Source organism: Hippopotamus amphibius, chromosome 9 (assembly GCF_030028045.1).
Source record: "Hippopotamus amphibius kiboko isolate mHipAmp2 chromosome 9, mHipAmp2.hap2, whole genome shotgun sequence".
Lineage (NCBI taxonomy): Eukaryota > Metazoa > Chordata > Mammalia > Artiodactyla > Hippopotamidae > Hippopotamus > Hippopotamus amphibius.
In genome coordinates, this window is record NC_080194.1 from 80353765 (window position 1) to 80642122 (window position 288358).

At 43.4% G+C, this 288358-nt stretch overlaps 1 protein-coding gene across 2 annotated transcripts; it reads left to right on the top strand.

The window, feature by feature from the left end:
* The first annotated feature begins 40060 nt into the window (after positions 1-40060).
* ETS1 (ETS proto-oncogene 1, transcription factor) lies at positions 40061-167128 on the top strand. 2 transcript variants are annotated; one of them, XM_057749321.1, is made up of 10 exons: positions 40061-40135; positions 54479-54561; positions 68335-68479; positions 136139-136258; positions 138020-138220; positions 140948-141025; positions 142008-142256; positions 146618-146878; positions 164636-164754; positions 166310-167128. In XM_057749321.1, exons 2-10 carry the CDS (start codon positions 54493-54495, stop codon positions 166523-166525), a joined length of 1458 nt encoding a protein of 485 aa, XP_057605304.1. In that variant the 5' UTR covers positions 40061-40135; positions 54479-54492; the 3' UTR covers positions 166526-167128. The 2 variants fall into 2 exon arrangements, with proteins under 2 accessions (XP_057605304.1, XP_057605305.1); XM_057749322.1 differs by lacking the exons at positions 40061-40135; positions 54479-54561; positions 68335-68479 and adding an exon at positions 103718-104153.
* Positions 167129-288358: the final 121230 nt, after the last annotated feature.

Sequence of the window (288358 nt, forward strand, 5' to 3'; positions counted from 1 at the left end):
GGCACAGCAGCACCAGCACGGCCAGTCGAGCTGGGGAGGCATCTGGCAAACCCAAGGGCCTCCTCCCTGAATCTCTTCTGTCGCATCTGTTGGATTCGAGCCTTGCAGCCAACCCCACCCACTTCCCAACACTCCAAGGCATCTAATGGCTCTTTCCTTTTCATTTTATTTAGTAACTGGGTTCAGCCCAGGAAACCCTGGCTTCCAATCTTTGAGTGTTTTGACTCAGGGACCGTAAACTGTCTGATTTCTTGGACAAACACAATCTTGAAGAATTTTTCTCTTGACACAATGGCCAGGCTGTGTGAATGTCATGGTTCCCCATTCAGGCCTTGGTAGGTTTTTTTTTTTTTTCCCCTTCCTACAGACGTCAATCTACTTAAAATAAATATTCCCTTTGGTTTGGGGGGCCCTTTCCTTTGGATTACTCACCTTTATCTCTGGGATTAGAAAGCAGCTGGGAAGCAGAGATAGGAGAGCCAGAGAAACAGGCCACACCAAGAAACCCAGGCCGCACTGGAGATTGCAGCAAGCCTGGAGCTCACCTTTGGCTTTGCAGATGATCCTCCTCGACCACATGGGGCCGTTGACCTGCGTGCTTTTCCTATTTGGAGAGGCTACTAACTCTCCCTGTCCCCACCTCCCCTCCCCGGGGACCCCCACGCAGCCCCCTGAGCTGTCTTTCGGAAGACGGGGGTCCTGTCTCCCCCATTTCCCCGCTGGAAACCTCTGAGGACTCAGATGAAAGCCCCACCGGCCAGGCAAGCTGTGCCCATGGCAGTGTGGTCCTGCCCTCCCCCCCGCGCCCCACCCCTTCTCTGTCCTTTTTCTCATGGCTGCCCCTCTGCATTCCACGATGCCAGTCACCCGAGACCAGCGATCTCATCTTGGCACCTGGCACGTGTGACCCCTTCTGCCTGAAATACCTTTTCTTCTCCTTGCTGGATTCTTCCTTGTCCATAATGACCCACTTCAGTTTTCACTTTGTGAGGCTGTCCTCCATAGAGAGGGTATCCCCCCCACCCTAGACACACTTTTTTTTTCTTATGCTTTTTTTTTTTTTAAGTTTTTTTTGATGTGGACCATTGTTCTAAAAGTCTTTATTGAATTTGTTACAATCTTGCTTCCGTTTTATATTTTGGGGTTTTCTTTTTGGCCGTGAGGCATGTGGGATCTTAGCTGCCTGACCAGGGATCGAACTCACACCCCCTGAACTGGAAGGCGGAGTTTTAACCACTGGACCACCAGGGAAGTCCCCAGACACACTTTTGTGACCGCCCTCGCAGCCTTACCTGTGGTTACCAATTCTTACCTTTCACGAAGCTGCTACTTACCACTCACTGTCCTTATGCTTTCAACCCGGATAGATGGCTCCCTGCTCTGAATTCTTCTTTTCCTTTTTCTCCTTCTTTGTCTTCCTCTTCATCTCTTCTCTTTCTTGGTAGCTCATAAAATTATCTTTGAAATCTCTGCTGGGCCTTCTATGGTACCTGGCACTCTACCAAAAAAATGAAAGATTGACATGCTGATTTCTGCCTTATCAAATATCTTCCACGCCTAGACTCCAACCAGGCACCTTATGTCTGCTATCTCACTTAAATATCACACCCACCCACGGAATTAGATCTTATTTTCTCGTTTTCACATGAGCTCAGTGGAGGCTTAGTGAGTTTAAATTCCTTTCCAAGGTCATCCTGTCAGCAAAGGTGTAGTTCATACTCGGGTCTCTCTGAGCCCAAAGCCTGGGCTTTCTTTTGCAGCCCCTTGGCACCTGCACAGGGACGCCAGGATTGAGAGGACTTGGGCCACAAGTTGGGTCTCCCGGCAGCTCACATGAGTCCTTGACCTTTCTGTGCCTCCAGTGTGAGATGGAAATAGAAACGTTAGCATGCAGTGTTCAGGAAGGTTGCGAAGTGCAAAACAGGTTCATCAGAAGAAAGTCAGATCAGGAGCACTTTTATTCCCTTCCCACTCCTACTTCCTATCTCACCCCAAATTTATTATGCTTTCCCAGTCAAAGAAATTTACCGCTGGGGAGAGTGGGCTGCGGTTAGTCTGAAATGCTGGGTAAAAACCAAGCTTTCGAGCCTTTAGACCATGATCAGGCAGGAGTGGGTCTGGCCGATTGTGCTGGTTGATGTTTAGGGACTCTGTGAAGACCAGGTAACACTGAGTGAAGGGTGGAAACTTTTATGTAAACAGAGTGTTATCGGAAAATGGAAGTCGGTGCGGGAGGGGAGCACGGCGGTTCTCAGGGTGCTGTGGGGCTGGGGTGAGACTGGACCCCGGTGGAGGGCTGCTGAGCGAAGGGTCTGATGGTGGGTGTGTTCTTGGTATGACTCAGCATGACTCCCGCCCTCTTGTCTCCTGTTCTTTACCCCCTCCTTTCTTCCAGAGCCAGAATCCAATGAATGCCTGTTCATTAGAGCGCCTACTGTATACAAAGCACTAGGAGGTACAGAATTGTAAAATGCGGGCCCCATTCTTAAGAAGCTTAGGCTGGGGAGGGATAAATAATAGATTCCTACATGGACTCACTCCTTTAACCACTACTGAGCGAATGCTTGGCTATGCTTCAGGGGTCAGATGGGGAAAGACCCACACGGCATCACGTCGGGTGGTGACAGCGGCTGTGGTTCACAAGGAGTGTGGAGGCCCAGGGGGTACGCGTGGAGCCTGTGCTGTTCTCCACGGAGCCGTCAGGAAGGCCTCCTGACCCAAAGCCGGGTCTGAGCTGACCCGGTAGGGCGGCCTGTGGTATGGTGACTCCCCTCCGCCGTGGCAGGAGGACACATGGTCTGACAGCGAGGGTCTGACAGCATGGATACATTCAGACGGCAAATGGAAACCGCGTCTTGCCCCCCAGATCCAGTGGGGTTGTTGTCCTGCTGACCAGACAGTGTGCTTTCATCCCACAGCCCCTGCTCAGGGGTCCCCACCCTCCCTTAGGTCTTCTCCTGTCATTCGCAAGAGAGCCAGCTCCCAGCAGCGAGCTTGTGTCTCTGACTCTGTCACCCTCTTTGAGCACCACTTGCTTTTTTCCCTGCTGAGAAAAGGTGACCGGAGCCTGTCAGCCTAGCTGGGAGCTCAGAGGAGGCCACAGAGCCTGGCCCTGGCTTGGCCTCCTCCCCTCTGAATGAAGCCCGCGGCCTTCTGGCTTTAGAAACCTCTTGTCTGGGCTAACTGCATCTCGCCGCATCAGCCCCGGTGACGCTGACGTCAGGAGAGGACTGTTGTGTCAGAGCTGCCTGGTGCCCATATCATGCCTCTGTGTGTCTACCCACCTCTGTTCTTCAAAAACAGGAAGTCACCCCAGGCCAGTGTAAGCCAGCCCCAAACCCAGAGGCTTAGATCTCATTCGCGCTCAGAAAGTTGGTGTAAAACTTGGCAAGTTGGGTGTGTTTGTCCTCTTCCAGACGCCTCGGTTTCTCTTCCTGTCCTCACCCTCAGCTTCCGAGTCAGACTCGGGCTTCTTGGGTGAGACCTGGAGGAAGAGACAGCGGTGTGAGGCCGAGACCCTCCCAGGGGGTTGACCTCCCACCGGCTCTGCCCGTGGATAGAGGCTAAGGCCTCGGATTCTACAGTCCTTCGTGCTTGTGTGTTATCTGGTTGGTCCTGTGGCCTGGGAGCCAAAGTGATACAGTCACCTATTTCACCACCAGGACTGAAAATACTCTGAAAACACCAGTACTGCTTTTTAGGAGGAACGCTTTTCACTTTGTCTTAAGCTGTTATTTCGGGGTAGCTCAAGACCCAGACGTGAGGACTCAGGCTGCTGGTGATCAGGGCAGGAAGGAGAGAACGGGCCCCAGGGTCATCCCTGCAGCACGTCCACTGTGCTCACATCAAGACAAGAGCATTCTGTGTAAGACACGCGGGCTGGGCCTGGGTCAGCTCCCCCGGGTCAGACGAGGAGGCCCAGCCCACACATCTAACGGGCACGGCTTTCTCAGGCCTCCTGGTCTGCTGCAGGCCCACACGCCCTACGCCTTCCTCCTCTTCTAATCTCTGTCCATTCGGAGCTCTCTCCCTCTTCTCCATCAGAATTCCTTTCTGTGGAAATAAGCCACCTATTGGTCTGAGAGTCGGCATAAATAACGAACAAATGTGTTCCTTGGCTGGTCGTGGATGAGCTATGTCTGCCATCTCCCCTCCATTTGATTATCAGCTGCAGAGGAATGTCCTAACAGGGAGAGGAATCCAAAGATGAAATTGACCGCTGGGCAGGGAAGGGAGGATTTTAAACCAAGACCCAAGAAATAGATTGGGATGGACATATATACACTACTATGTATAAAATAGATAACTAAAGAGAACCTACTGTACAGCACAGGGAACTCTACTCAGTGCTCTGTGGTGACCTAAATGGGAAGGAAATCCAAAAAAAGAGGGGATATATGTATATGTATAGCTAATTCACTTTTCTGTACAGCAGAAACTAACACAACATTGTAAAGCAATTATGCTCCAATACAAATTAAGAAACAAAAAACAACGTAAGTGCACTCAACACTACTAAACTGTTAGTTTAAAAGTTGTTAAGATGGTAAATGTTATGTGCATTTTACCACAATTAAAAATAAATAAGAGGCAGAAATCCAAGAAAGGGTGCTGTGGACAGTATGCATGCTGGGTAATCTCTGCGGACTGCTCCCTGCCACTGGGGTCCTCTCAGGGTATCCCAGGGAGCAGACTTTCTTCCCTGGCTTTCTGTTGTCCCCTCCTCTGCCCCAGGGCCACCCCCGGGGCTCCCTGTATGCCATCTTGGAAACAGGCATGTGGGAGGACTCCAGACTCCACCCGGCTCTGCTGTGCTTTGTGGCCAGGAGGAAGGTGACCCGGTGGGAGAGAAGTTGAGAAGGTTTACAGTGTTGTCTGGGGACATTTGTGAAGTCATGTTTTAAGAGACAGATCACATCTGACGCAACACGAACCCACCGCCAACAGCGAGATGCATAGGTTCTCAGGCTCTGAGACCCTATGGGAAATTGCCTATAGGCCCCCACAGCCTGGGAAACTGGCCTGGAGGTTTTATAGAGTGACTAATATCCTACAGGGATCCGCTGGGTCCTAGGACTTGCACCAGGGTCAGCAAGTCAGCCCCTCTTAGAACAACACCCCTGGGATTGTCCGTGTGCATCTGGAAGAAACTAGTCACAGAGTGGATTTAGGAATTATTTCTCTTTCCCACCTCTCACCCGGCTGTGTGTTTTACACATCATTTTACATTTTCTGTTGGGAAATCCCAAAGCATCTAAGTGGCAAGCAGAGATTCTCAAGCTGCAGGCCAAGGTGTATGTGTGTTAGGTTGAAGGGAAGGGAGTGATGCTGAAAAAAAAAGGAGCGAGAGAGAGAAAGAGACAGAGATTGCAGAAGGAATGAAATGGCCAGGGAGAAGCTGGGTCTCCAAGCTTTAATGCTGTAATATTAAAATTAATAATCCTGTCACATTTGACACTACATGGTGCCATTAGAGAAGATTGGGTTGTAGAATTGGGTAAAACAGTGTCACAAAGACAAAATCTTTTTCTCCCCCATGTAGGGATATTGGGCAGCAGGGGATGTGACTTGTTTAGATATTTAACTGGTTGTCCCTGACCTGGGGGCTTGTCCTCATTGTCAGCCAAACACGGCATCTGCTCGGTTATTGTCCAGAGGGCGAATGGTCTTCTCCAAATCCTGAATCACCACGAGCTCCTGACTCCCTAATTTCATGCTGCCAGCCTGAGTCCCTGGCAAGTGGGTACATTTACGACTTGATTGTGATTCTTCTGCATCAGGACAGGTAAATCTTGGGGCTGGAAGGTGTCCAGGGAGGCAGAGCAGGGACATGGAAATGGCTGGGATTTGAATGACACTACAGTGATTCTAAATCCTGACTTCTTGGCTGTGTGGCTCTGTTAACCCTTTGAGATTCAGTTTCTCCCTGTGAATAATGTCAGAGTGTCTCTGAGGATCTTGTATATTGCATTGCACAGGGAAATTGATCAATAATAGCTAGAAGCCCTTCTTAAAATCTAGTATAACTGTCTCATTCACTCAGGTGAAACTAGAACCCAGACTACTGATTCACACAGAGGGGGATTCTGTAAATACTTGTTGAGTAGAATTGACAAACTCTTTAGGACGCTAAAACCCACATCTCTGGGCTCAAATTCAGGGCTTTTTAGAGTCAATTTCACCTTGTTTCTTCTCTGAACAGGCTTCTTCTCTGCTTTCAATCCCACAGGCAGCACAGGCTCCCAAAAGGTCACTTTCCCTGAAACTGGCTCTCGGAGGATGCGATGGGGACCTAGTGATTTAGCCTTCCCCAGGACCAGAAGAAGCAGCTGCTTGTCTGACTAAGAGGCTGAGCAGTGAGGGGGGCTCCATCCAGAAGAGGAACTGGCAGATTAGGCTCTCACCCTTGCCGGTCTGGCTAGTGGTTGATAAGCGATCTTCAGAGAAGTGGAGGGAGCCGTCTGTCCCTGCTTCCTTGCAAAACCATGACTCAGGAATATGGTTCACATCCTCAGGATGGCAGAGGGGCTAAAAATAAACCATGACCAAAAAGACCCCCGCAAGGGGCGGGGGTGGGGATGGGAGAGGGAGGGGTGCCCGTGGAGCTGGGGGAAGGAGAGAAGGAGGAGGGGGAGGAGGGGTGGGTGGGGCAGGAGACCACACAAGCAGAGGGAGAGAAGGAGTCAGAGCCTTGAATCAGAGAGGGGGAGGGGAAGAAAGGAAAGTCCTGGAGGGTAGACATGTCTGTCCACTGCACAGACATGAGGTTACCTTTGGAACTGTGACACTGGCTGGACACGGCTCAGGGTCACCTTTGTTCTCTTTTTCTCTAAATGGGAACGTCTGCCACTCAGCGCCGGGCTCTGTCTTCCTCAACGACATCCTAAATGTCTTTAGTGACCAGTTCTACGCTGGGGACCCCGAACCTTCATCTCTGCCTCCAGGGTCTCACCCAAGCCTCGTCAGTATCTTCAACTGCCTCCAGCAGTGGGTGCCAACTTTCCGCTGAGACTCTTCAGGGTCCGAGGGGTGGGAGGCGGGTGCTGAGGGGCTAGGGCTCACTGCCCGCCTAGTGTCAACCTAGTGCATCTCCCTTTAATCTAATTTAGTCTCAGGTTTCCTCCTAAGATTTTTTTGGCCACTTAAAAAAAAAGTTTTCCAACCATTGACTTGGGTTGAAACTATTTTTGCTGAAATTTAAAATGTCCCCAGTGAAAGTGCCCCTCCCCGATCTGTTCCCCATCCCGCCCCCCTCCCCCCCTACTTTGGTGCTACAACCATCCTGCTAGTCGTTCGGACTCTGGATCCAGAAGCACGAGGAGGGGCATGATCCCCACCTGCACCAGCTCCCGCTGCTGCCCTGCTGCCCTGGAAATGCTTCTGGGATTCAGCACTTCCTTGCTTGCCTGCTGTGGCCCCCTTGGTCCCACCCTGTTAGGGCCTAGACGGCTGTGGCATCTAACTAGCTTCTCTCTCCTCTCCTGCTCTGTGCGCCTCACTGTCTGGTGAAACTTCTGGTGCGCACCTTTCAAAACCATGAGTGCTCCTGTGGCCCCTCAGGGGACTCCTCTGACCAGAAGTCAAAGGGCCCTCCTGGCTGGGCACCCTACTGGTTTGACCCATCACTCTAACTGGTCAGGCTTCCCTCCCCCACTGGGGTACAGACCTCCTTCTGGTACAGTCCCCCCACCCCAGAAACCCTCCCCACTCTTTTGAACTCACCCAGTCTTGCCCATTTTTGCTTTTCAAGTCTAACCTTCTCTACTTCCTTCTCCAAGGCCCCCCTAATTATTTTAGCCTAAGGATTTTTCTGAATCCTCGAAATCTCTTTAGTCTGCAATGCATAGCTCGGTATTTGTTTATACACAGTTTATCCTGATACCTGGCCCAGCCACACATGCTGCTCCTGGACCCTGGCTGGGAGGTCCTTCGGCCTATGGCTCTGTAGAGCTGACACCCCCTTTCCTGCCCACCTCTCCTAGGACACAATGGGCCTCTTAGGTCACACGCCTTCTTCCTGAGCCACAGTTTCAGGAGGATTCAGGCCTCAGCTTGACGTATCTGCACATCTATTGCTTTGGGTTAGTTTCAGTGTCCGTGACCTCGATGCTACCAGCAGGAGTGTCTTCATGTCCCCAGCCTTTCTATTTCCCATCAGCAGTGGAGCCCCCAGGTCAAGTTCTCATTCACTGCACTGGAGCCACCCTGGCCTCTTCGTCTCTTGGACAGGCCAGGCTGCCTCCAAACAGGGCCTTCCCACTTCGCCTCCCTTCCTGCTGTCTTTAGCCAGGTCACTCCTACTCATCCTCCACTTCCCAGGGGGACACTAGAAGTCACTTCCTGGGGGGCGCTTTCCCTGACTGGGTCAGATCCCCCGATAGATGCCCTCAGGGCATCCTGTGCTTACCCTCCACAGCATTTAGCACACATGCAACCCTGTGCTTAGTTCCTTGTTTACACACTTTCCCCCAGTGGCTGTATGAACCATTTGGATGGGGTCCTAGCTGGTATTATTTTCTGCTTTGTCCCTAGCACTGAGAATACAGTGTCTGGCTCAGAGCCGAAGCTCTTTGTTGAAAAACTACAGAAGATGTGCTTTGGATTTGACTTGGGAGTTAGGGTCCGGTTGGTCCAGGACCCAAGGATACTGCCTTCCAGCACACTGTGAGTTGTTTGCCTTTTGCTTTGTGTTGAGCCAAGAGTCAGCTTGGAGAGGATATCCTTGTGCTCCTGCAAATTCTCTCATTCCTTGCAACACAAAGTCGGGATCTGGCTCAAATTCTCCATTCTTCTAATATCCATGGCAAAATTCTCCCTCCCCCGTCTCCCCACTGCCCCCAACCCTGGCACTGATTGGAGGCTGACCGATGAATGGACACAAAAGACACTGCTCCTGCCAATCCTGCCTTTCACATCTCTGGTCCAGTTTCCTTTCTGTCTCCTGCTCTGTGGGAGGTTCCTCACAGTAAGTTCTGAGAGAAGCAGAGCTGGAAATCAGGAAGGGGAGAGAAGTCACCCCAAAAGGAGCACAACCCTGTGAAAGATAGCTCAGAGCCCAGGGGACAGGGCTGGTGTCTGAGAGATATCTGCAGACATCAGTCATGTTGGGCCAAAAAACTCCATCATGCATCCATCCATCCATCCATCCATCCATCCTTCCATCCATCCATCTTTCCAGCCAGTGTTTACTGAGTACCCACCACCCCTCCTGTTCTCACCAAGCTCACAGTCTATTGGGGGACTCAGAAACTCAAAGAGGTCACCACAGATTACAGATGGATCTTAGGGCCAGGTTCACGATAGGGAACTGTGTGGCCCCTGAAGGTCAGGTTAAGTTTAAGGTGATTCGGTTCTTCTTGCCTTCCCACCTCCATGCCACTGATCGTTCTGTCTTTTAATGACTTTTCTTTCTCTGCTTATCTCTGATCCACTCTCACAGATTCACATCCTGATTTTCTGCTTTCTAAGTTCTCTCTCTGCCGGGCTTCGGTCTTTGTCTTTGGTTCCTATTTATCAAGAAGTTTGAAAACCTAAAAGCTTTCCTTTTCTTTTTCACTTGCCTTATTCCATTGAAAGACCTGCAGTTCCAGGTTCTGGGCCATCCCCCTAAATCGCTATGTCTCACAAACTTGGAAGGCTGGAAGAGAACTTAAAAGCAAGCGTGTCCAGACAGTTGATCTTCATTTTCTCTCTCTCTTTCTCTCTCTCCTCCTCCTTCTCCTATTTCTCATTCTCCATCACTCCGTTTCTTTCTCTTTTTTGATTCTTTCATCACCTCCTGGTGTTTCTGTCCCATCCGTCTTGCAGGATGACAAGTGGCCATAAGATAGGAAGGAGAGCTTCCCTCCTAGGGCAGCTCATTTTTTCCAGACACGAGGAAAGATCTTGTTTCAATTATCGCCTTTTTGATATGGGTCAAGCTGATTTGCCACAGTTCTATGACTGTCACTTCATCATTCCCTGCTTTTGTCCTATCGTCTTTGTTCTATTAAACTCATGGGAGAAGGAAGTAGGCAATTTACTTTTCTTTTTCTGGAGAAGGGAGGATGCAGAGATGGGAGGACCCAGAAGCATCTGGACTATGCTTTTTGGTAAGTGGTGCCTAGCTTTGTTAAGTCCGCTCTCTTTCTTTCTTGATGCAAAAATACTTGAGGAATAAGAAAGTTGCATGTAATGTGTGAGTGACCCTTCTCCCCTAATTATCCAGGAATCTAGGCTCAGTAGCTGGCTAAGTTTGCAAGCCTGGGGGTGCCATGGAGAGAGCATGGGCTGGATGTGAACCACAGTGTGGCCATTTACTAGCTGCGCAACCTTGGGAAAGTTACTTCCTCCTTCTGAGCTGCACTTTCTCATTTGTCAAATGAAGACAGACTAGTAACGACTCCTTAGGTTGTGTGTGAGGATGGAATCTACGAGGGTATCTAAAGCACCTGGCCGGGTGTCGGATGCACACTTTTCATTCCAATTATTAAGCACGTACAGAACCCCTCACGTTTGATTCTGCAAACTGTACAGAGACTGGACCATGCCTTTGAGGGCGCAGCCAAGAAGCAGCCAGGATTGAGGAGATCAGGTTACAGACATGGTCCCCTTCTGCCCAGGGGGCTGGCTCTGAGCTGGGGTGCTCAGCAGGCCCCTCTCCCCAGGAGCTGTCATACCTCAGGAATCAGCCGCTGCGCCAGCATCTGGATCTTCTTAGATCTCGGTCTGGACTCCTTCTGCTTGTCTTGTAGAATCACTTTTCAGCAGTGAGCAGACGGGGCTTTGACTTTCTTCTCAGTGGCCCAGCCCACCGCCTTCCTATCCATAAACAGCCCAGAGCAGGGCAGGAAGGTTGCTCCCGGGCTGCAGGTGACACTGCCCTGTGTGCTCCCTCCGTGTCTCTCCCAGCTCAGATGCTAAAGCGGGGCTTCTTTTGGTGTCCCCTGCACTTAACTAAGAGGTGTCGAATGGAAATTTAGAGATTGTTCAGCAAGAGGGACCGTGGAGATTTGTCCTTAGACTCTGCTCTCCACCCTGTTCCTATGGAGATGCTCCTGCCAGCCGCCCCCTTCCCTCGGGCTTCTTTCCACTTTCTGAGACCCTTCTCTTTACATTCATGAGCTCACAAGTCCGCAGGGGGAGGCTGGTTGCAGCTTTGGGACAGACCTTCCATCAGTGGTGCCCCTTGCCTGGCCTAGTGGTTCTGTGTCTGGGAGGTGGTGGTGGTGGGGGGGCTTCTGTGCTGTAGTGTCAGGTGGGGAGGATACCACCAAGAATGGGGAACTGTTTGGGGGAGGAGGCTTTGGATACCCCTTCAGGTGACTCTGAAGGAAGAATGTGAGTTCTGAGTCTTCGTTTTCCACTCAAGCGCCATGAGACACCCTCCCTCCTTTCCTCCTTGTTGCGCTTTCCTCCCTGGGCCATCAGGATGTCCTCCCTCTGGGCCCCGTCCTGCCTCACTGGTCTCCACTCAGCCTCTTCTGAGCTTCCTCTTGATGTGGGAGAGTCCTTTTCATCCTCTTCTCTTTGGTGAAGCCAGCCAGTCTCACGGCTTTGGAAGCATCTAGAGCCAGCAACCGCACATTGATAGCTCCAACCCATAGTCACTCTGACTCCAGACACACGTGGAACTCACGACATGGACATCTCGGAATTCCTGTGGCCACAACCAGACACTGGGTCTCCCGACACAGCTTCTCCCTGCTCCCAGGTCTGAGGCTGAGATCCTTGGAGTCCTGCTCAACACCTTTGCTTCTCACAACCCACATTCAGCAGGTCAGCAAGCCCTGTTGGCTCTGCCAGTGCCCTGCTGCTCCGTGTCTGCTGCATCACCGCCAGCCCCAGGAGAAGCCCCGTCTCCTCTTGCTTGGAGTCCGGCCTCAGCCTCCTCGCCCCTTCCCCGCTCGGCCCCTGCTGTCGGCCTCGCAGAAGAAGCCGGATTGGGTGGACCTCGGTGCTCTTCTTCCCTCATCTTCCTCCAGTCTTTGCCCAAAGGTCGCCTCCACAATACAGCTGCCCTGATGGTTCTACATGAACTGGCAGCACCCCACCCCTGCCCACCCATCCCTGTTGCTGGCTCTGTTTTGCCCCCAGGTGCTGAGGTCATATTTTTAAAGAAAATTTTATTTTAGTTTTCTTTTCAATCAAGTAGTTTTTTTAAAAATTGAAGTGCAGTTGATTTACTATGTTGTGTTAATTTCTGCTGTACAGCGAAGTGATTCAGTTATACATATGTATACATTCTTTTTTAAATATTCTTGTGCATTGTGATTTATCCCAGGACAGTGAATATAGTTCCCTGCGCTACACAGTAGGACCTTGTTGTTTATCCGTCCTGTATGTAATAGTATGTATCTGCTAACCCCAAACTCCCAATCCATCCCTCCCCCACGCCCCTCCCGCTTGGCAACCACAAGTCTGTTCTCTGCCTCTGTGATTCTGTTTGTTTCCTAGATAAGTTCGTTTGTGTCATATTTTAGATTCCACATGCACATGGCATCATATGGTATCTGTCTTTGTCTGACTTTCCTAGTATGATGATCTCTAGTTGCATCCATGTTGCTGCAAATGGCATTCACTGACTGTCTCCCTCACCAGGTGGGGCGGGACCTTTGTCTTCCAGTCCTGGGAGCCTGGTGACACATCTCAGGTGCTCTGTAGTAGATGGAGCTTTGTTGCTTTCTGAGGCTGGCCTCCCCTCACCTGCAGATCGTGGTCCGGATGCCAATTCCTGAGGCAGCATCCCCGATTGAGCAGGGTCTCCCCCCTCCCGCCAGCGCTCTCTGCCAGGCCTCTCCTTCAGGCCTATTGTCGCAACTTGTAAGTTCACATTTGCACATCTGCTCACTTTCTTGCTGTCTCCCCAGCTGTGCCCCCGTTACAACGTGTTGGCTTTGTTCTCTGCAGTGTTCACAGTCCCTGGTACAGGCCTACCGAGAGTGGACCCTGGATACATTTTGGCTGAATAAATGTGAAGACACATTTCATGTGCTATCTTATTTGATGTGAGGCTCAGAGAGGTTGTGTATTTGGCCCACAGACACAGAACCAGGTGAGGAGCCATGTTTGAACCTAGGTGTGTCTGACCTGTGTGTGTCCCCAGTGTTGCACTCTGCAGGCAGCTGCGTCACCATATGGATGGCTGTCCACTCACAGTTGGCTTCTCCGGTGACCCAGGCACAGTAAACACTGCCAGAGGAGACTCCTTCTCTACCCTTTAGGGTTCTTTCTCAAGAAACCGACTCTGGAGGCCCCAGTGCCCAGCTCTGTGAGGCCCCGTGTCTACCTGCTGCCCTCTCGGCCCCACCAAACACGTGGCTTCCCAGGGGACAAGGGCTAGAAGTCCCACCTCCTTGGACACGGAGCACACGGCCAGCCTTGGGAGGCTGGGAGCACTGCGGGGCATATGCAGCCCCCTGAGGCTCCTCCAGCCGTAGGATCCATCCTGTGCAGATCCCACGGCCCAGCAGGAGCCAGCTGCCCTCGCCCCATGATGCGAGCCCACCGTGGGCACAGCTGAGCGGGCCCAACGGTCCCTGTTCCTTCCCGCCCACAGCAGGTGTCAGGCTCACATCTGCGTCCCACAAGGATCCGAGGCTCTTTTCTACAGGAAGGGAGAGGGTGAGGAGGATGCACGATGGGGGCTTCAGAAGCAGCGGGGAGAACCCTGGCTGCCCTTCCTGGCCAAGGGCAGAGAGACTGGGCCCCTCACCCTGTGCCCACGGCCCAGAGCTCTCACCTCACAACAGCCCCCGGAGCTGCTTCTCCAGGTGGGCTTGGGCCTGTCCCTGGACTTCAGTGGTGGCCCCCAGGGACCCCAGGTGAGTGGCAGTCACCGTGCCACCCGCAGCAGGGTGGGTCCCCGGGCCTGGCAGCAGGGCCAGGATGAGGACAGGCGCCCAGGTTCAGAAGCGGTGGCAGATCCAGGGGTCTGGCAGCTGTTGCCCCATCTGTGGGTGATGCCTGGCCTGGCACACGGAAGCTGAGGGCTTGTCTTTTGTCTCCGTGGGCAGGCGGGTGAGAATGAAATGGTAAATTAAATAGAATCATTTAACAAGTTATTATCTAGATAATGACGCTTCTCCCCCAGTTACAATGTGGATGCCACGCGTATGACCCATTAAGCCACTTTCCTCTCCCAAGTTGAGCTGGTTTTGCTTAACTAGTACTAGATACGCTTTACGTGTCAGCAGCACTACAGAGAACCAAGCCCAGGTCCCAGCCTCCAAGCGGCCGGGAAAGAGTGAGGAGGGGGCTCAGGATCTGCGAGCACCGCCCGACTTAGTCTTCACTGCTTCCCAGCTCGGCCTGCGCGAGTGCACACACACGCGCACACACACGCACAGACTAAATTGGCAACAGGCAATCCCTAAAGCGGCCCATTCAGTGCTGTGGCTTGTTCTACCAAATAATCGCAGATCTATAAATAGGCCTCCCGTTTTGCCTCGGAAAGTGACAAGTGTGCAGAAACGATTTCCCACACAGGCCAAATGCCGGCTGCTTCACAGTGTTGGTTTGCACGTTGCACCTTCTGGATCCTGGGCGTTCACGCAGATTCTGTGAGGGTTTTACAACGGAGTTGGGACTGTTTCTTCACCTGAACTGGCTTCTGGTTTCATTTCAGGGGATAAAATCTTAATCTATGTCATTTTTAGAAAACGCCTCTCAGAGCGCTACTGATACCAACTGGCATCTACTGAGAGAGAGAGAGGGAGAGAGAGGGAAGGAAGGAAGCAAGAAAGGAAAGAAGGAGGGAGGGAGTTGGGGGGGGGGAGGTAGTAGCAGAGAAGAAAGAAAAGAGCCTTGCTTCCCCTTGGCTCTGTTCCGTGCTCAGGACAAGCCCACAAACCATGGTGAGGACACACAGCACCAGATCCTGGTTCTGCTCCCAGAATCCCAGACCTGGCATCCACACAGCTGTGCCCACAAACTAGATGGGCCCAGCCTCCATGGCCTTCTGAGCCAATCACAGATTATGATGGACATGAAACGTGGAATCCAGAGCTGACCCAAACCTTCTACGGCCATTTTGCACAGAGAGTGGGCACACAGACCCCCAGAGAGCTGGATCCGGGCAGAGAGCTGCAACTCACCCCCCCCAACCCCTCCCCCCACCCCCCAGCCCCAGCCTTGGGCTCTGCTCAAGCCCACCGGTCCACACCTGTGCTTGCAGCTGGGTCCCCGAGCCATCTCTGTTCTGAGCTGGTCTGACAATGGCACTGAGTATCGCCTGTTTTAAGGGAGTGTTTTGTCTTCAGGCCCAAGACGTGTGCCATGGGAGGCCAGCAGACACACCATGGGTGAACCCTCTGTGCCCTGAACCTCAGGGTCACACATCCTTTCTCATGTTGTCCTGACTGTCCCTTGGCACCAAGAGGGTGCCTTGATATTTGCTGCAAGATCCTCAACTCGGCTGCACAGCCTGCAGGCCCGTCCTGGAGGGGAAGGGCCTCCCTGGCCTTCTCTTCCCTGGGGGGACCAGATCCAGCTCTCTGTACCCGCAGCCCTGGACTGGGGCTTGTACACGTGCTCAGAGTCTAAGCGCCCAGCATGGCTGGCGGTGCTGGCTCTGCCCAGATCGGCCCCTCAGCCGCCCACCGGCGCTGAGCTGCACTTGAGCCTGAACTCCCAGCTGCTGGGTTGAGCCAGCCTGGCCCTGGGCAGCTTCTCAGACCGCGTCACCCCAGGCTTCCTCTTCCCCCTCCTCTGTCTGCCTTGATTGTCAGGCAGCAGGTTTTGCACCAATGCTTGTTCATGTTAGAACAGCCCGAACCTCCTGGGTGAGAAGAAACACAGGGTCCAAGAGGTGAAATGTCTTGTCCAGGACCCTGGGCTAGTTGGAAGTAGAGTCTGGATGGTACCTATTAGGTCTTTAGACCTTGTATCTGTGAGTTTTCCCCCAGACCAGCAAACTTCCATGTCTGTGCCACACGCACCAGTGGGTGCCCAGCAAATACGCAGACAGAACCTGGGGCCAAGCTCAACCTGCAGTCAGATGCCAGCCTGCCCCCGCTCTGCTCCCCACACGGCCCTTCCTGCCAACCCAGGACCAGATATTTGCTACCTCTGCCTGCACCTTGCCTGCTCTTGCAGGTGGCAATTTGCATGGGGGGGGGGTGTGTACCCTCTCCCATGAGGTTTTGCCTATCTGAGTTTCTTTTCTGCTCTTGGGAGATGAACAGCCTCTTAAAAAAGAAAGAAAAACAAGACCACAGTGACTCCCTGCTCGGACGCGGGCCTTAAGGTGTTTCAAAGCCTCCCGGGGCTATTTCTGGCCCATTGTCGTCGGGGTCTGAGAGGAAGGCCTGATGGCGGTTCTTTGCTTTCAAGGCAGAAACAGAACATTGTTTCTCCCGGCTTTGATTTAATGGCCAAAAACAGTTATAGGAAACTGTTCAGCAGATGTTTTATGAAACTCAGAAAAAATTGGGTCTTTGAGGGGGCTATTTTTAGACTAATGCTTCCTACCATTGGGGGTTTGGTGCTCACAAAAGGAACAGAAAACAGGAGAGAGAGAGAGGTGAAGAGAGCTTTGAACATTTAGATGATCACATTTTATTTTTTCTTACATTTTCACCATGAATTAAATGTACCTGGGAATCCATAGAGGATAGGATATGCAAGGGGTTCCATGGAGGAGGGGTACATTTTACAGTTTCCTTTTGAAAATGAAGCGTTACTGGGTGCAAGAAAAATCTCTACTTTTCGTCATTCCCCACCTCCTTCTTGATGCTACAGCAACGTGGAAACGCTTTTTTTCTTTGCCCACTTGGCTTTCTTGTCTTCCTTTGCCTGAATTAACCTTTCCTCCTCTCATTCCACTCCTGACTTCTTTCCTTTCTGCCTCTTTTACCTATTTCACTCTAAGGTATCATTCACACTCAGGCCAGGTGCTTCCTCCCCCAGGAAGCCTTCCCTGAACTCTCCACGGTGAGTTGCCGGGCCTTCTCTGGGATACACTTGCCATATTTCAAACACTGCGTTTATTACCTTGCTTTACAATCTATTTATGTATCTAGCTCCTTCCTCAGGCTGTCAGGTCGACGAGGTTGGAGACTCAGTCTTAATTATCTTTTCACCCTCAGCATCTAGTGCTGTTTAGTTTAATAACAGGCAAGAATAAATGTTTCTTGAACAAAGGGATTGATGAAGAATAAGAGGAGTGAGTTAGAGAGGGGATTTTATTCTGCTCAAAAGGTTTTACTTCACCTACGGGAGCAGAAATGAGTCTTTTTTTTTTTTTTTTTTTTTTTTGGTTTTTGGTGTTCAAATCGAACAAAATCTGTTACTACTATAATGTAATAAAGTAGTTATTATACTTTGAGGTGGTTATTATGATTTCCAGGAAACTGAGGCTTTGGCACAATACACAAAAGAGCTGATGTCAGCACACTCAGCTTCAGATATTTAATTCCAAACCTTTTGTTTTCTCCATTCTAAGGGAGAGAATCACATTTAGGAAAGCCTCGGATGCCTGGGTCCAGGTAGGATCACCTGTGAGGGCACAGAAAAGGGAGGCAGGGAAACTAAAAGCAAACTTTCCTCCTTTCTGCTTCTTCTAGGACCACTTCCAGCTGGCACAAGAGGACAAGTATGGCCCCAGATGAGGAACAAATTACCTTCCACGTTCCCCCTTGTCCTGAGGCCTCTGGCCAGTGTCTCAAATTCAGGTGAACAAAGGCCAACGGCCTCTAACTTTCTGGAAAGTCCAGGAACTCAGCCCAGGAAAAATGAGTTTCTCCCTTAATTTGACCTCACCAAGCATCACATTCTCTCTCATTTCTCAAGACCTTATTGAGCACTTTCCAGAGAGCACTTCTAGTTGGTGGGAGTTGAGGTCAGTTCTGCTACCTGGAAAAAGCATCACCATTACCTGTGTGAGGGCCAACAAGCCACATCAGTGCGCTCTGGGCAAGAGCGTTAGAGTTTCCTGGAAGCTGGACCCGGGCAGAGCTCCCTTTCATGTTCCAGGGCCCTGGGTTAACGTTTCCATATTTTTTTTTATTTCCTTAGAGCTATCTTTTTTTTTTGGAACACATTATGCTGTAGTTACTGTGCTAAGTACACTAGAAAATGATCTCACTTATCTTTATTCAAGACTGTTTTAAAAAGCACATAATACAATTTTTTTTTACTTACGATTAAGGAACATTATTGTCGACATCTTCAATAACCTTAAGAACTGGATTCTATTCTTTTCCAGATGAGGAAACCAGAGTGGCTAGAGAGGTTGACTCTTGCCCAGAGTCACCCGGTAGGTGAATGAAATGCTGGGATTCAAGGTCAGGTTGGGCTGACCCCATCGATTTCAGTGTCCTAGTGGGCTCTGATGAAGGTCCCCGGGAAGCTCTCTCTAGCAGAACCTTCTTCCCTTTCCAATCTTTCCACCTTCCCTCAGACAGTCTCTCTATTTCTAATTCTCCCCAAAGTTCTCTGCCCTCTTCTAGGACAATTTATGGCATTTCTTTATTCTGACTTTTAAATCCTACAGGCAAAGACAGAGACCTTCCCTGCTAAGGAAAAGTAGCCTCAAAGTGGAAGGCATGCGGAAAAATATGAAACGTCAGTGGCTTTGAAGTGTTCTTCTCTAGGAACAGGACAACAGCGTATTAGACAGACCTAGCAAAGTCTTTTTCAGCGGAGGTAGCTTTCCCCAGGGCATTGCCAGCCTAATTTATTCACCTCCTCCTTAGGGCTACAATTGGGCCTTTGGTACAGAGCTCAGGAGATGTTTGTGGAGTCCTTCAGTACCAGTCGGGCCAGGCTAGGTGACACTGCGGTGACCAGGGCCAAACCTCCGCGCTTCAAGCTGCACTTCCTACTCAGGCTACTCGAGCATCGCATGTTGGCAGGAGCTTTGTGCCACAGTATCTGAGTCACTCTGGGCCCAGGCTGCTCCGCAGCTGTCACCTGACACATGCCCGAGAGACAAACAGAATGGTTGAAACTCTTCAGCGGTTCTCCAAGTTTCTGCCGAAACGGCTTGGATTTCATCACTGAAAGCAAGTCCTAAGGCCACTCCCAATTTCAAGGGTGCAGAGGAGTGAGATTCTACCATGTGCCCAGACTGGGGAAGAACCAGCATCTATATTTGGTGAATCAATTGGATGTGCTTAATCTTAGGTTAGGTATTGTTGAACAAAGTCCTGATCCTGCCCTCCGGAGCTTTTGATGGAGTTGGGGAACTGAGACTTACCACGCATCTAATAGTTAAAGGACATCATGAGTTCCTATAAAACAATATACAGTATCCTGCCAAACCGCGGGGTGGGGGACCTATAGGAGGATTTTAGATCAAGTGTTTCCGGCCCTGAGGAAGCAAATGAGGAGAATCTGATCTGTAAAAAAATGCCCTAGGTAATGCGATGTTCAAAGAGCAAAAACAATTACACAGATTTTGGAAATGAAAGGGTCCTCCGAGCAGATCAGATGTAGTACCCCTAACGCGTCCCTCCTCTAACTCTGCACAAGCCTCCACTATGAAATTAGATCATCTTCCCTGTTCCCCTGATAAACGTCAAGCTCTGAGAACAGATCTGACTTTATCTTTTATTTTCAGTTCCTATAAAATATCTGGAACCCAGTTGTTGTTTGGATGAGCTAATCCTGCTGAGCCTGTTCTGTAACAGCTTTCTTACAAGAAAGAGTGTGAGGACCACCCACAGAGAGTCACTGCCATGGTCAGCTCAGCTCCAAGGAGCCTTTCTTAAGGGAAGGGTCTCTGCATTTCTGTCCTTTCCCTAGCAGACCAGTTCGTTGTTACTCAGCCCCACTGTGCACCTTCTGTTCCTTGGGCATCTTACCTACACCTCTCACCTGGCTATCCCGGGAAGAAAACACCTTCCTCTTCTTCTACTGCTTCTGCGACAGCATTTGTTCAAAACAAACATTTTTCCCTTGCTCACATCGGGGTCAGCATGGCCAGGGGTCCAAAAACGCTGAGATTTTGATGCTGGGAGAGCTCTAGAGGGACCCACCAGGCCAGCACTGCTGTTTCCTTTGCAGAAACTGAAGCTTAGAGAGCTTAGGAGACCCTCCCAAGGCTTCCTAGAACTCACTGGGAGATGTGAGCTCGAATCCAGGTCTTTTGAATCACATTTCACTGCTCTTCATACTCTATATTTATAGATGCGTATTTCTGTTTGGACTTTCAATAAACTTGACGTCGATACCTGAGGCCTCGTATTTTCCCCTTTGTATCACGCTGACGTTTAACGCAATGCAGAGAAGACTAAAGGAAATAAAAACATGATTTACATGCAAGGAAAAGAATAATCCTGCGCCCCACATAAACGTGAGATCTCATAGAAACCTCTTCACTTGCGTGAACGACGCCAGCGCTGCAGGGAGAGGATCTTGAAATCCCTGAGATGAAGTGCACCATTGTGTCAGGATGGTGTGAGTGGACAGGCGCTGTTTCTCATTAGAGGTTCTTGTAGTTTTGTGGAGAACAGATGAAATCTGGAACCAGTTTTGACTCAAATCCCACTGTATCTGATTTCCGAGCTTCGGTTGTGTTATCTGTAAAACAAGTTGATAATCCTGCCTGGCTTAACTTATATGGTTGTCCTTTCCCACAAATAAGACAATAAGAGTGAACTGTATACAAATATTGTTAGACCCTGATTCACAGAAGGTGGGGCCCAAGGGGTGATTTCCTCTACTGAGCTTGAGGCAAGGATGGGAAGAAAGTGGGTTTGTCCAAGGGCATGGACCATGACCATGCTTCTAGTTCCCCCATCATTCAGGGTTTTGAAAGAAAAGAGGCTAAAAACAGAAAGAAAGAGTGGAGCAATGGAAGCCGTGGTGAGGGTCAGGTGAGGACCCAGGAGGGAGGGAAAGGAGGACAGGTACCTCCCAGAAGTGAGGGAAGTTAAAATTACCTGATGGATAACCACAGTGGCACTGCCTCTCACTTCTCTTCTCTGAAAGCAACAGTTCTCCAAAAATAAACCAGAAGCAGAAAGGCAGGGTCGTATTGTGGTCAACAATATGGGTTGAAGAGTCAGACGGACTTGCCTTTAAATTCATATTTGCTTGGACGTGACCTTAGGCAAAGTATTTAATCTCTCATAGCCTCATTTTTGTTCTTTCAGCAAAATGGGAATGATAATAACACCACCCTCCCGAAGTGGTGTCCAGTGAGATAGTGCAAGTCAGACATTTAGCTCAGGGCTGGGCAGGCACTAAGTCTGCACTGAGTGTTAGCTGTTATCAGCAACAACAGTGTAGTTATTAGGGGGGGATATTCTTCTTGAACTTGAGCTGAGGCATTCCTCACCTAGGCCCATCCCCAATACTAACGAACCCAGAATCTTGGTGTCCTTTTCCGTCCCCCTCCTCCCTGATACACTTGAGCTCCTCTTCACCCCGTCTTAATTCGTTAGAATTATGGTGAGTGTTTTAAGTGTTGGTCACAATCAAAGGCCAATGAAACAACTTGTTCGTAAGGAGCTCTGTGGATTAGGGCCAGTTTAGGAACTTCGCGAGCTGATATAATTTTCTTTATTTCCGATCAGGCACACATTTGATGAGAATACGCAGTACTCCCAAGGTCCTATGAGGGCTGTCAGAACTGCAGCGTTAGCTCCCTGAGAGCAGATGAGGTTCCAAGGGCCTCGCACGGGAGGGCAGGCTTGGCTTGCGGGAAGCCTCCACTGCGTTGTTACAACTGGTATCATAATTAACTGAGGTGGGGTCTCTATTTCCTGTTTTCTGAAGCTTTGTTTGCTGTAAGCTTGGATAAATAAACCCGTACACAGCCATTAGACCGGGAAGCATGTTTAGGCCCTGTATCCTGTCCTGGCAGAAGATGGGGTCAGCCGAGCTAACGGATCTTTCCACGGTGAGCTGCTGTGACAGCTGACACGTTAGTAGTGGCGGGGGCATCAAAGCAGCGAGCCGTCCAGCGTGAGAAAGGTTGACTTTTAATTTCCACCAGCACCGGAAAATGAGGGATCGAGGCATCCATGTTTATTCCATTCATGTGGAAATTAAAATTAGAATGGGGGATATTAATACCCACCTGCTCTGGGATGTGTAGCCAACTCACAACCAAAGGGAATAAGTGAAAAAAACCAAAATAATACATAATAATAATAATAATAATATAAAAATGAACCCCTTGGAATGATATTCTAGGTCTGCAGGGAAAACGTAGTACAACACCTTTTTTTTTGGTGGTGGGGCTTCAGTGAGGTAGAAGATCTGCATGGGGCTGAGGTGTCATTGAATGTTTGCAAAAAAGGAAGTGATCATCATGATGGGAGTTGATATGAGAGATAGTCCCCCAGCTCCGTGTGGGGAAGACAGGGCTCAAGTCTCGCCTCTCTCAAACGTCCCCCAAAGCCTTAACTTCCAGCCAAGTGGCTAGAATTTCTGTTATCAAGTACTTGTCTGCTGGTCACATAATGACATCTACTGGTAAAATGGCCTGGGCAAAGACCAGAAAACAAGACGGCCAAGGAACAGAGTGCAGTTCTATCTGTGCAAATCGGCTATGAGCTGAATCAAATCTGAATGTTGATGCCGTGATTTATTAAATGGAGAAAATATGGACTCGCCCCCCAGATTTGCCTGGAGGACAAATGGATTAAAATTGCAAGCACTTTGAACTTGGACAGGAATCGACACAGGCTGAAATGATTCACCTCCCTCTCTTTCAATCCTGAGATCTTGTCTCTCTTGCTTGCCTGGACTGTGCAATGTTCTGTCTGCCTCCTGGAGCTACATTTGACTGCGGGGTGACTGGGGAGGGCAGGTTTGACCTCAGAGAGAGTATCCAGCCCACACATGTGGGTGGCATACAATGGAGCCAGCAGAACAATTGGTCCTGTCGGCTCCCTTTCTCTGTTCCCAGGTCCCTCCAGGGAACCATTTTCTTACTTCCTTCCCCGGTTTGGGGGGAGTGCATAGACACTGAATAGAGGCTGCTCTTTTCATAAGTCTGACCACAGGGGATCCAGCTGTGGGGTCACCTTTTCTTACTCTTTCTGGCCTGGTGGGAGGAGAATGGGCGTCGGGCACATTTTAAAGCCATTTCTATAAAATTGATGCTACAAATCAATGGGAAGCTTGCACTCAGACTTCTAGGCGGGATTAGCCAAGGAACAAAGATCTGATTCATACTAACTCATTGACTGCCTTATTTGTAATTTCCCCCTTAATGTTATAAATGCAGGCTTCCCAGATGAGGATTTGCACAGATCATTTTTGTTTTCTATTTTCTATATATTTCCTGTCCACCCCTATCCCCAGGCCAGTGTACCCTGTGGAAACACCGTCTCTCTGGGGAGGGGAACTGGAGAGCCCTTTGTTTACAAGAGGGTGGGGAGGAATTACAAGGAGGGCACCTTTACTGTCTTCTCAGAGCCCAGGGAAGTAGAATGGCTCTTACCCAGAGTCTGCTGATGAATGCTTAAAATCCAGGTCTTTAAGAAAGGAGACTGAGGTTGGCTACAGTTCCCTGTGAGGGAAGCTCCCCTTCTACCCCCTGCCCACCCATACCCCATCAGCGTGTTTCCCAGGTGTGCTCTGAGTTGTGTGGGTGGCTGGCTGCAGGGTGTTCAGTAAGTCAGTAGCTTCTTCAGAAGACATTCAGGCAGAAATCTGATTCTGCCACAGGGAGCTTTGGAGCTGTTGACTTAGAAATCCTACCAAGTCATTTAAGCAACATTCGGCACATTCATTTGCGCACTTGAAGTTCAGAAGAACTACCCTGCTCTTCTCCACAATTCCTGGCTCATATAGTCTGAGAAAAACACTGGAAGGGTTTCCTAGAGCTTAAGATTTGTACATCTCATCTCCTTGGGACCCTGAATAAAGGAGTAAAATGCTATGGGCAAGGATCCCATTGAAGGGTGGGAAGATGGAGGCAGAGAAATTTGTTTAAAGATTTTTCTAGGATTACTGTTTCTTTCTATTCCAAATTCTACAGTCTTCCCAAAAGTCCTCATAGCTTCCTTGAACACCGAATCAGAGAAAAATAAAGCCAAATTTTCGCTTTTAGAATTTTCTTGGTCAGATTTTTCTAATCTTAACATACCAAATATCATAGGAGAAATGGTTACAGGCCAGCATCTTCCAGTACAAATGGTCTCCTCTTTTAAAAGGCAGAATTTTTTTTTAAAGTATAAAAATAATATATTCATGTGACAATGAAAAGTCCAACTAAACAAAATATTATGAAATAAAATGTGAAAGTCCATATTCTCATCCCACAGCTAGTCACGCTCCCAAGAACTATTAGTTCTTGGGAACTAATAGTAACAACTACTCATATTTTTAGTTTTTTGGTAGCTAGTTCCATATTATATGTAATACACTTCTACTGCTATTTCTTGATTTAATCACTTTAGACCACACCAGTGGACCCACAATACAAAACATAAAATATGTAGCTCACTTACTCTACACCCAGCCCCATCAGTTTCCCAATGTTTAAATGCTCTTTTAGTTTTTAGTTGTCTTTTAATTATCATTACAACTGTGAATAATGCACCTCAATTTTCAATTTATTGATTCATCATCTTGAGACATCTCTGACCTCATGCCATATAAAATGAGGAAATTAGCACTCTTATGTTTCTCTCTACCTTTTCACATACTCTTCACCTCCCTTAATATCATCAAGTTCTAATATTTACATTCAATTTTATCATAATTCATTCATTCATTCATGCTTTGCCTATAGGCTGATTCTAATAATTGAAAACCCATTTCTATTAAGATGATTATGTATTCTTATTAAGATGGTTCACCACAGGACCAAGTTGTGTAATCAGACCTTATAGGATGAGATATAATTCTGTGTCACTAAACCTGTATGCCAATGAAAAATATTCCAAGTTTTAAGATCAAGTGAATTCTCTTTATTATGTTCTGTGAATTGGTTAAAATGAGATCACATTCTATTTTTTAAATGACTTTCTTATATAGCTTTTTGTTTTTCCTGGTGTTGCTGATTGCTTTTTTTCTTATTAGTTAAAGCAGTTTATGTTTTCACCTGTCATCCAAACTTTTAATAATCATGTTACAAGGGAATCTACATTCTTTTGAAGACGTTCTCTTGTTCTAGGATTGCTTTTACTATATATCAGTCTCTTGGATAAGGTTCACTGTTTCTTGGATCTCATTTTCTTCTCTTTTTTTTTTTTGTCTCAATTTTTATTTTGCTAAAGTACAGTCAGTCCTCCATATTCACAGGTTCTGCATCCTCAGATTCAACCAACCTCAGATCCAAAATATTTGGGAAAAAATTCCAGAAAGTTCCAAAAGGCAAAACTTGAATTTGCCACATGCCAACAAATATGTACATAGCATTTACATTATATTTACAACTATACACACAGCACTTACATTGCATTAGGTATTATAAGTAATCTAGAGATAATTTAAAGTATATGGAAGGATGTGCATAATGTACACGCAAGTACTGTGCCATTTTAAATAAGGGACTTGAGCATCCATGGATTTTGGTGTCTGTGGGGGGTCTTAGAACCAATCCCCTGAGGATACAGAGGGGTGACGCTACATCTTATTTCTACAGAAAGGCTTCACGGGCAGTAAACTTTCACATTCTTTGTATGTCTGAAATTGTTTTTATTTTGTGATGCTTGATTGATGGTTTAGGTATAGAATTTCAGGTTCAAAATAATTTTTCTTCAAAAATTTTAAGATATGACTTTAACATATTTTAGCATCCAGTGCTATCAATTTGAAGACTGACAACGCCAATCTTACCTTCATTCTTTTGTAGATGACTTGCTTCCTTCTTTCTAAAAGCTTTTTGTATCTTCTCTTATCCTTGGATGAAACTTTGATTTTAAGATTGGTGACTTTCTTCATTTCTTATAAATTTTCTTCTAATAATTTCTCTCCTTTATTTTCTCTCCTCTCTTGCACATCCTGGATTGATATTCTATGTCTCAACTTTATTATTTGATAGTTCATGTCTCTTTACATTGTTTTGCTCTTTGTTTCAAGAGACTTTGACTTTTTTCAGGCATGTTATTGATTTTTCATTGGACAATCATATTTTTTAATTTCAACAATTCATTTATTCATTCACTCATTGGTCAATCACTTATTTAGTAAATGTTTGTTCAGCCTTTGGTATGTGCCAAGCATTCTTCTAGGGGATACAACAATGAACAAAACCTGCAAAGTATCTTTCCTCTTCATGAAAGAGGAGCAAACAGTAAACAAGTGAACAAGTAGATACATAGTATGTCAGATGGAAAGCACTATGGAAAAAAATTAGAGCAGAGTAAGGTGAATAGGGAGTACTGAGAGTAGGGATGGGTGGTTTTATTTTATAGGATAGTCTTGCAAGACCTCACTGAAGAGTCAACATCTTCATGTGATATGTGTGAAGCGAGGGAGGGAACTTCATGGAACTGTAGCAGGAAGGGCAAGAGCAAAGGCCCTGAGGTAAGCACTTCCTTGCTCTCTAATTTCTTTCCATATTAGCCCAAAAAAGCATTTGGGGGATTCATAAATATATCTAAAATTTTAAGATACTCAAGTTTTGTTGCATTAGAGACTGTCACAGGATTTGCAATTAACCTTCCAGGCTCTAAAATACATTAAAACTTATGCATAATTTCAACCAAATAAACCTATACTGATGGAGAAGTTCTTAAGGGCCAGGCACCAAGTGAGATGCCAGAGATACAAAAGTAAATAGGTCATAGTCTTTAACCTTAGTGTAAACAAATAACTAATATGTAAGGCAGCAAATACTTATTGGATTTATGGACAATGAAATTGGGAATGTGAATACCTGATCCCATAGTGATGCTACTGGTGATACCTGATCCTGTAGTGATGCTACTGGTGAGAAGGTAAAGTCTGGCAGGGGAGATGCAAAGAGGAGAGGAGATGAAGATTGAATAAGATTTTGCTAAGGGGAAGGTGGAGAGCATTCCAAATGGCAGTAACTATATGTAATACCCAACAACAAATAGAACATTCCCATCAAGAGTTTTTATTCAATTCAATCTAGTTTCTGTAGGTCTCAGAGTAGCACAAACATATAAACTTAATTTTTCCCCGAAAAAGAAAGCCTAAGAAAAGAAGGATATATAATGCAGCAGGATGAGAGAACTCAGCAAATAGTCACTACACATGGCTTTCTTCTGATTTTTATTTTTATTTTATTTATGTATGTATTTATGTATGTATGTGTGTATGTATGTATTTATTTATTTTTTGGTTGCACCACACAGCCTGTGGGATCTTAGTTCCCTGATCAGGGATTGAATCTGGACCCTCAGCAGTGAAAGCATGGAGTCCTAACCACTGGACAGCGAGAGAATTCCCTGATTTTTAAAATATATATTTGCCAAGTATGTGTGGCCTTGGATTGGAGGAGGCATGTGAGACAGAGAACCCGGAACCAGATTAAACATTAGGAGTTTGTGGGCTAACACTGGTGGCTTTGGTCAGATTACTTTCCTGTAGTTACATCTACTTGGGTTTGAAACAGTTAATCGTATAACATTTCCAAATGTTTGAATGGTGTTCCTCTGCTGTGCCAAAGCTCACCTTCCTACAACTTCTTTCAACTAGGCTTAGTTTGATGTATTTGAAATAAAACACTTCCTCTTCTACATCATAGCCCTGTACATATTTAAAAATAGCACTAGAGCTCATCGTAATAGTGGAATCACAGATTCTTAGAGCTGGATGGAACCTTCGCTGTCATCTGGTCCAGTGGGAGAAACTTCTCTACAGCATCCCTGCTGGTTGATTCTAAGGATACAGTGCTTTTCCAGGGTCTCATTTCTTTTCTGAATGGCTCCACATGTTCAAAAGCTCTCTAAACACTCAAAAGCACTTCATCATTTTGATCTGAAATGTGCTTCCCCGTAATGTTTACCTACTGATCCAAGTTCTGTGACACTTGTCTATTATGAGGCAATTTCAGTTCCAACAATGAAATATTATACCAGTCTGCTGCAGGGAGACAAGGCAGGATTCATTGGAGCTATCATAAACAAAATCTCCAGTCCCTTTCATATGCAAAGCATTTCACTTTCAAAGCATTTTCTCTCTCTATCTCATTTTACTTTTTAGCATCTCAATGAGAAAAGACCTGCTAGGAGCGTAGGTAACAGCAAGGAGAGATGCCTAGTCCCATGAAGATTATTGTTTTGTTGAGTAACACGGACAAGTGTGGGAGAGAAATAGTCAAGAAGAAAATGTCTTAGAAGGTGCTCAGTGATCTGATGCTGCCATTCTTTGGAATCCTGCTTGCTGATACGTGGGAATATCAGCGTCTCGAGATAATGCAATGCGTCAGGGCCATTCCTCACTCTGCTCCTATTTCACACCAGAATCACAAGTCTCTGCGGTCAATGGCATTCACGAGAAAAGCAAAACATCAGAAGCTTCTCCATATCTTCCCTACGGATATGCTACAGAAGGCTCTCTGGTGAGATGCTGGCTCTTCTTGAGATACCCAAATTAACAGACTCCAGAAATAGGCAGAGGTAAAATTCAATTCTGTATTCCATTTCTTGATCTTTGTTTATCTTGGGCCAGTTATGTGAGCAGCTTGGTTAGAACTGACAGGCAGTGAAGGGGAGGGGGATGGCCTTTCTTGCAGGCAATGGGCATGAAAAACACCTTAAGAACTCAGTTGTGCAGGATCATATGTGGAACTCAGGAAACCTGGCACAATTTTCTATGAACTACTGTATCAGACCTCAGGGATTCCTTTAGATTTCAAATCACAGGCGAATCGAATCGTCCATCCATTTTCATCGGCTACAGTGGAAAAATATTGTGTCTTCCTAGCTTCCCTTTGATGTAGGACACAAAAGCCTTACTGGCCCCTTTAAAAGAGAAAGAGATTTATGTTTCTGTTTCTGGTCCAAAGAAAATGAATGTGCCTTTTACATTTTCTTATAGACTCTCTCTGGCTGGAGACTTCGAGAAAGCAGAGACTTACTTCAAGTTCCGGGAGTCAATTTCTACACCAGGGGTTCGGAGCGCAGATGAGCCTGGTGGTGGGAGCACACACAGAAGTACCTGCCTGTGCTTGGGGCTCAAAACAGACCTTGTGCTTCGCAGTGGGAGACTGGTGCCGAGTTTGCAGAAGCCAGGTAGAGGCCAACCTCCCATCTTCTGATGAGGACATCAAAGGCATCACATTTCATTGTTTCAGGGAAAAGGAAATGGAAAAATAAAGGGAAAGCAAATCAAAGAATGAAGGGAAGGGGGAAATCCCTCTCAAATGGAGAGTCCACAGTAGGCAATGAGGAGCAGTTAAACTGTGCATTGGATGATTTATGTATTAGAAGTGCTCCTCTTAAACTTTCTAGAAATTAACTATATAATCTTTATTTCATGGATGAGAAAAGCAGTGCCCAGAGACCTTTCCTCCAAACACACGACTAGTTAGTTGAGCTAGGAATTGAATCTAGGTCTTATGATTCTTTTCATTGCTAGAAGAGTCTGTATAAGATGAAGGCTCAATCTTATGCTATATTTCTAGACTTTTTAGGAATACATGTGAGCATACCAGATAAAATACTGTAAAGGCAACCGTTTAATGACATTAAAAGTATATTATGATTTATAACTAAGAAAAGCTAGGCTAAAATACCATGTGTAATATGATCTACTATTTTTTATAAAATAAACAGAATAAAAAATACCTATCTATATAGAAAGACTGGAAAGAAATTATCCATGGAAATGTTATTACTGGCTATCTCTGGGACAGGGGAGGGTTATAGATAAATTTAATCTTCTGTTTTAATTTTTTCCATATTTCTCAAATTTTAAACAATAAACATGGATTACTTTTGGATTAAAAAGGATAATAAGTACTTGCAAAATGAAATAGAAGGAAAAATTGTTCTTGGAGTCAAGGTTAAAGTTCTTGAATTTCAGTCTCAGAGAATGATTTAAGAGTAATAGCATAATTTCAATATAGGTTATTTACTCTAAGCTTCCTTGAATTTTGATCACTTAGAGAGCTGACCTCCACAATCTGAACAAGTCCCAACCCTTCCATACCTCTGACCCATCAGAGGATTTTTCCCGAGTCTGAGCTAGGAAAAACAATGCATTTTTCACTTTTACTCTTTTGGGGGCTTTTAGGGGGCCCTTTTTAGAAGTATCTGTTATCCAAACAGCCAGAATTACTAAAAACTCATTTTTGAAATGCCACCAAAATAAGATAAAAAGTGGTGGGCTGTATCCTGTTGTGCTCCAGTCAAGGATAAACTGTGATGCAAGTTGCAAGAGACAGCCCTAATTAGGAGTTCAGTTTCATTAGGTAATGAGCCAGATTCTCTCCAGTCCCAAGCCTCTCCCTGGGAGCAAGGTCTGCATCTTTGCTATTCCAGATGCTTTCCGGATGGTGCAAAGATTGAGTTTAAGCTTTTGTGATTTCCTTAGCTGGCTCTTTGGAAAAAAAAAAAATGGCGCTATAAGTAACTCACTTGTATGCTTACTGGGGAGCTAGAATAGTGCATTGTACAACCAAAGTGTTTCTTTCCTTCTTCATGCTCATCCCATTCCAAATTAGTACGGGGATCCTGTTTCTACACACCCCTATGCTGTGAAGAGTTTTCTGTGTCCAATAGCCATTGATAAGAATGAGTGGGATATTTCAGGGATTTTTCAGACCTGTATCTCTTAGAAAACAAACTGGGGGGAAATAAAACCCAAAAGTCTAGCCTCAGCTCAGCAATCACAAGTCAATTGCTTCCATTTTACTTATTCTTAAGGAAAAATAAGATGAGCTGCTCAATGGTAAAGGAAAAACGCTCCAGCTGTAGACTGAATTACCCAGATAACAGACAAAAAGAAATCTGGTGTGAAATGGTGACTCATTCTGTCTGTTTATACAGCCTGAGTCTTCTGGTTAATTGTCGGTTCTTCAATTCACTTTGTGCTATGTAAAAGATAAATTATTCTTCTGATGTTTATCTTTGTGTTGATTGAAAAAAAAGTTCATGTTGAAACAGTGGTGTGATGTGTACTCTAGGGATAGAGTTGGGTGCCAGAATTTGGTATGTTGTGTCACAACAGCAGTAGCAAAGGGAGAAAGATAAAAGATCAAAGAACCAAAGTTACGAAATTATGGGTAAATTGAATAGTATATAGTCAACATTCGAATATCTATCTATCCATCTGTTCATTCACTCATTCATCCATCCACCCATCCACTCATCCATCCATCCACCCATCCCTTCACTCATCCATCCATCCATCTATCCATCCACTCATTCATTCATCCTCCCCATTGGATACTCATATAGCCTTCACTTTAGGTTTCTGGCACAATGATAAGAGCTGTAGGAACAGTGTGAATGAGGTTGAACCATTTCTTTCCCCCATGATTTTACAATAAACAAAGGAGATGGATATTACACAAATAATTACAATATAAGTTTTGCTACAAAAGGGAAAGTGGTATACTATTAAAATATATAATGAGATGACATAGTCCAGTGAGGGAAGGGAGATGGGGGTAGTCAGAGAAAGCCTCTTTGCAGAGGTAGAATTCAGGTTGAAACAAGATGCAGATGAATGTCTGGGACATCTGGGTAATCCTAGCTTGTCTCCTTGGTCCCTGAGTTCAGGGATCATCTTGGCTATGTTGAGGGAAAAAGGGAAGAATCCAGGATAAAGGTGTCAGCAGCAAACCTAGCATTTGGTCAAAATGGTGTTCCCCAAAAATCTCAAAAACAAACCAATCTACTGCTAATCATTCATGAGCACCAGGCCAAAATAATGAGTACATTAACAACAGATGAATGTGGCTTTCCATAAACCTCTCAATGCCTCTATGGCTGTGCCTGACTGTGGTTACTGGACGTTTGTTCCTAAGCATGTTTTGAAACAGCAAAACCCATGATAATCTTTTGTGGTACATGGATTGCTCTTTCCGCTCCCTGAGGACTGAGCTATCAGCTGAATCCCCAGGCATTTGGTGTGAAAATGGGAGAATTACTCCATCAACAGTTCAATTACTCTGAATTTTGCTCCTTCAGTACTGATTTCCCTGGCTGCAAACACAGACTCACCCAAGATGCTCAATATGAAGCTGACAGTGGTTCCTACAGAAAGGCTGATCATTTAGCTTTGAAGATTTATGGTGACTATTTCTACTAGCATTCTCTTAACCAAGAGATTAATCTCTCTGATTCTATCCACTTATCTAAAAGGTGATGAGATTGCAGAATCCCTAAAGACCCTTCCCAGCTCATGAAATTACGGCTTTTTTTGGTCATGATAGTTCTGTTCAGGGAAGTATATCTCATCTGAGCAGATGCTGCTGAGTTAGGCCAGGCATAGGGCATGGGGAGAGAGACGTCCAAGCCACAGAGAGAGTGTGACGATCGTGCTGACTTCCTGAGCACCTTGGAGAAAACGGAGCTTAGGCTGCCTCCCAGAAACCCTTACAGCCTCTGTTGAAGGGGGCGGTTTAGGGCCATGTTATCCCTCATAGGGCAGGAAATGTATTAAACGGCTCAGTGTCCCTCCAGGGAAAGTGGTTTGCCTTCAGTAGTAACCCTTTCCCCCTCCCCCTCCCTCTATCTTGCCCCTCCCCCTTCCCTCTTCCCACTGGTAACCACTAGTTTGCTTTTTATATCTGTGAGCCTGCTCCTTTTCTGTTTTATCCATTAGTTGTTGTATTTTTCAGATTCCACGTGTAAGTGATATCATATAGTGTTTGTCTTTCTCTGTCTGACTTAATTCACTTAACTTAATGCCCTCCAAGTCCATCCAAGTGGCTAAAATTTCATTCTTTTTTATGGCTGAGTAATATCCCATTGTATGTATGTACCACAGCTTCTTTATCCATTCATCTGTTGATGGACACTGAAGTTGCTTGCATACCTTGGCTATTGTAAATAGTGTTGCTATGAACATTGGGGTGCACATATCTTTTCAAATTAGTGTGTTAGTGTTATCATGGGATTATATGAAATCGTGTGTGCAAACTTTTGAAAATTGTAAAGCACTATAGAATTCAAAGACTCTTTCATTCAATTGAAAAAAAAAAGACATTGCTTTGCCTTCTAAATCAGGACAGAAAACATGGTTGGGAGCTTCAAAGAGCAACCCAGTTGTAGTGTTGGGGAGGTGGGCCTGACTCTAAGACTGGATTTGATCCATCATCAGTACACAGTTTCAAAGGGAAAAATTAACGCAGTCAACATTACTTGGTGTGACTCACCAAGACTCAGCTGCCGCTGTCCTTCTACACACTCAGGAGGACCCCTCTGTCAGCAGGCACGTCCTCATTGCATTTCTGGGTGCTGCATCCATCTCTTTTCTCCTGATCCGCACCCCTGCACTCCAGCCAGGAGGGATGACCAGCCCCTGGGCTCTCCTCTGAGGGTTCATGGAGTGTGGGGAGGTTGACACTAGGCTGGGAAATGGAAGCCTTGGGTCTAGCCATGGACCTGCCGTTAATAACAATGGTTAATATTTATTGAGTACAAACTGGATGAATTCAATACTTAGTGCTTACTGTGCTGAGGTACAAGTATCACTGTCCTCATTTTACACATGGGATATATCAAGACCAGAAATCTTAAAAGAAATGACCATGGTGACATGGAAAGAAGCAGGGCTGAGATTCAAATCAGAGCAATTTAACCCCAGAGTCTGTGCTTTCACGCTGTGCTATCCTGCCATCTTAGGCACACAAAGTCACATATTTAAAAATAAAATGTGCTTCTTTGCTTCATCTGAATGGAACAGAACAGTGTATGAAAATCAGAAACCACAGACACATAACAAGAATAAAACAAAAAAGTCTCCTATGCCACCAGAAACGACTACTTATTACTTAGGTGATTTGTGTGTTTGGATCTCAAAAAATAACGTCATCCTGCATGTACATTTTGACCTGTGAAGCCATAACTCTGTATACTCATCCAGTCCATGTGAATGTGCCTTATGTTAAAGGAGTTTGCTGAGGAGGCACTTTATGTGGTATGAGGATCTCTGTCCTTCCAGGATCACATTCCAGTTGAGGAGATAAGGCAGGAAAGACATGAGAGGGAGAGATGAACACTTCCACAGCGCGTTGTGACAACATATGAGCAAGATGATGTCTGCGTGAAAAAGTGCAGGAAGAGAAGGCTGGGGTGTCGGGGAGACACAGAGGAGAAGGCACTTGAGCTGGAACTGATGAGATACGATGAAGGGTTAAGACTTGGTTGCTGAAATGAATGAGGTCGCTCAGATGGGGCCAACAGAGAAAGATGACCCCAGTGAGTGCACTGCCAAATGCTTGATAGCAAGTTGCAGGAAAATGCACACAATGTGCATTTACACATGAAAAAGATATAGGAAAAAAGTCTAGGGGGCTGCACTTCCAACCGTAAACAAGAGTTAACTTTTCGCTGTGAGATTGGGTTAAAGGGGGTAGGGATGGTGAGTTTCAGTTTTTAATTCATCCTCTTTATTGTCTGAATAAACTACAACCACATAGTAATTTTGTAATTAAAAACCGAGATTTAAAAATGACTTGGTAGGAGTTTGATTGGCAGAGAGGAAAAGTAAAGTTATTTTGCGGGAGGAGGGAATAGGCGGCAGAGAGACAAAAGTAAAGAGAGGGAGTAGAGTTAAAGAAGTGGGTGGTTAGAGATGGGTTTTCAGTGGTCTGCTATATATCCCACAACCATCTACTCTGGCGCTTCGTGAATTTGGAATCTAAATGATGTGAGGAACTTTGTGAATTTATAGAATTTAAAGGATGCTCAGCGGGCCCAAGAGAACTAGAATGGAGAAGCATGTTCCACAAGCTTTATCTAAGCTACTTTGCTGGGTGTCCATCTGTGGACCTACCCCCAGCCCCAAATGTCAAATACCTTGTTGAGAGCTAGGAAACAACAGAAAGCTGGTTCAAATCCTAATGGAGCGGCCTACCCTCGGGGCCTGGGAGGACTCTGCCAGGAACCCCAGCCTCTCCACAGGCTCCCTGGCTCACAGAAGGACCTGCACCTGGGGGCCAGATGTGCACACACCCGCACTTGTGCCACTGCTGATCCGTCTGTGATGCAAGACAAAGGCTTGGCATCTGATCATGGAAAGGAGATCAATTCATTACAAAGTACAGGATAAGAAGTTCCAGAGCTTGAGCACGAATAGACAAAGGTTCTCTGCTCTTTGCTTTCCTTTCATCTTATAGTCTGTGGCCTCTTCTGTATTTGGTGATGACTGCACTTGTAAAGGTATCTGGATATTACCCCTACTCAGTTTTTGTAATTCATTTAGATACTGCTTCCCTACGTATATGGAGTCTTCTGAAGCATCAGAAGTTTTTTCCAAGGGAGTTGGAAGGAAAGAAGGGACAATATGTGAATACAATAAAGGGTGATTTCATTTTGTTTCTTGTTGAATGCCATGGTTCAGTTCGGACTTACCTCTTTTTGTGCACTGACAGTGGTATAAAGAGTCTTTGTATATGACATGTACACACCGCTATATTTAAAATAGATAATCAACAAACAGGGAACTCTACTCAATAGTCTGTAATAACATAAACGGGAAAAGAACTTGAAAAAGAATAGATACATGTATATGTGTAACTGAATCACTTTGCTGTACACCTGAAATTAACACAGCATTGTTAATCAACTATACTTAGATATAAAATTAAAAAAAAAAGAATCATTGTAGATCAGTTGTGAAGGGAATTCCTGCATTTTGGGGGTTGGGGTGGAAGGGAGGGAAGGTTGGTGGTAGAAGGGCTGAGCATCCTGGGAAGGCTAAGATTCTAGGAATTCAAGTCTACATGTTTCCTCTTAAGAGATACTAACTTGCAATGTAGCTTGTTATGCTGAGAAAAGGGAAAGAAGATTTCTTCACAATAAAAACAGCAAAGAGCTTGGTGGTAATTATTCTACATTCATTCAGGCTCTATTCCAATTGGGTCTAAATGATATTGAAGCTACCATCCTTTAGGCTGGGCTATGAAGAGACTCTTTCAGAGAAGTAAACTATCCTTTTTTTAAAAAATTATTTTATTGATGTATAGTTGATTTACAATGTTGTATTAATTTCTGTTGCATAGCAAAGTGATTCAGTTATACATATATATGAATATATTTTCATATTCTTTTCATTATAGTTTATCACAGGATATTGGATATAGTTCCCTGTGCTGTACAGTAGGACCTTGTTGTTTATCCATCCATCCTATGTATAATCGCTTACATCTGCTAACCCCAGCTCCCAGTCTATCCCTCCTCACCTCCCTCTCCCTTGGCATCCACAAGTCTGCTTTCTATGTCTGTGAATCTGTTTCTGAATAAACAGTTCTTTTAATATAAATCTTTCACATGGCAGCCAAAAGGTATACATGTCCCCAAGGTCCCCAATTTTTTTTTTCTTGAAGATCTTAAACTATATAGTCATCTCAACTGAGGTCCTTCTCCATAGAATGTAACATTGCAGAGCGTGGAAAAGAACCACCAATGTAGCCTTTTCAGTTTACTGTTTTGATCATCATCCCATTATATAGTAATCTCAACAACCTTATGGTGTTGGGCTGGTGTTATTAGCCCCTGTTTGACCGATGACAGAGCTGAGGGCTCTGTGAGGTGGAGGGGGAGCCTGTGCTCCTCCTGTGAGTTCAGACTTTTCTCCTTCTCCTTCTCCTTCTCCTTCTCCTCCTTCGCCTTCGCCTTCGCCTTCCCTTCCCCCTCTCCCTCCCCCTCCCCCTCCCCTTCCTCTTCCTCTTCCTCTTCCTCTTCCTCTTCTTCTTCTTCCTCCTCCTCCTCCTCCTCCTCTTCTTCTTCTTCTCCTTCTCCTCCTCCTCCTCCTCCTCTTCTTCTCCTCCTCCTCCTCCTCCTCCTCCTCCCCCTCCCCCTCCTCCTCCTCCTCCTCCTCCTCCTCCTTCTTTTTTTTGCCACATGGCATTAGGGATCTTAGTTCCCTCACCAGGGATGGAACCAGTGCCCTGGGCCACCCCCTCACCTCCCCAGCAGTGGAGCATAGGGTCTTAACCACTGGACGGCCAGGGAAGTCCCAATACCCTCTTTTGAGGATCATTTGCCTTTTCCCTGTACCATCCACGTGGAGGAGAGAGCCTTTTCTCTGTGGATGGCCTACATAACCTTAATGCTATACATTTTTCATTCAGGACAGTATATATATATTTTTTCTTTTGTAAAATATACATAACTTAAAATTTACCAGTTTAACCACTCTAAGTGTACAGGTCCGTGGCATTAAGTGATAATCACCACCAACTAGTTCCAGAACTTTTTCATCCTCCTGAACTGAGACTGTTCTCCATTAAGCTCTGACTCCCCAATCCCCCTCTCCCTCAGACCCTGGTAACCTCTATTCCTTCTGTCTTCATGAATTTGACTATTTTAGATGCCTCATATAAGTGGGATCATACAACATTTGTCCTTTTGTGTCTGGCTTATTTCATTTTGCATGTTATCCTCAAGGTTCATCCATGTTGTAGCAGGTATCAGAATTTCATTCCTTTTCAAGGCTGAGTAATATTCCATGGCTTGTATAGACCATATTTTGTTTATCCATTCAACTGTTGATGGGCATTTGGGTTGTCTCTACATTTTGGCTATTGCGAGCAATCCTGCTATGAACACCAGTGCACAAATATCTGTTTGAGTTCCTGCTTTCAATTCTTTTGGGTATATACCTAGAAGTGGAATTGCTGGGTTCCATGGTAATTCTATGTTTCATTTTATAAGGAACTACTATACTCTTTTCCGTAGTGGCTGTACTACTTTACATTCTCATTAGCAATGAACAAGTATTCCAATGACCCCACATCACCACCAACACATTATTTATTTTATTTTTTGATACACACCATCCTAATAGGAGTGAAATGATATCTCATTGCAGTCTTAATTTGCATTTCCCTAATGATTAGTGATGTTGACTATTCTTCATGTGCTATTGACCATTTGCATATCTTTGGAGAAATATCTAATCAAGTCCTTTGCTCATTTTTTAATGCAGTTATTTATTGCTGTCGTTGAGTTGTAAGAGTTCCTTATATATTCTGCAATCTATCGTAAGGGATTTGAAATTTTTTCCCATTCTGTGGGTTGCCTTTTCACTTTATTGTGTTCTTTGATGTACAAAAGTTTTTAATTTTGATGAAGTCCAATTTATCTATTACTTTTTTTGTCTGTGCTTTTGGTGTGATTCCAATAAATCATTGCCAAACCCAATGTCATGAAGTTTCCATGTATGTTTTCTTTTAAGAATTTTATAGTTTTAACTCTTATGTTTAGGTCTTTGGTCCATTTTAAGTTAATTTTTATATAGGGGGTAAGGTAACAGTCTCCATTCTTCTGTGTGTGGATATTCATCGAATACTATATTTTTGAAGATACTGTTTAAAACCAAATTTGCTGCTTTCCTGGACATTCTCTAGGCCATCTTCATCGGGGTATGGCTTACCTTACACTCTTCAGATTTCTAGCGTATGTTCTCAGCCACCATGGTAGATAGGGGCAGAGGACGGTCCTAAGGTTCTAAAGGGTTGTTGTCTATGTGAACTCTGTGTAGACAATGCCAGACTCCAGAGCTCTTCAGTAATCACACTGCACACCCATGCAGGGCAAGAATCCAGGTCTTCTCTACACTGTTTTTTTTTTTTTTTAACTATCTTGCAAATACAGTGAATACAATTACAATTGGTTGTGACTGGTTTAATTGGCCACGGACTTTTTAAATGGGGCAGGGTGCTGGAGCTGACCAGGCTGCAAGGGAAAAGGCTGAAGCTTCCTAGCTCTCTTCATGGGTTCTCTCATAGCATGTATCACACTTGATTGAGATGGTTAACTTATGTGTCTGTCTTCCCACTCCAGGGTGAACTTGACATTTTCCCCAGGGCATATCACAGTGCCTGGCACACATGTTTATTAAACAAAACCGAACCACTAGCACTATCTCTTCCTTTCCTCTAAGCCATTTAATGTGCAAAGGCCAAAGAGCAGTAAAGTCTTATTTTCATGACAACACTGTCTTCACTGCATTGCTACCTTTATCCAACGAAGGATAAAGGTGATGCTGCTCTGAAGGACATTTACCAGATTTTCATAGGTTTTCAAAGTTGAGCATCTGCGTCTTCATTAGAAAAGGAAAGGCGTCAACCACAGCACATTTCAACTCCCATCCATTCCTGAAAGTAAATGGAAACTTTTAGGATAAAAGCCTTAAATTATGAAGCTAAATACTGGCTTTTCAAAAGAAAAATTCTGTAATGAAATAACCCTATTGAGATAAATGATATTATATTATAATATTCTTACCATGGTTCTGAATATGTGACTATAAAGGGCTGTGTGTTTTCACCTAGATTTTCACATTGTTTGCACTTTCTCTAAATGAGAACTATGTGAATATTTCTGCCCCTTTATTCCTGCACCACGGACTAGGAATCAGAGTCACTCCAATCATCTTTTTTAGAGATCACCTAAAACCAGACTTAAACGAACAGGGTAACTTAGCTTAATTTTCAGAATTCCAAATTCTCAGTTTAGTCGGCTCTCTTCCATAGAATTATTTTCTTTTCCTTAGGAAACATCACATTGCACATCAGGTTATTAGAGATAAAGCCAGGTGACTAGAGATAAGCCCAGCAGGAGATGGGGCGGTAGACAGTCTGCCCTCAGTCTTTCCTGCCCTGACTCTACAGCCCTCTCCTGACCCCTGGCCTAGGTTAAACAGGGGCTCCTTGGAGAAAGTAAAAAAATGTGAATCATGAATATTCACATATTCAGTAGAGAGAAAATCTAAAGCAATAGCAAAGGCAGGGGGGTTCTCCTTTGCTTATCTCCCTCCCCATACTCTCCATGGCTGAGTTATATTTAATTGAAGCGTAATTTCAATGATATAATTTAAGATGTGATAGCTGGTATTACTTCAACCAGTAACATGATTTGCTGTCCTGGTGGCTGCCTCTGTGGAGTCAGGGGCCAGTGGAACACTGCCTTTTTTCCCCCTTTCCTAGGCTTGACCACACCCCCCAATTTAAGGAGGCCGCTCTATTAGAAACATTATGGTCTTTGCATCCTCTTTAGCCTCCGAGCAGAGGATTCCAGCAGGTAGTTGGAAAGAGACCACAGACACTGAGGGAAGCTCACTCAGGACCTATTCTTCATCCAGTCTCTCCGGCAAAGTAGTAAGTGGGGTGTGAGCTTCTGCCTAAAAACTTTGCAGTCCATTTTCCTCTTCCTTTTTTATTTTTATTTTTTTTTTATTTGGTGGAATTAACCGGTAAATTGATAGGGACTTTCAGGATATAAGCGGCTTTCTCTTTCTCTTCACATTTTCCCCTTTATTTTCCATTCAATTGTTTAATAACCATTTTCAAAAATTCTTCCTAACCTGGTTGAAATAGTCTGAAATCAAGACCGTTTCTCTCTTTTCCCTGTTTTATAAGAGCAAAATCATGCACGTTTTAGACACTCGCCGAGTACTTGTCAGAAACGGAATTTTCTTCACAGATTGGAGCATTTCCAAAGAAATAAAGCTGTAGTTCAATGTAGACATTTCTTTCCTTTTTTCTCCTTCACTCTTAGTGAGCCATTGTTTTATTTTCTAATTTTTTAAAAAAAAATTTATTTTAAGCCCAGCAGCTTAATAAATTGCGTTTATCTTGAGGAAATCGCTATAGGTTTGTTTTGCAACTCAAACTTGCGTTTTTGGTGTTTTTCCCTGTCTTGTGACATACAGTTTTCCAGGGGACTGTATCTGAGGCAGGGAGATTCTGAAAGTCAAGGAGGGTATTTTTTACCTCCACTGCAGAGCTTGAATCCAGGGCAGAGCTATGGACAAGGGAGTGTGGATGGCCGCTCTCCTCCATTGGTGCTTCTATATCTGGCAACTTCATTTTGTTGGGGGCTTTTTATCTGCTATTAAAACATCTCTGTTACCCCCTATTAAAATTGCATTTCATGTAGCTGAACTATTTAGAAGATGCTGGGTTACCAAGATCAAGGCATTTGATTGTAGGTTTTCCTTATTACCTTTTGGGTAAGATTTCTTTTTTTTTAAATCACAAGGCCATTTTCCCTCCTACTTCATACCATTACTGTGCAATTGAAAAGAGAGATATTTGTTAAACAACAGGAAATCCAAGTTCTAAAACACTAACTCTGGCAGCTCCATTTGATTTGTAAAATGCCTGGCACTCTGACTCTTTCAACAATTGTGGTTCTGGATGGTACCGCCTTCTTTTTATCTAAAATAAAGAGAAACCCCTTTGCTTCTACAGGCATGGGCCGGGCAGGGAGGGTGCTGGGTGGCCGCTATCACTGTGGAGATTCTTCCTTACCTGTTGTTTCTGAACGGAGGGGAAGGAGAGCTAATGATTAATGTCTGCAAAGTGCTTTGAAGATGAAAAGACCTTTTCATGTGTTCAGCATTGTAGTTATTAATATTAATATTTGAAGAAGCATGCTGCTTCTAATTGTAAATCAACAACTCCCATCCTTGCCAACTGAGTAGTGAAAAAACAAACAGTGAAGGCAGCCAGGCAGCCTCTTCCGTCCTGGTTCCGCCACTGAGGATGTGGGAAGTCGAGGGTCTGACTACAGAGAGGGCATCTTTGCCTCACCAGCTCCTTACGCGAAGTGCTTTTTGGTTAGAGGTGCCTGGAGGTCAAAGAGTAGAGCCTGGGTAACAGGGCGTAACCCTTCAACATCTGGTCGGCTGTGACCTTGGAGAACAGGTTGAGAGCATGGATCTGGGCCAGTTCCCTGCCTCAGATGATAATGGAGTTCAAAGGCGACAGGGGTCAGAACTGGCACCAGCACTGGCTTGGGTTCTGTTAGAGATTGGCTTTGGAACTGAGAACAAGTTATTTGACATGACTGTGCTTTATTTTCTTCACCTTTAAAGTGTGGATAACAAAAGAAAATGTGGGTAACGATTTGTGCTCCACCTGTTTCACCGTGATGAGAGAATAGAAGTGAATAGCATAGGACTTTGAAGAATAAAAGCAGTGCCAATCAGGTGGAGGGACAGTCTGAAGTAACACTGTAACAGATTGGGTGTGTGAGTGCAGGTCCCCAGGGAGGGCAAGTCAGAGGGGAAACAAATAGTTAGCGGGGCCACCTCCCTGCTTCACTGATTGCCTCAAAGTGTTGCCTGATTTCTTGTTGATAATTCAAGTTCTGCTGTTCCTCATGGTTTTATTGATTGGTGAACAGATCTGTTTTCCACAGCAATTTTCCTTCTCTAATTACCCACTCAAAACTTCCATTTCTGCTTTAACCAGCAGAAGGGAGCTGGGGCATCCTTTCTCGCCCGTCCTGTCCTCCCCCTCCTCCACCCCCCCTTCTTTATGGAAATTAAAATGTACTTAGTATTTGAGCGAAATAAATGTGGACAGCAAGTTAGTGGCAGTTGAGGGGAATCTTGTGAGTTCTTTCAATCCTGGGCTAGCTTAGATATGCAGACAACTCATTTTTGCCCCTTCATCTCCTTTGTCTTTGCTCTACTGAAAATGTAACTTTGGTGAACTTGGCCTTTTAATCTAGATGATTCTCTGGACATAGTACCTGGTCTTTTCCACTTTACCCAAAGAAGTATAATCATCCCTGAAATTTATTGAGGACTTGGTATGTTTCGGGGCCCTTGGTGCTCTGCACGGGCTGCTTCTTTAATTTGCAATGAAGTCTGAGGTGGGTGATCTTGTTATCCTCATTTAGCAGATGAGAATGCTGAGGCTTGTGCTATGAACCACTTGGTTGGTGGTGGGACATGATTAGAACCAAAGCCATGTGGGTCCACAGCTGCAGCTGGAGTCATATCTCATAGGAACCTCAGTAGCTTTGAGGCACTTACACACAGTTAGGCTATATTTTTCTGCTTAGACTGATGGCTTGCTTATCTGGGAGAAGACTGCGGCTTAGGCCAATTTTCCAAAGAGGAATCTGTGGGTTAATGATTCATTGTTAGGAAGACACTGACTCTGAAGAAAGGCTGCGAGGTCTAGTTGACGGGATTAGTAAATCTCTTCCTCAACCCCTCTTGGGACAAACTTTGATTGAATTTCACTCCTGTGCCCAGCCTTGTGTGGGGTGCTGTGACAGTCACAGAAGGAGATATAGATGTTTCATTTAAAAAAAATCAACACAATTTGTTTTAGGAGGCAAGATTTTATCTGAAAAGAGACTAAAAATGAAGATAATATAATTAAGTGATGTGATACAGTATATGAATGCTTTGGGAGAGCAGATGGAAAAAAAATGTTACCTAGAGCAGTGAGGGAAGGATATTTTTTGATCAATTTTGCTCCTTAGACAGGAGGGTAGGTTTGATATTCCTGCTTCCAGAACGCAGAGGGGACAGTTTGGATAGTACTTACTAGGATGAAGTCAAGCAGCAAACTTTTAGTGAAGATGTCAAGAAAATAGTCTCAATGAGAGAAATGCAATCTGTAAATTTTCAAGAGGTGTGGAAAAGGAGAAACCCCCAGGATTTTAATCTTCTGTGCATTTAAAAAAATGTGTTAACTTTTCATTTGGAAATAATTTTAGGTGCATAAAGCCTGACGAAACGTAGTACAAAGAATTTCCAAAAGATTTAAGCCCCTTAAAATTGTGAAAAATATAGTGCCTTTTGGTGCCTCCAGTGATCCTTAATCCAAAAGGTTTCCTCTCGGTGGGGAGAGGAACAGCGATGCCAGTTTCCTGACATTAGAGGTGAAGTAACTCAAACCCTGGCTCCTTAGGAAAGGCAGGAAGCCTTGTCAGATGCAGCCATCACCTGGCACGTGGCTTGAGAGGTGGGCACCGGGTCCTAAGCTGCATATTCTCCCTGGCCGTGCTTGTGTTGCAGCTAAGATAAAAATCAAACCTCTGCTCAGTGTGTGGCCCAGATTTGTGTTGCCCATTCCTCTGTGGGCTGCCTTCCAAACACCTTCTTGTTATAACCACTCATGAATTTAACCAAGTGAGTCCAGACACTGCCTTGCTACCAAAATGAAGTCTCCTGAATAGCAGCATCAGCATCTCGGGATCCTGTTGGAAATACAGCCCGTCAGGCTGTACCTCAGACCTGCTGGACCAGGCTCTGCCTTGGAATCTGATTCTCAGGTAATTCCTAGGTGATTCCTATGCAAATCAGTTGGGGAAGGACTGTTTTAAAGAAAAAGGAAAAACAACCAAAAAAAAAAAAATTAAAAAAAAAACCCGAACAACCAAAGACTCTTGCAATATTTTCTGGAGCAGCTTACAACTTCCGTATACTTATAGCTAGTTGCCAAAGTGTTACTTCACAAAAGATTCACATTTCTATCGAAAAGATACTGGTTTAACTCAGGAAGCTGCCAATATTTCCCCATGTGTGCCATGCAGTCTTTCAGTGAGTTTGTTCCTCACAGCAAGAAAGATGCTTACTTCTTGGTTTTATGCATAACAATGGTACAAACAGACAGCCATTCTACAGAAATTGTGGCGCTTTTCTCCTGTGACATTCTTGACTCAGGCTACTCAATCTATGGTTACGGAAGGGAATCCTTTTTTGATTATTTAAATGCCAGTCTTTTAGAAAAACAGATAAGGGATATAGGACATCTGGGTTCTGGCTTTAATATCTGAATAAATAACCTCTGCCACTTTGGGAGGTAAAAATAATAATGAATAACAACCACTATTACTATTAATTAGTCAATGCTTACTAATGCCAGGCACTATGATAAAATAGCAGTAATAATAATAACCATTATTTATCACCCATTCTTTCATGTGTAAAGTAATAGGCAAAGGTTTTATTTTATATAATCCTCCTGAATAATCCTGAAACGGTTGGCATCATTATCTCTATTTTACAGTTGAGGAAATTAAGACTTTACAAGATACAGAAATTTGCCCGTGACCCACACTCAGTAAGGAGCTCCTGGTCAAGCCATAGTCTGTCACCCAGAGTTCTTTATCATGCCACTAAACACTTAACCTCCCTAGGCTCAATTCATTCAAATAGAAAATGGGCAGATTGGATGAGATTTTTCCAACTCCAAAATTCATTGACTTTACAAAATCCCACTTTATATAAGAATGCCAGGAAGCTGTTTAGCACTGTACTGAGAAATTTGAAACTTACACTTTGGGCAACAGAACAAATGAAACCCCACCGTGAAAAATAACCATCAGACATAGTCCAAGAAGTTGCTCGCTGGATTTGAGAGATTTAAGGCAGCTGGTGTGCTGTAGTTCAGTGTTAAAGAGCATTATTAAAAATCTCCCGGCACTGCTCATTGTTCCCTCAATAGCTATCTCTGTATTTATGGCATCTCTCAGTGCTGTTGAGAGCTTCTTAAGAGCCAGAACCATATCTAAATTCTAGATGATATCTGACATAGCTCCACACGCTGTAAGTTGAAAAGTAATTCTTTAAACGTCTAGGCTCCTTAGGGATTTCTTTGGCAACCACCTTGGGGTTAGAGTTGACATTTTAACTTGCAGCTCTTCTCTGGGTTCGACGTGGCCAAGAATCTCATATACTATGACCTCTGCTATAGCCGTTCTCGTGAAGCCAAGATGCTTCACATTGTTCCTCCAACTTACTCTTTTCTGTTTCTAGTTTCTTACTAAATAGCAATTCCAGTTTTTTATACTATAACTTTAACTTTAATAATGTATTATTGTTAATTTTACTATCACTATTATTATTACAATTTAAAACTCAAGCATTGGGAGATTGGGATTGCCATATGTACATTACTAGTAAGAAAAAAAATATCAAATTGTACACTTTAAACATATGCAGTTTATTGTATGTCAATTGTATCTCAATAAAATTTCTAAAAACAAACAAACAAATAAACAAAAAACTCAAGCAATCATGCTTTTATATCTATACTACAAAAGCCCAAGCTTTTAGTGTGGTAGTCTGCCCTAAAGGATCTTTCAATTTCATCTCCACTTTCCCCACAATCCATTTACCTATTGGATTACTCCCTGTTCTCTAACCCACTGTTTTCTTCCTTCTGAGTTTTTGTGCATACCTCTAGCCACCTGTTCTGCAAGGCCCATTTCAGTGCCAACTTCTCTTGAAGTTTTCCTTTAACGTCCTTCCAGGAGTCACTCCTTGGTCTTTTATGTTCCCGTAATACATCACTCACGCCAGCATTGCTCAAACTTTAACATGCGTATAGGAGTCACATGGAGTGGAATGTGAGCTCTGCAGTTCCACCAGGTCCCAAGTGCTGTCCACACTGCTGCTCTGCGAGGACCCCACTGTTGAGTGGCAAGGTCTTAAAATTTTTCTCATCTCATCAACTAGAAAAACAACTGTATAAAGAAGAAAAGTGAGTAATTCTCACCTTTGTAATTACCATAGCACCCAGTATAGGGTTGTGTAGCTGTTCAACACTAGCTAGCTCGATAAAAATCCCAATTTTTTATTCAGTTATTTATGGACTGCCTACTATGTGCGTGGCTCTGGAGTACATCTGAAGGGCAGTGGTGGTTATTTGTTGAGTTTCATGATTCGATAGAGGATTTGAGGAATAGGATTTGAAGACAAGGCAGTGGCCACTTTTACTGTCAAACAGCTGATCGACTGTTACCTTTAGTTTTCCAGAAGATGTTCCCACACTAGAAAGAGCGGAGCGTTTGTTTCTGAAAAGTTTCAGCGACTAGGATTGGCACTGTGCTCGTAAAATTCCTGGACAGGTTTTAATGTAATCCCTTGATGCTTGTGACAGACAACACCATTCTGCCCGATGTAGACAGTGCCATTCCAGCAGAGTGATAGTGAGACATTTGTTTCCAGGAGGAGGAAACATAAAACAGTCTCCGAGGTGCTCTTATCCCCTGAGTGTTATGGTTTAGCAGATTAAAACCATCATATTCTCTGTCTCTTTCAGGAGATATTAGTGAGTGACTCTTGTAATACTATAATAACAGAAGTCCATTTTTAGTATTCTAAGAAAGGTTAGTTGAGTGATGTCAATTCATACAGGACCTGAAAGCACATGCTTAATTAAGAGGTGAGACTTGTTCAGAGAAATAGGAGATGGATATGAGTCATTTTCAAGCCTCTATTCAACTAAGAGTTGGGGGACTCGTTAGCAGTGAAGTCGGAGAGAAACAAGACTGACGTGTTCAGTAATCTGTGAGTTGATGCTTCATGAACTTGGTGGAAGAGTTGGTGAATTGAATTTAAGACGCAGAAGCCAATAGCACATGGATCAGAACATGGCCTCTGTGGGTGGGTGCTGACTCCTTGAAATGAGCAGGCATGTTTACTGCCACCATGTTGGAATACTCAGTCAAGAAAATGAGGTTCTTATAGAGTTAGGAATGAGAGAGAAGCCATCTTCTGTTGTGTTTACCAATTTGTTTTCTACTCATGGTAACCACAGAGTTTCCTTGGGGGACTGCAGATTGTTGAGTATCTACATCTGCTTACATTTGAGTTCTTGGAGAGCTGGACTTGGTAGCTTTTGTTACACTGCTGGGTCATGGGAGCGATCTTCTTAAATGATTTAAAAATACAAATAGACTACTTATGAGCATTAGCAAGAAAATAATGGGAGACGATAGACTCATCAATGGGGTATGTCCATTAGTTTAGAGAAAAATATGATTCTACTTGCAGTTAACATTAAAGAAACCTAACCTCAGGGTTGCATATGGACGCATGTCATCACAGGTAATATCCCCTCCCCCCCCCCTTTTTTTTTGTCCCAGAGATATCTTCACTGTCTTGGATATTCTGAAGCACTGAGACATAACTCTTGCACATACTAACTATTCATGTACAGGTCTTTCCTTCATTTACTCAACAAGTGCATTGCACATCTACCATGTGTCAGCTAAAAAGACACAGTCTCTACTCTCTAGTAACTCCTGATGTAGAAGCAGAGGCAGAGATGCAGGAAGTACTCTGAACTTTGGTGGGTACACTGTGAAGGTGAATCCCTTGCTGGAGGATGGAGAATGTCCATCTAACTGACCAGAAGGTTTAGGGAAAGCCCCTGAAAGAGGTAACACTCAGTCTTTGTCTTTAAAAACAGATTTATACGGCATTCAGAAAGAAGAAGTTCAGACTCTTTCCACTGCACATCAAACATGTTGCCTCGGTGACATGGGTGACAGTGTTGTCTTTAGTATGGCAAAGATGCTGTCATTTGGGGAAAGTGTCCTTTGAATGGCTAGTCCTATTGGAAGACAAATTCTTTTTCTCCTGCATTCCAGGCCAAAAGGGTATGCTTTGAATGTAAATTTATGGGAACCCTAAATTGTTGATATTAGGAGAAACCTTCATTGCAATCTATTTTAATTATGCACAAGTTACAAAGAGGAAAAAACCGCATCATCTATATCTTCTGTGACAGCTTTATTGCATTTTTGTATTCCCCATGTGCAGTCTTCATACCCAGGATATGTTATAGCCATAATTCTCAAACTATAAGGCTAACCCAAAGACGAGAGGGCAAGGTCAAATTTAAATCACAATGGGTTTGTTGGTGGCACTATAATTTTGGCTTCTCTGTTATGGAAGGCACTTTGTCCATATGTATTCAAATATAGAAGCTACACTGTACACACTCTTTGTCCCCAAAATACCACTTTTAGGCATTTAATGGGAATAGGAAATATTTTAGGAACTTTTATAATAACAAGCAGTTGGGGACAAATAAATTTTACAGTAATGAGAGGCTCATTAAGAAAAGTCTGATGCATACATGCAATACAATTCTCGACAGCTGTGTACTTTAGGATGTAGAACTGTATTTATTGACAAAAAAAATCCATAGAATTCCGTCAAATGGCAGTGAACAAAGCAGATTGCAAAACAGCATGTAGCGAATAGTATGGTGAAGGTAAAATTATGATTATGTGTATATGTTATAGCTATATTTGTATGGACACATGAAAAAAATACTCTGCAGAATGTTGAACAAAGTATTACTACAATTATCTCCAGATGGTAGAATTTCAGGTGATTTTGACATTCATGTTAGACTTTTCTGTATTTTTCTTGTAATTTTTTCAAATTTTTTCAAATATGTATATAGTCTTTCTTTGAAGAGCATATAACTGCAATGAAAACCCCTTAAGTGATGTCACAGTTATCACCTAGACATGTAGTCAAGCAGGGGCAGGGTTGATGGGAACTGGATTCAGCTTCCACTAAGCCTAGTCTCTCTGAGGTTCCCTGCTCTTCTGCTGCCTTGACCTGAAACACTCCTCCAAGTCCCCCACCTCCCTTCCTTCTGCGTGTCACCCAACCCACCCCTGGAGAGACCTGAATGGAAGGAAGTGTCAGCCTGCAGATCCTGGCCCGGGTCCTGGGCTTGTTGGGGATAGGAGTCTCCAGAGGCCGTCACATGCTTTAGGAAGAATCGAGCTCTCCCCAGAGTCCCAAAGTGCTTTATTGGATGCGAGACGCCCATGTAAACCAAACTGCTATCTTTTTTCCCTCTGCACGGTTTGCCCATTTTTATCCTGAAAGTCCAAGATGGTGAGGATGGACAGGAGAGGTGGCAGGTGGGCCATTGTAGCTCTCAGATTGACCCGAGTCTTCCCCACCCCCCCATAGAAAAAAAAGAGGCTTAAGTGAGTTAACGTGTCTGTACAAGTTTTCTTTTAAAAAAAAAAAAAAGTTTCTTTATTTTTCTTTATTGCCCGTGTTGGATCTTTGTTGCTGCATGCGGGCTTTCTCTAGCTGCGGCAAGTGGAGGCTACTCTTTGCGTGGGCTTCTCATTGCAGTGGCTTCTCTTGTTGCAGAGCACAGACTCTAGGCGTGCAGGCTTCAGTAGTTCCAGCACATGGGCTCAGCAGTTGTGGCTCGAGGGCTCTAGAGCGCAGGCTCAGTAGTTGTGGCGCACGGGCTTAGTTGCTCCTCAGAATGTGGGATCTTCCCGGACCAGGGCTTGAACCCGTGTCCCCTGCATTGGCAGGCGGATTCTTAACCACTGCACCACCAGAGAAGTCCCTGTACAAGTTTTCTCACTTACATTTCCATATTCAACAATTATTTGAGTGCCAGCTGCCTATCAACACTAGTCTAGGATCTAGAGATACAGAGTGAAGAAATAGACTAAATTTTGCTCTTGATGGACTTAAATTCTAGTGGAGTGGGAGTCAGGGAGACAGAAGGAAGCGGCTGAGTGTCAGAGCAGGAACAGGATGCTGCTGTTTATACCGGGTGTTGGAGAGGCTTTTGGATGAGGCGACATTAAATGGCTAGTGAGTAAAGTGAAAGAGTTCTCACTTAGAAATGGATCATGAAACAAATGTATTGTTTCCAGTGGATCTCCATCTGGATCTGCAATCTATTCAGAGTCTCTGATTTGAGAATCAAACACATTTACTTCTGATCTATCGCTTGCATTTTCAGATTTGTGAGACCAATTTATTTGTTCATTCATTCATTCACTAATTAAAAAAAAAAAGAATTGTATGATACCCCACAGTCTGTCTTACATTCTGCAGATGCAAAGATGAAGAAGGCACAGTGTCTGCTTTCAAGTAGCTCTGAGTTTAGTGGGAGTGGCGGGTAGAAATAGGCATTTATAAAACAGTACGTTGGCACAGTGATGGAAGCACACGTGGGGAACACAGAGAAGGGACAGCCAACCCAGGCTGGGGTGAACAGCAGTTCAGGAAGGGTTCCTGGTGGCTCTAACTTCTGCGATAAGCCTAAAAGCTTTAGGAGAAGGGGTTAGTTAGTCTTGAGGAGCAGGAGGGTAGGCAGGCATTTCTATCAGAGGTGATCACAGGAGGAGGGTAGGGACATGAGAAATAGCACTAAGTGCCTAAGAAAGCAACAGAGTTCGGGACTTCCCTGTGGCGCAGTGGTTAAGAATCTGCCCCCTAGTTCAGGGAACACGGGTTCGAGCCCTGGTCCGGGAAGATCCCACATGCTGCAGAGCAACGAAATCCGTGAGCCACAGCTACTGAGCCCATGTGCCACAACTACTGAAGACCCTGTGCCTAGAGCCCATGCTCTGCAACAAGAGAAGCCACCACAATGAGAAGCCCGTGCACCACAACAAAGAGTAGACCCCGCTTGCCACAACTAGAGAAAGCCTGCCCATAGCAGCAGAGCCCAATGCAGCCAATAAATAAATAGATAAATAAATAAGTAAATTTATTACAAAAAAAAAGAAAACAACACAGTTCATAGTTAGAGGAGGGTGGTGGGGTGTTGAGGGATGGGGCTACAGTGCTCCACGTGGGTCCTGGAGGCCAGGGTGGCCGCAGCTGGGAGCCCAGCTGCCTCCTGAGCACAGCTCACTGCAAACACCTTGACTTTGCTGCTCCGGCACTGCTGGTCCCATTCAAGGAAATGAACTCAGCTTGTCACGGTGCTCTGTTACGAAGAGTTCAAACCATTTCTGCATTCAGACAAGCCTACAGATGCTTCTAGGCTGGGGAGTAAATCTGAACTCACACAGTTGTTTTGTGTTTAGGCATAAACGTTTATAATGCCAAGACAAAAAAGCTGGTCCAGCCGATGTCCAAATAGCTGTCATGTGGGAGGGAATTCTCGGCCAACACGTCAAAAAAAAATTTTTTTTTTTTTACCCCAAAAAGTTCTTGTGCTTTTTCTGAAAGGGTTTTTACATCTACAGCAGCTGGTCTGTGTCACCATCTACAAGTGGAAACAGGGCGGGTTCTTTTTTTCTTTCTCCAAAAATTAATGAGGCTGTCATCCATTTCTGTCCCAGAGTTATTTCCTGAGATGAGAGCCCTCGAGCCAGCGCCCTGGCAACTCCCTCTTTCCAGCTTCCTCCGTGGGCAGAAGGCTTTTCCCGAGGGAAGTGTCAGTCACAGCGCACGAAGCTTCGAGAATTCAGCCCAGCTCAGGATGGACCATATGTGGGGCCACGAGGTTTCTCAGTCACTCTGTCCATCGGAAGGAGCCAACATGTTTCCACTAAACCTTTTTCCCAGCTATGTAGAGGGTTGTTGGGAGGAGGAGGAATCCTCTTGGTGCCTTCGAGCTGGGCTTCAGGACAAAGCTGACAGTTCCAAAAGTGCTCTCTTTTACAAATGTATACGTTTAGCAGGAATTCAGAAGGGTAGAGGTCTGCTGCTGCTCATGGGAGTCTAGGGATGATTCGTAGGGTCGTGTGGTCACACGTCGCACTGTGCAATCTTCCATGGTTTCCTACTCCACAGCCTTCAGCAGAACTGACTGCTTACTTTTTTCCCCCATAATGTTGGTAAACTCATTACTTTCTATTATACTTCTATGTGAGCCTATGTTTTCCACTGCCTGCAGATGGAGATCTGTCTTTCTCAGCTTTGTCCCGAGGCTGATAGAACATAAGGTCCACGAGGTCAGGGGTCTTTGTTTACCTATGTGTCTCCAGCACCCAGAACAGTGCCTGGCACACAGCAGGTGCAGGGTAATTATTTACTGAATGATTAATGGTTCCTGGCAAAGGAAGCCTTCAATGTGCCTGTTGAATAAATAATTGAGGTCTGTGATGACTCAGGGGACCTGGGGGGCTTTTTGGAGGAAATCGGAGAGTTGGATGGGTTGCACAAAGCAGCACTCCCTGCACCTGGACATTTCCCAAAGGTTTAGGTTGCCCCACAGGGCCCTGGAGTGATGAGCAACTTTCCCCTAAGGAATCAGATCTTGGTTAAGCCATTCTCAGTATGACACAATTTACATTGTCAGCTTTTAACTCTCATCTATGAGTAGATCCAAAACTGTGATATGCAGGTAGAGGTGTGAATGATGACTCACTAGGACTTTGAAATCTGGTTTTAAGACAAAAAGCAGGAATGCTTCTGTACAATATATGGGCGGTGTCCACGCTGACCTGTCGTAGGCTCCTTCTTCTTACTCCAGGCCCTCTGCCCAGTGCAGAGTCTGATACACTTGGTAGCTGCTCACTAGTTTTAGAAGCAAACACCAAATAGGGGACCACGGCTCCAGATGGGAACAGCGTCCGTGGACTAGGGTACTTTGATCTTTTTCTACGCTTCAGCTCTACCAACGGGGAGTTCTTCCTAGGGGCCATTTTTGGCAATCAAGTCCCAGAAAAACCAGAAAACGACATCTTAATGAATGTAGTTACGCTTAGTTATTTTACGTTTTTTAAAATTAATATTATTTTGACTGCATTCTACTTTGGGGAGAAAAGACATCATAAAAAGGTGATATTTTAGTTCAAAACAATAAGCACAGTTCTGGGATAAGTTACGCCTTCAGAAGACTTTTAACTTACTTCTGAACTGTTTGATGTTAATTGTTGTGTGATAGTAGCCCTTAGTAAGTGTAATTTCGTAGTTCAGAACTTTAATTATATTATGTTATTTATTTATTTATTCATTTTTGAAGTCTAACCTTTTTTTTTAATCCCACCCCAGCCACGCTGCGTGACACGTGAGATCTTAGTTCCTCAACCAGGGATCAAACCTGTGGCCCCTGCAGTGGAAGCATAGAGTCTTAACCACTGGACAACCAACTGCTAGGAAAGTCCATTAACTATGTTATTTAAATACATCTCGTATGAAAGAAGATATATATGCTCATTGTCTGTCAAGGTGTATCAGGATGGTGAACAAAGTTGCAAATTGAATATAAGACGTACAGTATTCTTTATATTTCTTGAAATGGGGTCAGTGGCTTTAATTGTTTGCAAGAATAAAGGAAAAGGACAAATACAAAGTGGAAAGTAGCTGAGTTGAAACCCAAATATCACTCCCTAACAATAGGAATTTGGCCTCTGAGTGACGTACCTAGGAATTTAATTTTCTAAATCATTCAAGAAAGACATTTTTAGTGTGTAATACTGAATTTATGAAAGTATGTGAACTAGTGTACCTTAGAGAACGTTTGAATCAACAGAGATGTTTACTATATAAACTATTTTCCTGATGCCCGACAGCTAGCTGGAAAATCCCTTCAGCCAGAACATTCCTCAAGCGTGATGGTCATTCAGACTTTGAATGGAGATAGTAGCTCTCAACAAGACTTGTTTAATAGCCCTTCTCCTTTTTTCAACAGGGGTAATGTTCACCTCCCCTTTCGGGGCTTCTCTCTGTTTATCTGTCTCGAGGTCCTAGTTGACGTGCCTCCTTGATGGAGGTTTTCCATCCCTCTTCTGTCCAATCCTTTCTTTATTTGGTCCTTCATCAGTTGATAAATGCCACTCTGTATAATGGAGGACCAGGCCTGACTGGGGGTGGAGGGAGGGAGATATATAGACTGGAATGTTACTAAAACACACACACAAGACCCATTCCTTACCCAGAAACCCTATAGAAGGTTTTTTGGTGGACTCTGCCAGCCTCCTGTCTGCATCAGGCACCGCCATCCAGACTACCTTGCAGGCAGGGGACTGGCTCTGTCTGGGGTCTGCCTTATTCTCCATGTGCTGGCAGTTGTCCACTTTGTTTTTTGAAGTTTTCATTTCTTTCTCTGTAACGCAAAGAAGTGAATGCCACGGTTCCTAAGGAGACCTGCTCCGAGCCCTCCTTTGGTTTCTGGTCCATGCATGTTCCGCACCCAGCAGCTCAGTGAATGCCTTTTCCCACGCAGGTGCTGACGGCGTGATGAGCTACTTTGTGGAGTCTGCAGTGAGCGGCCCTGCCCCCTACTCAGCGATGCGACCTGCGGTGGTGGTAAGTGGGACCCCCTTCCCTGCCCTCTCCTCTCCTCCCTTGGTTCCTGCTTTCTGATCTCTCCTAGACAGAAGCAGCCGGGAACCCAATTCCACAGTTGGAATCAGCTTTGTATCTTTTGGAAGATTGTGAGATTATCTGTCATTTTATCACCATATAAAGTAAAACATCCTAGACCGATGGATTTGCTGAGAAAGATTTTTGTGTTACAGAGAATATGACTCAAACCTGAGTAACGGTTAAAGCCAGGTGATTTTTCACAGCTCAGTTCATTTGGTGAAGATTTTTCACACATTGATGTACCTTAGACCTATTGTTAGCATAATTGAAATTATTTTTGTCCTCATACATAAAAGCTAAAATATACAAGCTTTCTAATCACAGAATTTGAAACTGGAAATAAAATGTGGCAAGCTGATAGGAAAAATTCCAGAGTCCAAGAATAAGAGGGGTAAAAGGAATTTTAAAATAGGGCTAGATAAAATGTTCTGCTCTTAGGGAAGAAGGCTTTCACCCAAGCTATGTGCTGATCAGTAGAAATATTCAGCTAAATTTCTTATAGATTTACTGTGTGAGAGATCCCATAATCCTGTCACTCATCAATTCCAACGTTGCATGAACTTTAATATTAGCAGATGAATCATTAACTGTTGATTCTAAATTCTGTGTGTTTCTGTATAAAGATAGCCATCATTAATGTTCATCTTTTTTTACTTACTCTGGAAATGGACAGATAAGTTTATTGTTAACCCTTCTAAATACATTATGGGTCTATATAGACACCAATCAACCATAGCTCTTTTTTGACAGCAAGCTTTGTCCAGTCTGAGGTTCCACAGAATTTTTAACACTAATACCCTTCAGTTTGCCATGACCTCTCACTGCAATTGTATGTCAAAAGATCTGATGTGTTTGAAGATTATTTTCTGTAGTATTGAAAAAATAATTACTTAAAAAGCTATTCTATGTTCAAGGAATGATTAACACATCTTTCTTCACTGGCTATTCTGTAACACATATTTTTAAGTGGCTTCTGTTTTCATATAAACACCGTTCACTATATTAAAAAAATAATCAGGAAAACATTTAGAGTACAATTTACATCAGAAATATGTTGAAAACACACACACACACACACACACACACACACACACACACACACAAGTCCAGAACAAAAGTCACTCCATTCTGCTTAGAAATTGCCAAGAGGCTTGCTAAGGTCCATAGGGCTGAAGCCCATTGCCAGGGAAAGTCTCCTTCTGCTTCTCACTCAAAGAGTATCATCTAAGGTCAGCACAAATGACACTAAAATTTTCTTAAAGATGATATTGTAGAGATTTGTTAAAATAAAGATATTGTGATTTCAGGGCAAACCTGTGCCATTGACTTGGAAAGGGAGATTTAAAAGCCAGCCTATGTTAATTCTTTTTGCCAGCATTGTTGTCCAATTAAACAAGTTTAATAACTCACTGGAAAAAGCAATGCCATGCAAATTCTTATTTATTTTAGGTGCTGAAATAAATTTTATTATGAGTATATTAAGTTATCCTAGACAGGGCATCTGGAAATTGTATGAGATTAAAAAAACTATAAAACAGTTCTAAGTGTGTATTTTCAACTAAAGACCCCACCACCAACTGAATACATTGGTATTTAATGCATTTTATGCATGGTTTCAAAACAAAGAACCAATTTATCCCCACTACCAATAGCCATATCTGAAAAACATTATCAATGTGTGGGATCCTTTTCACTATGATATTTCAAAGCTGCTTGGATAAAAGCAGAAGCTTAGGTAAGAGACCTGCCAAGTTATCGTTCTAGCACTTTCGCTCATAACTTCTCTCTGGACCTCATTCTCCATCCACTGGAACTGGTTAGGCAAACTTTCAGAACCATAGAGCAAGCAGATTGCTTCACCTATGTCCTTTTTAATTAAAAAAAATAGGTAAATAAAATTGATGAGGACAAGCTCAAGCTCAGTGAACCAGCTCCTACAGACAAGCTCCAACTTTAGGCTGGGCTATAATAACAGTCAAAGAATTTGTAAATTGTCTACAGAATATAACCTTGGGACATTGGTATGAGAGAAACTAGCAAACCTCACACTCCCAATCCCAATCTAAGATTCTGAGGAGGAGTAAACACAACTTTACTAACTTTCCCAGACAAGAACTTCAACGTCTCAGGCACCTGAGCCTTCTCAGTTCTGTTGGAGCCTCGTTGTTTAGTACTCAACCAGTGGTGCTTAATCCAAGCATCCAAGTCCTCTAGCCTGGTGCCCTGGTGTCTGTGTTATCTAGCCTGGGCCACCAAGAAGAGAAACGATCCCAGGTATGGGAAGTTTAAGGATGAAAGGAAAACCGTAAGAGCAGTGGGTATTTAATCTGGGGGTGATTTTGCCCCCAGGGGATACTTGGTGATATTTTTGGTTGTCAGAACTTGGGGGGTGGGGATACTACTGGCATCTAGAGGGTAGAGCAGGGATACAGCTCAGCGTCTTGCACTTCACAGTACAGTTCCCCACGACAAAGAAGTGTCCCACCTCATATGTCAGTAGTGCCCAGGTTGAAAAGCCCTGCCCTAGAACAGCCACAAGATCAGGTTTGAAGGCGGGGTGTACTATGTGTAACTACTTGTAATTATTGCCTTAGAAAAGGAAATCTTAAAAAAGAAAAAAGATGTGAGACTGTATTCATGTTATGAGGGGTTCTGCTCAGCAGGCTGCTTTAGTTGTCCAAGAAACAACCTTCTACACCAGGACACGAATATTTTCTAGGCTCTGAAGACTGCTAAGTCTCAGATTCCTTATTTGTGAGTTAGAGGTCATGTTAGTGTGGTTTGGTCATTTGGTGTACCAGGAGAAACCTTCAAATAATTACTGCAACCGTTGTAAAATTCATCTCATCCCTCGGGTACTGGCCACTGTACACAGACTCCCATTATCTGCCTCGAGGCCCTTTGCCAGAAGTAGGAGACAAGTTCTCCCCCTTCTAAGGTCAGCCTCTAGGGAGACCATCATGAAAGAAGTGATGTCACAGCTGGGGAGGTAGGGAAACGCCACTTCTGGAAGTTGTCTGGCCATTGTGTGGGAGGGGGTGACGTTTTCAGGTACTTATACGGGTTGTGTGTCAGGGACCCTTTCATCCAAGGGGAGGAAGCGCTCCTTCCTGTTATGCTGGCTTAGTGAACCCTCCGCGCGCCCTGGAAGTCCCTCGCAGCCCTGGTCCTCTCCTGCGTCATCCTCCCCTTCATGCCGCTGAGTCCACAGAGCTGGGGGAGGGCAGGAATGGGAGGATGGGCTGCCCCAGGTTTTGACCAAACATGTCCCTGTCCTTGGCAGCCTCACCAGCAAGGAAGATGTGGAGGTGGTCCTCGGGGATTGATGGCCCTCAGGCTACACATGAGCTTAGGAATCATGAACTGTTCAGAGGGAAGGAATATACGACTGCCCACTCACCTGCTCTCAGAGCTCAGGCCTTTGGGGATGTAGTGATATGCTGGGCACGTGACTGTCCAGAGTGCCAGACCGTGGAAGGCCCCGCGCCTTCCAGCCTGGGCGAGGCAGCTGTGGAACGCAGCCTGGCCACGTATCATGGAAGGCACTTAGGCTTTAGGGTTAGAAAGACCTGAGTTAAATTCTGGTCTGTTACTCTTCTTCAGCCATGTGACCTTGGGCAAATTACTTCCTCTGAACCTTTGTGTCCTCATCTATAAAATAAGCGCAGAGTATAACTTACCATATCAGGTCATTGTGATACCAGCCACAAATATGACCTCTGTTAATTCCCTTTCCCTGTGTTTACCATCTCTTTGCTGTTTTTCTCTGGACTGTCCGATCATATGAGATGGACACAGAGAGGGAGGAGTGGAGGTGATTCCACTGATTGTTGCCAGAACAAAATGGGGCTACGGGGCTCAGGATGGAGACGTTCTTATTGAGAAACCGCCTTTCTTCATCACTGCCCTGCACTAGAAATAGCTGCCCTGCCACCAGATCAAAGTTCTCTTGTAATGGGCTGGTGGTTTACAACCCCATTGTGTAAACAGACCTGGTTCTCTTATCTTGAGTAATTGCAGTTTAATTGGGCTTCCTTGGGAAGCAATTCCCTTCTTAGCCAGTGCTGTTCACACTCTTCACCTCCACCCCGCATGCCTTAGGACGTGTTCACAAGGGCGTCTTGCTGTCCCTGCACTTCCTGGGAATTTGGGAAGGGCTGGTGCTTATTTCTATGAAGCTAAGCTTACATGCCATTTCCTTCTTTCTGGGAATCCTGGAGAGCAATGGCTAAGGTATTCCAGGTTAGAGAAATGAGAATACACAAAAAGAGATTTAGAATGTAGATGGAAACTGGAAAAGAAATTTTTTTCTTGTTGCTTCGGGTGGTGATGGCTTTACCTCTGGAGAGGTTACTGAAACATTATGTTTAAGAAATGATCTATAGTCATAACTCTTAGAGGTAGTCAGAAAAAGTGAAGGAAAAAAGAAAAATGGTGTGTATTTTTCCAGCATCTTAGAAAGTGGAGATTTTCTAAGATTCTGGGTTCAGTCAGCACAAACTAGAGAGTTTCAGATCCAGACCATACATAACCTAGAGACCACTCCCAATATCAGGACATTAAGGTCCTAAGAGGTTAAATTAAGCTGCCCAAGCCTACAAGCTGGCAAAGGATGGAGTGGGGCCCGGATGTCCCAGCTCCTGTCTCAGGACACTCCTTACCATCAAGTGCATCTTGATCATTTTTTTAAGCTCTTTATTGGAATATAATTGCTTTACATTGTTGTGCCAGTTTTTGCTGTACAACAAAGTGAATCATCTGTATTTATACATATGTCCCCATATCCCCTCCCTCCCGCGACTCCCTCCCACCCTCCCTATTCCATGCCTCTAAGTCATCGCCCATCATCAAGTTGATCTCCCTGTTTTATGCAGCAGGTTCCTACTAGCTGTCTGTTTTGCATTTGGTAGTGTATATATGTTAATACTGTTATCTCGCTTCATCCCAGCTTCCCCTTCACCCCGCACCCCGAGTCCTCAAATCCATTCTCTACAACTGCATCTTTATTCTTGCCCCATCACTGGGTTCATCCGTATCATTTTTTTAGATTCCATATATATGAGTTAGCATACAGTATTTGTTTTTCTCTTTCCAGTTTACTTTGCTCTCATCTTGATCATTTTTAAGAAATGTGGGGATGGATAAGAATTTATGACAATTCATGCATCTGTAGGCTTTACTCATGGTGAATTGGCCTTCCCTGATTTAGGAAAATAAAACAGAACTCCATTTTGTAGAGCACTGAGCAAATCGAAATTCCTGCCCAGTTTTTTCACCATGGGAGGTTCTCCCAACCTCCTATCAGAGGCTCTGCGTCAACGTCATCCTCCATCTCCCTGCTTGGGGTGGATGCCTGAGGCTGGCACCCCACTGGGAGTCACTGGGAGTCTGAAAGCTTCCCCACTAAGTGAGTGGAAGCTGATGGGTAACATGTATCTCACCCCATATCTCTCAGCAATACAGTGTCAAGTCCAGGCACCCAGGACTGGGGCAGGTCCCACCGAGGACTCTCTTGAGTAGAGGGGGCTGTGGTCTCAGGCTGGCGTGAGGGGCAGCAGCCTTGGTCCCTGCCCCCTCCCCCAACTTGGTCTGCAGCCCCAGGGCAGGGGGCGTCTCAGGGTGGCCTCAGCTGTGGTCCACGTGGCCTGTATGGAAGCCAAGCACAGCTTTTCACGGAGAACAGCATCCGATATTCCCATCTCTGCTCTCTCTGTGCTTCACATTGTTTTTCCCTCTGAGAAACCTGCAGTGGTCCGGCCTGCCCTTTCGCCAAGGCCCAAGCCCATCACTCTTATTGTTTTAAAAAGAATTTCCTGGCCTTGAGTCTAAAATTAAATCGCCCTTTGAGAGTTTCCTATTTTGTCTGTTCCTGCCTCTCCTGTGGCTGCCCCACCCTCGCCCCCTCGCCCTTGGTGGGAGAGCTGAGGGGCGTTTTCCAGTTGCCTCCTTCCCTTCTCCGGGCCGCAGGACGCCTGTGCCCCCTTGAAGCAGAGGTGCCCCAGTGTTCTTCTGAAGGCCAGGTACAGTTTGCCCCAAACTCCTCCCCAGCATGGCCAAAAGCGATTCTCTGTGAATGAAAGGAGGTGCTAGCTGGTCCAGCGTCTTCTGAGGATGAGGAAGCTCAGACGCGACGAGAGGTCTGCCGTCAGTCGGGCAGCCTCCCGCTGCCGGCAGCGAGGTGACAGGTATTTAGATGAAAAATTCCGCATTTGTTGCACCTAGTATGTGAGAGCCCACGGGTGGGCCAGTAGCTAGGCAGTCACTTCCTAACTTCACTTTTCTCTGCTGAAAAATGGGGGAAGTGGTGGCAGAACGGCGTGTGAGCACATTTCAGGGAAGAATGAAGACCAGCAACGTGAAGGCGTTAATACATTTGAAGGGGACCCTGGATGTCTTGAATCTAAATGATGACAACTTCCAGTTCTCTAGGCTTTTCCACCCTGGGGTGGTTTTTTATCAAATGAAGGTGGTCAGTCACAAGGTCAGGAGAAAGAATGTGGACGGATCAGCAAAAAGGAGACTTGCAGTTGGAAAGGAACTTGGCGATCACTGGGGCCAAGGTCCTCAGGAAACAAAGGCTTAAGGAGGTTAAGAGACGGGCTGGAGGCTACGCAGCTTCTTAGGGGCAGAGCAGGACTCGGACCCAGGCTTCCTGCTTTCCAGTCTCCTGTCTTCCTACTGAAGTGTGTGAATACCTATGCCAGTTCTAGAATGAGACCGAGTTATCCCTGTGGATGGCACCCCCCTGTGCCCACTCATCCAGTGTTAACTCAGCTCTGCCTGCGGGCATATGCATTTTTTTAAGCAGCAGCATCTAGAAATATTTATGTGTCTTATATGTTTATGGCCCGGTACTAAGGCTAAACCCTAGGATTCTGAAGTCAGTTAAAGAAAAGACAGATTTACTCCCGCAGCGCTTGTGTGCTGAGTAACACACACACACACACACACACACACACACACACACACACACACACACGAGAAGGGTCAGGAAGGGTTTGAGGAGCAAACACCTGGACCTTTGAGGCTGCTTGGCTCAAGACATGAATTCTTACAGACACGCAGTCGCCATCTGTTTGCAATTTAGTGTTGAAAAGCTACTCCCCTGTTCCCTCTTTTCTAATTGTGGGGGTCTTTGCGGGGGGACGGGGTGGGGGACTCTGAGCAGAAACAATGCTGTGAGGTTTGGCAGGGCCGGGGAGAGGGGTGTGAAGAGCAGGCAGGGGGAGGGGGAGCCATGTGGGTGGGGAGGGGAGACAGGTCCCTGAGGGAGGCATCAGGCAGGGGAACTGGGGTGGGCGGGCAGGAACCGGGGGGGACGTAATACAGTAGATGAAGCTCTGACTGCAGGAGTGCGGTGGTGGTTGGCTGTGGGGATAGTGGCGGCAGAGCTGGCTCACCTCGGAGCGGTGACAAGGGTGTATCCCTCATCCTAGTAGTTTCCAGACTTCAGGGCTTCATGCTATTTCTTTCCAGGGTGAGAAAGGCAAAGCGTTCAGGCTGCAGGCCTGTGTCCTCTGCAGCCTCTGAGAGGACAAGGACAGCAGTGCTTCTCCTGGGCAGAGGAGGTCATCACAGGGTGTGACAGCAGGGCAGGAGTGCGTGCTCTCCTGAGACACCCAGGGGACCCCGGCCCTCCAAGGCTGCCTGGATACCACCCTCTCCTTAGTGGCCGCTTACTAACTCACCCAGTTCTGAAGCTCTGCCATTGGCGGCCCCCACAATGCACACTTTTGTGTTTTTCCTCCTGTGTCTTTAACTGTCCCTTCTTTGCAGTTTCTCCCTCATTTTTCCTGCCAACAACAGGCAACTTTATTTTTTTATTTTTAAAATTTTTTAAGGGCTTTTATTGAAATATAATTGACAATAAACTGCATATATTTAAAGTGTACAATTTGATATTTTTTTCTTATTAGTAATGTATGTATGGCAATCCCAGTCTCCCAATTCATTCCCTCCCGCCCCCCGCTTTCCCCCTTTGGTGTCCATAAGTTTGTGCTCTACATCTGTGTCTCTATTTCTGGACAGGCAACTTTATAGATCCATTTTTTTCAAAAGTGAAGTATACTTGACTTACAATATTATATTAATTTCAAGTGAGCACAGTGCTTCGATATTTTTATACGTTACAAAAAGGTCAGCATGATAAGTCTAGTAACCATCTGTCCCCATACAAAGTGATTACAATATTATTGAGTATATTCCCTATGCTGTACATTATATTCTCATGACTTACTTATCCAGTAACTGCTCTGAATCCCCTTCGTTTATTTCACTCATCCCTCCACCCCACCCCTCCCCTCTGGTGACCACCAGCTTGTTTTCTGCATCTATGAGTCTGTTTCTGTTTTGTTATTGTTCATTTTTTTGTTTGTTTTTTAGATTCTATGTATAAGTGGAATCATACAGTATTTGTTTTTCTTTGTCTGACTTATTTCATTTAACAAAATACCCTCTAGGTCCATTCATGTTGTTGCAAGATTCTGGTTTTTTCATGGTTGAATGATATTCGTGTGTGTGAGTGTGTGTGTATGTGTGTGTGTGTGTATCTCATCTTTATCCATTCATCCATCAGTGGGTGCTTAGGTTGCTTTTATGTCTTGGTTATTGTAAATAATGCTGCAGTAAACATTGGGGTACATATATCTTTTCAAATTAGTGTTTTTGTTTTCCAGAAATGGAATTGCTGGATGGCGTGGTACGGCCATTTCTGATCCTTTCTCTTTTCATATTGACTGTCATTTTCCCCGACTTTATGCTTTAACTAGATCCTTTGCACTTCTAGGTCTAACATTATCATTTCCTGTCTTCTGTTGTGCAGCTACCTTAGGGACACCTCCACCAAGTTGCTCTGCCATCTCTCCAGCTGAACACAGCCCAAAGTGAAATTTTCTTCCAACTTCCTTACTTTTGTACTTAAACCATTTTTACTATTTTAAAAGCAAGCAATCTAAGCATGATCTTGGATCCCCCCCACCCTTGCCTTCATCTCCTATGAATCATAAAATCATGTTGACTTTGAAACATATCTTATATTTCTTGTTTCCTCTTTACCTCCACACTCATGACCTTAATCCAACTCTTTGTACCTGGCTGCGCTCAGCACCGGAACGGAGGGAAAGCATTCAAATGGGGACAAAGCCCAAGGGCTGCCCCCAAACTCAGTACTCAGGCTACATACATCTTAATGCAATATTTTTGACAATCAAAATAAACACAAAAATTATTAAGAGAACTAAAAAATTTAAATACAATTGGGGTCAGTAGTACTGATTTTTCCCTTATGCCGCAGGGTCTGATGTGGCTCTGTAGGGCACTGCTGCCACCTTGTCAAGCCTCCTCACCTGCTCCTGCTCAGTCCACCTACTTAGCACCATCAAATGTGTCCTTCTAGGACAACTTGAGTCACCATGTCCCTCTACCTCTAACACCACCTCTAATGCCTTTCTCCTGCAGCCAAATTCTGGTCTGGTTTTCCTGGCCCTCAGCACTGTTCCTCCAGCTTTCATCTTTACTAATTGCTGTCCACTTCAAGCATTCTCATTGCCAAGAGCACACTTTCCCCTCACACTTGTACCACCAAACAGCACAGTCTTTATCTCTCTATACCACCAATCCAAGTCTTTCTCATCCTTCCTTACATCATCGTACATGTTCCTTGATACCTTTAGGTGTGTCATCTTCTGTTGCTCTCTAAACCCTTTACCAAATGTTCTAGGCTAAATCTTACTTGACCTTGCAGTTATTACCTTAATCTGCTTTCTCCAGGAAGTCTTACCTGCTCCCCCCTCCTCCCCCTGCACATCGGTACTTAACCCTGTCGCATCTCCTCGCTGTAATTTCCTGTTTACTAGTCTGTACACTGCTGAGGGTAAAGTTCATATCTTGCTCATACTGTATTCTTAGCATCTAACATAATAGTCTGCACAGACTAGTTGTGTGGTACAGATCTGTTCACGAATGTCCATTGTCATGGTCCGTCTAGTACTTATCACAGGACAGCAGCTTCCCTTCTTGAGCAATCCGAGCCACAAAGATTCATGTTGCACAGGTACAGGAAAAGACAGTGTGAACTCAAGTAGACTTTGGTTAGAATTCTATCTCCGTTACTTTACTAGCTGTGTGGCCTTTGGAAATTTACTTGCCCTCTGAAAGCCTCAGTTTGCTCTTCTGCAAAATGGGGATAAAAATACTAATCGTGTACAGCTATGATGAGGATTAAACGTGCCCATCTCCTCATCATGCTCAGCTCACCTATTGGCATGGAGCGGTGTGTGACATAAGTCAGCTCCTTTCAATAATCACCTGTGGGATGAATGAGTGAGGACCCATCAAATGGGTTCCCTAAACTGTGATGGGGGCTGGGAGGGTTGCTTGCATCTTCTGAACTCACCTCCATTCACCAGCAGCCAGGAGGGAAGATGTTGACTTGAACTTCTTTTGGGTGGTGCCCTTGTCAAGCATGGAGGTGGGGCCTTTGCTGCCCAGATTTCTGACCTGTTAATAAGCTGCTTCTTTCTTCTCAACTGAGAAGGTTTCATAATGAATTGGAACTGGCTCTGTGGTTCTCTTGAGTAAAAATGTCATTTTCATACTCTATGAAATAGGTATGCAGTCAGTTTGTGAAATGTCTAATAAACAGGCAGGTGTCTAGGTAACAAGGGTCACGATGCTCCCAGGAGCATCTGTGAGCAAAGATGTTTGTGGTTCATGGTAGGCTTGGTGTATTATCTCTTTCTCCTTCTTAAAAATAGAGTCCCTTGGCACCACTGAGGACAGCTAAGGAGGAAATATGTCTTAAAAATAGATTTCCCTGCATAAAATAATAAATGAACCCTCCCTGACAACAAAGAGCCTGCTGTGGGAGCAGGAGACACTCCAGAAAAAAGCTGATGACAAAACTCAAGGAGATGCTGTAGTGGTTGTGGGTCAAAGCTGCAGGCTGACTCACTGCACGGCCACGTGGTCACCACCCAGGTCTGGAACCTCATTGTTTTATCCCTAACCCACCACCTGCTCCTGCCTTCCATCTCCCCTCCACAGTGCACTCAGATTTATTTTCTTTCAACAACTTTTTGCAAACCACGCCTCGCCTTCAGTGGCCTTTCCTTAGCAGAGAAAGCTTCAACTTTTACCGTGAATTCAAGTTCTCCTCTTGTTCTTACCACCCTAGCAGGGCCTAGACCAAACCACCCACCACCTGTCTACAAGGGTCCTACTGGTACTGCCTACTGCCTTCTTACAAGGACTTTCTGGTTTAGGTAAACCACGCACACACTGCTCCCAAAGAAGACAGGGCCAGGTCACTTAGAGTCCCCCTTTGTACCATTCAAATACAAAATTTCCCTGTTCAAGACCCTATTCCTACAACTCTGATGTTTGATATGGAATTTTGAGAGAGACTCCAGAGAAATACGAAAAAAAAAAAAAACGAGGGGGGGGGCTAGACATCGAGAGGACAAAGCTCATCTAGGAAATGTTCTTGAAATTGATTCTGTTGCAAAGGATTGTTGGGGAGTCAAAAAGAAAACCTTAATGTAGTTGCTTCTGGAGTTTACAACATTAAAATACAATGTCAACAAAATGGTTTTACCCCAGAATTAAGGAATCGTTTTCTGAATGAAGCTCAGTTGAGTGTTCTTTCTAATGATTTCCCTAAATCTTGGTCCCAAACACAAATGGTTGGACTGCCATTGCTCTGTTTATATTCTAGTGGCTCTCACCAGGGCATCCTGGTAGTGGAAGCCAAGGACATTAGCCTTTGCTATACAACAACGCAATGTGACTCCGTTCAGTCCCCAGGGTCTTATTCCATTCTCAGCACCTTTAACCTGCTCAAAGGAGGAACAGCCCCGAAGTGAACTTCATCCAGCCCTAGTGTGAAGGATTTTATGAATATTATGAAAAATATTGTCCAAATTAGCATGCACAAAACCTCCTTTTACATTTTGGACTTGGTTGCCATTTTTCTCTGTGCCAATATACCTCTTATGTTATTTTTACTGAGCTTAAGCAAATGGACGATTGCAAAATGGGGAAGAGAGTGTAGACAGTAAATGATTGAATCTAATGTAATAGGGCTGCAGCTCAAGGGGAGAGAAGATGTAAGAGACTCTCCTGTTAGAGGCTCTGAGTGGGGGATAGCAAGCTACTCTTTAGGGATGAGAATTCCATCTGAGGGGTTACATTTATTAATTAGCACCTCAACATTGATAGATTTAATCACATCAGATTCTAGCAAAGTTCTGTTTTCTTAATTGGGGTTTTTACAGAGGTGGAGGGGCCAAACAGAAGAGAGAAAGAATAAAAAAGAAGAAAAGAAAGTTGAGGGTGGGTCAGCATAGATAAGACTCCTGTCCTCAGGAAATCTTCTTTCCATGAATTTGCTGTTTCTCCTTTTGTGTCTTAACGGTCAATCTTCATGCCTAATCCCAGGAATGTTAAGCGTCTCATATTAATACCTACTTTATATTAGGCTCCATATACAGTATTTATTACATGAATTTCATATAGTACTAGACAATTTTATGACATGCATTTCATATTTTATTTTGCTTTATGTATTTTTTTCTTACACATATTATTTCATTCAATCCTCCTACCTTATGAGGTAGGTATTATTATTCCCACCTTATAATTGAGTAAACTGAGGTTTAGATAAAGGAACAGGGAAGTTCCCTGGTGGCACAGAGGTTAAGAATCTGCCTGCCAATGCAGGGGACACAGGTTCTATCCCTGGTCCGGGAAGATCCCACGTGCCTCGGAGCAACTAAGTCCATGTGCTACAACTACTGAGCCCATGTGCTGCAACTACTGAAGCCCACACACCTAGAGCCCGTGCTCTTCAACAAGAGAAGCCACCACAATGAGAAGTCTGTGCACCGCAATGAAGAGTAGCCCCTGCTTGCCACAACTAGAGAAAAGCCCAAGTGCAGCAACAAAGAATCAACGCAGCCAAAAAAAAAAAAAAAAAAAAAATTTAGACACAGGAACACGCCTAGACCCCCATCAGTAAGTGATGGGGCCAGGATTTGAATCCATGTATAAGTGGCTTCAAAGAATAGGGTCTTAAACACTGTGAACCATGGTCTCCCACATAGTATATTTGTCCTCCTTAGAGAGTACTGGGTGGAGAGTATATTTTATGGATTCTATAAAACTGATAAGAGGGTTGCAAGAGTACTCAAATGTTGGGAAAAACTGAGGATTCCAATCTAGCAATCAATATCATTAAAACCTATGCACACTGATTAACTGCAAAAAGAGTGATTTGTATCATTTAGGTCCATTTTTTGTTTTTCCTTCAGTATTTGTCACCTATTGGTTCTATGATATTGGAATGTCTTGTAAAAATATCCTTTCATGGTGTTTTTATAGAGTAAGGTTACATTTTAAAAAAAAGCCAAGATTTTGTGTAAAGATGACCAAGATTCTGCCTTGCTATTAACCATGGGTCCTTATTTGAAAATTTAAAAAGTTTCTACAAATGCTTGAGGAAATGGATGAAAGTAAATGTATGCATAGTCTAAGTCAGTCAGAAACCCTTCCCGTTGCCTGTGTCTTTGTGTGTTTTTTTTGTTTTTTTTTGGATGGGGGTGGTGATTAACGGTTCTATTCTGTTATCATCTGTGGATGATACTTACTTATGGATAATACTAAGATGCTGTTCCATTAAGGAATCTTAATATATTTCCTTTCTTTTCTTGGTCACAGAGGCAGGGACCTCTCAACTCTTACGAAGATCCTCGAATGGCCTGTGGTTTCCAGTCTGCTTATCACCCGCCAAGAGCTTGCTACCCCTTCTGGGATGAGACGGCCACTCAGGAAGTGCCCACTGGTCTTGAACACTGCGGTTCAGGTAGGAACATAAACGGAGGCTGAGACTGAGGATGGGGTTGAAGGACAATGGCAATTGGATGAAGGTGGCCTCCTGCATCCTCCGGCATCACAGCTGCCCTGGCTCACATGGGTACCGGATGCTATTGTTCTCTGGAAAGTCCCAGGACTTTTCAATCATTTTGAGTGACTTTTTTCTCCAGTAACAGGAAGACTAAACTCTAGGGATGGGCCCAAGCAAGGTTGCTTTAGGTCTTCATTTTGTACATAGCTCTCTCCACTGTGACCATCCCGAGCCTTATCTACTTGAACACGGCTGTTGACAAAGGGCCTGGAAGGTTTGCAGTCATGAAGGGGACAGACAGACGGAGGTCATGTGAACTAGTCAGCCTTCTTACAGGATGTAATTTCTTTCATTTGTCTTCTCTTTCCATCATCCTCTTCCACTCTGCTCAGGCCCACCACATCTGGCTTCTTTCCCCTTGTCCCCTTTCTCTCTCCTCAACTCTTCCTGCACAAGCTCCTCTCAGAATTCCCTTCACTCCTAACTTGCTGGTCACAGTGCTGCCCTCTGGTGAACAGGAGCCACTCTCCCAAGGACCAGAGAAGTTCAAAATTCTTACCCCTCTTCTATCTTGCCAGAGTCACTGTGTTTCTCACAAATTCCATTAGTCCTTGCTTACCTGCTAGCTTTTTGGTGTTTTTGGTTTATTTTTAATACAAAATGTAAAACTTGAATTTACGGTTCTGAAATGATTGATTCTGACATGAAGTTCAATGTTTCTTGAGACCAAGTTATGATAATATACCTAAATACCGAAAAGCCAGCCTTTTCTCCCAGGATGAATTCTTAGCATAAGAAATTTCATAACTCTTACATATTGACTACATGTAATTCTGGAGAAGTGCACAGGGGGAAAACCACTGGAAACTAACTTTAATTCAATTTTTTTTTTTTGTTCAGTATCTCTTTACCCTATGAAACTACATGGTAAGCTACTTTTATAATAGTGGAGAAATAAAGGAATTATTTACTTGGTTGTCCATGCCGTATATTTCACTGGAAATAGACAGACACAGAGTGAGATGCTGCAGCACTTAGTGGGGGTTGAGAAGGATGGGAGTTGCTTTCCAGTTGCCTGGTTCCTCTCCTGGGCAGCATGAAATTGACTCCAGTGTTCCATATTGTCTTGACTCAATAGCCCTTGATCTTGGAAGTATTCTTTGGCACTATCTGGGACTTCAGACAGGATAACCTTTGTGCTGTCACTTTCTGCTGGCATCTCAGTTCCCCCCAAAGGTCTCAGCTATCTACCCATTTCATGAGGCAGCAGGGAGGATTCTGAAGCTGCTTAGACTTAAGGACTTAAAATTGTAAGAGATGGAAAATGTGATCCTTCAAAATTCTAAACGAAATATAGATGTTGTTTGTGTAAGCAAAAGATCAACATAGTTTTGTCTGTATTTGTATAATTCTTGAATCCCATTCATGCCACTGTGCTTTGAAGTCTTGTATCTACCTGTGCAACAGAGAGTAAAGCTATGCTGCCTTAGTGCGTTTAGGATGGTGGATGGTGCTATCAATTAACATCTTATTATATCTCATTAACACATCTTATTAGTAACTGAGGTCATCTCCACACTCACCCATAGCCTCGAGATTGGAGTGTCTCATTTTCATAGCAAACAGACATGGCCCTTCTCTTTTTTAACTAAGAAATATTGAAACATCCATTTCCAAGTGAAGGTGATTTTTCTTTCTCCTCCTTGTCAAGGTTCTCAAAAGTAAAAGAGTTTTTATTTCAGGGCCAGTGAGACAGTGTCTGTGAAGAATTTTAAGAACCTCAAGAGGAAGCTGCTTTAAAATGCAAGGACTGATAGTCGTATAATAGAGTTTAGTGTAACAGAGTTTACTTTCCACAGTCGACTTGTTCAAGAAGGAAGCAGGGGTCACCCCACCAGTTGGTGGCTCTTGAGTAGGATGGGAAGATAAGGGCACATAATAGCCAGTCCTAAAGTGCCCTGGGCTGTCACCAACTGCAGCTCAGAAGCCCTGCTAGGGGCTTAGCCCTGCTTGCTAAGCTTCCATGTGGGAGTGGTGCTTTGGTGGCAAACGTGATGTCCATAGTTCCCTGTATCCTAGGCATCTTCTGATGGAAATATCTGGCAACAACCCAGAGCTTTCCCAGCCCTTCCTTTGCCTTTTGAGCTGTCCAGACGAAGGGGTTGCAATGATTATTTCTGGGCTGTGGTCCAGCCCTCCTCAGGGATGGGTGTCATTTGGAAGGAGATCTTGGGGTTACAGGGAAGGGAGATGAAGACATGGACCGATCGACGATTTCTCCAGCTGCAGCACATTTCCTTGGAGATGTGTTGAGTAAGAAGAAAAGAGAGAAAAAAATACTCTCTAGTTTTTTCATCTTCTGTTATCCTATTTATAACTTCAGTTTCCTTCCCGTCCTCCTGGCCACCCCCCAGCCCTGCTTCTATCTCACATTTGTGCTCTCAGAAGGGATGAAGGCACTTCTTTTGCAAGGACTTACACATCCGTCAGTGCTTGGACTGCCCGGCAGGAGGGGCCATGGAGGACTGCTTAGGGTCCTTCCTCTGAATGTTGTCCTATTCCCAAAAGGGCTGAAAGGGCTGAGGCTGAGAGGGAGGAGAGGAGTGGAGGGAGGGAGGGGGAGAGAGAATAAAGCTGAGAGAGAACGTGAGTGGGGGAGAGGTTGCCAGACGAGTGGGACAGAATACTCAGTAATCAAGACTAGTCAAGAATTGGTTGGACAGAATAGCTGGTAAAAGGGGTTCTGAGGAAGAAAAAAGAGGCTGTGGAAATGGATGGAAAAGTGGGCATTAGTAGAGAGATGGAGGATTCTAAGGAGATAGACTGAAAGATGAATGGGAAGGGAAAAGAAGGGGGGGCGGATAACATGAAAGAGAAAAAGAGATGAATCTGAGGACATTAACTCTACAGCTAAAAAGGGAAGCCACATTTGCATGCAATTGCCTGTGCAGCTGTACATTTCTTCATGACAATCTCGTAGTCATCATTTTCTTTCATTTCTACCTCCTCCTCCAGCTCGCTTCTTCCCCCTCCTCCCCATCAGCCTGGAGCCATTAGCAAGAGCCAATGGGGATGGAGAATGGGGTTCTGCATGAATGAATGGGTCCTTTCTGTCTTAGCCTCTCCTCATCCCTCTGTCGGGGAGCATCGTGAATCAATGGAGCCCCTTACACGAGACACGGCTGAAATGTCTGCTGCTGTTTATAGTAGTCTGACTGGAGTGGAGCCCACTGGCCTCCTCTCTGTTCCCTTCCTCTGTTTTGTCCCCCCCCCCACCTCAGCCCTCTCTCTGAATCATCACAGCAAGAAGCATTTAAAAAAAAATGTCAGTCTCTTGTTCCTCATCTCCAAGAACTCACCAGCATTTCACTGCCTTACCTATCATTACTGGTTCTTATCCACAGCCCCAAAGAAGGGATAGAGTAGATGGCAAACTATTTTTAGACAGAGGCAGTGAGCTCAGAGTGGTGCCCAGACCCGGTTGGAGTCATGCAATGCCTATTTTCCACTGGGAACCAAAAGAGTGACATCAGAGACCCCACTGAACACCCAGGCCACAGGACCGCAGTCCATCGCATCCACTGATAGCTGCCCCTATTTGACTCTAACCTCATAGCTGTGATGACTGTGAATGACAATATTGTGTATCAGAAACTATGACATACTTTCAGAGTGATATACTATCCAAGTATTTTTCATTTCAGGGGTGGATCTGTCTTGAATCAGCTAAACTTACGGCGGTGTTCTTTGATCGAAGTTCACTTTTGCAAGAGTTGCTTACAATTGGAAAGCAGCTTGCAGGTTCAGAACACAGTAAACCCAACTTACCCTCATGGGGATGAATCTAAGGTCTCATTACCGTGGTCCTTGATTTGAAAAGCAAGACAATACTTTGTTTTTTCTTCTTGTATCATGCAATTTGGAATGTTTTTGGTCATGGGTCACAGTAAAAACCTCATCTACCCACATTTATACATCTCATTCTTCATGAGAGAAGAAGTATATGCAGTCTTAGGTGAAGAACCCAGCCACTGGAACCAGATCGCTTGACTTTGCCCGTCAGCCCTTCCTACTGTGTTAGCTTAGACAACTTACTTTATCCCTGTACTTCAGCTTCCTCCTCTAAACCAGTGTTTTCAAAGTGTGTCAGAATCACCAGAGGGCTTGTTAAAATGCAGGTTGTGGGGTTTCTGATTCAGTGAGTCTAGGGTAAGGCTCAAAATTTGCATTTCTCACAAAGTTCTCAGGTGGTGCTACGGCTGCTGCTGGTCTGAAGACCGCACGCTGAGAACCACTAAATTAATATATGTCAAGTGTAAAACAGCAACGTCACTAAGCAAGCACGATATGAACGTTCGCCACTATAAGTCACTGTCCTGAAGTGCCTGAGAGTCCAAAAATGTCTGGGTATCACTGAATCAGAAAGTGACCCCTTGATGGGATGAACACTTTTGGTGACCAGTGCTGTGCCCTGGAAACTGAGAAGATAGAGAGAGAAAGGGGAAGACTCATGCCTTGTCTCTCAACAACTTTTATTCAAATGAGTACGTGAGGCTACATTTATGTGATGAGAAGAAATGGTTCCTACTGAACTATCACACTTATTTATGAGATAAAGTTTGGGGTGACTTTGGCTCTCACTACAGTATTTAAAATTTCTAAAATAAATTTTCTAGCCAAATGGTAGAACAAAAGAGTGTCTTTCCCAAATAAACTTTGGAAGTTCAAGTGGGAGACATATTGAGAGTCCGAGTTCATGGTCTCTCCCGGGCCAGACGGCCAGGCGGCTGGGAGAGATCAAACCTGGGCCAATGTTTGGAAAGTGCTATCGACAACCAGGTGGGAAGTTTCAGCAGGAAAAACAGATGCCTCTAAGTTGGCTTTTAAGTGTTGAGAACATTGAGGGAATGCAAGAGACTTGTTAAATGGAGATTCACCTTGCTCTGAAATGTTTATTCTCCTAGCAGCCTTCTTCTCTCAGCTGACCATCTCAGACGGCTCTGTGGTTTAAAAAAAAAAAAAAGGTATTTTAAACTCTATCTGCTGCACATATCTGTTCTTGCCTCATTCAGAGTAGGTTTTCCTTTTCTAAAGGACCTGTTCCAGGTTCTTTGTTCTTCAAAACAGTTCTGATCCTGTGTGTGTGTGCACGTGTGTATGTACCTTTGTCTGAGATAATGTAATGCGGAACGTTCTTCTCAAGGAAAATTTTAACCTTCTCTGAATCAGACTTGGTGGTTGTGTTTGGAAGGGGGAAGCTGTAACCCTGTCTTGGGTTTTAACCTTTCACGGAAGGCTACAGTTGGGGCCAAGCTGCCCTGACAAGCTGCTTCCAGGGTACAGCGCTGACGGAAGCTTGATGCAGGAAACCCTCTCCCCGCTGGCATCCCACCTCTGAGAGGACCGAAGACTGCGAGGAAGAGAGGCTGGGGGAAGAGCAGCAGATCTGCCTCGCCCTAGTAGTGCATCATGAAGAGCATTCATATACAAAAGCTAGCCTACATCCTGGCCCTATCATTTTGTTCTTCTGATCATGAGATTTCTACAAATGCCTTCACCTCTTTTCCATAAGTGAAGGATATTTCTCTGGCTATGGATTGAATTTGCTCCTATTTGCCAATGTTACATTGTCCCATCCATCCTATTCCCCACCCTCCCTCACCCCCTTGGTAGTTTTCCAGCCTATGCTATTTCATATTCAGATTACAATCCCTTTCCGTGTACATTTTTTGAGTATAAGCCAAAAGGCATTCAGTCCTAGCAATGGGTTAGGGGGTGTGATGGAAAGAGCAAGAACTCACCTAGGATCTTGTTCCCTCACCTTTAACAGGTGGGATCCTTACACTTATTTCAAGGAGTTCTTGCGCTGTTAAATGGGATGCTATACTTCAAAGGGCGTTATAGCAGGGGATCCGTAGATGCTGCCTTTTCATTTTACCATGATCTGAGTATGAATTTAAGTGACCTAGAGAAACCTGGCGACCCACCCTTATCTCATGAGTCCTGGCCACGCTCATCCTGCCTCAGACTACTTTCCTGACGCCTGCCAATTTCATCTTCGGTTGTGTCCCATTTTACCAGTGAAAGTAGAAGGGAGCCCGGTGAGGACCAGAAAGAGAAGCTGTGGGTTAGAGACCTGTGTCTCTCAGGAGTGACTCCAGCAGCACAGAGCAGGAAGGATTGTAAAGATCTTCGCAATTGTAAATCCACTCTGTAGCTCCTGGGGAGTGAAGGTAACCTAGTGGGAGAAACCGAGGCCTCGGTTACTGAATTACCAGGAGGATGCGAGCGCTCAGTTGGCGGTCCTCCAGTGCCGCTTCTCAAAAATCCTAGGAAGTAACAGCATTGCACTGGAAGTCCCAGGGGGCTGGGGAGAAAAAAAGTTCTCTTAACTTTTTCAAACCACAAATATTTGGTCCGAGTTGGGAAAAGGTCTCTGGGGCACGGAGTTCTTATTTGATTCAAGCAGGCTGACCCCTCTTCGGGAACTCGGCGGGGGGAGCGGGGGCTGGGGACCCTGGTGGAGGCCGCCTGGCGTCAGCCCCCCCTTCCCCCCTCCCCCCGCGGCCCTCGGTGAATGAGGTGCTGGGTGGGTGAGGGTGCGGGGGCTGCCGTCCCGCGGGGGTAGGGGGCCGGGCGGGGGAGGGAGGCGCAGAGGCAGCCTGTTGTTCTCAGCGTCTGGCCTCCGAGAGACGCTTACTCTCTCCAGATGTTCGCTGTGTTTATAGCTGCTGAAGCAGGAGACCCAGCTCCCTCATTAATAAGTTTCTTTCCTGCGCTGCGGCCAGGGGTCTCAGCCCGAGCCTGCAGCTGGGAGAGGCGCGGTGGGGGAGGGACGAGGGGAGGCGCTCCCCCCCCCCCCCCGCCTTCCTCCTCTGCAATCCTCCCAAAATACACGAGCACACAAAAAGAAAAACACCAGCAGATTTTTTATTTCAGAGAGTAAACACTTGGGCCGTGGGGGTCTGGAGGTTATGGGAAAAGAGGAAACCATCAGGCTAATCAGGCCGGCACACACTTCCCCTGCTGAAATAAAACAGAAATCATTGCTTCGCAGGCCGGCGGGTTAACCCCGGCGCTGCCAGCGAGGCGGGCGCAGGCAGGCCCCGCCCGGAGGGAAGCAGGGCGTCCGGGAGGACGGGCTGCACTATCGCGGTCCAGGCGGCGAGGAGAGCGGAGAGGAGCGCACGGCCTCGGCCATTCTATTTGGTCAGCGGTAGCACCTCTGCCCGGAACCGGGCTTGAGAAAGAGACGGTTGGAACAGAAGCGAGTCTGGGTGTGGACTGAGTTTTGCAAGAGGCTGGAGGGAGTTCTAGACGGGCTGCGGAGATAGAGAGATGAGATGGCTAAGGAAGCCAATGCTCTGCCCGGAGCGCACGTGCGAACGGATACTGTTGGAAAACGAGCAGGGGAGTTGATGAGACTGGTCTGGACGAAGGCTTTAGCCTCGCCACCTACCAGCTCTGCGACCATGACCACATCACTGACCCCTTCTGAGTCTCAGTGTCCTCATGTGTGATATAATAGTGCCTGCCTCGCAGAACTGTAGTGAGGGACAAGAAAGCGGATTGAATTGCAAATGGCGAGCACCAAAGCATGGCTCTCAATTCACGACTTCATAGATGACTCTAAGCTGATCAGGTTCCTCCCTCCACCCGTCCGCCCTCCCTCCCTCCTTCCTTCTCTCCTTTCTTTCTCCCCTCCCTTCCTCCCTTCCTTCTTTCCTCCCTTCCTTCCTTCCTCCCTCCCTCCCCTCCTTCTTTCCCCTATCACATGTCTTCAGCTTCCATCTTCATTCACTTGCCCCTTTGCTGCCTGTCTGGAGATCATAAATATCTCATGGGCCAGAGGTCATAGGTCAAACATGAGCCCTAATTGCACTCTGAGAGAAATTACCTTCCCACTGATGTAGAGGGCAACCCTTGGCTCTCTCTGAGGCTGCCCGTGTGAGAGGCCCATCAGCTTTGGTTGGGACCCTGCCCCCACACCATGGTCTAGTCAGCTGGCCACGCCCCCCTCCCCCCATCACGGTGAGGATGGTGGGGGTGGGGGGGGGATGCTTCCCCCACTGGGCTCCTCAACAGCCCAGAGAGAGTCACTCACCCCCTCCACAGAAACATTTGACTGCTTTGGATTTTCTTGCTATTCAAGAAAACAGACCTTTGGAACCTCTGTTCATCCTTGCAGGTGGCATTAAAAAACCCTAAAACAAAGTTCCCAATTCCTGAAGTTGTTTTACCAGTCTTTTCCTTACCTCCTCAGACTTGCTGAAGTGGACCTTGAGAAACAGACCCCAGTGATTTCAATATCCACAGAACCAGGGTTCTACTTGCCTTTGCAGTTGTCACTTGATTTCCTACCTGCTTCGTGCATGTTTTTTTTCATCAACCCGACAACTTTCTGCTGAGTCTTAGGCCCACAGATTCTCACAGAGCAGCGATGCTTGAGACGGATGAGTTACAGAAATGTGGGATTCCCTCTGAAATTGTGTGCAAGGATGTTTCTAAGGGTCTGGATCATTCCTCTGATTTTCACAGTGGTCTGAGATCCCCAGAAGGTTAAGAGCTACCAAGGGAAAAGTTACCCTTGTACCCCTGGCAGCACTTAGCATGTTGTACTTAGCAAGTATGCCAAGCATAATTTGTTGAACTGTGTTGAATTTAGTGGTAAAGCTTCCTTCCTATCAATCCCTTCTCACCACTCTGGTCAGTCCCAAGAGACTATCTTTAAATCTGGAAACTGTTTCCATCCTGTCGTCTCGGAGACACTGGGTATGGAAGCCTTGTCTGAAGGCCAGCCACTTCTCTCCTGTTTCCTTTTCAACGTCTCCCTTTATTTCATGCTCCTCAGAATGATCTCTTCAAACGCCCTTGAAGGGTAGGAACCTGTGGTTTCTACCAGGAGGTGGAGGTGGGATGGGGCAGAGCCCTCGCGTAACTTCAGAGCAGCCTAGGAGCATCACACTGTGATCTGCTTCTCATGGACTAACCAGTGAATGAGAGATTTTCCCAGCATCGCTGTCTCAGGCAGTGGAGAAAGATGAGCGGTAGGAACGGTGCCTCTGAAGGGGGATGGAAATGCAGCACCAACACCCCCTCCCACAATGGGGGTAGAAACCGCCACGACACATAGAGATCCTTCACTCCCCCAGTCACTGCCTCCGATGCTGGTCATCCTTTTGAGTCTTAGCCCTAATTTCTTTTCTTTGCCTTCTCTTGGAACCATTGGCTGTTATATCCGCTGCCTCAAAGTAACTTAGACAAGTGGAGACCATTTTCTGAGTTTTAAATCGAGCATGAGGCATTATTCCACCCCGGTTAGCTCCTTGGAGCTGCCCAGTGACAGCTCCGTGTTTCCTCCTTTGGTCAGTACAGATGCACGTTCTTAACTGAGCAGGGCCTGTGGCCTGCATCCCGTTGATAGGCTAAATATTGGGTTTTATAATGAAAGTGGCTGAAATGTCTGTAGCCTGTTCCTGGTCTGTTGAGTACAGATTGGAAATTATGGAAAAGTTGTTTTCTTCAACCAGACCTGAAATATTCAGGCATTTCATCAGTATTTTGTGCTTTCAAAAATTCAAGTTTAAACTTCCTGAACAACAAAACCAACCTACCATGATGCAAAGTTTGGTTGACATTTAGTGATATTTTTGTTTTGTTTTGTTTCGTTTCCAGCATGGTTCAGATCCCTCAGAATTTTCAGTTAGATATCTGTGCTTATCTATCTTTCTTGTTGCTTCTTTGCCAATCAATTAAAAAAATTAAGAAGGTAGAGTAAAAATAGTTCCTACCCCATTCTTCAATTTTAAATACTCTTATTGTAGGAAGTCCAGGAGGAGGCCTACCTTCTTTTTTTTTTTTTTTTTAGATTTTTCTGACTTTAATACTCATATACTTTTAAAAATATGAAAAAAAGAAATATTGATATATTTTCCATATATTTCACCTTAGGGGGTCAACAAGGGCATTGGTATGCAACATTCTGACATAAAACCTACCTGCTACACTCAGATTCATGCTGGCCACATCATGGATGCCACTACCTTTATTTATTTATTTATTTTTTTACAGGATTGCATTTTATTTTATTTTATTTTTTTTAATTTTATTTATTTATTTATTATTTTTGGGGGGGACACCAAGTTCAATCATCTGTTTTTATACACATATCCCCATATTCCCTCCCTCCCTTGACTCCCCCCCCACCCTCCCTCGAGTCCCCCCCACCCTCCCCGTCCCAGTCCTCTAAAGGCATCTTCCATCCTCGAGTTGAACTCCCTTTGTTATACAACAACTTCCCACTGGCTAGCTATTTTACAGTTGGTAGTATATATATGTCTGTGCTACTCTCTTGCTTCGTCTCAGCTTCCCCTTCACCCCCCGCCCCCCCCACCCCAAGGCCTGCCTTCTTTCTAGAACAACTTGAGAGGTAGAATAATTAGCATTCATGAAATACTCTCTCTAGGCTAAAGATCATACACGTGTGGTCTCTAACTCTTACAGTATGCCTAGCAGGGTGCTATTATTCCCATTTTATGGGTGAGATGAATGAGGCTCCGAGAGGTAAAGTTGTTTCCCCAAAGAAGTCCGTCTATAACTCTGGGAGGTGGACAGAGGGTCAGTTAAATGCGATCTTCCTCCAAAGCCCATGCCCTTAACTATTATTCAAACTTTGCTGCCCAAACTTTTTTTTATGTTCTCCTTGTCACCTCATTCCTAGGGGCTGATGTCCACCCTATTAGGATAATATATACTTTCCTAGCTTCCCCACACACTGGAGACCCCTAAAAACCTTGCAGAGGTGACACAGAGGAAATGAGCCTCTGTGGTCTACCTTTTGGACATTCTCTCTTTGGTTCCTTAAGGGCATGAAGGAGCGAGGTCAGCTGCAGAGCTGCCATGGAGAAGGGTCTCCTTTGCTGGCATTCACTTTGGGTCTGTCATCGAAGCATGGCACTCCCTCTGCCCCTTTCCCCCTCCTCCACCAACCAGCTCTGTCAGCAGACAGGGTCGCTGAGGCCGGCTCAGTCCTGAGAAGTTTCTGAAAGGTTATACCCTTGAAGCTCCCCACAGCGTAGGCAGCACGTGCTGAAGTTTACACAGACTCCTCGGACCTCTGAATAGAGAGACTAATTATGGGGAAGCTGCCTTTCAGCGCACAGGATGGGCTGTTCTCTGTGGGTTTTACTCTCAAAAGCCTTTTAAAAGTGCAGTGGAGCCATTGTTGAATATTTCACAATGAATTAAATACCATTTCTCTCCTCACAGCTGTTCCATGTGAGTGAGCGGAGAGTGCTTTTTTTTTTTTCTCCTTCTTGGCAGAAGACGTCTGCTGTATAAACCTAAGCACTGGGGTAATGAGATTATTTGTGTGCGAGTTCTTTAGGAAAAGCATTTCTTTATTTCAAACTCAATGTGATGCGGGGCTGCTGCTCAGGAGATGGGAGGGAGAGCCTCTGAGAAGAATGGAACTGAAATGTCTCTGAGCAGAACTGGGAAAGGCAGGGGTGAGGGGCTCAGGGACCAGACCTCCAGCCTCTACATTCATCCACATTTCCCCAGGGTCGCCTGCATCTCCCAGCCCTGCGCGCTGGGCTATGGAGGAGGGAAATTCCGTATACTTTTTTTTAGTAACAATTAATCACTTTTCCATCTGCCCTTTCAAAATTCCTTCCTGATCTCACAAGTTTTTAATGGCATTGAAGGAACCCGTGTTTTGCTCTCTACCTATTTTTGTATCAAGGAACATTTAAATACTTTAAATTGTGTAAGACACGAGGAGAACAGCTTTCTTGTAACGTTGAGGGCGGTTTCCACAGATAGGACGTATTTGACCTCACTGTTGCTGGAACATTAAGTGCTCCGCGGAGTATCCACTCATTTTCCCTTGCTCAAATTCCGTTTCCTCTTCCAATTTTTCATTGCCTTTCATAGCCATGGAGCTTCAGGTAAGCAGTGAGTTGGAACTAAGTATAAAATTAAGATTAAATACTAGCGTAGCCTTAACTCTCCTTAAAGTATCATCGGGGAGTTACCAGCTGTTCTTTAGATCCACTGAAAACCAAGAAAAAGATAGGGGAAAATGTAGGAAAAAGAGGGATTTAGATTAGCCATGGTGAAATCTAACTCTGAACTCCATTAGTAAAGGACTCTACAAATTGCCTCTCCCCTCATATATCTTTCAGGATATTTCAGAAGTAGTTTAAGTAATTTCTTATTATCCTTCTGCTGCTATCACATAAGACAAAAATTTTAAACCTTTTGAGAGAACTTCAAGGGAATGTTTTAGGATGCTATCAAGTGCTTAGGAGCGGGCTGGATAGGAAAAGAAAGCTATTGACTTCAGGAAAATCTTTTACTTCTGCTTCAGGGAGCGAGGCAAAAATTTGGACTCAGGTTATGCATGCTGGCGTGAGAACTCAACCAGGAAGATGTGGGGGCGAAGGATAGAAAGTTTGAAATATAATTCTGAATTTCACCCATTTCACAATCGCTTACTCTCTTCACTTCCCAAATTCCCAGTGCCTATGGCCAGATGGGCAGGTGGGAATTAATCCTTCTTCCCTCCCTCTAACATATATGAAAGATCTGCTGGAAATGCAAGATGAATCTATGCTGGTTTTGTTACTTTTTTATTAATACATTTATTTATTTATTTATACATTTATTTATTTGTTTATGGGCTGCCTTGGGTCTTTGTTGCTGCCCACAGGCTTTCTCTAATTGTGGTGAGTAGGGGCTACTCTTCATTGTGGTGCGTGGGTTTCTTGTTGCGGTGTCTTCTCTTGTGAAACACGGGCTCTAGGTGTGTGGGCTTCAGCAGTTGTGGCACACGGGCTCAATAGTTGTGGCTCTTGGGCTCTAGAGCACAGACTCAATAGTTGTGGCGCACGGGCTTAGTTGCTCCGCGGCATGTGGGATCTTCCCCGCCCAGGGCTGGAACCTGTGTCCCCTGCATTGGCAGGTGGATTCTTAACGACTGTGCCACCAGGGAAGTCCCTGTTTTTGTTGCTTTAAAACACCTAATCTTTTCCCTCTTTCTGGCTGTGTACCTGTATTTTGCCATATGCTTATATACCAGGCTGTGTTTATTTTTTTTTGTAATAATCACTATAAAAATAATACATCTCTTTAGAGAAGATATGTAAATTAAAGAGTAGTTGGGTTGGGAGGGGAGGCAGTTTAGTCTTATCACTAATGGTTAACATGTTGCAGACTCTGCCGCGGATATTTTGCCTGCGAAGCGTCCACCTGGATATCACACAGGTATCTCAGTTACGACTGTGCTCATCCCTTACTCCTCTGCCTCTGTAGGGAACCTGTCTTTACCCTCTACCCCATTGTCACATTTTCTACCAATTACCAGGCTGGAAAATGGGGAGTTATTATTGACGCCCTGCTTTGCGCCTTAACCCTTGTGTTAGTCAAGGCTCTTTTTGTTTGCAAGTGGCAGAAATCTGGCTCAACTGGCTTAATTTAATTTAATTTTTTAACTTTTAATTTTATATTGGAGTATAGTTGATTAACAGTGTTGTGATACACATGGATGGCCAAGAGGCACATGAAAAGCTGCTCAACATCACTAATTATTAGAGAAATGCAAATCAAAACTACAATGAGGTATCACCTCACACCAGTCAGAATGGGCGTCATCAAAAATCTACAAACAGTAAATGCTGGAGAGGGTGTGGAGAAAAGGGAATGCTCTTGCACTGTTGGTGGGAATGTATATTGATTCAGCCACTATGGAGAACAGTATGGAGATTCCTTGCAAAACTAAAAATAGAGTTACCATATGACCCAGCAATCCCACTGCTGAGCATATACCTAGAGAACACCATAATTCAAAAAGGCATGTGCACTCCAATGTTCACTGCAGCACTCTTTACAATAGCCAGGACATGGAAGCAACCTAAATGTCCATCAACAGATGAATGGATAAAAAAGATGTGGTACATATATACAATGGAATATTACTCATCTGTAAAAAGCAATGAAACTGGGACATTTGTAGAGACATGGATGGATCTAGAGAGTCATACAGAGTGAAGTCAATCAGAAAGAGAAAAACAAATATCGTATATTAACACATATATGCAGAATATAGAAAAATGGTAGAAATCAACTGGTTTGCAAGACAGAAATAGTAGAGAACAGACATATGGACAGCAAGTGGGGAAAGCAGGGAGGGTTGGGGGGGAATTAATTGGGAGATTGGGATTGCCATATATACATTACTAATAAGAAAAAAAAATAGCAAATTGTACACTCTAAATATATGCAGTTTATTGTCTGTTAACTGTATCTCAATAAAAGTTCTTAAAACAAACAAACAAAAACCAGTGTTGTGATAGTTTCAGGTATACAGCAAGGTGATTCAGTTATACATGTATGTGGATCTATCCTTTTTCAAATTTTTTCCCATTTTGGTTGTTACATAATATTGAGCAGAGTTCCCTGTGCAATGCAATAGGTCCTTGTTGGTTATTCATTTTAAATAGAGCAGTGTGTACATGTCAACTCCAAACTCCCTAACTATCCAATTTTAGAAAGGGATTTATTGAGTTATAGAACTGAGAAGTCCAGTAGAAGAGCCAGCCTGGGGAACTCTAGGAAATCAAATAATCTTGTCAATTTCCCTTTTCTCCTCCCCCTCTCCCCTCCTCCTCCTTCTCATTCTCTACCCTTTCCTCCTTCTCCTCTCTCCTTAGCTCACCTCTTTGCTTTAGTAGAGGGGAGGGGAGAGGTCCTGTACTGGAAGAAGAGGGGAAAATTCTTGGGAGAGAAAAGCAGCAGATGACCACCATGTCCTCATATTTAGTTAATCACAAGTCTGTCAACTTTATCTTCTAAGTGTCTCCTGAATTTATTCCATCTTCTCTGTTATTGTCAATACCTTGGTTCAGGCCCCAGTATTGGTGAGCTAACCCTGTTTTGTAGAGACCATCACACTGAGTTGCAGTCACTGATTTTTGTCTTCCCTGTTAGTCTACACACACCTTGAGGGTAGGACTTTGTCCTTGTCATGTTCCTAGGACCTGGCAGAGGGCCTGACCTGTCATAGGCACTCAATTCAGGTCTGTTGGGTAAAGAGACCAGTATTATTAAATTCATCTGTCAGGATGATTGTGAAAACTACCCAGAATTTTAAAATCAATTAAGTCGCTAAATTAAAAAACAACAACAACCCCCCCCCAAACCCTTCAAAACAAAATTCCAAGACTGTCCCAGAAGGCTCTTTGTGTTCTGGCTCTTCTCCTTCTAAGGTTGAGGGACTTGTCCCCAATACTTAGCCTCATACTTGCCATGGAGCAGAGGATGTAATCAACATCTGTATCCTGGGTGTCCAAACGCATCACAGCTTGTGGTGGGGTGGTTGGTGGCTTGGTCCTCAGCTGAATCAGAAATAACTCAAGGTTTGGCCTGGTTCGGGGTTCTCAGTTTACCTGGGGTAGAGCCCTTTTATTCTGTCCTTCATCCGTCAACACATACATATAGAGTTCTTATTCTGCACGGGATGTTGGGACCACAAAGTAAGGTGGCACACCTGTCCTCAAGGAGCCTCAGCACAGCCTTGCTGGGGAGCTAAAGCAAATATAGCTACGCCGGGCAGTCGGGTGACCCTGGGAGGAGGGTGGATGCTAAGGACAGCATTTCTGCTGCAGATTCCAGGTAAGGAGAGACCAGCACAGCTGGGCTCCCCCATGGCCTCTTTCCAAGTTGTGTGAAAGGGAAGGTGGGGGGCGGGGGGCGGAGTGGAGTTCCTCGTGAGATTCATTCATTTGTCCAGACTTGGTCAGCAGAGCAGGACAGAAGGTCCGATTTGAGGAGGGATTGTTTTAGTGTTTAGAGTAGTGGCCACTGTTGCTCTGCTTTATGCACCCTGGTTCCCTGTTAGTCTTTCCTTCCTGCCCCTGTGTTGATTTTCACCCTCTCTGGCCCTAATCTGCCTGCCTCCAGAGATGAGTTTCCCCTCCACTCAGGCTTCCCAACCTGAGTGAAACGTTCCATTCCCTGGTTCTGCTGCTCCTCACTTCATTAGCGTTGCTGATGTTTATAAAGCCAGGAGATAATATTTTTAGGTTCCATTTGGAGTTTCCCGGGCAGCCTCTCTTTAAGCCACTTAGGAAGTTTAGAATAGAAGGTCACGGAAATGTTAGATGTTTTTCCACTGAACTTTGGTTAAGCAAATGGTCTTGGGATGATGTTCACAGACTCTACTGGGCAGGCTTACTGGATGGTTGGAAATTCTTTCTCTCTCTTTTGTCTTGCTTCACCTCTGGGAAAGCAGAGTTTTGTTTGTTTGTTTTTTAAACAACTTTATTGAAGTAAGCTTCATTGAGATATAATTCATATATGATACAATTCACCCATTTAAAGCGTACAATTTAAGGGGTTTTAATATATTCACAGTATTGCCCAATCATCACCACAATTCAATTCTAGAACATTTTTGTCCCTCCTAAAAGAAATCTCATTAGCAGTCGGCCCTATTCTCCCTCCCCACTGCCCCCATGCCCTAGTAACCACTGGTCTAATTTTGTCTTTATACATTTGCCCTTTCTGGACTTCTCTTGTAAATGGAGTCATACAACATGGGAGCTTTTGTGACTGATTCTTTCCGTATTTTCCAGGTTCATCCATGTTGTAACATGTATCAGTGCTTCATTCTTTTTTAATCACCGAATTCTCTTCTATTACATAGCTGTGTCACAACTTACGTGTGCATCATCTGATGACATTTGTTTGCACGTTGTATCTGTTAGAAATAATCCTGCTATGAGCATTCATGTGTAAGTTTTTGTGTGAACATTTTTTCATTTTTTTTGGATTTATGCCTAGATGTGGAATTGCTGGGTCATGTGATAATTCTATGTTTAACTGTTTGTGGAACTGACAAACCGTTTCCCAAACTGGCTGCACCATTTTACATTCCCGCCAGCAATGTGCAAGTGTTCCAATAGCTACACATTCTCACCTGGGCTTGTTTTTGTCTGTCTCTTGGATAGATCTCATAGCGGATGTGAAGTAGTATCTCACTGTGGTTTTGGTTTGCGTTTCCTTAGCAATTGATGATCTGGAGCATTTGTTCGTATGCTTATTGGCCGTTTGTATAATCTTTTTTGGAGAAATGTCTTTTCAAATCTTTGCCCATTTTTCAGTGGGTTGTGTTTTTCCTATTGAGTTCTAAGAGTTCTTTATATAATCTGGACATACATTTCTTAGCAGGTATATATATATATATATATATCATATATATATAATTTGCAAATATTTTCTCCACTAATATAGGTTGTCTTTTTACTTTCTTGATATGATAATTTGCAGAACGAAAGTTTTTAGTTTTGATTAGCCCAGTTTATCTATGTTGTTTGTTTTGTTTTGCTGTTGTTTGTGCTTTTGGTGTCATTTCTAAGAAATCATGGCCTAATGCAAGGTTATGAAGATTTATGCTTTCTTGTAAGAGTTTTATAGCTTTAGCTCTTCAGTTTAGATCCAGGATGACTTTGAGTTCATTTTTGGGCATAGTGTGAATAAGGGATCTGGTTTGTTCTTTTGCATATGTATATCTTATTGTCCCAGCCACTATTTGTTAAAAGATTTTTCTTTCCTCATTGTCTTGGCCCTCTTATAAATTTTAAATACATAGGCCACCTGTGTTTATGAAGTGTCTTCTTAATCTATGGCATAAATAATAATTTGTATTAAGTGGTTCTTCAACATTGTTCACTACGAAAAGTGAGTATTTTTTGGTTTATAGTGAACTTAGTGGGTTGAGGATACCTGAGTTCTAAGTCTGGTTTGAAACGTGGTTTTTTTTTGAACCTGAAAAGTACCCCCAAATTGCCATTTATTGTTTATTTTGAGCCAGATACTGTCAAATATTTTACATATATTATCTTATTTAAACCTTATCAAAACATCCTGTGAGTAATCATTAGTTCCATTTCACAGACAAGGAAGCTGAACTTTACAGAGTTGAAGTAACATCAAAAGTTACACTGGTAGTAAGTTACAGACCCTGAATTTGAGCTCAGGACAGCCTGACTCTGTAGCCTAGTATTAAACACCGTGCTGGGACTTAAGCAAATTATGTGAAATAATAGTAACCAGGAATAAACAACAGAAAGCAGCCACTGATGGCCAACAAACACATGAAAAGATGTTCAACATCACTAATCATCAGAGAAATGCAAGTCAAAGCCTCAATGAGGTATCACCTCATACCGATCAGAATGGCCATCATCACAAAATCTGGAAACAACAAATGTTGGAGAGGGTGTGGAGAAAAAGGAACTCTCCTGCACTGTTGGTGGGAATGTAAGTTGGTACAGCCACTATGGAAAACAGTTTGGAGGTTCCTTAAAAAACTACAAATAGAACTACCATATGATCCAGTAATCCCACTCCTGGGCATATACCCAGAGAAAACCATAATCCCAAAAGAAACATGTACCATAATGTTTATTGCAGCACTATTTACAATAGCCAGGACATGGAAGCAACCTAAATGCCCATCAACAAATGAATGGATAAAGAAGATGTGGCATATATATACAATGGAATATTACTCAGCTATAAGAAGGAATGAGATGGAGCTATATGTCATGAGGTGGATAGACCTAGAGTTTGTCATACAGAGTGAAGTAAGTCAGAAAGAGAAAGACAAATATTGTATGCTAACTCATATATACGGAATCTAAAAATGGTACTGATGAACTCAGTGACAAGACAAGAACAAGGACACAGATGCAGAGAATGGACTGGAGAACTCGAGGTTTGGGGGTCAGGGGGTGAAGGGGAAGCTGAGACAAAATGAGAGAGTAACATAGACATATATACACTACCAACTGTAAAATAGATAGCCAGTGGGAAGTTGCTGTATAACAAAGGGAGTTCAACTCGAGGATGGATGATGACTTAGAGGACTGGGATGGGGAGGGTGGGGGGGAGCCGAGGGAGGGAGGGAATATGGGGATATGTGTATAAATACAGCTGATTGAACTTGGTGTACCTCAAAAAAAATACATAAATAAAATGAAAAAAAAAAAAAAAAGAAAGAAAGCAGCCACTATGTGTGCAGTTAGGAACATGACACCTTCCCCTGAACTCCTGTATTGCAATTAAACCCAAATAAGCAGTATTTAATTTTGTAGTTACTTCAGTGTATTTTGACTCCAAGAATAAAAAAAAAAATCAGCAGATTTTAAAGGAAAAAGCCATCATGATGTTTTGAATTAATTGTGTAAATCTCAGTTTAATGCAAGCATATTTGTCAAGACATCTATATCTCTTTTTCATCCTTTTGGTCTCGTCTTTGATAAGTTTCAAACAAAGTCAGCAACAGTTATCTGGAAAACATCCCGGACTTACAGACCATACAAAAGGCTTTTAATAAAGTTAATGTGTTTAATTTGGGCCTTTTGAAGAAATAACCACTGTGAAGCCAAGGGAAGTAGAAACACCTGTAATATTGGAGGTGTCAATACATAGAATAACTGAAATCCACCCTCCATGTCTCTTCCCCATCTCTTTTCCCTTTCTCCTATCTTTCTGGTGCTCACTTGCCTTTTGGTGAAGAATTTGGGGTCTGTGACTTTACAACAATGAAACATCTCCCAGAATGTATTGTTTGTGCGTTTGTAATGTCATGTCCTACTTCTCATGAAGTCTCTGTTGGAATGTGTTATTATAGAATCCCAATAAGCATATATAAATGGGGAAGAACTATTAGAAATACGTATTTTGTGAGCAGCTACTCTTATTGCTAATGTGTCCCCACATTTTCCTGCTGCAGCTGCAAGGAGATGGGACGCAGACGTTGAATGTTCTGGGCGCAGGAGTCCTCCTCATGTTAGTTTCCCCTGCCCCTTAGTTCCCGTGGGAAGGGACCTGATGCCTTCCTCCCCTTCCCCTTAATCCCCAATCCTGATCTCATTCCTCTTCTGATTCGTTCCTTAGCTCAGGCAGGTGTATCACTTGGGGTCCTACTGTATCCTTCTCCTAAGGACAGCTTCACTTAATTCTATTTTGAGTGGAGATGGTAGGGATTAATGTATAAATTGTCTTCTCTCCGCCACCCCACGCCTTCTCTCCTTCCCCCTCTGCACACACTTTCTTGGTGGGAAAATGATGACTCGGTTTGTGATACGTTAGTGATAAAAGGTCTAATAAGAAATCCAACAAATGATGACAAATGACTTGGCAGGAGAAAACCACATTAGAAAGTCTCCAAGTGGTAGAGGAGAGTATTTCGGGACATAGGAATAATGTGAAAGTTGTGCGAATGTGTGCCTTCAGTATTTTGCATAGCTAACTTTGATCAGAGTCATGCAAACTTGGAAAGTCTCTGCACCCTGGACAGATGCTGTATGCTGAGGGCCAGGAGGCTTGCCCTCTGCCTGAACATTTCTCAGAGGTGCTGTGAGAGGTTGATGGACGTGACCTTCCTGGCTATAAGGTAGAACGTTGCTGTTATTTCAATCAGAGGAAAGGAGCCGTGCTTACTTACATTTAGTTCTGAGGTTTGGCACATAAAGGACTTGAAATGACCCAGACTCTATGAAAATAGTGTGAAAGGGATGTCTCCTAATTGCTCTTCTAAGGGACCCCCTTTGTAGAATTACACAGCCAGATTACCCTGAAGTCATTGCTTAAATAACCTGCTAACCGGAATGTATTGACATGAACTATCAACATGGCTGCTCCCAGCGGTCAATTCCAAGCTCTTCCTGCTCCTAATAAGAGGTTTCTTGTGTGTCTTAATTTGTCTATATTATACTTTTTAACATTGCTCCAAACCACAATTGGATTTAGAAAGCGGCTACTGCCCTCACAAATAATGTATGCTATTTTCTAAGACCTAAATAATATTGTGTTTACTCATTGTACTTAATTCTTGTACCCAATGCCTTCATGACAGTAGTCATATTTACAATACATATTTCTTTTCTTATGATCCTACTCTTTGATTAAAGGGCATTGATTATATACACTTGATAGTTTGATTAATACTATGGCATTCACACCTACGTTCATTTCCCATCACTCTTCTCTTCCTACATGTTTTCTGTTTATCTTTGTTGTTAACTGTTTATTTCTGCTATGTAGTTTAGTTGATCTGTCCTTGATAAATTAATAGGTGGGAGTTTTTACATGGTCAACGCTCAATGGCTGCTTTGGAGTCACACCAAGTGATACCTTGAGGAAAAAGATCGCTTTAAAAATGAAGATTGATTCGCCTTCATTTATTATCCTACTTTGTACATATCTTAGAGGTCTTGGATGAGTCTTCCTTAAGCAAGATCTGAGAATGGAGGCTCACTGTGGTAAAGGCAAGTAATAAAGAGCTTATTGCCAGCCAGAATCTAATTTTACAGCTTTCAATCCATTAAGATCATTATAAAGTGGGCCTTCCACTTTAGCAAGTAGGAGGCTTGCCAGAACAAAGTGACTGCCAAAGGAATGGCAGTGTTTTCTCCCTTGGTCTTAGGTTAGAGGTTCTGTACTCCTTTGCTGATATGATTATTTATTGCTGTAAGATCATGGAATCTTCCTCTGTGTCTTTATCCCCTTGCTTTCTCTGTGTCTATAGAAGGCACCCTCAAATATTAGAAAAACGCATCTTTCTAAAAGTTGAGATTGTGATGGTAAAATAATAAGGAAAGCACTGACCCCAGATGGCATCGTGCATGGAAGTGAATTTATACAAGAACCATCAGGGAGTGACTTTTGCTGTAAGGCTTTACGTTTTAGGGGTGGGAATTGTTCAATGACTTTGGGCGGTTTTTAAATGTTTGTGGATTTGGCAGAGTTCAAAATTTGTTTTGCCAAGTGCTTTAATTTTTTTTTCCTGCTAATTTTGAGGTCCATGGGAAACTTAAATTGTATATGGGATTACTTTATAATTTAGTCATCCATTCATCTATATAGGACATTCGAGAAGATTGGTGAGTCCTCTTAAAAACACTTAGAAGGAAAGGTTGGTATGGTCTGATGATTAAGTGAGCTACAAACCTCAAAGACTGGAATTGATTTGAAAAGTTAAGCTCTAGAACTATTAAACAGATTTAGAAAAGGGCTGGTCTCCTTTCATTTTATTATTAAAATTTTTTTGTATCTGAAAAGTGTGTATGTGTTTGTATGAGATTGGACTATTTCAAATGGAGAGAACCAGGTCATAAGATAATAACGCCCTTTCCCAGGCATGCCGAGCCGTCTCTAGTGAAGCTGGAACTGGGCCTGATGTTACCATCTCAGATCACTTTTTTAATTTTTATTTTTCAAATTTTTTTTTATTTTTTACAATAAACTGCCTATATTTAGAGTGTACAATTTGGTATCCTAATCTCCCAATTCATCCCCCCCAAACCCTCCCCGCTTTCCCCACTTGGTGTCCATATGTTTGTTCTCTACATCTGTGTCTCTATTTCTGCCTTGCAAACCAGTTGATTTGTACCATTTTTCTGTAGTCCACATATATGTGTTAATATACAATATTTGTTTTTCTCTTTCTGACTCACTTCACTCTGTATGACAGTCTCCAGGTCCATCCATGTCTCTACAAATGTCCCAGTTTCATTGTTTTTCACAGCTGAGTAATATTCCATTGTATGTATGTACCACATCTTCTTTATCCATTCATCAGATCACTTTTTAAAAAAATATTTTATTTACTTATTTATTTATTTGGTTGTGCCGAATAGATAGTTGCGGCAGGCGTGCTCCTTAGCTGCAGCACGTGTGTTCCTTAGTTGCGGCATGTGAACTCTTGGTTGCTCCATGCATGTTGGGATCTAGTTCCCTGAGCAGGGATCGAACCTGGACCCCCTGCATTGGGAGCATGAGTCTTAGCCACTGAATCACCAGGGAAGTCCCTGAGATCATTTTTAATATCAAATAGTTGTTGAACCCATTCCTTCATTTATTCATGATTTCATTCACTTATTCATTTTTTCAGTTTTCTATTATTTCAACATTTATTAAGCATTTCCTGTGTCAGTAGGTCCAAGTCACTGTGTTTTAAGCTGAAAATTAAAATTTGAATAGAATATAGTTCCTGCCCTTGAAGGGCTGAGATTATTTGAAGCTAGATAGTAAATGCTCAATCAGAAGCCCACATGCGCTGACTTGAAAGCAGTTTGTTATGAGAGTGACTGATTTTATCCCAAAGACCCAGGAAACCTTGTGGGGGGGTGGGAGGGGGTAGGTGTGGTATTTGCTGCTGTTCTCTGATGAATGAATAGGACGGGTGGACCAGGGCTTTCCAGAAAGGGAAAGGCCTGTAAAAGTACACAAAACAGTGAAACACTGGGGCATATTCAAGGGATTCTAACAAGTCCAGGACTGTTGGACAGGAGGCAAAGAGGTGAAACAGGGCTGAGAGATGTATGGGGGCCAATTTGGGCCATTTAGGCTATGCTTGGATTTCATCTGGTTAGCACGCAAGAGTCTTTGAAGGAATTTGTTATTTCTACATCATGTTAAAAAAAGAAAGTGTTGAGATGTTCCCTGGTATCTCTGCTTTCCTATGCAGTGTCTTTCTGAGAAGCTTGTGCTTCTGTTTCAGGCAGGTCTGAGTGGACATCTTGGCTATGTCTTTCCCAGGCTCCTCGACTTCCATGCAAAGTCCTTCAGAAACACTCCACTGTGGGGATAGCACTTCCACACTGTGATGTGGGTGGATTCCCACCAAAGATTTTTGTGTTGTGACAGAAATGTTGCCTTCCCAAATCATTTATTTATTTATTTTTTTGGCTGCACCATGTGGCATGTGAGATCTTAGTTCCCTGACCAGGACTCAAACTCCCGCCCTATGCAGTGGAAGTGGAAGCCTGGAGTCCTCACCACTGGACCACGGGGGAAGTCCCTTATTTTTTAAAAAAATTTTAAAAAATTTTAATGAAGTATACATAGTTGATTTACAATGCTATGTTAGTTTCTGCTATACAGCAAAGTGATTCAGTTATACATATATATTCTCTCTTTTTTAATTGGAGTATAGTTGTTTTACAATGTTGTGATAGTTTCTACTGTACAGTGAGGGGAAGTAGAGTTCCCTGTGCTATACAACAGGTTCTCATTAGTTATCTATTTTATACATATTAGTGAAAAATAATATAAAATTTGTCTATTCCTTTAAGCTGGATATGACTCAAGTGTGAGCTCTGGATGAATATGGACCCTGAAGAAACCCAATAGCATCGAGGAGGTGGCTTTTCAAAGGCCAGCGATCCGTGATGGGGGAACAGTAGGAGAGGTGGAACATTAGCTCTTCTATCTCTAGGCGCTTTGCTGAGGTTCTGGACAGAGGAAAGCTAATCAGGAGACCTGCATGGGGAGAGAGGCGTGTTATTTAATTAGCTTTACAATGGGCTGACTTGAAGGCACGTGGTGGTTTTAATAGCGGCAGATAGATGTCCTTTTTTGCAGGGCTAATTGTTGGGGAAAAGCAGGGTCTTTGTTCAGGCCCAGCATGAGGGCTCTGATCTCTTGAAGCCCAGGGCTGCCCCTGCTTATAATTTTAGACAGAGCTATTCAAGGCTGCCCTGTAGAGAAAAGAAGAACAAGAACTGTATTGTGTATGCAGGATCCGTGCCCAAACCTCCCCAAAGTCACTAGGAAAAAAGAAAAAGAGAGAGAGAGAGAGGACCCAGCCATGTGCATTTTAGAGTATTTCCCCATCATTTATTTGCTATGGTTGTTGGAAAGGGCAAAGCTACACTTTAATCAACTTGGATCTGAGGTGGGGTGACTTAACTAAACAGTCTCAGAAATCCAATTAAGTCCACTTTCCCAATGATATGGCATTAATCTTGCCAAATGGACCAGGCAACTCGCGAGGAGACTCTGTGTATTCCATGCTGCCAGCCTTCATGGCCAGATGCCAGGCACTGGCGGTGCCAGAATACAAATGATGTAGCGGATGCCCCTAAATAGCAAAATCTGTGTCGCTGACAGGCAGCACGATGGGCAAGGTGGGGTACCTTCCCTTAGGGTTCAGCTGGTCAGCACAGCAAGTAAAACACATCCTCTCAATGCCAGGAGGCAAGTCCAAGCTTGGAGAGGGTGCTACATGGTCCCAGAATCCTGTAACTAAAAATGCATGGGTACGGCACAGTTAGAGATGGTTAGAGGTTCAGGTTTTCAGCTGAAGTTTAACAGGTTAAGTTGTTAGGAACCTTCTGGCTGTTAGAAATAAGATGGGATAACACAAGAAAAGACTTCCATGAAGTGAATGCAAGGGGTGTGTGTTGGCAGGGTAGGGGGTGGCGCTAGTTTGGGGAATGCCTCAAGCAGCAAGATACACAGGATGTACTGGTTGGTGTATGTAAGATTCTGCTAAGTTAGTGACCAGCTCAAAAACCAAATAGTGAGGTCATTTGCTTGGGATCTTATTTTGCTCAGTTTGTATGAAATCACTGAATGCGTATCAAGCCTACAACCCGGAGTGGGGAGAACCCAGTATTGGAAGGAATCCTAGAGGCTGCATAATCCTCTCTGCACTGCTAGTGTGTAATGTAGCTGTGACCATATTTCCACAACCATATTTCACATCTATATAATAGAAATTAACTCCCTTTCATCCAAGGGGGCTGGTGTCCGGATTTGTGTGATTTACATACTCAGACTTAAAATTATCTTTATTATTATGTCATGAGTTTAATGGGACCATCATGTCCTCATCTCTTGATGAGAACACTATCTATCACATCTTGGATTAACTTCCATGCTTCACTTCAAGTTTATGGTCACCAAATTCAGAGTTACGATCCCAATTTTTTAAATTAATAATGGCAGCAAAGTAGTGTCCAGTGCTCATTCTGAGTTACAAACAGTGCAAATGACTTCATCCTCAGATCCACTCTGTGAACTGGGTGCTATGATCAGCTCCATTTTACAGATGAAGAAACTGAGGCATTCTGAGGCCAAGGGACTTATAGCTGGAAAGGGGCCAAGCTGACTCAAACTCTTGCCCACTTGCAGCCAAAGCTTGTGCTCTTAACCTCTCTACCCCATTGCCTCCTCAGTTCTCTTAGAGTTTAAGTGCATTCCTTGTAGTTAGGAAAGCAAAGCCTGATAGTTGATTTGGCAAAAAACTGCTGGTGTTTGTATGGGCTCTTTGGAAGCGGGGACATTTATTTGGAATTGTCTCCTTACCTCCACACCTCAGCTCCATCCCATTCAATTAAAAAAATACTATCCGGGAGAGAATATATTAGCTCACTAAAAATGGGGAGTATATGTAGATGCAGGGCCTTTCCTGGGTCTGCAGTGGTGGTTGCCAGCCATCTGTTCTCTTTCAAGGCTGTGGAATTCCCTGAAAGAAAAGTCCATAATCTTTTTGATTTTTCAAAATTCTGAACATTATTGAGAATTTTTAATTCCTGGAAAGGGACCTCTCCTGGGAACCTGCCACAAGAGAACCGCCCACCGTTTGTGCTTTCCTCCCACAGCCTGCCGCCAGCTCCCCAACCAGCTGGATCTCCCTCCTCCCCTCTCCCCTCCCCTCCCCCCCCCCACCCCAGCGGGTCCCTCGTGGTGCTTGCTTCCACGCAAGGCCTTTGTGTGATGAAATCTTTCAAGATGGTCTCTCCGTCTAGGGAAAACACATGTTTCTTATCAATCTGATGAAATACATTTCCATTAAGAAATGACTTCTCTGTTTTCTACTTTCTTCCTTCTCCATCTTACCTATCATTACCCATCATCTCGAGCCCCCAACGCTTGAAAGCACTTCCCCAGCCTGACTGATTACATGGTGCTTCCTTGCACGTCACACATGCTGGATTTGCTTCTCTTCTCTTCACCAGTGCTAAGGGAGAAAGGTTTTCATTGTACAGGAGCCAATCTAGATAGATGAGATGTGAGCTGGGGTCTCTTCCACCTCCTGTGTCATCGCCAGGACCATTGGCTTCATTCTGACTCCTTCACAAGGGGTGATGCAATGTGCCGAGTGAGCCCAGCTGGCTTCTTATAAATTAAAGAAGGCTTCATCTCTTTGGCCCTGAAGAACAGAGAATTACATGGGAGCTGTAATCCCAGAGAAGTTCACATATCCCTTCTTGAGATTGTTTTTCTACTGTTGTTGTTCTGTCAGTGGCATATGTGGTGCTCAGTACATTCTAAATATGAATAATTACACTGGACACCCTAGAGTTGTCTTTATGGATTTATGTTCCTGCATATTTATGAAACTTCAGATTCTGTGCATGTGTTTTTCGGGACAGTACACATACAATAAGAGATTTGAAACCACAAGGAACTTTAAAAAGTGTTCTGGATCCCACTTCCTCTGTTACTAGATTCAGCATTGGCAAAGGAAGGATTCGTATAAATTAATTATGAAGAAGTGATGTTGTGCAGTGGAGGATGCTGAAGTTAAAGGAGGAATAGATGCCTGAGTGAGATATTTGTAGATGACAGCTTCAAAGAATGTTATACTTCCTGGCTAGTAAGATGTTCTCAATGTGACATATTTCATTTTTTCTTGGACTAGTTACGTGTAACTAGCACGGAGAAAGTGACGTAAAATGATGTGTGTCTCTGATTCTCATCACAGCTTAGCGCAGTGGTGGGCCCTAACCAAACCCATTTTCCCCTTGGTTTCCATGGTTTAAAATCAGCCTGCTTTTCCCTTGTAACATTTCCATTATCCATCAGCAGATATAACTGATTAAGTTCAGGGATATGTTGTCTGCTATTGTCCAGCCAGCCAGAGAGGTTGGGCTTTCTTTGTGTGTCTTTGTGCCACCTTCTAGGTGGTAGCAGCTCAGTTAACTTTTCCTGCCCTCCCCTTTCCCCATCTCCTCTCAACACATCCCCTTTCTCACTGGAGGGGATGCCTACAGACAGCGTGGCCAAACAATTTAAAAAAATGCATTGCTTCTGGGGAGTAAATCTGAGAAGGTGGAGGAGATTTGTAACAGACACTGGACTCCCTATAAAATGTCTAACTCTTCTTCCTCACAAAGATGGAGAAAATTGGGTTCATTTCATGTATTCGCTTATTTTATGCAATGGATATAGTGATTCTGCATCTTACCTTCATGATAATCAGTGAAATACAAGGTTCAACTTAAAGTTCAGATATTCCTGAAGACTGCTTCTGACAATATATGAACAGTATGCTGCGTAAACGTTCAGACTGATGACAAAATGACTGGTTTGCTTTGTGGTAAGCCAAATGCCATTTTCACAAAAAATTATACCCGTATATACTCAGATGAAAAACAAAATGAATATGGTGACCTTAACAACATTTTCCTTTAAGGGCATGAGAGGCAGGTGATGAGAACAGCAGATTAAAACTTTATAAGGACATTTTCAGTTGGAAAAGAGTCACCTGGTTACCTCTTTAGTCTTAAACTTTAGGCAACTTTGAGCAACTTTTTGGTCTCACATTAGACCAAACAATAAGAAAAAAAAAAAAAAAGACTGATATTTGAGTTCAAGATCTGTATCTGGAATTTTAAGAAGTTATCTGTTCAGTAATTAAAGAATCAGCATAATTTATTGAGCTTCTACTGTCTCGAGCTGAGCACTGGAGGTGATGACAGAAACTAGTCGTTACCCTTAGGGAGTGTGGGAGGCAGACGTGTGTATTCAAATATTCCCTTGGGGTGTGCTGGGCACAAAAGGGCGCCTTGTGGGGATAAGGAGGAAAATTCTTCGCATACAGAAAATGTCCATGTCAGGGAAAGACTGAGAAATACCCTCTGTGTTTGGTGTAGATTTTCAGCCTGACCTTCCCTTGCATCTTCTGCGGTCACCTCCTTTCACCTCCACTGAGGTGAATCGTTTGTAATTCTTCCAGCTTGAGGACCTCCTGCTGATTTGATTGTGGCTCCTTGACTGTTGTCCATGCAGGTCAATGAAACTGACTCTGTGAAGGTACTGGATACATATCCAGGCCTCAGTTTCATTTTGGAATCTTGGAGATTTAAGTCCCAGGATGACAAGGACATAGAATCGCTGCACTTCTACCTTCTTGTGTCTCTCCGCTGCCCATCCTTCCGCTGTTCTCAGCAAAGGTCCCCTCGACTGCTTCCTCCTGTACCATTTTGCCTTTTTCTCTTAGAGCTATTTCTTTGTTTAGTGCTCTCTGCTTCTTCTGCTTAACTTCCAGCATCTAGGCCTGGATGGAGACATTCTCCACCCCATCCCTGCTCCTTCATCTCTAGGGTGGTAAATGCTGGTCCTTTGGGGCAATTGACTTTGCATTTCAAAATGAAAGGGGGGAAAAGAAGGGGAAGATTCCACAATAAAATTATCTTAATTTAAGATTCAGACCACAACTGCAAAGAACATCTGTTTTGAAATCTGGTGTTGTCTTTGTAACCCAAGAGAAAAGCAGGGTAAGATCAGAGGAAAGCCTTAGCCTTCCACCAGAAGAAACCACCTGCAGTGTGGGGAGGGGGGCGGGATCCTGTTCTCCTGGGGTTCTGAGCTCCCAGCCAGGAGCCTGGTTCTCTGCTTCTGCCATGTTATTAAAGACTATTGGTTCTCCTGCCCTTTGTGCTAATGCCATCGTCCCTGTACCTCCTCCGGAGGCCAATTTAGGACAACTCACATTGGAATTCATACTACATGATCCCAAAGGCTCCAGGGTAGCCAGCATTCTGCATGGCCCAGGCCCAGGAGGGAGCAAAAATCCTGGGTAATGTGCTCCATTCGCCTCAAGGAAGCGAGCTGACTGTGGCGTGGAGGGAGCCTTGGGACCCTGGAGCTTTGACTGGCAGCTCCTCACCTCCTTCTGTGTGGGCAGAGCCTGAGCTGCTGCAAGAGAAGTACGTGCTGTCTGAACTGGTGGATTTTCAAATGTCGCCTGGTCTGTGGATGAGGCCCAACCATCCCACATTGTTGGGGCTGCAGATGCAGCTGAATGGTTCATAATTACAGTCTAAAGAAACTGCAGACAGCAATAGAGCCAGCCCAGACCCTTTCTCTCCTTACAGCCCATGCCAAGCTGCCTCCCACAGGGAATGCTAGTGTGGTTACCCTGCAGCGTGCTCGCCCAAAGACAACACATCCAGTGCAGAGGAGATTGTTCGATTTCTAGAAATTGAGCCTGATCACCTGTTCGTCCCGTGTACACTGTATCCTGCTTCATTTCTCAAGAATGTCTGGGAACAGACCACGCTGAATGGCAGTGACTTCCCAGGCAGTGTGGTATCGATAAAACCCAAGGAGACACCCCGACAGAGCTGTGATCAGGGGATCCCATTCTAGAACTGACACTGTCTTTTTCAGGCTGTGTGGCCTTGGGCAGAATGACTTACTCTCTGAGTCATTTTTTCCTCTGGAAATAGGAGAGTTGAACTTGACTATCTCTAAGAGTCTCCATCTAACTCTAACACGTGACAAAGCCAAGACCTAAGGTTTTGTCTCCAAAGAGGCATGGCAAATGTTATCTTCCTTCTGAATTTGAAATACAACTTTTCCATGATTCTTAAATACAAGTCTGCAGTTTTCTCTCCTAACCAGGTGATGCTGGAATTTCTCCAATGAGGCCGAAACTGGGCAGGTTCCCAAATCAGCGACTGAGGGAGGGGCTTGGGGTGATTTTTTAAAATTAGATACGATCGTTCTCCTTTTCTGTCCATAAGACAGTTCAGGTGAATAGGGAGTCCACGTTACTCTGCAAAGGGAATGACCATGGAGAAGATTTTTATGTGGTTCCTCCTATATCCTACCGTCTACCATCACTTTTTTTTAAAATAGTTTTTTTTGCTTTTTTTTTTTAATTTATTTTTGGCTGTGTTAGGTTATATGTTGCTGCCCGCGGGCTTTCTCTGGTTGTGGCGAGTAGGGGCTATTCTTTGTTGCGGTGCGTAGGCTTCTCATTATGGTGACTTCTCTTGTCGTGGAACACAGGCTCTAGGGATCGAACCTGTGTCCTCTGCGTTGGCAGGCGGATTCTTAACCACTGCACCACCAGGAAAGTCCCTACTGGCTCTTAATAGCAGTGACAGTGATTTAACTTTAATTGAGCTCCTCTTCTGACCTAGACACTATGCTAAATGCTTTGCATGCACTATCTCATTTAATCCTCCAAACAACCCTACTTTAAACAGGGAGGGACTGAGGTTTAGGATTGTTTAAATGACTTCCGTGTAGTAACTCAGCTGCTGCGTGGGTAGAACTGGAATTTGAATCTGAGTCTTATTCCAGAGCTTACACTACTCATGCTCATCTTGGTTTTATCCTGGAGAACTTTCCCAGGGCAAACAGGCCCCGGGTCCTCCCCTCTCCCCACCCGCCCTCTCCTCCCCAGCTTCCCTCCTTACTTATCGCTCATTGTTTATTGTACCTTCTAAACAATAGTTAATGAGTCTGTATTACATGGTTGGTTGGGAGAGCCAGGGGTGATTTTTTTCCCTGAAACAGAGATGAGGTTGTGACACAAAGAGGTTAAGTGGCTTTGGTGAGGTCACAGAGCCAGCCTGAAGTCGCGACAGCGCAGCTCCAAGTCCCCCACTTGGGTTTCTGAACTGACCCTAAGGCCTTTTGGCATCAGAGTTTAATTAAGAGAGTTCTTTTCATTTTCTCCAATTCTCCCTTTTATGGCAGCTCGATAATGGTAGATATCAAAGCCCCAGGCATCTTTCTCCCCCCAGGGTGCTTTTCAGTGACTCAACTTATCACATAGAAACCGCTTGCTTTAGCGTTAAGCTTTAGACGCCTGTTTCTGTGTGTGATGGGGGACTGTTGCCTTTTTTCTCAGAGAAAAACAACCACAAACGCAAAGCGGGCAGGTTGTTAATGGAGGACTTTTTTTTTTTTCTTTTCAATCTTACATTTAAACCAGTAAATCAACATCTGTGAGTCATAAACTTGCTCTGGATCAGCCGTTAGTGGTCTGAATGTTTTTGCACCTACCTCTATTAAAGCACATTTTAGCTCAGAACTCAGAGATTCTTATGTTGGTTGACGGTCAAGACGCGGGAAACAGACAACGTGTTCCAGCACACTTCCGAAGAGGGAGTCTGTCTTCCAGGATTGTTTAAAATTAGGTGTATTTTTATATTTCTTCTTTATTGAGGTGGGAGTGGAAGTTGAGGGAGGAGTTTAAAAGAGAAAGCTTATGTTTTTTACATACTCTATGTCTTTGAGTGAATTCTTTATAAAAATGTGAATGTGTTCTTGATATCATTAACTAACTCCACACCCATGTCCCTCAAATCCTGCTGTCTTTTTTTAACCCTTTGATGTGATGTTTCCGGTTTAAGGAATTTTAGCACTAGCTGGGCGTGATTCCCTAAGTCTTGGGAATTACAATTTAAAAATACAATTCTGCTTTCTCTCAAGTGCAGGAGGAGCAGACTGCTACACTACCAGCGAAAACAAAAAGTCATTTCTTGGTTGATTTTTCTTGAGTGCCTTAAAAATCAGATACAGTCTTGAAACAACTTGCCCAAAGGGAAGGAAGGGCAAAGCTCAGATCATCTCGTCTTGTTAGTGGGGAAACTGAGGCACAGATGAAGCCCAGTGGACAGGAGTGCAGGAGAATAGAGCTCCTGGTCGGCCACGCCAGACAAAGGTCAGACCTAGAGGCAGATGGCTGACGTTATTTAGCTTATTTTCACAAGCGCTAGCATATCAAACTCACTTAACCTTTGAATTAGAAAGCAATGGTGGCCAAGTAAAAGCCCCTTGGTGACCAGGAAGGCGATAGTTCACTTTCAACGCCCATTTATTGAACATCTGCAATGTGTCAGGCACTGGACGAGGCACTGTTTTTTAGGATGCGGTAAGACAGAAATATCATCTAAAGTGCATAGGCACGTTTAGAAATATCTACTTGTGTCCTAGAGAGAATAAAAATTTCATTGATCAAAATTGATCAGATTAAGTGGGATCATTGCAGACCTGATCAAATTATTAATATCCCAGATATGTAAAAATACTTTAACTTCACCATATTAAGTGCTCCTTGTTTCAACCAGATCTGAGGTTAGATACATAACTTCTGATAACATCAATACTCACAATTGGCCTCCTGCAGGAGTAACTTTCCTGAAAGTCTGTGGTGGCCCCTGGCTATCTCCCAAAACCCATTCCCTGATTTGCAGTCAAACCTTTCAAGCTTCTGTGCTTCAGGACTGAGTTAGAAAGGATGATTGACAAGTCGAGCTGTCATCACTGAAGAATTGAAGGAATAAATTCCCCCATTGCTGGAGTGGGCAGTGTTTTTGGATTCATCATGGTGGGCTCTTTTAATGTCTAATTTGGGGTAGGGGGGGTGGAGGGGGATGTTTAGCAGCCGTGTTTAGGCTAGCCTGGGAAAGAAAGCTGAGAAACGGACTGAGGGAAAGAGACAGGACTCGCTCTGAGGACGCTATTTTTGAAATAGAATACTCACACCTGGATTGAAAAATACCAGCATTTCCTTAACATAACATCAATAAAACAAAATTCCCCAAAGCAACTCCTGATTTGTGCCGATCTTTGGCTGATGTATTCACAGCGGGTAAGGCAGGATTGGTTCAAGATCCTTTTCTTTGCTGTTCATTTGAATGTGTAAATGCACAATTCATTCATGCGCTGTTTCCCTCAGCTTTTCCCAGGATCAGATGGATCTGTTCTTGTCATCTGGGGGCCAGCATTGTTTTCTCATACCTTTTGGAAACACAGCTGGATGACCACAATCCCTCAACAATTAGGATTATCACATAGAAATACTTCCCTCTGGTCACTGGAAGAGGAATGTAATCTGAAGTTTGAACGAGGAGCTCGAGATTTACCTCCTATTCTTGGCTCCTTCTCTCCTTGGCTGTGGGAAACCTGTAAGTTACTAATACTTCAAGGGGACAGAACTGGAATTAGATGAAGGTAAGCAGGTGTGTTAAAACTTATCAGAGGCTGAGGTTACAGTTACAGCCAAGTGGTGGGAGTTAACATATGCTTAGAAATCAGGAAACAGTATTAAAAATAGCTTTCTCTGAGGTCGTTCAGGAAGATTTATGTTTAATCTTTTAGTTCATCAAAGATAGATATCAGTGCCTGGCTCCAGCTATACATATGTGTGTGTAGGTTTGCACCTCTATGTTTACTGCTTGTTTTGTTCATTTGGACCAACTCTCTCCATTTAGGATAACCAACGTGCCAGTGGCAAACCATTAATTATGCAGGATCATGTTACAGTATCTGAAGCCTCTGGGTTTCCCAAATGGAAAAGGGGGCTGTGTACTGGGATTCTGTCATGGCTGCAAATGATATACTCCAGAAATTCGAAACCACAGAGCCTGTGCATCACGTTTTTGATGGCGGAGATTGGAGGGTTATCAGTTTTATTTAGTAGAGGAGAGTCTGTGAAAGGAAAGACCAAACTTGGGCCAATGGTGACATAATTAGAGGAACAGAATATTAGTTCTCCCTTTCACCCAACCACTGCTGTAGGGAAACTGGAAGCTTAAGGAAGCCCAGGAGTGGATTCTAGTTTGGGGGCCCTGTTCTTGACTCTCCCAATAATACAGACCCCTTTGTTTTGGGGTCTCCAGGAGGCTGCCTTGGGCTCGATCCTTATCAAGGACAGCTCATTTTTGAAATTTAACAATGACACGGGTGGGCTCTTGAAAAATCGAAGGCTCCTCCAGCAACACACTCCGGATCCCTGACTCACTAACCGGCAGGAGTCCCATATTCCCAGAGCCCTCTGAGGACACTGGCTCGAGCCCCCTGCGCCGGCTCGCACGCACGCCCCTCCAGCCGCTGCCTCACGTCCTGTGTGTCAGTCTTTGTGAATGAATGATGGACACGCACTTGGAAAACTATGCCGCTCCCGGGAGGGGGCGGGAGCGGGTGACCAAGTCCTCAAGAATGCGTAGAGAATCGGACGGACTTTCCCGAACGGCCGGAGCGGCCTGGGCACCCAGCCGGCCCGCCCGCCCCGGGACCCTCCCGCTCGGGCAGGGGGCTCCGCGGCCCGCCGGCTCCGCGCTAGGCTCCCCGGCGGCCGGGAGGCAGGGCCCCGGGGGCGGAGGGCGCGGCGGGCGCCGAGCTCCGCCCCGCCTTCCTTTCGGTTTGGGCCGCCGCCGGCGATTGGCCGCGGGCCGCGGGCTCCGCCCCTCGGCCGCGCCCGCCCCTCGCCCCCCGCCCCCGCTTTCCCCCCCGCGGAGGTCCTGGGGGAGGGGGCCGAGCGCTCAGGCCCTTGGCTGGGACTCGGCGCCGCGAGCAACGCCCCAAAGAGGAGGGGAGAGCGTGCGGGCGAGGGAGGGAGTCGGCTCCGGAGGGCGAGGGCGAGCGCGAGCGCAGGCGGCTGCCCGCGGAGAGGAGGGAGCCGGGCGAGGACCAGGCGGGAGCCGGCGGGGCGCAGGCAAGGCGGGGACCCGGCGCGCGCACTTTCCCGCAAAGTGCCAACTACCCGGGAGAGAGTTCCGGGCGCTCACCTTCTGGGCGCGGGGGAAAGTCAGCGAGAATTTGAGATTTTAGGGAAGAAGGTCCGATTCTCCCCGTCCCCTTTCCCCTGTTACTCATCCCCATTAAAAAGAAAAACAGGAATAACAGCAGACTTGCTCTAGTCCCGTCTGTCCCCCCACTCCTGGCACCATGAAGGCGGCCGTCGATCTCAAGCCGACTCTCACAATCATCAAGACAGAAAAGGTGGATCTGGAGCTTTTCCCCTCCCCGGGTGAGTGGTGACTGCCCAGGCCCCCACCCCAGCTCTCGGCCCCCGGGGTCTCCTCCACTTCTCCCCGCTTCGCTCTTCCCTTCCAGGCGGTGGTGCGTTTCTGCCTGAGCTTCTGCCTGAGCAGGCGATGCTGGTGGCAGCTGGAGAGAGGTGGAGAGGAGGAAGAGCAGGACTGTTGGTGGCCCGAGACCCTTGTTTGGGGGGGGGGGGGGTATTTATTTTCACAGCTGTGTTTTTGTGAGTAATGGGAAAAAGCTTTTAGACTGTCCAGCACCCCCGTTCCTGCTTTTTTATTTTTCCAAATGAGCGGGAACCCTCTGGCCTTATTCCTTAAACGTTAGGAGGGTGGACACTGCCGCGGAGGACATCATCTCCTGACCCTACAGACATCCCCCAGAACTGGAGGTGGGTGGAGGGCCCTAGGTGGTAAGAGCCCAAACGGTGTCTAACCGGCTGGCCTTCAAGCACATTTTCAAATGTCTTGCCTTCCTGAGCTCCCCTGTCACATGTCCCTCTGCTGTCTAGCTTCTCTTTTCTGAGTTGAGGCTAGGGAGATGCGAGCAGAGCTGAAATGATCATCTTAACTCCGGAAAACATCCCTATTCTGTTCATGCAGGTTACTCACTTTATCCCTCTCTCTAATCTGCCATAAATTTATCCCTTGGTACCAAAGATCTGTTAGAAGAGGGAAAACCTCTCAACACCAAACGTGACTTTGGGAGTTTGGTTGGTGTGTTATCCAACTCTTGGATTTGAAGGATTTGAAGAAGAAAGGGATAGGAAAGAAATTTCATTTTTGTCTTAGATACAGTTTTTGGTGCTAAGCAGTTTAATGGACTCTGGAGCTCTAGAGTTTCTGGAATAAATGCAATTTGAGAAGAAAAGATGCTTTCTTTTAGAATAGGGAACTGCCAGCTATCCTTAGAGATTCGTGATTTTGGAGGTAAAGGTATAGAGAAGGATGTAGGGAGAAGGTGATGCTTTCTGGAAAATAATTAATCACAGTAACGTGCTGCTCTGTTGTATCCGATTATCGATTATCGATAAGTTCAGTGGCTGCTCCCCGTGGTTAACACTTCTTTGACTCGGCCGTAATTAGTTGCTTATTTTAACCCTTTCTTAATCTGTTTAAACTTTCAACACAAGCCAAGCAGACGTTTTGTCATTTGGAGATCCTGCAGAAATCTTAATAAAGACACAGTAGTGAGTGGTGTCTTCTCCTCTTAGACCCCCTGATACTCAAGCCCAGGGTTGCTCCCTGGGAGGTGCAAGAAGACTAAGGTTGTTTGTTGTCACAAGGATGCTGAGATGAACTAGAACCTTGGAGACATTTCAGGCACATAGAGCTACAGTTCAGAAATGCTGCTGCTGTGATGTTTGTGTTGAGGGGTTCAAGGCAGTTGGAATGAATTCTGTTAGTCACAATTGATTCAAAGCATTTATAGAGGAAGTGAAAGGAGAGTTCCCAGCAAAGATAGGTCTCAACCAATAGGTCCTTTCCTTAAGTATGCTTTGTTTATATGTGTGTTTATGGGGAAGAGACAGACTTGGTCATCTGGGAAATATCATGTCGATATGTCCGTCCACGAACCTACAATGGATTTGGCGTGCTGGGAAGGAAAACGAGCCTCTAGCAACACATGTTTTAGATCACAGTAAACAGTGGAAGCATTTAGGGGGAGTAATTTAGTAAATATTAGAGGTTTTAAGTATATGGTGCTATTCTGTTGGTTATTGATAAAAATAAATCCTGAGCAAGTTACTATTCTTAGCTTCCCCATCTGTAAAATGGGGACAGTGAGGCCTGATGCTGCAGGCGTAACCCATTACAATAAGCAAATTTACAGTGTTCTTCTTTTGCAAAAAAGCTTTACGAGCCACTGATCCAATTTTGTCAGCAACCTTCAACACAACCTTGATCAAAGAAATTGGGCAATTCATTGTAACGAGATTTGATTTCTGGCGTTATCTTGAGGAAACTAAAGAGAAAGTTGAAAATATATATAGAATATAATAACTAAATTTGAGCTTATTTTTTTCTGGAGGTTTAATAGCATATACATGAATTTCATACCCATATCTCTGAAAGGAAAATAGAAGCACAGAGAAGGTAATTTACTTACTTAAGAATGTCTAGTGAGCTAGCCTTTCAAGTAAAATGTATCCCTGTTTCTACCACCTCAGTGAACAAGTTGCCTTGAGTAATACTGCAAGTTACCTCTGTAAATCTTAGCAGAGAAACTTCAGTTGAGGCTTAAACTTGCAGGTGCAAGGATGCAGGAAACATTGGCCAGGGCTGCCTGCTTTTGTTGGTGGGAAAAGACACTGAGTGGTAAAGTGGGGATTTGCTTTGCCCATCAGACCATACAGGACATTTTTAAAGTTTAACTTCTCATAGCGTGGCTTTGTGTCTACAGCTGTGACTTAAATATTTGTCAGCATGATTCTTTGCGTTGTTTAGTTTCCTATGAGTGGAGACAACTATTTTGGGAACTTAGCTGGTTTAAATAATTAAACCAGGATTTCTGCCCCTGCCCTCTCACTCAATATGTTAGTGCTGGAGAACGAGGCAGGAAGGAGGTGGGTGTCCCAGCAGGAGCTGTGGGTCAGTTGCCAGTCTCAGTGACTAGGACCTGATCAAGAACCTTTATTCACTTTTATTCTGGATTGAGACCTCACAGGAATTTTGACAGCTTTAAGTGCCAAATTAATATATACTTGGAAATAACACTGGCATTGAACTTTCCTTGTAAGTGTAAAGTTGGATATATCACTTTGATTGTAATACATGATTGCCAGGTTTTCAGAACTTAAATAGATTAAAACAAACAAAGCCATAGAGTGTCTGTGGCGTTCCCTCCTGGTGTGGAGTTTGCTGAGAAGGGGTGGAGGCTGAGTGCCAAAGCAAATACATTCCCCAGCCGCTTAATTTTTCCTCTCCTTCCCCACTCCACCTTCTTGGGGAGGTGAGCATAATGCCCAGAGAAAAGCAGGCATTCTAATTCTGGATGTTTGCTCTTTTACAAGAATGAAAGGATCAGCCCCCCTCCTACCCTAGGAAAGGATGTCCATCTTTTGGGGACCTGAATTACCCTCAGAGATAGGAATAAGCTCCGTCCCTCTCCCAGTGCCTTTGGTCAGTCTTTGTGTCTTCATCAGTGCAGACAAGAAAAAAGGGCAGAGCTGTGGGGCTCTTAGGATTGCTTGTTCACTGTGCTTCCAGAACCCCATGGACCACATGCCATTAGTGACTATGAGCCCAGCATTTCAGAGCAGGGATTCTGCAGCCAGGCTATCTGGGTTTGAATCTCAGTTCTGCCACTGCTAGCTGTGTGGCTTTGGATGAATTACTTCATCTGTCTGTGCTCCAGCTCCTGCATCTGTTAAATGAGTGTGATAATCGTTCTACCTCATAGGGTTGAGATGAGAATTGCATATATTACCGTGTGCAAATCTTAAAAAACAGTACTGACCCACAATAAGAGCACAAAATGACCCTGACAGCTGTAGAATTTTCAGGGGCCCTTGACGTGTTTTATAGGGGCTCCAGCTGCCTTATGCACCTCTCCTAATCTCTTATTTGAGAGAAAAGAGTAAAGTTAAAGAGAACCCTTTCATCTGCCTCCTGAGATCTCACACTGCATTCTGTGCCCTGACAGCAAACAGAGTGAACCAGGTAACTCTCAGCATGTCAGAGCATCTCCAGGACCCGACTGTCAGTTACAGGCTCGGGGATCAGTGAGTTACTGTGGGTGATGGAGGTTGTCAGTGCTGCCTCGAAGCAGGAAGGCCACCAAGACTAGGGCTCAGGGAAATGTAGAGTTTTTCAGTTATGCAGGGTTGAGAAAGGCATCATGTCCAGTTATTATAAAGTATCTCACATCTTATTTATTTATTTGGTTGGCAAAGCTTGCATTCCTGGCATTTTTGGTTGGTTTGTATTGCTGGTGTGTTTTTTTTTTTTTTTTTTTTTTGGTCTGTGTAACTTTTTTTCTTTCTTAAAGAGACCAGACCACCCTGTAGGGGGATCACCTCCCCCTAGGAGACAAACCAGCCTGCGGTCAACCTCCCAGAGCCCAGCTTGCTCTGGGCTCCATCAAAATCTCTGCAAAACCGAGAGCTGGTTAGTGTAGGTCAGGATTTTTTTTCAGGAAAGTGAGGCTCCCTATCACAAAGAGCACAGATAACTCTACAATGGCAACAGCGACAGTATAATTACAGCTGTCTCTGGTTTGCGGAATGAATCGCCCATGGCTGTGGTGGCCTTCCTTGAGCTTTCAGCGAAGGTAGATTCCTGCCATTCCCAAGTTGTAGGGATGATCCTGAAACACATATTGAACCTGCGTTATGTGCCGGGCTCTTTCCCACCTCACACCACTGACTCTAGGGTACGGGGACATATTATTATATCCATTGTTCAGATGAGGGAGAGGGTATTCTGAGAGATGCATAATTTGCTGTAGGCCACAGTGTTAGAAATTTACAAACAGATGAGTGTTGTGAACATTTTATACCTAATGTAAAGCACCATGTTATTAACAGAAACTCAGGGAATTAAGAGGGGGAACGAGGTGGCACTGGCGGTCGGTGCTTTTGGGGTTGAGGGGTGCAGGGGCCTCCTGCCATCCTGCACGACTCCTCTGAGCTTGGGGAAAGGGCCTGTCTGTCCCATGAGATCCCTCCAGGCCTGGCAGTCCAGGTGTGTTGCTTTAAGAAGATGCTTGAAGGTTCCAGCAATGCTTGCCTGAGATCACCAAGCAGAGAACCAGGCTTCTTGTTTTTCCAATGTCTTCCAGATGTAGTTCGTTCTCTCACAGGTGAGGACGTGATTGTGTTCACTTCCAAGGTCACATCCTTCTCAGAGCCTCCTGATTCAGCCCGTTTTACCTCTTTCGTCACAGACAGAGCTCTGCCTGTATTTCACTCACAATCTGGGTGACGAGAGACACAGATCAGCAACTAGTTTGTTTTCTTAGTACAGGTGTAATTTAATTTTCCTTCCTGCAAGGAGGCCAAAGGTACCTACATTTATTATCTGCACAGCAAATAAGTTTTATTTTTTATCCCGCCTAAAATGTAGGGTTTTCAAGCCCATGTCTTGGGTCAGGACACATTGTGTGTAGTTATTCTGGCACAAGGAGGGAAGCTGAGCCCCGGGATGCTACCTGCAGACCTGCCCCCACTCCATGGCCCACAGCTCAGAGGGAAACCAGCAGACTCCCTGGCGACTTGTCCATGGGTGAGGTCTTGGTGCCTCTCTCACTGCCTTATGGGGAGCATTTTTTCCAAACAGTTAATACTCTTGGGTCCCCACAGTCATCACAGAGAGGAATTTGTATATTCACAACACAGGCCCCATGTTTTCATCTGGCTGCTCCAGAATGAAGTGTTGGCTCCATCCCCCTGCTCAGACGGAATCTCAGATGGGATCTGCCTCCCTGTTGACAGTATTCTAGGTCTTTGCTTACAGCTGCTGAGCTCTTCTTAACTCAGGGTTAGGAATGTCAAGACAATCCCCAAATGTATGATTTTTCCTTGTCATGTATCTACAGCTCTGTTTTGCTTTTTTTTTTTTTTTCCAGCTGGGTTGAAGAGATGTTTTTCCAGAACGTCAGGAGATGTTTTTCAAATTGCAGAAACAGGCTATTTGGCTACTTTTCTGAAGCCCTATGCCTATCTGTTACCTTTTTCTTTCAGTCGTGTAGTGTATAATCTCCATGCAGATACAGAAAGAAATTGGTCTGTAGTGTAGGTTACAGCAGATCGTATTTCATTGGCAGGGAGCCATGCTTGCAGAAACACTCAAAATATTGCTGTTTGAGCCATAAATATTTATTGATTATTTGGCCTTCTTCGTACTTCCCAGGTGCTTTCCAGTTTCTGCTTCTGGGGGGCAGGCCCGTCACTGGGGACTGGAAAGGTGGCTTCTTAACCGCCCCATCAGCTTTTCCCCATTGTCGTTTTTCTGCAGCATTTCATACTGTCTCTGAGAATTGCAAGATGTTGACCTGGATAATGCTTTAAGACCCAGTGTAGCATTGGAAAGCTTTAGGCTATTGGATTTCAGATCTTGATGGTGTGTGCTTATAACTTACCATCCAAACTGGGACACTTTTGAGAGTGTAATGGGGGCTGTTAATAATTACACCAGAATAAGAGATAGACATAGACTAGGACTCTCCCTGGAAACGGGGTGCACGTTATTTAGACACTGATTTTGGACAATAATACTATCTATGCTATCTGCTCTTAATTGTTGATCTTAGGGTTTAGGCCATCCAGAGTAAGCTAAAAGGACCAGATTAAGAGTTTGAAGAAATTCAAGTTCAGTGTGGTTTCCACCAACGATGAGTTATATTTTTAAATGTGTTTTTTTGACACATAATATATTTCTCAGCGCCTGGGAAACAACTAAAAATCAACCTCAAATGAGTTCACTTTAAGCATTTGAAACCTCTTGGTAGCTTTGAGGAGCTATGCTAAGCTGTCAATTTTTGCTTTGCAAGGTTCTGCGGAGGAACTGGAAGCTCTCTGCACGTAGGGTGTGTGTGTGTGAAAATGAACTTTTGAGTAGGGGGAAATGCCGTCTTTACACACATGAAGACAGTGGCATTTTTGTTTTGTTTTAATGTTTATCCAAGATGAGAAGTTTGCATTGGGATCAAAAGGGGCAAAAAAAAAATTTTTTTTTTGTACCATTAAAATGGGTAAAAACAAAAACAAAAGTAAAAAAGCAAGCCCTCAGATGGAAGGAAGGGAATGGTGGATTCAACTGCAATATCCCTTTTGGCTAAAAAAGGAGAGAAAAAAAGATGAGAGGTGACAGGAAAAGGGTAAGAAAGTATGAAAGGACTAATGAAAGAAAGAAAGGAAATAGTGAAAAAAACAAAGAATTTAAGTGATATTTCATAGACTTTTGGAAAAGCCCCCATATGGACCAAACATTGCACTTGGGTAGGAATCCTAGTCCAGGTGGCCAGGTGGGTAATCTTGGGTCTGCTGTTTCCACTCTGTCTCTGTAATCATTTCTGAATACTTTACATCCTGCACGGCTGTGTGGCAAGTCGTGCTCTAGGTACTTTCATGGGTAAAAGTGCAGGAAGAGCATCATTTGAACTTGTGGAAGTACTTGGGGATCAATGATTCTATGTTCTGTTGGGCTTTTTCTTCCAACAGTTCTAGGCTGGAATAATTTTCCTGGGTCAGCTTCAGGGAGACCCATGGGTATTTCAGAAGCATTTAGAAGAGGTGGTGAAAACAGGGGGAGGATTATTTTAGATAGAGAACAGCGTGGGGGGATGCTAAAAGTTTGGAGTGAAAGAAAGGCTTACATAAATATGAAGAAAAATACCTTGATTGTAGAAAGGGAAGGGAGATGGGAGTGTGAGGCCAGGACCTATGTGAGAGCATTTTGCATTTCAGGATGAATTTTGCCTTTGAAAGTAAGGAGATTTTAAGGACAGAGCAGTGTTATTGAAAAGGCTTATGAGAGAGGTGATTTTTTTTTTTTTGGTAGCATTACTCTCCTCCCACTCATACTGTTAGCTGTTAAAACCTCTGTATCAGTTTATCAGAATAAGCGTTAAACCTCAGAGAAGATGACAAAATCAATCAGGTGCATATTTTCAAGGTACAAATGGAAAATAAGAATCTAGGTCAGGCCAGGGGGTTCCTAACCTGGTGAGTGTTTGTAGATACATGGTTTTTGAAGTATATATTTAGAAACCCCTACTATGTGCCGGGTACTATACCTACGCTCAGTTAATGATATTTTTGTGCAATTAGAGTTCTGTGCTCGGATAATCACTATTATTACTAATCATTCATGAGAGTGTGCAATTGAGTCTGATTTTCAAATACCCGTCAGAAAATCCACTACAGGGAATTTTCAGTGGAAGAGTTTCCATGTATTGACTTCTTTACTTTTAGTATTTATTATTCTTTTTCCTATCTGTTTGAGATTCCCTGCCTAGGTTTTTTTCTTTTCTTTTCTTTTTTTTTAATTCTATATGTTATGCATTGGTTATCTTATATCTTTAAAATACGGATTAAATGCATGGAATGTGAATGCAGAGAAGATTCATGAATGAAAAGCGGAGCTCTGTCAGGCTAGCAGGAATACAGTTTGTGTACAGACTGAGTTGTGTCCACCCCGGGGGTTCCATCACTGCCTGGAGACCCAGGAGGCCTGGATTCTAGCCATGGCTTTGCAGCTGTTTATCTGTGTGACCTTAAACGAGTCATTTCATTTTTTTTGGACTTCAAGCTCTTCATTGGTCAGATAAACTCACTGGGGAAGATGACCTATAGGGTTTCTCTTAACTTGGACAGTTATGATTCTAGGTAACACTTCAAACAATTAAGGCTTGGAGAGCGCATGGGATGTCAAGAGGCAGGCAAAATGGAGCTGTTTTTCTCCTGATCCCCAGATTCTGCTAATCACAGTTCTGTCACTGGGAGGAATTTGTGTGTATCTGTGGTTACCTTTCACAGAGAGAGGCATTAGGAGTTGTCACAGGCCTTGCCTACAGTTGGAGAAACACATTGTCTCTGGACCAGGTGTCATACCTTCCTCTTGGTCCCCCTCCATGAAACAGCTTCCTTCTTCCATCAGCCTTTGCTATGGCTGCAGCGGAAAGCCGCTCCAGTGCCGGGGGTCTGCCCTGGAAGAAGGAGATGTAGGCTGAGGGTTGACTAGGTGAGGCAGCCAGCAGCCCCAGCTGCATCCTCAGGGCCGAGTGTGTGGTCTGAGCCAGAGCTGTTTCATCGCGGTGGCTCCTTCTCAGGGCACTGCTCTGGGCAGGAACGCGTTCTGCTCAAAGCCGGGCGAGGCCCCTGCCTCTTTCTTTGTACCGCCGGAGGGGCTGGGCCCTTGGCTGCTGCTTGGGGAGTGGGGTCTGGCCCTCCCGCAGGTGCTGGCTGCCTGGAGGTCCCACCTGCTCTGGTTTCCCCGGGTCCAGGAAGCTGTGAGCGTGTGCTGGGTGTGGTGAGCATGGGCTGCTGGCCTTTCAAAGGCCACGCTTAACAGCAGTGGAGGCACAGCGCCTGCGTGCAGCTGTTATCTGAAAATCGGGCTCTTGATGTTATCGCTCCGTTTTGAGAAAGGTCCGACACAGTTGCCCTTTTCTTTCAGGAGCAGGGACCTAAGATCAGTATGCCACTTTGGGGGGAAAAACAAGAAAAACTGCCACTGAGAAGAGGGCAGAGTTGATCTATTTGTACTTGTGTAGGCATCTCTCATCTCGTTTTTACCTTTTTCTTTTCTGTTAGTTATTGGATGCCAGCTTATTAACGTGCCAAGAACCTCTTTCTTTTACCCCTGTCCCTAATAGCTAAGTATTATTCCCATCTCTCAGAGGTTGAACAATGAGCCTAAGGCCACACGGGGGTGAGTAGAGGTTAGATTTGTAGCTCACTCCAAAGCTCACCCTTCTCAGAATTATTTGCGTATTTGTTGACTTTGGGGAAATACTAAGGTCTTTTTGGTATCTGGTAGCATTTTGCAATTGACATGTGACTTCCCAACCCCCCCCCAGCTTCACATAATCCCTTGAGTTACAAATGTGTTACAAGTGGGAAAACTGATACCCATTTGTGATGCCCAATTTCTTTCCCAAGGTTACTTGGTAATTGGTAAGTAAGTGGCAGAGTTAGAAAGGAAGCTAGAATTCTCCAAACCCCTTGACATTTCCATTCGGCCACATACAATATTTTCTTGATTTGATGAATACATGGTACATTCATGTTACTCCTATACTACTAAACATTAGCTTGAGATAGAAGTATTAATCGTAGCATCCTTTGATCTTTTGCTAGAGATGGATTTCACTGCATATTTACTATGTGTAGTTAGTGGGTTCCCTGTGCACAGTTGGCTAATTACTGAGCTTTGAGTAGGTTGCACAGATCACTATGATATGGGATCTGGAAAATTTGCACAGCTTTCCATGATGCCAAACCACTGGTCAAACTTTAAGTAGGAGGGCAAGTTAATTCTCAAGAAGTAAAAAAGGGTGAGTTACCCCACAGACTTCTAGACATATATGCTATTTCCCTGTGGGGTAGGTTGACCTTGAACTTTGAGAAATACATTTTTTTTTAATCTAAAGAGTTTTGAAAAGAATTCCTGTGCAACCCGTGTATTCTTTATGGAATATAAGGAAATGTATTCTCATTGCTTTGGTCTTCTGAGGCTCAGTTTACCCTTTTTGGCAAAGGAGGTCCATTTTAATGATGAGCAGGAACTTCAGGTAGCCAGAGGAGCACTTCAGGATAGAAAGTAAAACAAAACCCCCCAAATTTTGCATCTCTTATTGCGTACTGTGGGAAGGAATTGTGCCAAAGAGGCGTACAAGAATTACATTTTCGATGAGTGATTTTTTTTCCTCTGTTACTTTCCATTTGGGGCAGGGACATTTGCTACGGCACCAGGTGTATACACTTGGAGTTTAGCAAAGTTATATTAGATTATCCCTCTAATACAATGTGTTGTTCCTTAGCAATGAAAATAAGCCTTCTCCCCTCTGTTTTGGTCGTTCTGGAAGCCAGAGCATTCTAAGGCCAAATGACATGTTGTTACACAGAGAAGTGGCCCCTTGGCATGTTGCTGTTTCCTTGGGGGTGAGTTTAATTCTCCATGGCCAGCAGTGCCCTCAGGGGGCCTCTGGATTATCTGGGAAGAGGAGGGGGAATGGGTACAGAGTATGGTACACCTGATTGTAGCAAAAATGGAGACAGTAGGTTTAAGTTGGGCATTTTTGAATCCGGCACTAACCTTAATCTCGTCAGGAGCATTTAGTCTTGTAAAGCAAAGCTTAGTGTGGCTGCCAAGTGTGTCACCCCTTCAAAATGGGGTTCAGGCCTCCACTTCTCAGTCGTTTTGGTCAGGCCTACAGAGTCTTTGGTCTTCCTTTTCCTGGTATGAGCATTTTCTGTGCTGATAGCCGGACAGGTCCACCCAGATAGGTCATCCTTTCCCTTTTGCTGCCTGGCATGAGAATCAGGATACCTGATTCACTCTGAGCTGCCAGTTCTAGCCACATCTTTGCGTCACCTCCGTCAGCTCTGTATTCTGGAAGAAGGGCGTTCCTGGTGAGTGAGCTGCCTTTGCTTGGAGAGAGTGGGAGCGTTAATGAGCTCACGTTTAAAGAGTAGTCTGGAGGCATCTGTGATGCAAGGCATGTTATTAAATTACTGGGAGATATGATACAGAGTGGCGATGCTGAATACCCAGGAACTTTCTAAATGTGAATGGTGCGTGTGTACTGGAAATGCTTCCTTGACTTTACATCAGATCAAGAGTTCAGTCTGACACCTTTCTTGCCTCCTAATGGAAATCAAATGTCTTCAGAACTGCTGGGTGCTTGTTTTTGGTCTCCGTACATATCTGTGCTTCAGTTTGGAGGCGTGAGAGAAGTGAAACTAACAGTTCTAGAGTACCTACTGTGTGCTAGGCACTTTGCAAAGTGCTTCCCACTAGTAATCACATTCTTTAAACAACCCTGTGAAATTGGTGTTTTATTTAAAAAAATTTTTTTTAATTTTTATTTAAAAATGGTTTTTATTGAAGTATAGTTGATGTACATTATATAAGTTACACGTGTGCAACATAGTGATTCACAGCTTTTCAAGGTCATAATCCATTTATAGTTATTATGAAGTATTGACTATATGTCCTGTGTTGTACAATATCTCCTTGTCCCTTGTTTTACACAGAAGAGTTTGTACCAAGATTGGTGGTTTAACCTCCATTATGAAGTTAAGAAATTCAGTCTCAGAAAGGCTCCAGTAATTCTCCCAAGCCCATAGAACTTTCAAGTCACAAGTTTAAACTTAGATCCTTCTAATTACAAAGTCCTACCAACTTAGAATCTGTTTGGAGAGAAGATTTGGTAACATTCTCATCAGAGGCTTTGATTTTGGTGCGTCCTTCTGTGCAGTGTGCTCTTTTGGGCTCCTCGTTATTCTCAGGCTAAGAAAGAAAACATCCAGTATATCTATAAATATATACCACTGGGATGTGTAATAGAGCGGAAGCCAGAAACACAGTTCCCATCGTTTCCACGTGCATTTTCAAATGCAAAATGGACAAGTGACACATGGGTACCTAAAGTTACTAAACTTGCATAGAGGGAGTTGGTGCTGTGGCCTCCATTTTCTGGTTGGGAAATCGAGGAATGAAGTAAGGGCCCCACCTGTGCTCGAGAATCCTCCAGGGAGTAGATACTCAGAGGCACACGTCTAGGCCTGAGGCCACTTGATGCAACAGGAATGTTTGTAGAAAAATAAACATACACATGGAATGAATCAATGTCTACATGATGGACCTGGAGTTAACCTCTGATTCAGTTGGAAGATTTTTTTTTTTTTTAAATAAAGTATCTCTTTATTTCTGGATTTCTGAAAGCCTGTCTTAGGGGAGCCTTGTGGCTTTTCCACGCCCTCACCCGTGATGGATGGGCTAATGGGAGAAATATGAAAGTCCAAGCTGGCTGCAGTGTTTCCAAAGGATTTTGGGTGCTGGATAAGCAAAACAGCAGCGTCGTGTTTTAGATGAGATTGGGCCCCAGCGACTTGCTGCTGGATTCGCAGGGTTGGGTCAAGCCCGGGCGGCTCACAGGCATCGGTTGCAGACAGCAAGCGGGGACGAAGGAAGAGTCTAGTCTCCAGGGGCCTCAGCTGCCTTGCTTTGTAAGAAAACACTTTCAGTGTTCTTATGGGCAAACCAGTTCCAAGGAATTAGTATTTGAATTTCCAAAAGCTGGTTTAAGATACACAGGAGACCCCTCCCACAGAAACCAGCCACTAATCTATTTGAGCATCTTCTTCAAATTCCTGTTCTGTTGAAGCCTAAATGCAGTCCACGTTTTTGGTCATTGGAGTTTGGTTCGTATATTCATCAGGTGGTCTGCTTATGCCAAAGGTTTCTTAGCATCATCTGAAGATACAGATGTATTCTCTTCCCATTTGGTAGATGAGACGTCACAGTGGCAGGGGAGGGATCTATATTTGGGGGGCTCCAAAGAAAGTTCTGTTTGTCCGTGAGTCCCACAGCCTCTCATTCATGACTTTGGTTGTGATGATGTCTCTCCCTGCAGCCACCACCCTGTCCTGGAAAGAGCACGGTTTGGGGGTGAGACAGCCCTGCGTTTGAATTTTCTGCTTGCTAATTTGCCCTTCGGCAAAATATTTAACTTCCCCGGGCCTTCCTTGTATAATCCTTACAGTGGAGGTAATCATAAGGAGCTTTCAGGGCTCCTGTAAGGATTTGAGATAATTCCTGTAAGATACTTTTCCACTGACACAGAGTCTTGTAGATGGTGTGTTATCCTTCTGTCTCATTGGCTGCCATTTCTGTACAGATGCTCTTTGCTGACAGCGCTGTTGCTGCTTCAGTGGTTGGTAGGACTGTGGTTACTGTGAACCTGGTTACAGAAAATTTTCCACTCGACACCCCCATTACCAAGTGGGCCAGAGCTGTCCCTGTGGCTGGTGATAGTGTTTTTTTCCTCTCACGCACATTTATTTACCGAACGTGAGCTTGGCCTCAGGTCATGGGTTCGACTCTAAAGCATCATGTTCAGGCCCTGGCCAGGTCAGCAGGGCCCGGTCTTGGAATTGCTGTTATCAGGATATAGAATTATTTTAATTGTCCTCCTCTTCTTTTCTGGGAGTGACCTAGGCATGCGAGGTTTAGGAGGAAACCTCTACCCCCTGTCACTGCAGCTGGCCTGGAGTAGAGCTGCTGCCTCCAGGCTGCTCTCCACGTTAGCCTGATGCTGGAAAGGATCAGGGCAGTGAATCCACTCAGCAGCCTCCTAAAGATAATAAGCCTCAGATCTGAAGAAGCCCACTGGCCTTGTTTCCTTCTCCACATCCCGTGTCCCTTCTGTCCCCCAGCAAATGCCCAGTAGACCCTCCCCTTACTAGCAGATTTCCGCTAACGTGCTTTGCAACTGAAGATGCCTTTGTGTACTGTGCACCTCTGCAGTCTGTCTGTGGCCAACTGCAATGGTTGATTTACAGCCAGAATCTGGCACCTGGAAAAGGGGATCCTGTGTCTTTAAACAGCTGTGCTCCAGTGTGTTTAAATGTGCTTGCTAATCCAGTGACTAATTCAGTGTATTATAAAGCAGCAATGAGCAGGCTGCCAGGGCAGGGCTGGATCCCAACTAGAGTGGTGTGTAAGGTTCAGGGAATTATTCCTTAAATTCTGCCACACCACCCGTCTCTGGAACAGACTGAACATCTCGTCTGTCTGTTCCCTGCACCAGAGTCAGCACTTGCCTCCTCTGGGTTCCCATCCTGCTCCTGCCAGCTCCCTTTCCTCCCGCTCCCTCCCTCCAGTCCTTGGGTCAGTTTATTTACGCATCCAAGGGTGGAGCCGGTGCTCAATCTGAGTCAGGGCTGGGGAACCAATCAGAACTACTCTGGGGCATTCCAGGGGCCCAAACTCATGATCCCTCTTGGAAAAGAATTTTCCAAAAGGTCCCTTTTGGTCACAGTGTTGTGACTGTACCTTTCTCTGTTCATGGCCAGCGAGCCTGGTCCCGTATTTGCCCGAAGCCCTTCCTTCTCTCCCTGCCCCCCAGGGTTGGGAGAGAAACCTCCAGAAAGAGCCAGGTCTGATGGAGACTTCCTTCTCCTGAAAGCCTTAAACACAGAAATATACAAATGCTAATGTCTCTCTAAGTGAGCCCTTGGGCATCCTCTTCTGGGGACAGCTTGGGGTTAGGGGAACTTGAGGGTCTCTGCTTGTCTCCTGGAGTCTGTGGCCTCCCTCTCAATCCTCGTGTAAGTGGTTCCAGAAGTTGTAGGCACCAGGCATCTGCCTCTGGAAACCACTTCCAAGTGTCTCCATGGTCTCCCAGTGAGTGGGCTTGTCTGCATCTCATGAGGCTTCCCTGTGGCCGGGGTCACATAGGTGTCTCTTCCCTCTCGCTAATGCCACGCACCTGCCCTTGAAGTTGTCCTTGACACCTTGGCCCCCTCCTCTTCCTCAGCTCCTATACTCTGGACATCAGCACTTCTGCCCCAGTGCTTCTGGAACCCAGCCCATCACTCAGTCTTAGTCATCATCAGAGCTGTGAGTGTGGAGTGACTGTCTGTGTGCTTCTGTGGGGTTTGTGTCCTCCACTAGAGGGGTAGCTCCAAGTGAAGTGTCCATGTCTCCCAGCCACCGAGGTATTCCCATTGCTCGGCTCATAGCAGGTGGCTCATTAGCTCTTTTTAAAAAAATATTGTTTTTTCAATTGAGATATAATTCACATAATATAAAATTCACCATGTTAAAGTGCACAGTTCAGTGGGTTTTAGAACATTCACAGAGTTGTGCAACCATCACTGATAACTGACTCGGGTACATTTCCATCACCCCTGAAAGCACCTCCATGCCCAGCCGCAGTCAGTAGCTCTTTTTGAATAAAGGCGTGCTGGGCAGGCTGTCCAGCAGGGCCCAGGAGGACGTGGAACTGTGTCTCCTGACGAGAGCCCCCACCGTTCTCCCCTGACGCTCCAGGCATGGACCCACAGACCCGGGAAGCTGGGGGCTTGCTTGTTTTGGCTCCACTGTGTAGGAAGCTAGTGTCTGTCTGGGCAGAGATAATGAGCCCTTTCACTAGCTGCAGGGCTGTTCAAGTCCCAGAGCTTGGGGCTGTGGTGGCTGCAATTTCCTAATGGCTTCCTGATGAGGCAGAGCCACTTACCAGCAGCGGATGAGATCTGCGCATCCGCATCTCTGTCTCTCCCTTTCCCACCTGAGACAGCGGATGGAGAGTGGCTTCTGCTCCCTCCCCCTTTGCATTGATCATTTCTTCTCTGCTGCCCCCCCCACTGGCCTATCAGGCCCGTTGATCTGGAGATGGGGTCTGCCTGGCGACTTCTCAGCCTCTTGGGTTTGCTCCTGGGAGAGGCCTCCGATGCTGTCTGCTCTGGGCCAGTGTGGGCGAGACTCTGGGCTGGCCCGTGGGGCTACCAGAATGCCCCAGGCTGGGTGTTTGGGACTGCATTCTGAAAGGAGAGAAAAAAATCCTGTGAAGGCTATAAGAGACTAGAGCACAACCCTGAGCTGTCTGCACTCTGAATTCTTTTGCAGTTAGAAGAGGAACTGCTTGCATTGCTCCAGGACCTGGCCTTTTTGCGTTAGACTTATGGCCTCGTTAATTAGATGCATCAGGTTCAACTTACAGGCCAATGCCCCTGATTTTATGTTCTGCCTTTGTCAGTGGGGTTGGTCATATCCCCTCAATGCTATCACCATATATCTTTACCCTTCCAGCAGGACTGGAATGGTTGCATCATAGACGTGATGGTGATCTCTTCTCCTTTCAGTGCTTTTTAGGTAAAGGTCACTCGATCACTGAAATTGACTGCCACCTTCACTCTGTCTGGATCGATAGGAATAGCGCTCTCACATCTTAGACCGTTATGCAGAGTGGTTTCGTGCAATTGAAGTTGGGTGTTGGAGATTCATGGTTTATGACCCCTGGCATTCAGCTGGGATCCCTGCTGGAAGGAAGCTCTTCTACCTTAGAGCCTGACCATCCAGATTGAAAACTTGCAACCTGGAGCAGGAGCAGATCCCATCATAGGCCCCATATATCCCAAGTCATACTTATTAGATCGTTGAATGGCTTGTCCTTCTGTGGTCCTTATGCACCTGGGGAGCAGTAGAGTTTGTCCTGAATGATGACCAGGGGTTGATAGCAGCCAAGGTGGGAGGGAGACTGTCTCGCTCCCAATCCACTGCGATAAGGAAACAGCAGTGGTGCGGAGGACAGAAAATACTGGCTGTGGCGCTAAGAGGTCTAGAATCAGTAACCATGGGATGTCACTTCCTTGAGCTTCGTTTTCTCCATCAGTAAGAGAAAGGGATTGAACTAGGTGATGTCTCAAGTCACTTCTAATCCTGTGTGTTCCTGTGGGCCGCCTGACCAGTGCAGGCGCTCACCTGCCCTCCTCTCTACAGCAGCTTCCTTTCATTCATCTTGTCATTACCTCAAGTTGCCAAGAAGGGGGACATCCCTCCAAGGACTTGTTAAAGCTTTCTAGAAAGTTCTGTGAATTCTTCTTTGCCCTTTCTGGCCCTGGGTAAGCTGTGTGCATCAGATAAGCACAGTGAGGGCAGAGCACAGGAGCGGAGGCAGGGAAAAGTGTGAACACGAAAGTAGGGTGTGTGCGGGGTGCTCGTTCCTACCCAAGGCCCAGGAGAAGACCAAAGCAGAAGAGCCATAGGGGCCAAAATTCTAGATCAGGAAGAAGCAGAGCTGGGGGCAGCCTCAGCTGCTAGATTTAGCAGGGAACCTAATGGCTTAGGGAGAGGACCCATGATCTCTTGAAGCTGTCTCTCGGGGTCCTAAGTACCTCCCTAGCAGCTCAGGAAACCAGGACTCAGATTATTCCCTAAATCCCGTAAAGTAACCGGATTTCTGACTCCTCATTAGGGACGTCCATTTGGGTTTACTGAGCTGAGTGGGGCCTTTATTTCATGAGTTGTTCAACGTATAAAGCCTGACGCTGTTAATTCCAGATGCTCCATGTTAGGGTACTGGCATTGGTTTTCGGTGCATGTAGTTGGTGTACATTTTGGTGCGTTTAGCAGGCATCTTTGAAGACCATGACAGGTCCAGAGAAGTGCTGTCTCAGGCGCTTGCCAAATACACTATGGGTGGGAAGTTTTGCATCTTCTCTGATGTCAGTCTCTTTGGGGTGGGGACCTGTGTTCCTCTGCCTTCTCCCTGTTCCTGCCATGTGGTTCCCACGTGGTTCTCTTGAATGATACTGGGATGAGTCAGCAGGGCTCTTGGAGAAGAAGGGGATGCTTACTTAGCCTGTTGGAGCAGGGGGTGGGGGAGAAGTCAGTGTTTGAATGAGGTCCAGGACGAGGTTCGGTGGCCCAAGTACCCACTTAGATCTTCACAGTTTGGTGCCTTTTAGGTGGTCAGATGTTTCACTGGCGTTTCGGTCTCTACCATCTGCTTAGGATAAAAATGTATAGGGGTGTTTGCTTGCCGTGGCCTTGTAGGTGGCATCTCAGCTATCCTGGTATTTCAGGTTCACCAGATCACTCTACAGGTGGTCTGACGCTTGAACGTACGGATCCTTGCACTTCTGAAGTCAGTGTGGAGAGTGTGGGGACGCGGAACACAGTGCATCACTTTTCACTGTTCATTGGTTGTGTTGGCCCCAGCCGCGTGCACCCCTTGCCTGCTCTGTGCTAAAGCTTTTAAATTACAAGACATTTAAGTGCTTGCCTCCAGTTCCCTCCCACTGCGGTGACATTACCTGGGATGTTCTCAATGAAACTCCCTAAACTATTTAAATGAAAGGAAGGAAAATGATCTTATTCCAGTTCCTTTCTACCTACTTAGTGTTGGTTTTCCAGGAGCAAGGAAGTTGGTGGCAGGAACTCGTAGGCATGCTCGGGGAGCTGAGGTTTTTCCTCAGGGGGGCGTCTGTATGAATCCCTGGATTTCTTGCCTGTGGGAGAGTCCAGCTTTGCACTTAGGATTCTGAAGGCTGTAAGCTTGGACTGGATCCAAGGGGTGCAATTATTGACTCTGTCAGTTGCCTGTTAGTGCCTGGGCTGTCAGGGGTAACTCATGGTGAAGCCCTGCTGCAGGAGGGCTGCCTATAGGGCCTGCTCCTGGGTCCCCGTGCCTCCTTCCCCAGCCCAGGCTCTGCTCATTTTCGGTTTGGTGTCCATCACAGGCTTATGTGATCATTGCTGGTCCTTGTTAGTAAGTGTCTAGGAGGACTAAGACTATAAGTAACACAGCTGGGAAGGATTAAGATTGATTGTCACTCCAAAGTTATGTCAGAGCAGAAGATGGCATTTCCAGAAAATACAGCAACTGTCCAAAGATGATGAAATAAAGGGGAGTCCGAAACTTCTGAAACATGGGGCACACAAATCAGATCAGCCCTCGGCCTCTTTATGCTCCAAAGAAGTGAGGAGGGAATGTTCCCATGGAGAAGCTCTCTGAAAGGGACTCCAACCATGTGTAATTAACAGACCCAACTGGACTGTTGGCTCAGAAATCATAGAGTTGACCTCTGTCTAGTTGTCAGGCTTCCAGTGCATCCCTGCCTTCTTTGCTCTGGGCTGGGCTGAGCAGCCGTTACAGTCTGGACCAACCCCTTCTCCACAGTGGCTGTATTCTAGCAGTAGGCACGCACATGCCTTCACTTGGCTAAAGAGATCCTTTAGGCGAAGAAGAAACTACTCTGCAAGCAGAAAAGGAGCCTATTTCTAAGCAGGCACTGTTCTGGGTGACCTCATCTTCCTTCCAGCCCAGATCCAGTTGGAGCTGTGCATACAGGGCAGAAGTCCAGTTCCTCCTGTCTGGGACTCACAGTGGCAGATAAAAATAGACCAAGACTTTGTCTGCAGCCATTGTTCTCTAAGTGCTCATTGTTTCTGGAAGCAAAGTGGCTGTAGCTCTAGAGCATCAGGCTCTGCGCGTGCTCTCTCTGTCCCCGCTCCTCCTCTCCCTCCTCCCCCCCTCCCCCCTCCTCCCCTTTTCCGTCTTCCATTGTGCAGGAATCTGAGTCCCAGCTCCCCCATTTCCCTCAGCTGGCTTTTCCCTTGTCTGGAGCTCCCCAGCGGGTAGATCAACAGACTGCACTGAAGCTTTTGTCCAAGTCTTTCCATGATACATTTGTGGCCAAGATGAGGACCTGTGGATTCAATGACAGTAAAGGAAGGAGCATTTGTAACTGGTTGAGCAACTAGACCCAAAAGGTCTTGATTAGTGCGTCAGCATCAGAATGATGCCTCATCTCTGGTGTTATGTTATGGGTCATAGTACTTGGTCATTGACTTTTCAACGTTTTTATCAGGGGCTCAGATTAGAGAAGGATACAGAAAGTATACTTAGTAAATTTCAAACGGTGCAAAGCTAATAGAACGAGAACAGATTCATGATATAAAAAAGATCTCTACGCATGGAAACATGCATCCAAACAAGGTGAAGTTTAGTATGGATAAATGCAGCCTCTGCATGAGGTTAATAAGACTCAGTCAGCAGGTGCAGAACTGGTTCAGCCGCAGATCCTGTGGAGGAGGTCTGGCTGGACACTTGGAGTGAGTGGCTTTTGCACTGTGGCCGTTAGGAAGATCGGGATTGGTCGCACCGACAGAAGTGTGGGAGTAGGCTGGTCACATCTGTGTTCTTATTCGTCTCCTGAGAAGTCTGGTTCACCTGTGAATGTTCATGGTGCTCTTTAGGGACACGGGCATACAGGGATGTCCCTGGGTTGGAGCATGGCCATTGTGAATGGTTGCGGGAACCAAGGAATTTTAACACCTGGACCGAAGTGATGATAAAGGAATAAGTAAAAATGTTGAAAAGCTGAAAGATGAAGAACGATTAAAACTGTACTGTCTGATTTCAGCCAACAGCACTAGAGCCAATGGTTGGAACTCAGAAGGCAGATTTTAACTCAGTGTGTGCAGTTGTTTTAAAATAATTATTGCATTCCGTAAGTGAAATTGAGTGGCTCAAAAAATAGAGAGTGGATGAATGTCTTAAGTGAGGAGTTATCCTAAAGGACCCCTCCGGGCCTTTCTGGGGAGTGTGGCCATCCTGTCCCAGGTCCTGCCCTGCCTCTGATTGTCATCACTCATTGCAGATAGACCTTTGTGGGTCTGGGAAGCTTGGGGCTGGGGGGGGGGGGGGGGGCATGCACATAGAGCATATTGCTTCAGTGCCTGCGGCTGGCATTTTGAGAACGGTTGGCATTTTGAGAGCATTAGTCTCTGTACTGGGAAAATGGACTTAGATATTCTTATTTTTCATTGTGGTTTCCCTCGGTTGAAAACAGACAGTTGCGCTGTGTGAATGTCTATGAGTATGCTTTTTTTCCTTCTCTGTCCAGATTTATTTATTAAAAGAAAAACACATCTGCATAAAAAAGCCTTAGAACACAGGAAGAATGTCCACTTTGTTTTTCTTTCTGTAGCACCGAGACATGTGGGGTTTCAGCTTCCTCCAAGGGGTTTTTGAAGACTGGCTTTCATCTCAAACAAGGCTTTTTCCCATTGGAAAAAACAGCCTTTTTTTCTTCGGTTTGAAAATGTATTTATATAATGTATAAATAAATAAGAGAGACGACAGAGAATTTCCTTTCAAAATTTATGGAAAAATGTTGCTTTCTGAAGATCATTAATTGGGAGTAAGTTGCTGGCTCTTCCCAGCCCACTTCCACTCTGCCATCTGTCCCTTTATTCTGGTTTAATATTTTCCAATATTGGCTTCTTCTGCTTTTCCCTTTCTTTCCCTCTGTTCCCTTCTCTGCCATCCATCCATCCATCCATCCATCCTTCCACGTCTTCACTGCTCGCTCTGCCTCTCCTCTCCCAGCTCCTCCCTGTCTGCCCCACTGGCCCCCCACCCCTCCTGCCTTGCACCCAAGCCCCTCTTCCTTTTGCTTCCCCGGGCAGCCTCAGTGACTGGAGCCCTCCCTGGAAGAGGTCTGTCTCTGTGTTTGTTTCCTGCGTGGGAGGGAGAGGCAGGCCTTGAGAAAACAGTTCAAAAGTGCAGAAAAACTCTACCTCTTCCAGCCTAAATAAACGGGCTCCACTCCGTTTGTTTGCCCAGATTTGTCCTTTGCCCACGGAGAAAACTCCTCATCCTCCACCTTGACCAGCCCAGTCTTCCTGGTGATGCTCAGACACCCCCTCCATGCCCATCTTGCCCCCAGACCAAGTGTGGAGGGGGCCCTGCGGGGAGCCTCTGACTTGGGGTTTTGGGGGGGATGGGCCTTGGAGCCTCAAGCTCTGGTGTTGCAGCTGCTGTTGGCCGAGAGTCCCAGGGATCGAGGCACTTCCTTTGTCCAGAAAGAACTTTCTCTGTAATGAAAATGATGGAGAAAATGAAAGGAAATGTTCTCGTGTCTATCATTTCTGCCTCCCCTGCTTTTAACTCTGTTAGTGGGTAGGGGTGGAAAAACCCGGCTATCGTGCCCAGCGCTCTGGGTTTGAGTGCTGGTAAGATCACTCGACTGGCCTGATCATCTCGGTTCAATCACTTAAGTACCCTTTGTGAGCCTATATACCCTCACCTTTGTGATGGAGAGAATACTAAATCCTTGGTTGTTCTCAGGCTCAAAGTAGAATAGAGGATAAAACATTTTCTAAAATGCGAACTTCTGCTCACATAGCAGCACTGAAAATTATAGGTGGGAATCATGTGACATGGAAATGTATTGGTCAGCCTGATTTCCAGCATCTCCAGGGCCTCAGAGAGTGAAGCATCAAAGAGTAACACGTAAACTGAAATAGCGGAAGCTGGGATAATAGAAAGATGTAGGATGTCAAATATTTTCCATAGTCTTCTTGAGTGGGGTTATCCTTTGCCGTGTTTTTGCCAAAAGCCTTCTGGCCCTGTCATGAGTATTTTACTCGAAGGCAGGGCAGGGCAGGAGTTTGCCCTGGCTCAGAAGTCTCAGGATGGGGAGGAACCAGTGGGACGTGCCATGCCTCTCTGCAAACCTTGGGGCTGAAAGCGCCCAATGCATGCTTTCCTCCTGAGTAATGTGGAGACCTTGCCTCTGTGTTTTCTGTGACAGAAGACGGGACATTGTTCTGGGACATCCAGGACTTGTAAAATGCCTGGTGTGGAGTCAAGTGTAACTGTCTATGCAGGAAATGATTTGAAACATGTGATCCACTCTGGCAATGGCTGTGAATGACCTTTTAAGAACTTTATTCTTTAAAGTACTCTATTGAGGCAGGCCTTGTATGCAGGAATCCTCATCTTAATAGTTAAAACATTCTTTTAAATTGTGAGCATGTCATTCATTAAAGGGTACATGTATGGCTTGGGTAAAATGCAGCTTGGGTTCTGGCAAATTCCAAACATGGAGAAAAGAGTTTTGAGCACAAAATTACAGTTTTATGCCATATTGACTCTAAGCTGGCACTCCTGGGAAGTTTTTAAAACCAAAAGGCATCTAAGGTCCCGGGGATCCTGGGGCCGTGAGGCATTGTCATGGCAAAACAGATATTCTAGATGACCATTGCTACAAAAGAGATTTCCCCCAGAGTGGATTGAAGGATACAGAATAGGTAAGGAGTCAGTTTGTCTGTTAAAACAAAGAGCTGGATTCAGGGGATGTCAATTTCCATTTATATCTCTGAATCTGATTTTTACATTCATTTTCTCATTTTCTCAGTTGCTTGGTTATACCTGGGGAAATCGCCAGGTTCCTTCTCCTTGCTGTCTAAGGTTTGGGAAATAAAATATATATATATATTTTAGTCTTTCTATTTTACAAGACACTTTTCAGTTCAGTTCAAGTCACCAATAATTTATTGAGTACCTGCTAGGTTTTGGTATTTCCACACATATTCAGTTGAATCCTTGCTGCCAGGCAGGTAAGGAATCCTAGCGAGTGAAGGATGCTCCTGAGCTCTCAGTGGTCCCTGAGGACTGTCCCATACACTCTCACTTGCCAGGGCTCCTAGAGAGAACACAGAATTAGGAGCTGTTCCAGCAGGGCCCATTCATTCAGATATTTCCTCTTTCAGGCCATGTGCCCAATGTTTGGGGTGGGAGATCTGAACTGTTCTAAGTAAGGAAAGAGCAAGAAAATGTAGCTGCAGGACCCAAGGGGCAGTTATGCTTTCTGGCTCAGCTCCTGGAACGGAAGAGAGCCTCTCTGGGTTTCCCTGAACACCTGGGATTGATTTGGGTTTTGCTCTGACTTGGAAACATTTGCTGAGGTGGAGGATGGAGGAGTGGAGCGGGGGGGGGGGGGGGGGGGGGGGGGGAGGGGGGGGGGCAAAGAAATAAATCCAGTGATTAAAAATAGCTTGTGCATGTCAGGTGCCTGAACGAATTGGGGAACACGCCCGCAGTCCCTTTTGTCTGGCAGGTCTGAGTTCCGCGCTGCCGAATTACAACCGCATTCATTTGTTTTTCCTGCTCCCCTACCATGTAGTGGTCAAGGGCTCATTGGAACCATGTGTGAGCCTGGTGAGTCACCAAATCCTCAGGACTTCAGTGGTAATCATGTGTTAAAACTCCTTTTGGGGGATGGGGGCGGGGATGGGTGAGGGGAGAAGGGAGAGGACTGAAGTCACTTCCTACAGATGTTCAGGGTGCTTGACTATCTCTGCAGCTTTGGTTCCCAGGCCTGGCTGTGGGGCCCGAGGCAGGCTTCCTGGTGCAGTTTGCAGCCTGCTTTGCCTCTCAGAGGACCGTCTTTAGTCCTGGGGCATTTTCTCCCTGAGAAGAGGCATCTACCTTTGCGTTGTCGCATTGTACCCCAGCAGTGTGCATTATTCCCTCGAGGCAGCAGGACCCAGATGCTGTAACTGGAGGCTGGCTTGCATTTTTAGTCCATCAGGTCACTGGAGGGTGAACTGGGGATTTTCTGTGCAGCTTCTTTCTCCCTCCTTTGGAGTGTTTTTTTTTTTTTTTTTTTTTTTTTTATTAGCTGGTGACTTCGAGGGCATTGGTATCAAGAGAAGGAGGGATGCCCAGCTGTGTCACCCCAACTAATGAGAATTTGTTTTGGGGGCAGGGAATCCCATTATTTGAGGCAGCGATGGACTGCTTGGTTGGGATGGGTGGCCCAGCCAGGGCACCGAGCTGTTCTTGCTTAGCTCTTGTTGGAGCCAGGGATCCTGCTTGTCTGTCATTATTTTGTCACTTCATTAGGTTTGTGAAAATGGGGCCGAGGGGCTGAGGAGGGACACGTTTCCCTTCTTTGCATTAACCTCAGCCAGAAGCTTTGTGGCTTACACTGACTCCCTCAGCAGGAAGTCCTGCCTTGCCAAGTTTCTAGGGCCTGTAACAGGATTTGGAATCAGGAGTGTAGGACAAAGAGGAGGCTTCCTTGCTAATTCCAACCGGTCTTTCCATGAATGAGAGAGAGGTTGAATGAGATTCCTTTTCACAGTCTTCTGAGATGTTAGTGTCTTCATTGGGTGAGTTCTCTTAGGGACCAGTAACAGCCTTCCACGGACAGTGGTGATTGTCCAGAGTTAGTCACTGGCCACAGCCATTTTGCTGTATCTATTGATCTGAAGGAGTAAAGACGCCTCCTCTCTTGTTCTAGGCAGTTTGACATCTGCCCTTGGGTGCTGGCCAGAATCCCCAGCCTTCTTGCCCACTCTTAGTTGCAGTTGTAAGCTCTTGAGAACATTATCAGTCAGGAGGAATTATCTCTGCAGTCTTCTGCGTGTAGGACGTGGCGTCAAACGAATGGCTGACTGCCCTGATTTGAAATCATCCCTCTCTGATCCAACTTCATCACTCTCCAGATCATGATAGTGTTGCTTTAAAAGAAGTTCTGTGGTTCTAGTGGGCTAATGAATGAAATGTAGACCTAGATTTAAGCACCGTGGAAAGTAATCTGAAACCATATTTTCTTTTTCCATGAGCTTATCTGTTTCTTGTAAGCTTTCATGGTATGATCCTCCTTTATCTCAAAAATATCCTCGTGACAATAAAATATTTGTGGGTGAAATGGCATGTTGCCTGGGATTAGCCTTGCAGTTCTTCTGTGTAGGGGGGAGGAAGTGAAATAAAAACTGGCAGTGTTGATGGGTTTTGAATAGGGATTTATTATACTAGTCTCTCTACCTTGATGTATGTTTAAAAATTGGCATAATGAAAAATTTAAAGCCCTGTGAGGGATATAGCACTACCTATCGACAAACCTCTTTTTAGCAATGCACTGATTGAGTGACTTACCCAGTGCGATTACATAAATGGCAAAACTGAGAACCTGTAGGTTTTGGCCAACAAGCCAGGGCAAGCCTGGTGCGTCTCCCCCTGTGTTTTCAGAATCCTATCTTTCCGTTTGGGACAATTGTCCTTTTTTTTTCTCCATATGAATGAGAAGGTTTCTTCTTAGTCCTTTCACTTTAAGAAACCTATTTCAGCCAGGCTTTATGTAACTAATTAACCTTATATTATGTGCACAGTTGTCCATGGGGGTGACTCAAGGGTGAACACAGACAGGGAAGGAGGCCAGGTTGTCATTTACTGTGTGTCACTTTGTATGGAAGGAAGGAAGCCTCACGACCCTTAGTTTCAAGAAAGGAAAAGATTACAGTTGGTTCTGTAAATGGCTTTTAATTATGTCTTTATGGGGCGAGCCATATGAAATCCTGGATGAATTCGATGGAGGAATGGTTTTGTTTAAGTTTTTAATTTATTGCTTCAAGTGTATCTCATTTTCACACTGAGAAATAAAAGTTCTGTTTTCTCTGTCTCAGCTGTAGAAATTTTAGTGTTCTTGGATTTCTGATCCATTCCTATTTGCAGCAGCAGTGGAATGGAACGGAAAGACCTTGGACGTGAGAGTTGAAAGATGGAGTGTAAGGCAAGCTCCTGATCTCTTGCAGTCTTGCTTTCCTCATCTGTGAAGTGGGGGTCCTGTGATACTTTCCCAGGCCTCCCAGAAGTTTCATGTTGTGAGAATATTGGGGAATAGTATATGGGAAGGGTCTTGGTGGACCGTAGTTGTTTTCAGATGTAAGGCGTATTCAATCTTGCTGTTTCTTTCCTGCTGTTATTGATTGGGGCGATACCCACCACCCGTGGTTAGTGTCATCATGGTAATCCACCAGGGTTTGGCCAATCCAATGGCTGTACAAGACTGGAACGTGCACCTTGGATTGGATCCCAGATGTTCCAGTCTTCCTGCCATTTATTTGAGGATGATGAGAGGAGGAACAGCTCAGGTCAGCAAGGCCATAGGTCTTGAACTTCTCTTGGAACCAGTGCCATTTCAGGCTTGGATTCTAGGTAACATTGCTGATATGAGCCATTTGGTTTCAAACAACTTAGAAGAATTGTATGAAATGTCACATGACATGTCCTTGATGGGTTCTTGAACATTGAGCAGCCCTTAACTTTGAGTTCCATGTGAGTGAACTGAAACTCTTGTTCTGCATTTGACTTAAAACATCCTTGGGCTGTATAAGCTTTTGTTCAGGATTAGGTCACAGTGAAAAAGAAGCAGATGTTTCCCTGCATTGAAAAGGCCACAGCTCATTGTGTGCCTACTGATTCAAGGAAAGCTATCTGCTAATTTCTACTCTGATACTGTGCAGTCTTAATTGGACAGAATTTGGGATTGTTATTTACTCACTGGCTTCTGTACAACTCTCCTCTGAGAAACTTGAGTGAGTCTTACTAATACTAACTCAGATTTACGGTCCTGAGGAGTAATCCCTGGGTCAGAAATCTTAATATACTTGTAATATGTTTATGTTTCATAAATATATTTAGAGCATCCCCTGTATCAGCATAGTGTATTTCCAGGTCAGGTGTTCAGCATTTTGAAACAAATGTGTTATTGCAATTTAAGATATTACGATGACAATTATTTGCACAAAGGCAATTTTTGTTCTTGTCTATAAAATACAATTAACTTCTATGGAGCATTGACTAATTTCTAGATGCTGTTGCTAAAATTAGAAATCTTTTTGGTACCTAATAGAAAAGTATTTTAATAGGTAATGAGATAAGGTGTGGGAAGAATAACAGATGCCTGCTTGGGCTAAATCATGTCAGCTTCTCCACCTGTGTAATGATTTAATTATGTCATTGGTCAGTGTAATTGACAGAACTGCCACAAAAATGAACGAGTAACACAGAGGGCATTTTTGCATTCATATTCTACATGATAAGAGTTTAAGGTTTTATGTTAATATCCACTTTTGGATGTGATTATGCGTCATCATTTAAATGTAGAACCTGTGCTACAGAAAAAGACAATCCTGGCTGATTATTCGTTTACTTGTAGAGGAGTTTTGATTTTTTTAAACCCCCAATTCCACACTTTATGAAAATACATAAAGCTCTGACTTTCCTGTCTGAATCCTTTGGGTCCAAACGCAATGATACACCTTCTCCTGTGGCTTCTCAAGTCTAGGTGTCCCAAGTGTGCGGGGTTGGCTTTCCCAGCTGGCTGCCAGGGGTGCAGCCTTTGGGTGCCGTGCAGCACGTGGACCAGGCTTTTGAAGATGGCATTGAGGTGGACAGGCAGAAGTAAGTCCAACTGCTTCCCTTGGAAAGAACAAGCCAGAACCCAGAAGTGCCGGCTCCTGGACAGGAAGTGGCTACCTGTGTGAGGGGCTGTCAGCCAGAGGCCCTGTCCTGGCCAGACTGCTGGGCACCTGCTGTGATAGGAAGCAGCCTCCAGGCACCCTTGTCCTTGGGCTTTCTGCTGTCATCCTCGGCCTTCACATCACCCTGGCATCTGACCACCCAGGGTTTCCTGTCTAGAAGATGCCTGGGGCCTCCTAACCAAGCTCATCCTTCAATTGCAGTTTGCAGAAGAACCACTGCTGGTCCATTTGGCCTGGCCTGCGTTTTCCACATTCATTTTCTTGGCCCATTTCCACCATCAGTAGAGTCCTTTTCATCAAGTCATAAATCTAATGGAGGGAACAAACACACACAACAAAACCCACACAGTTCAAGTTCATGAATTTGTGTTGGATGGGAGTGAAAGGAAGGAAAGTTGATTCAAATTTGGAAGACACTGAATTCATCCAACATTTGTTGATTGACTCCTGTGCTGGGAGCTGGCGTTGCTGCATTTTTTCCTTCTTTCAGAAGCGATACTCTTGGTTAAATAAAGAGCCCTTTTCTCTAAAATCAAACTGACTTCCACTCTAAGGGGAGACCTCCTGGACCTGCTCCTTAGCTGTTCTTGGGCGAGTAGCAGGGGAACAAAGGGGGAGTACTGATGTCTTTCTTAGTGACTCATGTGATGATTACTCCATTGTTCAAAGGGCTGGATGTTATGTAATCAACATTTTATCCCCTCCCCCCACTTTTCCCCCCTAACAATCTGGGATTTTCCAGCATTTTGTCAACCTTCCTGGAGGCATGTTGATTTTTCCACTAGGTTTTTTTTGGGCATGTCCTAGGGCAACCCAAACTCTCCACTGCCTAGAACTTCAGATCTGCCTTTGTGTAGGGCCTGGGAGAGTCACAGCGGTGAGCCCTCCTGTTCTTCCAGGGCAGAGGGCAGACTCTGGGCAGCTCCTGATAGCATCGCTCAAAGCAAACCGAGGGAGAAGTGCTGCCTGCCCTCGTCATGCAATTTCCATTCGTTTTGACGTTCAGAGGCGATCTATTTGCTTATTTTTTCAGAGGTCACCAATTGTCATTTTTTTCCCTCCTGTGTTTCCATTTTATCCAGCCAATAACACTTTATGTATATCCAGGGATCTTTTTAACTAGGCAGGGTTTAGAGATGGCTGGTGGAGGAACTTCTCCAGTGGCCCCACCTAGAACTCAGCCGTTTTATATGATACACTGGAGATTCAGGGTGAGCAAGAGGGCTTCTGGAAATTACTGCAGTGAAGTGCATTGCTGTCTAAAGGTCACAGGACAGCTAGTAGGAATTCTCAAGTCATTTCTTTGCTTATTTGCTCTTTGTGGGAAATTGTGCCTGAGGTGAACTTGGAGGATTTTTAACTTGAACCATATCTATGTATCTTGGCTTTGAACATGGTCTGCAAGTACAAGAGATATTGGACATAGCAGAGATAAAGATACATGTGGCAATAGCAAAGGAGGACACATTTGTGAATCTGCAGGTTTTGATTCCTTACTCTTCCTCACCACCTACATAAATCAAGTTTTATAGGTATTACCTCCTGTATGTACATCACATCTGCCCACTTAGATTTCTTGCAGAGCCACCTTCCTAGTCAAAGCCACCATCACCTCTCACCACAGCTGATGCAAGAGCTTTTTAACGTCTTCCTGCATCCATTCAGAGTTAGTTACCTCCCGAACCATTCTTTATAGGGCAGCTAAGGCTATCTTTTCTTTAACCCATTTTTTTTTAGAACTCATATTACCTTTATTTTATTTTATTTTACTTTATTTTTTTATTGGGGTATAGTTTTTTAACCCATTTTAACATATTATGATAAAATGAACATAACATAAAATTTGCCAACTTAACCATTTTTAAGTTACAGTTTAGTGGGATTAAATATACAACCATTACCACCATCCACCTCCAGAACTCTTCTCATCTTGTAAAACTGAAACTCCGTCCCCAGGACACAGCCCCCCATTCCGTCCTCACCCTAGGCCCTGGAAGCTAGCATTCTACTTGCTGTCTTTATGAATTTGACTATTCTAAGTGTATCATATAATTTGTCTTTTCTTGACTGGTTTATTTCATTTAGCACAATGCGAAGGCTCATCCATTTTGCAGTGTATGTCAGAGTTCTCTTCCTCTGTAAGGCTGAGTGATATTGTATTGTGTGTATATCCTACCTTTTGATTATCCACTCATTTGTTGATGGACACTTGGCTACCTCTGCATTTTAGCTGCTGTGAATCATGCTGCTATGAACATGAGTGTACAGATATCTCTTCAAGACCCTGCTATCAGCTCTTCTGGGTATTTAGCGAACTCCTGAAACTCAACCACAACAAAACGAATCACTCTATTAAAAGTGATCAAAATGCTTGAATATACATTTCTCCAAAGAAGATATACAAATGGCCAATAAGCCCATGGAAAGATGCTCAATATCACTGCCATTAGGGAAATGCAGATCAAAGCTGTAATGTGATACCACTTCCCATCTGTTAGGATGGCTACTATAAAAAATGCAGAAAATAAGTGCTGGCAAGGAGGTGGAACCCTTGTGCACTGTGGTGGGGCTCTAAAATCAGGTAGCCACTGCGAGGAAAATGGCATGGCGGCTCCTTGAAAAATTAAAAATAGAATTACCATAAGGTGATCTTCTTCAGACAAAATGGAGTCATGTCATTCCTCTGCACAAAACTCCCAGTGCCTTACTGTTTTACTCAAGATACAATTATAAATTCCTTAGACACTCCTTACTTAACCTTTTCAACTTCCTCTCAAGCTGCTGTCCCCTGGTCACTCTGCTCCAGCTGCATTGACCTTTTCGATACTAAGACAGGCCAGGGTTCCCCTCTTCCCTCATCTGAAGACCTTCATTTATGCTACTCCTTTATCTCAGAGCACAGTCCTCTAATTTTAGTGGTCTTCAGGATTACCCAGATTTTGTGTTAAAAACAGATTTCCAGGCTCTGCCCCCCTCAGAGGTTCTTATTCAGGAGGTCTGGGTGGGTCTGAGTTCTCCCAGGTGATGCTGATATAACAGGTCTGGGGACTACACTTTGAGAACACTGGTCTGGAGTATTTTCTTTAGAACTCCCATGTATCCTTCAGGTCTCAGGTCAAACATCTCTCTTCTAAAGGAGGCTTTCTCTCATTCCTCCAGACCCGCAGGACTCTCTGTTACGTGTTAACACTTCATCTTCGACTCCTCCTACTAAGCCCTTATTGACATTGAATTTGAATGTTTAATTGTGTAAATAGTTTTTTAATGACTGATTTCCCTGCCAGAATCTGACATCCAGCTCGGTCAGGGTAGGGATCATTTCTGTTGTGTTCACTGTCTTTCTCTAATCCCTTGCATGTAGCAAGTGCTACATAATTATTTATTGAATGAGTGTTATTTTCTTTTCATAGGTAACGAGTGTGTAGAAACAATACTCTCAGTGAATGTGAAGGATGGGTAGGAACTATAGGGGAATTAGTAGAGCTCTACAGAAAGAATACACATATTTTGTCAGAGATGCAGGGCATACTGGGCAAGAGTCAGGGTTGTTGTTGTTTTTTTTTTTTTTTTTTTTTTTTTTTAACAGGCCCTTCCACACTGTGGAAAGCCCCCCAAATTTTACCTGCCCTGGCGAGGATGCTACTACAGTTATTTCTCAGCTTGCCTTCTTCAGATTGTTTGTGCTCTATTATATTTTATGGGTGGTTAATTACCTATTTAGTTTTATTTTTAAAATTGAGGTGTAACTGACATGCAACCTTATGTTAGTTTCAGGTGTAGAACATAATGATTTGATGTTTGTCTATATTGCAAAATGATCACCACCCTCAGTCTAGCTGACATCCATCACCTATTTCGTCCTTGTTAGTATTCATATGATATTTTTTCCTTACAGATATGGAATGTGCAGATGTTCCACTCTTAACTCCAAGCAGCAAAGAAATGATGTCTCAAGCCTTGAAAGCTACTTTCAGTGGTTTCTCTAAAGAGCAGCAACGCCTGGGAATTCCAAAAGGTAGGTTTTGTAGTTGGAAAGAGAGAGGATGGGATCAGACTTTGAGGTATGGTTAGTCTCCTCACCTGTTGGGTGAGATAGACATTATTACTCACCACCCTTCAGTCAGCAGACACAGATCATGCAGACATCTGTTGGAACAAGCGTAGACATGTGCTGGTGCTCCTCCATCTCCCAGGCTTGTCCCTGCCATCTTGGTCTGAGGGCAGTAGTGGTGCCCAAACTTGTTTGGACATCAGATAGGGGATCGTCAAAAAATTCCACAGCCCAGGTCAGGTCCCAGACCAATTAAGTCATAGTTGCTGGTTGCATCAGTAATTTTGAAGCCCCTCAAGTGATCCCATAGTCCAGACACATTTGGAAGGCATGGTCTTGGATGAACTCGGTGAGCTACATTTCTGGGAATTTACTCTCTTCTTTTCCATGTCCTTTGGTGAAACGTGTTTACACTTGGGTGTTCTCATCTGAAAGGGTTTATTCGGGAATGTAAGGGGAAGTGACTTGAGTTGTCAGAAAGGAAAAATGACTGGGGAAGACTTACGCCTTGACCAAGAGGCATTTCCTGAACAATTGAGAGTAGAAAGAACACTTTTCTATTGAGTAAGAGAAACAAAAGCTGTCTTTGCACCAGGCCAGTATGACTGTCGTATGAGAAGCTTCCATCCTACCAGACGCAAGCCTTAGGTAGATTCTGTGCATGTGTCTGTCTACTTCCATGTGTTCTACTTTCCCACAAACCTCAGCTGACAGCAATGCCCAGTCGCAAGGCAGAATAAAGTGAATTCTGTGCCCTGGGTTTCCCAACATCTTGTAAAGTCATCGTCTAGATTGCAGGGGGTAACTTTGAGAGCAGATGTGCTGTGGGCACCACAACCTGCCATCATCTGAACTCTTTAAATGTCATTAGCTGGTGTAGTCATTGTTAAACCAGAGGTCACGTGTGAAGATTATGTATGGTCTGTCTTACACTGCTACTCAGTGCAAGGCCTGTGGTATGTATATATTTTGCAGGGTATCTGGTATAGTAATGTCTCTAGTACTTAGTGTCATTTGAATGACTTACTATTACTAATTGCTGTGATTATTACAGTTGGCCCTCTGTATCCGAGGGTTCTGCATTGGCGGATTCAGCCAACCACAGATCGGTTGGCTGAATCTGGGGATGCAGGAACCCACGGATCCAGAGGGCTGACTGTACCCTGCCCTTTTATATAAGGGACACGCACATCTGCAGATCTTGGTATCCGAGGGGATCCTAGAACCAGTCCTTCTCAGATACCCAGGGACAACTGTACTAACCATCATTAACCAAGATAAAAATAATTAAGCACAGTGGTCTCAAGTAAATTACAGGAGTTAAAGAGCAGGGAGAGGTGAGTGCAACGTCCAGAACACACTTGACTTTGTTATTATTGCTGTGTGAGGAAGTCATTTGTTCCCTTGTCCCAGGCTTTAGAAAAGTCTGATGGAAATAAAGCAGTGAGAGGGGAGATTCCTGGAATCTTGGTCTGGAGATTCCGTGGGTGGAGAATACTCTGTTACTTTCTGGCTGATAACAGTGATCTTCTAGCTGGCAGGATAGAGAAGATGGGGCTGATGGATGAGGGGGGAGGGTTATGGACGATGCCCCATCAGGCATTCCTAATTCTATGAATCCGAGAACATCCTCGGCGAAGGTCAAGTGCTTTCGTGTCATCTCTGAGGCTCGGGGAAGAGTTAAGAGCCTGATCTGCTGGAACGTCATTTGACCTCTCCCCTCAGACCCCCGGCAGTGGACAGAGACCCATGTTCGGGACTGGGTGATGTGGGCCGTCAATGAGTTCAGCCTGAAGGGTGTGGACTTCCAGAAGTTCTGTATGAATGGGGCAGCCCTCTGCGCGCTGGGGAAAGACTGCTTTCTTGAGCTGGCCCCAGACTTCGTTGGAGACATCTTGTGGGAGCATCTGGAGATCTTGCAGAAAGGTAAATGCATGGGGGCAGGGGGAGTGGGAGCTGCGTGGGCTGGCTTTGAGAGTAGGTTGGGAAGCACGCCCAGTGGTGTGACATTGAGGCCACCATCTGGGTGTCCAATCAGAGCATCCTATGGTCTACGGAGATGCGCCGTACAGTGCCTGGTCAATGGCTGGTGCTCCATACATGTTAGTTTCTTTTTCTTCTAGGTACTGAAGGTTCCAGTTTTAATCTTTAGCTTGACTATACTGAAGCTTTTTGGTATGCAAAGTTCTGATCCCAACCTTCATCTTAGACTCATGTACTATTTGAACAAGCAGTGCCCACAGCCAGCAGCCAGAGAGTTCCCCGCCTCCCGCCCTTTTGGCAATCTTAAGACACACTCCCTTAATCCATGGCCATATCCAAGCTTCATTTCTCAGAGCTTCTTAATAAGCAGGCTTCTCTGCCCACTAACTGGATTGGAATTGCAGTCGCGAGGTACACCTTTTCCATCTGGAGCAGAAACTGGGGTTATGTCAGGACGCCGTGTTGCAACCTTGTAATGACATGGCCTCTCCTACCGGCCTCTTCCAACCTTTTTGGACCAAGTGACTCATGTACCACAGTCCTGGCTGAGTATAGAAACAGCAGCAGGCGGCAAACTTGGGTGTTTTGCGCTTATTTTTCTGAATTTCTTCTTAAAATAAATTGCAGTTACCAGCAGTCAGCAGTGCCCTCCAGCTGACTGTAAGCCTAGAAGCCCATTGCCCTCTCTGACCCAGGCCCACCCGTTCCCTGTGGTCACCAGCCCCAACCCTTGGCGCATATGCGTGGGGTGGGGGGGGGGAGGGCAGGGTGCAAAGCTCAGGCTTAGCACTTTTATTCCATATAATACCTTCCTTTGTTTAAGGATATTTTCCACTCTGCAATGCCCAGGAGAGACCCAAGTTAGACTCCTCTGGGCACAGAAGTGTTATCTTTTTTTTCCTTCTCTTCAGCTTCTGCTGAAAAATAAATAAGCAGAGTCGAGAACTAGGTGAATCTGGCCGAGGACTGCTAGGCAGCTGTACCGGCTTCCCCGAAGCAACACTGTGATCTCGGTGAAACTGCATACAAACCACTCGCACGTGTTGACATGAGCTCCTGTTTATGGAGGGAAAAGATACGGCTGGCTCGAACAGATCTGATGCAAGCATTAGCTTATAAACGTGGCAGTGGGGTCTACCAGACCGTGTCACCCAGATATATGCTACCAATCCACCGTTTGCCTCCAGTCTTCATCCTGGGGCAGCCAGTGTTCTGGAGTGTCTAAGCCTGCCTCTGATCAGTTACAACTCATCTATACAGCATCTCCTTGTTTCCAAAGTGCTTGAAAATTATCTTTGGATTCTTAAAACAACCCTGGGACATGGGAAGGGCATGTGCTCTTAGTGTCCTCGTCTGTGAAACGAGGACAGGTTAGGTGGTTTCCTCAACATCACTCATTTCCTTAAACCTAGGTCTTTTCAATCGAACTTCCTGTCCTGTGTTCTTTGTGTAACGATGTGAACTCACGAGGGAGCTTCTGGCCTACCTTCCTGCAAAGGAATGATACAAGCAAATTTAGGAGAATTAGGAAATAATGGAGTGGTTTGAGAACATCTCCCCCATATTCAAGGGAGAGAGGCAGGAGAATCGTCCTTTTTCAGGTCCTTACAGAGCTGAGCATGATGTTTGTGTTGAGGCTAGAGCTTTTGTTCTGTAATTAAACTAAGGCAACCCAGCGCCGAAAAAACATAGCTGTTCTGGGTGGGGTGGCAGGCCAAAGGTGCAGGGGATGTTTCAATCTGATAAGCTGCTAAAGCAGAGTTTAATCATTTTATCTCAGCTGGGAACTGTTTTTCTGTGCAGGCATAAACTTGTTTTCCCAATAGTCTCTGCTCCCAACAAGCTATCGAATACCCGAGGAAACACCCAAACCAACCCTCTCTCTTTATGTCTGATTCTTAGAGTGAAATGTAATCAGACTACTCCATACAAGAGCTAGAAGCCACCTCCAGATTCCAGGGGCAGTAGAGGGTCCATAAGCTCACCTTAGTTCTGTGGAGAGAGTCTTCCTCTGCCTGGTTACCTTCATCTACATTCCGTTCTCATTCTTGGGGATGTTGGTGTCTGGACAAGAGTTTGGTTATGTGACTCTTCTCTCTCTTTGCTTGAGGCCTGTCGTATTTCACCAAGTAGAGTCACCTTACTAGCGTCTTATCTGGGCCCAAACTTGAAATCTGAGGGCAATGGAAAAAAAAAACACAAAACAAAAACCAGACCTCTCTTGGAAGAAATGGAGGCTCTAAAATCTACCTGCTTAAAGATTGTCCTGTGTTTCTGAAAAGCTTTGGACCTGATTGGTTTGAGCGTTGGCAACTGATTTGGTAACCTCCCAGGACGTCTTCAAGCCTTGGCTGCCAGCGGCACATGCATGCATCAGAAAGAGGGTGGCTGCCCTTCCGCCCCTTAGAGATTACTCATGGATGTGCTTTCCAAGATATTCAGTCCCATTCTACAGCTACTGAAATCATAAACTTAGCCATACTTTAGTGAGCTCATCTCTAGACAAGGCTCCAGTCAAGGGAGACTTACATCCACCAGCACAGTTAGGGAACATGCGGATATCTGTGAAGAGGGGCCGAGGTCACTGTGGTCCTTGCATCCATGGCCCTCTTCGGCTGAGCGTTGCTTGCATGCTGACCTCTTGTTTCATTCCTCCCCTGTCTGCTGCAGAGGATGTGAAGCCCTACCAAGTTAATGGAGTCAACCCTCCCTACCCAGAGTCCCGCTATACCTCGGATTACTTCATTAGTAAGTCTGCCTTCTGCTCTTCTTCCCTCTTCCTGTGCATCGTGATGGGAACTTAGGAAAGGATCCCTGTCCTAGGCCATCTCAGGCCCCTGCCTGGTAATTCTACAGAAGATAATATTTTCTTAAATGTAGACTCTTGGTATTTGTTCTGTTGTTCCTATGAAGCATGAGGCTTCAACCTCTCCGCACGTTTTATTCACCTACGCGCTCCTACACTGGGGTCTCTCCCGTGTCTTCAGCATGAAAGTCACATGGAGAGACTATGACTTGCTTCCACCCTGTGATCCTGTTTGACTCTGTGCCCCGTAGTGGCCCTCAGAGGTTCAGGTTCGGGATTTTGCCCTGGACCTTGTGCTTTCCTTTTTGACGAGTAGGTGTGGCAGCATTTCCTCTGAAATCCTTCCTCCAGGGTGTGCCCTGCAGCCTCAGGTTCTGTTACAGAACCTAAAGCCTTCTCCTCCTAGAACCTTATCCCTCACCAGGCTGCAGGGGTGATAAGGGGAAGAGAATTAGTATAGGGCTGTGCTTATCTGATAGCCTTGCTTCAAAGGGCATCTTAAGCAGGTCTGTTTTCATTTTATCTTTTTACTTTATTATGATTTTTATTCTAACAACAACAATAGGCTTACTGTGTGCTAGAAATGTTCGTAGGCTTTTTCCATGCTTGCTGTCGTTGGCTCTTCAACAGTGAAGAGCCTCACAATACCCTGAAGAAGGTTGCCACCATCCCTATTTTAGAGATGAGAAAATGAAGTCAGAAAAGGGAAGTGTCTCGTCAAGGGCCATGGCTCTTGAGTAGTGGAGCAAGGCTGAAAACCCAGGGTTGAAGGGTTGAAAACCCTTCTAACTTAAAATACTTTTCTTTCATTCCATAAGGTAGTCAGCTTATTTGACATCATGGGGTCCTTGTAAATGGGGAGAAACAGCCTGTTTCCCATACTCACGTCTCTTCTCTCCAATTGCACACGCTGTGTGTTTCCAGGCTACGGTATCGAGCATGCCCAGTGCGTCCCTCCCTCGGAGTTCTCCGAGCCCAGCTTCATCACAGAGTCCTACCAGACCCTCCATCCCATCAGCTCGGAGGAGCTCCTCTCCCTGAAGTATGAGAACGACTACCCCTCGGTCATCCTCCGGGACCCTCTGCAGACGGACACCTTGCAAACTGACTACTTTGCCATCAAACAAGAAGTGGTGACCCCAGACAACATGTGCATGGGGAGGACCAGTCGTGGTAAGTCGGATTTCTGCTCTAAAAGTTTCTAACAATTACCTAACTTTGTGAGTTTTCCAGGTCTCAGTTTGTCCCCTTACTCTTAGCCCCAGGCATTCCTGAGTTTCAGCTTTTCTGTCTTTAAAATGAACTGTCTTAAGAACTTTGTATCATGGAATTTTAGCCAAGTCCTTCATGATGACAAAGACTATGGGTCCATGGTGGGATTAAAGTCCAGCAGGATAACCAATCACATTTCTTATTTGGGTAAAACATTTCACCAAATGATAACTTTAGGCACGTGTGGCTGTTTTTTAAGGTATGTTTTATTTTCTTGGTGAGGATTTTGCTTAAGGAGGACACAATCACATAAAAATGATTCAGAGACCCTCCTGGAGAATGCTTATCTCCACATTGTCTGGTGTTCCGAATATTCCTGGGTCAGACTGCATATCCTGGCTTGGTGTCTGAATGACCTCTGCTTCTCAGTCTGGGCTTCCTAGCCTCCTGTGACTTCTTTGGTTTGGGAAGATAGAAGATGGTTAACCAACAGCTTATTTGGAACCAGTCATCAGCAGTGTGGTGAAAGTGTGTATTTAGCTAGAGGACCAGGGGAAGAGGTGGCCAGAGGCTTCCAAAAGAAGGTACTCTAGTTGCCATGACTGTTATGATGATGATAAAATATTCACTGACAGTGAAATAACTAGTTCAAAATAGAGCTGGCTGACTTTATAAAGCAAAAAAGGTTAAATACACCTAATTTTTAAGATCAGGGCCTAAAAACTCAGAGGCAAGGCCCACCTAGTGCAGTGTCCAGATTGTTTTGTTTCTGACAAAAGTGCAGTCCATCATAGAGAGGGACTTGTTCATCTGGGAAGAACTAGCTGATTTCTAACACGTTGAAAAAGATGACTGTTCTGATGGATAAACGGGAGGGAGTTACAGATAAGAAGAAGAGAGGAGATGGCCCTTCCAAGTGATGCTTTTGGTCATAGAAGTTGGGCCTGGCCAGCCTCGTGGTGATTTCTGCTCAGTGATGACCCTGTCCTCCCTGTCCTGCGGCCCCAAGGCCTCATGGACCATACACGTTGTCATCTTCTTCAAGTGTTCAGGCTCCCACTTCCTCCCAGCAGGCCTCGAGATGACCAGCAGGCCTGCTGAGGGAAAGTCCCCAGCAAAATCGGAACCTGTAATCTGCCTTCTTACGGCCCCGGGGTGTTTGTGTTTCAGACAGAAGGGGATGGGTGGGACCAGCTTTGCCTTCCCCTTTCTTTTTTATTTTTGGATGCAGGTCTATTTAAATACTCACACACACATGTGTACCTTTTTTCTCAGGCGAGTCACAGCAACAGAACGCCTTTCTTTCTCATGGGGCTTTCTGTGCGTGTGCGATGAGGCTGAGTGTGGGGGGCGCCCAGCCATGGTGTCACGCTGGGCAGATCTGCTGCCGGGTCATTTTCAAGTTGCGTCTGGCTTTGCGTAGTTTTGTGTAATTCTCCCTTCTCCCCCTCCTTCTCTTGGTTCTTGGTTTTGGTCCCCACCTTACCTCCCCCCTCCCAACCACCGCGACCCTAAATGAATGACGATGGGCAGATGGTGACCTGTGCAAAGGGACAGGAGGGCTTTCTCTCTGGCCTCATTCTCCCTCGCTCACACCAAGCTCCACATCACGCAGACTTGAGGGGGAGACCATTCTGTTCACGGGTGCTTTCTGCGAGTTGGAAGTGCTGCACACAGGACGTCTTCCAGGGGCTGATTGGCTCTGACACGGTAGGGTTGGTCTAGACTGAAAGCATCACTGTGCGCTGATTATCATGAACAGTCGTCGTAGTGTTCGTATACTGCATCAGGGTATACAGAGTGCTTCTGTGCTCCACTTCCTTGCACTCAGAGCTGTCTTCTTTGTGCCAGTCTGTTCAGTGGGCTGACGTGCCCCCCCCCCCCCCCCCCGCCCACCTACTGTTTGGAGTGCTCTGAGGTCTGTGTGGTGTACTCAGATAACTTTGGAAGGACCTCGCTGAGACATTTCTCAGGAAAGCCGGCCGATGGGTATCTTGGAGGACATGAGGTTCCCTGCGTGAGCACAGTAGCCTAACTAACTGAGTGTCTAATCCAGTTGGAGTCAACCCATTTTGGGAGAAAATACCCGTAAATGAAGGTTCCCAGCTCCAGGATTGTGAAAGAGAGCTAAAATGAAAGCAGCCTACAGCTATAAACCGCAACTCTCAACAGAGTTGCCTTTGGCTCATGTTTGAGAGGCTGCCAGAGCGTGGTTATGGCCTCGTTCAGTGCCCTGGCTTACTGGGACTCCTTGGAAACTCAACTGTCTTGCGTGTGGAAGTCCCAGTCTCCATGCCCTCCAGATACAAAAATGACGGATAGCATCATCTCAGGGGCATTTGAGTATAAATACAGCCTCAACATCGGTGACTGGGGAGGGGTTATTCTTCATGAAAATATAAACTCATCTCTCTTAGGTTTTTGGTATGTTTCAGATGGATATGAGCAAACATCTTTTTATAAGAGGCCACAGAATTTCCTGTTCTGGTGAAAAGAGGCTGTTGCATTCTTGGTCGGGGGCTGTTTTCTTGAGTCTTTTAATGTGAATTTCTGAAAAGGACAATCCCTTCTTTTTTTTTTAATTCTTTAACATTTTTATTGGAGTATAGTTGATTTACAGTGCTGTGTTAGTTTCAGCTATACAGCAAAGTGAATCAGTTATACATATACCTACATCCACTTGTTTTTGGATTCTTTTCTCATACAGGTCATTACGGAGTATTGAATAGATAATAATAATAAAAAGTTGTGACTATGACAGTGGACTGGGTAGGCAGGGCCGATAACTCCCTGAGGCTCTTCCATTTGCCTTCTGGGGATTACGTTTCTTTGAATGAATGATTGGAAGGAGGAAGGAGGTAAAGCAGATAACTATGTTTCTGTTCCAGGCAGTATTGGAGGGGATAAGAGGTCCAGGAAATCTACAAGAGAAGATTATGCAAAAATTACATATTTAACTGAATCTCTATCATCTGGGGTTTAAAAAAATTTTTGGGGGGGAAGCAACATATCTTCCTTCCTAATTACATGTATTTAATTTTGGTTTGGACACCAGAGTTAAATAGTTGAATTTTATTGTTTTAACAAATTCCCTCTGTTACAAAGGGGAGACTACACCAGAAACACACAAGCATTATGTTGTATATGCCAACCTTATTCTGGGATTGAAACTTCATAGTAGACCAGCCAGCCCTGACTCACAGGTATTTCTGCACACACATTTGTCACAGCCTTTGGCCTCTTGACTTTGCTGAACTGAAGTGGCCATTTAATCTCCCATGATTTAATTTAGGTTGCCTGGAAAGTATCTGGAAATAAAACATAAAAAAATATTCCTGTGAGCCTTTTTAGCAATTAGATGCATTTATTTTCATCCCCCCATTTTTTTAGCCTCCTTTCAAGTGGCATTTTTGCCAATGGAAATTTCTCTAGGAGCTATTACGCAATCATAGCAGCTGTTTATAACCTGGTTTGGGAAATTAATGAACTTGCATGATCTTGTGGTCAGTTAAGAATGCCTTAAGCAACTCATAGAGTAAAGGATTTCTGACATTGCCATGGACCTTAACTCTTTAATCAGCTTCTTTGCTTTTTGTTGCCTACATTTCCCTGAAAAAGTACAAATTTCAAGTACAAAATTGTACTTGGAGAGGGTAAAGAATATGGATTTCTGTGTAGAAGAGTGATAGTTCCTTCTTTTTTAACCTTCTGGAAAAAGCATCTCATAACTTCTTTATCTGTTTGAGAAGGCATAGAGGCAGTACTGCATGCATTTCATTTTAAAAGAGTGTTTGGAAAAAAGGCTAAAAAATAATATTTTAGTTCCAAGGTCAAGGAAGGTCAATCTGCTCTTAGTCTAATGGAATTTTTTTTTCTTTCTTATGACCAAAATATTTTGCCAAATGGGGCCTTTTGAAATCATCTCATTGGCTTGAGTTAGGTTAGGGAATGGAATGAGCCTGACGCGGCTCGTATTTCTTCATCTGCTCGCTGGGTCTAATTCATCAGCCAGGAATCCCATCATAACAGACGTGATTCTCAGCCTATAGACTTCTGGCTTTAGAATTCTTGTGGTCCCAAGCACTGCTGTCTCCCTCTGGCAGATATAAGCAGCGCCTGACTCCGAATCGCTGTCCTAGGCGCGCTGGAGCAAGATGAGACCATAGCAGGGGGCTGCAGACTGGGCCCAGGCAGCCCCTCTTCCCCAGAGCAAACCCCCATGCCTCCATCCCTCCTGCACATCCTCACCGAGAGGGTTTCACAGTGTCTCTTCCCATCCCTCCTCCCTGCCCTCCTCCCGCCTCCTCCTCCTCCTCCTCCAGGTAAGCTCGGGGGCCAGGACTCCTTTGAGAGCATAGAGAGCTACGATAGTTGCGACCGCCTCACCCAGTCCTGGAGCAGCCAGTCATCCTTCAACAGCCTGCAGCGCGTCCCCTCCTACGACAGCTTCGACTCAGAGGACTATCCAGCCGCCCTGCCCAACCACAAGCCCAAGGGCACCTTCAAGGACTATGTGCGTGACCGTGCTGACCTCAACAAGGACAAGCCCGTCATCCCTGCTGCGGCCCTGGCTGGCTACACAGGTAGGCACCTGCCCTGCCTCCCGGCCGCTGCGGGTGGGCTTCCTGGAAGTGTCGATGCACATTCCCAGCTCCTGAAGTCAGCCTCTTTTTTTCTGGGGAGGTGGGGAGAAGTAGACTGTGAGAGGTTGGGTCAGCCTCTCAAGCCACTCTGTGAATAGCTGTTGGGTTTTGGAAGCAAACAGTATCACTCTATCCCAAGTGATCCTTTCCGAGAGTGGTAGGGAAAACTGATATTTTGGACCTTTACCCTTAACTGGGAGAAGGGAACTCTGTTGATTTTGGTGTTTCTGAAAACTCTGCCTCGTGGCCTAGCTGCAAGGGGCTTCTCCCCACCTGCTCTTGGGAGGTCTCTCTAAACATAAAACCAGCAACGGCATCTCTCAAAGCCATCACTGAATGACCTACACCTTGGACTTGTCTGCAGTAGAATCCTTATTATCAGGCAGATGTTTCCAATGGGAAAAGTGCCCTCAGTCACTCTACACTCTGGCCAGATCCTGCCCTATATAGGAAACCTCTCTTCTCACTTAGCTTTATTGTTAATTTTGTTCCAGGAGTGAAAGTTGTAGTGGTGAACCAAGAAAGATCATAGAAAAAGGAAGATGTATGTTGAGAGCTTGGGCTTTGATTGAGAATCTGGTAGTAGAGCAAAATGATTCATCGTCCAAGCCAGGTGTGGCCCCTAGGCTGTCTAACTTTGGAAAGGTCTGAAGAGTATATCTGAGTATATCCAAGGAGCAGGAGTTATGTTAAGTATCAGACTTAACATATTTCTTCTCTATGATTTTAGTGTTCTGTAAAAATTAGAAATTGTGTTGTGAGCAGAGCTTATTTTAAGCTTTGATGACACAGCTGTGGTCTTGGCCTCTCTTCTCCTATACTGTATCCACCCTGGACACGTCACTGGTGGGGAGCCTTTGTGTGGATGAAGACACAGCAAAATCTGTGTTGCTAATGAGGTGTCTGTCTGATCTTAAGAGTGTGCTAGATCCCTGTTCTTATGTGAAGGAAATCTCAGGTCTTTACTAGGAAAGCCAGCTGACCTTTGAGAACAATTTACATGCTCAGAAAAGTTCCTCCTCCTCCTTCCGGGATTAAGGGTGTGTCTATTACATTGCACTCCTTCAGCTCTTCATGCAGTTCGGTGTATGGATAGGTGCTGAGGAGTTATGTCTAGATTCTGAGTTAGCGACAAGGTCTATGCATAGAGTCACGGGCCAGAAAGGCGCTTAAAGGTCCCCTACTCTCTTCTTTCTACAACATTCCCCAAGTCCTTGCTAGAGCAAGTAGGTGGAAACTCGTTGCTTTGTGAGAGAGTTCCCTCCCATCTTGGGCAGCAGACAATGAAAGTTTGCCCCTTTCCATTAAGGGAAATAAGGAAAGTATATAGTCTCAGGATGTACAGGAGTGCTGGCTCCTATAATTACGCTTAGGTATTTTAAGAACTGGACTCCAATTGGGTGAATACACTTATGGAGGAGGAGAGAAGTGCTGCTTAATTAGGAGGAGGAGAGGCAGGGGTAGCTCTGAAATGACTCTGGGCTGTGGAGGTGGCAGACATCTCTAAGTGGCCATGTTTGCCTCTGTTTTTATGGTGTCGGGAACACTATGCTCTGCCATTTGCCCAAGTATAAAGACCACCTCTTCTCCTCCTTCTGCCCTAGCTTCCAGGACCAAATGCTCAACTTAGTTTCTCGTTATTAAAGGTCTTGTCTTATTCCCTCTGACATAACCTCCACTATAACCACCATCACCAGGCACAATTATAATTCTTCTCCCATGAGAGTTTTCACCATTCTCTCTTATGTTGGTGTGTAATTCTGAAAATTTTGCTAGTTAAGGTGGTTTTGTGGATAATGATATTGAATAAAATGACTTTAAGCTCTAAAGTTTAGGTTATGGCCAAAGAAAGCCTTATGATTTAGGTCAACCTTCATGGGATAAGATTCTGGTAAGGATTCATGGCTACACTACAAAAAGTCTAGAAGTTTCTAGAAATAGGGAAAGCCTGATCTCCACCTCAAATAGAAAGTCCTCTGAAAGGGGTACATATATTAGTTATTGGATTTTCTAGATGGGAGAAGCCTGCTGAGCTAATAGTCTACAAGAGTGATTCGAAGGATTTTGACTCAGATGATCTTAGGACCTTGACAAGAATTATCTGAGAGTTGGGAATCACTCCACACGTCCAAGTTTCAAGGAGAGAAAGAAAGGATGAATTGGAAATTTTAAGAACTAAGAATGAGTGTGACATACAAATTAGAGATGTGAATTGCTGTCAAGAGAGCCAACACCGAAATGCCGCCTGTGAGCCTTCTCTGACACTCCTAACTCAGAGCCAAACAGATGAGAGCATCTAAAGCTCTTTTCAGGACAAATACAGCAATGGCCTGGAGCTCTGAGTTATGTTTGATGTCATCCATTATTTGGATAGATTATTTTTAATAGATGCTCCTTCCTTCCTTCCTTCCTTCCTTCCTTCCTTCCTTCCTTCCTTCCTTCCTTCCATTTCCTTTCTTCCCCTCTTTCCCTCTCTCTTTCCCTGTCTCTCTGTCTCTGTCTCTCTCTCTTTCTTTCTGAGGGAATAAAACATGCAGTGAATGGAAGAAAAGAGGGGATGATTATCAGTTAAAGATCTCAAAAACTCAAGTAGTTGTTTGAACTAAAAAACATTTTTTTTAAAAAGGATCTTACCATTCAGTTGTTTCCTCTTTATAACTGGGAATTTAACTTTTCAAACTATCTCAAATGGAGGTGCAAACAATAGCCCAGAAAAACAGAAGTCCTCTGTGCTCCTCCCAGCCCTAACACACTGTGTGATTTTAGGCAAATTTTACCTTGTACTGTCTTCTACTTTTAGTGAAGTGGAAATGTCCCTCCCTATCTTGGTGGTAGGAGATCTGTGAAAATGTAATTGAACTAATTCAATTAATGAGACAAATGAGTGCTAGACGTGGTGCTAGACGCAGGGGAGAAAGCTCAGTTGCAACAAATCAATTATTTCAGCAAATGTTTCTGAGCACATGTTGAGTGCAGACAAGTACCCATAGCCCTGGAAAGCTCACTGTCTTGACGAATTCAAGATATTGTCATTGTCCTTACACTTGAACTGGACTTTCTTATTGCCATGGTTTGATGAAGGTCAGGATTTGTTAGGCATGTGGGGAGTGGTCCCAATTTTGGGTGGTTTTTTTCCTCTGTGTTCAGTGCCTGGTAAACATCTCCTGTCCACAGTGCAAACTGTATCTTGCCCCTCATTGTGACCCCTTATTGCTTCAGATACATCCTAGGGAACTGGAGAGGGGATGGGACGTGCTTCCCCAACCCCCTCCACCACCCGGGGAGTGTGCAGTGACTGGAGTTTTTATCAGTGGATATCTGAGGCTATGCAGACATGCTAAGATGAGCTGAAGTTTGGAAAAGTACTTTAGAGAGTGGAAATCATTGTATAAGTGTTGGCAAAACTTTCTATTGCTCATAAACGTCACAGCTATTTTCTATCTCTAATTCTGTGCTCTTTTTTTTTTTTTAATTTAATCTGTTCCCTTAAAATTCGACTGACTCCAGAGTATATGTGTAGGAGCACGTGTACCCTTTGCATCACTATGACTTGGCCTGAACTAAAGGATGTATATATAGATTCCCTGAGCTGGGGTGTGAATCCATTTTCCTGCCAGTGCACTAGAGCCTAGGTCTCTTCTTCACTCTCAAAGGAATCCAGTTTACTTCTTTTAAGATGCTGTCTTAGTTATTACTGCACTGTAAGTGTGGAAATCAGTTAGAAACTGAATTTTCACGTTCTCTTGCACAGTTACATTCTTCCTCCCAAGATAAGAAAATTGCATCAACCTTCACTGGGCTCCCATGGCAACTGGTTAAATTAGGTCAAGATGTGGGGGTAGATAACATGGCTTGAAAGCCTGCCTGTTAGCTGAGTTGAGTACATCAAATGAAATGCTGGCTTCTGCCAAAATGTACCTTCTTACCTTACTGGGACCGCTTATGGTTATGAAACCGATACGATCAGAAAGCTCCATTTTCTTTTGTTGAAAGATGCGTTATGAACCCCATCTGATTACAAAACAATCTGAGAGAAGTGGCCCGGTGTTTTCTGTGTATTTGATGGACCTAAACAAAATGCTTTCTAGATCCTTGACAAACATGGGCATCTCTGATTTTTTTTTTTTTTTCCTTTTCAACAGGTGTAGAATAATACACTGGATTGTCAAAGAGTATTGTCCCTTCCTCTCTGTCCCTCCAGGCCCCTTTTATTGATGGTGAAATTAAGGCACAAAAAATGACTTATTCCAGGCCTTCTGCAGGAAGGTAGCCCCTGAATTGAATCTTAAGTGCCAGATATCTCACCTGAGTACGAAATCTTTCTCTCTGTTAAAGAATGAGAACACTCATTGGTTATCTCAGTTGCTCCCATTGTGTGGATTGAGGGCCTTGTCTCTTGCTTGTCACTAATTAATGGGTGTGTGTGTGGGGGGGGGGGGGTTGGGGTCATGCCGGAGGGGGTGGAGCTATTCGTATGTAAATCACCTTTATAGAACTTCACTCCAGATTGCCAGACTTCTGTTGCTACAGATAAGGCATCCTTTCCTATCACTTCTGCAGTTGGTATGGAGCAGGCCTGCAAGTAACTGTCCTGTTGTCAGTGTCTAGCTGTAGCCCCAGCTTTGCGTTGCAGTTGTTAATGAAGTGGTGAGGGTCTCTTCTTTATCCTGGAGGCTGAAAAAAGCTAAGCCCAAAGCTGTTCATTAACTGGAACGGAATTCTGATTTACCATGCTGGGCAGACTTGTGAATAGTTGATCCCTCAGTCTCCTAAAGGCTCAATTTGGGACTATCAGGAATTCGACTTGTAAATATTTTTGTGTGACGCATCACACAAAGCGGGACCAGCCTTGTAGAAATAGAAGCGCTAGATATTCCCCTGTTGCTTTCGGCCTGAGATAGACCTTCTTCTTTCCATTTTGTAGATAAATTAGAGGCTGTCCACTGTCACACTATAACAGAGTCCCTGGGCCATGCCCAGAACCTGAGAGTTCTGACTGGTCATTGAGGTTTAGGGCTCAGGAACATAAAGCTGCTGCTAAAACATGTTTTTGAAAACACAACTTTCCTGCAAAAGGAAGTGCTTCAAAGCCTTTCAGTTCAGAATGAAACCTGAGATTGGGCGACCTTACCTAAAATCACAGTTTTCTGAAGGAAAGCTGGATTGCAAAATCATCTCAATGTCCTCAGGTACAAACAACCACTGAGGAAGCTTCTGGTATGAGCCTAAGTCACTGGTGAGGAAAGGAGGGGTTGTTCCCCAGAGCAGAGGAGTAGTGCACTGTGAATTTGTGCAGAAAATTCTAATTCTAATCTACACTCAGGTGGGTATGTTATTAGGAACAGCCTGGAGCTTTATAACTGAGGGGGGTTATTCCCTGAGCCAAGCTCTGGAATATAGTCTCTCTATGTCAGTGCTGTTGCTATAAGGGTGTGAATTGACTAAAGTTGAGAAGAACCAGCTTGCTCACATGAGTGTAGAACTCTGGTGCCCGTTTTGTGCAGTACTGCCTGTTACAGGGGTCCTGAAGTTCTTGGCCCAGGCAAAGCTGGGTCTGGCCTCAGGCTTATAGAAAGCATCACAATCTCAGTGTAGAGCATCCTTGGGTGGCACCTGGATGGCTGGGGAGGAAAGAGGTTGGCAATGAGAAAGGCAGAAACAGAGCATCTTCCTTTTCCTCCTCAGAGGCCCCTGTGAGTAGCAGGTTGTAGGAGGCCAGACAGACCCCCTCAGCCTACATGGAGTCTTGCTGCCTGAAGCTGGGGGGATTCTGATTCTCTGTGCTGTGTTTGGCAGCAGGTCCCAAGGCGGTGTGTGGAATGCACTTGGGATCTCACTGGAGTAACGGGTTAACACGCTGCTCAGTTATGAGACTGCTGGGGAAATACTTTGGAGCCCGGAGGAGGAGGACTCCCTGGCAGCTCTGTGCTGGAGAGGCCTGCATGCAGGTTCCACTGCTTTGGGACAGTTTTTCTTAATCATCTACCACCCACGGAAAAAGATCATATGGTGGGAAGATTCGGCCTCACGATTCATTTTTTTCTTCGAAATGGCTTTGAAGGTGTGGACAAGGAGGTTCCCTGTTTCTGTCAGTTGCCCTAGAAGACTGCAGCTGGCTGAGCCACCCCAGGGTCTGGATGCAGCTACAGTAACTCCAGCAAGCTGCTTTTGGGGCAGAGAGGCCCCTTCACTTTACAAAACAGGTCTCAGACCCTGGTGACCTGAAGTCTAAGGGTGCCTGGATTTGGAGGCAGGAAACTCACAAGTTGACCCATCTTTTCCGGGGACACAGCCCCTCCCCACCCCACCTTGCCTGCTTTAGAGGAGCCTCTGAGTGCCACATTTTTTGGATCACTGTTTCTTTAACAAAATCTAACTCCAAATGGTGGAATTGGGTGGTGACGGTTCTGGAATTCCACTCTGTCTCCACTTTGAAGCTCCACCTTTTTGTCTTTGAAGTCAAATGTTTCCACTGAGCAAAATTCAGCCAGTGTGTTGCTGTGGCATCCACACAGGTTCTGTCAGCCTTGAACAGCTGGCCTGGAAACTCCCGTGGCTTCTGCTGGGAAGGGCTCAGCCAGATGGCCCCAATTTCGCCCCTTGGCATCTCCTGGCTCCCTGGATGCCTTCGCTGCTCTGGACGCTGACTGACCAGTGGGTCCTCAGCATGGAGACTCCATCTACAGAGTTGACCCTTGAACAACACAGGGGTGATGGGCACTGACCCCTGCGCAGTCAGGAATCCGAGTATAATCCCCAAACTTAACTACTAGCCTACTGTTGACCTGATAACACAAACAGTCGATTTACACTTATTTTGCCTGTTCTTTGTACATCTATGTATATTTTATGCATTCATGACATACCTAACTTTTTTCTTAGGTTTTCCATATTTCTGGCCTATGCGGTTTGTCTGAGTTTTTTCAAATTGTTGCAAATCTACAAAAAATTTTTCTAATATATTTATAAAAATAAAAATCCACATGTAAGTGGACCTGTGAAGTACAAACCCGTGTTGTTCAAGGGCCTCTGTATATCCCTCCCTTTTCTCCCTAAAGTGACTTTCATGTGATGCTTACAGATGAGGTGGTTATCAGCACCCTGTCTGTCGCTTTTGTGCCATCAGAGTTAAGTCCAGGTTAAGCACACGAGAGGAGACCATCCAGGGTGTTTGACCACTGGGTACATTGCAGAGGGTTTATCACGTCAAGGTTAAGAGCAGGGACTGTGGAGCCAGGCAGCCTGAATGTGTCCTGGCTTTGCCACTGATGAGCTGTGTGACTGTGGGCAAGCTGACATCTCCGTGCCTCAGTTTTCTCATCTGCAAAATGGTCATAATAGCAATTCCTATCTCCCAGGATTGTTGTGGGAATTTACATGCATAGCTTATGGAAAGCGCCCAGCACAGTGCTAGGTCCATAGGAAGCACCCTCTAGGTGCTAGTTGTTAACACTGTTTTATATTGTTCTCCAGACCATTTGTCCTTCCAGTACAATTCTACATTCCTCGAGGTCAGGGGATGATGGATTTGACTTACAGAATTCCAGTAACTCCTTGCAGTGTCTTGGGGGCACCGCCAATATTTCATATCAGATTAGGTCACTTCAGCTATTCAGCTCAGCCCACATGCGTGTTGAGCTCCTACTGTGTGCTAGACGTTTTCATATGCACTCACTTTTTTTTTTAACTGTCACCAACAACCACATGAGGAAGAATCTGTTTTCCTCATTGTACAAAGGAGGGAATTGTGGTTCAGAGGGAGAGGAAGTCTCGCCCAAAGCCACACAGCAAGCAAACAACAAAGAAGAGACCTTGCACATTTTGTCACCATGTCAGACAGTTGGCAGGAAAATAGCCAACACCAGTAGCAGGTTAGTTTGGGTCTGCTGAGCGGCAGATGCCAAGACGTGATTAGACTTGTAAGACATGTACTGGGGGGAGAACGTCTGAAGGACAAAGTGGGAGAGAGCAAGAGAAGGCAGGGGGGCTTTCCAGCAGTGCTGCAGGCACGAAGGAGATTTGTAGGAAGAGCCTCCAACTGCAGCTCAATTCTACAAAAGGTGTGGCCAGGCTCTTGGGAATCCTGGGTCACAGTTGCCCAGGGCGGGAGCGCTCCATCTGGCAGGAATGGCCTCCCATGCCCTCTGTGCCCAGTCCCTGGCTGGAGCAGCCCCAGGAAGCCAGACCTTGGTGGGGACATGGTGGATGGGGTCACATATGCTCCCTGCGGCCAGAGCGCCGAGCAGCACCTGGTCCCTGCCCTGTCAGCCCTGACTGCTCAGCGTGGTGTCGGGCTGGTGGTCCAGCAGGACTCCAGACCACGGTCCTGATGCTCTTGGGGGCCCGCGACAGGCTTCTGGATTCAGTACCTTTTGTTGACTTTAACTTACCAAATTGCACTGTTTGCTGTGTGACTCACCTCTCCCTGAGAGATAATGAGAGTGAAAGTTGTCCAAAGGTGGGTGAATGTGAAAGTTTGAACTTGGCGAGGAGGCTGGGACTTGCTCTGCGGGAGAGGTGATCTTAGGGCCGGGCTCTGTGGAGGTGTTTGACCTTCAGAGCTGAGATGGGTGCAGTTTCTCATGAAGGCCCTTCAAGGCCGGGTTCTTGGTCCTTTCTTCTTTAAAGGCGTGGGTAGTGCCTTTTCAGCTCATCCCATTATGGTGGAACCAAAGTGTTTCTTCTGCTGCCTCCATGTTGTTTTTAGTACTCTTCTGTTATCCCTCCCAATCTGGCTACCACGCTTTACATTCAAGGGGTGTCCAGAAAGTTATTTGCTGGGTAAAAGCTTGAAATGTTATGTGCTCAAATGATGGCTTAGGGTCTAGTTCACCTCCCCAAGAATTTGAATATGTTAACTAGTCATTTCTCAAGGGGACAACTTGATATGAGGCGAAACTTTACCCCTAGGATAAAATAAAGCTCAAAGATGGCATTGAGAACCTATGAGAAAAGGTCCAGGCTCCAGAACTCTCAAGTCTTATTTTCTAGTTCTAATCAGTGAACGCATCTTTCTTTCTTTTTGTTGCCTAGATACTTAGGATGGCATTTTCTTTTGACATTTACATTAGTTACATAAAACCTTCTTTTGGATTTTAAACAAAATTCTCACCCTGTACCCTCAAATCCGAACCTCACCCATTTCTGGTGACTTCTTAAAACAATCAGTTACCTAGAAGACATCAGGAGGAAAAGCTCTGAAGAAACCCACTTCCTGGCTTGAGCTTTGCAGCCTCACTGTCCAAGTGTGCATCTGAGTGGCAGGTTGAACATGGTTAGACAGAGTTCTTGGTTTGGAGGAAAGGCGCCTGCATTTGAGTACAGGCGGCCCCTTTAAGAGAGGAACGGTCTCCTTTCCCTGCAGCCACCCCCGCACATGTGTACTTGAACACATGCAGGTGTGAGGAGCCCAAGCAAAAACAAGGGCCTTTCTTCCAGACACTCAAGTGTGTAACTGTCTTGTTCTCAGGCCCCAGGCAGACTCAAGTAAGCTTCACTTCTGTCTGTCCTGGGTGGGCAGCCGGCTGTGCCAAGGCCAGCCAACCAGGCTCGCTGCCCGGGCTGTGCTGGACATTGACAGCTGGACAAGACTTTCTGCTCTTCCTTCAGTTAGTACTTATGGGATCTGTCTCTAGGCCCAAACTACAGACATTTGTAGGGGATGCTGGGCTCACTGTAGGTCAGCCCTACATAATTATTAGGTGGAGTGTCCTTTTGTGATGAGTATAAGTGATTGGGGGGGGGCAAGAAGTGCATTTGGGGAAAGAGGATCTAAGTCTGTCTGTGGCCAAGATTTCCCCAAACCATAAATGTCGGTGATACTTTCACTTGCAAAGCAGTTTGCATCTGCTCTTTTTGTGCCTGCCTACTTTGAATTAGAGGGAGAACTTCAGAGTTATCCCTCATTTTAAAAAACCTTAACGGGTGATTCTCATCTACAGTGTTTAAACCATTTTACATTTATATACTATAACCATTGTGCTTTTAGCTTCTAACTTTCTCCTTTTCAAAATGGCCATATAAAAGGCCAGTTGAATTCTTGGCAGTTTGATCTAGTGCTTTTGCTCGTTTTTTTTTTTTCAACTCCATCTTTTTTTTTCTCTTGTTTTCCTTTTGAAAAGTCTGCTTTTAAAAATATTTTTTCTGTTGCTTAATTCTTCTGTTTAATTCCATTGTTGTGTTTTATTTTTTAATTTTATTTATTTTTTTGGCTGCACCACGTGGCATGCGGGATCCTAGTTCCCCAGCCAGGGATCGAACCCGTGCCAGTGGAAGCACAGATTCTTAACCACTGTACCACCAGGGGATTCCCTCCATCGTCGTGTTTCATATTGTTGCCAAACTGCTTTGCACTGTCGTCGGCTCTTTATATATATAGTTTATATTTATATTTATATTTAATAATAGGGACTTAATCTACATCTCTATAAAGTAGGGAGGAGCAGGGATAACTATTTTCATTTCAGGGATGGATAAACTAAAACCCAGAGAGGTTAAATGAGCTGCATGAGACAGCTCAGTGAATCAGGGAAGAATTGAGATCAAAGCTCTAGACACTTGACTCCCTATTTTGGGCATTTCCCACCATCACGTTTATATTTTCATTTTATAGGATACTATCTGCTCTCATCTCTCCATCAGTATGTCCAATGCCTGACATATTTGTTTGTTTAAATTTTTTGAAATGCTTCCTCCTTTCCTTTGGTCTAACATGTCAGAGACATGGACTTGACATTAGAGGCTGGTTTTAATTGTTTTCTATCTTGTGCCCATTGTTAGATACTGGCTGTTCCAGCAATATGTAAAGCAAGGGCATAAACATGTCCTTCATGACATTCATGAGGTGTGATTTTCAAGCACCTGTTAGAATGTTGTTTGTGGTTATGAATTGAATTATTGGAACTCATGTCCCCAATTGCTGCCATTGATAGAGGACCATGTGTATAGAACATATTGATCTACAGTAGTCATGCCTTCACTGAACCAAGGCATCTTGGCCAGTTACAGAATGTACCGTATATAGATCGTGTTGGGGATGAGGTGAGATTGGGTTGAGTTGGGGGCAAAGGAGGAACATAACTCAGAAGAAGTGGGAAAAGCACCTGCAGACATAGAGCCAAGTCAGAGTATTGCAATCTCTACTCTTCCTTCTTTTGAAAATCCCAGTGCTCTGGGTGCCAAAGTGTCCAGCAGTACACCTCTTGGCGGATTCATCCTCAGGCAGAAAATGGCGCAATTTCACGTTGAGTTTGGCCCAGAGGGCAAGAGACTGTCCGGATGCTTTCTGTTCAGTCTGTCATTAAACCTCACTTCATAAGGACTGAATGAAAACAGAGGGACTTTAGGATCTTCTGTGAATGATAATTTAGAAGGGGGTCGACAAGAAGGGAGTGATGCTTAGACGCTGGGGTGACCCATTTCACCCCCAGAGGTGGGCACTCATGCAATAGTTTGAAAGAAAGATACATGTGTGAACAGATGGGTCATTTCTGGATTCGAGTGTTCTGTTTTTGCCATCATCGTTTGGCTGCGGGTAGAGACACCTGGGTGAAAGGGAGGGGCCAGTTGGTCCCGTTCCTCTGTTTTAGGACCACCTGTCAGATGTGTGCTATTGGGACAGAGTGAACCCTATTGCAAGGGTGACCAACCATGAGAGTTTCATAGGTTAAAATAAATGCGGTGTCCTGCCCACACTGAAGTATTTGATTTGACTTTGAGAGTTAAGCTACAGAGATTAAATTCTCAAAGTAGCAAATGAATCCCCAAAGGACAAGAGGTGTGGTCGTTTTTATTTTGGGGCGCATGTTGATGAAACGTAGCCTGGGAGTCACCCATATTGTTTGGCCCCAAATATAGTTTAACAGAGAGAAGCAGTTTGGGTCGCTTTTTAAAAACCCTGACACATTTCTGCAGAGGAGGGTTGTTTGAGTAAAAAAGTTTAGTAGATGTTTACTGAGCACCTGTCCAAGACCAGGTCCCAGGCCTGGCACGGAACACAGAAGGGTCAATCAGACGCAGGCCAGGGAGCAGGGAGTCAACTGCTGGAGTCACTTAACAGCAAATAGCTTTTTGATAGTTGGTGTTTGTTGGTGAGGCACTGTCCCAGGCTTTCGGTTGCAGCAGTGAAAACACACAATCCCTGCCCGTGGAGCATGTGCTCGAGTGGTGAGAGAGATGCAGGGAGAGCAAGCCGTTGGGGCTGGTCTTGGTGTAAGCAAAGCATGATGGGAGGCTGCCCCAGAGCACGGCTGCCCTGGGCCCCACTGTTGGGTGTTAGCCTCGTGCCGGGCACAGGTGATAGAGTGAGGTCTTGCAGCTGAACTGGAAAGGAAATACTAAAGTCCCACCCTGACCCCGGTTCATGAGCAGTGAGTTCATTGCCATGACAGGCAACCCCCAAGCCTAGAAAATGAGAAGATACCTACACACAGCTACATGGGAAGGATTATGATCTGGGCATCCGGAGCACCTTACCGACATCCCGGCCGAGCCTGTTGCTTTCCTTTACCGAAGTTGCTCACGTCCTAGCCTCAGAGCAACGGAGTAGACCAGCAGGACATTTAAATAACCAACCTTCATCGAGATGAATGGGGAATCGTCCAGTCTCTAGACAAAGAGAAGGGACATGAGACAGCTAAATAAGTAGGTATTTACTTGAAGCTTTGCTTTAAAAAAAAAAAACAACAAAAACCGCGAGATTGTAGCCTTGGATTCGAAGCGCTTTGAGGGTCCCCTCTGGAGGGAAGCATCCTGGTGTGACTTGCGCTTCTGGCCTGGGGTCCCTCCAGGTACCCACCTGATAGAATCTCTTCTGAGGCTGTGTCACAGTCTTCAAATTGGGCCTGTCAGTGTAGTACTAAGGACTTTCCTCTTCCCCAGAAGCCGACAAGAAGAAAGCAGTCAGAGGAAATTCCCTGCTGCAGCCAGGGAGGGGGCCCGACGGTGGGTGGGGGTGGGGCGTGAGTGTCTGGGGGGCCCTCCCTCCCATACCGCCCGGGAGAGAGGCTTCCTTCTAACAGGGACCCCTCTGTTGTTGTGGTTCGGAGCTTCGACTTGAGAAGCATAGTTTCCCAGTGACGCCGCTGGATTCCTGATGTGTGACACCCCGGGGCAGCCTGGTGAAGGCCGCCGTTGACGGCCTCGGGGCCCCCGGACAGGGCCACCATTGTGAGTCACGTTGGGTGTGGGAGCCCCCCTTCCTATGACTGGCACTATTCTTAGTACCATTCTCTGCTCCCTGGGACAAAGGTCACAGGGACTTGCAGTCCAGTTGGGTGGGTGGATGGGGCTGGGCCCAGGGCCGAGAGGAGGTGCGAGGGGAATAGAGCAGAAGTCTTTACCACGTGAGGATGTATTGGAGGGAGGGCGAGGGGCGGAGCCCGGCCCTGAGGATTTGGGCAGAACGACCCCGAGTGATGCAGAAACGGCCCCTGAGAGAACTTGGACCCGGAGGACCAGTCTCAGCCAGTGTTTGGACAAGTCTGGGGCTTGAGAATTTCCTTTGGGCCTGGACTTGGGTGCTGCGTGCAGGTCAGCAACCCTAGAGCCATCTCCAGGTGGTGGGCTGCCCCAAGCGGCCCTGATTTCCCCTCCCAGGCTCGAAGGGAGGGCAGCTCATTGTTGTGGAAACAGCCTCCCGTATTGGACTGTCCGCTGGTCCAGCCAGTGGACTAGCCACCCTGACGCCTGCATTCCTGCCCTAACCCAGCGTTTCTGGCTGGGAAAGGAACCCCGTGTCCTTCCTATTTCTGTTGCCCCCACAACCAAAAGGAGGGTCAGGGTGTCAGCAAAATTGTATAAGAGAGGAATCTCCGGGAGGCATCACGGGTCCTTTTCATTTGGGGTCACAATGCAGGCTTTCTGAAAGGGTAGCAGCAACTTCCAGAAAATCCTGGGTGGGAGCACCGTGCGTGCCATTGGCCTGGGTGGGCTGGCGGGATTTTTCCTAAAGAACTGAGGAAGGAGACTTGAGCTGACATCACCCCTGTTTAGACTTTGCTATTGTGCAGCCCAGCAGAGACGTCTCTCCCCACCTCCCCATCCCAGGCCCTATGCTTTCTTTAGGCATCTGGTTTTCCTATTTATCCTCCCTCTTCCCTTCTATAAATAGAAGAAAAAAAAAAGAGTTAGAGGACACCACACCTAGGACCTGGGCTCCCAGTTCCCGAATTTCAGTTTTTTGTTCCTTACGAGCAGAGGAAAACTCACAGTGAGGGAACAGCAAAAAACCCACATGCAAGGACTCACCCTCCCCCAGCCACAACCACAGACACCAGGGTCAAATGTACACAGAGGACAGGCTGGAGCGTCAGGGCCTGTGGCTCTGAGGTCCCAGTTCGGGAAGTGGCAACAGGAGCAGCAGGAGTAGTTCTGTCTGATGTCCCTTCCTCGTGAGCTGGTCCCAGCAATGTGGATCGAAGCCCTTTCCACACTTGATGGCCACACGTCTCGAGGGTGGAGGACAGAGGCGGCTCTCGGACTTCCCTCCCTGGGACTTGGGATGTACTTGCTGTTCCCTGCCAATGGCCAGGACTTGCTGGGGGACAGGATTCCCCATATTTCTTTCCCTTTTGTCAGCTTCATATAATTAGCCCCCTTCTTCCTAAAGGGATTTTAAGACAAGTAGTGTGAGAGAGGTTTGAGGGTAGCTAGTGGGGGGGAGAACTAATGAAGTTACATGGCCTAGTGGCGACTGCGAGGGGACCTGACCGGGCTGGAAGTGTCATCTGTGGCGGTGGACACCAAGGTCGCTAGTGGTCAGACTGTCAGGAGAACCCCTGGCGGTCCAGTGTCCTGGACTGCTTGCTGTAAGAGGAGAAGAGAAGATGCTTTTAAAGAGCCAGGTGCTTTTATCCCTGGGACCCCTGCAGCCAGCCACAGCCTAGATACCAGCCTCTGGGTTGGACTTGCCTGGGGGCGGTGGGGTGTCGTGATGAAGAATTAGGGGGTCAGGCTGCGGGTTCCAGCCACACCACTTCTGACCTACATGACCATGAACAAGTTATATAGCCACGTAGCGGGTCAATTTTCTTTGCTGTAAAGTGGGAGAAACAAATATGACAGTGGCATCTACCCATGGAGCTATTGTGAGGGATAAATCAGATGCTCTAAATCATCACATATTAATTACTATGGTGCATAGTAGGTGCACAATAAATCATAGCGCCTGTTCGTACTTTCCTTTGCCAGGTGTCTGAGAGCAGCCCCCCACCCCAGCCCCCCTCATGTCTGTGGTCTGTGGTCTTGATCCAGGAGAGGACCATGAACTCCTCGGCTTATTTACATAGCTTTGGGGTAGCTGATTTTTCCTTACATGTCTCATTTCAGGGATCCTGTGGGTGTCTATATTCATTCTACTCTTCTTTAGGAAACCTGTTATGTCACAAGGACTACTGTAACTGCTTTTTTCTTATTATTTTGCCACCAAAAATTCCATGGCATTTCTTAATAGAAATTTGTTTTCTTGCTTCTGCCCTTTTGGATGGCTTTTATTTTATTTATTTATTTATTTTTTAATTTATTTATTTATTGGCTGCATTGAGTCTTTGTGGCTGCACGTGGGCTTTCTCCAGTTGTGGTGAGCGGGGGCTACTCTTCATTGTGGTGCATGGGCTTCTCATTGCGGTGGCTTTTCTTGTTGCAGAGCACAGGCTCTAGGTGCGTGGGCTTCAGTAGTTGTGGCACACGGGATTAGTTGCTCCACGGCAAGGGGGATCTTCCGGGATCAGGGATTGAACCCATGTCCCCTGCATTGGCAGGTGGATTCTTAACCACTGTGCCACCGGGGAAGTCCCTTGGATGGCTTTTAAATGCATTCCTCATAAGAAGTCACTTTGGGACATTACTCTAAGCAGAAGGTGGTAGCTGGTTGACCACTCAACTTTCAAGAAACCTGCCAATGTGTCTGAGCTATCTTCGAAATGGTTTTTTTAGGGAGGAGTAGAAACAGAAAAGGGTAAGGCTTTACCAGTGTAAAGAAGAACAGTCCCCTTACCCGGGACTGTTTCTTCAAATGTTAATATATTTTGTAGGCATTTGCTGAGTCATGTAATTCTAAAATATGTGAAAGGTGTTTCTTGCAAGATGGTTTTAAAGTACTTGGGGTACATTCACAGAAGGATGAGGTAGAGATATTTCATTTTCCCTGTTGAGCTTGGGCTGTGCTAAGGAGGGACCACTAGGAAGCAGTTACTGTAGCAGCTGCTTCCTTCGGCTGCCCCACGATGTCGCGGGCCAACCGCTGTTTGCTCCTAGGCGTCCATCCAGGTTACCCTGGTGCCTGGGGGCAAGGCATGGGCAACAGGCCCACCATTTTCTAACCGTGCCTGGAGCAACGTCACATCACTTTTCTGAGCACTTCTTTCTTTACCAAGAGAATGGAGACAGCCCAGTGTGCCTTGCCTGTGAGGAGGGCGGGGAGTGGGTTTTAGGAACAAGCAGAATGGTGCACGTGAACATGCCTTGTAGATGTGTAAGACATGACAAGAGTTTGCCCTTATAGGTCATAAAGGATATTTTTTTTTTAGATAGAGAGGCAACGTAAAGCTTGTTTCCTGTTGCATCTCAGTTGACTTTGGATCAGACAAATTTGAAACTCAGGTTAAGCATTAGAGCTTAAGAAAAGTCAAGTTTTCCTGCATGAGTTAGAACATGCCAGGCTTTCTTCGTCTACATGAACTGGGTCTTTCCCAGCTGCACTGTGTCCAGATTGCCTCTGAGGTGGTGTTGTAAGGCACAGTGTAGACGTGTAACAAGTGGCATGGACTATTGAACCTGTATCTGTGTCTCTGGCTACACTTATAAACTAGATGGGAATCACTGGCAGCATGGTCATTTCTAAATAGAGAGCTGTCCTAGAAGGAAATCTATGTAGCGTAAAACTTTTAGCATAAGATAAATTGACAATCAGAGTATGTCTGACCTGCCAGAACTAAGATCTTGGTAGTGTTGATGACTGAGACAAGAGACTTGTATGTGTGTCTGTGTGTGTGTAAATAAATTAGAGTGTACTGAACCCATGGAGAATTTCTGAGACAGCCCTCACGTGACCCCTGAGGATTTCCTGGCTGACAAGTTAGTTCCTCCCAAAGTGATGATCTTCTCTTTCTTGGTTTGGGTGCTTGCCTGGGGCATGCAATGGTGGTGTAGAGGAGTATTATGGCCAAAAGCACATCGAACATCCCTTCCCTTGTTAGATCACCTTAGAATAGTCATCCTTTTCCCTCACAAATTAGGAGCCAAAGGCTCCCTAATCTACAGCATGCTTAGTGGGCTTTGACTTCTGATTGGAACTGGCAAAGACGTTCCGTGGTTCATACCTTGAATACTTTGTAAGGCAAAAATAATGACTTCATTTGTGAAGGCAAAAAACATTATGCTGCCTTAGAATATCTCAGAGGAGTGATCCAGTAATTTTCTTTCTAGAGTTGCTTAGCAATAAAAATGGACTGACTCTTAGGTCGATCCAAATAAGGCAATCGATACTCTGTCTCAAGAGCTGTTTTGGTAGGAATTCTTCACCTTTTCAGCCTGCTGGAGCTCCTAGCACCTCCTGCAATGCTTGTGCCCTGCGTTGCCTTCACTTTCCCCTGGCTGATGGGCTGAGAGGGGAGGGGTCGGGAGTGCCCTGTAATGGGATTAGCTGCTGAGAGTGCGGAGGCGGCTGGGGTAATGATTCGTGATGGCTTGTGTCTCCAGGCAGCGGACCAATCCAGCTGTGGCAGTTTCTTCTGGAATTACTCACCGATAAGTCCTGTCAGTCTTTTATCAGCTGGACAGGAGATGGCTGGGAATTCAAGCTTTCTGACCCAGACGAGGTAAGAAGGGAGTGACTTCAGAGTCTCGTGCGGGTTGAAGGAGGATGAGAGAGCTCTGGAGATGGGCTCCGTGGGGCCGATGACATTTTCTAGGGTTCGAATCCCAGCTCTGCCACCTGCTACTTGGGTGACCTTGTCTGAGCCTTAGTCTCGTCATCTGGAAGACAGAGGAAATATCTACGTTGCCCATTTGTTTTCCAGGATTGATTGATATGATGCCCATAAAGTGCCTGGCACCTAATAGGCCCTTCATAGACACGAGTTGCCTTCTCTGACTTTGCACCCTTCTTGGCCTTGTGGCTCTGTAAATAGTGGAAGGGGTCTGACAATTTGAGAGGCCTTCGAAGATTGGTACAATATGCTCATTAATTTGTTTTTTCATGACAAACGCTCAGTGAGTGGGGGAGGGATAAATTAGGAGTTTGGGATTAACATATATGCACTACCATATATAAGATAGGTAACCAACAAAGATCTACAGTATAGCACAGGCAACTCTGCTGAATATTTTGTAATAACCTATAAAGGAAAATAATCTGAAAAAGAAGATATGAATTATATATATATATAAAATCATTTATGTATAAATATATATAAGTTGTATATATATCAACTTACATATATATATAAAAGTGAATCATTTTGCTATACACCTGAAACTAACACAACATTGTAATCAATTATACTTCAATACAAAAACAAAAACAAAAAAATAAACGCGTAGCGAGTGGTTGCTCTGCGCCACGCCCAATTCTGAGGCTAAAGAACAATGAACAAGAGAGACAACCTCTCTGTTCTGGCAGATGTGAGGAGCCCTGTGCCCGGTACAAAAAAAAAAATGCTTCCTGTTGATGAAAGGCAGGTGTGATTGCATCTCAGGCTCCATCCCTCACATTAGATTTCATGCTTTCAAAGCAAGAACATTCCATTAATAATACAGGGTACGAGGGGACACCATAGTGTTGCATTTCTTTTTTATTTTTATAATATCAGATGCTTTAACTCCATTCCTTAGAAGTTCAGGGCCGCTGTGTTTTCATCAACTTAAAGAATCAACTTCACTGCCATCGTTGGCCAACCCTTGAAACTTGGAATTCAGAAAAGATTGGTCAGAGGCTTCCCTGGTGGCGCAGTGGTTAAGAGTCCACCTGCCAATGCAGGGGACACAGGTTCGAGCCCTGGGCTGGGAAGATCCCACACACCGCGGAGCAGCTAAGCCCGTGCGCCCCAACTACTGAAGCCTGCGTGCCTAGAGCCTGTGCTCCGCAGCAAGAGAAGCCACTGCACTGAGAAGCCCACTACCACAGTGAAGAGTAGCCCCTGCTCTCCGCAACTAGAGAAAGCCTGCGTGCACCACAAACACCCACCCGGCCAATACATTAATTAATTAATTTTAAAAGATTGGTCAGAAAAGTAACTGCTATGTTATGCGTGAATCTCTAAGCCTCTCTTGAACATCATGGGTCCCCCACGCGTGGGTGTAGGCATATAAACATGTATATTTGGATTATCCAATAGATGTTTATTCCTCTCCTTTTTTAAAATTAAATTTCAGGTGGCCAGGAGATGGGGAAAAAGGAAAAACAAACCTAAGATGAATTACGAGAAACTGAGCCGTGGCCTTCGCTACTATTATGACAAAAACATCATCCACAAGACGGCGGGTAAACGCTACGTGTACCGTTTTGTGTGTGACCTGCAGAGCCTCCTGGGGTACACGCCCGAGGAGCTCCACGCCATGCTCGACGTCAAGCCTGACGCCGACGAGTGATGGACACCCAGGGGCCGGGGAAAACTCCGCTGAGACATTTCAGAGAACAACCACGTCGGTCGGACTCTTAATTTTTAATTGTTATTCTATTTTCAATTTTCCAGAACTCATTTTTTACATTCAGGGGTGGGAGCTAAGTGAGCTGCAGCTATAATCAATTGTGTGCCCGTCGGAGGAGCAGAGCCAGGACTTGTGGGGTGGGTGGGATGAGAAATTCTGGAGCGGATTTTCAGGAGAGAGACAAGGGCCTCCTTAGAAGCTTGAAGATTCTGGCTTAAGGGAGGAAGAGACTAACGTATCCAATCATTTTTAAAAAATCACCCATGAAAAGAAATGTGTGTCCTGAGTTATGGACCTATTAGCAAAAGAAATGGATGCATCAGGAGTCACGAGACTAATAAAAGGCGATTAATTTCCTTTTGTTTGTAGGTCTGGGAGGGTGAAAAAGAGGGAGGTGGGATAAAGCCTTTTGTTTGGGGGATGCACTAAAAACCAAGGACTATTTACCTTTTATTCTACTTCCGAAACAAAGATGGACTTTAGTGGGGAGGGACCGAAACTGTTTTTGTGTTAAAATTTATTCTATTAAATTCTGTGCCAGTATTTTTTTTTCTTAAAAATCGTCTTAAGCTCTAAGGTGGTCTCAGTATTGCAGTATCATGCGATTTTGTTTTTATTTGCTGGCTGAGGATTCTGTCACAGTGAAAGGAAACTGTTTATATAGACCCCACTGGAAAGACAAAGCGCTGTCAGATCGGGGATGCCAAATTCATGTGACTGATGTGTGAAGGAAAAAATAATGCTGATTTGGGTACAAGGGAACTGTGCATGTGAATTTCACCTATAATTTTTTAAAATTGTGATCACACCTCTCTACTTATTTGTCTTTAGCGGATTTTCAGAGTTTGGACTTAACGTTGAGCTAAGAAGCATTAAGTCTTTGAACTGAATGTATTTTGCAGCCCTGGCTTTGGACCACAGTAAATGTAGGAGCACTGTAGAAGTCATGGAAAGGGGGTTGAAGGGGGAGATTGACCTGGTTCTTTACTGGTTTTAGACCTGTAACATACATGACGGAATAAAATCTGTATGCATGGGCATTACCCCTCAGGCCTTAAGAAATAAGTCCTGAATGCATGTCATTCCTAACTAACACTCTGTACTTTCTCCTTTATGTCTTATTTTCCCAGCATCCCACATTTATTGCTTTCCTCCTTTCTGTTGTTCCGTAGAGAGAAATGTACAGCTTTCTGATGGGTGAGTGAAAGAGTAACTGCAGACGTGACATGAGTTGGAGAGCGTCTGATAAAGCCATGTAGACGTACTGGGTTTTAGGAGCCACGGAAATGAAGGGAGCTTACGAGTAAAATGTGGCTTGGCTGTCTTTGGGAGAAGTGCAGGGCTTTCCTTTGAAGGGTTTAAGGCAGCTGAGTCGGGTGTCAGGTGGGACTGGGTGGGCAAGCAAAGGGCATAGTGCAGATGCTATGAGGGCCCCGTGCTTGGATCCATTATCTCTGCACAGGGTAAGTGAAGGTTAGTAATTGCAGAGGAAGGAAGACTTGAAGGCATAGGAACTATAAGGAAAGGAGCTTGGGTGTTGGAATAAGGTGGTCCATGAGATTCGAATCTATTTTTAGTTCTCCCAAAGTTCAACTACAAACATAACCAACTGTGGCTGTCGTTAAAGGGTCATCTGAAAATGGGGTTTGGGGAGGGAGGACCAACATCTGACTACTGAAGAAAAGTGCCTAATACAATTATTACCCCCCCCCCCCCCACTGCTTCCCCAGCTATACAGGTGCCCAATTTAATGGAGGGTGACAGAGGAATGGCTTTGCAGGCTTCAGTAAGGGAGGGGAAGAAACATTTAGGAAGGGCTCCAGCTGAGAAACTGGAAGTACTACCTACCTTCTAGTGTAGCTTCAAGAAAGTGGATTGTTTTCTCCCAGGTCCTCTTGCAGACCCCGAATTATCAGGAACTTAGCTCTGTGATTCAGCATTTCCTCATACCGAGAAATCGGAGCGTCCGCTCAGAAAGCAAAGGCAGAATTTAGCCCAGCTGTGTATTTTGATCTTCTTCCGGATGCAGGTGCCTTAATGAAGCTCTCAAAATATTTTAGGAGCTGCTCAGGGAGTGTTAGGCGGAACTGTTTGGACTACGCTGTTTTCTCTTAGATTATGTGATCTTTGTTGGGCACTGGCAAAGATGTATGTATGCCTGCGTGTGTGTTTCTGTGTGTGTGTTTCTGTGTGTGTGTTTGCAGACATGCAAAACTGCAGCTGAGATAATCCCGGGGCTTTCTTGTGAAGTCTTTCCACATTTCAGTGATGGGTGAGAGTAGAACCCAGGCCAGGCTTCGGTCACTGCTTGTTTGCCACTAGGCATAAAATCACTTTCTCAACTCATCAACCTTTCCTTTGAAATTTGTGCTGAGAACTCCCCTTGTGTGAGTACGTCTGCCTCCTGCCATAATTCCCTAGCAGATAAGATATAAGCAAGTGCCTCCTCATGCTCTTCAGCCGCTTGTTTGCTAAGATGCCCTTTTTCTCTCGGTCCACCGTTTTCAGTATTTGTAGATAGCGTATTAGTTCAGACAGCTTTGTCGATCTGGCCAGATGCTTTTTCTCCTTCTGTCCAAAGGCCAGAGACCATCCCAGGAAGAGTGGTGGGTGGTTTATACACTGGAAATGTAGCAGAACTGTTGGATTTCTGCTTTAAAAAAAAAAAACACATGTTAACTTCAGAGGAAGGATGGGCAAATCTGGTTGAGCTGGGTGAAACTCTTATTTTCCTGGAGATGCCTTAACCTGTGTTGGTTTTGGCTGTAGGGTTCAGAGTCACTTTTGTTCCCTTCTGCATTCAGGGGAGGGACTTCCCTACACAGAGCCCTGGTTTTGTGGCTGTGGGGATTGGAGGTAGCATTCAAAGATCAGATGTGCTTTTCCTCACTTTGGAGATGAACACTCTGGGTTTTAGAGCATTAACCTGCCTAATCTTCATGGTGAAAATGACACCTTCTCTATCCTAGTCATGCTGTGCATGCTTCTTTCTCTGTTGGGGTCTATATAAATGTGTTGAACTCTTATCTACATTCCAAAGAAGTTTCGAGGAACCATAAATATATGTATACATATACATATATAAAATATATATATTAAAAGGAAATTATCTCTATCAGGAATACTGCCTCAGTTATTGAACTTGTTTTAGAATACTTTTTTTTTTAAGCTGAGAAGTCTAGGGGTGACAAAGATGTTATTTTGTGTTTGACTATTTTCCAACTTGTATTTTCATATAATTTATATTTTTTAAAAGCTGAAAATGTAAAAGCAAGATGAAAAAAAAAAACAGGAAAAGCAGGTGCTTTTTAAAAATCAGAACTGAGGTAGCTTAGAGATGTAGCGATGTAAGTGTTCTATGTGTTTTTTTTTTAAATGCAAAAAAATTTCTTATGGGGGAGTTTTTTGTTTGTTTATTTTAGTAGCTGATGCTGGCACATCATTTGGCTGGAGAAGTTTTATATACTGTAGCCTGATTTTTCATATTGTATTTTAAACTGTGTGAGATTAAAAGCAAAGAAATTCATTCATAATGATGTGGCTTTGGCTCCATTCTTTCCCATCTGGTTTATGCGTGAAAGCAGGACTGATGAACCAACCAGAGACAAGCACAGGAAGGAATGCAACTCTGTCTTGCTGATCTCACTAGCTCTGCACCATTTTAGATAAAGATTTCCTAATACAGTGAGAACTACATAGGAATATGGGGATGTGTAATCTGACATCCCAATTAGAAATAGATGGTGTCATCCTTTGTGGAATGCTTCCAGCCTCGCCATACCGCACTTTGGTTGTGTCTGGAGGACTAAGAGGCACATGAAGAAAATTTTTAATGACTCAACAGATAAACATTTGATTTAAACTAGGGAAAGTTCCTGATATTAACACAGGAAGTTGAGTACCTTTGGTCCATGCTCAGGAAAAACGTTCTTCTCCCTCCTTCTGACACTCATTTTGTCCTGCGCCATTTTGGACCCATCACATCCATCTCCTTGGCCCCAGCTCTTTCACTGAGACTGAAAACTGGGAATGATAATATCCGTCCGAGTCCTCAGCAGCCCTGCGTCATAAATCTGATGGTATTTATAGGTGCTTCTGGGGAGGAGGGTTTAGGAACACATCCTGCGTGGTGCTTTTCTCTTGCTGTTGGAACTGTAGAAGGTGGATGTTTTTAATTAACACCAGCATTTGCAACACGAGTCCCAACTCACAGCTGGAAAGAGAATTTTTGCTGAATTGTTCACAAAGCGAGCTCTTTTTTTGGAAAATCGGTTTCTTCAGGCCTGGAGCTTGAAGTTTGCTGAGTACATGTTAAACACCGACTGTGTGGTCCAGTGGTCGGGGAGCCAGACTGGCCGAGAGGAGGGCTCTGGGCCCACCTCCCAGTAAAGCCACTGCGACTCACTAGGGGACTGTGGGGAGACAGCTGGAGGTCCTTACATTTTTTAGTCTTCAGCTGCCAACCTGGGCAAAGCCACAATTCTGGAGCCGACCTGAGGCCTCATCTGAGCTCTTCTCCCCCTGAACCCAAAGAACACAGGGAATAGGTTTCAGCTTCAGTCTAGGATTTGGTCAGAGAGTGTTCCTTCAGTGCCAAGTTGCTGTTATTCCCCCAAAGTATGTGATTTCATGCTGACCAGGTTAAAAGATACAAGGTGCTGATGAACGAAAACAGCTTAGGTCTCTGTTTCTCAAACAAGGAGCTAGGGTTGAGTTGGGGAACTCTCAGACACCTGGGCTTTGGTGATCTCTCTTAATTGTTCTGCCAGGACCGCCATATTGAAGCTGGGGTGGTGGGAGGTGGGGGAGAGACAGTATCTTCTAAAACTCTCTTTGGATTTGGGGGAATGAGATCGGGTGAGAATAGAAGATGATGCAGGGAAAAGAGGAATCATTCAAAAGAATTTGGTGGTCAAAAATCTATAGAGTTTGACAGGCTCTTGGGAGGCTGTGTAGGATAAAGGAATTGACCAAGGCTAGTCTGGCTCCACACTGCTACGGCTTTGGAGCAAGCCAGAGCACCCATGCTAAAAATAGATTCCTAAATCATGACCAAAAATTGAGCAAAAGAGCTTACGTGTATAATGAAGTGTAACTATTTTAACCTAAAAAAGGAAGCGGATGGTGATTTGTACTTGGAGTGAAACAAGCCAGGCAATGGGGACTGAATCTGCGCCACAGAGATGCTCAGTGTGTCCTTTGCGGTGTTGGGACTGACTTCTGCAGCTCGAGTACACAGAGTCTGGCAGTAAGGCCACAGGGTGGTCTTGGAATCCTGTCATTCTTGTAGAGCTGAGTGGAGGCTGCCCCCTTAGAGATGCACATGAATCTCCTGTTTTGTCCTCAGGGGCTCAGCTCCACACATTTACATCCCTGCCTTATTGCTGCCAATTGCTGAGTTTGTCAGCCCTGTGAAGGTATCGTTCCACCTCCCATGTTTACTTGGCATGAAAGTTATTTTATTCTGGAAATCTACAGTGGAAGAGAGCACGAGGTCATCAGGTTCATCACAACCATCTGACGTCTAAGCCCTTGTTTCCATGACACCATGTTGCCACCCAAGAACTCTGAAAGGTCTCCTTTGATGATGCTGGCTAATGGTTCACCCTCCATGGGAGCCACAGCCCTAGTTACTAAGAGGGATGCTTCATCCGCTGAGTGTGGAACAAGGACAGTCTTCTTTCAGTAAGAAGGCTTTGCCACTCCCACAGCCCTTTCCAACCTCTGCTTCTCCCCAGCGCTACTCTGGGTGGTGGTTTGTGGTGCAATTCCAGCTGTACAGAGGCCTTTCTCTAGCTCAGATGTAGGGCTTCTTGACCCTCCAAGGACTGGCCTGTGCCCTTTGATGGGCTTACCGCTCAGCATACTGCTGGTTGTCCACTGCTCTTTGGGATTCCTTCCAGTTAAGGAATCCTGTCCAAAGAATAACAAATAACAGAGGGGAAAAGCACTTTCCTGGCCCCCTCTTGCAATGAAGCAGGGATTTAAGAAAGTCTGATAAAAGCAGGTGTTGATCGACTGTTGAAAATTGTAAAAAGCTTGAAATTGAGGGAAAAAATACTTATTGGGAATTGAGAATTCCAAGGTAGCAGGGGAAGGTGGCTCCCGCCTCTCTGCCCCTCGGTCAGTGCCATTTCCTGTTTTACTGAATGTCCCAGTCCCTTTCCTTTTTTTCTGTTTTCCTGGAAAATATTTCTATCCTGGGAAAGCCAGTTTCATTTGGTTGCCTGGTGTACCTCAGTGTGTTGACGTCCAAGGTAATGACAGTGATGACCACCTACCCGGAACAGCACTGGGAACTCAACAGTGGCCAGCTCTCACCACCTGCTGGACAATCCCCAAAGCCTTTGTGAGTTGCCAGTCCTGCGTCTAATCTCTCTTCCTGCCATCCAGGCTCCAGTGGGCTCTCAGCTATGGCATCTTTCAGAGCTTTGTTGCCAGGTCAGCTCCGGTCTCTGCATGAGATAGCATGTGGAGCAAGGAGGTTTTCAGCAGCCACTTATGGGAGCTACCCGGGGTCAAGAGATAGCCGCCACCTTCTCCCTGCCCATTCCACACTGTCAGCCTGAGACACTGGCCCTGGGCAGGAGCAGGCTATGTTAACCTTTCTACAGGCAAATGCTGAAATTCCAATCTCAGCTCTTACGCCCTTTCTTCCCAGCCCCAGACTGCTTCCTGTACTCTACTGAATCTCATCCACTTTCCGGGCAACACATCCTGGTTTAAAGTTGACCCTAGTTGATTCAGAATTGATTGTGACAATGATTTCTATTAGTTCTGATAGCTTCCAACAGTCTGCTAAATGCCCATGTTCAGGTTGGATCCCAGGGTGATGGAAGACTTACTTCTCCTGGTTTTCAGAAACTAAAAGTACAGGGTCTCTGAGATCACAGTTCATGGGATTAAAGGATGTTCTAGCTGGAAGGTACCCTACACGATGACACCACCAACCGAGTTTATTCAGGGAACAAACATTCATTGAACAGCTGCTACGTGGTTGGCAGTGGGCTCAGTATTAGGGAAACCAGAGGGAAAAGATAGACACAACATTCCCCTTTACTCTGCTTTTGGTGAATGCAGGTTGCAGACAAGCATAGAGAAAATTCCTATCCAGTGTAATAATGGTATACTTTGACATCTGAAGGAGCATTGAACCTAGAAGAATTTATATCCTAAAGGGGAGTAGCAGTTAGCGAGGTGGAGAGGGAAATACACTCAGGTCTAGTTCCAGCGATGAGAATGTTTATGGACTGATAGAGTCCGGAAGTGGTTCTGTGGAAATAGCACAGGCTGAGATGGAGTTGTGGTGAGAGGTGAGGAGGGGAGAATGGGCAGGAGATGATTCAGGGCCTTGTGGGTCAGGTGAGAGGAAGGTGGGGCCCTGAGGATCTTCCCACATGCTGTCACATGACCCGATCTGTGCGTGGAAAGATTATTCTGTCTGTAGAGCAAGAACGGATCAGAGGGGACAAGGATGGAGGCAGAGTCCAGTTGGAAAATAGTTTCATTTGTTTGGAAGAGAAGCCTCCCAGAGAGTCAGCCATGAGCAGATGAGCAAGGTGCTCAGGTGATGGAATTCCCAGGACTGGGAGGGTGGTTGGTGTGGACAGGTGGGTGGTGGGCCACTGTGTGAGCACCGAGATTTGGGTGGCACCCAAAGATGACTATTATGGGCCGAGTGCTCCGTCACTGGATCCCCAGTGCATGGATGGTATATCTGGAAAGAACCTGAGAGAAAGACCCAGTCCCCCCGTTGTGTAGATGAAGGGGGTTTAGGTGACTTGTCTGAGGTCCCATTGCTAACTGGTGACAGAGGCACAGTTAGGTCTTAGCTCTGCTGACTCCACGACCAATCCTATGTATCTGATGAGGGTTGAGGGCTTGTCCCTCCACCACAGGCAAGAAATAGTCCATCGCTTCCTTCCCTCCCTCCCTTCCTTCTTCCCTTCTTACCCTCCTCCCTTCCCCCTGAGAACAGGAGCTAGCTAGCTCACAAATGGGTGTGACAGGCCTCCCTGCGTGAAGGACAGAGGCTGTCTCCTCTCATGAGGGTGCTGATCTCCAATCTCCGTGGAGCCTGGGCACCCGCCTCCACCCCAGACTGTAACTGACGAGAAAGAGGAGGTGTTAGTTTCTGTGCTCCAGTGGCTGCTCCTCTGCCACCCCACCCCCCACCCCCGCCTTCCCCCCCACCCCCACCCCCACCCCCGGAGCTGTCTCAGCCCCACTTTGCTGAGCATTAGTCCCAGAATCCTGTTTGGGGCAGAGGAAAGAGCAGGTGTCTTTGACCAGCTCTGTGACAGCTTCCCTTCCCTACCCCGCCATCTTACCATCTCTATATCTTGGTCTCACACCACTTCTCTGAGACTGACAGCTTCCTGCTCTCTCTTTTTTCTTTTTTTTTTTTTTTTATTAAATCTCTCTCTTATCCCAGTTCTTGGTGACTCATCCTCTTTTTCTCACCCATTCTCTTTATTCTCCATCTGAGTTTCCTCTCTTTGTCTCTCTTATCTTATATACCTAGAGAGGACATGTCATAGGCTGGAGAGAAAAGGCAGTGACATTTAAGAGTATGGACTCTGATGGCTTGAAGTCCTGGCCTTGCCACTTTGGGGCTGTGTGACTTTGGGCAAGTGAATGAACCTCTCTGTGCCTCAATTTCTTCATCCATGAAATAAAGATAATAGTAGCAACCTTACAAGATTGATGCGGTGATTTCCATTTAATATGTGCTGACACTTGACACATAGTAAGTGTTAAGTAAGGGGAGCCAGTAGTAAATGAGAAACTACAGCTCGAAAAAGCCATTTCTCCCTTCTTGGGAGAACCGTTTTTTTCCCCTGGATACTTGGGACAAGGAGAAGGCTTTGGCATTCAGGGTAAGGGCTCTGAAGGGCCTGTCTGCAGAGTCGGGTGTGTCTGCTCCACCCTCCCAGGCCTCGGGAGGGAAGGTTCTGGTGCCAAGGTTCCCCTGCCTGGCACGGCCAGCTTGCTGCCACAGCTGCAGGTGGGCAGAGCACTGGCTCCGGGCTTGGAAAGGCGGCCGCTGTTCCGGCCAGCTCCAGGACTCAGCGTTTTCCACTACTCCTCGCTCTGTTTGTTTTCCTTTTTGGGCTCCCCCCGCCGAGGGGGGGGCTTCTGAATGACGTCCAACAGCAACGCTGGGCCCGCTCCGAGCCCTCCCCGTCTCCTCTTGTTGGCAGGCAGAGGGCCCCCGGGCCTGGCGGCCCCTGCACAAGGCTCTCTCGCTCACAAAGTGCCATTGTACGGGCTGGTCTGCGGGAGACAAATGAAAGGGATTTCAAAATCAACGGCAAGTTATTTTTATCCATGGAGGGGCTGAAATGCCTTCATTTTCCATTTGGAAAGCAAACCTTAAGGGATCACCGTACTGCAGAGAGCATCTTCGTTTGCCCTGGGATTCAAGCATTGGCCAGGGAGGCTTCTGAAAGAGCGGGGCCCAGAAAGGATGAAGTCTAGAAAACCCGGCCGTCGGGGCCCACAGGGCCCTCCCAGGATGGGGGTCGGCTGGGCTCCGCCCAAAACCTGTGGCTGGTGCGTCGTCCACGCCCCCGAGCTTTGCTCCCGCTGGTTGGTGCCTGAGCACGGACGTTGCTCCTCCTTCTTGCCCCGCCCCTCCCAGGCCCCCCCCCCCCCACCCAGTTCTTCACTGGCTGTTTCTCTCATCCAGGCCCTCAGCCTTCCGGGGGGGGCCAGCTCAGGACTATCATGTCCACTTCTTCTGCAGCAGGGGTCTCGCAGGGGCCGTGCACATTCCAGGGATCGCACAGGATAAGACATGGACTACCGGAGGACTTCGATTCCTATTTCTTTTCACTCCAAAAATAGGAGACACATTTTTACTTACCACTAAGGAATATGCTTATCCACCTCGGTGCCTTTGGTCAGCCTTCTTTGACTCCTGTGCATGTACTCAAAGCGCTGCAGGCCAAGTGGGGATCATGCAGTATAGAAGGGGGTCTACGCTGCTGCCCTTGTTTCCGCAAATTATGGTGTTTTCAGGTTTACATGTAGGCAATGTACCAGAATATCTAATTTTAACCAAATAACCCTCACAAAATGGGTAAGTGGCTTAAAATGTTTCCTGCAGTGAAACTGGATTGCAGACACTGGGAAGAGTTCAGGCACATGAAGACGAGAGAAAAAAGCTGGATTACTTCTTCAGCCCTTGGAACAAATTACTTGTCAGCCATATGGGGAGGTTAACACAACAGTGATTTAATTACATTTGGCCAAAAATGTTTCCAAATTATCAACGTTCTATTAAATATAGACACATTCATTGTCGTTAATAAGCCTCGCCCTGGGCCCTAATATTATTATCAATCAATGCTAATAGATATTAGCTAGTGCATCTACTCTATAAATAAATATGCATCTACTGGAGGTGGTGCTTGAAGATATTTACTGATGGGAATATAGGGCCAGAAAAATTTTGAGATGATGCTTCTAAAGGAATATTTGCCATGAGCCAGCAATTTTTCTGCTTATGATGGAAAAAGCTCTTTTGCAATCAGTTAAAATCAGTTTAAATCCTGACTCCACCACTTAATAAACTACTCAATAGCTTTGCATCTCAGTTTGCACAAAATCACAACAATGACAGTTACCTCACAGGTGCATTGTGTGAAACAATATAATCATGTTAAGTGCACAGGACAGTACTTAACATACAGGAAGTGCCCAGGAAACTTTTCCCCTTTCTCATTCTCCCCTTGCCTCTGCTGGGACCAGGGAAGGTCAGACAGTTCAAGATGGAATGGAGGTCACTCTCTCCAAAATCCCACTCTGACCCTCAGAGAGCTTTCCCTTGTGACTGAAAAGGTGAGCCTGTGTTTTTCAGCACATGACTGGCTGTTCTTGGTTGTAAGAGGTGAGAAGATTTAAGTGTGTATGTGTTTAAAAACCAGCCTAGGGGACTTCCCTGGCGGTCCAGCGGTAGGGACTTCCCCTTGCAATGCAGGGGGTGCAGGTTCGCTCTTTGGTCGGGGATCTAAGATCCCACATGCCTTGCGGCCAAAAAACCAAAACATAGAACAGAAGCAATGTTGTAACAAATTCAAAAAGACTTTTAAAACGGTCCACATTAAAAAATAAAAAATCTTTAAAAAAAAATAAAAATAAAAACCAGCCTGGGTAGGCCTGCCTGGTGGCTTTCTAACAAGTATGCAACAAATGGCTCTGTGCTGGTTTTAGTTGGGTTCCCAGCAGACCAGTTTTCGATATCAGAAGGTAGACCCCAACGGTGCTGCAATTGGCTGTAATGAACCTCCAATGATGCAGCTCAGCCAAAGATCTCAGAAGTGAATGAGCTATGGAAATGGAGAAGCCCCCATAGAGTCTGGAGCCCCGCCTCTGGGGGAGGATCTGGCACTGCCCAGCTGTGTTACAGAAGAGGCAGGGTGTGGGGGTGGGGTGGGCAGTGAGGCTCACTCCTTCTGGTCCATCTCCCCAGCTCCCATTTTGCACATGAGGATTCAAGATGAAGGACTGGTGAAGCCATTGAAGTGTGAGAGCCATAATCATCCTCTCCACCAACTGTCACCCGTAACTCTTGCTCAAAATAGGATTTGGATGATCTGATAAAAGCCACGTGCCAGCTTTGAGAGAATATTGACCAACACGTACACATGGATGCCCCTCACCCCTCAGACTCTCATTCTAAATGGAGCTTCAGGCTCAAGTCTGAATCTCAGATCCTCCACCCCATTGTAATTGAACCCGGGACAGCTTTGTGGGGAATCAGAGACTCCATTTCAAAGTCTGTGAAGGTGATCTGTGAATGTTTCGTTCACAGTTTTAAGCTGGGAGATGCAAGAAAAAGCAAATAAGGTTGTTAAAGCCCAGCATTCAGAGTACGCTGTAGGTATTAGAAGAGATTCACTTCGCAAAGAAACAGCCTCCAACAAAAAGTGGAGGGAGCTGGTGTGACCTGAGTGGTTGACACGGAAACTGCCCTGGCCCATTGCTCTCTGGGTGACCTCACCGGCCAGCTCTCCTGCAGTCCATTCCAGACAGGTGATCAACCTGTGAGTCAGGCTTGCCTGGGCGGGAGGCAGCTGATACAGAGAATACATTTATTGCTGTAACCTGACAGCCTTGACCCCTGGCCTCTGAGGGGGTTACTCCATCTGAGGACAAAGCAGCCTTTGTCCTTACAAGATGCCCACAGTTTGTAGGGAAGGAACAGACCTTCCTTTCCTCTCCTTCCACCTGCCATGCAGGGTCTAGAGCTCATGGATATTCTCTGAGTCACCCACTTCTTTTTTTCTCCAGCTGGACTTTCTTGAGTTTCAGATGAACTGTACTTGATTTGGGACTCTGCCTTCATGAATAATTTGCTTTGCCTTTTTAAGAGTGAACTCCCAGAGTCTGGTGTAGCAATCCCTACGCCTGTAGTCAGTGATAAATTTCTGGGACTTTTCCATCTTGCCCAGTACTCTTTACTTTCTGAATTTCAAAAATCCATCTCAGGGGCTTAATTCTCTTAAAATCAAAACATGAACTTCAGAAGTAGGCAGCCCTAAGATCAACTTGACCTTTGACCTTTGACACATAACAACCTACCTGAAGCACCATTTCTTCTTTTGCAAATAGGATAATACCTACTTAATAGAGTTATTATGTTGATCAAATGAAATAATGCAATAAAGTGACTTTTAAGGACCCATATATAGCAAATGCCCAATAAGCATTAGTTTCATCCATGCCATAAGGTAGAGAATCCCCTCAAAATACTTTCATTCTTTTTTAACATTAATGTTACATATTTCTAAAAGATTTTGTATTTATTGAAAATTTAGATAACACTGAAAAATATTCAGAAGATAATTTAAAAAACACCTTTAGTCTTCACTATTGAAATTTTGGTATAAATTCACTCAGAATTTATAGATATGCACATATATTTGATACTAAACATGCTTTTTTTACTCAGGTAAAATTTACATACAGTGATATGCACAGATCTTAATTGTTCCATTTGACAAATCTGTGTAAGCAGAACATCCAGAAAATTCCCATTTTTACACCCTGTGGGCATTCACTATTCTAATTTCTATTACCAGAAGTTAGTTTTGCCAGTTTTTGAACTTCATAATTCATGGGGTGGAGTACTGAGAAAGGTTTTCCATCAGTCCTGGAACGAAATTAGCCCTAGACTAAATACTGTTGTACTCCTGCCTAATAAAGCTTAAAAGCACGACTCAAAAGGGTCAAACTATTTCCAAGTGACTTAGCTCAAGAGTATTTTTAGGAATACAAAAATATCCAGCAAATCCACAATGTTTGGCATTCAATAAAAATTACCAGGCATACAAAGACACAAGAAAATATAACCCAAAATGAGGGGAAAAATCAGTTAGTTGAATATATCCCAGGAATGACACAATTAGAATTAGTACATAAAGATATTAAAAGAAAGTAACACTTTCACATGTTCAAAGAGCTATGAGAACACGATACATAGAGATATGGAACATATTAAAAAATGACCCAAGTCAAGCTTCTAGGGATGAAGGCTATAATATATGAGATGAAAGATACATTGGATGGGATTAATGACAGGTTTAACCCTGCAGAAGAAAAAACAGTGACCTTGAAGTCATAGCAATAGAAACTATGTGAAATTAAGAACATAGAAAAGAAAGACTGAAAAGAAAACGAGCAGACTGTCAGCAAGCTGTGGGGCAAATTTAAGTGTCTGAATAAACATGTAACCAGAGTCCTCAAAGGGGCAGAAAGTGTGATAGAAAAAAATATTCAGTACATGAAGAAGGATTAATGGCTGAAATTGTTCCAAATTTGATTGAAAGTATCAATGCACAGAGATAAGGCAAGGAAGCCTAACAAACTCCAAGCACATGAAAATTGAAAAAAAAGAATACAGCATAACACATCAGCATCAAATTGTTTAAAACCAGTGATACAAAAGAAATGTTAAAAGTAACCAGTGAAGAAAGACATATTATAGAGAGGACAAAAAGCGAGAGTAACAGCAGATATCTCATGAAAAGCAATGCAAGCAGGAACATAGTGTATGACATCTTTAATGTACTGTAAGACAAAAAAAATCAGTCAACCTAGAATTCTATACTTAGTGAAAATATCTTTGAAAAACAAAGGCAAAACAAAGAATTTTTCAGATATAAAATACTGAAGGATTTTCATCACCAGCAGAACTGCACTATAAAAAGTCATAAAGAATCTTCTTCAAGCAGAAGGAAAATAATACCAGATGGAAATCTGGGTCTATGCAATGGACTTAAGAGCCTCGAAATGGTAATTATGTGGAGAAATAGAAAATATGTTTTTTTCTTATTAAAATCTCTTTGAAAGGAAATTTATTGTTTAAAGCAAGCATAAGGGCAGTGTAATATGGGGCTTATTACATGTGTAGAAATAAAATGTGTGACAACAGTAGTCAAAATTCAGGAGGCAGAGAATGGAAGTATATTGTAAAATTCTTTTTTTTTTTAATTAATTTATTTATTGGCAGCATTGGATCTTCATTGCTGTGCACGGGCTTTCTCTAGTTGTGGAGAGCGGGGGCTACTCTTCATGTGGTGCACAGGCTCCTCACTGTGGTGCCTTCTCTTGTTGCGCAGCATGGGCTTTAGGCACGAGGGCTTCAGTAATTGTCGCACATGGGCTCAATAGTTGTGGCTCGCAGGCTTTAGAGCACAGGCTCAGTAGTTGTGGCGCATGGGCTTAGTTGCTCCATGGCATGTGGGCTCTTCCCAGACCAGGGACCAAACCCGTGTCTCCTGCATTGGCAGGTGGATTCTTAACCACTGTGCCACCAGGGAAGCCCAGAGACTTTTAGATTTTAGAATAGTGAGCAAAGGATTGAGGACTTGAATATGGCCAAGAGTTGTAGGAGTGCTATGATTTATCCTCCAGGATAGGGCACGTGGTCACCATGATTGAATCCTGCTGGTGTTGGAGGGTTGCCTGTAGAGGTGGGGGTGGGGGGGGCAGCTGTGGCTCACTTCAGGGACAGGGACACTGGCAGCAGGGGTTCTGGGAAGAAGCGCTCACTGGCGTGAGCCCTCCCGGAATCCTCCATCAGCCCCACCAAAGAGCCTGTAAGCTCCAGTACTGTAAAATTCTTTTAATATATGTAAAGTGGTATAATATTACTTGAAGGTTGATTGCAATAAGATAAAGACATAGTTTATGAACCACAAATCAACCATTAAAAGAACACAACAAAAGAGATAAAATGGAATAATAAAAAATACGCAATTAATCTGAAGGAGAGCATAAAGAGAAGGGAAAGGGAACAAAAAACAGATGGAACAAATGAGGTAAAACCCAGCTGGTAAATTTTAAATCATCATATAAATAATTACACTAAGTAGAAATAGTTTAATTACCCCAGTTAAAAGACAGGGCTATCAGAGTGATGAAAACAAAGACCCAGTTGTATGTTCCCTGTAAGAATATGCATCAAACATAAAGATACAAATAGGTTAAAATTAAAATGAAAAATGATATACAATGCTAAAACATTATACAATGCTTAATACGAAATTGTCAGAATGGCTATATTAATATCAGAAAAAGTAGATTTTAGCACAAAAAATACTACCAGGGAGAAAGAGGGTCATTTAATAAGGATAAAGTGGTCAATTCACCAAGAAGATATAACAATCCTAAATGTTTATGTAGCAAATAACTGAGCTTCATTGTACATGAGACAAAAAGTGGCAGGCTGGGAGGAGAAACAAATCCACATTTAAAGTCAGAGATTTTAATCATTGATAGAAAATGTAGACCGAAGGTAAGTGTCTAGAAGATTTGAACAACACTATTAATCAAATTGACTTAATTGACAGTTTTAGAACACTATACCCAACAACAGCAGAGTACACTCTCAAGAATCAATGCAACATTTACCAAGATAGACCATGTGTTATAATAAAACAAATCCTAATAAATTTAAAAGGAGTCAAGTCATAGAAAATCTGTTCAATAACCACATGCAATTAAATTATACATTAGTATCAGAAAGATAGCTGGAAAATCTCTGAGTAGTCCAAGCTAATATTCATAAATAACTCATGGGTCACAGATAAATCCAAAGAGAAATTGTAAAGTATATTAAACTGAAAGAAAATGGAAACACAGCACTAAAATAAGTGGATTTAAGTATATTAGAAAAGAAAAAAGTCTAAATCAATGAACTCAACTTCCCCCTTAACAAACTAGGAAAAAGAAAAGCAAATAAAAACTAAAGAAAGTAAAAGAAAAGACACAAAAAGATCAGAGCCAAAATCAATGAATTAGAAAACAGAAAAGCAATAGAGAAAATCAGTGAAACCAAAAGATGATCATTAAAATCAATAACCCTCTAGCTAGACTGATGAGGAAAAAAAGAGAGAAGACACAAATGACTAACATCAGGAATGAGAGAGGTGGCATAAATAGTTTCTAAAAATATTAAATATAATAAGGGATAAAATAGTATACATGGTATGATTCCATTTATATGAAATTACAGAAAAGGGAAAATTATTCAGTATTGAGAGAAAGCAGATCAGTAGTTACTGGGGATGAGGGTGGAGAGAGGAATGGATTACAAAGGGGCCACAAAGAAACTTTTGGAGTTGATTTAATATTTGTTATTTTGATTTTGATGATGGTTTCATGTTTGTATATATATATACACACACAAGAAATATATATATATTTCAAAGTACATCAGTTGCACAGTTTATATGTGTGCAGTTTAGTGCACTGTAATTTTACCTCAATAAAGTTTCTTTGTGATGCTGTCAGAGGCTGGTTAGTTCATCTGGTTGATGTTCAGTGTCAACGAGGCCAAGACCATAAGCTTGAGTCAGTCATAGGTCAGTTAGCTTCTATTTCCAGTAGCAGCAAAACGTACCTCTTTTTCCAAAAGTTTAAAGTTATTGAATTTGAGTGTGGATGGCTCAGGGAAACCCACAACCACTACAAGGGAAAAAATAATTTCTCCAAGTAAATTGTTTATGTATAGGCAATGGATCTTAGCAAACCTTTGAGTTTATAACGGAGAGCACTATATTTTCTTTTTTCTAGAAATGATTTCTAACTAATCCTATTTGGTTCTGAATTTTACTTTATCCCTTAACACTAAAGACGGAAAGATTTGATACATTAAGACTATCTAGATAATTGTCACCTATAAGTGTAAACATATTTTTATGACATTTTATTCATTGCATCTAAATATCTGTTCTGAGCTTTCCTTTTTTACAATAAAATGTAAGTAGATTCATGAAGGTATAATTGGCATGCAATAAACTGTACAAATTAAAATGTACAATTTGATAGGGTTTGACAATTTGTGAAACCATTATTACCACATTAAAACTAATGAAAATGTCCATCACCCCCAAATTTCCTCAAGCCCTATGAAATTCCTTCCTCCCACACAATCATTCATTCCCATCCCTTGTCCTCAGGCAACCACTGATCTGCTTCCCATCACTGCAGATTACTTTACATTTTTTAGAATTTTGTATATGTGGAATCACATACCATGTAATCTTTTTGCGGGGGAGGGTCTGGCCTTTCCAGAAGTATAATAATTTTGAGATTCACTTATACTGTTGTAATTCATTCCTTTCCATTGCTTAGTAGTATTCCATTGTATAGATGTACCACAATTTACTTATCCATTCATTTGTTGATGTATTATTATGTTGTTTACAAGTTTTGACTATTACAAAATTTATTATTATGTTATGTTTTCTGTTTAGGTCTATGATTCCTCTGGGTTAATTTTTGTGTATGGTTGATCATAGTTCAATTTTCTTACACATAGATCTTCAGTTGTTGCACTACCACTAATGTTTGTGAAATATTTATCCAAACAATTTCACCATATTTGTCAAAAGTCAATTTAATGAATACATATGGGCCTATTTCTGAATGCTGCATTCTATTCCATTGATCTATATGTCTATTTTATCTACCAATACCAAACTACCTTGATTATTGTAGTTTTATCATAAACTTTGAAAGTAAATAGCTAAGACCTCCAAGTTTGCGGGTTTTTTTTTTTTTTAATTTATTTTTTTTATTTATTATTTTTTTGGGGGTACACCAAGTTCAATCATCTGTTTTTATACACATATCCCCGTATTCCCTCCCTCCCTTGACTCCCCCCCACCCTCCCTGTCCCAGTCCTCTAAGGCATCTTCCATCCTCGAGTTGAACTCCCTTTGTTATACAACAACTTCCCACTGGCTATCTATTTTACAGTTGGTAGTATATATATGTCTGTGCTACTCTCTCGCTTCGTCTCAGCTTCCCCTTCACCCTCCACCCCCTCCCAAACCTCGAGTTCTCCAGTCCATTCTCTGCATCTGCGTCCTTGTTCTTGTCACTGAGTTCATCAGTACCATTTTTAGATTCCGTATATGTGAGTTAGCATACAATATTTGTCTTTCTCTTTCTGACTTACTTCACTCTGTATGACAGACTCTAGGTCTATCCACCTCATTACATATAGCTCCATCTCATTCCTTTTTTATATCCCTTTTAAAAACAAAAGTTACTTTGATTCTTTGTATTTCCATGTAAATCTTAGAATCCCTTTGTCAATTTCTACAAAAAAGTCTGATAGAATTTTGGTTGATATTGCATTGAATATATAGATCAATTTGGGAAGAATTATTTACTATCTTTACAATATTTAGTCTTCCTACTTATAAACATGGCATACCTTACCATTTATTTGGTCTTCTTTAATATCTCTCAGGAATATTTAATTCTTCTCAGTGTAAAGTTCCTATGCATCTTTTATTAGATTTAGTATTAAGTATTTTATATTTGGAGGCAAAACTGTAAATGGAACTTATACATTTTTGTTTTCCATTTTATGCTCCTAGAGTACAAGAATAACATTGATTTTTTTATGTTAATCTTGTACCCCATAACAATGTTAAATGCATTAATTAGTCCTAATAGTTGTTTTGTAGAACCCCTCAGATTTTATTTCCATTAAAAAATCATATCATTTGCAAACAGGAACAGTTTTACTTCTTTTCCAATAAGTATGTCTTTTGTTGCCCTTTATTTAGTCTTATTGCAATGTTTAGGGTCATTGATGATTTGGGGATGTAGTTTGTATAATCAAGAGTGATATGGGCTCTCACTAATCTTTTGAAATTCCTTCATCCTCCAACTTTTATTCAGTATACTATAAAATAGGTCAAACCAGTGATAAAAATTAATCTCTCCTACCTAGAAATAGATTTAGTGTCATGTTGGACAAATATCTGTCACGCCAAGAATATAGTAATGGAGTGTATAGCACGTGATATAATTTCCATGCTGTTTTATGAATTTGAAGGTATTTTTGTATCTTACACATCAGTGAACAAAAAACAGTAAACAAAAAAAATCCTGCAGAAATCACAAGTTTGTTGTTTTAAAAATCCAGCTTCTGAGGGCCGTGTCGGTTTCCATAACGTGACATGGGAAATAACCACTGAGTGATAATACCTTGTGCAATGAGGAAGATCCTAAGATCTAAATCCGTCTGGAAAATTCACCCAAAGCCATAAACTCCCAGCTCTGCGTTGCAGCGCAAATATTATAAATAAGAAGTCACAGCAGGCATACTTGTAGTTACTAGAGAAGAGTTACATTTCCAGCATTTTCTCATATTTGTGCAGTACCTTGTAAGTATAGAAATAGTCAACCTTACTTTGGGGCACTTTTCAAACACCTTATGCAACTGATATGGACTTATTCAAAGAAATGACTGTGCTGACTTTCACGAGTAATGATTTTCATGGGACACAGAACAGCTCAGGGGCAGTGAAGAAAGGGAACCAGAGTCAGGGCACTGTGATTTCCCTTCGCCGGGAAGCAAAATTGGGCAAAAATTGCCAAAACAGTCTCTGGCTCTCTTGTCATTTGTGGAAAGGTGTCTGCGTGTCCCCGCGTGTAGTTAATTCCATAATCTGAGTGTGACTCTTTTGGTAACGAATTCTTTTTGTTAGCTTTTACACATCACAAATTAAAGTGCTAACTCAGCACTTGACAAAGCTGGTTCTATCTCATGCTCGCTGTCCAGATCAATAGGTAGGGAGGCGGCCCTGTGAAGTGCTTTACCTGGCTCACTTTTCCAACTATTGTCCAATCTTCTCACACTACATTAATTTGAATAACATCCTTGGAATTTGGGGTCGTAAAACGTAGCTCTTATTTCCCTATAAAATCAGAATAAGAGTCGTTAGTATTTTGAAGAAACTCTGGCTGTAGGCAGAGCAATGTGCCAAATACCTTACATGCTTATTTTAAAATAATAGTACCTATCTTTTAGGGCTACTAGGAAGATTAAAATAGATGCTATATATAAAAAACTGGGAACTCCCTGGCGGTCCAGTGGTTAGGACTCGGTGCTCTCACTGCCAGGGGCCCGGGTTCAAGCCCTGTTCGGGGAGCTATGATCCCACAAGCCACGCACGGCCAAAAAAACGAAACAAAACAAAACAAAAAATGCTGTGACCTATTCTTTAAAAAGCAAACAAACAAACAAATAACAAAATTCAACTCCTGGTACAAAATGAATATTAAGTAAGTGATTAAGTATTTATTAATAATATGAATCTACTACTACTAGGCTACTACTAGGTTTTATTTTACCAGATCACCTTGATAATTATTGGAATTGTTGACCATTTTATCACAATTACATGCACCACTGATATTTATCTTTACGTATATAACTTAACTATTTCCCAGTTTCCTAAGGCCAAACTCTTAGAAGTAGAACTGCTTTTGAGACTCATTTAATTTTCAAGTAATTGGAGACATCTTGAGCTCTCTGAAAAAAAACACAGTTTCACGGACTCAGTGATTGGCCTCTGTGACCATCAGGAAGGCAGCTAGAACTGTGAAGTTTCCAGCACAAGGGACTGAAAAGTCATCAGGACCTCCTATCCATCTCTCCTTTTCCTCTCTGTATTTCTGTAGCATTCTCTCTTCTCTTGACAGGCAAGCTTCCACTGTTTTCCTTCTGGCAGAAAACAGGACTTTGGGAAAGTTCCAGAGCTTAGGTGTCTTAGATCCTGCTACACAGCAAGAGGCCAAATCCCTCTTTCTCTGTCACAATTTAAAAATCCCAGGGAAAGGGCTCTGACTCATGGGTCACATGCTTACCCCTGACCATTAGCTCGGGCTGTGGGGAAAGACACCCTCTTGCTGGGAGCTCTGCTTGCGGTAGGGAGGGCGGGCTCCAGAGAACAGTGTCCGGGCACGCAACTCAGTGTTTTCACTCTACTGGGTCAAACCTGACGTACGTGACGATTTTAATTCTTCAAATAGCCTACATTCCCACAAACGGTGTATACAAGCAATCCTTTCGGAATCATATTAACAGAACAAAAGAATGCCATTTGCAGCAACATGGATGGACCTCAAGATTGTTATACAAAGTGAAATGTCAGTCAGAGAAAGAGGAATATCATATGATATCACTGAGATGTGGAATCTAATGTAAAATGATACAAATGAACTTATTTATAGAACAGAAACAGACTCACAGATTCCAGAAACAAACTTACCGGTTACTGAAGGGGAAATGTAGGGGGCGGGATAAATTAGGAGTTTGGGATTAACATACACACTGCTATGTGCAAGATAGGTAACCAACAAGGACCTACTGTATAGCACAGGAAACTCTACTCAATATTCTGTAACAACCTGTAAGGGTGAAGAATCTGAAAAAGAATGAATATATGTATAACTGAACTACTTTGCTGTACACCTGAAACTAACACAACATTGTAAATCAACGATACTCCAATAAAATAAAAATTTAAAATGTAGGCCATAAAAATAAATACATAAATCAACAACTCTCTTGTCTGTTGCACATTTAAGTTTTGCAAATTTAACGTTCAACTTAGGTAAATAAAATATTAGAGAGAGAGAATCTAATGTTATGTCTTTTCCCTAAAGTGGAGCATGTCGCCTGTGTCTTCAACTCATTCCCATACTCCTTTACTAGAGTCTCCTTTTGTTCTGCCCCTCATTTTGGATGGCCTCAAAGATCGGGGCTCAACATTCAGGAAGGGCCCCCTCTCAGGGGGCTCAACAACTTTCATTATTTCATTTAGTACTTTTGTAATAATGATCTGCAATATCTACAGTCCCTTCCTAACTGCTCTTCTATTCTGTTCTTAGAACCATAAGTCTTATAATATTTAAGGCCAGAAGCTGAGACATTAACCTGGACTTCTGCTTTCCCCTCCTTTGTTGTATCTAATCTTCTGCCAAGGTTTTGGCCAAACACATAAGCATCTTTCTTTCTGATCTGCCCACCACCTATTTCTGTTATTCAATCCATGTGAAGGCAATGAATGGCAGAGCCTCACATCCCCAAGTTTATTATATTTATTCATTTTTAATAAATTTATTTAATTAATTTATTTATTGGCTGCATTGGGTCTTTGTTGCTGCGCGTGGGCTTTCTCTAGTTGCAGCAAGCGAGGGCTACTCTTCATTGCGGTGGATGGGCTTCTCGTTGTGGTGGCTTCTCTTGTGGCAGGGCATGGGCTCTAGGTACGTGGGTTTCAGTAGCTGTGGGATGTGGGCTCAATAATTGTGGCTCGCAGGCTCTAGAGCGCATGCCCAGTAATTGTGGCGCATGGGCTTAGTTACTCCGTGGCATGTGGGATCTCCCTAGAGCAGGGATTGAACCCGCGCCCCCTGCATTGACAGGCGGATTCTTAACCTCTGCGCCACCAAGGAAGTCCCAACCCCCCCTCCCCCCACCAAGTGTAGATGTTACGATTTTAAGGTGTATATGAGGACAGACTATATATTTCAGTCCCAATTCCAAAGTCTCTGAGTGGGTCACGTTCCTATTTCTGAACCAATTATATACAGCCAGGGGTCAGGGTCACACAGCAGAAATATGAGAGGTTATCAGCCCTATGGATGAGGGATGTTGTTTCCAGAAAAGAGGGTCTGGGAGGAAAACTCTATAGCTGGCCTTTACACGAGTCATTGAAACATCATGGAAAGAGCTTTAAGTGCTGTCTAAAGTCAGAATTTGGGATATAGTCCACACCCTGTTGATAAACTTTGGGTTCAAATATGGGTTCTCTAAGTAAATAAACCTTAATATTAGGCTGGAAATTTTCATATAACTATTTCATGAAAAAGTCCTGAAAGTGCAAAGAAAGGCATCTTCCTGGCTTTAAGTAGAAAAATCACAGCACCAGCCATCCAGCAGCCTTTTCAGACTCTCATTTTTCATCATCTAGCCATGCAGCATGTAATTCTCCTGATGCCGTTTGTGGCCTCTCAATTCCTGCTGCTCCACGCCACTGGGGTGACATCAGCATTCTGGGCTTTCCCAGATATGAGTCCAGAGACTCTTAGTGCCCTTAATAAGTGTTGTTTTTGGATAAAAAAGCAAGCAGGTCTAGAGGAGACTTATCTATAGCTTATAATGTTGTCCTTGCTGTGCTCACAACCAAAATTCAAAGAAGAAAAAAAAAATAAACTCAAGGACAGAGTCACTCTTTTGACTGTACGGTATTGAGGCATTTCTATCAAGTATTTCAGGGTGGAGAAAGGCCTCATCTCCCACATTCCGTACTACATTCGTGAAGGATTTTTTTTTTTTATCCAGGGATTTGCTATACCATCTCACGCCCCTGGGTTTATGCAACTGTTGCCTTTGCCTTTTGGGTGTAGGTAGACTTTACTCGTTTGCTCAAGTCCAGCTCAAATATTTCTTCTTTGAAGTCTCCCCCTCCCACCAATTTTTCCTTCTCCTCCACTTCTGCTGATGTAGCTGCTTCTTCCTAAGTGAACTTGTTATACTTTGGCTCCTCTCTCTTCAACAACATTTAACAAATAGGTTGAACATCTATTTGGTGTCAAGTATGAGTCTTTGACTTGTTCTTGTATAGATTGAAAGTATAGGATAGAAAGGCATGTTTCCTGACTACAAGTATTGTTTAATCTCACGGCAAGACAAAAAAGAAAAACACCATATGACATGATTGAGAGTCATAATGTGTGTATAGCGGAAGGAACAGGCAATTTTCTTCTATCCGTACAGTGTTTCCTTTAATGTAGAAGGAGGTTCATTAACCTAACACTCTGAGCCTTTCTCTGACCCTTATTTGCTCTGCTCCAAGGAGTGATGCATTTGATTGGTGAATTTTGAACGAAGAAATTAGCCCTGTTCGTAGGAGATTCATATTCTCTTCTGTTAGCCCATCCCATAAATCTCCCTGTGGGGAAGTCTGACACTGTCCATCTGAGCCTGTGCCTCACAGGGTAAGTTAGCTAAATTCTGGGTCTTTAGGAAGCTTCTTTGTCCACTTGTCCACAGGTATAAGCTCCTCACTATTAAAGTCAGGTTTATCAGTAATAAGGATAATATTTTGGTATCCTGTTCCATCTGCTTTTTTTTTTTTTTTTTTTTTTGGTCTTTTAAAAAATGTATTTCAGAGCTCAGATAGGAAAAAGGGGTGCTATGTTCTGATCCCTCAAACCCTCCCATCATCATGTAGATAAGTTTCCAGGGTCTTTGATAAAGCAGTACCCAGAGGATTCAGATAAGTTGTTACAGGGCAGGTGATGCTTGAACACTCTAGTAAAGTAGTAGGACTGTGCTGGATGGAAAGGACAGAGAAACTATTCCTAATATGGAGGGCAACATGTCCACAAAATGAGCACAGTGATTTCATAGAAGAATGTGTCATCTGAGTTGAGGGGCTGAGAGTGTCCAGGGATGTGACTCGATAGGAAAATGAGAATCATATCACAAAGGGCTCTGTTATGTTAAGAAATTTGCTTATTTTCCTGTAGCCAATGAAGGATTCATTAAGAAATTTTGAATTGAGGAATGGTATGAGGGAACTTGAGTGCCAAAAATATGACTCTAGCAGCAGTAAGAAAACAAGGTTGGTTATTAAACCAGTATGGTATTGGCTTAAGACAGACAATGTAGACCAATGGAATGAAATAGAGAGCCCAGAATTTAACCCATGCATTTATGGTCAACGGATCTTTGACTAGGGTGCCAAGAATATGCAGTGGGAAAAGGATAGTCTCTTCAACAAATGACACTAGGAAAACTGGATATCCACATGCAAAAGGATGAAATTGGCCCCCTATCTCACCCCACACACAAAAATCAACTCATAATGGATTAAAGATTTAAATGTGAGACCTGAAACTGTAAAACCCCTAGAAGAAAACATAGGGGAAAAACATCATGACATTGGATTTGGCAACGATTTCATGGACGTGACAACAAAAGCAGAGGTAACAAAAGCAAAAACAGACAAGTGGGACAACATCAAACTACAAAGCTTTTGCACAGCAAGGGAAATAATCACCAGAGTGAAAAGGCAACCCACATAATGGGAGAAATATTTGCAAATCATATATCTGATAAAGGATTAACTTCCAAAACATGTAAAAACTCTCAAAACTCCATAGCAAAGAATCCAAATAACATGGTTAAAAAATAGGCAAAGGACTTGGATAGATATTTCTCTGAAGAAGATACACAAATGACCAATAAGAATTTGAAAAAGTACTCAATATCACTAATCATCAGGGAAATGCAAACCAAAGCCACAATGACATATCACCTCATACCTGTTAGTATGGCTATTATCCAAAAAACAAAAGATTGCAAGTGTTGGTGTGGGTATGAGGAAATTAGAACCTTGGTGCACTGTTGGTGGGACTCTATAGTGGTGCAACCACTATGCAAAACATTATGGAGTTTCCTCAGAACTTAAAAATAGAACCATCATATTATCCAGCAATCCCACTCCTAGGGGTACATTCAAAAGAATTGAAATCAGTATCTCAAAGGGATATCTGTAATCTCATGTTCATTGTGGCATCATTTACAACAACCAAGATGTGGAAACAACTCAAATGTCCATTGTCGGGCAAATAGATTAAAAAAAATATGGTATCGACATATGATGGAATATTACTCAGTCTTAAAAAAGAAGAAAATCCTACCATTTATGACAACGTGGATGGATCTGGAAGACTTTTTACTGGGTAAAATAAGTCAGTCGCAGAAGAACACATACTGCACGAGTCCACTTATACAAGGCATCTGAAATAGTCAACTTACAGAAGCCAAAAATAGAATGGTGTTTGCCAGGGAATGGGAGAGTGGGGAATGGGAAGTTATTGTTGGTGAGTATGGAGTTGTATTTATACAAGATGAATACGTCCTAGAGATTTGCTTACAACATAGCGCCTATAGTTAACGATGTTGTGAGCATAAAATTTGGTTAAGTGGGAAGATCTCATGTGACTTCTTACTACAAAAAGAAAAAAAGTAACAAAGAGACAAACTCTTGGAGGTGATGCATACGTTTATTACCTTGATCATGGTGATGGTGTCATGAGCGTATGCACGTCTCCAAACTCATCAAATTGTATACACTAAATATGTGCAGTTTTTTGTGTATCAATCATACCTCAATACAATGTAATAAACAAAAAGAAAGTGACTTGGTAGATGTAAGGAGATGGTTGGAGGTATGGACACTGGTTTTTCACTAGTCCATGTGACAGGGGATAAGGGACCAAGAGTAAGCAACAACAATGGGAAAAGGGGAAGGGGAGGGATTCAATAGACCACAAAGAAGTCGACTCTGTAGGATACAGTGATTGAATGTGACAGATAAGGGTCTATGCTGGATCCTAAATTTCAGGTTTGATCATCTGGGAGGATGGAAAAATGAGATGCCGCCGATCAATACCGCTATCTGAATGCCTAAAATACTGCATCACAGTTCATCGATAATTCAGCCGCATTAGTTTGTGATCTCCTGAAAAAGAAGGACTACGACTCATTTAAGTATCCAGAAAGCCTTGCACATTGCTTGCTGTATAGTGGGCTAAAAATACTTCTGAATTTTTAATTATTAAAAAAAACCCAAACACATATAGCGCTTCCTGTGTGCCAAGTCCTACTCTAAATGCTTTACAAATATTATTTCACATGCTCCTTGTAACAGTCCCCCCAGGGTAAGTATTATTATCCTCATTTTACACATTAAGAAACCGAGGCACAGAGAGATTTACTCACTTGCCTGATGTGCTGATAAGTTGCCCACCTAGGTTTCAAGCTCAGGCTTCAGAGATGCTGCTCTTCACTGCTGTGTTACACTGAATAAATACTACTGACACTGGCTAAGTTAATACCCCCAAGACGACTTCCATCCACCTTTAGTTGAATAACATCTTCCAAACTTAGCGCAACACATCCTCTGACATTCCTTCACTCACCTGAGCCCAAGGTTGAGTTCAGAGCCCCTTCTGTTTGCTTCCACAGTGTCCAGCACTGACCTCTATCCTAGGACAGACCCTCCCTTTGGAACTGCCTGTTCATTTCTCTGTCTCCCTTTCTACATCGTAAGCTCCTTGATGGCAAAGGATACCTGTCTGTGCTCCGATCACCCGGCATTCATTTATTTTGGCTAAAATCAGGAAGAAATGACCCAACAAGGTAGATACCCATGTGGCAGGGAACCAGGATGAAACTTGAGAGCTGGAGTAGGAGTTGGTGGGGGGCAAAGGGTGGGAAGTGAAATGCAGGTAGAGTAAGAGTCTGCTCTCAGGGACTAAGCCCCTCTAATCACATGAAAAGAGGGGGTCGAGGTAGAGAATTCCCGGCTAGTGAAGGCTCCACACATCTGTTTCTCATCTTACTATCCATTTATGATTTTCTCCTTCTTCCTCCCTCTGACTCTTGGGGTTGGCTGAAGCCGGAAAAACCATGTGGAGGTAAAGTTCTCGGTAAATCACCGAGAAGGCTCCAGGGCTTTGAGGCTCATTTTTTCACTGGAAAAAGCCAGATCCAGGGGAGGGTGGTGAGGGCTGGTAAAGAAAGCTGGCCTGGGATATCTCCGTGTCCTGTTGCTTCTCTGCACAATGAGTGGGGAGTGAGGGGCAGAGGGTCGTGTGTGTGTGTTTGTGCGCACGTGTGCAGGCTCAGGGATGTCTCAGACCCTTCCTTGCTGCTCCCGGTAGGCAAGCCTCTAAGTGGCTGAACCTTGGCAGTCCTGTCCACATTTCCCGGCCCCATCCAGCAAAGAACAAGGGTGTCTTTCCATGAGAAAGTCTCTGTGGAGGCCGGGTCTGAGCCAAAGCTCCTGCTCTTCACTTGCCGCCCACAGACTTCACAGGAAAGTAAACGGGGGCAGGGAGATCACGCCCAGATGACGAGGGAATAGTGGCCAAATGGGAACAGAGCAAGGCAAGGGGAGACTGTGAGCCCATAAAAATTAAGTAATAGGAAATGCCATCTTCTGGAATCTCTTTAGGGCTGGGAAACTTAGTCTCTCTGTAACTGTGTTGCCTTTAAAATTTAAGCTGCTTTCTACAATTAAGCTGTTTCACATTGACGTCCAGTGAGAGCCAGGTTAGGGCACAAGGTTCCAAAGGCTAAGAAAATCAGATGAACCTATTAGGACAACGAGGTTCCAGTCTGAGCTCTCCCATAGATGCGGAAACTTTGTATAGATCATTTCATGAGCCTGGAGAACTCAGGTATTGCAGTATTAGGAATGACTACATTTTGCTTTGAGATTCTCAAGGGATGGGGTTAATAATAATTCTCTATTATGAACGTCATCACTCATGGGGGGAGATTTTTACAGGAACTTCAGGCCTTCTGAAGGCCTTGAAACAGTCTGGAATGGGCCTTTGTGGTATAGGGCTTGGTTTGGTATTATCTGTGGTCTCCTCCACTTACCAGCCCATCAAAGACGTAGAATGACAGCAGAACTGGTTCTCAGTCTTGGGTTCTTCCCATGAATGACTCGGTCCACTTTAACAGACTAAATTTGAGCCTCACATGCATAAAAAAGGATTTCTGTACCATATCCAAGTGTGAGAAAAAGCCTGGGAAATGTAGTTTCCAGAAAATGTGGATGGTTTATGAGAATAACAGATAATCTTGGTTTAAAATTGAGACCATTCCTGACAACCTAGGACTAAAGATTCCCATTGCAGAAGTCCTTTCCAATTTATTTTTTAGGACTCCAAGGAAGAGCTTCTGGCTTTCCACAATGTTTGCTACAGACTTATGTTTAACCCTTAGAATAATTTTTTCAATGCTTCAACTGCGAGGGAGAGGCAATAGTTTGGTGAAATTCATACTAAGAGGTACTTGACTAATATCAGAGCTGGAAGGCAATGGAGAGAGAGTCTGAGTGTCTGAACTGAACTGAACAGATAACCCCACCCCCTACTATAAACAAAAGTGCAAAGTTCCATTAGAGGGACCTGTCTGATTCTATTGATAGGAACATCCGGGAATTTCCCCACAGTTTGTTTGGCTAAAGCTTTGCTCCTGAAACAATTCACCGTACCTGTACCTAGCTCCAACTTTCTTTAGAATGAGTTCTCTCCCAGAGACCCCACAGGGCTGGTAAAACTAAAAGTTTTTGGATGGTCTCAACTATGAATTTGACAGAAATGCTCAAACATGTTTGAATCCAGCAGTGCGTACAGCCTAGACTGGATAATAACAGTAACAACAACATCTAACATTTGCTGAGTCCTTCCTGTGGGCCAGGCATGGCACCCATCCCTCTGTATAAACTGTGTTATTTAACTGTCACAACAGTGCTAAGAGGAAATTACTCTTATTACCCCCTTTTTGCATGTGAGAAAACTGAGGCTTGGGGATAGAGGTTAAACAACCTGCCCAGGTTCAGACAACGAATAGGTGCTGAGTTATTTGTACCCAGGCTGATTGACTGCAGAGTCTATACTTGCCCCAACCATGTTTGCTGCTTCTCTAGAAACTGGGAACCTAAGATGTAATGTCAACACGTAGCGCAACTCTTCCTTAGAACATCACTTAACATACACTTGCTGACCTAACTAGTAAACACAACTGATCCTTGGAGCACTAAGAGGGCAGGTTTCTAGGACTTGGGTGCTTAGCACCTTTCTTCTTCCATCTTCCCAGGAAGCACTACTGGCAATGTCTATGGTCCTGGTACTCAGGTTAATTCCAGTGCCTGGGCGTGGGTGGGAATGGGAAAGGGTGAATGTGGTTATTGGTACCCACTGAGAATGTCTGAAGGAAGGTCCACATTACTGGAAATGTCAGGATGCAATGTTCTTTGAGCAATTCCAAAGGAGAGGTGAGAAGAGCACAGGTGATTCCATTCTTCCAACTTTCTCCCGCCACTTTGAAGTGATGGAGAAAAGGAGAAGTCTTCCCATGACGGAGCACAGTGACGGATGTGCCAGGTCTGGGCCGACCAAAGAGAACGTGCTGGGATCAGCTAGCTCATCCAGAGGGACCTGGCCTCTCCCACATTTCCTAGAGCTCTGTGGGGCTCTTCTCAGGTGGCCATCCTGTGCACGAACTGCCATTATCTTTATCATTTTGATGATTCTTATGACCAAATCCCACACTTTGGAGAAGGAAATACTCCCTTTCCTTAGTCTGCACAGAAGCTGTAGCCCCACACTTGGGTGGGAAAACCCATATTGCCATTTTGGGAGGAAGGGAAGGAAGTGAGTGGGTGGATGGGTTCCAAACCCTCTTCCCGTGCTGTGACCTTTACACAAGCTCTGCATTCTCGGGGGCCCGGAGCCCACAGTAGGCTCTCTTGGTGTGTGGTTCAGTGTCTTCTAACTGGCTGCCCCAGAACAAGGGTGGGGAGGTGGCAGCTGTGGCCTGGAGGGAATCAGCCCTCAGACAAAGGGCGCTGGGAGGTGTGTCAGCCAGAAGAAGACAGCAGCCAGAAGCGGCCCTTCTCAGGGCAGCAGGGAACCCCAGCTCTGGAGGTCGCCCGAGGGTCCTCCCTCCACCTGCCTCAGGGCCTGGAATCCTTCCTCTCCCCACCCTCCAGGCCTCCTGAGAGGACGGCATACTTTTCCCTGGTTTCAGACACGATGGTATCTGAAAGCTGGTCATTCAGTGGTTGTAAGAGCCTCTGTCTTGCAGTTGGGAGGCCTAGGTTTTGAGCCTAGCAAGCGGCCAAGTCTCCTCAAGCCCCATCTACTGATACAAGCAAGAGCAGAGCCGGCCGTTTTGCAGGCTAGCTGAGACTTACGTGAGGTGAGAGAGCCAGCACGTCCAGTCAATCCACATGGACCGTTCCCAAGTGAGAGGTGTCTGCTATTACCACTCACACAGGGTCATGTGTTACTAGTTAATGATGTGTTCATTTTGTTATCAGTTCATAATGCATGCAGTTAGTATTTAACACACACTGCCTTAAATATTTTTATTTTATTTTTTAAATTTATTTTAATAAAACAAATATTTATTTAGGGCCTATTAGGTGCCAGGCACTGTTCTAGGAACTGGCAATTCTGTTGAAAATAAGATCCTTGCTGTCTTGGGGCTTCCTTTCTCCTGGGAGAGACAGATGATAAACAGTTATATGAAAGTAATGAAGATAATTTCAGACATGAATGAGTCCTGTGACGTGTATAATATAGAAAATGGGATGGAGAGTCTCTGAGGGCAGATACAACAGTTTTATATAGATGGCTGCCTTCTGAAGAGGTGACGGAATGTGCTAGACGAGGATGAAGCCACCCATGGGAGGGGTTGGTTCTTGTGTGTGGGGTATTCCTGGGATAGAAGAACCTGTGTAAAGGTCCTGAGGCAGAAACAAACTTGAGGACCAGAAAGAGGGCCAGGCAGTTGGAGGTGGTCTGGGCATGGCGCTGGGGCAGGAGATGAACTTCATGGGGCAGCCAGTGGGCGTGGCCTTGTGGGCCATGGTGAGAATCCACTCCCTGTTGAAACCACTGGAGGGCTTTGGAAGGGAAGCATTGAGGTCTGGCGCATCTTTTCAGGAGAGGGCAGACTGCTGGTCGAAAAGCATTAGATGAGGCAAGAGGGGAAATCGGGAGATCTGTTAGGAGGAAACTACCTGCAATGTCTCAACTGATTATCATAGCAACTTGGTAAGGGATGATGTCATATCATCTTAATTGGGAAACTGAGGCTTTCGGGACCCTGAGTGGCTTTTGCTGGGTCATACGCTGGTCAGTGTAGGGCCAGGAACTGAGCCTAGGCAGTTTCATCAAACTTCTGTAGAATTCTCCTCCCCCCAGAAGGCTTTGTCAGCCACTGCAAGTGATGCTGTTCATTGTGGCTGACCAGCAGATGCAGGGAGCAGAGGAGAGATGGAGAGCGGTCCAGCTGGGGCGGGGCTGGGCTGTTGGTGGGAGAAGCCAGGCAGCTGTTGTTCGCATCTTGAGCTGGATAGCTGGCCTGGCTGCATCGGTAGGCTGCCTCCACCCTCCCAGAGGGGGTGCGGTGTGGGGGGGGGGGTGGTTTCCCGTCTTGTCACAGGGTCTCCTTTCCCTACCACAGCGGGTCCCAGAGCTTCTGTTAGTGTTTGTACCGAGCGCGCCACCGAGGCCTGTGGTTGCAGGATGGGTTCGAGCCGTGAGGTGAATATCGGCCACTTCTGTTTTGCCATAACAGTTGCCTCCATGGCAACAGCCTGTGTGTGATATCACTGGAAAAGGGATTTGCAGGACTACTGAGCTGGAAGGAGGGAGACGGGGAGGGAGCTGGAGCAGGAGACAGAGATGGCAGTGCCTACTCCAGGGCTCAAAGGTGACACCCACACGGTCCTCCCCGTGGTCCCTGTCCTGTCCTGTCTCCTGGCTCAGACTTAGAAAATCCAGATGTTCTTCAGAGAGCTCAGGCATATTCGGCCCTGTCGTAAACTTCCTCCTCATGTTTCAGCCACTCTGACACATGTTTGTGATAGCCTCATTCTGTGAGTCCCAGGACACCTCAGGGCTGGAGAGGGTTAATGAGAAGCAATCGCCCCTCCCTCCCTGCCCCCGGGACTATCCCTGCCCCCTGGTTCTACCCCTTGCTCATGCCTGGACCAGGAGGACTCACTGTCCAAGGGACCTCGTAAGACATCCAAGCAGTCTTTTCTTAGAAACAGGAAACAGTCCTCAGCCAAGTACAGATGAACTGAAGCACCCAGAAACCTGAGGACCGCTCCAAACTCAGAGGCCTGCAAGCAGACAGGGAGGGTTGAACTCCTGGCCAGGTCTCCGCCTCGTTCTCTCATGAATGGAATGGAGCTCAGCTGTGTCTCAGCCATTCTTCCTTGCACGCAGCCCATTCTGTCTGTAAGTGCTGGAAACACATTCACTGAAATAGTTTTAGCAAAATCTTTTGCACTACGAAAAAAAATGCATGAATCAAGACAATATCAGCTGGACCCAAAGATTATCATGCTAAGTGATGTAAGCCAGACAAAGACAAACATCATAGGCTATCACTTATATGTGGAATCTAAAAAAAAAAAGAAAAAGATACAAATGAACTTATTTACAAAACAGAGACTCACAGACATAGAAAAGAAACTTATGGTTACTAAAGGGGAAGCGGGGGTCAAATTAGAAGTTTGGGATTAACAGATACACACTACTATATATAAGATAGATAACCAACAAAGACCTACTGTACAGCACAGGGAACTGTACTCAATATTTTGTAATAACCTATAAGGGAAAAGAATCTGAAAAAGAATATGTATATATGTGTATATATGTGTATATATATGTGTATGTATACATATATATTCTTTTTCAGATTCTATATAACTGAATCACTGTGTTGCACACCTGAAACTAACATGACATTGTAAATCAACTATACTTCAATAAAAAAATTAAAAAAAAAAGTCTGTTCCAAAGCTAAAAGACAAAAACAAAAATAAAACAGAGGCTCCCCAAAAAGCACACCATAACAACAAAAAGATAGACTTCTGAGTCAAGGCACCAAGCTTTGGGAAGTTGCCTGTTGTGGCAACTACTCTTAATTACTCTGATTTTCAGTAAGATATTTGAGCTAGCTTGGGTAGATTTATTAAAAAGAAAACCAAAACAAAAAAGACAATATCACGTACTTGTTTTTTCTCTTAACCTCATAACCTCTTCACTGGACAGACCTTCATTACTAGCGTGACTGGAAAGATTGCTGACTGAGGCCATTCTTGGAACAGAGAAGGATGAAGTGAAATGAAGATTGTTTCCTTCTAAATATTGGCTTGCCCCCAAAGTTCAGATTTTTCCATAAGATGTTACAGAAAAACCTGAACTAACTTTTTGGCCAACCCAATATAGCAGGAGTAGTGATGAGAAGCCCTGCATAGAGAAAGCTATCTGCTAAGCTGCTTCATAACTCTGTAAACTCTCTTTTCAATGGATCCGTCCATACCTGCTGCTTGAGGATTAGGAGCACATCTCTAAGTTTGCTACGGCATCCCCAGTGCCTCACTTGATGCCTAAAATTCAGTAGCTACTCAGTGCATAGCTGTTGGTGAATAGATGAATGACTAAATCAGTGAAATTAGTTCTTGATTCGCTGAGGCCCTAAACGAATCCAGAGATTGGGTGAAGGGGAATAGAATCTGGGAAGAGACTTGGTGTGCTGGTGGAGAAGAGCTCTCCCCCGGGGGGCTGGTGGGCTGTTAGCAGCAATGTTAGGCTTCAAACCAGAAAAGCAAGGATTAAATCCTGACTCTGTCACTGGGCAGCTGTGTGACCTCAGACAAACTGTTTAGTCTCTCTGGGCTTCAATTTCTTCATCTCTACAACAAGACTTTTAGTGCCAACAAATATGATGATAGTAACCTTGGGAGGAAACGAGGTGGGGATGGGAGAGGGCCTTACAGTGACCAGCCCAGAGCCTCTGCATACCCTTTACAAGCTGGCATTTTGGCAGGCTTGGCTGAATCTGTAGCTCAATCTCTTTTAAATGTACAAGGCAATTTGTTTTCCCACTGATGGTGTTCAACGTACATCTTCCAACCAGCTAGTGTCCACTCTACTCTCGGTGTTCTTTCTTCTAGGCCCAGAGCCAGGAAGCTTCCTCTTGTCTGGTGTGTGATGCTTCTGCTGGGCGGGTCACCTGCCCCGAGTATCCCCAGCCTCCCTTCCTGGAATCAGCCATGCAATGAGTCTGAGTGAGCACCTCATGGAAACTCAGAACCCATCCTCGTGTGTTTAGGGAGCTGTAGGGTGTGTAGCATGGATAGGACTTTTTGCTGTGCTTTTTACCTAAAATCAGGCGTGACCAGCACTAATGACTGCGCTTTATGAGCAACAACAGCTCAGGCTGCAAGGAGATCCAGGCCCTGGTCCAAGCCCTCCTTCGGCCCCATGCCTCTCTGCCCATCCCCGCTACCACCTACACACAGGCGCCCCAGACAGCTCTTCTGGAGGCGGCCCCTCCCCCTGCTGTGGCACTCTGGCTTTCCAATGGGCCCGCCAGCCCAGGGCGTGGTTCCTGTGGTTCAGTCCCCACAGCTCATTTTCCATTAGGGTCACCAGGCAACCACCAGAAAGCGACAGCTCCTGACGCAAACTCTACTCTGCCCAGCGACAAGCTCTGTATCCCATTACTAAACCTGGGCTGGCTCCAGGGCTGTGGATGTGCCAAAGGCGTGTTGCTTGTAAGGGCGACGTGGACAGTTCCAGCCGTACCCTCTGCCGTCAGTGCTCGTGGAGCTGGGAGCTTGGGCCAAGGCAGTGAGGGTGTATGGTGGGGATCAGGTAGGGGTACTAAGGCCTAAAGTCAGACGTGGGTCCCAAATGAAGCCTCTCCTTTATCCCATTCTAACTGGAATATTTTTCTTTTTGGGTGTCACCCTGGAAAAAAAACTTCTGTGCTACTTAAAACAATGATCCTAACATCACATTTTTATATGGTGATTGACAGTGTTCAAAACATATTTATTTCCACAGTTGAAATTTATCCTCTCACTAGCTGTTTGAGGTAAGTAGGGTATTTTCTCCATTTTAGAGATAGGGAAACTGAGGCTTTGGAAGAAATTTACTAGCCCAGGGTCCCTTCAGCGAGTAAATAGTTGACTGAGACCAATCTTAGGATTTCTTCCCACATCAGGCTGAGGCATTCATGTGTTCTTCTTTCCCAAGGTCTCTGCTCTCCCTTGAAATATAAGTTAATGAATCCAGTCATTTACTTACTTATTTATTTAATAAATACTGTGGAGCGCCTACTACATGCCAGGTATTTGTAGAGCAGTGAATAAAACATGCAACCACCCTGTCCTCATGGCACCTAAATTCTGAGAGGAGACAGGCAGAAAAATACATGTGAGATGTCGGGTGGCGATAAGAAGACTGGAAAAAGTGAAGCATATTTGGGAACTGGGGAGATCTGGTATGTGCCTGTGTTGGGGACTGAGCAGAGCCTCTGCTTATACAGGCTGATCAGAGAAAGCCTTCCAATAAGTTGCCATTGGATCACAGCGAGTAAGAAGTGAGCAAGTGAGCCCTCCTGGTGGTTCCTGGGCGTGTGCTGGATGACATCACGGCTTAGAATCTGCAGCCCAGCTCCCCAGCCAGCGATGAGAAACCCTGCAACTAGCTTGCCAGAGTCCCACCAACCTAAGCCGGGAAGAGAGGATGTAGACCAAGGTCTATTATCAAAGCTCTGCTTTTCCATTTTTTAAAAATTTGGCTGTACCATGTGCTGGGTGGCTTGTGGGATCTTAGTTTCCTGACTAGAGATCAAACCTGGGCCCCCACAGCAAAAGCACAGAGTCCTAACAACTGGACTGCCAGGGAAGTCCCTCAAAGCTCTGCTTTTAACCACCCCCAATTTCAGACCAAGGCATCTTATCAGGTGGGGAAGTACAAATGGACAGTGACCTCTTTACTTACATTCCTCAAGAAACATTTGGTGTTTGCCAATCCCGCCTAGCAGATTTCAACAAGGCACAGGCTGGCATAATAAAAACAGTGGCCTGTTTTTATGATTTGACTTCCTTTTAATTTCCTGTTTATATGTCATATCAGGCAAAGGACCAGAGCCCAGAGATTACAGTCAACATCAAGCGTGCTGTAGCCACAGAGACCGGACTAGTGATGATAACATTTCTTCAAATATCACCATATGCCAGGCACTCTGCTAAGAACTTTATATCTAGTATCTCACTGAACTTTCACAAAAATCCTCTAATACAGATTCTACCTTTATCTTCATTTTACAGTCGATGAGCTTGAGTTGTGTAACCCAGCCAAGGTTACACAACTGAGAAGGATCTGACTCAGATTCAACTCACCTCTTACACCGTAAACTGAGCTCTAAAGCCTTAAAGAGTGGCTGAGGGAAATCCTAAGTGGTGAGAGCTGATGAAGAGGAAGCATAAAGGCAAAAGGCAGGGCAGACTGTGGGTCCACTTTGTTGGGTCACCTGTGTCTCTAATACACACAAGTGGAATAAATTGAGATTGGTTCTAAGTGAAAGCTTTTGTGTCCAGAACTGTATGATAGAATTATGACAAGCAATTCGTGAATTTACTGAGAACGTGGTGGAAACTCTTGACATACTTAACATTTTATTTTTTAATTTCCATTTTTTCTGATTATTAAAATATAGGCTTATGGGGAACAAATGAGAACATGCAGAAAAGAGTGAAGTAAAATGAAAGCATCGCTAATCTTACCACTCAAAGACAATCATCATTACCCTTCTGCTATTTTAGTGTCCTGTCATCTTTCTAGATTTCAACAAAGCATATACATATTAAAATATGTAATTTAGTCAAAACAGTTCTTTACATGTAATGATGCAAGATCACCTCCTTCTGTGAGTGTAGCCCTGCCCAGAACCCCAGCTCCACACACATAGCGGGGGCTCAGGCTCCCAGGCTCCCCTTTCCCCTTTGCCCATCACCTATGGATTGCAAAAGAGTCTGTGTACAGCCACATCCCGGCTGTGTGTTGTGGTCTCAGGAAGGATTTTTGCTGACCCTGGGCTCTGGCACAGCCAAAGGGCATCCGCCCCTGCTACTGAGCTATACGTTTCCCTGACAGGAGCTCTTCTTCATTCTCCCTAGACTGTGGACATTCGCGAGCAGACAGCAAGATTCACGGCTGTCTGGCTTCTCCCTGTCCTCCCCCAGATGAGCTGAAGCCAGATGACAGAGCCTGAGACAGACCCGAGGAGGGGCAGCTGGAGGATGGATGGCAAGCCACGCGGAGGCAGACAAAATCTGGTCCCCGCTCAGCCTTTGGCTTAATTGTAACCACATGAGCTAACTCAGGGCTGCAGAGCAGAGCTGGGATTAGAAGAGAGTTTCCTTCAGGAGACTGATGGGGATAAAGCAATTACTGTGTGAGACCATGTGCTGTTGCCAACATCATCCTTTTAACAATGATGGTAACAACTGTTGATGTTTACTGAGCACCCATCATTTGGCCGGCATAGTGCTCGGTGCTCTGGAAGTATGACTTCATTAGTCCTCATAACACACTGTGCAGGTAGGTGTTACTGCTGTCCTTCTTGTGGAAATGAAGATGCTGAGCCTCAGAGAGTAAGATGTCCGAGGTCACTCAGTTATTTCTTGGTGGAGCTGTGCTTTGAGACAAGGAAGTTTTATTGTAAATCCTAAACCTGTCACTTGAGGTTCAACTTCTTTCATTCATTATTCGTTCACTAGGCAAGCAGACTAATTCGAGCTACTATCATCTCTCACCTGGACTACAGGCAATAACAACTTCTTAAGTCTTTCCTTTCTCTGATACACAGCAGTTCAACCTTGGCTGTACATTGATATCACCTGGGAAAATTTCACTACTGCAGGTGCCTATTCTCAGAGATGCTCATTTAACTTGTCTGAAATATAGTCCAGGCAGAAGCTAGGTATATAAGGTATTATATATAAATTCTCATCATGTCCCTCTCCTGCTTTAAACATTTCCCTGGATAAAGGCCTTGATTCTCAGCTTGGCTTCCTGCCCTGGCTCTGTGACACCAGCCCCACCCTCCTCACCAGCCTCCTCTTACATTGCCCAACTGCAATCTCAACATGCTGCCACTTGGGCCTGCTGGACTTCCTGGAATGTTCTAAGCTTTGGGTTGATTTGTTATGCAGCAATAGATAGCTGACACACTTCAATATCACTTCCTGTTTCTCTTCTAACCCAGAGCTGGTTCTCCCATTCGTCCATTTTCATAACACCTTACTCTAGTCAATTGTGGTATTTATGATAATTGTATCAGAGTTAAAAATTGTGCAATTAATAATTTCTTCTCTCTCTGATTAGAGTTTAAGCTCCATGAGATCAGAGGCCATATCTGATTTGCCCCATGAAATGCTCATCAACTAGCACTGTTTTGTACACAGTAAATACTAAATAAATATTTGTTATAAAACAAATGCAAAATGAAAGAATATATTCACTAAACATTTATAGTGCCTTCTACATATTGGGTACTATACAAAATGTTAAAGATGTAAGAATGAATGGGGCATAGTCTTTGCTCTTAAGGTGTTCATGTTTTAAAGGCTGGGGCATGGATGTGTAAATAAAAATTCTAGCCCAAATTAATAAGTGTAATTGAGGATGTTTTAAGTGTTGATGAGAGAAGGATAGAGTAGTTGGCTGAATACATCTAAAGAAAAAAAAGAGGTTTCTGGAAAATGTTATATGGAGAAAATATTTGAGAAGATGATTCTATATCTGATGAGTGTGTAGCATGGGTATTCAGATGCCATAAGTGATGCTGCCCTTGGCAATATGACTTTTCAGAATGATTAACAAAGCTTGTTAATTTTCCATATAAGACAAAAGGTCATCTTCCCTTGATTTACATAGCACTTGCATTTATGGAAAATGCAAACCGCACAAAACTGTGTTTTAAAATTGTTCAAAAATTAGATCCTGTGTGTTTATATGTAAATGGAATTAAGATTAGGCTCAGATAATTATAAATAAGTTTTTACCCACATGAATGTCTGAAGGGACATCTGAAAACCAGCCATGTGGAATGTGGGGTAATTTTTTCGTTGCCCAGGAATGTCCTCTGTATCTAGATTCTCTGTATCTAGGTACCAGCTCTCCTGGCCCTTCCACACTAAACGGCAATAGTGTGATAACACAGAATTCATTTTCAATTTCTAAGGGTTTTTTTTTTTTTTTTCACCAATGTGGAGCCACAGCTGCACTGAAATAGTGATGTAAAAAAAATTGCTTTGACTAATTCACATTCATCTTTTCTGAAACAGTGTCATTTGAAAGACCTATGTTTTCCACAGAAGTGTTCTAACACTTTCAAATTACTTTGGTATAATTGCAAAAGAGGACTCTACAGACTTTCTTGAAGGAGAAAGAATCTGAATACACCGTTTCTGTCTCTGGAAGCAAATACCTTTAATATCTGTGCCGTTCACAAGAAGGATGTGGTCAGGAAGCACAGCAAGCCCACATTTCCACAGGAGTGGGAACAGCCCTGCTGAAAACTCACTTCATGGTTCTCGGTCAATATCAGCATAAAACCTGTGAGATGTCCTGGAGACTTTTTCTGAATAGAGCGAGTCCTCATTCATTTTCACTGATGGGAGTAGTTTGGATTAGTGAAGAATCCCCAGTTGTTAGACATTTGTGTAACACTTTGCATAATGTTTAACAAATTTTAAAGGGTATATAATCAATGAGCAAATATTTGAACACATACTAGAGGTGACATCACCGTGCTGGCTGCTTGGACAAGACAAAGAAACTTACTAAATGTTTCTGATCTTTAAGGAAGTGAAAGTCTAAATTTGGAGATAGAATATAATTGTGCAAAATTTACTGACAACATAAATGGCAAATGTCTAATGAGTGGGACAGGCACTAATGGTTTTCAGAGTTTAAGGGAAAAGAGGTCATTGAGAACTGGAGTCACCAAGGAAGTTTTCACAGAGGCTAGAACAGACCAGAAGGGCATTCTAGGTGGAAGCAAAGGCATGAGGAGAAATAGGAGGCAGTACTACAAATGTCATCTTCTAGAGACTGTGAATAGATACATCTGGCCAGAGTGACAGTAGGTAGAAGCTAATAGTAATATTACTATGGCAGTTTATAGCCATAGCTAATCACCTCCAATATCATAGCAAGATGTCAGACTCCCTGCTCTAAAAAAAGAGGGGACATTGAACATTTTGATCAAGAAAGTGAAAAAAATCAAAGGTTATTTAGGTAATGGGAGAAAACTTTTGGTTTTTTACCCTGGTTTATATCCCATTGTAGATAAATCTCTAGTACAGAAATACTCCTGGCTTCTGAATCCCTTAATGCAAACATCCCCAGAGAAGGAGGAATTATTTTTCTGATTGAGAATTTGGGGGACACACCTGGGCATGTATTGTTTAGCCCCCTTCTTATTCCCCTCCTGAGATATTCCTGCAGAGTGTGTATCTTTGCTTGCACTCTGACTTTTACAGGGATAAGTTTACCTGGAGAGGCCTGCATCCAGATTGCTTGTGATTGGGTAAGTAACCATCTAATTCAGAATGAAGTGTTAGCACGCCCACTTGGCTGCGAATCTCAGCTGCATTCTCCAAAATACATTTTATCTGTAAAAAAGCCTGACATTTTGATCCCCACCCATCTAACTCCCATGTTTCTCTCTTAATTAATTCCAACTTGGGTGGAAGGGCGCTGGTGCTGTTTAGCTTCTGCCACGTTGGTGATAAAATATCCATTCAGACAGAAGTGGAGGAAGAAACTCACCAACTCCAAGACCCTAAAAAAGATTTGCCAAAGAAAGCTTATGCCTGACACACTTTAGACTTAAAAAAATTAGGTTGACACTGAACTAGCCATGCTCCCAGGGCAGAAAACAGAGAAAGTTCAGGATGCTCCAGATCGGGTGTGACAAACTACAGCCCACTGGGTTAAATCAGGCCCATCACCTGCTTTCGTAAACAAAGTTTTACTGGAACACAATATTTATTTACATATAATCTATGGCTGTTTCAGTATTTAGATATATTCATCACTTTATTTATTTAGATATATTCATCAGAATTGAGTGGTTGCAACCAAGGCCATATGGCCTGCAAAGCCTGAAATTATTTCTGAATTCTGAGTGGTCACTGGGGATCAGATACCATTTACACATGTTTTTATTTTAGTTTGCAAGAGCATGGTTTACTAAATTGAAAATCTGAGGTAGGTTATGAAGGGGAAGGAATGATCTTTCTCATTATTTCCATCAAAATATAAACAGCAAGAGATAGGTCATTTGCCAAATAAATAATCACCACTAAAATATCCTTCATCGATTTATTCTGTTTGTGAGATTAACTCTTGTGCAGCTGGATTTTGTTTTCTGTTTATTTATTTATTAGTATCATTTTTTTTTTTTTTGGCTGCGTTGGGTCTTTGTTGCTGCACGTGGGCTTTTGCTAATTGTAGCCAGTGGGGACTACTCTTCATTGCAGTGTGCAGGCTTCTCAGTGCAGTGGCTTCTCTTTTTTTTTTGGAGCAGAAAGGAATAGCTTTATTACTTTGCCAGGCAAAGGGGGAATATAGTAGGCTAGTGCCTCAAGGACTGTGCTCCCCTCCCTGGGGAACAGGGAGAGGTCTTATAGTCGGGAGCCCTTGGGCAGGCATATGTGATAAGGAGCAAGGCAGTAACAGTTCCGCATTCTTCTGATGGGTTCACAGTGAGGTAAATAGGAGTCAGCATCTCAACCTTCAAGTCCAGCTGGTCTGGGGGACAGCATACGTGCAGTGGCTTCTCTTGTTGCGGAGCACAGGCTCTAGGGAGCATGGGTTTCAGTAGTTGTGTCACGTGGGCTCAGTAGTTGCATCACGTGGGCTCAGTAGTTGCATCGAGTGGGCTCAGTAGTTGTGACGCATGGGCTTAGTTGCTCCGCAGCTGTGGGATCTTCTTGGACCAGGGGTCAAACCTGTGTCCCCTGCATTGGCAGGCAGATTCTTAACCACTGCGCCATGCGGGAAGTCCAGTGCTGCTGGATTTTAGACAGAAATCTATGTTCTTGAATTTATCTGCTTATAAACTAAAAAGACTCCTGAAGACACCTCCTCAGTGCCATGGTATAGTCAGACAACTGGCTTAGCATTGTCAACTTTAAGGTCTGAAGCCCATCCTTTAGAATTTCTACACCTTGAAATATCAATAGTTAAAAGTACTCGGTAGAGTCCTTTGTGTGAAGCTCTGAGATTGTCCTTTGTTGAACAGAAAAAAAGCTGTGAGCTTTGAGATAAACATCTGAGGAAAGTGGAAAATATGTGTGGATGAAAGTAACTGTAGTCTGTGCCATTCATTTATTTCAGTCATCAATAATATCCAAATGGAGAAGTGCAAAATTCTCTATTGAGGGACAGTGCCTAACCACTTCATAAAGTTTTGACAAATGTTTCTCCTGAGAATAAGAACATATTATGGAAAGTGAAAACATCCATCCACCACCAGGTACTTCCAATTCATAAAGTGCACAATCTCATGAACATTTATATGAATGACATTTTACCTGCATAAAATTATCCTTTGACTTAACAACTCTTCCCATGAAGCTCTGGAAATACCACTGAGCTAATGAAGAAGTACAGATCGTGCCAAGTATACCTAACCATTTCTAGTATTTGTCTTTATAGAAGGTAAAAGGACAAAGCTTTGTGATTGTCCAGGGCTTTCTGGGACATCTCAGAAATAGTTTTGGGTGTAAAAGAAATTGTAATTTCTTTCTTTTTTTATTTTTTATTTTTTTCAAATTTGGGAGATGCTCTTAGCAAACTTAATTCAAAAGAGTTCTCAAAGTAGATTTGGTGGCTTGATTAAGATAGGAACACAAGTACCTGAGAAACGGTCAAGGGAAGGTTAACTTTATGTGTCAAGTTGGCTGGGCCAAGGTGCCCAGATTAACACCCAAATTATTCTGGGTGTTCCTGAGAGGGTGTTTTTGATAAGATTGACATTTAAATTGGCTGAGTTGAGGAAAGCAGATTGCTCTCCATCATGTGGGTGGGCTGCACCCAATCAGTTGCAGGCTTGACTAGAACAAAAGGCTGACATCTCTTGAGCAAGAGGGAATTCTGCCAACAAGTGGCTTTTGGGCTTGACCTGCCAGCCTGCCCTCATGTTTTCCTTGATAAACCAAAATATGTTCCATCATTATTCAAACACAGTTGTATTTTCCTGCCACTATCTATGCTGGTATAGTATTAATCACCCATATTTACTATAACTTGTAACTAAATTAACTAACTTCTACTTTCATAGGAAGAAAGCTGGGAGGGAGTTGATTGATAACTGTTTGTCCATTTTTAAGCATTTTAGCAGAATTACAAGGATAGGATATACATGATACAACAGCCTGCAGTGACACACACCCATTTTACAACTTTTCAAGTGGGAAAATGAATATATCCATTAACATGACCCACAGAAAGGTATAGTCACAGCATAACATACAAAAATAAGAAATAAAAGTATATAGATTATGATACATATGATCAATGTTTTAGTATTCTATTTTACTTAGCTATTTAGGTGTACAAAGATTAGTTATTAATTAATTTAATATCAGTTCTAGTTAAAGTTAACTAAGAATCTTGAAACATTTTTAAGATGAAATTATAGAACATGTTAAAACTTTAATTTAGTTGAATGTCAAATCTTATAAAAATAAAATATATGCTTATATTATACTTAACACTAATGCAACCAGGATTTCAAAATATGGCTATTTTCAAACAAAATGATTAAACCAGTATGGATTAACTTTAATTATGTAAACTTGGATTTTTACATAAAAATACTTCTGGGCTAGCAGTTTCTATGAAAAAAACTTTTTATTCCCTTAAAAATATATTTAAAGTATTAGGAGTTTAGTTTATTTTCTAGGAAAATATTCTGAATTCTGGGAAAATATTAAATACCTGTAAGCACTTATTCTCACTAAACTAATTAAAACATAGCTCTTTTAATTTAAAATACATTATGATCTAATATCTTAATATACTCTAGAGGCAGAAAAATATTTCACATTCACACACTGAAAGGTAAAGACTTTCCTTCCTTACAGATATACAGAGACTCCCCTGGCTTCAGTTTTACAACTTTAGCCATGGGTCAAAGCAAACACAAAAATTCACCGGATTAGATCTCAAAGACTAGTTCTCCTTCTCAGAGGACATATAAGTTTTATTGAGCTCATAAGTAGACAGAAAGACAAACAAAAATTAATTAATTCTCTGCTGTTTCTCACCTTAGACTAGATCTTCATCAAATAAGAGAAATCACCAAATGGTAAGATAATAAAATTACATGCCCAATCTTGCTGCCATCTATAGGGAATAACTCATCAGCCATGCACCGATCAGACTGAGAACTGAACTTGGCTAAGTATAGAAACAAAAACAAAAACACAAAATCTGGAAGGAAAAGACCAGAAAAAGAGTCAGGACAGGTTAAGTTGTTGTGCCCCTTAAGAATCACTCTAAGAACCAAGAAAAGACATTTTTGGACTTAATCCATGAAATGAATATTTAGACAATTCAGTGTAATTGGCTCTGTAGGCATCTCAGTGGGACCTCCACAACTGTTAAAGAATAATTTTCCAAAAATTAAAGACATGACTCTCATTCACATATAGAAGGACTACTTCTCCAACATTATTCATAATTTTTCATTGTTGAGGAAACCAAAGATGCTAAAGCTGCCTCAGAGAGGACACCTTTGAGACTGGATATTTTATTAGCATTTAAAAAAAAAAAAAGAACATTAGAATAAGATTGTTAGGATAGGTACCAAATTGGTTAATGTTCAACAGGACAATAAAACTATAAACTTTGGGATTATCTTCTCTATTAGACAGAAATATGCTAGTTAACCTGAAACTTTACAGCATCTGGGCCCTAATTAAGTTGTAATTGGAAAGTCAAACATAAATTCCCCAAGAAAATTAAAGAATGCTAGGGCAGGCCTATTCAATAATGCTTCTGTATGATAGTGAAAGAAAATACCACCCTCCCCTTTGATTTTTTTTTTTTTCGGGTTTGGGGTAAGTTTTCTTAATCTTTTATTGCCCCAGTTCTGTTTGTATGACTCAAATGTGTTTTGATTTTGCAGATGATTACAGTTCTTCTTGAATTTCCTAGGCAGGCTTAATTTCTAGAGAACCAGCCTTTTAGATACAGGTATTTCAAGTTCTCTTCTAGCATTTGGGTTTATAATGATTCCATTGATTTTTTTTTTTCTCTTTATGTCCTCCCAAGATACTGGTATATTCCTTTAATAATACAGACTCTCCTTCCTTTTTCTTTGTTTCCTAAAACAATCTATAACAATATTCTTCTGTGGGAGAAGCTGTAGCCTGGGACTCCAACATCTAAAGCCTCCTTCTAAACTTATGTGATTAACTAAGTAATGCCATTTACTCTGGGGTGACTCTTGAACCTGTGGATAAGCTGCATAAATCCAAAGTTATTCCTTCTACATTTTCCTCTTTTGGCTCTAAAATTGCTTCAAAACAACATGGAAAGATGAACAAAATTAGGGGTAGCTGATCTAGGACTAACTATTCCTGGTTTAAACACTTAAAGCTAGCATGTCACACAATGTTCTGCAGCACAAGTGGAAAGTGGTTACCCTTTTTTAAAAATTTATTTTTATATTTATTTACTTTTTGTTGAAGCATAGTTGATTTACAATGTTGCGTTAGTTTCAGGTGTATGGCAAAGTGATTCAGTTATATATATATATTCTTTTTCAGATTCTTTTCCCATATAGGTTATTACAGAATATTGAGTATCTTTCCCTGTGCTATACAGGAGGTCCCTGTTGTTTAGAAAAGTGTTTGGCTTTGAAGTATAAAGTCTAGACCTCCTTTCTGATGGGGAAATGCAGCAGAGGCAGCAAACATTGCTCTGCAGCGTCCCTTCCTGGACACTGCCTGGATTCTCGCTGTTCCACCATGAGGACTGCAGGGCTGTAACTGGCAAGATTCTTTCCTTTGATCAGATCCTTGACAGAATGGGCATGGTTTTCATGAGCTTACTAAGCCCCCCATTTGTTGGGCATTTTGCTAAGGTGTGTGGGTGTTAAGAAAAGCTACTCACCTACCGACAAAACTGTCATCACTTCTAGTGACTTACAAAGGTCAAAATTCCATATAGTTGACTTCTAAGGCCTGAGGCCTCATCTGCCTCCATAAGCTACATTAGATAAAAGCCCCACAACCCCACAACAATAACAACCAGCCCCCTGGCATAAGGTTGAAGCCCTGCAAAACCAATGCTTGCTAAAATCTACGGCTTAAAGTCTGCAGTCAAGGCCCAATTTGGGAACTTTATAGGTGTTATTTTGTTTTCCAAATTCTAATCCTTTCCTATTTCTAAAGTTTTCCAGCTCATTAAACTGAATGTTGGATTCATAAGGAAAAGAAATAGCATCCCATTTTTTTCTTGCCCCAGTTGGATACTGAGAGAGAGTCTATGGAGTCATTAGGCTGGAGATGGACATAGCATCTTTATTTGAAAGAAGCGGTTGGAGACCATGGCTCAGGTGAGAAGGTGGTAAGGACTTGCATTGCATGAAGGCTTCCTCTTCCACTGCCCTTAAACAGGAGGCAGAGTTCCCAGGAGTTGTGCAGTGGTGGAGGGAGTGTGAGTGAAGAGCCTGCCAAGCTGCAGAACTAAGGTACACACAGGTAAGTTACTCTCCTGGGAGGGAAGGAGTAACAGGAAGGTGGGAACATCCTCTGATTGAGCTTTTCCCAGAACATTGAGTCTAACATGAGACACAGGGAACTAGACTCAATTTTTAGATCGGGACCTTGGAACAAAGAACTGATAGGCCTTGGGATCTTAGAATCTCCTATTCATGTGTTATTGCTTCTTTTGTTCATTCAAAAATATTGATATTCTACTATGTGTTCCCCATTGTACTAGAAACGGGAAAATAACAATACACAAGATTCATAGGGTTCCAACTCTCACAGAATTCTTAATTTGTGTGAAAGACAGAAACTGAACAAATGCCTGCCCTTCTCACGGCTGCCAAAATGCGAGAAAACACAGAGCTCTCAGGAAATTTTTCTCTTGAAAATGAGAGAAAATCCAAATCAAATTGTCTTAAGGGAAAAAAAAAAGCATGTTATTTGCTCACATAATAAAAGAGTTGAAGTCTTGAGGCATATCTGGCAGTAGGGGTTCCAAAGGCATCTGAGTCTGGTTTCCTAACTCTGCTTCTACTGTGTACATGCCACATGCCGTTTACAGAAGGCTCTTGTGGATACAGTAGCTCTAGATCTTACACCTCAACTTCAAGCCCAGTGGAAAAGAATGAGAATCTTTATACCAGAATTCTCAGAAAAAAGTCTTATTGGGTAATAAGCCCATTTCGATGCCAATCACTTTGGCTTTGCCTGTGCCCCATGGAGCCCCACCAGAATGAGACACGTGGTCTGTGAGTGAGGGTGAACCTAGGTCCCCAGAAAGGATAGGATGGGCTTATTATTAGAAGGTTGAATGGATACAGGGGCATAAAAGCCACAGTTGTTCACCATAAGTGAATTAGTCCGGAAACGATAGAGAAGGCTTCTCTTTGGAAGACATGGTATCTCTGTCATCTGAAGATTCTGTAGAGGTTAGTTATAGTTTATAGAAGGTAAAGAGCATTTCATTAATCTAGCCATTTGGACCAATGGATGTTAGACAAGGGAGAAAGAAAGAAAGGGAGGGGGGAAGAAAGAAAGAAAAGGAAAAGAAAGAACGAATGAACGCACAAAAGAAAGAAACAGAAAGAAAGATAGAAAGGAAATTTACCTGGGTGACTATATATTCCATGGACAACATTCCATTATAATCTCAAGGGTCTCCCCATTTTTAAAAATGTCCTTGAATGTAGATGTAGCTAATATTTCTTATAATAAGTGGTCCCTTAGCTGGGCATTAGAAATCATGGTGCTTACAGAGATGTTTGATACAATGATACTTAGTGGGAATGGGATACGACTTACACTGAGAAACAACATTGTCATCATTCTCTTTTGATTTAGACTCACTGTTCTTCAAATAACTATTTTTATCTTTCAATGGTTGGAACCGGGCCAGTGCTTAGTATTAATACTAAGAAAAGGAGACTGCATGTGCAATGTCTCAGCATGGCCGTAATTTCATCAAACATGAGATGGGGGAGCTGAATCATAGGGTGAGTGCGTGGCTATATTCTCCTAGGAGATCACGCTATCTTGGAAGACGGAAACATTTTAGAGAACAGAAGGCAATAGAAATGGCAGCCTGGGAATTCTCTTCATTTTGCTGCCAAACTTTCCACCTTCCCATTCTCCAGATTATTAAGAGATCAAAACTACTGCGGCGATAAGGGGGCACATCAGGAACTTTTGCTGCAGACACTGTAGGGAGAAAGCTAATGGCTGAAAAATATCTGTATCCCAACACCATTGAGATGAAATAAAAGCCTCCTTTCTAAGGGAAATTGAAGAATCATAAAGAAGAGTTACAGGGAGAGGCTGGAAAGAGTTTAAAATCATAGTGTGGATCCTCTCGCCGAATCAGGAATAGCAACAGTGATTTGACAATATTTTCATATCTTTACTGGAGCAATGGTAGAAAAAACTAAAGGTGATGCTATAACTGGCAGAGTCTGTCATTTCTCAGAAAAAAAATGTAATTATGTGAAGTGATGGATGTTAACTAAACTTGTGATCATTTTTCAAGATTTACATGAAACAAGTCATTATATTGTACACCTTATACTAATACGTGCTGTAGGTCAATTATATCGCAGTAAAACTGGAAAAAACAAAACAAAACTAGGAAGTGACAAATGAAAAAAAAAGTCTTGTTTATGCCAGATGTGCACAGATGCTGATTCAGAAATATAGGAAGTCTTGGACTAAGAAAAAAAGGAAGGAATGTGTATTAACAGATAGATGTGTCTCTTAAGAGTAGGAAGATGTTGAATGGAGCCCCAGCTTCCTAAAAATCAAAAATGTAGAAAATGTAAGTGGAGATGTTAGAGACAAAAATATAAACAAGACTTAGGTGAAAGCCATCCTAGTGCAGGTCCACCCAGAGAAAAAGTCAAAGTGACCCTTACTCCTTGGGCTTATGTGTGCTAAGGTCTCCAGTTCCAAATGTTTCTGGCAAGGAAGTTGTGGAAGGTTTTAGGGTTTAGGGTTGTGTGCAGAAGGGCCTTAGTTTGGGAACAGGTGTGTCTAAATGTATACAGTGTCTTTCCTTCTTGTGGTAAGGCTAACCCCTCCCCTAACTTGTGAACTAAAACTATTCCACCATCAGGCCTATTGTTTCGAAGTTGGCAAGAGAAAGAAGAGATAGAAAAACATTCGGCTTGACTGAAAGGAAATCAGGCTGCGATGTTTTTGAATTTGGGTCAAATTCCAGAGCTTTGATACTGAACTCCTTTGGGCAATTTCTATCAGATATATCATTACTGGCCTGTGTCTAGTGTCAGAAGAGATTTGTAAGCATTCTGTGGGCTAACAGAGTTGAAAAATTGCTACGAGGTTGTTTGAGCCTGTCTTTCAAGAATGAGTGCCTCTTTTCATATTTCTTTTGGGAGATCCCATACACCATGCCAATGACCAGCACCGGTCCCTTAATTGTTTGGGGTTAGATGAAATCTGGCAGAGCAGCGATGGGCTTTGGTTTTGCAAATTGATGATGGCGCAACTTGAGGAAAGGATAACAGTTCCATCTTAAAGAATGGCTTTCTCAGCATACGGGAACCACAAAAGTTACAAAGGTCTTGAAGCAAACTGGCTGGCAGGAGCAAGTTGCTAAGGAAAACAGAGTGAATCGCTGAGATTCTCCTTACCACGAACAAGACTATCTTGCAGTTCATTCAAGCTAATTTACAGCCTCGCTAAGCCTTCTTCTACCTCTTCTCAGTCTTCCTCCCAATAGGAAGATTTGGTCTTTGGTTGCTGGGTCCCTGGAAAAATAGTTTCCCACCAATCTTTTTGTCTTTATCTTCAGCAGAGATTGAAGGAGGCAGACAGAATGAGGTCTGTCTGCAGTCAGCGTGACAGTGAGAACTGTTTATATCTGTGTGGGTCTATGGGGAGGACACTGTTCGCTTACGAGAGTGGTTGCTCAGAAACAGAATAGGGAGATGTGGGTGGAGGTTACGGGAGAGCCACGGGAGGGGGAAGGAAGGGTGCCAAGAGGGGGTTCTTCTGCTCATGGCGAAGGAGGGAGGGGCTGTTTGCAGAGCTCAGGCTGCAACTCAGAGGTTGTCTGCACAGCCCAAGATTACCTTCTCTGTCCTGTCTACCTCGGGGGATTTCTCCTCTAGCCTCTTGTCTCCCCTCCCCTCCCCTCTCCTCCCCTCCTTCCTCTCTCTCTCCCTGCCCCTCCTTGTGTAGCTGGTCATTCATTTCTCAAGAGTCTTCCCCTGTGACCTTTTACCTTTCTTCTTTTTCCCACCAGTGCCCAAGGCAAAAACAAGGCATGTTTAGAGGCCATTTAATGGGCAGGAGATGTGGGAAGCGGGGTGGGAGGATAAGGAACCGAGTCAGGACACGGAGACCATGAGGAGCTTGGTGGACACCAGCCTTCTTTTCTTTTTGTTTTTTGCCATTATGCTCTTACATTTGTGTAATTGTGCTTATTGGATAATAATATTACTTTTCTTACCTTCAGAGGCACACACACTTCTCTCTATGGAGAAAGAAAGACATTCGTATCAAACAACAGGCTAAGGCATTCCATGGGGTGCATATTCATGACATATCTGTCGCTACATCTCTAGATACACGGTGTCACGTGGGTGGATCAGACCCACTACGTTGCTCTCCCCACCCCTTTCTTCAGAAGTAGGTCCCATTTCCCAGGCTTCTGGGCAAAGGCATGCTGGGAAATTCAATGCCTTGGCCAGGGATGCTTTGAAGAAACAGGGAGTGAAGCAGCTCTTACCTCCTCTCACAGAACTTCCTGATTCATAATATGGAAGAACAGTTAAGACTCCTCGAGGCCCAAACCTCTTCATTTTACAGAAAGAGAAACTAAGGACCACAGAAGTGACTGGTCCAGGACTCCTTTTTATGGTAGAACTGGGACTAGCATTTCCATCCCCGACTCCTTGCCTGGGGCTCTATTCAGTCCACAGCAAACACTCAGAGGCCCTCATTCTTCCTCCCTAAACCCTGGAGCTGTGGGGGAGGGGGGACAGAGATGGTGGCTTTATGCCCAGTTGTTTCCTTCAGTTCTCAGACCCATCAGCTTCCACACGGGAGGCTTATTCACAATTTCTTCTCCCTGTCCCCTGAGGGTCCTGGGTCACAGTCCCTGCTAACCCCAGAGAGTTCCTTCCCGGGGCATCCGGAGCATGTCAGCAGTTTTCATCTTCTCTGGGACAGAAGTGGCAGGACCTCAAGAACTTTTGCTTCTTAAGACTCAGCTCAATCTCTACCTGACTCAGCAGAGGTTTCTGGAACCTCCCCTCAGTGTGCCGACCAAGTCTCAGATAGGCACTAACCAGAAGCAGTAGGTTGCCTTTCTGTTTCTGTAGTGAGAAGACCAGAAAAAGCTGACGATGACCATTGAGAAAGAAAATGCACAATACATAAACACAGCATTCTCTGCTCTATAAATAACCCTAATTAAAATGAAAACACCCGCACAGAGTCATCTTTTTTATTTTTTCTGTTGGACATCATGGGAGGTCCTTGCAGCAGAATCTCTGGTGCTTGCCAACACTAACCAAGCTCTGAGAAAGAGAACTGTCTAGGCTTCTTGCATTTTTTCCGGCTAACTCGACCCTCTTTTCTGAGGCTGGATGCTGATCCTTCTTTCTTTCCCCTCCTGTCTTAGGTGACTTTCAGGGCCCCCATGTCTGACTCTGTATTCCCTCCTAAGGTTCCAAGTATCACCCAGTTGATTTATGAATGCAGTTCAGCAGGGCTTAATTCATCACGCAGTTAAAATAGTGCCAGGAGGGTTTCCCTTGGAGGGAGGAGTCGTGGTTATTCTAGGCTCATTTTTAAAAGGCACCAGATAACATTAGACATTGCACAGAAGTTTCTTTCTGTTAGAGACTGGTGGGCGTGGAAGAAGTAGCTCAGCTATCTTGGGGCTCAAGGGAGGGCACTGGAGTAGCCTGGTCGTTGTACATAAAGTGGGTGGAGGTACTGCCGCCACCGACCAGCCTAAGGGCAGGCCAACTGTATGCACAGAGCTTAGTGAGGCCCTGCCCCGGCCCTACTCTCTGTTTCCTGAAACGGGAATTTGAGATTTTCCCATCCCGCCTTGTGGGCTGGACGGATTACAGAGGCCACGCTATTCAGCGCCAGGGCCAGGGTGGGAAAGGCAAGAGAAAAGGGGTCTGGAACCAGAGAAGTTACAAAACCCCTCATCTAAAAAATTAGAGTTCATCAAAATTTAAACTCAGAATTGATTATCAATCAACTCCTAATTTTGTGAACAGAAGAAACAGATTCTGAGAAGGTTTACTTGCTCAGGTGCACATAGATAACCAGTGGCAGAGCCAGGGTCACTCATAAATGATAGATTCTAGGTGGTCTCTTCAGAATCACACTCTGCCTTTGTATCTCTCACGCCAGCTAAAAGTCTCCAAACTCAGTCTCCCACACAGTTAGTCACAGGTATTTATTGAGAATAAATATTTAGTGCCCCTTCGTACTCCTAAGCATCTCATGAACAGCTCTATCATTTTTCTAATGACATGGAACTCATCTGTTTGTGACTCTGGCTCTTCCACTAGCTGTGAAGACTGAAATCATGTCATATTCAACTTCCTATGGCTGGGACCTATGTTTGCTGAATGGCATTGAATTTTTTCAGGCCAAACTCTGTTCTGAAGAAGTTATAAAAGATATAAAGTATATTACCTTTTATTCCAGCAGCTTACAACCTAATAGGAGGTATAGTAAATATATGCGTGATCCTGTGTGAAGATCTTCAAAAATCACACTTATTAAATACAATCCAAAAACTTTAACCTGATGTCCAAAGTGGTCCTTTCCTTGGTCCCATCATTTCTTACTCCCCTCACTCATTTACATGTGTTTCAACTGCATGGACAATGTTAGGTGCCCTGAAAAGTCCCTGCATCCCCAATTCTAGTCACTTTCCCTAAGGAGTGGCTCCTACCATATGTTGAAATTCAACTTATCCTTCAAGATCCATTTCAAATGCTTATTCTTCCTGATCCCTTTTACCCAGGAGTGGCTTTGTAACCCCTTCCACATGCTCTTTGTCCCTTTATTGTCACATGACAGGGCCTTTTGTTTCGTGGTGGCTGGTTGTGCAAAGTCAATTACACACCTGATTCCTTCCCCAGCCTCCACTAATTTCTAACTCAGCAACTGTCAGTGCCTAGACTAAGGAATGCAAATAAATGCTAATGGGCATTTGTGGAATGGATCAATAAATCTACCTCACTAGACTGAAATTACTATAGGCTGGGATTACATCTTGTCTTTGCATCCCCATCACACATAGCACAAGGCTTTTTTCCCCAATAGTATTGGTTTCTTCCATGTTTATTGACTGAAAGAACAACTTGGAATTACAAAGGAGCCTGACAAAGTGCAAAACTATAGAGAGTTTCTTAAGGGTACTTGCCTAGGAAGATAAGTTACGCAGTAGAAACACTGTGCTCCCTTGCGGTGTTTATGAGCCAGAATCCGAGTGGGGGAAAGGTAGGAGGAGAGGGCAAGGATGGAGAAAATTAGAGAAGACCAATAAGGAGAAACCAGCCCTTTGCATTCTAAACAAGGGGCCCGGAGAGATCATTGCCACACACACCGCTCACATGTCAGTTCTTCAGCGGATGGGAAAGTTGGAAGAGAGATATTGGTTTGTAGGTTAGAAGACACTTGGCAAGTTGTTTATTTACTTTGAACATCCATTTTCTCATCTATAGAAGAATAATTTGTTTCAGGCCCACTGGGTGGCTCAAATGAAAGAATATACAAATGTGAATTTGAGCTGTTTCTCTTGACATTTGAAGCAGCTTCTGGCATTTCTCTTCTGTGACTTCTCCTCCACTGAATGTACTTTTCTTGTTTGTCCCTTTCCTCTGGATACAGGGGTTCTATTTACTAGTAAAAGGATTATCTGCAGCATCATGTGCTTGCTGCTGGTGTGCCTTCTACATATTCTTAAGTAAACAGTCATGGATTTAGGTATAAAATTGTGTTGACAGTATTGTTTATTGCATCTAAGAACCAGATGCAAGAGCTATAGAGAATTAAACAAAATACAAAACACCCATAAAATAAAATATCATTCAAGAAACAGTTGAGACTATCTGTGAGGTTAAAAATGATAATCACACTTTTGATTCTCATCTGCATTTATTTAATTGCTTAGAGAATTGTGAGCATCTTTTTGTTTATTGGTTCCATGTGTGTATATAATATGTATTATTTTCTATCTATGTATCTATATCTATATCTTTTGTTCTATCTATCATCTATCTATCATCTATCTATATCTATCTATCTATCATCTATCTATCTATCATCTATCTATATCATCTATCTATCTATCTATCATCTATCTATCTATCTATCTATCTATCTATCTATCTATCATCTATCTATCTATCATCTATCATCTGGCTATCTGGCTATCTAGCTATCTAATTTGCTTGCTCATTTGTTTTAGTGTGCAAAATATCTCCAAAGGCATGGAAGTCAGGCATAGATGACCATAGATTTTATTACCCCATCAAGATACTTTCTGAGTGTGAAAACTGGTGCTATTAACACTATAACAGAAAAACAAGCCTATATTCTGTTTGCCATGGCCAACATTAGGGCTGTATGGCTGCCCTCACACACTAAGACTCCCCGCTTTCTTCTTCTGTGTTCCTTATTCTTGCCAAAGGTTCACTCAAAAATGAAATAAACTTTTTACTGTAATCATTTGGCTTTACAGAAACGTTGCAAAGATAATACAGAGAGCTCCCGTCTACGCCTCACCCAGTTTCCCCGAATGCTAACCGTCTCATATTATCATGGTACATTTGTCAAAATGAAGAAGCCAACATGGTGCATTGCTATTAACTAAGCTCCTTACTACCATCAGATTTTGCCAGATTTTGCAATCATGGCCTTTTTCTCATCCAGGATTCAACTCAGAACCCCACATTGCATGTAGTCATCATGTCTCCTTAGTTGACTGTGGGTCGTGATAGTTTTTTCCCCTTGTTTTTCGTGGTCATTATAGTTTTAAGTAGTACTGGCCAGGTAATTTGGGTTTGTCTGCTGTTGTAGTCATAGTTAGATGGAGTTGTGGGTATGGAGGAAGAATACCATGAAGCTGACGGTCTCTCCTCATAACATCATAGTCAGCGGCCCATGTTATCAATGTGTCTTATCACAGGTGAAGTTCACCTCGATCAGTTGGTTAAGGCAGGGTTTGCTAGGTTTTTCTACTATAAAGTTATCTCACTTTTTAAAATGGAACTTGAACCTCAGTGATAGGAAACCGATTTTGTTGGGCTGATGTTTCTCAGCTTGTTTTTGATTTGCTAGATGTCAGGTCTATAGCCCCAGAGAAAAGACCGAGGCTAAATATTTCTTTTGAGTACAAACTCCTTCCTTGATGATTATAACGCATGGCTCCTGAAGTATAATCTCTCCTCCAAAAGGTTGTCCTATCAAAGGATTCAGAAGGAAAAGCCTGCAAATAAGGGCTGGTCCAGAAAACATGGGTAGGTCCAAGCCCAGAGTTTCATGATGATACAGTCTAAACATAATCCAGACGTAATATCCTTAAGACATACCCTCTCACCATTCTGTGTACTTTTTTTTCCTTTAAGATCTTTTATTGAGATACAATTGACATACAATAAACTGCATATATTTAAGGTGTACAATTTGATATTTTTTTCTTATTAGTAATGTATATATGGCAATCCCAGTCTCCCAATTCACTCCCCCCCAACACCACCCGCCCTGCTTTCCCCACTTGGTATCCATATGTTTTTTCGCTTGTTCTCTACATCTGTGTCTCTCCTCTCACCATTCTCAGAGTCATTCCAAGGCAAGGCTGAGGACAGAAAGAGAGCATCTGCCCAGGGGCAGGTGATAAGAGAGTGCATTTTCTATAAAGAATTTAAAAACAATGATGAAACTCCCTACAAGTGAATCTGCAATTTTATTACCACCATGCACTGGGAATTCTAAACAATTTAAGGGACAAAATGCTCCTCCTCACAGGGTAGACGCCTTCCACCACCCCTTCCTTGGGCAAGTCACTGACCATGACTGATTAAGAGGATTTTGGTTGGAGTGAGCCAGCCATCTGAAGGCATCTCAAGGCAGCACTGGCATAAGGGTTAAATACCTGAGATTTTCCAGCCTCTGTCATTTCCTGATTTTGTGACTGTAGTTACTTATCCTAAATATTTCTTCATCAGTAAAGTGCCACTAATTTAATATAATTGTTGGGAAGAAGAAGTGAGTTAAATAATGTAAAAGATTTAATGCATATGGTAGAATTCAACATTTAAAGGGATAGTACTACTTCAACAACTCACTCCTGGCAACTATACTAGAATATGTCAACTTTGAGGATAACACTCTTTGTCAGTCTAAGGCGCTCTGGCCTCCAGGATGTCTTTGACTTTTAAAAGCATGTTCCATACTCCCAGGAAGTAATTGAATTCTGGGCAGAACTGACTGGGATGTTTGGTTCTGGTCTAGATTCCATAAGTTTGGCTTCTTAAAAAAGAGTAAATTCACTAAAAATCTTTCAAAACCACACTGAGATGTAAGAAAAGTGCACAAGGATCCCTTGTAGTCATGGGTTAGGCGATAACTACCAAAGGAAGAATCCTCCTTAGGATGAATGGGGAAGCCACGTCTGAGGTCAGAGAGCTCTTTGCTGGCTTGGGAGAATGGGGTTCATGTATATGCCATACTCAGGTTATTTTATTTCCATCATCATCATGTTTATCTGCGATTCTGAGCCACTCAAAGCTTAAAGATCATCAATCCACCATTAAAGTGGACCAAAGCATCTGTAAGGTGCCAGTCAACAGCGTTTCTAAGGAACTAAGTTCAGGGGCTAATAGTGCACAGACTGGGGACAGTTGAGCAAATTGTCTTGTGGAGCAAGTGGCATAAACCCTTGTGCCTCTGGATCAAGGTCAAATGGCACTGATTGCGACTGAAAAATCTCATGTGGATCATTTACCTTCCCACTCCTCACTGCTGTCACCATGGACCACATCTTCCTGCAAAATTCTGCGTTCCACTGGGGCTGTTAAAACTGCCTGCTCAGCTCCCCTAAAGTGGGAAAGCTCTTATATCATTTGCAATACCTCTGGGATGAACAAATCCTTCCAAGAACTAGCTAGATTTTAGAGTCTCCAAAGAATTCCCTGTGGCTTTCTCATCCTCTGCAAGGAGCTTTCCCTCGCAGGGAAATACTACTCTGCAATTAGTATTCAAAAGGAAGCATTGCTATTCTAGATAGTCACAAAATTTTTACCACATAAATTGAAAGAATTTTCAAATGAAAAGATACTTTGGTTTTTGACTGAGTGAATTTTTGGGTCAGTGATTGTAGATCTCTGTAAGAATTGTATTTAACCCCTTTTATTTTTATCTGACTTTATGACACGTTGAGTCTGCAAGATTAGGGCACTTTATCTAGTAACTTCTATGTAGAAACAAAAGCAAAATTGTTGAAAGAATAAGTCAGTCCATGTGGCATCAACCCCTTTGCGTCTCAATTGGTAACCAAGCTTAATGTCTTTAGTAAGCAAACCAGGGCTCTTTTGTGAGAAAACACCTTGAATTAAATGAAAAGGAGGTGAAAATTACATCTAAACTCTCTGTCAGTGTTTAAGAAGTACACTGTTGTTTTCTACTTTTGTTATAAATCCCTTCTTAATTATTTTGGCCATCAGGCATCTCAGTAAATCAAAAAGAAAAGTTCCAGCAAACTAATAATCCCAATTTTATTGTTACATGGTCTGATTGTTTCCGTTGGGGGTACACAGTACAGGAAGAGGGCATAGAGAGAGAAGCAACACAGAAAAAATAAGAAGGAAAAATGAATCTTCATATATAGACAGGAAAATAAAAGAAAGTGAATTCCTCTATGAAACAGAGGGGAGAGCATGGGAGGGATGGGATTCTGTACATGACTGAATTGTGTCCTCCCTGGGCTACAGTCCGAGATTCCCTCTTCTTCACCACTGAATAATGGAGGCTTCTTTGCAGTCTGTGCAAGGCGTCTCCTCTGTGCCTGGGTTCCCTGAAGTTAGTGAAGGGGTTACAGCCTTGCCGTTGCCTGGGAAGGACATAGTTGTGGTTGAGCTGCGCAGACTAACAACCAGAATTTTTCTGCTAGCTCACTGCCTGGGTGTGAACCACCTAACCTAGAGCCCATCCTGAGTCAGACCATCAGATAAAATGCAGTGGGCTCCTGCTGTGAACTATGGGAAAAGGTGCAGAAACAAGCAAATTGCTATTTATTGCCAAACTCAATCCCTATTTGACATCTGAAACGGAGATTGTTGTAATTCATCAGGTTGGAATCAAAGGATTTTTCCATAAAAGGATCCCAGATAGTGTGCTTGCTTATCAGAGCCTGTGGGAGAAGCCAGCCTCTTCCCTCTCATGCCATAGATCTGTTAGGTCTTTTCCTTCCCTCCCTCCCTCCCTTCCTCCTTTCCTTCTCTCCTTCCTTCCTTTCTTCTTGATGATGATTTTTTCCAAGAAAATTTAAGAATAATGTGTTAGGGCAGATATGCCTCCTTTCTTCTCAAGGCATATTTCTGGTCAGCCAGCAATGGATGTGACAAAGCAGGTGATTATAGCGGCCAGGTAGATGGGCTTTGGAGTCTAACAATCTGTGTTTAAGTCCTGTTTCTTCCATAAAATCTGTCTGAACTTGGGCAATGTGTTAATTTCATTGTCTCGGTTTTCTCATCAGGGTATTGGTAAAATTAGTACCCACCTCAAAGGGCTGTTGTGAAAATTAAATGAAATGATATTTGCAGGGCTCAAAGTGTATTCACTTTCATGATCATAAATGCTATGCCAAGTTAGAGCTGCCCTTGTGCCATCATTTCCAGATACTTTAGCTTAGGTTTAGATTTGACATTTATAACTAGAATCTTCAACTTCTCACTCACTAGAGGAGAATTCTGGCACCAGCACATACTTATGGTCCTCAGGATGTTTGAAAATCTAGTGTAGACCTGTTTGAGGGGCCCCAGTTTTGTTTTTCATGCACATCTCATTTTGTGGTTTGATCTCTGCTGGTTAGTAGTGAAAACAGGACCTATTTCCAATTCAGATATGTACCCTGGCATAATAACAGGGTTTAAAAAATTAGCTGAGTTTCATATGTCAGAAGTAAGATGTGATATCAAAAATGGCAATGTAAACTCGTCATAATGATGGACGTCTGAGAACTAGAATAAAGAGATGCTGTGCCTGCTTCATCCCATGCTGGTCAGAACTCTGAGTATCTTTATTTCTAAGCATCTGAGTTCACTTTAAAGAGAACATTGACAAATCAGAACAATTTTGAAACAAGAAAGAAATTTGGAACCAGGTAACAAAGAGTCTTGGAGCTCTGTAACTAGGGTTAGATGAGGGAAATGGACAGACAAAACCAAATGGGGACACTATCATTGTCTTCAAATGTTTATGAGAGAATAATTAAGCATATTTTTTCTCCTAAAAAGAGGACTTCGAGGGTTATAAGTAGCCCAGTGGGGAAAAGGTTTAACCAACCTTTGGCTTAATGTAAGGAAAGTCACATCCATGAGGTTAGGGACCTTATTTTCATTTGTTTACTTGTTTACAGCTTTTCTCTAGTGTCTAAAATAGAGCTTGGACACTTAGTTGTCACTTAATAAATATTTGTTGAGTGAATATGAATAAGGGTTTTTCAAACAGTAAGAGCTGCCTCAAAATGGACTGGGCTTCTTTATTCCTGGAATCATCCAGAGGTGATCTCTGGTGAGACATGACAGAAGACATTCAGCGCATGAAATGCGGGCTGGGGTAGGTGAACTTCAAGGTCTGTGTCAACCCTGAGATAGAGTTATTCTACAAACCATTGAAAGCACCAGTGCCCAGAGAACAAACATGAAGTGTGGTGACCTTTCAAAGCAGCCTGTCAAGCACCCGCCCAGCCCCACTCCTGAATTTTGGCTGTAAAGAACTCATGGCTGGAAGAGGGACTCATTCATTAACTGCATGATTGCTATGGCCCCTCTAATCTGACAAGGACACAGCTTTCAGCTTCGACTTCCATGATCTTCTCCTAAGAGTGTCCTTGAATGGAGGCTGGCAGTCATCAAAGACAGGAAAGGATGCACTGTTCCCTCAGAATCCAAGATCAGTGAGTTCCTCCTTCCTCTGCTCATCACCTCTCACCCTTATGGCCAGTGAAATGCCTACAGTCCTCTGCTTAGCTACTCGGCCCCATACTACCCATACACCCCACCCCTGCACTCTCTCTTTCTATTTTTTTTTTTTATCAGAGCTGGAACCAAATTCCCTGAGTCCCTAACTGGTGTGTAGACTCCGAGTATAAACATGATCCCTGGCATTAATCATGGGTAATAGAAACCAGAGATGAACTGTCACGTAGCTGGCTATCCTGTTGCTGAGTCAATGCAACCTTTTAAAAACACACTAAGAAATACACACGCAGGCTGGGAACGGAGCATGAAAGAAATTCCAAAGCATATTCCCCCTTCCACCCCCACCCCCTTGCTTTTCTTTCTTTTTTTTTAATTGCCCAGGAATTCAGTAACCAGAAAAACATAAGAATTAAAAATAGAATCAGGACTTCTAAGGATCTGCACTAGAGGAGTATGTCGAGAAAAAGCTTTTTATTATTTCTATGGCATTCTTGTAGCAAGAGATTTAACTATTTCAACATGGAAAATATACATCCTCCATCTGGTGGCTACCTCCTCATTCAGGGTGCTTCTCTTGGCAGCCCTATTGTTGACCACATGTTGTAGAGGACAGAGAACTAGTCTTGAGGTTAGAAGAAAGACTTGAGTTTAAATTTTATACTTCTTTCTTTCATTATTTCTGTAACTTCAGGTAAACTATTTACCTTTTTTCTAAGTTTTAGTGAACTCATCTGCAAAATGAGAATCAGAATATTCGACACACAGGATTTCAATGAGGATTGAAAGACACAATCATCTGTCTAGTCCAAACCCTGAAATACATCATGTACTTGATAAAGGTGAGTTGATTGTAGATCTCGTCTTACTGGGGAAACATCTCAGAAGCATGAAGCCTGACACGGCCCAAGAACACAATAGCTGTTCTTCACTCAAACCTCATATATACACACATACAATATAAAAAATATAGGGTTATGCTAGGGTATTTGACACTGACAGAATCATATTTACAATGATATGGAATCACTTTGTTTAGCCATTCTATTACTCCTTTACTATCAGGGTCAACAGATGCCTAGCAAAGCATGGAAAAAACACAGCATCTAGCCCAGTTGGCTCAGCATTGATTATTTCTAAAGAGAAGGTACTTAGAAGATTATATCTATATCTATATCTATATCTATCTATATCTATTTAAAACAGGATGAGCAACAAGGTGACATTCACTTTGTGTGAATTTGGATACCCTGCTATGTTATTTTGCTAATTAGTACTTAAGCATTTTGCTCAGTTTCTACCCAATTCCTAAGCCTAATTACTTGCTAGACCATTATTTGTTACCTGGTATAGCAGGATTGATATAATTATACCCATTTCACAGTTGTGTGAGTAAAGAGTAGCAGATAAATAATTTCCAGAAGCCACCCAGTGTCTGCTATGGAGTTAATCTGAAGATTCAGACAAGTGCTAAGTTATTTTAAAATAGAATGACTTTGGTAAAATGAAGCTAGTTCTGCCTAATAACCTCTGTTAAGCCCTGACCACAGGGCTATGTGTGAGAGTGGCTTGCTAAATGTTGACTGTAAATGAGTAAACATACTCCATATGGCTAGAATAACTATTTTATAATTCACCGTTCAAAGCAGAACACATTTTTAAAATTGAGATATACTTGATGTACAATATTATGTTACAGGTGTACAACATAGTGAGTCACAATTTTTAAAGGTTATACTCCATTTATAGTTATTTAAAATATTGGCTATAATCCCTGCATTGTACAATATATCCCTGTAGCTTATGTATTTTATGCATAATAGTGTGTACCTCTTAATCTCCTCTCTCTCTCGCCTCTCCCCACTTCCTCTTGCCACTGGTAACCCTTAGTTTGTTTACTGTATCTGTGAGTCTGTTTCCTTTTTGTCACATTCACTAGTTTGTTTTATTTTTCAGACGCCACATATAAGAGATATCATACAGTATGTGTCTTTCTCCTTCTGACATTTCACTTAGCATAATACCCTCCAAGTACAAGTATGTTGTTGCAAATGGCAAAATTTCACTTTTTTATGGCTGTGTAGTATTCCATTATATATACATGTCCCCCACATCTTCTTTATCCATTCATCTGTTGTTGGACACTTAGGTTGCTTCCATATCTTGGCTATTGTAAATAGTGCTGCTGTGAATATTGGGGTGCATGCATCTTTTCCAATTAGTGTTTCCATTTTTTTTTTTTCAGATATACCCAAGAGTGAAATTGCTGGGTTATATGGTAGTCCTATTTTTCGTTTTTTGAAAAACTGCCATACTGTTTTCCAAAGTGCCTGCACCAATTTACATTCCAACCAACTGTGTACAAGGGTTCCCTGTTCTCCACATACTTGCCATCATTTGTTTTTTGTGATAAAGCAGAACACTTTTAGTGAGAATGGGGGGCATCATCATAAATATCCTTGAGCAAAATGTATGAATAAGAATGTCACGGAAATCCAAGACATATGATCATCGTATCTAAAGCAGACTGCCCCAGAGAACTGTCTGGGCGTTTAGTATACCAGGGAGCCAACTCTCTACAACGAGTAGTCTTCAGCTTGACCCTGGAACTTGCAGCCCGGGCTGTCTTGGAGATTCCTGGTTTAGAATCATGGAAATGACATCATACTGCATCAACTAATCATATTCTGTTTTGTGTTGCATTTAGTGGGTACCATGTGCTGAAGAGAGAATTTAATGCAATTACAGTTGATTACATAAATGGTTCTTGTCACCTTGGTCTACGTAACTGGAGTCAAGGTTTCTTAAAGGTAATATAGAGAATAATATAAAATATTCTGTAAACGTCCAGAATGTTGCATTTCTTTCTTTGGGCAAAAGCTGTAGATCAACCATTATAAATGTCAAATCTAAACCTCAGCTAACGTATCTGGAAATGACGAGGCAACTGCAGGTCTAACTTGGCATAGCATTTATCAGCATGAAAGCTAACACACCTTGAGCGCTGCATATATTTCTTTTTTGTTTTACTTTTCAACAAGTTTGTGAAGAAACTGGTTTCAAGCTTCTGACTCAATTACAGGTTTTTTTAAACAATTTGCATCTTTAATTTCCTCTTTTAGTTCTTCTGTGAAATTTCATTTGGCATTCTTAAATACTCGAGTAAATTTACCTCCTCATGTGTGATTCGAAGTAAACTGTTTAACATGGTACTGTGATATAGTGGAAACAACACAGGACCAGAGAGAACAGTGTTTCGTTTTGATCCAAGTGTGCTGTTAAGTTGCTCTTGACTTTGAGTCACTCAAGCTTTCTAGGTTTCAGTGTTTCTCTCTCTCTCTCTCTGTCTCTTTCTCTCTCCCTCTATTTCTCCCTTTGTATTTCTCTGCATGTCTATCTATGACTATATCTATTTATATTTATATATAAAAACAAGCCACACACACGTGAGTGTGCACACGTGCACATGCACACACACACACATCCCAACAAGCCAACCAATGATCTTGAATACCCCTTCTTCCAGATCCAAGTGTCTGGGGTTTAATGCTGAATTTTATGTTGATTCTGTGAGGCTCCCGAGGTAGGTAGTAGAGTCTCAGGATTTATTTAATCAACCTGATAGCTTCCTATTTATTATAATGTGTCCAAATTCACCCTTAACCAATGATAACTTCAATTTCACTTCTAGAATTCTTCCTTAATGAAATAGTCTTAAATTTGAAAACAAAACCAAGATCTTTTGCCCAAAGATGTTTACTATAGTATTATAAAAATACTGAAAATTATCACTTACCTAAAATAACCAAGTAAATCAGAGCTTCAGTAATTTACGGAACTGCCCAATGGTGTTTCTTCCAGCCGTAAAAATTATGTTTCTGAAAAGTATGTACTTCCATGAAATATATTTGTAATGTAATAAGAAAAAAAATGTAGGTGGAAAAGTATATATCAAATTGGTAATTTTGTTAAAAATACATTATGTAATGGGAAAAAGACTGGAAGGAAATTCAATACAATTTATAGTGAGTAGTTTTGGGTGATTAACAACAAAATGAGACAAAACATATCTTTGTTTCAAATATTCTTTTTTTAATGATGAAGCTGATGTTGAACATCGTCCTCAGCCTCATTCTTCCTCACAGGGATACACACTTCCACTTTTTGCTGCCTGGCAACAATTGCATTTTAGAAAGTTTTTGAAATTGCAGAAAAGTATTCTGGAAGTCAACTTCAATAGGCTACAATTCTATTGAATCTTCTAGAAGAGTCCTCTACGTTTGATCACATTTGTTTCAAAATCAGTTGGAAATCGTCAATCAAATTCAATGAACTGGAAATCAAAAGAGGTCATCTTTTGTAGCTGTTAGATAATTTTAATTTTTGAAAATGAAGCTTGTAAACAAGCTTGGGTTACAGAAATACATTGAAATTTATTACTTTAAGTGCAAGAGAGGAAACAAATTTAACGATTTATGAGAACGTGAATAAAGTTCACGTTTTAATTCTGAAATCCTATAATAGCTCCTTGTTATACATTTTGAGAGACACATTTTGATACAGGTCCTATTTTTTATTGGATCTATTTATATTCTATAGTGGAATAAATTCTATTGAGGTGGCCTAAAATTTGCCACATCCAAATTTGGCAAAACTTTGAAAATTAACTTTAAGAAACACAGCTTATTCAAGAAATGTTAGGCTGAAAGTAAATCTTTAAAAAATGTTTTTCTCAAAAAACTTAATTGAATACAATAACCGAAAAGTTATATTAATACAAGAATTTTCAGAATGACTCTTTCAAGGAAACAGCTGCCAACGGCCTCCCTATTACACTGATGTCAGATCTGGTCTCCACAGAGGGGCAAACTAACAATACAAATGAACACAATTTCAAATGTTTTTAATAATTTAAAGGGACATAAAAGATGAATACTTTCTAAGAGACAAAAAGCATCTCCTCCAAAAATGTCCATCTTCTATGAGAAATCAACCTTATTTGCAGGACTGATATTTAGCTGGCCTGCACTTGACAATGTGGAAGTTTTGATCTGTTGGGCTTCCATTCTGACTGCCTGTAATCTGTGCTGATTGGCTGGTGGCTGTTGGAATATTACCTCTGCGTTTGTTTTTTTTTTAAGAGAGAAGTTTTTCGTCTACTTGTATCTGTTGTTGAAGAAACATCTGACTGGAGGAGTTGTTGTTGAGACCCAATGTTGCATTATGAAGGCTGACCAAAATGGGGTGCAGAGTGAGAAAAAGCAGTGTTCCTCTGGCTTCTTTGGAGGCCAGCGGAGGGGGTCATTATCATGTTTATGTATGGGGCTCCATGAGCCTTGCTTTATTGGCTGAACTGAACTGAACTGAAATATTCTATTCCATTCCCATGTGGCTACCTTTTCATTTTTTATTAATTCACAACTCAGTTTATTTTTTAAAAGACTACAATTCAATGTTTTTTAGTATATTCACCAAGTTGTGCAACCATCATCTCCATCAATTTTAAAGCATTTTTATCCACACCCCCCCCCCACCGCAAAGAAACCCTATACACATTAGCAGTCACTTCCCACTTACGTCCAACGTCCCTCTCCCCTCAGGCTAGGCAATTACTAGCTTACTTTCTGTCCACAAATTTGCTTATTCTGAACATTTGATGTGTATGGAATCTTATGTGGTCTTCTGTGAGTGGCTTTTTTACTTGGCATAATGTTGTCAAGATTCATCAGTACTTCATTTCTTTTTATATCTGCACAATATTCCATTCTATGGATATGCCACATTGTATGTATTTATTCTTCAGTTGATGGGACATTTGGGTTGTTTGTACTTTTTGGTCATTGTGAGTGATGCTTGTGCAAATGTTCTTGTACACGTTTTTGTGTGGACACATGTTTTTATTTCTGTAGTTATACATGTAGGATTAGAATTTCTGGGTTGTTTGGTAACTTTATTTAACCTTCTGAGGAACTTTCAGAGTTTTCCAAAGCAGCCGTACAATTTTACGCTCTCATCAGCAATGTACAGGAGATCGAACTTGTCTACATCCTCACCAGCACTTGATATTATTATTAATTTTGACTCGAGCCATCCTAGCAGGTGTGAAGTGGTATCTCATTGTGGTTTTCATTTGCATTTCTCTGAAGGTTCCTATAAACAATATTATATTGTTAAAAGAATATTATACTATAAAGATAGACTGAGGTACATTAAAATTCTCAATGCTTATTTGAGAAAATGTCAATTTGAATTGGGCAATGTCAAACCGGAAGTGGTTAGAAGCACTCCACCAGCAGGAGCTGGGGGAAAGGCTTTAATAGAGCAGATGTGGAAGAAAGCAAGGAAATAATCTGATTGGCTATAGCTTAAACAATTGCCTTATTTGGTTGTTTATGATTGGTCATTCTTTAAATTTATTTTCTCAGATACAAGTGCATTTGTAGGAATTGGCTCAGGCTTAGGTTTCAGTTTGCTTACGCAGGCAACCAAGACATTGGAGCTGCCTCAGTCTAATGACCTCACTGTATAGTTACCTTAATGATACCCCTGCAATCATTTGTCCTCATTGGAGTTAAGAATTATGGAATATTGCAAGTATATCAAACATTCCTAACTGTGGGTTGGGTGAATAAGTGGCAATGAGAGATATGTTTAAAGTTTAGCTTTAACCTATAGAGGAGAATTTAATTAGCAGGGTCCTTGACTGTACCAGAGGCTGGCCATTTCTGTTGAGGAGGAATTGAGTGTAAGGTATTCCCTTTGGGCTGGAGCCTTTGCCTGCCAGCTGGCTGATGTCCATCAGTGCTCGGCACATTAGCAGATGGTGCCCAGTCCAGCACCTCTGCACTTGCCCCGATGGTTTGTTTGTCTAATGGCTCTTCCCCAATATGAGAAAGAGAACCACATCTCCCTTACACATGCATCCATCTTTCAGTTCCCAAGATGATGTTTGCTTGCTCTGACCTTGGCAGTCTGTCTCACTCAGCCTCTTAAAATATTAAATGGGTTGTGTTAAAGCTTAGTTTGAGAACAAAGAGTAAGCAAGAGAAAAATGTGTCATTTTGCAAGACTCAAATCCCATCATTTTAAAGTAACTAACACCTCAGAACACAATGAAGACATTTTTTGTGCTATCAATGAAGACATATGATAGGACAATGGATTCAGAGAGCGTGTTCTCATGGCGGGCACAGTTTACTTAGGTAGTTCTCAATTTCTGTGCATGGAATTATCTGTGAAGATTGTTTTGAAGCATGCATGTCTCTTGATCTGGTTCAGGGTGGAGCCCAAACAACAACAAAAATTCCCTTATTACCTATGTTGCTGGGATTGAGTAGAAATATAATCAAATATAATCCAAGGTTGTATCTATTTTGTTTTAAAATAAAATACAGGTCATTTTTCCTATACTAGATTTACTTTTCATGTTGTGTTATGGCTGTAAAAATGATCTCATGGGTATATACTGGCAGGGAGAAACAGTAAGGAATATGTTCTTTATTGTAGACTATTGGATAAAATACAAACTTCGTATGTTTATAGTCAAAGCCTTCTATAGTCCATCCACTCTCATTCTTCAATCTCTTTTCTAGCTATTTTTCCACATTTACACCCTAGCCACATTAGATTGCTTGTATTTCTTCATGTATGTGTCTTTCTTTTTCTTTTTTGCACGTATTGTTCCTCTTGGAAAGTTCTTCTACAAACTTGTTCATCTGGTGAATTCATGTTAATTCTTCAAGATTCAGTTCAGTAGTATCTGTGAAGTCTTCTTTGACCCTTACTCCAAAGTTGACCACTCCTTCCACTGTGCTATATTTATACCATATACAAAAATAATTTTTCCCCATATTTATTCAGCACTATTACATATTGGACATTTTGCTAGAATAATTGTAATGTGGTCCATTTTCCTCTTAGCTTTCTTGATATCACAGAGGAGAAAGAAAAATATTCAGATACTTACACTGTAAAGTACTAAGGGCTTTGCTAGGGAAATTTAGAGATACTCTGGGAGGAGATGGGAGGGATCCTATGGGGAAAAGATGTCGTTGATGGGTTCTGAGTAAATTGCTTCTGAGCTGAACCTTGAAGAGTGAAGAAGAATTAACTGGGAAGAGAGGACATGATAGCAAGCAAATTGCAAAAGGAGAAACAGTGGGCACAGCTTGGTGATAAGAGAAGGGCTGGCACATTTGCGAGGCTGCAAGCCATGAAGATGGTTGGAGAACAGTGTGAAAGCATTGCGGGGGTGGGGGCTGGGGGTGGCTCAAGGTAACTGTGAGTTACAGCTGGAGAGGATGACCAAGATTCACTCCAAAATAATTATTCCTTTATATCCCTCATCCTCTCCTCTCTCTAAGAGAAAGATCTTGTTTTATTCAGATTTCTATTTCAATGACTAATGCAACACAGATATTGGATGGATGGATGGATGAGACATGTATGGGCTGATGAGCTCCATGGGGCTGGGATCACAATTAAATGAACCATCCATGTGGAAGAAACATGGATTTTCACAAAGCATTTGGTTGACTTTGAGAAAGGATGTTGATTTCATTCCTTTTACTCCCTATTTTATCCATTTTATTACCATATATTTCCTAAAGAGAAGGTCTGGCCAATATCAAAATAAAGCACTCCACTCTGTTTTTAATTACCTTTTTCAAGGCTGCACTAGCAATGCAAATGCTGCCTGGTCTAACTTGAGCTGCAAACAGAAATGCTTTGTCTGCTTTCCTTGAAAGCACTGAACGGAGTGCCCAAAGCTTAGAGTGATAAGGGTTGAATTTTCGGGTTTATCTTTTAATAGGGACGATAAGATTCTAATGCCTCAGCCTTCTGTGCTATCTGGATGCTGATGGTGGGAACAGTCACCAGAGGGATGTACTGGGCGGTGGTGGGGGGCCCTGGGTTAACCTCAGAGAAACACAAATATGAGTGGGTGGAGTGCTTGCTTTCCATGAGAATCTCTGTCCCTCTCTTTCACAGCCTGGCCCAAACGATCGGGCCTTTTGCCAGTAAGCAAAGCAATGGATTATTTTTTCCATTGGTCAGAGGAAGTTTTCTTTCTTTCTTTTTTTTTTTTCTTTTTGTGAATGGAGATAAAAACATTCATTTGAAAAGGGAACTTTAGGAATTTCATTTTAGTAAAATGAAAGTCTGCTTAGATTCCCAGGAAGCCCTGGAGGAAGGTGCAAAGCCCAAGGCAGCAAGGGTCCTCGGAAACCTGCAGATGGGAGTGTAAATCCTATCTCTACTGCAGACCAGCTGTGTAGCCTTAACATCGCTTTCCCTTCATGAACTTCAGTTTTCTTGACTATCACATGGGAGAAATTTTAGGTAAATAAAGTGAAATGAGTACAAGTAAAATATGTAGAAGACACTCAATATTTATTAGTTTCCTTCTTTTGCTTTTGAACTAAGACAAAGGATTACACAGGCTTCCCACCAGTCTTCTGTATTTGGGAACAAAGTCATGAACACAAATCTAGGAAGCCCAAGGGAAGCCTTTGCATATACAATGTCTTATCCTGCCAGCTGATCTCATTCACTTCAACTCACCAAATATTTATTGTGTATGCTTGTGCTTAAAACTGCTTGAGACTATAGAGTTTACAGTTGGATGAGAGATTGTTACTGACTTCTGTCTTCCAGAAACTTGTCTCTTATACAATGACAAAACTTTGTATGTGGGTCAGGTTAATAGTACAAGGCAATGTGTGTACGTGCGTGTGTTCTTGCATGCACACACTCTGCGTGTGTGTGGTCATGCACATAAATAGTTTTAGGAGGCAGATATCAATAAGGGCCAAAGGAATGAAAGGGACTTCTTAACCTTCTTGGCTGGGGCTGTACAAAAAGCAAAAATATCACCCCTACAATGGCTCTTCCTTCTGGACCAAAGTCAGAAGACTCTGGATTTCACAAAATCTCAGATAATTTCCCTCTTAATACTGCTCAATATTTCTTTAAATGCCAAGAACGTTGGAGCCTCCATACCTCCAGGCCAGCTATTTCTTCTGGCTGGAAGTCTCTTTTCCAACTTTAGAAATCTGACTCATGCGTCCACTCCCAGCTCAAAGCTCCTCTTTGAAGGGTTCTCTCCTTTTGTAGATCTATTACCTAATGTGGACACGATACATATTTTAGGAGTGAATGAAATCAGTCTTATAAATGGTTCTTAAAGTTAATTTCTGCTAAAAATATTTCACTAGTTCCCAAGCTGGCCTGGGACCTTTAATAACTTGCCAATAACATGCCTCTGAGTTCTTCTATCCTCATCTTCTCCCTTGTCCCTCTTCTTGTCAAGTCAGAGAGGAAAAGCTTCTACGGAAGCATGAAGGCCCCTCTGCTATTAGCTCCTCTTGAGTATCAACCCAACAAGCAGAAGAAAAAGCAGAACACTATGTATTTTGTGACACACTGTCCCCTCAACAAACCCGTTGGTACCATATGGATCAGTGGTACAAATGGGGAACAGACAAGTAAATTAAAGAATGTGAAGAACAAGATGTTGAAAAATGGAGAGTCCCACCATTGGTCTCTTTCAAGAAGAAGTGATAAGTAAAAATTCACTCGGTTCGTACCAACGTGATGACAAACTACAAGACGGAAAACAGAAAAATGCAATCATTCTGCCAAGTAATTAACCATGCTGGTTTTCTCTTTTGAAGTGTGAATTGATTGAAAGGGTTTTGATAAATGGTAGATACTGTGAAATGACCATACTGAAAGGGACCATAAATACTCTGTCTCTTACTCTTCTCTATAATGGGCATGATCTCTAAAGTGTGGATAATGGTTACCTAACCAGAAGTGACTGATGGCCTCGCGAGGCCTTAGGAGATTGGCTGATGAGTCCTTCAAAATATCCTCCAAATTCAATGAGTCCAACAGGACCACTGACGTTCAGTAAAGTCTTCTGGTATTTATAAAGAATGTTCAGGAGACAAACTTTCTTGGGAAACCAAGAGTATGGCTCAAATTCTTGCTCAGTTTTTGATAAAGTTGAGCGTACTCAGGTCACACCCACATCCCCTCCCTGTCCTCTGTTGACCCTGTTTATCCCTGTGAGGTGTAGATGGAAGCAGGGTGGCCTTGTGGCAGAAGAGGGATGGTGGCAGGCTTGTTCTCTGGGATTTCAGTTTCTATCACGACATTTTCAGCCCTTTATTAATGTTTTCTCTTTTCTTTTTTAATTTGGAGGCAACTCTAAAGTGCTTCTAGGGCATAAGACAGCTGGTTTTACTACATTGCTGATTGAGTTCATAGCATTTTCTTTGCTCCCCCCACCCCACCCCAAATCAGATGGAAATTCATTGGCAATGATATGAAGCATTTATGCTTTTTCCACCTCTTTTATATTGGGAAAAACACTGGAAAAACAGATTGTATGCCCAGGCTGTTGGCTCTTGAAATCCCCTCCTTGTTCAGACCTATTATCACAGTAACAGAAACGGTTCAGATAACGTAAATCTAAGCAGCATTCACTTCAATCTGTCCTCAGGACAAGAAAGGGGGGACCCTCCCTCCTCTTTGAGGACAGGAACTGGGCTTTTTCAGAAATTCAGGTCTGCCAGAAATGGAGTAGGAATTTGAACCACTCTGTCAATCATTTCCAAGAGAAATGGACTTTTTTTGGATATACATTCAAGGGAGGGGGGAGTCAGCATCACCCCAGTGGAGGCAATAGGGCATGTTTAGGGGCCTCTGCTCTGACCCTATACCTGGAGCTCACACCACCCCTTCTAGGTCACACTTGGCATATTTGTGGCCCCAGAATTCCTTGCCAAAATGCCCTTTAACTTGCTTGGAAGAGTTTTTTTTCTGGACCTCTTCCTTGGGTGTGCTCTCTGGAGGATAGATGCTGGGTACATCTTAAGCCTGGTGGGTGGCCAACAGGTAGCCTTTAGTTGGGGTGCAGATGGAGACTGATCTTCCTTGCTGGAGGACAGAGACAGGGGTGGGAAGACATGGGCATGGACCAGGGGTGAACTCTCTTTGTGCTTCCATGTCCTGGTGCAGAAGTTGGAGGAGGCTGAGTACTTAAGTTAATCCAGGTCTTGTATATTGTTATGAGGGTACATATGGTAGGATAGAAGGATGGGCAGTCAGTTAGTTTGATACATTGTGTCTGAATATTTAAACTTCTGGTGTGTTGCTCTCCATTTACATTATTGCTTGAGGCCCCCCAAAGTTAAAAAAAGAGCGTGAGGGAAGGTATGTTATAATTACTCAGGCCCCTTGATCTGCTGAGCTAAGTCAAGAGGAATAAATTGAGTATATTTTCTGGACCTATCTCTGCTTTCCCTTCAAGAGTAGCTGTAGCAGGAATCAGCAGGGGCAGACAGGACACTGAGGCTATTAGCAGGAAGCAATGTTTATTGTACAGGCACAGGCTCAGCAGATTCATATCCAAAGGCTGAGCCCCAAACACAACAGGGCATCCCCTTATATACTTTCATTAAACTCCTATACATTGGAATTTTTTTGTCTCCCAAATAAGGTAACAAGCAAAGGAGCATATAACCTGACTGGGTACTTCCCCTTCTATGGCCTCTGGGCTGTTGCTAAGTTACAGAGTTAGGCAGGAGTTATATAGCAATAGATTTATGCAGGAACCATGTGAGAAGGGCTTCAGAGTTAATGGGCACATAAAGATAATGGCAGGATCCAACTGCATTCCTTTTTAGTTGAGTTATGGCCTCTGGGCCCTAGTGTTACTTTGTTCTGGGGGAGCTCCCAGCACATCCTCCCCTTTGATGCTCAGACCCTCCCTTCTAGGGTCCAAGAGCATCATTTTCACTCAGGTGTTTACATTTCCATAGCATCATTGTATGTGTGACCGTTTTTCTTTCAACCATGGCCTCGATGAAACTTGAGACAAGTCTTACAACCAGGGGAGCCAGGCAGGACAAAATTAGGCAAGCTCCCAAGATTAAGAGCACATTAATTGTGAGGGTCTTGAAGCCCCTGAAGGTTGAAAACCATCCTCCAAATAAGTCTCCCAGGTCCCAGCCTTTCCTTTCCATGTGGCCTGTAAAACACAGCTCCAATAAGGACAATAGAAATAGTCCTCGGCAGCACATGACAAAAGGCCTATGGGTGCTTCATACATATATTTATGAACAGGTCCATACTTTTGTTCCCAATGTAGACCCCCACCTCCTTCACTATAGGTTGACCAGGTACCACCTATGGCCTCACATACATCAAAAGTACTGACACTGGCATGTGGGGATTACTAATCTGGGTCTGATTAATGCCCCCTTTCCTGAGAGTGCCGAACTTCTAGCCATTTCTCATAAACGGAAAGACTGTGGGTCAAAACATGTATATTGGTGTCCATTCCGGCAGATGGAGTAAGTGATCTTATTGTGGGTGCAAGTCCCACGTACTTGTCTCTGGCATGAGAAGTGGGTGCAGTAAAGCAAGGTCCAACTAACTCCCTGACCCGACTGGGTTATGCAGATGCATGGGTCACAAGATAGGGAGTCTAAATCTACTAGAGGGGTCCAGATTAGAAACATCCAACAATAATAAAACACCCTGCCCATAGGGAAAAGAGGAGTGTTAGTAAAATCTTTTGGCTACGTTTCCAGTCGGCTGGAGCAGTCGCTGTCAGCCCCAAAGCGAAAACCAAGGTAAGAATTACAGCAACAGCTAGGGATAAAGGGTGACAATTTTATAGGAAAAAAGAACAGTTTGTTTGTTTTGCCCAGAGGTTGATTCCTCAAGCTTCCGCCGTGTGTAGGTCAGTCAGCTTCTGGAGTGACTGAAGCAGGGCTGTTGTCCTCCGGGTCCCCAGGCACAGTGACTTGCTTCTTCCAGATGGTCAGTTTATACCATATCAATGGATCAGGGAGGCACTCCCAGTCTTGAGAGGCCCACTTCCCTTCGCTGGTGAATCCAAGGAGTCACTTCAGCCACCGTTATCGCAGTGGGAGTGGACAGAATGACAGTGAATGGTACCCTCCAGAGGAGATTTAGGGGCTGGACATTCCATTCTTTTACCCATACAGCATCTCTGGGTTTAAAGGAAGGGATGTCGGTGGTTACGCTTACAGGTAGTCGTTCCCTAACCCAATGATATATATTGGCTAGGGTTGAGCCAGGAGACTGCATTTGCTCACTTAGGGTTATACTGCCCAATTCTTTTAAATCTCCCCACATACCCCTGATAATGGGAGGTGGATGCCCATAAAGAATTTCATAAAGGGAAATTCCCTTCTTTTTAGTGGGGTTAGACTTAATCCTCAACAAAGCAATTGGCAGCATCTGGTCCCAGTGTAGCTGAGTCTCTTGGGACAGTTTACTCAGTTGTAACTTTAAAGTTTGGTTCATTCACTATACCTTCCCAGAGCTCTGGGGACGATATGCTGTGTGCAACTTCCAGGTGATCCATAACTCCTTTGCCACCAACTGCACCACCTCAGCTACAAACGCTGGCCCATTATCTGATTCTATGGTGATTGGAATTCCAAATCAGGGAATGATTTCTTTCTAAAGCAATTGGGCCACTTCATGTGCCTTCTCTGAGGGGATGGGAAAAGCTTCTACCCAACCTGAGAATGTGCACACAAAAACTAGTAGATAATTATAGCTCTGGACTTGGGGAAATTCAGTGAAGTCCACCACAACATTTTCAAATGGGGCTCCCCCAATGCTCTGTACCCCAGGGGTGGTCTTTGGTCCCTGGCATGGATTATTTTGAGCACATGTCTCACACTGTTCACATACCACTCAGGCTATGCTAGAAAGTCGGGGAACATAGAAGTGCTGGCTCAGTGTGGCTTCCAAGGCCGTTTGGCCACTGTGGGTTCCCTCGTGGAACTGTTTAACAAAAGTTGGGGCTAGGGCCTCAGGAATTACTATTTGGCCATCTTCAAATTTCCAGCATCCACCTGGGAGATAGCTCCCCTTTTCAGTCTTAAACCAAGTATTTTCATGATGTGAGTAATTGGGGTCCTATCCTGCCAGAGGATCAGGAAACAGCACAGCAGTCTGAGCCACTGTTTCCAGTATTCCCTTGGAAGCTGCAAGGTTTGCCTCTGGGTCTGCTTTATGGTTTCCCCAGGGTACCATAGTATCTCCCTTTTGATGTCCCTGACAATGTATAACTGCCACCCTTTTAGGGGCCCATACAGCATCTAAGAGTTCAAGGATTTCTTTGCCCTATTTTATGTCCTTTCCCCGAGTTAATTAGCCCCTTTTCTTTATATAGAGCCTGTGCACATGGAAAGTGGTGAAGGTATATTTAGAATCAGTGTATATATTGACCCGTACTCCCACTGCCAACTGGAGGGCCTGAATTAGCATGATGAGCTCTGCCTTTTGTGCAGAGGTTCCTTTTGGCAGAAGTTTTGTCATGATGGTGGAATTTAGTGTCACTACTGAGTATCCAGCAGGGCGTTCTCCCTCTCTCACAAAACTGCTGCTATGAGTGAAATATTCAACATCAGCGTCCTTGAGAGGCTGGTCTGTTAGGTCTGGTTGGCTGGAGAATACCTCACCCATGATCTCGATGCAGTCACGGTCCAGCTGACCCGTCTCGACCGGTAGTAAGGTTGCCGGGTTTAGAGTCCTTACTACTTCCAGGTGAATGTGTGGGTTTTCACATAACATTCCTTGGTATTTAACCATTCAGGCATTAGTCAGCCAATATTGTCCCTTACATTCCATCGAGGTTAACACTGAGTGGGACACTCGGATGGTTAGGTCTTATCCCATTGTAAGTTTGTCAGCCTCAGACACCAGGAGCGCTGTGGCTGTGAGTGCCCACAGGCAAGGTGGCCACCCTTGGGCAACAGAATCCAGCTGTTTGGAGAAGTATGCCACTGGGCGTTGCCATGACCCCAACATTTGTGTCAGGACCCCTACTGCAATGCCAGTATGCTCATGCACATACAAGAGGAAGCATTTAGAGTCCTAAGCCAGGCGTGTTGGTGAGGGCCCGCTTGATCTCATCAAATGCCTTTTGTTGTGCTCATTCTCACAACAGTGGTTCCTATTCTCCCCTCTTTGTAGCCTCATATAGGGGTTTTGTTAGAATAGAGAAGTTGGGTACCCAGAGTCAGAAGTTTGCGGCTCCAAGGAACTCCCAAACTTGGCGCTTGGTCGATGGAACCGGGATCAAGCAGACAGTCTGCTTCCTTTCTCGGCCAAGTTGTCATTGCCCTTGGGAGAGGTGAAAGCCAAGGTATTTGACTTTTTCTTGACAGATCTGGGCCTTTTTCCTTGAAACCTTGTAACCAGCCTCCATAGGAGAGTGAGGACCTGTCGTGTCCCTTCCATACAGTCCTCCCGAGTCTGTCCAGCTAGCAATAAGTCATCTACATACTGGAGTAGAGTGCAGCCCAGCTGGTTGGCTGGAAAGGCTTTTAAATCAGAGGCTAACACCGTGCCAAGGATGGTTGGAGAATTTTTGAAACCTTGAGGCAGTGTAGTCCAGGTCAGCTGGACTCTGCTACCATTTTCAAAATTTTCCCACTGGAAGGCAAAGATTGGTTGACTTGGAGGGGCCAGGCGAATGCAGAAGAAGGCATCTTTGAGGTCCAGACATGTGAAGAAGGCAGCTTTGGTGGGGATAAGGTCCAAGAGTGTATAGGGATTGGGGATGACTGGGTGAAGGGTGACAGTAGCTTGGTTTACTGCTCATAGGTCCTGAACTGGCCGGTAGTCATCTGTTCCCAGTTTCTGGACAGGCAGGAGAGGTGTGTTCCAAGCTGACTGGCAGGGTTGGAGGATCCCATACTTTAGAAGTCTCTCCAGATGCTTCTGGATTCCAATCTGTGCCTTGTGAGGGATGAAATACTGCTTCTGGTGAGCAGGCTCTGCCCCAGGTTTCAGTTCCACTATTATTGGGGATATATTCCTGGCCAGCCCAGGGGAGTTGTCCTCAGCCCATACTCCAGGCACCTTAAAAGGGGGCTCAGGACCTTGTTGTGGCTTTTCTATGAAACTGTAGAGGTGCCACTCTTCTTCTTGGGGAACCATAAGGGCCATGACTTTTGCTGCTGGTTTCCCCAGGGTCAGATTTGCTTGGCCATGGGAGTTGAAAGTTACCTGGGTTTGTAGCTTTTCCAATAAGTATCATTCCATCAAAGCTACAGGACAGTCAGGAATGTAGAGGAATTCATGAACGACCACATGGCCACCTAGGTTACATCATAGAGACAGCAAAAAGGAGTGACACACTTGGCTACTCATGGCTCCCACAATGGTGGCCTGTCTTGGTGAGAGGGGGCCCATGGATTAAGTCACTACAGAATATTCTGCCCCTGTATCTACCATGAAGTCAGTGGGTTGGCCCCCTATAGTCATTCGGACTATGGGCCTAGCAGAATGGAGCCCGGTCTGTCCTAATCTTCCTCATATTCTTCCATGGCAGCTAGACCCGCAAAATCATTTGTAGGGGTCTCATTATCCACTGCACAGGTTGGTACCATCCTTGAACCACTCAGCCTCTTTCCCTCTTTCCAGGGCCAGAATAAGAGTTCTCCGATCAGTAGGGGCACTCATTCTTCCAGTGACCTTCTTGGAGGCAATGGGTGTACTGGTTTCATCCTAATTGTCCCTCTGGGCAAGATGGTCCTCCCTGCTGATTTACCTGACCTCAGCCTTGGCCTCAATCTGATGTGTCACCTTCCTGGGAGTGTCCTGACTGCTCTGTCAGGGCAGCTGCGAGCAGATCCACTTTTTTCTTCAATTTTCCATCTGCCTCTCGTTTAGCTTCCTGGTCCCAGTTGACGAATACCTTGGTGGTGACCTCCAGCAACTGGCTAGCATTCATTCTGGCAAAGCCCTCTAGCTTTTGTAATTTGTGCTGAATGTCTCCCTGAGCCTGGCTGACAAAGGCTGCTTTGATCATCCGCTGATTCTTGGCTGCTTCTGGGTCAAAGAGGGTGTAGAGGTGGAATGCTTCACATAGGCTCTCATAGAATTGGCTTGGGCTCTCTCCAGGTTCCTGGAGCACCTCAGTGGCCTTACTCATGTTCATAGTCTTCTTCCCTCCCTCTTTCATACCATATAAGAGCCTCTTGATAGCATTCCAGCATTTGGAGTTCCTGGGCCTCATTATGGTCCCATTGGTGGTCTTCCTCAGGGAAGTGGTGTTGGGCCATGGGCCTGTGTATTCAGTGTCCTTTCTGGGGCATCCTCTTCCAACCATTTTAAAGCAGCCTGAGTAACTCGGCAGCACTCTTTGGTATTGAACAGTGTCAGGAGAAGCTGGTGGCAGTCCACCCAAGTGGGCTTGTGGGTCTGGATGATGGACTGCATCAAATCAATCATAGCCTGAGGTTTCTCAGTGAATGGGGGGTGGGGGGGGTGGGTGGTACTTTTCCAGTTTAGGAGATCAGTAGTGGTGAAAGGCTGATGTATAAAAGTATGTTGCCTTCCTTGTATTTGTCCATTTTGGTCATAATAGAGGGGTCCCTGGGTCTCCCTCAGTGGCATCTGTAAGGCACCTTGGCTTCTACAAAAAGGAGGGCTGTCAACAGGATTTCCATGACACATGTTGGCCAGGGTTGTAAGGGGTTAAGATCAGTGGCTCTGGAGTAGCCATAGGCAGAGGCATCATGAGTTGCTTAGGGGGAGGGGAGGCCTCTGGAGTGCAAACAGCAGCTGATGGGGTTTCGGCTGCTGCAGGTGTGGAAAGTGCTGGTGGCAGCAGGGAATACAGTGGGATCTGAGGCAGGGGAATCTCTTCTGACTCCCCCGAAAAAAAATGGCTTTTCTGGTTCTGGTCAGCATTTTGGAGAAGCCATGCTCCGAGCCATCATGATTTTACAGTTTTCTTCCAGACAGGCTTTTAGCCAAAGTGGCTGAGAAAGGACTGTGTCTTGCCATTAGTCAATGTAAGGGAATTAGTCAGGGTGGCCTGGGTCCCCCATGACAACCCTGAACACTTTGCTGACTAGCTCTTTGTCTAGTGACCCCTCAGGGGGCCATCCCACCCCAAACGAAGGCCAATCCACCTCACAAAATGTATGGAACTTTTCAGGGGTCAGTTTAACACTATAATCATTAGAATATCCCTTCTTGAAATTCTTTACTATACTCTCTAAGGAGTAGGTTTACTGTTTGCCACCCATTTCCTCCCGTCCTAACAGATGACAGGCACACACACAAGGAATGTTGGGGATCAGGGATATGAGGTTCAGGAATTTCGCTTCATCCTCCTCCACCCGTCCTCCTCTCGGAGACATTTCAGGCACCTCTTAGCATTGGTGGGATGGTATAAACCCCCGTCAGGACTTCTCCAGAGAGAACCACCCTAAGCCATATGAGGATTGCCACGGAATCACAGATTGGGAGTCAACACTCACTTCGGCCCTTGGTCGAGTTGGAACTCTCCTGTTGTCCATCTCATTCACTCACACTCACACAACAAACTCCAACCCTCCACCCAAACCTTAACCTTAAAATCATGGTTTTGCCTCCTCCTCTCCCCTCGAGGGGGCCTTAGAGGCTACTCAGGTGACTCTTGGGAGGTGATCAGGATCCCCTTCCATCACTTAGGGATGGGCCTATTAACCAAAATGAACCCGGGCTCTTACCAGTCCATCAGGTGTTGCACCCTGCACTGGTTCCTGCATCTCTCTGGGTTCCATTGTGCTTCCAGAAGTCTCACCCCAACATGCCAGGAGGGCTAGTCCCCTACAGATGAACCAGTCCGCTGATGCCAGGCAATGTCATCACTCCCAGCATCCTGGAGCTCATACCCCGGAGACAAGGGAGGTGAAAACACCATCTCTGTGTACCTTCTTCCAATCCCAGGCAAGGCCCCAAGAAATGTAGCAGGAATTGCAGCAGCAGACAGGACACCGAGGCTATAAGCAGGGAGCAATGTTTATTGTACAGGCACAGGCTCAGCAGATTCATATCCAAAGGCCAAGTCCCGAGCACAGCAGGGCACCCCCTTATATACTTTCATTAAACTCCTATACATTGGAATTTTTTTGTCTCCCAAATAAAATAACAAGTAAAGGAGTGTATAATCTGATTGGTTACTTTCCCTTCTATGGCCTCTGGGCCATTGCTAAGTTACAGAGTTAGGCAGGAGTTATATAGCAATAGATTTATGCAGGGACCAAGTGAGAAGGGCTTCAGAGTTAATGGGCACATAAAGATAATGGCAGGATCCAACTGCATTCCTTTCTAGTTGAGTTATGGCCTCTGGGCCCTAGTGTTACTTTGTTTTGGGAGAGCTCCTACCACATAGTGAGGGAGTTTTCTGTTGTGGAAAGAACCTGAGATTTGGAGCCAGAAAGATGTCAATTCAACAAACATGTATTAAGCACCTATTGTGTCTCAGGATAGATAAAACAAGATAGACACCAGGATAGATAAAACAGACAAAATTCTCAGAAAATTTTTACAGGAAAATGGATGGTTGTGCAAAAAATAGCAACAAGACAATGTGTTAAAAATCACTGTTAGCCAGAATACTATTTATATATTCTTTTATTATTTTTTATTGAGGTAACATTGATTTATAACATTATGTAAGTTTCAAGTATACAGCATTATATTTCTGCTTCTATATATCCTATAGCCTTCTCAACACCAAAAATTTAATCACCATCTGTTACTCTACACTTGGATTTGCCCTCCCCTCACCCCTCTTCTCTGGTAACCAGTACTCTGTTCTCTGTATCTGTGTGTTTATTTCTGTTTGGTTTAGTTTGCTTATTTATTTTATTTTTTATTAGGTTTTATATTCTTATTATGAGTGAAATCTTAAGATATTTGTCTCTCTCCATCTGACATTTCACTTACCATAGTACCCTCAAAGTCCATTCATGTTGTGGCAAATGGTAAGATTTCATATTTTTTATGACAGAGTAGTATTCCATTCTACATATATATACCTAATCTTATTTATTCATTCATTCATTGATGGGCACTTAGGTTGTTTCCATATCTTGGCTATTGTAAATAATGCTGCAATGAACATAGGAATGCATATATCTTTTCAAATTAGTGTTTTCTTATTCTTTGGACAAATACACAGAAGTGGGATTGTAGGATCATGTGGTCATTCTATTCTTAACTTTTTGAGTAGTCTCCATACTGTTTTCCATAGTGGCTGAACCAATTTATATTCCCACCAATGGTGTATGAGGGCTCCCTTTTCTCCACATCCTCACTAACACTTGTTATTTCTTGTCTTTTTGATAATAGCCATCCTGACAGGTGTGAGGTAACATGTCATTGTGGTTTTGATTTGAATTCCCCTGATGATTAGTGATGTTGAGCATCTTTTCATGTGTCTGTTGGCCATCTGTATGTCTTCTTTGGAAAAATGTCTATGTGACTCCTCTGGCCATTTTTCAAGCAGGTTATTTGCTTTTGGATTTTTGGGTTGTATAAATTCTTTATATATTTTGAATATTAACCCCTTATCAGATATATCTTTCATAAATATCTTCTCCTATTTGGTAGGTTGTCTTTTTGTTTCATTGATGGTTTCCTTTGTTGTGGAGAAGCTTTTTAGTTTGATGTAATTCCATCCCATTTGTTTATTTTTGTTTTGTTTCCCTTGCCTGAAGAGACATAGCCAGAAGAATATTGCTAAGGCTGATGTCCAAGTGCGTACTGCTTTTTTTTTTCTAGGAGTTTTATGGTTTCAGGTCTTGCATTCAAGTCTTTAGTTTTGAGTTCATTTTTGTGAGTGATGTGAGATAGTAGTCTAGTTTTATTTTTTTTGCATGTGATTGCCCAGTTTTCCCAACACTGTTTATTGAGGAGACCATCCTTTCTTCATTGTATGTTCTTTGCCCCTTTGTCATAAATTGTCAGTACATGTGGATTTATTTCTGGACCCTCAATTCTGTCCCATTGGTCAATGCACTTGTTTTTCTGCCAGTACCATACTGTCTTGATTCCTATATCTTTGCAATATAATTTGAAATCAGGAATTGTGATACCTCCAGCTTTTTTCTTTTTTCTCAGGATTGCTTTGGTTATTCAGGGTCTTTTGTTGTTTCATATAAATTTTTGACTTTTTTTCTATTTCTGTGAAAAATTTCCTTGGGATTTTAATAGGTGCTGCTTTGAATCTGTAGATTGCTTTAGGTAACATGGACATTTTGACAATATTAATCCTTCTAATTCATGAACATGAGATATTTTTCCATTTATTTGTGTCTTCTTCAATTTCTTTCAACAATGTCTTACAGTTTTCAGTGTACAGGTCTTTCACCTTTTTGGTTAAACTTATTCCTAAGTATTTTATTCCTTTTGTTACAATTGTAAATGGGATGTTTTTTAATTGAGTTGGCCAAAAGATTCATTTGGGTTTTTCCATAACATCTTACAGGAAAAAAAATGAACGAAATTTTGGGCCAACCCAATAAATTTCTCTTCCTGCTAGCTCATTGTTAGTGTATAGAAATGCAACAGATTTTTGTATTTATTTGCATCTTGCAACTTTACTGTATTTTTTAATTACTGATAGGTTTTTTGGGTTTTTTTTGTTGTTGTTGTTGTTGTTGTTTTGGGGTGTGTGTGGAGTCTTTAAGGTTTTCTGTGTATAAAATCATGTCATCTCCAAATTAGCCAGTATACTTTAAAGCAATAAGGGTGCAGATCTAAAAGAAGAAGCAGGTCTCTGGAGGAAAAGTTGAATAAGTCTTCAAAGAGGTGACATTTACCCTGGGTATTTAACCTGGGATTGGCAAATGTCTGCCAGGAGAAAGGAGGAAACCATGACTTGAGGGAATGATTTGTGCAGAAGAATTGAGGCCTATGAGAATCTGTAATCTAGATTTTAGAATTAACTTTGCCACCTACTAATTGGGTATGTTATTTGTTACCTAACTTTTTTTAACTTTGATTCCCTCTTCTACGTAGCAGGGATAGTAATATAATAGCATGACCATTACATGACATAGTGGAATTGAAATATATTTTAAATTCTAAATAAAGCACTAACTGAATCTTAATGATTGCTGAAAGTGGGACTTCAGGCTTAAATTCCTCTAAATCCCAGCTGGGGAGTACTCTGCAGTTTTGGCATGAGAGTTGGGATATCTCCTGGGTGTCCTGTTAACATGCACCCTGAGAGTAATCTCTGGCCTTGTTTATAGAAGGAACATTGGTTATAGGGTGGGCTTGCCCAGGGTTGGTATAGGAGGGAAATCAGGAGTGGAAGGGCTGCATTCTACCCACCCACCCCCCCTTTTTTCAAAGAAATAAACCAATGCTTTACTACAGCCTAGAAGTGAGACTGAGTCTCTGCTCTTTGATTAAGCAATGTAAATTATAGGACCTCCTATATCTGTGGTCAGACCTTACCAATTCTCCTTTGCAAAGCCCTCACCCCCTAGAAGCAGTTTTCTTTATTATTCTCAGGCAAGAGGCAGCAGTTTTGAATTCTTCTATTGTCACTGGTGTGGCTGATTAATAAATAACCTGAGGACAAAGACTGCATCTTATAAATTCAGAGTCCCTGCAAATCCTGAACCAATAATGAACATAGCATATATTAGTCAAATGAATGAATTATTGGAAAGAAGTCTATTCTTCCAGGCTCTTATAGAACATATTCCCTTCCCTGCTGATTTAGAAAGACAAAGTATCTTGTGTGCTCTTGTTAGTTCTTTGAGTCCGTGGCTGTCCAGCCTAATTGCCAAGTGCCGGCTCAGCGAAGACTTGTCAATGACAGTGCATCTTCCTTGAGGTCATCTCCTTCAGGGCACACCCCCATGGCCGAAAGGACACTGACAGCTTCTGTTTCACATCTGTTTTTACTTCTAGCTAAGCTTTCTGGGTCACTGCCTTGGCCCAGTGATATCCCCTTTCACCTTGGTTTCCACACCAGGTCAAGACAGGGAGACTCCTCTTCTCCTCCCAGCCCCTGGGGTCTCTCTCTGGTCCCTGTCCACACTCTGTGAGTCCCTGCCAGTTGTGCGGTGGTTGCAGAGTCTGAGGCTCTCCGCCTGCACCAGGGCACTTGGCTCTCATCAGCCTAGCCCCACTCTTCCTGCTCAGTGAAAACCTGTTTGCTACTCACATGTGCTCATCCTGACCTTTGGGTCTTGGAATGTCGGCACGCACATGTAGCCAAGGAAACCAATCTGCTAGAAGCATTAGGCCTTCAAATAGAACCCAGGGAGGCTTCTTGACACTAGCATTGTATCAGCTGCATGTTTTCTGGTATTGTCACCCCCATCCTCTCACTTAATCATTTGGGTCATATTTGAGGGTACATGCCTAGATACAGGGTTGAGTAGTTTGCAACAAAAGGGAAGGAGATACAGAGTCTTCTTTCATCTCCTTATCCTTCTCTGCAGTGCATATTTCAAAGTCCAAAGGACTTTCAAACAAACAAACAAACAAACAAACAAAACCCACATTCATTGCACAAACTTACTGGTTGGAGGGGTAAGGCAGTCCAACATAGTTACATAGTGGTTATTAGGGAAACACAGTAGGAAGAAAAGAGGTGGTCTGTGATCTTAAGTGATTTATAATCTAGTTATGAAGACAGAACTAATGCATATGAAACCATGGCAAACCATGTCAAAGAGATTATTATTAAGTGCCTACGTGGTACTTAATAATAAGTGATGATGGATGCTCTGGAGATCCGAGGAGCTTGAGGCAGATTTGTAAGGATGGGGTGTGTGCATGTGTGTGTGTGTTTGTGTGTGTTTATTATATCCTTGGCATCCAATACAGTGAATGGAAATTCATAAGTGATCAATATATATTTTGTATGACTTAATGCACCAGAAAGAGAAGAAAAGACGAGGGGGGAATGATGTGAACACGGAATTGAACATGACATGTTTATAACCCAATGACAAGGTGCCAAGTGAGTGGGAATCAGGCTGAATTGGAAGGGTGAGGGGAGCAAAAAGTAAACCTTTGCTAATTGTCAGGGGAAGTCCAGGCTTTCTGATGTTGCTGGCTGTGTTCATCAGGGCAGCACATGCTAAGCTAGGATCACTTTTCAGTTTCTGAGCCAGTTTTCTCATTCCAGTGGGTTTTGGGAAAGTGCTGGTATCACGGAGATCAAAGACGGTAGGGCTGCCGATAAGCAGGTGGGGTGAGTGCATGGAAGCAGTGAGGGTCACTGAGATAGGCCTCTATTGCTGAGCAAAGCCAAACAATTCAGACCTTCACACCCACAAAGTCAAACCGAAACAAAGCTGTAAAATGGGAGGGAGGGGCCGTCAGGAGGGAGTCACATGCCCAATGTGGAGAAATGAGGCTGGGCCAGAGTGACTGGGTAGGACAACTGTTCTTTAATTGTGTTGCTCCTCTGATAAGTTTGGAAATCTGTGGAAAATTTTGTTCTATGTGTGAGGTTCAGAATATGCACCAGAATATCCTGTCGCTCTTTGAGACTATGCATGTATTTGTTTATGCCATAAACATTTATTGAGGGTCTATTACATGCTAGTCCTGTGTATCTATACCCTGGTGATTGTATTTGAGCCATGAACTCTGTCCTTATGAAGCTCACAGTTTATTGGGGAGAGAGATAATAAAGAGGTAAATAAAGAAATAAATAGAAAGGAAGAAAAATCGATTTCTTCTGTCAAGAATATTCAGATGGATAAAGGATAAGGAATTGGAGTTTTAAAATATAGCATGACTGACTCTCCCTCCAGAAGTTGGCCTGTTCCTGTACAAGAAGTAAGACTGAATTAAAAAAAAAACCCAAACCAAAAATCAAAAAGCCAAAAAATCAGAGTATACCAAAGCTATGAGTGGAGCTGCTTTCAAATGGGCTATTTTTCCAACTAAACGTGAGGACACATGGACCAGCACAAAGGTGCTAATGGATAGATCAGTAGGGGATGTTCGACATAGGTATGCTCTAGAAAAGACATCCTTGTTGAACTGGTGGATACACATGGGTGAATAAGTGAGGGCTGTGGGGATGCAGTGCTGACTAGTAAAATCTCCAGAGTTGGAAATATCTGGGCTCCTACTTTCCAGCTGTGTGAACTTGGAAAAATCTAGCCTCTCTAAGCCTGTTTGCTCATCTGTAAAATAAAGATATCACTACCTCCTGAGTGGTTAAATTAGACTATTACGTAATTCATCTAGCACAGAGCCTGACATACAGTGTGTGCACAACAGATTGAAATGATTTCAACCTTTAACCCTTGAGGTCCAAAGGGTGAGGGGTGGGTAGAGATGGAAAGTGTAGAGCAGCCAGGAGCAGCACATAGGACAGAGAGTGATATTTTCACATGAGAATCAAGAGGGAACAAAAGACACAAAGATCTGCTTGCTGGCTGAGAAGCAAGTTTAAATATTCCAATTGTCCAGGTCCTTCCCTAGGAAACATTGCTGTAGGTAGCAGTCTGGTTGCTCTTCCCTGAAAGTGAAGCAGACTAGTCTCTTAGGAGGCTGAAAGAATCCAACCCTGAGTGCTTGTTCTTGTTTGTTCATGGCTGAGGGGTGTGTTATTGAACATATATGGTTGTAGGTGTGCACAGGAGCACACTCATGTGTGGCTGAATCCCAAATTTATGCAGTGTGTCCTGATATGTAGGAAAATATTGCTTCTAGTCTATTCTTCTTCATGAGTCACTGTCCATTTAGTACACTTAGTAGGGTCAGAATGTGTGTGTGTGTGTGTGTGTGTGTGTGTGTGTGTGTGTGTACATCTGTGCATGTGTGCCTTACACTTGCCAGAAAACAATGCATCAAAATTCTGGTTTAGAGGATCTTTTTGGTAAATAATCTTTCAGCTGAATACCTGGTCTTTCAGATTCCCTTTCTCTTTCCCTGTTTCTTCCCCAAGTAGTATATGGAAATGCTTATGTGACCTCAAGACGGAGGGGAAAAGAGAGCCTCAGATCTACCTGCCGGCCTCAACTCTTGCTGTTCTCTTTTATGAACAGGGTGGTTTGAAGAGGTCAGCCTGGTTGTCAGGCTGGACTAATGTCCCCTGAGACAAGACTGGTTCCTTTCTATCTCCTGGAGCTTTGTTCTGGCTCCTGTTGCTAAAGTCTATTGTCCTAGCCATCTGGTCCCGTTGTAGTCACCACTACTTAGGGGGTAGAGACTCCATGTTCTACTTTCTCTTTCCTCCTATCCTGAGACTTGTGGGGCTTCAAGCCTTCTTGTTCTCCACACACAAACACTGAGGAGAGCCAGAAGCAGGGCCTCAAAGCCCATCTTTCCAGCCACCCACCCACCTCATCCAAGGCTGTGTGCTCTCTCTCGCAAGCCAGCTTTAAACAACCCTGAGCTGATTGCTGTCTTCTCTCTCTTTTTAAAAAATTCTTAACAAATTTAATGCCAGCAGTATTTAGAATACAATGATTAACTTACATTAAAGTATGGCCTCTAGCTTCCAAATTTTATTTTATTTTATTTTTATTTTTTTAAAATTTATTGAAGTATAGTTAATTTAAAATATGTTAACTTCTTCTGTACAGCAAAGTGACTCAGTTACACACACACACATATAATATATATGTGTATATTATATATATATTCTTTTTCATATTCTCTTCCATTATGGTTTGTCACAGGATATTGAATATAGTTCCCTGTGCTATACAGTAGGACCTTGTTGTTTATCTATCCTATATATAGTAGTTTGCCTCTGCTAATCCCAAACTCTCAGTCCACGCCTCCCACCCCTCTTCCCTCTTGGCAACCATAAGTCTGTTCTCTATGTCTGTGAGTTCACTGCTATTTCACAGATATGTTGATTTATATCATATTTTAGATTCCAAATATGTCTTTCTCTTTCTGGCCAGTCTTCTCAAAGAGCATTAGTTCCAGCCTTAGCCAGGCATTGGAATCAGCTGGCAAGTTTCTTCAAAGCCTGATGCCTAGATCCTCTGTCCAGATATTAAACTGTAAGTCATGTGTCTGGGAAGGTGGAGGTGATTCTGATGAGCAGTCAAGTTTGAGAACCACTGCCCAGAGACTCATAGCCTCCAGATGAGGGTGTGGGCCACTAGCCCTTGTATTTTTGGAGTCTGTCTTTTGCATCCAGGTATTCCCATCATGCACAGCCCACCACTGGAGGTTCCTCACCATGGTGGGTAGTGTAGATGAGGACATGAGCAGTGACTTCTCCATCCACGTCTTTCTTCTTCCTCTCCTCTCCAAAGCCAAAAAGGAAGGGACACCACCTGACTCTCCATTCCCTCCCCAAATTCCTTTATACATCACACTTTTGAGTTCTTTTCACTCTTGCTTTTGGCAACTTGATATTTAAGTACACTTAGCCACTGATGTATCAATAGAAGCTTGGAGAATTTAGAAAAAATTTTTCTCTCGTGATGATACTAGACATTCAAGACTATTATCTTGGTGAGAATTCAAAATTTTCATTGTAAATGTCAAAACCAGAATATTTGTTTTTTTCTTTGTATTCCTGCTGTAAAAGGTCTAAAGTCTACTAAGGGAAATGAAACAATAGAGGGAAAAGGAGGAGCCAATAACATATATAATGTATAACACATGTATATATGAGTTTTCTAGGGCTGCCATAACAAAATACACAGACTGGGTGGCTTAAACAATGGAAATTTATTTTCTTACAGTTCTAGAGGCTGCAAGTCCAAGATGAAGGTGACTGTGGGGTTGGTTTCCTCTGAAACCACAATGGAAGGACCTGTTCCAGGCCTCTCTCCTTGCCGTATAGACGGCCACCTTCTTTCTGTGCCCTCACACAACTGTTCCTCTGTGTATGTGCCCCTCATGTCTCTCTGTGTGTCCAGTGTCCTCTTCTTATTAGGACACCAGTTGGATTCGATTAGGACCCATCCTAAAGGCCACATTTTACCTTTATCACCTCTTTAAAGACCTTATCTCCAAATCTGGTTACATACTTCTTAATATGGTATGAGGGGTTAGGACTTCAACATAGGAATTTTGTGGGGACACAATTTGGCCCATGACAATATATGACTTATATGTGTATTGACATATGAATGACACGAAAAAGTGGGAGCCAAAACTTGTATGGATTTTTAGCACCCATCTAGCTTACAAAGCATGTTTATATTTATTATTTCATTGAATCTCAAAAAATTCTAATAATGTATTACTCTTGTTTTATCTGGAGATGAGATGACAAGACAGAGAGGATCTCAGTAACTTTACTCAGGTCACTGAGATATGAACTGGAAGAGAACTTAAAGCAAGTAAGTGTGTGTGCGGGTCTGTGTCTCTATAGTATAGATTAAGCAATAATAGGATAAAATGATTAAATAATAATTCTCCTGTCTGTATTATTTTGGGGGGGAATGTTGAGAGGAATGACCAACACATTTTTACAAAACTAGTAGAAGTCCTAATACAAAAGGAAAATCAAATTCCAAGCTTGGTATAAAATGCACGTCAGAGTGAAATATCAAAGAGTAGTGGAAAGGGTCCAGACTGAATTATGGCATGAGGTTTACATTAAAGGCAACTCATCAGGATGAAGATAAATATTCAAACAAGTAAGACTAAATATTGGATACAGTTGAGGTCCTTTACCCAGCCTTGGTGAATTAAATGGAGAGCACAAAATGAATTGGTATGATAATGTCCCACTAGGTTTTTATAAAGTGTTTTTGGGTAAATTATCTCATTGAATTTTCACAGTCATCCTTTAAGGGGGTTAATATTATTGCTATCTTTATTCTATTTTTGAGAAAATTAAGGATCCTATAGTTTGAAATGCACTGGCAAAAATCAGCCAGCCAGTAAGTAGAGTTGGGGTTGAAACCCAAATGTTTTGGTATGAGACTCCATGCTCTTTATAGTGCACTGTACTGTTAAGCATTTTCTTGAATTCTCCACCAGACAGAGCTCTGTAAAGGGAACCCTATGATTTGGGTATTGTTCCATGCCCAGTGCCTAGCACACTGCCGAAACCTGGTACAATCTTGATGCTAAATAAAAGGAATAAGTAAATTAAGTAGGGAAAGACTTATATTCAAATTTAGGGATGTGATTGCATGGATTTATCTCTTTTATTTTGTCAGAGTATATGAAACCTGTGATAAAGCAATTTTTAAAAGATAGGAAATAGGAACAGGATTATCAGAGATTTTGACAAATTTCTGGAATATGGAAAGCACATGCCAGGGGAATAATGGATGAAGTCAGGGAAGGGAGTCACAGCAAATACATGTATGGATGGTAATGCACGAGGATACAGTTATTGGCCCATTTGGACCACAGGGAATCTCAGGTGTTGGAAATGTGGTGAGCAAGAGTGAAATATGGGCTAAACAAAGAAATTAACTTATAGTTTGTATATAGTATAATTTCTTCTCTTCTCAAATGAATGCAGCCTGCATAAGCCATATGCTTTTTTCTCTAGGAGGTCAGACAAACAAATGTGGGGAAGGTTCCTTTATAAAGAAGCTTAATGGCTTTACTGCAGGAGTTCTCAATTGGGCATTTTTTTGGCATTTGGGGCTGGACAATTCTTTGTTGCAGTGGGTTGTCCTGTGCAATGTGGAGTGTTTAGTAGCATCCATGGCTTAATTCACAAGATACCAGTGGCATTCTTTCCCCATCAGTTTTGACAACCAAAAATGTCTCCAGTCACTGCCCCTGGTGGAAATGACTTCCACATCCTTTCACTTAGGAGACCCCCAGTCTACTGTCCAGTTTGTGCTTATTACCTAATACAAAGTTTGAAAGTATTCAGAACATCCAGTCAGGGTTTTTTTTTTTTTTTTTTAATTGCCTTTCTATTAAATATAAAAAACCCAAATATTTGAGGAATTATAGCATAACACAAGAATAAGTGCTATGATAAAAGAAAATAAAGAATAAAGAACTCTTATTACTTAAAAATATCATTTTATGTAACAAGTTTTAAAAAGATTGGAAAGTAAAGTCTAAGGAATATCCGAGTGTGTAATAAAATGCAGAGATAGAAAATATGAGGACAGAAGATGAGAGATACGACAGACAAATCCAGGAAGCGAATATCTCATTAACAAGTTTCCAGAAAGAGAGAACTCTGTACATAAAAAGGAAATTATCAAAGAATAAATTTATCCAGATCTAAAGGATACATCCTGATTATAATGATGTCTAAACATCTAGCACAATCAATGAAAAGATGGCCATCCTTAATATCATTGTGAAATCACAGAATGCCAAAAAAGAGAGATTCTAAAAGGTGAGAGAAAGAGAGAGAGGGAGAATGAACAGTTTACCCAAAAAAGAAACAAGATAGCAGATATTGGAACAATAGCATTAATGACATTATATTTCCTAGGGCAAATGAGTTTTCAACTTCTAGAATTTTATACCCAATCAAACTAACACCAAATTGTTCTGGTAAAAATAAAGATAATTTTTCAATTTAAGGAGGAAAATTTTCCTCACACATTTATTTTTATGAAGCTTCTTGAAGATATGCCTCTGTTGGATAAAATGCTTTTTAGTGCAAGATCATAAAATGCCAACTCAACTAGCTCACACAGAAAGACACAGATTACCTCAGATAATAGAAACCTAGATGTGGACGGTTGACTCAGTTGATAATGAACTCAGGTCCTGCTGCTCATCAGTCAAAAGCCAATAACTGAGAGGCAGGTGTTCATAGAAAGAAAGATTTGCTTTATTCCAGAGTCTGGCAACTGGGGGAGAAGCAGACTCGTGTCTGAAGGCCAACTCCCCTCTATTGATCAGTGGGCAAAAGCTTTGAAAGGGGAGTTTTGGGGGTGCACAGGCGGAGGGAGAGGACTACATGCGGAACAGCACAGTTGGCTCCTACAGTCATCTTGAAATTGGTCATGTTGTGGTCTGATCAGCATCATCTTGATTGTTTTAAGTACAATTAGTCTTCAGTTCCAGGGCCATTCCTTTGAGGCCAGTTCTCAGAATTGTGGCAGCTTATGTCATGGCTACAGTCTGGTCATCATGTAGTTAACTTCTTCCAGATGGTGGGGGTTTCAGTTTTTGTAAAACAGCTCAAAGGACATGGCTCAGAATATTATCTGCAGCCCTTGAGGAGGAACTAAAAGTCCTTGACTTTGGTTAATGACTAAACTATTATTATTTTATCTTGTTTGACTGCTTTTCCTTTGTTTCTGCATTTTCTCATTTGCCTGATTAAATTTATTTTTTGATTAGTTTCTCTACAGACAAAAGGCAGGCTGAGGACATTAGGGCGGGGGTCTGTCCTGGGAAGGCCTGACAGGGCCCTCTGTGCTTCATAATTATATCACCAAAGTTCTAAGTTCTTCCCATCTTCCTATTCTTGGTGAGTTGGAGAGTTCCCTTCTTGTTAGGTGATGATTTCTGCAACTTGATATTACCTATGGATATGACCATGGAATGAGAAAGAAAGAGCATTCTATCTTGTGGGTCTTTTTTCTTTTTTTAATTAAATACTTCATTGGAAAGTCCCTCAGCAAGTTTTCCCTCATGTTTCATTGTTCAGAATGGAATATATGCCCACTCTCAAACCAATCATTAGCAAGGTGAGAAGTATTAGCATGGTTGACTTAGCAAGGTAGAGGATCAGTAGGAGAAGGGTGGGATACTGGAATAAAAACAAAATTTTGTTAGAAAGAAAGAGGGGTGCGTGTCTGCTACAACACAGCAGCAAATCTGGGCTTAAATCTGTAAAGAAGACAGGATCCAGGCATGGTGGAACTGATCCAGGAAAGGAGAAAGGAGAAATACCAGGAAGAACAATGCACAAGGCCCAGAGAGTGCAGGTCTAGGTTGGATCAGAGGGACCTAGGTAGGAGAGACCTATGTAAAAAGAGAAAGTAATTTTTGATAAAAATTTTTATGATAAAGGTAAAAAATAGGCATTTGAAATTCTGGAAGAAACATTATAAGAAAGAACTACAACCATAAAAACACTACTTAATTCTGCTGTGTTCAGTATTGGCATGGTCATAAAGGCAGAGACACTATTGGTTACTTTCAACTTCCAGAACCAATCCATCAGTGAACGCTGGTTGTATAAGAAAGGTAACAGCGATCACTTTTGGCAGTATAAAAGAAGTGCCACATGTGAGAAATTGGGAGAGGCAGATGAGGGAGAAGAGCTGAGAGCTCAAGGAAGGAGCAGGGATGCTGATATTCTTACCTGACAAGCAGTCGAAAGATACTCTCTTTAGTTGGTGGAACAAGAAACAAAAGAAGAATGATAAGCAGTTATAAAAAGGTAAAGAACATAGGACGTGACATTATGACTTACTAAGATATTGGGTGCAGGGGAAGATAGGGTGAGGTTATGTGAGCTAGATGCTAATTTATCATATCTGGAATTCAAAAGATAATGTATAGAATGAGTCAGAAGTAGGGGTAAAACATATTATCTAGAGATATAGCACTAATTCCCAAGAGAAAACAGCCAGAGTTAAAGATATTTGTTCTGGGGAGGGGGAGGGGGCAGAGGCCTTTCCTGTATAAGCCCTCTTTATTAGTTCTTATTTCAACCACTTGCACACACATCATTTGATAGCTGAAAATATGTTGTAAAAATGATTTATTTTTACTTTCTGCCATAAGGTAGGTACACTTTGTATTATGCTTTTTCCACTTACCACTGCACCCTAAACATTTTCTGTGATATTACATAGCCCTTATAACAGCTCAACTAATGGCTCTATATAGTATTTTGTGTTATTTCTTTGGAAGGCCTGATCCATTTATTCTTCTTCTGTCAGTCTATCAGTGTCTATGAAGAACCAAAAGAAGTTGAAGCTTGGGGGAAAAGCCGATGTCCAAAGAAGAAAGATTTTTTTTTCCCTCTGAAAAGAACCAAAACTTAAACTGACCCTCATGAGCCCTGTGTATTAACCAAGTTCAAAGCCCAGGCAGAGCTCCTCGCTCACAGCAGCAATCCTGGGGGGGGGGAGGGGGGGTGTGCGTGTGTGTGTGTGTGTGTGTGCGCGTGCGTGCGCGTACCACCCCCTGAGACCTGCAAGGCCAGAGGGTGCTCCCTGGCAGCCTGGACAGCATCAACCCACGGCTGCCCTGTGCATTGACACTGCCTCAAGTTCATTTGAAATGGGGGCTGCCAGAAAGATGGGGCTTCATTTGCAAGGCAAGGGCATGGCTCTAATTATCCTTTAGATCCATACAAAATCGAGGGGGGTGGGGATAGATTTATGACTTTAGATTCTCTTCTTTGCCGTTTATAAAACAGTATTTATCAGGTGTGGGGCACATGGAAGCTCTGGGGCGTGCCAGACAGGATCAAAAGCAAAACATAAAAACCTTCCCCTTTCAACAGACCTAATCTCCCCCTTCTATCTATAAATGGCCACACTAACCTCGTGACTAAGAAGAGAGATTCATTCTGGCACTTTGCTGTCTGAGGAATCAAGAGCAAGTGAGAGGCTGGCTTCTATGTGCCAGGCCTGTCTTGCCTCCCCTTTGATGTTTCCCTCAGAAGAACGGAGTCGTGGACAACAGCACTGGGGCGGGGTGCTCTGCTGGGCCGTGGTCTTGAGAGTGTCGCTTTTCTAGGGAGGTGTTTACATCCCTCCTAGGAGAGCATCAGATGGGAAATGGCTGGTAATACAGCCATCAATTATTCATTCATTCAGTGCTATATAGTTATCTCCCATGTGCCCCACATACTTCCAGGGGGCTGTAGATTCTAAGGAAGCAGAAGACATGATTTATTCCTTGAGAAAACTTCAATGTTATTTGGTAAGAAAGTCCTGCCCATAAGGGACTCAGATCATTAAACCAATTTTTGGTGTTGTTGAGTTTTGGGAATGAGTTGTTTATTATTTAGGCTTCAGAATGAGTTGGGTATTGCCTAGAAGATGTGATGTGGGCTAAGCCTTGAAGGCTGGGTAGAATGTGAATATAAAAGAGGAAAGAAGAGATGTGGAAATCATAAACAAACCCCCTGAGCCCAGCATAAATGTGGCCTGCTTCCAACAGGGGAGCAGGAAGTACCTGGTAGAAACATCTTTGAGACTCAGAGGCTTCTGGGTATGTGTCCTATTCCCCTGAACTGTGGCTCTCTGACCAACACATACTTGCAGATTCAGGAAGCGTAAGTAACCTTTGCATCTCCAAAATAAAGTAAGCTTTATGTTGATTGTTCCAATTCCATTGCTCTGGAAGATATTCTGCTTTTCTTCTTCCTGCAAATTGGAGATGCGTCATCACAGAATTAGAGTATGGTAGTGCAAAATCTTAGAAGCATAGAAACTTTGAGCTTCTCTAGAAACGCAAGCTCCTTGAAAGTAGGAGATTTGATTGGTTTTCTTCTCTCAATGTCTAGAGCAGCCCCTGGCCCAGAGCAAGGGCTCAGTGAGTCCTTACTGATTAGCAAATGAATGAAAGCCTAGCCTTCAATACAAGTCAGGAACACCTGGCTCCTTCACTGGGACTCAGAAGACTCAATTTCTGGCCTTGCAGGTTGACTCCTATTAGCTTGGGGCTCATCATCCCTCGTAACTCAGTTCACTCATCTTCCAAACTAAAATATTAAAACAGTTTTTTTACATACCCCACAAAGTTGTGAGAATCAACTATCCACTCAATGTATTTTAATTTATTTAATTGCTCTGTGCAAGGCTCTGGGAATATTAAGTGACATTAGCTTTCAAGGAACTTAGTCTAGCAGAGAAGACAAAAACAAACAAACACAGAAAGAGAAATTAAGGAAACTCTCCTATTCACCATTGCAACAAAAAGAATAAAATACCTAGGAATAAACCTGCCTAAGGAGGCAAAAGACCTGTATGCAGAAAACTTTAAGACATTGATGAAAGAAATCAAAGACGACACAAACAGATGGAGGGACATACCATGTTCCTGGATTGGAAGAATCAACATTGTGAAAATGACTGTACTACCCAAAGCAATTTACAGATTCAATGCAATCCCGATCAAATTACCAATGGCATTTTTCACAGAACTAGAGCAAGAAGTCTTATGATTTGTATGGAAATGCAGAAGACCCCGAATAGCCAAAGCAATCTTGAGAAGGAAAAATGGAGTTGGTGGAATCAGGCTTCCTGACTTCAAACTATACTACAAAGCCATAGTGATCAAGACAGTATGGTACTGGCACAAAAATAGAAAGGAAGATCAATGGAATAGAATAGAGAACTCAGAAGTAAGCCCAAACACATATGGGCACCTTATCTTTGACAAAGGAGGCAAGAATATACAATGGAAAAAAGACAGCCTCTTCAATAAGTGGTGCCGGGAAAATTGGACAGCAACATGTAAAAGAATGAAATGAGAACACTTCCTAACACCATACACAAAAATAAACTCCAAATGGATTCAAGACCTACATGTAAGGCCAGACACTATAAAACTCCTAGAGGAAAACATAGGCAGAACACTCTATGACATCCATCAAAGCAAGATCCTTTTTGACCCACCTCCTAGAATCAGGGAAATAAAATCAAGAATAAATGAATAGGACCTCATGAAACTTAAAAGCTTTTGCACAGCGAAAGAAAGCATAAACAAGACTAAAAGGCAACCCTCAGAATGGAAAAAAATAATTGCCTATGAAACAACGGACAAAGGATTAACCTCCAAAATATACAAACAGCTCATGCAGCTTAATACCAAAAAAGCAAATAACCCAATCCACAAATGGGCAGAAGACCTAAATAGACATTTCTCCAAAGAAGACATAAGAAGGCCAACAAACACATGAAAAGATGCTCAACATCACTCATCATCAGAGAAATGCAAGTCAAAGCCACAATGAGGTATCACCTCACACCGATCAGGATGGCCATCATCACAAAATCTGGAAACCACAAATGTTGGAGAGGGTGTGGAGAAAAGGGAACTCTCCTGCACTATTGGTGGGAATGTACGTTGGTACAGCCACTATGGAAAATAGTTTGGAGGTTCCTTAAAAAACTACAAATAGAACTACCATATGATCCAGTAATCCCACTCCTGGGCATATACCCAAAGAAAACCATAATCCCAAAAGAAACTTGTACCATAATGTTTATTGCAGCACTGTTTACAATAGCCAGGACATGGAAGCAACCTAAATGCCCATCAACAAATGAATGGATAAAGAAGATGTGGCATATATATACAATGAAATATTACTCAGCTATAAAAAGGGATGAGATGGAGCTATATGTAATGAGGTGGATAGACCTAGAGTCTGTCATACAGAGTGAAGTAAGTCAGAAAGAGAAAGACAAATATTGTATGCTAACTCACACATACGGAATCTAAATATGGTACTGATGAACTCAGTGACAAGAACAAGGATGCAGATACAGAGAATGGACTGGAGAACTCGAGGTTTGGGAGGGGGCGGGGGGTGAAGGGGAAGCTGAGACGAAGCGAGAGAGTAGCACAGACATATATATACTACCAACTGTAAAATAGATAGTCAGTGGGAAGTTGTAGTATAACAAAGGGAGTCCAACTTGAGGATGGAAGATGCCTTAGAGGACTGGGGTGGGGAGGGTGGGGGGGACTCGAGGCCTGGGGGAGTCAAGGAAGGGAGGGAATACGGGGATATATGTTTAAAAACAGATGATTGAACTTGGTGTACCCCCCAAAAAATAATAAATAAATAAATAAAATTAAAAAACAAACAAACAAACAAACACAAAGATTGCAAGTCAATGTGATAGCGTATCAGATAGTGGTAGGCACAGGGTATTGTGAATGCATAGAAGAGTGACAGCTGACACAGGCTGGGGGTACAGGGAAGGTTTCTAGACCTGACAGTTCTGTGGGTCCTTGGGATCAGGTAAGAGTACCTGGGATAGGCGTGAGTGCAGCGCTTCAAGGCAATGGGTAGGGGTGAATGCCCACAGGTTAGACAATCAAAGGGTTGGATGGAGGTGTGTATCTGTGTGCAGCTGGGCACAAACTGAGTAGGCACAGATCTGTGCAGGGATTGGCAATAAATTGTTCTGGTGAAACTAAGCAGTAGAAGTTGTGAAAAGCATTAATTTCTTTGTAACAACATTTGAACTTTATTTAGCAAAGGGTTATAAGTTGTGTGGGGACATTATCAGATCAGCACTTTAGAAGAATCATTGGAAGCCTCTATGAAGGGTGGATGGGGAGGAGATGAGACTGGAAAAACACTGAAGGCAAAGGAAATTGATTAGGGAGCTACAGAAAAATCTGTGGGAAAGATGAGGCGGAAACTGAGGAACTAAAATGATGTTAAGCGGGTAGAAGAGTTGATGGGCGGATTAGGAGAGATTGAAACGGTGGACTCACTAGTGATTGTGGGAAAAGGATAATTCTCAGGTTTATGATTTAGGTGACTGTTTGGGTAATGGTAAACCAGACTATGATAGCTGGATGTCTCCAGTGGGTGAATAATGTAGCGCCCTGACAAACAGGTCTATTTTACATAGTATTTGATATTTATTTAGAAAACTCTGCACTTGGTGGAGAAGTAGGGCACCTTGTGAACACTCTCAGCTTTTCTTCTACTGTCCTAAGCAAGTCACTTCTAGTGTCAAACCATCTTATCCCTCATTGGAAGGATGATCTGTGAGCATCTCTTTTGACTAATTTTGCTTAGAAAACTTACCTTACCTTCTATTAAAGGAGGTATATTTGATATCCCTCTCTGAGAGGGAATCTGGTAGATGTGGATTTTCTCCATTTGTTTCCAGGAATTTTTTAGCCATTGCAAAAGATTCTTTCTCTCACAGACTGGTGGTTGCCAAGGGGGAGGGAGAGGGGGATGGAGGAGGGATGGAGTGGGAGGTTGGGGTTAGCTTATGTAAGCTTTTATATACAGGATAGATAAACAAGAAGGTCCTACTGTATAGCACGGAGAACTATATTCAATATCCTATGATAAACCATAATGGAAAAGAATATATTAAAAAGAATGTATATATGAGAATAACTGAATCACTTTGCTGTACATCAGTAATTAACACAACATTGTAAGTCAATTATACTTCAATAAAAAAAAAAAGAACAACTTTCTGTGTGGTCTGCTCCGCGGTGGTTTGGATTATAATGTTATTTGTTAAGATGGGAACGGTGGAATAAGCAATAAATCTGGGAGTGGGGCAGTGGGGATTGGACTGTGGTCAGGGAGTTCAGTTTTTGGCCTGTCAGCCTCTGGGATATCCATGATATGTCGAGAGGGCAGCTGGATGTTTACATCTGGAGCTCAGATCAACAGAGTCCAAAGCTTTAGAGAAGGCACACAGAGTGTCCATGTCCTTTGGCCTCAGGACTAAAGCGATCATTGATGACTTTTGCTATGGACGTGTGTGGAAGCTGAATTTTATGTTGGGGTATTTATGAAAGGGAAGCGAAAATTAGGCAAAGTGACCATGGACAATATAATACATGATGGATGTTCTAGATGTTAAACTATTTTTTATAACTTCCTACTATGAAAGATGATTTAGTCCTCATACCCTCTCTCCCATATACACATATTTTCCCATCTTGTTTCTTGCAGTATAGTTCTATGATAGTTTTTGTTAGCACAGTATTTGACTTCCACATTTTTCCATGACCACCCCAACACTATGTGCAGCTGAGCCATGTAGACTCCAATGGTTTTATTTCTTTTCTTGTACATTTTTGCTTCCTCTAGAATTAATATTTTTTACGATCTTTTGTTTAGTTTTGTATGTATCTAGAACAAAACCAATCCAAAACACTGTCAAGAGTACTAATTTTCCCTCAGTATTTTCAAACATATCAGATGCTCTATCAATTTTGTCTTCTTTGTGGAGAAATATTTACTGTGATCTTTTGTCCTCCTCATCTGGACTGGTTGTCTTATTTGCCTGTGACCATTTGTCTTCCTGGGCTTTTCTATATCATCCTGGGAATTGCTTTCTCCTTTTTTCCTTTGTTGGTGTGTCTGTTCTTTTATCTTATTTCTTCCTCCTTTTTGATCTATCCTTTCATTTTGATAGAAATAAGTAGTCCCATGATCCTGGAAAAATATTTGTAAGTACTTTTGTTCTAAATCGAATACTATGTCTCTATTCTTTGCTCACATTTAATCAATAATATGGATGGCATAGATTTCTAGATAGAAGATCATTCTCCCTCAGAGTCTGAAGGCATTTTTCCTGTTGTTTTCTATCAAATAGATTGGCATTAGCATCTCTATGCCACCCTGACTTGAATCCTTTGTTTGTGTGGGTGACCTGTTTTGTACTTTTTTCCCTTTCAGAGTTATTATGATCTAAAAGTATTCTAAAATTTCATTCATAATGATGTGATTTGGTGTGTGTCTTTGTCTATGCTGGGTACTTAATGAGCCCTTTCAACTGGGGAACTCATGTCCTTTGGTTCCTTGTAAATTTCTTGTATAATTTCTTCGATAATTTCCTTTCTTCATTTTCTCTTTTTGGATCCTCTATTATGCATATCATCCTTTCTGGACTGTTTTAAAGCTATATTCAATTATTTGCTATTTTCCATTTCTGTCCGCATGTTTTACTTTAGGAGAGATTGCCTCAATCTCATGTAATGGTTCCATTGATACATTTTTTTAAATATAATATAGAGATTTTTAATAATCAAAAGCTCTAAGAAAAAACTCTCTGAATATTCTTTTTATAGCTGTGTGTTTTTGTTTCATTAACTTTTATCTGTCTAGGATCTCAATTATAGATACGTATTTTGTTTTCTTTAACTCCATTGTTTTTGTTTTTTTGATTTATCTTTAATATTGCAGAATTTCCTCAAATAGCTGATGCTCCTTGGTTTTCTATTCATATTTTAAAATGATTCACTAAAATCTGTTTATATTCTGTTTGTGCTTAAGTGGGGCTTGTGGACTGGTGAGCTTCACTGTGGGGTGATTTGATTGGTTATTTCTTGAGACTCCCCATATATCAGAATCTTTTCTAGTGGATTAAGTAGTTTCCCAAAAGCGGAACCTCCAGTCTTTTGCAGGGGAAGGATACATGGATTACCTCTGAGAAGCTAAGATAGGACCAGAGAGAGGTCTTATCTTACAGTGTGATTTAACTTAATACTCCTGTGTTCAGTATGGTACCCCCATACTCTCCTGGTCATCACGACTTCAGCTCTAGAAGTTGGTTTAACATACAGAGAAAACAACCCTTTATTCTACTAGAAGAAAGGGTGGGCAGAGATGCTCAGCTGACTGGAAGGGGTAGAAATTCAGGGATCTGGGAATCTATTCCCAAAAAGACTTCGAATCAGTCATCCTATTCTCAGTCTTATTTCCACCAACATTCTCAGAAATGTCTCATCATCTCTAATTCCTGATCTTTTCTCAGATAGGGTAAATAGTCATTCTTTACTGCCAGAAGTTTTCTTTTGGTCTGCCATTTCAGGGGCAGTAAATCCCACCTTCAGGGAGAGCTAATAATTTTTTTAAATTGTGTTCAGGTGGTAAATAGGCAAAACCAAAAACAAGTAACCTGATTAAAAGTGGGCAAAAGAGTTGAATAGATATTTCTTCAAAGAAGATGTATAAACAGCCAATAAGCACATGAAAAGACACTCAACATCACTTATCACTAGGAAAATGCAGATCAAAGTAATCATTAGATACCCCCTCACACCCATTAGGGTGGCTACTCTTAAAAAACTAAAAGATAACAAGGATTGGTGAGGAGACAGAGAAATTGGAACACTTGCACACTGATGGTAGAAATGTAAAATGGTGCAGCTGCTGTGGAAAACAGCAATTTTTTAGGCAATTCCTAAAAAACTTAAACTTAGAATTACCACAGAATCCAGCAATTTTACCCCTGGGTATAAACCCAAAATAATGGCAAGCAAGAACTTGAGTAGATATTTGTATACCCATGTTCACAGGAACATTTTTCACAGTAGCCAAAATGTGGAAAAAACACGTGTCCATGGATGGATGAATGGATAAACAAAATGTGGTATATACATGCAATATCATTCAGTCTTTTTTTAAAAAATTAAAAAAATTTTCTTTTTAGCATATAGTTGTTTTATAATGTTATGTTAGTTTCTACTGTACAGCATCATTCAGTCTTAAAAAGAAATTATGACACATGCTACAATATAGATGAACCTTAGGGACATTATGCTGAGTGAAATAAGCCAGGCACAAAAGGACAAATATTGTGTGATTCCAATTATATGAGGTACCCTAGTGTAGTCAAATTCATAGAGACAAAAAGTAGAATGGTTTCCAGGGGCTGGGGAAGGACAGAATGGGGAGTTATTGTTTTATGGGTGTGGAGCTTCAGTTTGGGATGATGAAAAAGTTCTGGTGAAAGATAGTGAAGATGGCTGCACAGCAATGTGAGTGGACTTAATGCCACTGAACTATATGCTTAAAAATTGTTAAGATGGTAAATGTTACATGTATTTTTACCACAATTTTAAAAAATGTGTTTCAGCTGAAATGGGCCAACCAGAAAGTGTTACCTAAAGGATCTTTTTCTACACCTCTAGCTCTTGTGATATTAAAGGAAACATTTGAAGACAGTAATCAGGAGGGAACAGAAGATTCCAAGTCTTCTTCCCAGACTAATCTCCCCACTCAAGTGTCTATAACCTTTCCTAAATAACCTGTTTTTTTGTTTTTTTTTTTTTAAATTTGCCCTTCTCCATCGGTCATCTGGTTTGGGAATGCCAGAGAACTCAGAATTATTAGCAATGTTCAACGGGCAGTAAGTAACGTTTTCAGTGTTTGTTTAAAGGAAATGTTACTGTTCCTCGAGACATTATAAGGTATTTTTGGAAATGAAGAGTTTTGTGGTCAAATGAGCTAAACAGCTATTGCTTGTGTTATTGTTTTTGTAGGATTTTCCAGAGTGTTTAATAAGCTAATGGACACTGGCAGTTTCCAAGATCAGGACAGAGGATTTGGGGCTTCTCAGGCATTTTGGTTCACAGTCTTCTTTTCCATCTCAGTACAGTTTTCCATGGAATGACATTTGGGGAATTTTTCGCTGGTGTAATTGTTAACTCTGTTGTATATACTGTCTCATCAGTTTATGAATTTTCATAAGTATGTGCTCCGAGTACAGAAATACTTCTGGATCTAGGCTATGGAGCTCTTGGAAAGAATTTCTTCCAAAAAGTAATTCAGTTCTTGGGCAGAATTTCCCTGCAATGTCCTCTGAGAAAGCAAAGTGGTTTCTTGTATGATACAGAAACGCATGCGCTGTATACCTACGAGACACTGTCACCCAAATTAGACTTTTGCCTAGCTCTGAGACTCAAAATTGAGTTAGATCATCTGAGTGTCATAAATCATACTTTGAATTTTTCCAAGGTTCTGAAAGCACACAACTCTCATATATAAGTCCACAATTTCTTATTCAAAAATTCAAAATTTCTGGGTATGTCTTGTAATTGGAAATTTTGTGAACTATAATAAGATGCCAATGCCATCGTGTTACATCCTGCCAATGACTTTGAGTCATACCCCTTTAAACAAATGCATCGATATTTGCTGGATAGTCATACTTGCTAAGAAAAATAAAGACTATGTATAAACATATCAGTCTATATCAGCTTTTGTTGCCAAATGAGTTTTAGTGGCACACGAAAAATAACATTTAGTTTCAGAGTTGTTTTTTGGATTTCAGAATGGCAAATAAGGGATTGTAGGAGCACTAGTGAAAATGAGACTGTGTTAATCCTGACAGATTTTGCTAACAACAGGCTCCATGTTTCTCAATAGTTTAATCTTTGGAGGAACAGCGGAGAAGTATCTAGAGAGAGAATCCTTAGGGAAAAAGGGAAGGGGTAATTGTTCTTAAATCTAATTCCCTGGCTCCTCCTCCAGGGGGGTGGGGATAGGGTGGGGAGGGGGAATGAACAGTTAGTGTTGGATGGGGACAGGGTTTCAGTTTGGGAAGGTGAAAAATTCAGGAGATGGATGATGGTGAGAGTCGCACAGCAATGTGAATGTACTTAGTACTTAACTTAAATATGGTTAAAATAGTATGTTTTATGTTAAGTGACTTTTACCACAATAAAAAAATTTAATAAAAAAAAACTCCTAATTCCCTGGCCCTTCCTGCTTGATTCTCTTTAATATAGACTTAGAAAGATGGTCTCATTTGTTCTAATTCTCCACCTTCCACTGAGGAAGGTGAAAACTTCCAAATCGTTGGAAAACAAAACACAAAACTAAAGAGCAGTAAGCATCAAATGGTTGTGTCACCTTAGGTCCCACAGCAAATCTAGGATGGAACTTGCAAAAGTGAGTATCATTTAGTTTATGTAGTGGATAAACCGAGGGCCAGAAGTTAGAAGGTATGACTGTGTTAACCTGTGTGACCTTTGGCAAAGCCCATATTCTTTTTTTTTTTTAAAGATTTATTTTATTTTTTATTTATTATTTATTTATTTTTGCCTGGCTTGGGTCTTTGTTGCTGCACATAGGCTTTCTCTAGTTGTGGCAAGCGGGGACTATTCTTCCTTGCAGTGCGTGGGCTTCTCATTGCAGTGGTTTCTCTTGTTGCAGAGCACTGACTCTAGGCATGCAAGCTGCAGTAGCTGTGGTATGTGGGCTCAGTAGTTGTGGCTCACGGGCTCTAGAACACAGGCTCAGTAGTTGTGGCACATGGGCTTAGTTGCTCCTTGGCGTGTGGGATCTTCCCCGGCCAGGGATCGAACCCGTGTCCCCTGCATTGGCAGGCAAATTTTAACCACTGAGCCACCAGGGAAGCCCAAAGCCCATACTCTTGATCTTTCCGTTTCCCCATCTAGATAGTGAGGATCAAAGAATCATTTTATGGTTTGTTTAGTATCTCTAATCAAAACAACCTTATCCACAAAGAAGTCAACTGTAGGTGAAATATCTGTGTGGTGGAAAAACAAACAAACAATAAATAATGATATTTCTTGCTCCCGGAGGATCTTTTTCTGGAAAAAAAAAAGCTACTCTGAAAGACACGCATAGAAATTAATTTCCTCCATTCTCTTAGACATCTTACTTTACTCATAGCATATCACGCTATATATTAAATGTCTGCAATAAGGATTTCATTTGGATTTAATAGGTTGGAATTGCAAACATTAATGAAATGCCTAAATAGAGTGATTAACAACACATGCTTTGAAGTTCCTCAAATATGCACACAAAAAAAGAGAGGTATTTATAAGAAAAATGTCCAGACGTGGAACTTTACTCTGTAGTTTGTTTTTTATTTTTTTCAGAGTTAAACTCTCTCTCAAATGCTCAGTTCTGAATAAACAGAAAAACAGCAGGAGGATAAAAAAAAACAAGGCTGAATTTCAGTCACACAGATCTCAGCAAGAGGCAAAAATAAACTCTTTAAATGATGTTCCTTTTCTACAGCTCCCAGAGGCAGGTTTGGTAAAAAGTAATTTGAAAATAGGCAGATTCATCTTTTTGCCTTTCCCTGACTCTGCTGATTCTGTAACTTCTTCCATATTAATTAAAGCTTTCTGGGATTTTGCTTTTTTCTCCCTTTTCCAGAGAACCACCTAAGAACACAAACACTGGAACAGAACCTGCCTTGTAATTTTGCATTATCCTAATTTAAGGAAAATAGCGCAGAGCTACCACCTCAGAGTTTACCTTGCCCAAGCTCCCCCTTTATCGATGAAGTCTAGAGAATGGAGGTGCTCTGTTGGGTGTCACAGCTAGTTTGTGAAAGATCTGTGACTGATCATAGCTCAGACCAGTACCTGTCCCCCCAGTACTGCATGTCCCCAATTAAAATAAGACACTGTCCTTCATAACTCACTGTTTCAAGAAATACCTCTATGGTATAGCATAGAGTTAGACCGTTCAACCATGACATGAGCTGCATGTAGCTGGGTCCTTACACGTTCAGCACCTGAGAAAAATTAACTGGAGAATTGAAAATCATATCCAGCTGGGCGTTAGCATGTGTTAAACAGAGTTTTGATGTTAAAGGGTTTAAGTGCGTGACTGGTACACCTCAGGGCAAGGTCCAATCTTCCCTGAGAATCTGTTCTTGCTTTCCTTTCTTTTCTCCTCTAATCAATCCCATTCAGTTTTCAATTCTCTTTCTCACTTTGCAAAGTGCCAGACAAATTACTGGTATCCTCTATGAACCTCTGGTTTCTTACTGGTTTCAGAACTCATACCCTTTTGAGGATATTTCAAGGTAAATCTTGCTCAAGACACATTTAATAAAATTTTAGGACCATGATTAAAGCTAAAACCTTATACAACTTCTATAGCTCTTCATCTTCCGTTTTCTAATTCTCTTCTGGAATGTGGGTATCCTCTTAACGCTTCATGTTTTCTCTAAAATTCCTTCTGCTGTTCTTTAACAACATGACTTCTGAACAATGTGTGATCTCAAAGTCTTACGATTATTAATACAGAGTTTCTAACATTCAACTGTTTTTGAAGTATAAAGATGGCAACTTCATTTGGTTCAATCTCATACATTGTAAAGCAATTTGCAATATATATATTTCAGCAGAGTTTTTTTTTTTCTTAAAACAGAGAAAGTATGTGAGAAAATCATGATTTTATTAAATGTTGTAATGTAGAAATTTCAAGATTTTTAAGAAAAATTCTGTTTAAATGATCTTATTTGGTTGCTTATGGTATAAGTAACCTTATGTCCCGGTTTGCCCTCAAGCCTCTAGGTTTTTGCCTGTTGCCTGGCATACTATCTATTTTAGTATTTGCTCAGGATTTTTCTCGAACAAAGTGTTAGCATTAACTGTCGCATTAACAGAATAATACCACCTTATTAGGTTGGTTTTGGTAGACCTCAACTCTGTGTCTAACACTTCTGCTCTGATGCTTTCGGGTAGAGTGTGAGCTACATGCATAGTGAACAGAGGTCTTAGCTTAATGTGTAGCCAATGATTCTTTATAGACACAACCAATAGATGTCTCCTTTCCAAAGGAGAAATGTCAGGTGCTCATTGATAAAGTGAAATGTGTTCAGATACAAGCAGCGTGGGATGGCTGAATCTTTCTGGTCTTGAATGGTACTGGGAGAGGCATTTGAATTTGCTGCCCTGGTGGCCACTTGGTTTGCCAGCCAGTCATGACATGGCCTTGCCAGGAGTCCTGCCAAGGCCTGAGAGATGCTCCAAGCTGCCAGGTTACTAGTTGGCAGGATCAATGACAAACATGGGAAATTCTGTTAGGCATATATGAAATGTGTGTGAGCTAGAAGCTGGGTGGTCCTGTGTGGATTGCACAGTGAGTAAGGTGAATGCCTTCACGGTGGTGATTTTGTCACTTTGTGTATGGTATAGGTCTACAGCCACTATATAATTGTTTGCTGATACTTTTTTTTGTTTACAATAAACCTTTTTGCTAGAAACAAGTTCAAAAGGAAGAGAAGTGCCTGTGTAATGAAAATTTAAGTACTAAATTTCATTCTCAAGAAAGTTGATGATGAATGGGTAACTTTCACAAAGCATTTGTCCACAATTACCATCTAACCCCAAGGCTGTGTTGCCATCACTGACCACATGGAAACAAAGAAACACAAATCTACTGAATAGCAACCCCCATGAGAACAAGCAGCTTAAGAAGACTGTTCCTGAACACAATGATTTAATAATTGAAGTCCAGATGGGTGTGTTCACATATAATAAAATGAAGCTTGGCTTTTTATGCACACTTTTTAAATGATTGTCCTTCTGAATTAATTTCTCTTATTTTTTTACTCCAAGTTTTCTTCTGTACGCAGTACAAAATCTGAATTAATGCTGTTACTGTATCGGCTCCACTGACAGAAGAAAATACTAGCAGTTAAATAATGACAGTTTTATATCACTGTGATCATCTGAGCCACAGCAAAGTGATCTAGGAGACTGTTTCCTCAATTCTGCCAAAGATGGGACATAACTAGTGCCATTCCAGATATGCACACCATAACATACAACCTGTGCCTTGGAGCTTTAGGACTTCATTCTCTTAAAGAACTCTGGTTGAAAAAATCTGAGTCACAGGTTTCAAACTGAAAGTCCATAAAGGTAATACCCAAATCGCCTTCCACCTCATCATAGACTCGAGTAAAGCTCTTGAAAGTTCATTCTTTGAAAGGTGAAACTTCTGATATTATTTGGATGCTATTGTAAATCCAGTTAAAAATTCCAACATTGAGACAGAATTATGTGCTTTGTGATGGTACTACAAATGCAAAGTTTGGTGAAGCACACCTTCAAAACACAGTCAATGTTGTCACTACATGGAGAAACCTGTAGAACAGAAATGTATATGGAATTAATGGGTATTACATTATTCAAACTATGTCCATCCAAACAAGCCACAATGTTCCACAGTCAAAATAAAAGCTATTGCTGACAATATTTACAACTATTTTTATAAATACGGTTAAAATAATTAAACATTTTTTGTTACGAAGCTGATGCTGAATTTGAAAAAGTAAATAGGAGGAGGTATGCCTACTTCCTGACATAAATCAAAACTTACAAATGTTTAAACTTAGGTACCTGACTTACATGTCCCATGAAGTTATTTGAATGTTTTTGTAAATGAATTTTCTTGTTTTAATTGCATTTTGTTCTAAATCATTTGGACATCTCATTAAAGTTTTCAATAATTGGTACCGTACAAAACTTGAGCTTTGGAAACCATCAGCTTTTTTAAAGTTTAGAAAATTGCAATTGCTGAAATGAAAATTTGCAAGTAGGAAGATATTGAACATTAACACAAATGCAGAAGAATTGATCTTGAATACGAATGTAGGGGCACACCTCATCTAATGAGATTGTGGGAGCTCAAACTATACGAGCCTTAATTCTGAACTTCAGTGAGACCCTGAAATATTTCAACTTTTTAGAAGATTCTTTTAATGGAACTTTTATTTTTAATTAGTTGCATTCATATTTTCTACCAGAATGGAAATGAAGTTGAGAAGAGTTAAAACTTTGCCGCATTTACGTTTTATGAATCATTTTTTGGAAATACATGAAAATTTAATGTGAATCATTTTTAGGTGTTGTAAATAGAGACATCTTATTTGAAGAATTTGGTCCCATAAAAATATTTATTGATGAAAGTAATTTGGATGGAAAGCAAAAGACAGAAACTTTGAAGATAATTTGAGCTGAAATATTTGTACATTTTCTTACAAAGAATTAGAATTAAGAATATCCCTTATGTAGCAGAATTTGCTCTGACCTCACTTGAGCTCCTACAGAGTTTTCTCAATTAAAAATAATATGGTGTAAAGAAGAGAGATTGACAATTTCAGTGATTTCAAATTTATTTAATAAAAATTCAAATTTTAAGAAGATTGTAGGAAACCTTAGCACAAAATTAAAAATAATACCACCTTAATAAAAACAAATTCTTCAGAAATATATTTGTGACACAATTTTAGAGGCTGCTATGTCTAAGAAACTGATTAAAGTATTTAAAAATAAGCCAAGAATAATTACTCTGCATAAGTTCTTTTCATTTTCAGAAAATTGGTATAAAGAAGTTGTAAAATTTCTGCTTTAATGACAAATATATAATTTTTTGTCTTTTAAAGAAAATTTTGAAAGTTTTTTTGACTAGAACTATTTTATGTGTCTATCAATATTATAAAACTGAGTTTTTAGAATCAAGAAATAACTTGTGGAATAATTTCCCTCTTCCTTTCTTTTTGACTATGGCCTCTCCTCCTTTCAGGGCCAATTCAAGCCTGACATTTTAGGTATGCTTAAGATAAAATACTATCAAAATAAATATAGCTTTTTACCAACCATCTTCACTTTCTCTCTCCCATATTTTCCTATTGGAGCCAGGAAGAATTTCTCTGAGTCTTTTATTCATCGTGGATTTCTCATCATCTGAATCACATTTGACTCCATTACCCTGCACTGAATTATATTTTTATACACTGCCTATGGCTTTCAGGTGATGTATGCCATGGCTTATAGCTTTTGTGTCCCTATATAAGGGTTGGTGCTCAAAAACTGTGTGTTGTTGAGGACTATAATCCATACTGTAGTCAAGAAAGAAATGCTAGCTAGTCTGGATTCTAGATGGAGGGAGGGGTGGGTTGCAAAATAAATGTATGACTGTATCAAATCAACTGTTTTTATAGTCTTCTTTCCAGCAGTAAGAACTCCTGCAACAGTTCTAGTCCTGCACAATACAAGAAAAGCCAGTGGGGGGTGGGGGTGGGGAAGTTGGTGGAGGCTTTCACTTTAGTTGATCAAAAAGGATGAAAAGTGAAATAGGAGGGGGATATATAAGATTATAAACATTGAGAATAGATATATTCTAGAATAGTCATATTAGTTTAAGTAATGATATTTTAGAAATACAGTAGGTAAAAGAAAGTGTCAAAACCAAGGACATTAAAGAAAAAAGAAAATTTTATTTTAGTAGGATAATATAGGAGAGAGGAAGTGAAGATGGCTGTTGAAAGGTGTATTTATTTTGACAGTATTTTATCTTAGCATAGCCTAAAATGTGATGTGTTAACATTTATTAATAGAAACTGATTGAAAACTTGTCAATGGGGTGGTAATGCAGAGAGGAAAGAATGGATTGATATAAGTAATGCTACCTAAATTTTTTTTTCGGAGTCTCCTATGGGTACATTACCTCCAGCACTAGCTTTCAACAAAACAACAGCCGCAAAGACCCTAGTGATTTTAAAATGAGGTTATTGATACCAACGTGTGCTGGAAATGAAGGCATAAGTAGCATTCAAAGGTTTAATATTAGGTTAAGAGAATTTCAAATCAACCATATCTTATGTGCATATAAGATAATGTCTTAAAAGTCTTTCCCCTTGGAAACACTTGTTTTCTGACATCTTCATATCCCAGCAATCTACAGAAACATGGGGGAAAAATAAACAAAAGTATAAGTGAATAAGATAGTGAATGAATTTTAACCCTATCTAGGTATGGAGAACATGGAAATAATACATGTCTTTTCTAGACCACACTTTCAGATTAAGAAAAGAGAGAAAGTTAACTTTGACAAGTAAATATGTTTAGAGTCTCCAAAATTTCTTGGCTTCTCTTATTTTTCAAGTGATTGTTAAGAAAGAATTAGGTAACCTCAATATGTTGTAGAGTTGCCTTTCAGAATTAGATGTAGAAGACCGAAGGGTTTTTTATTCCAGATGAGATAATAATGACCTTGAACAAAGCAATTCACTTCTGAGTCTCAGTGTTTTCACCTCCTAAAAAAGGAGTTGTGCTAGATGACAGCTGAGTTATTTTCTGACAAGTGATTTGAAAATCTCTATAGTGATAATATGACCCATTTATCCAAATGGGAAGATGCAATGCGGTAGAACCATGAGAGCAAAGGAACTGTCCAGGGTGCTTAGAAACACTCAGGTCCATTCATTCTCTGGAGTTACGACCAGAAGCCACAATGTGACTCCATCTGTTAATCACCCAGCATCTCTGCTACTTTAAATACATATAAGCTTTTCTGTCAATATCAAGTGGATATAATTCAATATGTGATCAATTTCCTTTAAATTAAGGGAGAAATTACACATTTAGAATCATCTCTGTTCTGTCTCTAAGTAGTTGCTGGTCTTTAGATAAATCATTCCATCCATTGGTTATCTAGAGCAGGATATCACAGTAGATTTCATGGTATATTTGCAATACAGATTTTCCAAGAATCATCTTGGGAGAGGTGAGGATGTGTATAGTGTTAAAGAAGTAGAAGGGACAGAGATGGAAAAACATACCTGTGACCATGGTATAAAAATAAAGGTAAAGGAAAGAGGAAGAAGAAGACATGTAAGACAATTAGGAGAACCAGTTATAATTAAACAATCATCAGTTGCTTGACCAGACCACATTGAAGGGGGTTGTGGATGAGTATATGTGAACTCTATTATCTTGTCACAGCACAACCTCATATTTCAGCGCGAGTTGCCACAGCTTCTGGCTGACAATCTACTTTGGGGCAGGGAAAGGTGCAATGAAAACATGCTGCTGGTGAATCTTAGTGAGATGTAAGCCTACTGGGTGGAAAGGGGGGAGGTGAGAGGGAGGTTTAAATACTTGCACCAAATCTATATCTTGCTCCCTTTTAGGACTGAGGAAAACGTGTACAGGTAGCAATCTTTCAAGCTGCTAAATTTCCTGGCATCAATGTTCAGGCTAAGGACTCTGGACTGGGGACCTGAAGTTATAGGCTTAGTGTGACTGATAGAGGTCTTTAGGGAAGTGGGATGCCTCAAAGTGACTTGGCAGCATCACACTGGCACAAAAGACCTCAAGGAAGAGTTTGGTAAGAATTAGACAGTGTCAATGACCCTGCTTAGCACAGAAGGACTTTGATCTCCTCAGAGGATTTGGAAAATGCATGTGATAACCAAGAGAGAAGCCCAGCCACATGGACTCATTAAATGGGAAGAATTAATAGGAGTTTAGCCTACGGATATGGACTCCAGGCCTCTTCTCAGGTCCACTGAACTCAGGTTACAGCAGGAACTGGGGAGAAGGGAGGTGAAGGGTGCTCAGAAATTATGGGAATGACTGACTTAAAGATTTGTGATTCTATTTGCTTAGGCTGAGAACCAATGAGAAGGGACATTTGGGAAGAGAGATGTTTAGCTCTTTTTTTCAGCATACTGACTTTGAGGTTTTTATAATATCATCAAAGGAGGCTGTGCAGGAGGTGGTCAAAATATGAGTTTGGATGTTGAGAAAACAGCCTCAGGATGATTTAACACCCTGCATACTGACTTTGATTTTCCTCCTACTTTTAAGTCTCTTGGGTATTTTCCCCTTGCTTCAGCAATTTCTTTGATATTTATCCAGTGTTTCTAGGGGTTTTAGAGTCTCAGTTGGCCATATTGTTGGGAGCAGCCTTGGCACATTGGGCACTTAATAAATACTATTAGGTAAATGAATAATTTTTTTAATATCAGACTTTTTTTATTGAAGTGTAGTTGATTTACAGTATTATATTAGATTCAGGTATACAGCATTGGGACTCAGTATTTTTACAGATTATACTCCATTAAAAGTTATTATAAAGTAATGGCTATATTTCCCTGTGTGATACATCTTTTCGCTTGTCTATTTTATACATAGAAGTTTGTATTTCTTAATCCCATAACCCTAATTTGCCCCCGCCCCTTCCTTCTCCCCTTTGATAACCACTAGTTTATTTTCTATATCTGTGAGTCTGTTTCTGTTTTGCACATTAGGTAAATGAATAAATTGAAACTGAGGATGACGAGTACATTTGATGGGAAGATTAAGGTAAAGCTTTCAACAAAATGGGCTGATAGAAAAGTCAAAATATCTGGCAGGGCAATCCGCCAAGCTGAGTGACAGGAAGGCGGAGGCGATGGTGGCGGGGGAGGGTTCACCTCTGTGGACGTTCAGCTGAGGGGAACAGGGAAGGAGGCCTGAGGTTGGGAGGGGTATTGGAAGATTGGTAAGTCACTTTTAAAAAAAATTTTATTGGAGTATAGTTGATTTAAAATGTTGTGTTAGTTTCTGCTATACAACAAAGTAAATCAGTCGTACATATACATATGCATTCTTTTTTAGATTCTTTTCCCATATAGGTCGTTGCAGAGCACTGAGTAGAGTTCCCTGTGCTGTACAGTAGGTCCTTATTGTCACAGTAGTGTGTATGTGTCAATCCCAATTTCCCACTTTATCTCTCTCCTCACCCCTTTCCCCTTGGTAACCGTAAGTTTGTTTTCTACATCTGTGACTATTTCTGGTCACTTTTAAGAAGCAAGTTTCTATAGATGATGAGAGAAGAACCCAGTTACAGGGGTTTGGGGAACGCGTGGGAGGAGAGCGAGAAATGTGGCTGAGAAGGGCAGGTGAGAGGTGAGGCAGCAGTTTGTGTGGGAAGCAAATTTGGGGAGAGTTTCTTGAAGATAAGGGAGGCCAGAAATTGGAAGTTTTGTCTCACCGCCACTAAGTGTTATGTGGAATTTCAGAATAAAGCAAGCTTTGTTTATTAATTGACTTCTTTAATTGATATCACATCTTAAGTGATCATTAAAAGTTTGGGGTGTTGTATGTGAAAAAATGACACCTTAGGTCATGAATTAGAAATACAATAGGAGTCTAAAATCTATAAATCTGTATGCCATTTAAGAATACTCATCACTTTTTATCCTCTTTTGCATAACTTACAGATGATTGCAATAACTTCAGAAATGCTGGTAAATCGAGCTGTATATATTTGAACAATCATAATTTCAATGTTAAAATGCGTACAACATCAAAAGAGCAAAGGGCCAACTAAGTATGGTTGAGCAAAAATTTGGAGAAGAGCCTGCATCCACTTCCCCAGACTCTCATAAGAACTCTTGAATATTTACTCAAGGGGATGTCATAGTTTGATTTTGTCCAGGAATATTTAGTTCCACTCACTGAGTTCATTAAACCCAGCTGTTTTTCTCAAAGAACCAGCTGAAGGAAGTGGCAGAAGTGGTGACAGAGAAGCAGAAATAGAAGACCAGAAAAGGTGAGAAAGCAAGTGTAAAACAGGAGGGGTGATCACAGTTTCACACTGTTTATATCATTTGTTTACTCTTGAATTCTCCGAGTAGGTGATTTATTAAATAAGGCCCTTTGTAATCACACCACCAATGTCTTCACTAAAAATAGGATGGGGCTGGTTTGAACTTTCTGGAAATCTCCTAAAAATTAGTATCATATGCCTCTGCTGTCCTGACTGTGTGAGGTTTCGGACTCCCTGGCTCTGTCCGTTCCCACTAAGCTCTTTGGCTGCAGGGCCACTGACACCCATTTCTCATCAGCCTGGCAGAGCCTAATGGGGCACAGTATCTGGTGGTGGTGAGGACCCTGCTCTGGTGACAAACAAAGCCAAGTGCCACAAGGACTCACCAGCATGCCACATGATGGCCAAATGTCGTGAGACATGAAGCTGCTTGTGGTAGTCTGCTGTCTGCTAGGATGAGATTAATTAGGGAACAGGATAAACACACACGCTGCTTTCAGATAAGCGGAGGATGGCCAACTGAGGCCATGGTTTTAGCCTGTCTCACAGCAATCACTTACCCCGAGGGCCCGTGTAAACACACACCCTCACATATGCTTATGAAAACTTGTCTCCAACCCCAAATAGAGCCAGCGGAGAGTATGGAAGGCAAAGACATAGCAAAATTCTTTTTCTCAAACCCTCAAACTCTATTACACCAGCTAAAGAAATAGATCCCATTATAACCTGTGCTTAAAAGTTGGATAACTGTAAGTTGAATTGGAAAATGCATTTCTACTGAAGATTTTGACTGGAGATAATGTTTAAATAATTCTCCACATGGAAAAAATAGATGCAGAGTGTATGAATTTTTTCAAGGTTATTCAACAGTGGTGCTACTGTTTTTTTGGGGGGACATGGCTATTTTTAACAGTCTGATGAAAACTATAGCTAGTTTTCCCAGAAAAATGCATGCATACTCACACACACACACACACACACACACAGATGGAGAGAGAATTTGGATGCTATTTCAAAGGGACTGTTTTGTTCTGTGTAGCTCATTTATGGACCCATTTATGAGTTCAGGATAAGAAGTCCTGGCATAGCACATCAAGAAAAAATATGTGGGTGTAAAATCTGAAAACTTATTAAAAGTTCCCTATGTTCCAGGAATTTGATTAGGCATCTAATGGACATTATTTCTAACTTTTATAACCATACTAAACAGTAGGGACAATTACCCACTCTCTATAGAGGAGAAAGTTGAGGCTAAGAGAGAGAAACTCACTTGGCAGGAAAGAGTATTTCCTAGTGGTTAGAAGCCTAGACTCAGGGGGCAGATTGCTTGGGTTCAGATCATGTTTTTTTCTCTGCTATCAGTTAGAAAATTCTGGGTGAGTTTCTCATCCCTTGGTGTCTCGGTTTCCTCAGGCATCAGTGGGCATAATGATGGAACTTCACTTCACTTCATAAGCTCTTAATGAAGATCCAATAATATAAGACAGGCCAAGTGCTTAGAACAGTGACTGGCACATGGTGAGCACTAAATAAATATTTGTTATAATGTTATAGTTAAAGACCACAAAACTAGTAAGTAGAGGATCCAAGAATCAAACCAAGTTCTGTCTGGCAGGAGTCAGACTCTTTCTGCCACCATGCACGTTTCCAAACTTGTTTGATGTTTGTCCTTTGGCAAAATACAATGTCTCCAAATTTTAGATTTTGCATCCGTACAATACAGATAATGATAGTAATAATAAAATACCTCCTTCCTTTTTGGGGAGGATTAGATAAGACACCAATGAGGACAGTTTGGTAAACTGTCAGGCACTGTGCCAATATTCATCGCTGTTGTCATCAGTGATTGGAGAATCAACTTGACTCAAAGCAAAGTGCCCTGTGTTTCCCCTTCTACATGTATCATCATGGAATTAAATTTGTATCACGTGTACTCACCTCCAAATCTATCTTGGAAGACACAAGTCATTGGGGTGGGTCACAGTTCTGAAATGAGCACTCCATCGTCTTTTTTTTTTTTAATTAATTTATTGGCTGCATTGGGTCTTTGTTGCAGTTTGTGGTCTTTCTCTAGTTGCAGCTACTCTTCGTTGTGGTGCGTGGCCTTCTCAGTTCAGTGGCTTCTCTTGTTGTGGAACACGGGCTCTAGGTGCATAGGCTTTCGTAGTTGCAGCATGTGGGCTCAATAGCTGCAGCTCACGGATTCTACAGCACAGGTTCTGTAATTGTGGTTCACGGGGCTTAGTTGCTCCTCAGCATGTGGGATCTTCCTGGCCCAGTGATCGAACCTGTGTCCCCTACATTGGCAGATTCTTAACCACTGAGCAACCAGGAAAGTCCCTCCATCATCTTAATGACTCTCAAAGTGCAATATAAAGGAGAATTTAAGTACCCCCAGACCGTCAATAACATTTGCCTAAGGTAGGCAGAAAAAACATCAAGTGTTTTTATTAAAACAAATATTTGGGAATCACATTTATGTTTATTCCACAACTGAGAGAACACAGTAGTAGCCAACAAATTCATTATGTTGGCACAGAAACTTATATTTTGTTAAACATCAAGTTCATTGTCCTCAGCTGGAATGCATGATTTCAGTTATTTTTCAAAAGGTCAGTTTATTTCTGGGAGTAATATTTCTGCAATGCTAAGAATCAGAGGCCAAAAGGGGAAAGAGGACACGGCCTGTGGAATAGATTACATCCCTTTCTGGAGTCCCTGAGGGAAGCTCAGAAACGAGAGCTTAGCTGTCCTAAAGTGGAGACTTCCACTCTGGAATGGAATTACAATGTTGCAAGAGACTTATTTAATCAAATTTAGTTCCATTTGCTCACAGAGTCTAATTCCCCAGACATCAATTCAGGTCTTTTTTCCTGCCAATTTATGTCCCTCAGCCCCTTCGAAAAGTACTTTGCAGTATCCCATCGGTTGACCAGGCATATATTGAGCGCCTAATATGTACGAGGTATGTATACTAGTCTGAGAGGAAAGACATGGTTTCTTTCCCAAGTTATTCAGTCTGGTGGAGGAGACCTTCCTGCCAAAAACTCATCTCAGGACCTGCAGTGTGCTAGGGGTCCAATAAATCTCTGTTGAAGGATTGAATTCATGCCAATAAAAGTATAAGCTGCGAGAGGAGATATGTTGCTAGGAAATGAGCAGTTCTTGTGGCAGGTGGTGGTCAGGGAAGAATTCCCAAGGGAAGTGAGAGGTGCACAATGTTGGTAGAAATGTGGGAATTTGATGGATGGGAAGTGAGTGGGAGTTGGAGGGGAAGAGCGCCTAGATGCGAGCCTTCAGTTTGGTCTAAAAGCCCATTAAGCAGCAAGAGATATGGGGAGAATCTGTCACTGCTTTAATATTCTCCATAAAAGGAAGATCGAGTTTATTCTGTATTGCTGAGGAGCCCCACGAAGTTTCACACAACTCGTCTCTTTCTTCCATTGGTCCTTTTAGCACTTTATACCCACAGAAAATTATTGACATTCTGTCCACGTGAGCGGAGAGTTTTGTACCGAGTCTGACTCGGGCATTAAAAGTCAACCCCCACTCTGCCCCAAGGATTGAGTTCACACTCTTCATTTCACCACTTATGGGTTCTTCACTGCTCTGCTGCCTTTTTCCATGGGTGACTCAGGGCTGGGAGGTTAAGTGGTTGAGGCTGGTGGTGTCAGAGCTGGGGCTGGTGGAGGGGCAGGATACAGGGTTGTGCCAGCACTCACCTAAATTGTGGACAGGTGGCTGCTGGAACCTGCATCTTCCAGGAACGAAAAGTGAGAACCACAATGGCTGGTCTGCAGCCAAAATACATGACCACAGAGTGGATGAAAGAAGGGGTCCATGACGCCAAACTAGGCCATCAGGACCGACAGGAAGTTTGAAGTAGCAGTAGGAGAGGTTGGCAAGTCTGGAGGAATTTCCTGTACCAGGGATGGTTAGAGCCTCCTTTGTGGGCTTCCACGCCATGGCGCCCTGTGTGTGCTTATCAAGTTTGTGATTATTTCTGAACGCCCATGTTCCTAACTGGACTGTAACTTCCACGACAGCAGGGATTGTGGCTGCTGCCCCTTTGAGGCTACAGTCCTGGTACTTAGCTTAGTAGGTGCTCAATCAATATCATTGAACAATTCATGGGATGGACATGTGGCTGGCCTGGCTTTCCCTTCTGGCCCTGCACGTGTGTAATTGGTGGTTTTGTTGAGATGGAAAGGATGAAAGGATGAAATCTTGATTAAAACTTGGATCCATTGGTGCTGTTTCCCTGAGAAAGGAATATGACCCACTTTCTCTCTGGAAGGAAGCTGCTGCCTTTTGAAATTGTACCTGAGGGACCTGAAGAGAACCTTGCCCATTCATTCTCCTACCAGAGAACACAATCCTACCCTGAGCTTCCTTTCTCCCACAGGCCAGGAATGGGATTTTTTTTGGGTAGCAGAGGCGCAGGAAGTGCCTGTTGCTTTGACTTTTCAGGGCCACACAAGAAAACGAAAGGCAAGACACTTGAGATTTTTCTAAAATTAAGGAAACAATTTGGATAAAGGTCATAAGAAGAAAGAGGGCTTCTTTACAAGCTCAAATTTAGATTTGGATGTTAGCCCTACCTTCATTTTACATGCAGGGACCCTGAGACCCAGTGGGTGAAAGGCTTCACTTATCCACGCAAACACGTAATGTATACATGACTGTGCAACACATCAACTTCGGTTTTTATTTGCATTCCCAACACGTGAACCCAACTCTCTGACCTCCTCTCACACTCAGCCTTTCTCCTTTCTCAGGAGGAAGAAGGTAGGCATGCCTGGTTTGTGACTGAAGGTGGTGAAGGCAGCTGAAAAAGGAGCCCAGAATATGCACCTTATTATCCTTGATTTCCTTTTAACTTTGAAGTTCTCTCCAAGGCTTTGAGAGTTTTCTTTTATTCATCTACATGCAGCTCTGTACGTCCAGACAGCTTTCCAGTTCCACGCACATTTGTATCTATGATTCTACAGACAGCTTTGATGGATATCCATGAGACCACATGTTCCTCCATTCATGCGTTTTCTTTCTCTTAAATATTTATACAGGTTCACTAGCAGAAATAAAAGTCCCTCAGATTCAGAGCCAACTAAAAATAGCACTTCCATTCCTTGCCAGGCAATCTGGCATCAATCAGGCCATCGGAAAGATGCTAGGGAGGAAAGAAGAGGAGCTGATAACCTTTTTATGCAGTTTTCTAAGTTATCCTCCTCTGTTATTAATAAGTTAGCAAGACAGACAGCTTGGAATGCAATCCAGATGTTCCTGGGTTCCCGCTGCCGAAGATAGCTGCTGCTTCATGGATTCTCTGATAAAATGTGTCCATGTGGAGAGAAGGCTTTGAACTAGTTAACTGCCAGAGAATTCTATTTGTTGGGCAAAGGGAGGGATGGGTGGAATCTTTGGGAACTCTCTAGATAACCACCACTTCTGTTTGTTGTGCATAGGCTTGATTTGGGTCATATGTATGGAGCTGTCATCGACTAATACACTCAGTAATGGCTACTTTATAGCTCACGTACAAGTAATGGGTTTCTTTTTAATTCTTGCAGCTCCCAGAGCTATAACATTGGGAAGCTAGACAGTCATTCTACCTGTTCTGGGATTGCCCCTTCACAGGGGTCCCAAACCCCCGGGATCTAATGCCTGATGATCTGAGGTGGAGCTGATGTAGTAATAATAGAAATAAAGTGCACAATAAATGTCATGTGCTCGAATCATCCTGAAACCGTCCTTCCTCTGCGCCCCCTGCCCCCCCACCCCACCCCGCCAGTCCTTGGAAAAATTGCCTTCCATGAAAACAGTCCCTAGTGTCAAAAACGTTGGGGACTGCTCTAGCAGACAGATTTGAAGTTTCCCCTGGGGATTCTGGTGTCTTCATTTATCCCTGGGTGTTGCAGATGGTGAGGGTCCTTTTCAGAGAACTACAAGTACGAAATTCCAGCCACCTTTCTCTGATTCTTCTCGTCCTACCTGGGGTCTGACTTTTATCTTCTTTTGAGTGGGAAAATTGTTTTTAGATTAGGATGCATTTTTTTCTATTTTTCTCTCCTGCCTCTCAAAACTTTGATTTATATGTTCAAGAGCTTTGACTTTCAATACTTTTATCACTGATAGGGGTTTTGAGGGCAAATTTTCAAATTTTATGCCTTGAATTTGACTGTTGAATTTGAGCTGAATTAACTGCTCTCTGCAGGATAGTGTATAAAGTTAGGACTACTGGTAGAATGGTAAT

Coding starts and splice junctions, on each gene's coding strand:
- ETS1 (XM_057749321.1), top strand. CDS start 54,493: ATGAGCTACTTTGTGGAGTCTGCAGTGAGCGGCCCTGCCCCCTACTCA. Junction 68,480..136,138: donor TCTTGAACACTGCGGTTCAG/GTAGGAACATAA, acceptor TTTTCCTTACAG/ATATGGAATGTGCAGATGTT. Junction 146,879..164,635: donor GGCCCTGGCTGGCTACACAG/GTAGGCACCTGC, acceptor TTGTGTCTCCAG/GCAGCGGACCAATCCAGCTG.